This window comes from Electrona antarctica (genome assembly GCF_951216825.1).
Source record: "Electrona antarctica genome assembly, chromosome: 12".
NCBI classification, from domain to species: domain Eukaryota; kingdom Metazoa; phylum Chordata; class Actinopteri; order Myctophiformes; family Myctophidae; genus Electrona; species Electrona antarctica.
The window spans coordinates 35984935-36212346 of NC_136793.1; the positions used below are offsets into that span (position 1 = coordinate 35984935).

Below are 227412 nucleotides of genomic sequence, written 5' to 3' on the forward strand. Positions count from 1 at the left end.
GCCACTGACAGGGGCTGTACATTGGCCTGATTGTCTTCTAGACTAGACTTTCTCTGTGCTTTGGGCTGTAGTCCAAGCATGCACTCAGTGGGTGAGTGAGGTAGGGAGGGGAGGATGAGAGAGTGAGCAAGCATCAAAACTGCTGAGGATGAGGCCGAGTTCTTTTCTATTTGACATGGATCGGGAATTGTCAGAGCCCGTTCTAAATCTGTGCGACAATAGTGTGACCAGTGACTGAAGTGGTGTGAAACTCCTGAGTAAAGAAACCGTGAGTCAAACTGCTGACTCATGGGTTTATTGCATAGCGGACAGGAAGAAGGAGAAGAAGGAGAAGTCAATCCAAGACATTTCTTTTGAGTGACAAGGTAGGAACAGATTACTTGATATCTTTAGCTGTAAAAATCCATAACTTTCTGTTGCTTGCACTTTCTGTCCTCTTGCTACTCAAATTACACAATGTTTTAAACGGCTGTCTAAAAGTGCATTTTCTACAGTATAGCCACTGCCAAAGCTCTGGGCGGAAGCAAAATAAATAGCTGAATTAGCCTGTATCGGATAAACTGACATTTTCACACCTACAAATGTTATTTACAACAGCCCCACAGCCCGAGTTCAACTTAACTGCTTTCTGCAAATAGTGGGCGTGCTGCAGCCTGTCATGTGAAGTTGTATGCATACTCTTTGTCATTGAGGAAGTTGACTGTGACAGGCTGAGGACGGCCAGCAAAGGTGTGGCCTTGCCCGGACGAAACTACAGGTAGAGAGCCATACAGCCAAGGCTCAGACACTCTCTTACAGTCACTGTCTGCACTCTGACAATGACACGTACGCTCCTATTGTGGATCCCAATGCTAGTAACCTTACTCAAGCCTTCAGGTAAGTCACTGGATACTCTTTGGCTACACTCAACACAATGACTAATTCATAACTAAACAGTTTAAAGGTAGCCATGTTCTCTGCGGTTTCTTTAGTGCAACCATGTTCACATGCGTTTTTTTTTTTTAATATGGATTGGCTGGAAAGAGACATTGGGAGAAAAGGACCATGTTAAGCTATTATTATTATTATTATTATTAATATGTTATTATTTTTTTCTTAATTTAATCCAACCAATTACAACAATGACAACACAAACATATAACACGCGCAGCATGACATGACTATGCAAACTACCTGACATATACAGTACATACATATTCCCATTATGGAGTATACCTCTAATATAAATTATACTGTGCTGGTGGTGATGATGATGATGATGATGATGATGATGGTGATGATTATTATTATTTCCTGTCTGTGTAAAATATGACAAGAGGAGGAAATCAGTTAATGTGACTCAAGGGACTATTTACACTGCTAAAAACCAAAACATGTGAAATTCTGTTGCAATGTGCCTGACATGTTGACAAATGACAAGGTGAGAGAAGGCAGATCATGTGCATGTTGAACATGGCATGTTCAACATGCACATGATCTGCCTTCTCTCACCTTGTCATTTGTCCTTATAGTCTATAGCTGGTTGTCCCAATTAAGGAATCATAGAAATATTGTCAGTACACTGATTATTCCTTCCGTAATTGTGGTAACCCATGGAATTAAGATTGTTTCTTCATTGTAAGTCATTCTTGGCAGGAAAGTCTCAGATATATATGCTTTGTTATGAGAGGGGTTCATGGGTAACATAGCTCTTCCCTCTTAATTGCCCCTGTGGTTTGGGGGTTTCTTTTACACTTTAGATATTTAGTTAATGGTCTTATTCAGTCCAGTCCAAATATGCACTAATATGCAGTGAAACTACCGTAAGTGTGAGCAGTAACAGTAACAGCTCAGGACTCACAGACACTTTAACAGGACACATGACCGAACGAGGGATATTTCCACCATTCCTATTGGGCTGTAATAAAAAAATAAACTTTGCTGCATTCCAAAGCACGCATGCATCTACTCTTTTAACTGAACTTTGAAACATAACAAAGCCACACCTCCTCCTACTTGCAGTATAGTACAGTAGTAGGTTCCACCATGTACCAGGCAGAAAGGTGAGCTATCAAAACATCCAGTACATTGCCACGGCAGGTAAAGATGAGTCATTAATGTACACAGAGATGATTTTGCAAACGTTTAGGTTTCATAACATGTGTTGTAAACATCATGTGAAGATGTCACAATTTCGAACCGATCCTAATATGGTTTCTGAAGACATCCAAGCACACAGATTACCACCCACGGTTACAGAATGTAGAGGAATTCTAGCCCAGGTGCTCTGTCTGGTTAAGATAAGATAAACCTCCCCTGGAGGGAAAATCAGGCATAATAGCAGCAAATGCAGAGTGAAACACATCGGAGGTACAGGAAGGTATGAGTAAAGCAGAACCAATCATTATGGTGCTCTTAATTGCATTATAATCCTGAATTCAATGTGACAAAAAAAGTGTGCAGGACAATTTGCAACAAGCAAGTCATCTCATGTACTACCTCCCCTCTAAATGTTTAAGATGCAAATGTCCCTGTGACACAACAAGGCATCCAACTGTGTTCCAAAAAGACAAAGAGCAGTTTGACTACATCAGCAGCGTGCAGTAACACTGAAGAATTATTTCAAAGGTTATTTCCTGTCACGCCAAAAAGAACTGTAGGCAGACTTGGCACAGAAATGGATCTTGCATTACTTGTTAGTCTAGATATAATTATTCACTGATATGAATCCTGCTCATATTCAGAGACAAGAACATGGAAATTTGCTACTTCCGTTTGTAGGGCAACATTTTCAGAGGCATATCTTATAGCCTATAACTGCTTATCTTGAAGCTGATAAAAAGCAGTCACAATGCAACACAAATCCCTGTGTTCGTTAAACTGTAGATAGATTTATTTCTAATAAAACATCAAATAAAAACTGTCCATAACTAAGCTTCATTCACATGTGTTGTTGGTGTACACACAGTGCACTGCAATGTGTTATGGATTGCTGGGCATGGACAATGGAAAACGATGTAATTATAGGCTTGGTTGCCTCAGGGTTTGTGGGGCACCCCAGAGGTACATAGTTTAGCAGGAATTGTCTAGTATTAGTCACTTTGCCTAAAGAAAGTCAGGTTAGGTAGAGTATATATAAAAACTATTGCCGTTTCACCAATCAGGTGTTAACATTATGGGAAAGGCTGTAGGTAAAATGTACATGAAGAGGAGATTTACAAAAGAACATATCCATGAATGATTCCCACATTCATTAGCCTGTTAGAAATCTATTGGGATACTGTCTATTAAAATGTCTGTTCCAAACATGGAATTCTAAGGACTCCTGTAACATTGTCTAATTGCCTTGTCTTGTCTTTATATGTGTTAAAGGCAGTGCAAAAAATAAAGTAATGCATAACAGTGTTCAATCTTGAATTGTGGATATTAATCTTAAAATGTGGATATGACATCTTGTCTGTAGCCTAAACCTTATAATAACCTAATAATAATAATAATAATAATAATAATAATAATATTATAATAATATAATAAGACCATTATGGTCATGATGACTTTGTGGCTTCAGGTTCAGGTGATAGCATTCTTTCTTAATTAATTCCTCTCTTCTCTCCATATGTGTCTTCCTTCTCTCCCTACAGTTAGTATTGTTCCTGAGCTTGAGGGGGTTACAAACTACGAGTTGGTTCGTCCAATCAGACTGCACACAGTGCAAAGGAGAGATGCAGAGGTAAAATAAAAGATGTCACACAGTAAAGCAGTCATGCTTTGCCTCAATAATACCACTGTCCGCCTGTCTGGTTGAGGTTGGTTGCCTGGATTTCTGTCTAGCTTTCTAGACTAAACTTCCTGACCAATGTCTTTTAATGCTGAATCAGCATTGCTGATCTTGTAATAGTTACTTATATAGTTATGTTTCCCCCTCAGTCCTCCAGGCCAGAAAATATGAAATATGCCATGAACGTGGACGGCAAAGACATTGAGATGCATCTGGAGAAAAATAGGTAAATCACAACACTGTTGTATCCTTTCTACTGTGCATGTCTGTCTGTCTGTCTGTCTGTCTAGTATTGACCAACCTGTCTGTCTTGTCTGTCTGTCTGTCTGTCTGTCTGTCTAGTATTGACCAACCTGCCTGTCAGGCTACATTAATAAATACACTAGAATGGATCAAATGATTTGCACATCACAAAAACCCACATCCTACGCATTATGTCAGGCTAGTTCCTCTCACACATAACTGTTTCAAAGGAAAGGCGTCACACCCACTGCTCATAGCCACAATGCAATAAATATAGGTCTTCTTCAGTGTATGATTCTCACACATAGACACAAATGTCAACTTCTTAAGAATAGATTACAGACTGGCATGACGTGACCATTCTGTCCATTTCTGCTTTTCTAATTCTCAGACAATTACTTGGTGAAGACTACAGTGAAACCTATTACCAGGAAGACAACACACCAGTCACCACAACTCCTACTAACATTGTAAGTGGCCTGGTACTTCCAAGGAACATTAAAAAGCCACTATAGTCTTGCCATACAGAATGTCCATGATGGTACAAGTATGGATTGTTCCAAGTGAGAGACCTGTCCAATCAAATGAATCCATAAAAGGATATCATTCACTAATCATGTTCTCTTTTAGGATCACTGCTACTATCATGGCAAGATTGTGAACGATAGTGAATCAACAGTCAGCATCAGCACCTGTGATGGACTCAGGTGGGTCCCCACACATACAGCATATTTCTCTGACAACGTACACCTTATTTTAAATAATAGATAATACAATGCAGTTCAATTCATTATTGCTATATATGGGACATTTACTTTCCAGTTAAGCTGTACAATAAAAAAGGCACAAGCACTACAACTTCACTTGTTAAGGACCCCGTGAACCTCCATCTGAAAATATGTTGTGTCAGGGACCCCCATACAAGATTTGTGTAGTTAAAATGCTTAAAAAACATATATATTTTTTAAAGATGTTTAGATAGACCTACAAGCTCACAGCGTGTCATGATGGGACACGTTGTAAGCTAGATGGTTACTAGGGTTAAATTGGTTAAAGTGATGTGGATAGCATATAATTTGTTGCTGAGGAACCCCTGGAATCCCCTCAAGTACCCTGGAGGTTGCTCGGCCCCACTTTCAGAACCACTGCTATACAATATCTTATATTTCAGGGGCTACTTCAAAACAGCAGCACAACGCTACCTGATTGAGCCGTTGTCTGGCGAGGACACGGGAGACCATGCAGTAATGAAATATGATGACCAAAGCTCCAAGCCCATGGTGTGTGGTGTCACCAACACCAGCTGGAGCGACGAGTTTGAGCCCCCGACAGGCCGCAGCCGCTCACGATTCGGGGTAAAAACTTCAGCGCTACTTCTACTTCCTTATTTAAATGTATTTGTGTATTTATTGAATTGACTTTTATTTAATTAATGTATCTGTTACTTGTTTATTTATCTTTTTAACTAATTAGTGTATTTACTTACAGTGCTATACAATATAGTCTAACTTTAGGTATTGTTTTAATTCTTTACTTTGAATTGAATTGAATGAATCTCAAAATTGTATTATATTATTACTATAATTACTACTAGTACTAAAGTACTACCATTAATGCCTGATATCACAGGACTATTAAAACATGACTTTGTTGTATTTGTTTTTCTGCTAGGGTCCCTCTATGATCCAGAAGCAGAAATACATTGAGCTCTACCTGGTTGCCGATAACCGTGAGGTAAGATAACAAGCTTCATGTTACCAACCCAAGCTATCAGACATGGGCCAGGCTGTATGGCATCATTGTTATCAGTCCTGAGTCAGACATGAGATGCAAATTATTATTTTTTATCCTGTTTGCCGCACCAGTTGGATGGGGTTTAGCAACTCACTGTTTCATGTGCCAGTAAAACAGAAACAGAAAACCACACCTCAGCAGACTAAAACAATGAAGCTTTTAGCATCTTCAACCTCCTAGCCTTAATAAGTAGACCAGCTATCAGGTAAATCTAAAGAATCAAACAGTTGGCCGGTGACGGCGGTGAGTAAGACATATGAAACAGGACATGAGGTTTAGCAACTCACTGTTTCATGTGCCAGTAAAACAGAAACAGAAAACTGACTCTGATTGCATAATCTTGTAGAAACTCATTGCGCATCCTGTGGCAAACCACACAGCCATGATCTGGCACCTCAGCAGACTAAAACAATGAAGCTTTTAGCATCTTCAACCTCCTAGCCTTAATGGGCCTCATGCGCCAACCGTTCTTAAGAAGTTCTTAGACCCACTTAGGATGTTTTTAAGAAGGTTTTGGGATCCCTCAATCTTTTCTTAGCTGTGATTTGTTCGTAGGTAAGAACAGAATCTACGCACACTGTAGAGCACTCTTAGGGTGCCTTTTTCGTTCTTAAGTGCAATCTGAAAACATAAAGGAAAAACAGCGCCATCTGCATGATGCTCAAAGTTTGGTCTGAGGACCTCAAGGGGTCCTTGAGGAAGTTCCAGGCAGTCCACAGCAAAATATGGAACATTTTACCACTTTAATCCCATTTTATACTTGAAAATACTGAAAATAGTCAATCTACAAGCTCACAAACGCGTCCCATTACTGCCCATTTTGAGCTTGTAGATCGGCTATTTTCGAAACATTTTGATAAATCTTCAAAACATTTCCCTAGCAGAAAATATTTTCATATGGGGGTCTGCAGAATGCATGTCAATTTGGGGGTCCTTGACATGAAAATGTTTGAGAACCACTGGTTTAGAGTTTACAACCCAACCCAAACAAATGCACCATACCCATACCCACCACTATGATAATTTGAATGAACTGGCACTGCACCCCTTCAAGTTACGAGGATTTGGATTCATCATCATAAGAACATGCTTACGAACAATTCTGCCTACTTAAGAACGTTTCATGAATCTGACTGGACTTCTCTTAGGAATTCACTTAGGAAGATATGTAAGAGGAAAAGTTAGGAACTTATTGGCGCATGAGGCCCAATAAGTAGACCAGCTATCAGGTAAATCTAAAGAATCAAACATTTGGCCGGTGACGGCGGTGAGTAAGACATATGAAACAGGACATGAGCTCACTCTAACATATTGACTTTATGTTGCAGTACAATAAGCTACAGCGAGATGAAGCAGAACTCCGAAAGAGGATATTTGAAATAGTCAACTTTGTCAATATGGTGAGTTGTCATAAATAAAAAATCACACCCGTGTGAACTGAGTGGTGCAACTCCCCCCCTTACACCCCCCCTCCCCCCCTCTCTCTCGCTCTCATTAGCAGGCAACAGTACAGCACTATTTCTCTCTCTCTGTTTCTGGCACGACAGCGCCCCTACTGGTACTCATGAGTCACACACAAACATAGGTTAACACGAGTCACATAGGTGTCACACGGACACGGACATTGCTGTTCCTTGGAGTGGTTGCACCACTCAAAAAACCACTGGGAAGTTTTTCACAGAGCACAATCATACATGTTACATCATGTAACCCGCAAACTAATGTACGTCAGAATGCCTTTGAGGAACCAGCTTTTTAGATTCGATTTGATATGAATGTGACTACACATTTCCAACAAACCTTGTAGTGTTTTTCGCATTTAGTTTGATGTTGTAGTCAGTAAAAAGTCAATGATAATTTGAGTAATAATGAGTATTTTTGTGTTGCATCCATTTCATAGCCATAGTTCTACCAAAGGTTGTACTAATCTAGGCCTGAGAACTCACTGTAGGGTTTGCAAAGTTTGTGAGAGCACAGGTGGGGCAAAAGTAGTAAGGGTGCAGAATGTGTATTATGCCGGGTGTGGGGGGGGAGTATTATTTACTGTAACTTTCACCAACAAAATGAGCATGACATCAGCTCTGATCTACCATATACAGTAGATGCATGTTTTTCTACTATGGAACATGGAAATAGAAATAACATAATTTGATCATTAACTAGTATAGGTCCTGAAATGCATGGTCAAAGTAAACATTGGGTCCTAGACAGTGTGAAATTACAGTAGACAAAATGCATTAATGTTATCTTATGTACAGAAATGATTTACATTTTTTTTTAATTTTAATTATCAAATTATGTTATTTCTATTTCCATGTTCCATAGTAGAAAAACATGCATCTACTGTATATGTATATATATATATATATATATATATATATATATATATATATATATATAATTTGATCTATCTCTCTCTGATGAACTCTGACTGGGTGATGGCCAGCAGTGGTGGTACTTCTACCCCACTACATCTCAGAGGCAAATATTGTACCTTTTACTCCTCTACAATTATTTGACAACTTTAATTACTAGTTACTTTAGGTTTAGATTATTATCACAAAACATGCATTAACCAATTCAGCCCTATATATTTCGGCCATTTTCAAAAGATTTTTTTAATACATTTTGAACTCGTGAAATGAGACATTCTGCACAATGAGTGCATTAGCTTTATTACATTACATTTTGAATGCCAGACTTAGACAGTATGATTAACTGCATTGCCGTATTGATACCTTTACTGAAGTACTTTGTTCTCCCACCACTGGTGAACGCTGCAGGTGTACAAACCTCTGAACACGTTCATCGCCCTGGTGGGCCTGGAGGTGTGGTCTAGCAGGGACCAGATCAACGTTGTCCCCCCTTCTGGAGCCACGCTGGATGCTTTCAACAACTGGAGGAACAGCGATCTGGTGAAGAGGAAGAAGCATGACAACGCACATCTCATCAGGTCGGCCTAGTTTGAATATGACATTTCTCATGGATCCCATACATTTTTTTGGATGTAGACGACTCTCAACCTGTGGGCCGGGGCCCACTGGTGGCCACCAGAAATTCCTCTGGCCATCAAATTATTGGCTTTGTAAATGCGACAAAAACAGAAACATCTCCGTGAATTCAAGGATTCATGTTGTGTATAATTGATAGAAACAATTTAAACAAGTCATTTTTAGGATTAAATACTCCTTAAAGTGTTAGTTCCATTGATCCAAGCCCAGACACAATCGATTGATTGATCATTAAAATAAACTTGCTCTGAATGCAGTTCAGTTGAAGGATAATTCAATTGCATTACAATACATGGGAGGCGGTGGGCATACAGACATTCGCAGGAGGTTGAACCTGTGAGCTTTCAGCTTCAGAGCAGTCTTTGCAGCTGATTGATTGATATCTTTATTGATCATGTAACCTACATCTGACCCACCATAGTCAAAAGGACAATGCGAAAAAGCTTACAGCTTGTTTCCATTGCAATCCTTATTGTGTTGCAGTGCAAAGTCTCAGTGCAACACAAGCAGGACAAGAACAATCAGGACATAAAAGGACATATTATGGGTATATATAACACTTTTGTTACATGGTAAAATGTACATGAAAAGGTATATTAATATTTCATCAACCAATAGAGGGTATGCGCATGCATAAAGTGAATGGCAGATCGAGTGGCAAAGTGAGTGACAAAGTTAATTTAACGTTGTTTAAAGTCATTGAATTCAATCAAATAGGACTTTTCTGTTTGGATGTATGGGCTGTCAAGGCCAGAAAGTGTTTTTTGTCACTCAGTAGGCATTCCCGCATAACTTCCGGGTATGATGATGATGTCACGCGCATACCCTCTATATGAAATCTGTGTTGGATATTTTATTTATTATATTATTATGCAAATTACTCCCTTATAGCGTACAGACCCTTGAGGCATTGAGGTATTTAGTACTTTCTACCAACAGTGGATAATGTGTTTTCCATGTTCTTCCAGTGGTATTGACTTTGATGGAGCAACAGTTGGACTTGCTTTTATTGGAACGCTCTGCTCAGGTCACTCATCTGGGATAATACAGGTACGTAAGAAACTCTAGGAAAACAGCAACAATTGTTACCGATATTTAAGTGATTTGTTAGATATTGTGATATATTGTTTATTGATTTCATTGTGATTATAGTAGCTGTTCAGAAACAAATTAGATTACTTACATAAACTGTATGCTCTTTCTATAAACATCTTGACCATATTTAACCACAGTGGCATTGTAAATTAAAATAAATTATACCTTTGAAACCACTACTACATGATAGATTGTGCAGCCCTAGAGTGAGTGTTTGTGTCTAAGTTGAGTGTGTGCAATTCTTCTCGCTCCAATAGCAATTCACTTCCCCATTTTCAACCTTGCTGTAAATGAAATGTGTTAACTTCTTGGTAAACCTAAAATTAGTGTTAAAAAGAAAATCTAATAATGATCACAGTCTAAAGAGTTTGTATGGTCCAGTGTACAAAGTAGATAATTTATGTTGATAGACTGGAGTTTGTACAATGTCTTCAGTTGCAACATTTGAAGTTTTAGAAATATTGTATGGTTAATTTTAAGTCAGCATGCATCCTCAATGTGTTGTAATAAGAAGAGGAAGTATAGTGAGCGAGTATGGTGACAGAAATGCAAGTCTACAGAAGTTCTACAGATCACAGGACATATAGAGCGTCGCAGTCCTGCCCCCTACCAGGGACCAGGAAATGATTCCCCGTTCATTTTCCTCATAGACATTTCAAAAAGTATTTATTTAAAGACCTTTTAAGCCTCGTACAAAGCCAACTCGAGTTGTGACATAATCATGACAACAAACACAATTTTTCGGACCGAACAAATAATTAGAAAGAAGAAGAAAACGGCAGGTTACAACACTTTTTTTGTTGTTTTTCTTCTTTGTAATTATTTGTTCGGCCTTGAAAAAGAAAGTCATGAAAGGGGGCGAGAGAGCTGCCATGGGCCATGTCCACGGTCCACCCAAGCCTCCACCTGGTTCAATGCTCAATGTATCATTGGTGCTGCTGGTTCTATTTTCAGTCTGAACCCACAGGGGGACATATCACACAGCCCTAGTTTATGAAAAATAACATACCAAAACATTAATATATTGTCTTTTATAAACTGCCAATGTATGTTAACTGTGACATGAGTGATTCTAACTAAAAAGTAATTATCACCTTCTGTGTCAACAACAATACCATTTTGTGGGCATACAAGATGAATTACAGTTTGTTTCGAATAACAGTTAGTTAAACTAGTTTTTGGCATGTAAGTCATTGACTAATGCTTGGTTACTTTTTTCAGGACCACAACTCCAGGGCCATCGCCATAGGGGCGACGCTGGCCCATGAGATGGGCCATAACTTGGGTATGAACCATGATGACTCCAGTGGCTGTGCTTGTTCCGGAGACACTTGCATTATGGCGGCAGCACTCAGGTACTGTAGTAGGGGGAAACAAGACAAACGGCCCCATTTACATTATCTATGGCGAAAGGAGGAGCAAGGACTTCATCTCAAATGTTGCTAGTTAAATGGCATGGCAGATAGTAGTTATTTTCTTTTTTAGCAAGCACCTGGACCTACGTTTTTGCATAAGTAGATAACACTGGCTCTTCCATGGTGCAGGGAATCAGATGCACCAAAGATCAGATTTTCTAAGCATTTACGAGACATTATAAACAAGTAATGACAACTGACAACTTTGACAAAATAACAAGAGCAGGGTTTTATCTTTTTCTTAGCTATGACATTCCTAGGTCCTTCAGTAGTTGTAGCAGTGCCAACTATGAGAAGTTTCTGAATTCACGGACCCCTGAGTGTGTTCTGGACAAGCCGGACTACAAAGAAGTTGTGGCTCCTCCGCGATGTGGGAATGGATTTCTGGAGACGGGAGAGGAGTGTGACTGTGGCACTCTGGAGGTAAACAGCTAATCTGAGCATTTAGGCATTCATTACTGTATGTTTTAATCTTTCAGCTCCCATGATGTTGCTCTTATCAGAGAAAAATACGAACGAGAGAGAGAGACACAGAGAGAGAGAGTAGAGAGAGAGAGAGAGAGAGAGAGAGAGAGAGAGAGGAGTGCAATGGTAGAGTGAGCTTTAAGGTTGCTTACAATTCTGCGTACCAGTTCAGAGACGCACTGCCCTGAAGTATACTGTGGTCCGTCCATAGCGCATATGACTCATGAGACTCAGAGAATTCCCTGTCTTTGACCATAGAATGGCTATATTAGAGGTGCTACTAATAGTACATTAAGAAACATTGTATGATTAACAACATTTTACTATGTCATTAATATACCTTAGAGCTGTTGTGTGGAAATAATAATTAAAAAAAAAAGTTCCCCCATTTTGTGTTTCCCCATTCTGGAGGTCTGAAACAAATCATTAACATGGTGAATCACATCTTGATGATGTCATCAAGTTGTGATTCACCATGTTAATGATTTTTTTCAGACCTCCAGTTCTAGGAAACACAGAATGGGGGGACTTTTTATTATTTTCACACAACAGCTCTAAGGTAGCCTATATTAATGACATAGTAAAATGCCCCTTTAAGATGTCTGTCTGCTCAGTCTTGTCCATTTCTCGTGCCCAGAGGCCTCCTGGAAACGGCTACAAAGAATTCCTGACATGCACAAACACATCTCCACTATAACAAGCCTCCATAACTACTCTACAACATCACACACTGCAACTCAAACCTCCTGGTGTGACGTTTGCGGGGTTAAATCACAATTATTAATTTGAAAAGAAAGAAATGTAATTGAATTATTGATGCTGAATAAGAGGGAACAGTAAGAAGGCAAGGGCCCTCAGCTGGGGCTATACCCAAATGTAATCAAATGTGATCAGATGCATGCATTCTCGCTGCAGCTGTTCAGACCTGTTACAGGAGTGTGATGACATTCCATTACAGTACCACAAGGACTTGGAACATACAATATAGTATTTCCCTACTTAGAATTTGGAATATAAAACTGCAGCATCAATTTGGAAAGTGCAGTAGTTTTCTCCTAAATCTAAACAGTATCAAGAAATATTACTGGAATTGTTCAAGTAATTGACTTCAAATTTAAATTATGGTTTACTTACAGAGGAGCATATTAGACAAAAGGGCATTAATAACTTGGGGACATGGTTTGTTATAGGAGATAACAGACTTGGTTATGTGCCACATTGTAGCATTATGAAAATAGCAAACTAATTATTGTTTTGGTTGTTCGTTCACTCAGGAGTGCAGTGACCCATGCTGCAATGCCACCAGCTGCACACTGACTGCAGGTTCACAGTGCGCTGTGGGAGAGTGCTGTGAAGACTGCAAGGTGAGAAATGCATAATATCTCTCCACTGGCCATATTAACACGGTGGCTAATTGTCTCCACCAGGCCGAAGGCTGGGGAGAGAGTATGTTTTGCACTCCGTCCGTGTGTGTGTGTGTGTGTCCGTCCGTCCTTCCTTCCGTCCGTCCGTTACCAGCTAATCTCTGCCACCGTTGGCCCGATCCATGCCAAACTTTGCACACACACTCCCTGGATGCCAACGACGAACCTCTGCCCCAAATATTCTTCAACGGCCTGTTATAGCGCCACCATGAGGCCGATTTAGGCAAAACACATTTCTGTAGATTACTCGTACACATTTTATCCATACATCACACAATTCGGTATACACTATCTCCATAGTCATGTGATCAACACGGATCTGCCCCATTTCCCATCTTCCATCCTGATTGGCTAAGATTGGCTTCCAAAGCTCACATGATTGGTCCGTTTCGAACAAAATGCCACAAATCACAAACACAGTGAGCAATTTCCGTGAAATTATACACGCACATTTTCACTAAGCCGAGGACGACATGCCACTAATTTTTTTCCAAATCAGCCTCATGGTGGCGCTATAATAGGCCAATTCCTGTTTTTAGCTATAACTGCATCGATCTGTATACAACTTATGTATGCGCACTCCCTAGAGGCCATGGAAAAACATTGTCCCTGCATCCCTCCACATCTGCCGGTTATAGCGCCACCATGAGGCCGATTTCTGCAAAACACATTGCTTATGTTAGTCGCACAGATTTCATCCAAATCTCACACAAATCGGTACACATGATCTCTGTAGTCATGTGATCAAGACGAGTCTGTTGGATTTCTGAGATTCTACACTGATTGGCTAACATTGCCTTCCAAAGTTCCAAAGAGTGGCCTGTTTCGTTCAAAATGCTGCACATGTCCTGCTCATCCAGAATTCTATCCTCAGAGATGCTATGAGTGATCTGGCTCTGCATTTCCTCAACAAAATGAAGAAAATTGTTGCAAAAAACAAACAAACAAAAACATGTTTATATTACTCCTAAACATTTTGCCAACATCACACACACACTCCTATCCTCCTGGTGGAGACCTGTGCCCAGAAGGGCACTTTTTCTAGTTTGCTTCTGCGTTAGGGTGGGCATTAACACCCTCAAGCATCATGGCATAAGATGGTCCTTGTCCACCATGCCCTTTTAAACCCTTTTTTAACACTGCTTTGACAACACTGTCCTCTAGTGGCGCTATTGTGTATTACATACTCAGTGTTTAGAGTGAAGTTCATTGAACAAAACGCTGAAAGCTCTTAATGGTATGTATTTTTTTAATGACCAGAGTAGGCCTACTTTGAGTCAAATTCATCACGAGGTTTAGTGTGATTTCTTTGGGGCATCATTTATGTAAAGAAGAGTAAATACTTATCCCCGGCGTGGCTCCCAAACTTTCCTCAGATCCTAACCACGAGCAGCGAGTGTCGTAAGAAGCAGGATGACTGTGACCTGGCGGAGTACTGTAATGGAAGAGATGCTGACTGCCCTGAGGATGTCTTCGCTGTGAACGGCCTACCATGCGACGGCGGAATAGGCTACTGCCACAATGGCCAATGTCCACAGAGAGCTGACCAGTGTACCAGGATGTATGGGCCAGGTACGAAGAGCACCGAAGTCCTGACGTCACTGTCAGTAGAGGGCGTCAGTCCACAGGTTCATGTACTTTTTATTTGCATTGTAATCTCCATAGGGGGATTTTAGATCGCCTCATATAAGAACTGTGTTTGAAAAATAAACCGATCACCCCGGCCTTTTCACTCATATGGATATGATCATATGAAGCATCGACTGGTGGAAATGTACAAATATACCCAAAGAGTAACAAAATAAGCGTTAGAAACGAGTCAAACAACCAAGAGACTACATTTCCGGGTAGGCGGGTGGCTGCATCTGCCCGTCGCACAACAGAAACTGAATGTCAATTACGTTTATTTTAATTTTATTGATATTTAATGTTTCGTGGTTAGTACGAGTCGAGTCACCGCCAGCTGAGCTTACGTCAACGAGGAATCTCAGGAACGCAATGTGTTGACAGCTGGGCGTGACGTATATTAGCAGCGACATTGCCTTCATATGTAGTTTCAAGGCTTTTGCGGCCACATTAATTCCATTTTCTCCAGAAACTGGCTGTATCAAATATGAATGGACATCATTAACGACGCACAGCCACTCCCCTGACAGAAAGGCCGGGGTGGTCGGTTTATTTACTTTACTTATATAACACAGTTCTTATATGAAGCGACCTAAAATCGCCCTATGGAGATTTCAATGCAAATAAAAAAATACATGAACCTGTGTGTTGGTGGCTGCCCTCTACTGAAAGTGACGTCAGACTTCGGTGCTCGAGCTGGATACCTGCACATGATGAGCTCCTCGAATGTCTTCAAAGATTGTATTTTTTAGTACTTTCTGTTTACGTTTGGTTCAAATGCATAGGCTAACCTATGGCCATGACACGTTGTAATAAATCAGTTATTTTCTACAAGTGACATACACAAATTAGGCCAAATACAGCTGAGACACTGCAGACTAGAGCACTGCGTTTCCCAAACTCACGAGTAGGCTATATATGCCTTTATGTTTTGGTTTTTAATAAATAAATACAAAATAAGTACATTCCGTAAATTAGAAAACTAATGTTTCAGAAGAATTAAAATAGGCAATCTACAACCTCACAACGCTGTGTGAAGCAACGTGTTGTGAGCTTGTAGATCTGCTATCTTCAATAGTTTGGGTCCCGTCCGACTCCCGGGCAAATGTCTAATTTCTCTTTTGGGTCTCGAGCTTAGGAACCACTTGAAAGACATCTGCTGTGGTTGTTTAGGATGGCATTGCCCTCTACTTCTTGTCTTGGCACAGCACAGCACTAAAGTAATGTTCTTCTCCTTGTTCTTCCTGACCACAGCTGCTATAGAGGGCAGTCTTGAGACGTGCTACAACGCCAACACCAGAGGTACCTACTATGCCTACTGCAGACGGACCGCCACAGACACATATATCCCCTGTCAGCCACAGTGAGTACCACCAACATGGCATGCTGTTAGAAAAGGGTATATTGGCAGTGGACCGTGGTTCTCAAACTTTTCAGGCCTTGTGAGGCGTTGGGAAATTGTAGATTGTCTTTTGTTATATTTGACAATTTGTTATTGGTATAATTTATTGATTTGACACAGTAATGGTCTATTATTATTTTTTATATTAGAGGTATTAAAAATGTCCTAAAATTGTCACTTCAGACATTGTGCAGATGTGCTGTATACTGTACACTTATGTTTATACTGTTTACCGTTGAGTGAGAAAGCAATATTGCACATTAAGCAAATCGGTCCTGAGTTGACCCACAGTTTGAGAACCACTGATTCAGAGAACCTTCAGTAGCTCCTCAAAATCATCAAGACCAGTAACTGTGATTGATAATTATGATTACAGTACATATAAATAATTTTCTTCATACATGGAGTAGAGTAGACCTCAAACCTTTTCTGGAGGGCCCACTTGAAAATCTCAAAAGCGTTTGTGGTCCACCCATCTGACCACTTGCTGTGTTAAAGGGATAGCTATGTGACATACTAATGCCATTAATATAGTGGTTGCAACTGTATTAATTGATTGCCCGAGTCCCGTGGTGGGAGTTCTGCTCTGATTTTGGTCAATATTAAGTAGTTCCGGTCATTTTGTGGGGGGCACTGGGGCCACGCAGTAAAAGTAAATTAATTAATAATTAACGTAATTTGTATTGTTGACCTATTTCTAAAATATTAGCACAACGTGTGTGTGGGTGTGCGTGCGTGCGTGTGTGCGTGCATACGTGCGTGTTTTATATTATCATTAACATATGAGTGCTTTGCCAATTATTTGGGGGTCCACTTGCAATATCGTCGCCCCGGCCCACTTCGTCACCCACAGGTTGAGAACATAGACTGTAAAGGTTGATAACCTTTGGTGTAGACCTAGCTCAGTGTAGCCTCGGTCCCAGCCTTACTCATCTGTGAAGAGAAAAGCTCAGTGTGAATGCACTGACAAACCTCCTCCCCTTTTTCTTTGTAGAGATGTGATGTGCGGGAAGCTCTTCTGCTCCAAGGGCAATGATAATCCAAACTACGGCCGCATGGTTCGATTTGGTGAATGCAAGGCAGCTTTCTTCAATGAATACTCCAGCACTGATATTGGACAAGTGGACACTGGGAGCAAATGTGGAGATGGAAAGGTAACAGGATCACTTGTTTTCTTTGAGAAAAAAACATCCTGGACTGAGATCACAGGATTACACTTTCCGTTTGTGTCCGGCTGTTTGTGTCGATGAAATTGTCAGTGGAAAATGTTAACCTTTTTCCCCTTCACCAATCACATCACATCGCATTGGACATGTTGGAATTTCTTTAACCGATCACACTGCATTGGGCAGGTCAGGTGAAATGAAATGAAATGAAATGATTACTATATTTATCCAGGGTATCTGGGCTAAGCTCAAGAACTTGTTTCCAGCCAGGCCCTGCTCATAGAACATTTCATCTTAGTGGTTCAATGCCTTGTTCAAGGGCACTTCAGCGGTGGTAATTTTAACGTGTCGGACCGCTGATTCGAACTGGCGACCTTCCGGTATCAAGACTGCTCCGCAATCCATTCGGCCACCGCTGCCACAAATAAACGAGTCCAATCAACAATCACACCACAACTAAAGAATGGGATCATTTATAAACTTGGAGGTTTGGCAATCAATTGGCATTTGGCCCCTTCCTGCCTTAAAGCCCCCTCCAACCCCACCCACACCACCATACACACCCTATCTTCCTTACCAAGCAATTCATACCTGAAAGCTCTTTATAATGTGCATTACATTCACCCATTCATGTGCACATTCACACACCGACAGGAGAGGAAACCATGCTGCAAGTAACTAATCTGCTCATCGGAAGCTGTTAGGGGTTCAGTGTCTTGCTCAAGGACACTTCGACAGAGCCAGGGATCGAACCGAGAACCTTCCGTTTCCCAAGCAGCACTTTTGTCTACTGAGTCACTCACTGCTGCCGCAAATGCTGAAAATGTAACTGGCTTGCAGCAAAATACAAACACATACATAACTAACCAGTCCAATATGTCATTTTTTCATCACTTCAAGGTATGCAGCAGTAATGAGTGTGTGGACCTTCAGACAGCATACAGAGCTATCAATTGCTCCGCCAAATGCCCAGGCCATGCTGTAAGTACACCTACAGTCTGACGACAATAACATTCTCACTTTAAAGTACTAAAATTACACAGGAATTTGATGTCACCGATGAGACATACACTGAGCACTATATAACGATAACTATAGCTATATCATCCACCGTTGTATTTATTGTAGTTGTTAGATGGGTTATTTTTAAGTGGTTTAACTACATTACCATGTACCCATCCTTGCTGATAGTGGATGTTTTACTTTGCTCTCACACACTTATAATACACTACACTTTTTGTTTCTCAGGTGTGTAATCACAAGAACCAGTGTCAGTGTGAGGCTGGCTGGATGTCTCCTAACTGTGATGCAAAGGATGGAAGCTCTGTGATCAGAAGTAAGACCTACTTTCTTCACTCAAAAAGAATAGATGCTTATCTAGTTCAACAACTACTCTCGAATATATCCCTGCTATCTCTTTGGGCACCAAGCCCTCAATTTGTTCAAGGAAAGCTGCATAGTGGCAATTAGTTGAAAACGGTTAAATACTCAGTACTGTATTGTAGCAGCCTCCAGGTGGTTAAGTATGAAAACATAAATTAACTAGAAAAAGTGCCCTTCTGGGCACAGGTCTCCCACCAGGAGGATAGGACTGTGTGAGATGTTTGGCAAAATGTTTAGGAGTAATATAAACATGTTTGCCTTGGCAATTGGATGATTTGAGGTATTTTGTTCCAAAAATGTGTTTTGCAAAAATCAACCTGTTGGTGGCGCTATAACAGGCCAATGTGAAAAGGGTGGGATATATTCCTCAGCCTAGTAGGAAAATGTGTGAAAGATTTCACGTAATTTGCATGCTGCGTTCATGATTTGAGGCTTGTGTTCAAAACGGGGCAATCTTGCAAACTGTGAAAGCCAATTATAGCCAATTAGGATGGAATATGAAATATCGGACAGATCCGACTTGAGCACATGACTATAGAGATACTGTGTAACGATTTGTGAGATTTTTGGACAGAATCTGGAGGAGTAATATAAAAAAATGTGTTTTACAAAAGTCGGCCTCCTGGTGGCGCTATAAAAGGCAGATGCAGATAATTCAGGTCAAAGGTTTGTCCTTGGCCTCTAGGGAGTGTGCATGCAACGTTTCACGCAGATCGGTGCAGTTTTAGGTAAAAAATGTGAAAAGCTGCCTCATGGTGGCGCTATAACAGGCCGTTCTGGAAAATGCGGGGCAGAGGTTCATCGTTGGCATCCAGGGAGTGTGTGTGCAAAGTTTGGCATCGACCGGGTTAACGGTGCCGGAGATTAGCTGGTAACAGACTGACGGAAGGACGGACGGACGGACACACACACGCACACACACACACGGACGGAGTGCAAAACATACTCTCTCCCCATGCCTTCGGCCTGGTGGAGACAATAATTGTATGTACTGTACCTGACTGTAATGCATGGTCCTTGTTTGTGCAGACAGCATCATCGGCGGTGTTGTTGCACTGTTGCTTCTGGGTGCCATTGGCACAGTTGCAGGGATCCTATTGAAACGAAGACAATGTCCAGTGTTACCAACGTAAGTGAAAGTATCAGCCAGTAGGCTCACTCACTCACTACTACTGTCTGCAAGATACTGTGTTAGGCTAACTGAGTTGACTAGTGGCACCATACCAAATTGTCCCAAAGCACTTTAGCAAATAACTAAACTAACATATTGAAAGCTATTCTGTTACATCAAACTATACATTTTAAGATTTAGCTAGGCTGGCATACCCCTTTATCATTGGTGCCATAACTGCCATTCCGACCTCCCAATATTCTGACCTCCCATAATTCAGAAAAATGCAAATAATGAAGAACTCACATAGGTCCAACATCCCGTTTTCTCGACCATATTAAACCATAATCCCGAAATGCCATTGTTCCAGCCCTGTCCATATTAAACCCATAATAATAATAATAATTCCAACCGTGCCCAACTTTGAGCCTCGCGCACGAGGCCACCGTGGGCAAACGCTCACGCACAGACCGCAGACGAATGCCGTTTGGATAAGTGTTTGATTTTATTCTGCTGCTGTTTTAACATTTATGTCCAATACATAAATGCTATTCCTAGACTAAGTGTTTGACTTTATTATGCTGCATGTTTTTACATTTCTGTCCAGCAATAAATATCATGCGTTGGTGCCATAGACTGAGAGCGATGAGACGCACAGGGGCTGCTGCAGAGCAGAAATGCGCACGGAGCGCACCGATTGCTATCCCTTTTAGACTAAATGTTTCACTGTATTCTATGCTGTTTTTACATTTCTGCAATAAATAAACTATTTATTCGTGCGTTGGTGCACGATCGCACGCCACCGAGGCACTTTCTTTTTCAATATGGGTTATAGCTTAAACATCATAACCTGTAGCCTATTAATTTAAACAGGAACAGGTCGCTGTCGTGTCGACAGCAAATAGACTGCTACGATACTAGCCTACTAATTATGCTATCCTCGCATGGAGGGCACCATTCATGCTATCCCTTTTAGATTAAATGTTTCACTGCAGTGAGCATTTCTATTTTAACCAAACGTTGTTTTGTTAAAATAAAGAGAAGACGGGGTCATGACTCATGGGGAGCAAACATATCGTGCGCGGACATTACCTTTTTTTCTTCATTTGATAATTTTTGGGTCCAGCACCATTCTTTGGTTTTAAATCCTCTAAGCAGACGAACACGTAGGCCTATACTTTTCTCGGCAAAATGTCAATAAAGTATTCAATCAATCAATCAATCAATCAATCCATCAATCAATCAATCATCAATCAATATAGGCCAATTATAGGCCTGTCAACTTTGTTGAAACAAATAGCCTAGCAGATACGCCATTTATTTATTTTTTTACTGTTTATTGTTATTATTGTTAGCTTAAATTAGCATTATTGTTTATATTGTTATTATTATTATTATTATTAGTAGTAGTAGTTGCTAACGCAGTGACTGCGAACGCACTGAGCACTTTGAGACCTAGCAGAACATGTCTGTGTGTCTGTCTGTCTGTCTGTGTGTCACGCTGTAACACCACGCGCCCGCCACCAGAGGGCGCAGCTGTATCACACACAAAAAACAAACGCACGCACACACACACACACAACAACTTAACTTAAAAAAAAACTTAAAGGAAAAACTTAAAAAGGAAAAACTTTAAAAAAAACGTAACTTAAAAAAAAACTTAAAAAGAAAAAACTTTTAAAAAAACACGCACGCACGCGCACACACATACACACACTAAAAAAAGAACTTAAAAAAAACACTTAACTTAAAAAAAAACTTAACTTAACTAAAAAGAATCTTAAAAAACACAAAAAAAGGAGAACTTTAAAAAAAAGTACGTAATTCATTCTAATTGTTATTGCAATTTACGAGCTGCGTTCGCTTCCCGCGTTCGCGCGTCTTACTATATTAGTATATTAGCGCAAACCAATGCAATTAGAAAATAAGTAGCAATCATCATTTGCAAAATAATATCTCACATTTGTGAGATATACTGTATGTGTTTACATACAGTATACAACAGAAACACAGGTATGGCCTATACCTCAGGCCAGAACAGTATAGGCCCGGTTTGCGTGTCATTAAAATTAACGTTGACATTGAGATGGCACACTGCCCAGCTAGAAAATAAAAACATGGCACTTTGTTTCAAAAAGGTTGCAGACCCCTGGTATGTTGCACAGGTCTATACAAAAATATCTCAACTGCCCTACAAATGTCTCACACAAACTCGTGCACACAATGCCTTATCGCATCCCAATAATCGGGCACTTCGAAGTCCCCGCGATGGTAGTCCCTCTTCAAACGGGAGATTCTTCTTTCAAGGCGTCTCCATTTCTTCTTTTGTCGAGGGCGAGGCTCTCCCCATTCTGCTGCACCTGCTCTGACCTCCACCAGCCGCTGCTCGTCTTTAAGGCGCCGCAGAAAGATCCAGTGATGGATGGCGCCTGTCCAGAGCTCTGTTCCATCTTCCGTGGAATCCTGAAACAATTCAGTTTGTAAATACATCAAAGATGTGAATATAACCCATTTCTAATGGATGCCTTGGCCTGGAAGAGAGGTCATCAGGTGGTCTCCAACCTTCGTAGAGTGTTTCAACCCTCAACCACACTCTTCAGTTGGCGGGTCAGCAGTGATTGACAAGTCACTGCCCCTCTCCTCCAGGCTTGTTCTTGGCTTGTTCTTGGGGGATAGCAGGCACTGAGAGGTCTCTAGGACTATGGTTTGCCTCCTGCCTAGTGTCCTCCTACGTCTCATCAGACTGTTCATCTGTGCGGTGTGCATGTGTCCGTCCTTGTCCACACTTGGCCTTACTCTGGTGTATTTGAGTCAAGGGAGCCTTCTCTGCGTCTGTGTCACTGTCATAGTTGTTGTCGTTGAATCTGTCCTATCGAGTCTCTCTTCCTCCCCTTCTCTCGGGAGACTCTGGGGTATTGCTCATTTGTACAGTCTGTAGCTTGCATGGTGCCCTCTTGCGAGTGCTGCAACAGAGGTTGCTAACCCCTGTTGCCCTGCCAGACTTTCCTGGAGGTCAGCTGTCTCTCCAGCGTCACCGACCTTCCTCGGTTGCCATCCAGACTTTCCTGGAGGTCACTTTGTAAGTTCAGTTTGTAAATACATCAAAGATGCGAATATAATCCATTTCTAATGGATGCCTTGGCCTGGAAGAGAGGTCATCAGGTGGTCTCCAACCTTCTTAGAGTGTTTCAACCCTCAACCACTGCACTCTCCAGTTGGCGGGTCAGCAGTGATTGGCCAAGTCACTGCCCCTCTCCTCCAGGCTTCCAGCTATAGACAAGTCCACGGAGGGGCTCCCCGCGCGCAGCCCTCACCGAGGCGCAACCAGCACCGGGAGGGAAGGCCACACCCGGCCAACAGGCTGTGGTTCGAAAGCTGCCGGCCAGGTGCAGGAAACCAGCGCTGGCCACACCCCAGCGACCGCCGCGCCCAGGGCACCCCCCCGTGGACCCGCCCACTGTCCTTTCTCTCCTGCCAGAACTAACAGGAAGCTCTCTCTGCCTTGTGTGTTCTTGGGGGATAGCAGGCACTGATAGGTCTCTAGGACTATGGTTTGCCTCCTGCCTATAATAATACAAAAATAATAATCCACCTCTTTGTTAAATAAAAACACACACACACACACACACACACACACACACACACACACACACACACCCAACCATGCACCAGACACGCGTTGGGTCAACGTCAATGGATTGTGCGATTTTCTGGACAGAAATGTAAAAACATGCAGCAAAATAAAATCAAACACTTATCCAAACGGCATTCGTCTGCGGTCCGTGCGTGAGCGTTTGCCCACGGTGGCCTCGTGCACGAGGCTCATAGTTGGGCAAAGGTCGGAACCATAGACATATATACATAGACGCCCCTTCCGGCTCTGAGGCGTGTGTCAAAATTGAAGGCACTATTTTCCCGACATTCCTTGCGAAGAATAGCGGAAGCAAAGCGGAAGCTTGTCAAGCTTCCGCGTGCGTAACATAAGTCCCGGAAAAGACGCGCTGTGATTGGCCAGTAGTCACTTGAGTGACAGCGAGAGACATGGAGGATTCACATGAGTGACGTCACTCGGGCAGCGACGCAGTCGCCTTCAGCAAATGCCTTCAGCACTTCTAAATAAGAAAGCTGCGGAGAACTGTTGCTTTGTGTTCACTCTTTTAATGTTTTCTGTTAGTAATCTAATCCCCCCTGGCTCTGATGTTGTATTGTTAATAACTTTGTTGTTTGTGTTTGTTTGTCTTGTTTTGTAATGTATATTGTCATGACTGTTATAAAGATTTGTTAAAAAAAGAAGAAGCCTTCAGCACTGCACTTCCGCCTTCATTGGGATACACGTCGCTCCAATGAACTGCAGCGGCAAATGAGGCGTCTATGTATATATGTCTATGGTCGGAACAATGGGATTTTGGGATTATGAGTTTAATATGGACAGGGCTGGAACAATGGCATTTCGGGATTAAGGGTTTAATATGGTCGAGAAAACGGGATATCGGACCTATGGGAGTTCTTAATTATTTGCATTGTTCGGAATTACGTGAGGTCGGAATATTGGGAGGTCGGAATAATGGTTGGACACCTTATCGTTAATGATAAATCCGTCTCTCACATCCAACAGTGTACACACAAAGCAACATGCGGTGGATAACCCAGGCTTTTACCAAAACCAGAGGCCAGTCATCAGCCACAGCACTGCAGCAGCACAGGTAACGTGACTTTCATAATCACACATCCTACTATAAATGCACCACGTCTCTGTGTGTCTGCGTGCGTGTGTGTGTACGGTTGTAATGCACGTAACTCGAGAACCGTTTGCCCCACCGACTTCACAATCGACACACGCGTTCCACACCCCCACAGGGAGGGTGGAACGCATGTGTTGATTCCAGAACCACCACAAAAGGCTCTGCTCAGGCTCTGCCAGTGGGCCTAATCACCTGTGCAATTCCCAGCATTTGCCTCAGCCAATTGATTGCCATGGAAACCCCACACCTGCAAATTGATTACTTAACCAGTAAACCTTTCAGTCAGTTTGCACCCTTCAGGCACAGGCACACAGACAGATACAGATATCTCCATATACAGCATGGGCACAAAAGGGACACAGACAGATATAGTTAAAACGGGTACTATGCCAAGTTGACGGGTATTATTAGGTTCCCAAGTTGCATCGTTCTCAAGTAGGCCGGTGGCCGACGGGCACGTACAGGTCTATAGTCACAGTCTAAGGCTGAGCTCACACCTTTAATGCACTGCATTGCTGTTGTTGTGTAGTGTCATGGCCGCCCCAATGCATTTCCAATGGAGGTCACATGGTTTGACACATTTGTGTTGTGTGAGGGGGAGGGGCGCAGTCGAAACACAGCTGAAAGCCCTACAACAGACCATGTGACCTCCATTGGAAATGCATTGGGGGCGGCCATGACACTCACAACAGCAATGCAGTGCATTAAAGGTGTGAGCTCAGCCTAAGGCCTCACTCAGACCTTTACAACAGATTACTGTATGCTTGCTGTATACAAAGGGTGTGACACAGCTTGCCCCAATGCATTTCCAATGGGAGTCACATGGTCTGACACAACACTTGTGTTGTTTGAGGGGGAGGGGCACAGTCGAAACACAGCCGAAAGCCATACAACAGCTTGTAGTCCAAAATGTAGCCCTCAAACCATGTGACTTCCATTGGAAATACATTGGGGCGGCCATGACACTCACAGCATTCATACAACAAGCATGCAGCAATGCTGCAAAGGTCTGAGTGAGGCCTAATGTGAACTCAAGTCAAATGTGTTCTCTTTACATTTACTGTGGTTCGTTTTAGCTCAAAACCCAAAAGAGACATTTTAGCCAAACTAGTGAAAATAACCGATCGATGTGTAGTGAAAATAGTCAATCTACAACAGCTTGTAGATTGGCTATTTTCACTACTTCTTGAGTTTTCCTATTTAATTTATGGACTTTATTAGATTTATTTCGTTTTTAAATGTACCGTACCAAATTCTTGTAAAAATGTCCCCTTCTTTTTAAATAATAAAGAACATTTGAAAACTAAATACGGATATTTAGTTATTTACACAAAAAAAATGTTTTGGTGACCCTACTTCCTATACAGCATTCCAAGTGCATATGCATTCAGTGATGATATGTGGTATACAGCATCCTCAGTGCATGTGCATTTAGTGATGACATGGCCTGTTATGACATTTCAGAGCAATCTACATAAACCTAAAGGGGCCCCGCCCCCACCCCCTCCAGCAGGGAATAGGCCCAAGCCTCCTGCCCAGAACTACATGGCTGCACGTCAGGTAAAGAGTGACACTGATTTATCAGTGGTGGACAAAGTTCTCAACTCCAGTACTTGAGTCAAAGTATACGTAGATACTCCTGGTCAAATAATACTCGGCTACAAGTGAAAGTTTCTCAGACAAATGTATACTTGTGTTAAAGTACTGGAGTTTATGCTTTTAAAACCAAATACTTTTTTATTTATTTTTTGTATCAATGCATTGCTGTTTTGAAATGTAGACATTTTCCCCCAAATTGCCTTAGATCGGCTATTTTCTCTTTGAAATACTAGAAATGTAGTGGAGTCAAAAGTAGTATTCAAACATGCAGTACTCAAGTAAATGTGCCTCGTTACTGTCCACTACTGAGTAACAGATTTTAGACTGACATACAGTACCTTCATAGAATTTGGCCGATGCTCTTATCCATGGCAACAGCGACAGTAGAAGGGGCTTCTGCTCGTAGTTCAACATCACAAGCAATCAGCAGTAGGGAGCACAAGGATTGGCGCCATGATGCCAATAAGCAAACTGTGATCTTTGGATGGAGTGCCATCAGAATAAATGAGACAAGAGCTAGTGAGAAGTGCAGAGATTTAGGTTTAGATAAATTAAGAGTACTTAATCACTGTATTACACATTTTACACTCAGTATAACCTGAGTTACTACACATACTGTACATATTACGTATGCACAGTATATTTCCCCAGCAGTGTCAGAGTGTAGGGCAAAATTTAGTCATTCTCCTGTTGAAGGTAGGGGAAAAGATAATGAGTTATCTCACTCCATTGTCAGAAAGGTTTCGTTTTATTTTGTTTGACACAATCCATTCTAATTTAAGATGGAAGCTTCAATCAACGATCCGGTTGTCAGACAGTTTAAACTTTTTCTTTTCTCTATAGGCTCTGAGACCGGTACCTCCACCAAAAGTATGATATCCAGTGGGAAACGAAGGGTAAATAAAGCTCTCAGCCTTACCCAACACAAGCCTGCAGGCCAGCCAGAGAATGAAAAAGTTGAAACTTTTAATCACAATCAAGATTCCTGGGACATTTTCTCTTCATTCATGTCTAAAGCCTAATTTATGCTACGAAGTATGAATTGGGCGTGAAGTTCTGAGGAGTGCTTGTTTGTACCAATGATATGCAGACTGCAGGATGGGCAAACTAGAAAGGCTGGGCTTTACATTGTTACATGTGAGCCATGCACAGAGTTCTGCTTATTATGGGGCATCAAAAATGCTCTTTTTGGTACTGTAAGGTCATGAGTTTTGCTGGAAAAACTCTAGTCCTGAATATGAGCCATATTTTTTTGTATACTTTTGTATGTATTTATATTGCCATGCGACAGAATATTGCACTTGCAAACATACCTGGACGAAATTGCATTTGCAAATGATACTTCGTCACAAAAAAACAAATAACATTTCAATACTTTCCTATGATAAGCGCCTAATCCTACAGACTCCTGCAATGCAAGCAGCATCTATCTCACACTGCAAGGAATAAATGCTCCAAAGTCTTTGCAAACGTCTCTCGGTTGGAAACCTCCCATGACAAAAAATTTTACTTTTCAGGATTCAAATAAAGAAAATAGCAAAGTAGCAGATCTACCAGCTCAAAACGAGTCACTTCTCGCTGCGTTTCGAGCCTGCAAATAATTATATATATATATATATATATATATATGAATGAAAGAAGAAGCAAGGTATATGGGGATAAGAGGTTTTTATATATAATATATATATATATATATATATATGAATGAAAGAAGAAGCAAGGTATATGGGGATAAGAGGTTTCTATATATAATATATATATATATATATATATATATGAATGAAAGAAGAAGCAAGGTATATGGGGATAAGAGGTTTCTTCCCGGCAGCAATGAAATAGAACCAGATCTGTAGAACAAAAGCTACAGCTGCAGTCAGTGAGTGGGTTGGTTGCTTTATTCAGTTTCTACAGGAGCTGCTTTTCAGCTTTGTTACTAATGACCATGTAAATAAGCTCCGATTATATTGCTTATCCTTGCTGAGTATTGTATGATTCAGATGAAGACACTGAACAAAATGAAAAGGGACTGTATAGTTCAAAATATCATTTCACATCAAATATAGAGAACTGAAAGTAACATACTGCTGCTTTGTACATACTGTACAAAGCAGCAATATAGGTTTCACATCACAAGATTTCTGTAAAAACTTCTGTTGAAATGATGCCGTCTTTCAAGCATTTTCACAAGTAATAAAACATTTCTATTTTATTTTTTATATTGTTGACATTTGCTTGAATTGTGTAAAGAATGGCCATACGTTTTGTAAATTATTGCAATCCAATTCAAGTGATATTTGTGTTTAGTTATTGTATATTTAGTTGCATTATGGTTAAAACATTGAGAGCTTCTGCTCTGCTACAGTATGTGCACTGCAGACAGTGCCTGTGCTGTGTTGTGGTAGCTGTGGAAAGCCTTATCCAGTCTAAAGCCCACCATGCAGAGCGACTAGTCTGTCTGACTCTTTTGGGGGGCTGGGTACCTCAAAATTAAACCAAAATACCCTGATTAGCAACCTATATAAAAAGGCAAAAAATTCAAAATGTCATTATGCTTTAAGTAGCATGTGATGTGTCAAACTAGGGGGTTTTCATGATTCTGAACCCATTCCAAGCATTCGTTTTGCACAAAAAAAAACTTGTTGGGCTAAAAACGGCCATAGCCGTCATCACAAATGTGATCACACATTTGGGCAAGTGGCTATGCCCTGGGCTAGCTGCGCGCGCCTCGGGCATATGCATATGCAATAGGGGCGGGTTTAGTGTGGCTGCGCCAGGCTAGCCCTGGGCTACTTCTGTGCAAACTTTGGCGCTTTTTGACGAATTAGCGCTTATCCTTCCCTATGCTCCTCCACAATAATTTATGCTCCATTGTATGATGGCGTTGTGCGTCTAAAACAGAAGTTCTACAAGCTCACAGATCACATCCACAACTCATCGCACACTGAAGTATATAAATTGGGCACAACTCTCTCAACAAGTTTAACTGAGGACCCCTTAAACCAGGCAATTCATCCCCAACTACTCTAGTGGTCCTGGCCATTGCCTAAGTAGATGATTAGCAGTTATGAATTCATGAAATAAGGCAGGTTGCAAAACACACAGAACACTGAATCAAATGCCTCCCCAACAGCACAAATTAATCAAAAATCATACGAATTTGTGTTAAAGCAATAAAAGAAAGTTTGATGCTTTACTAAATTTGCTCAAAAATATCCTTCAAACTTGAGCGACAAGTGAAACCCCAAAATAGAGGGAAAAACAACATTTCATTTCATTTTATTTTATTATTTTCAAGTGATACATCTACGAAGAGAAAGTTTTCATGGCCTTGCATGAGAAGTACGGTACTTGATGAAAGGGTTTCTTGTCCCTTTTTACAGCTATTCAGAAGATTTAGTAAATGAAAGATGTTCTTTACATTCTGCAAGATATGTATAGAACCTGACAAGAAATCATCAGTGTTTGCTCACCCAATCAAGCCTTAGTTTTTGACTCACTTTGAACATAATTTCTATTAAATGTAAACCCCAAAACTAAGAAAATGTCCCATGTTACCGTCAATAGTCAGTGAGCTTGGAAATGGTATAGCATAAGGATACAAAACATATTTTACCGTCATCCAAATCTCTCCATGTGCTTGAATGAGACGTTGGACTTGGCTTCATGTCATACTGCACACACACACACACACACACACACACACACACACACGCACGCGCACACACACAAGCACACACACGTCTTGACAGGTGTGGCCAAGGTGACATGGCACATGAGCTCAAATGCCTTTATAAAAAAGGGTAAATTCACAAGTGAATAGCAAATCTTAAAGCTTTTTTTGTGTTTGTTTTCCTTTCTCAAAAGACAGAAGCAGACTTACAGACAGGTGTATCAAAGCACCAATTAAAAGTTGGTTGTATTTCCAAGTGAAAAATAACAATCATGTCTTAAAGGGTGTGGGAGTGTGGTCATTCAGAGTGGATGTTGTTCAGAACAGAACAGAATACTTCAACACAAAAAGAAAAGAAAGACAAAAATACCAGTAATGTATGAGCAGTGATTGCTTAATGTCTCCAGTCTCGGTTTGATCACCCGTGTTACTAAATGAGTCAGCTGTGCCGAAGATGATTACAGTACAGTTTGGGGTTTTAATAGACAGCTGCTTGTGAGGCGGCCGTGTACCGTTTCATAACACCATAACTCCTCCATGGTGAATGACTCAGTCCATCCATGTCTGGGAAATACTAATCAGGGTTATCACATTGGTATTGCTGCTTGACAGCACCCATTTTGCTGAAATTCTAATACATTTAGAAGCAATCGCCCATATTTTCACGTATGTGCAGTCATCAGAATCAAGAAAATAAAAACCCACAGCGCAATAGATGGTGACACTGCTGTAACGAAAAAAGGAAGCAACCCCGAAGCACATCCCTTGTTTAGTGTTTGACAATCAACTTCAAATCTTTGCTTGGAAACCTTGCTTGGAAACCTTGTACTATGTCCAATTTGCCATTTTGGGTACATTTTAAATGTTTTTCAAAAATAGCAGATCAGCCAATTTTTGCTACAGTTGAGACACTGCCATACTCTGAAGTATAAAATAGGGCAATAATCTAAAACAGACAGAATAAGACGAAATATGGAGAAACAAGGTTTCTGCCCAACAGCAACGATATCAAACCAAGTGCCAAAACTTTGTTAAATACAATGAAATTACAAATTATACCATAGTAATAATGCAAATAAATTTCAGTCCAATAGCAGCAGTAGTTAATCTGCATTAAGGGGGGAAATGAAATGTTTTGTCCAAGAGGACTGTTGGTTGGTATGTTAGGCCATAATGTCCATGTGCAGTACTCAACCCCAAGATCAAGCTGTTTTTGATTCAAAAATCACAACCAAGTGATTTTTGACCAGAGTTGATATGTTCTTGGAATAGGACATAATGTATATCTGGCTGCTGTGCCATCAAATTACCACAGATACTGTATTAACTAGGGCTGCACAATACATTTGTCTCTAAGCCATTTAAGCCCATCTATCTATACACCATATCTCTGTACGTGTGTACGTCTGTAATCCATGTAACTCGAGAACCGTTCGCCCCACAGACTACAAATTCGACACACGCGTTCCACACCCACAGGGAGTGCAGTGTCCGGTGTCGAGTCGGTCGGACCCATGGTTGTCCAGAATCGCCACAAAAGGCCTCTTCCCGGGCTCTGGACAGGGCCCCTGCCCAGGGTCCATATATGGAGCTGGCCTGTTCTGACATCACAACAATCCATATTTGGGCATGCCCGACACAGAACTCCATATATAGTAATAAAGGGACACAGATCCAGAAATATCCATATATGGGCATAAAAGGGACAGACATAGCCGGGTGGGGCATGGATCTCCAACTTCAATCGTTACCGACTCTGTGCTCTACAGCCGGGTACAGGTCTAGTAATTCATAATTACAGTACTGGATAATCAGCAAGACTGCAAAAAAAATACAAATGTATTTATATATATATATATATATATATATATACACACACACATACTATTTTATATATATATATATATATATGTGAAAGAAAGAAACGCTATAGACTATAGAGGAAAGATCTCCGTCAAGTCTAATCCAACGCTTCACCGCCGATGAAGGAGATCTCAGTCATGTGGTCTTTTCAGTGGTTTATAACAAACTGTAAGATGCAAATGTGCAATAACCCACCATCACCCTCAGACGGACACATACGTTTTCCATTCTAAACAATAAATGTGCAGCCCTAGTATTAACAGCACACTACAGCTACTAAATAGCAAGTACCAATGATGTTATGTCCCATCATTTGAACATTCAACAGCAGTTCAAAAGTTGTCAAAGAAATGACAATGGGTGCAAATGTAAATGGACATTTTGCTTACAATGTTCTATGGCAGAGGTTCCCAAACCTTTCATGTCAAGGACTCCCAAAATGACACTAATTAGCCTGCGGACCCCCATTTGAAAGGATATGCCAGGGACCCCCATAAGAGAAGATTTTTACGACTCTAAGAGATTATCAACCAGTTTCATTTGAAGGACGCCTAGTTTGACATGCATTAGTCTACGGACCCCCATTTAATGACATTACTATCTCTGGGACCCCCAATTTCGGACTCATAAGGGTCCATTTGGTTCCAAACTATTATTTAGCTGGGGACCCCCTGGAACTCCCTGGGGGTCCCCGGACCCCACTTTGGGAACCACTGTTCTATGGGAATGAGGGGCGGGGGCACTGATCATTGTTCTATGGGAATGAGGGGCGGGGCACTGATCACTGTTCTATGGGAATGTGGGGCGGGGCACTGATCAAAAACAGCACTCAGTGATTCTGGGACTCTATTTCTTTCCCCGGACGAGTTATAAATAAAACGATGACATAAAGTCTTTGTGAAACTTTCTTGGGAGGTATAAAATAATCATTTCCAATACTTTTCTGAAATAATCTACTTCCCTTATATATTGTTCCCCATTCAAAACATATACATACTGTATATCTTTCAAATCACACACACACACACACACGCACACGCACACGCACACACACACACACAATAACCTTCCAAAAATCATCAGATCTCCTGACAAAAAGCATGCGAGATCTGAATGCCCCTTGAGGCAATGTTATTTGTACTTTCTATATACTTAGTTGACCAGAGTCCCACAGGGGTCCAAGGCCCTGTTTATTTCCCTCTACACCACATCTTAAGACAAAAATAGCCGATACACAAGCTTACAACATGTCACATAGCAATATGTTGCAAGCTTGTATATCTGCTATTTTCCCAGAATGTTCAACCCAGAATAGAGACACTAGGATCCATGTGGTTCATATTTGGTCCCTTACCAAGCACATAGAAGACAATAGAAATCCTAAAGCGTGATTTATACTTTAACTTTATACGATGGCGTTGCGTGCCAAAGATAGCAGATCTACAAGGTCACGATGCTTCACATTGTGAGATTATGGGCCTGTTATTTTTGCCATGCAACATCATAAGTCGGAGTATAAATTGCTTAATAAAGGGTATGTCTACAGCACTGTATGATTAAATCAACTAAAGTTAACAAAATATTCTTCCTTCGTCTCAATCCTTGACATTTATCTATAATTTATAGCTTCAGTGTACATAATACATTTGAATGATTGTGAAATGTATTCATTCAATACTTTGTAGCTATTACATACAATATATCTAATATAATCCATTTAATAAATAAAACGTTTTTGTTTTGTTTTTCTCGGTTTTTTTCTCCCTGCTCTCCTGTAACACCTTTGTCATTTTCCAGCAGGAAACAGTTTCCTTGTTTTGTGCTGCATTTTCTTTTTGTGGGGTCCAGTTTCTTTGCCTTTCCGAATGTAGGCGAACAGAAGACAGACAAAGAGATAGAAGGATTGATGAGTGAAAAGATATTTAGAGCCTGGGTAGGATGGGGGTTGAGTAAAAGTGGGGTGTGTGCATGTGCGTGCGTACATGCTACTGTACGTGTGTTCAGCACGCTTATCCATTGGTGCCATTCTTGTTGGGAGTGTTGGCGTTGATTGTGTTGCCGTCAGGCTGCTTTCCGTCCTTGCGGGGAGGCATTCTCTCATTTATCCTATCCAGGCCGCGTGCCTCCTCAAAGTTACGGATCTTCCTTGTGGGAGAGAATCCTTGGATGGCTGCAAGGCAGAAGAAATGTGGTGATGAAATGAGGAGCAACTGACAACAGTGTTGCTTCGTCAACATGGCTATTCCTTTTCATTATTAATGCACTGGCAACAAACATAAGTTTACAACGTTATATTCTCAGTGCTAATTTAACACAGGGAGTGTAAAGAGTTAACTGAACACTGAGCATTGTATAATCTACTAACACATTTCTTTAGGTTTAGCTTTTGCTTTATACATCACAACCTAAACATTTCCCTGGAGAAAGTCAAGATCCAATGATCCATGTTACAGCTGCACCTAAAACACACAAGACAGTGTCTGCATAGTGCAGAGAAGACCAGTGAACACAACACATGCACACTAGTGACACCTAGTGTCCAGACTTCAGTGGGGCAAGCTACATCACAACACAACACCTCACACCAAAGAGCACTTACGGTAAGGTTCCCACAGCCAGGAAAACATGTGCAAATAAGAAATAGACTGTAAGTGACCGTTCAACACAATATGCGTTAAAGAAAAGTCATCAACAGTAACACAAGATAAAATGGAATAACTAGGGTGAAGGTTTTAGATGGTAGATTTACAGCTAACACCAACAAGGAATGATAGTCAAAGGGTACTCTTGCACTACCAGGTATATGTGACAAATACACACTAGTGTGCATTCTCAAATGCATTCTGTTTTGACCAGATGAACTTTAGCGTCCCTAGGGCATGTTATAATGGCGAAAATAGCAGATTAGCCATTTTTGGCAAAGAGAGAAAATGAGGGGACCAAGTACAGATCCTTGGGGGACCCTGGTCAATAACGTATGTACGGTTGAAGTGGTTAACTGGCAATCTGGCTCTGTAGGTTACTACTATTAAGGTATTCATATCAAAGTGAACACGCTGTGCAGTGTCTGAAAAACAGTTGTGTTGAAAAGCACTAGGTGTAACATTTCAACATAGGAGGGCTGGGCGGAGACGAGAGAAGAGAAGACAGTGTAGCAACAGCCAAGCAGCATAACAGGATTACCCTCTGAAAATATCCTTGAGCGGGGAGGTCCCCAGCCTTATCTGAGCCAGGTCTTAGAAGGCTTTTCTGTGGTACACTTGGCTACACATCTCGAGCCCATGTGACCTCTGCCTACTGCTGCTTGTAAATAAGTGACTGTCACTGGCCTAATTCCCATTATATTAGGGACTGTTCGGACTGTTCGATATTCATAGGAAGGGGTCACAGGAGGTGGGAGGGTCTTCAAAAAGGCGGGGGGGGGGGGGGGGGGGGGGGGGGGGGTCATATAAATTTGAATCGACCAAATGGAAAATATGAAAACCATGGATGTGATACAGAGATGGGACATTTACTGTAAATGGTTAACCGTGTACAGTACATGCATGCACTGGTAAACGCTTGTTCTGTTGTTCAAGTGACCGGCAGCAACGGCTTCACTCTGGGACATAAGGCATCTCCAGACATTGCAATAAAACTGTGTAGTGCCAGGGTTCCATATGCACCACAGACATTAACTTTCTCCTGTAGGATGTATCCAATGTGTATCAAAGATCTAACGTTTCTGGCTGGCACAAAATGTACAATATTAAAATAATTTTAATAAACACATTTGGTAGAGCCCCTGCCCAACTGATATTTCGGTCTGGCAGATATATCAGCATAACTTGACGATTATGACAAACAGGCATGTCATAATAGGCGAAAAAACTAACAAATTAAACTTCAGAAATAGCAGTCACTTCACTGCAATGTGATGCGTTGTGAGCTTCTAAATCAGCTATATTTAAAAAAAAGTTTAATTTAGGTGTATTTTATATTTACTTTTTATTTATATTTACTTAATTGTATAATTAAAGTTAAATGTTCTTTTCATATATTGAGGGTTAATATATAAATACTTAATTTAAATAAATGACAAATGCTTTAATCAAAGTTTTTCAAATTGATTAGAAGACATTGGTAGGTCGGGCTTTAATATGATCTGTTTGGCGAGAGTATTAAAAAAGTTGTCATGTTTTCTAATCCCTTGCATGTCTGTATACAGTGTATGTAGTCATACATTTATTATAAAATAAATGTATGCCAAGAGTCACTGATGATGCAAGAGCAGCCAATGGTTTTGCAGCACACCAATCTGTGACATAATTGAACACACACAAAAGGGTGACACAAATCAAAGTAATGCAACAGTACATGGATACGTTAAGTAGGGTTGTCTTTTTAAAGGTTGCACATCACACACACAAGGGTTGACCCACAGAGAGCCATGCGTACCTTTTCCCTCAGGCGCCTCAATGATGGCTATAGTATAGTACGAGTAGATGTGAGAGGAGGGGGGAAAGAAGTCGTCAAACGAAACCAGATAACAAATCAAACATGTCACATTAAACCAGTGGTTCTCAAACATTTTCATGTCAAGGACCCCCAAATTGAAATGCATTTGGCCGCGGACCCCCATAAGGCCATATGAAGACACTTTGACAGAGAAGATCTGTCAACATTTGTCAAAACCTCTCAAAAATAGTAGTTCTACAAGCTCACAATATGTTGTGATGTGACGTGTTGTGAGTTTGTAGATTTTTTTTTTAAATAGCTAGAAAAGTTAATAGGGCTTTAGAGTTCTGTTGCTCCATTTGCAGGAGACCCCTTGGAACTCCTTCAAGGACCCCTGGGAGTCCCTGGACCAGAGCATTAACACATACAGCTGACAGTATTATCACTATCAGGGAAAACATAAAAGGTCAACACCCATAGCAGCACTGTAATAATGGTTGCAAAATTACCAGCCACAAGTCAAACTGTAGTATCGTTTGGCAAAGATTAATTTTGTTCTCTATGTATACATAATTCCACAAATCAACTATGTACATGCATATAACATGTCTTTTATTTACTTAAGTCAGAGTAGAATAAATGTTTTAATCAGTGGAAGAACAGCATACCTGATAATCTCAAAAGGAATTATTATGATTGAATTATATAAATAATATTCTTCAACATTAAATCATATGATGGAGAAGTCATTATACCGAGTTCCAACATTAAACAAAGCTAGGAGTCACTGAGTATGTGAGTGAACAGGCTGGTGGGTGGGAGGGAGACAAAAGATAGAAACCCCTGTTGAAATAAGATGGCGTTGGTTTTAAAGTGCCAGGAGAGATGAGAGGGGATGTGGTAGAAGCACTGTGAAAGACAGTAATAAACCGCTGTCATGGCCACTAACAAATGCACATTTGGACACCCACGCGCAGTCATACAGTACAGTGGCAATGACTCATAATTAACACACAGGCATGATCACACAAACACACCAAGAGGCCTGATCTAAAATAAGAAACCCACCATTTGACCACCACCTATTCTGGCAGAATAATCAACACCACAAGCTGAGAGAATAAAATAATAATAAGTGAGAGTGTGTGTGTCATCTCATTTGTCAGAAAAATGTGTATACAGGTATGTGATAAATTAGTCTCTGTTCTGATAACAGCCTGCAGGGCAGGAAGTGTAGCAGCAGCCATCTTTCTACCTCAGCAGCAATTAAGTACTCCTTTTTCGTGACACTTGGAAAAACAAACTGGAATGGGGCAACTAATCTTCCCTGCATTTAGAAACAAGGTTTTGCATTTTTGATAGATTGCTATGCATGCACCGAGATGGCGCGCACACGCACACACACACACACACACACACACACACACACACACACACACACACACACACACACACACACACACACACACACACACACACACACACACACACACACACACACACACACACACACACACACACACCATGAAGCGGCTGATTTATTCCCACCCATATGATTTTCAACTTGAACTTGATTTTCAACTCATTTCTCTAAGAAGGGAGTATGAGAGCTATGGAATGGACACAGATGGCCTTTCTATCAAAAGGTCACCACATCACTCTCTCTCATGCCTCACCACAGAAAATCTACACCCCCAGCATGGTGTGCTGACAGGGTCCTTCGGTGGGTCGAGGCCGCAATCTGACCTTTAGATCAGGGAGTAAAAGGCCCACTTCAAGTGAGAGGCACACGTCCCCAGGCCAGCCCACCTACAGCTTAGCCCAAAGGCTTTGTGGTGCTGTGGAGGAAGGTGGTAGGGAGGGTGGGCGGTGCTGTGGAGGAAGGTGGTAGGGAGGGTGGGCGGGGCCGTGTTGATCCAAAAGCAGGCAAATTCTCCTGCTGTGAGCGTGAGACCATTAATATAGCACCCTTCAAAAGGAGACTGACTGGTTCATCGCTGAGCAAAAGTGGAGCCGATATATGCATAAGGCTAGTCTACCACCACCGATTAATGGCATTTATCAACATCAAGTAAATGGAATTTACTCGTTAATATTATTTAGGCTAACCAATTATTACAGCCCACTTTTAATTTGTCTGGGCGAGACCTGGTCGGGTTTTGTTAGTGAGGGCAGACAAAATCGAGGCTTGAAGAAAATACAAAACGTAGAGGAATGAAATGTCAACTTACCACTCTCTATGGTCTGTTTGCCCCCTGACAACACTCCCAAAGGCAGGGTACCGGTGGGAGTCAATCCTTTGAGTGTTAACACACTCTCACTCTCTTCCCTGGAATAGGCATGCACACACATAATAGTACACACTTCAGGCCTGTCGTTTTAACAGGACAGCAGCAGAGTAGCTTAGCAGTTTAGATATCATCTTATCCCCAACCTGCTCTGGATAAGAATGTGAACTAGACAAATTGCTACCACATGACCGTGTCCCCTTTACCAATTCCATTTCATTTGAGGCTATTTAATGCCCATTAACTATTTACAAAGTACAAGCATTTTGACCATTTAGACAAACTCTCCCAAGACAGTTGACACTCTCCCTAACCTATTGTATAAAATAATTATGACATTTCAGTAATTGTTCTAAATGTATATTCCTGCTGTTTTACATGCAGACAACCATAGTAGAAATTAGAAAAGTAAAAATTGGTGTGCAAGATTGGCCATGGACACACAGTGAGACACAGAAAGTCTTTTGGCAGCTCAATCCCTAGGAACCACGCCATGAACATAAAACAAAACTGACCGCTCTCTCAAAATCCAGCCCACTTTCGTACAGTCTGACAGACTAGCGACAGCAGCATTTATCTGGAATAACGACTAATGGCATTATGCTTCCGGGCGTGCATCGTGACTCATGAGCTGCCAGCTCATAATCCTTTCATGGAGGCGCCATGTTTTCAAACACAACTTCATTGTTCAGAATGTGCACTCAAACTGACTCCTTTCAATTTAATTAACACTCTCCCTTAGCATCTTCTTCAGCCCCACACACCGTGTGGGTGTGTGCGTGTGTTCCATTTGGCTATTCAGACTTTCCTTTTCCTTTCCTTTCATTTTTTCCCGCAGTAGCATGCCTTCATGTTATACAGCTTGGTGTTAGGGCTGGGTGATATTATTGACTAAATAAAATATCGCAATATTCTAGGAATGGACCCAAATCTCAGAGAGTTCGGATACTCACTTATATAGTATTTGATTTTGAACAGCCCCCCCGCCACCTCCCCCTCCCCCCTTCACAGCCACATTAAGTCCGCACACAGTTAATGAGGATAGCACACTTTCAAATTTCCAATCCATTTCCATGTTAACCTGCTGCCTGCTAGTGTGGGGATGTGTCCATAAATTAAACTTCTTCAGAACAATGATTACTTAAGTTCCTTAGGTTTTTACACTATGCCAAACCATAACGTCACCAAAACTATGCCTAAACACAGCCATAACCTCACAAAAACTATGGCTAGACTGATATTTTAGGGATTACTATTGGTACTTTAAGAACATATTTTACACAAATGCACATTTTGAGAAAAATGATGATTAGTAATCATGACCAGATAGAAAGGTTCATTGTTCATATGATCATATCATTATAATTGCAGACTTACAGTTGAAGTAATGCTTTCAGAATGATGGGAGAGTGATAATAAGGAGTAGTCTTTTCAAAATGATGGGGGAGTGATAAGGAGTGATTAAGCACTAAAATGTGGTCGAGTGGAGTCCCTCAGCACTCTATGCTAGTTTGGGGCCCGATTGATTTGATCTGCTATGTTCAGCAAAAGCTTAGGAGTTATTAGGAGTATTGAGGCGATTCCAGACCTGAGGACGGAGAAGACTCGGGCCATCTTTCCGACGGCGCGGATCTTGTTCCGGATGACCTCCTTGCGCATAGCCGAGGTGCCTCCTGTAACCATGTAGTAAACAGCATTAACACCAAGACACGGTACACAGTCATATTCACCTCTGCTCTCAACAGTGACATTAATGCCATTATTTGGCCTTTTGATTATGTATTACCTTTGCATTTTCTGTAAAGCATTTATGTCAGTCAATAATCCCTAGTGCAAGGGAGAAGAGGGGCACCACTGCAATAAACTCCCATCTAGTTACAGTAGACAGCTATAAATGCTCCTGTTTGAAGCCTTTGGCTGTGATGCAGACAGTAGCATGTCTGCTTAGTGTGGTCAAAGGATGAACTTTGAGCTGCAGGGTTCTCTCTGTTGTGTCCTCAGCCTCACCTTCACAAAGGTCATCTCCCTCCGACATGAGCTCATCATCAGAGCAGATGTTCAACACGTTCACTAGCATCTCCGTCACTGTGGGTGCAGAGGGAGGACACTCTATTATGAAGCCAACATTACATTAAAACATACAACTCCACCTTAGCCGTGTCAAATAAAATCCATTGCACATTTGAGAAAGGATCGAACAATATATTTCGTAGAAAAAGGCTGAATAACACACAACCTGATGAAGATTTTATTTATTACAATTCTTGTTTTTGTTAACAAGTACTCCCCAGATTCCCAGACATTCCCTGTCTTGATAATGCAGAAATTCTATCATGGGAACTAGGAACCCCTGGTCCATCACATTGTCCACTGTATGGGGAGAGAACAACAATAGGAGTACATCTAGTGCAGAGAGAATGAAACAAACCTTTTTCCCCAACAAAAGGCAGAGACCACGTAAAGACATCCATGAAGTTGGGAAGCCAGTAAGGATGGGGAGAGCAGTTGAACTGTCGGATGTTCATCACGTTGTTCTCATATTTTAATACAGCAGCTAATGAGAGAGAGAGAAAGTTTTTCCCAAGCTAACTTTTCCTATGTGGATGTATAACTTTTTATGACAGCAAATGCACAATTTGGATGGTTTTGTAAAGATATTTCTTTTGTAAGTTGCAATGAAACACAGCTCTGTTTACACTTTTCTCTATTCCCATTTCATTGCACGTATGCTTTGGTATGTTTTCTCTAGCTCAAACCTTTGTTGTTGTAGACGTCTAAGTAATTTGGAGCAGAAAAGATTGTGATTAGTGAAGGGAAGCCTGTAGTCTGGCTCTTTCTGTACATCCGATACCTGTGCCACAAAGAAAACAATGACAATTAATTCATTAGACAACACTTGAAGATAAACTACTGTGATACACAGAGGTGCGTCATTACTTGTTAAATCCCTGCTGACCTACCCGGCATCCTGCGCTTCATGGGCCCTTATTACCGACAGCAGGTTATTATTTACCAAAAAGTCGCACACCGCTGAGTAACTGTGACAGAGATGGACAGAGAAGTACAAAGAGAGAGAGAGACATCAGAATACATTATTAGTAGACACATGTTAATGTCTATGCCAATGCCTTGTTTGATACACCACAGTGGTTTGGCAGCAAAGGTTTCCTGACAGGCAGAGAGAATTTCCAGATGCTGCAAAAACACAAGTTTCCCCTGAGTCAGCTGGCCATCAGACATGCAGAACCTCACATACTAATAAACAGCCTCAGAATAGCATTGCTTTACAATAGCAATAGTGATTATGACCTGTTCCACAGAAGATGGGAAAAAAGCAAACTGTGAGGTAACTGTATCAGTGTGTATCCACTATCCAGACCTAATATCAGACCGCTCGACGATCAGCATCAAACTATGTATGCATGCTGTCAGTAGGCGACAGAAATACCTCCACAAATGTATTTATTTTTATATCAAAATATTTAACTTTAATTTTATAAATTATAATTGGAAATCAACTCTGATTGGCTTAAACCATGACCAAATATGATGTCATACTATAATAGGCGTAATAAATTACTGACAGGCTGGCCACTTGGTGCCATGTGCCACACGGTGCCATGTGGATACCGAGATCCATATGATTTGATTGTGTCTTAATGACCAGTACATCTTTAACTACTAACTTAATTGTAATAGCATGCCACAAACTGAGAGACAGAGAAAGACTTCTTTGGTATATACATTATATATAAATGTGTTTGTGTGGCCTGTGTGACTAGAGCCAAGCCAGAGCCCAGAAGTCTGTTGTTTACTGCCGTTTACATATAGGTTTGACTGATTGAACAGCGTGACAATATATTAGGACAATATTGGTCTCAATGCTCCCCCACATGATGGCGGAAAAGAGAACAATGACATGCCCATCCCCAACCCACACTTGGGATGTCCCTTACTATCTTGGTCACGTTAGATTGTCCACACCTGTGTCAGTGGGTTGTATAAAGATGTGTTTCTCTGTTTTCACATTTAGTCTGAGGAACTGCCTTGTGCTCGAAACGTCACAGTCACTTATGGTACAATAAAAGCATCTGTCGCATTGGAGCCCTCAGTGCACGAGCATTTTCTCAATTTTATTCCCCACATGATAGCCCAACACGGCTATTTCCACAATGTTTATCTGTGGAACAGAGTCAAACTAAATTGAATGTCTCAACTCCTACATTCCAAGTGCTTGTCAGGGAGAGGGGGTCCACAGTTCAAATATGATTATTTTAAACAAATGTTTACATTGCCAAAGCAAGCATCTCTGATTTGCCTACCGAACTCCCTTCTTTGACGCATGCAGAAGCTTGCCTCCCCTGTAATGGCGTCCGAGACAGCGAGATAGCGCCAAGAGAGCGCATAGAACAGCCGTCTCTTCCCGGTTTCAGACGCTAGTGCACGGCTTCAACTTGTAGCATTGAAGTTGAAGCCGCGCACAAGCATCATTTCAATCCACCAGCTGTTTAAAAACCCGTAAGAGACACCTGATCCAGGCGTTATTTGACGCGACAAGTGTGCCTGCACCCCTACAGAGGCTGCAGAGCCGGAGGAGGCGTCTACAGAGACTGAGGGGGTACAGCCAAACAGACAGACTGAGGGGGTACAGCCAACCAGACAGACTGAGGGGGTACAGCCAACCAGACAGACTGAGGGGGTACAGCCAAACAGACAGACTGAGGGGGTACAGCCAACCAGACAGAGACTGTGGCGGTACAGCCAAACAGACAGACTGAGGGGGTACAGCCAACCAGACAGACTGTGTGGGTACAGCCAACCAGACAAGAGACTGTGGCGGTACAGCCAAACAGACAGACTGAGGGGGTACAGCCAACCAGACAGACTGTGTGGGTACAGCCAACCAGACAGAGACTGAGTGGGTACAGCCAACCAGACAGAGACTGTGTGGGTACAGCCAACCAGACAGAGACTGAGGGGGTACAGCCAACCAGACAAGAGACTGAGTGGGTACAGCCAACCAGACAGAGACTGTGAGGGGGTACAGCCAACCAGACAGACTGAGGGGGTACAGCCAACCAGACAGAGACTGAGTGGGTACAGCCAACCAGAAGGGGACTGTGTGGGTACAGCCAACCAGACAGAGACTGAGGGGGTACAGCCAACCAGACAGACTGTGAGGGGGTACAGCCAACCAGACAGACTGTGAGGGGGTACAGCCAACCAGACAGAGACTGAGTGGGTACAGCAAACCAGACAGAGACTGAGTGGGTACAGCAAACCAGAAGGGGACTGTGTGGGTACAGCCAACCAGACAGAGACTGAGGGGGTACAGCCAACCAGACAGACTGTGAGGGGGTACAGCCAACCAGACAGAGACTGAGAGGGTACAGCCAACCAGACAGAGACTGAGGGGGTACAGCCAACCAGACAAAAAATGTGAGGGGGGTACAGCCAACCAGACAGAGACTGTGAGGGGGTACAGCCAACCAGACAGAGACTGAGGGGGTACAGCCAACCAGACAGAGACTGAGGGGGTACAGCCAACCAGACAGAGACTGTGAGGGGGTACATGTTGTAGTCAATGATTTGTGGTCATCTGGCAGGAAACCACAAGGCGGAATCAGTACTATGAATGGGTACTTCTTATTCCGTATTGTGGTTTCCTGCCTGATGACTACAAAATAGTGACGTAAATTACCATCCGCTCCAGACCGGTTCACACAGCGATTTTGGAACACAGATCGAGGTTAGTCTGACTAAAAGAGCTCAGAGAGAGGTCGGCTGAGCTTGACGAGGCAATGGCTAGGCTTTTAACAGCCTATTCCTTCTGGCCCAGCCACGCCTCCTCAACCAGCCCACTGCTGATAGACTGTTCAGGAAATTAGCTAGCCACCTGCAACTGATTAGATCAACAGTAGTCTGAGATGGAACAGTTTCCTGACAATTAGCACATCAATGCATTGCACTGGAGATGACTCGGTATAAGTCTGGCTCAATGAGTGCTGATTTTATTTATTAGTTTCATTAATTTACCTTTCTAATGTGCAAAGAATTATGGTTGTACCATGGCGAGAAAACAAATCCTAACTGTGATTTTCTTGTAGAATTTTACATTAATTATGTAATTTCATTTCAGTTTAATTTTGTTGACACTCTTATTCAGAACACCAGAAAACTACTTTATATATACACACACAACAGGGTTTCTCACCAAAAACAATAGATTTTGAATCACAGAATTAGCAGCAGTATTGCAAAGAGGCTCACAACCTCAGCCTGATGGCCTCAAAAGTCTAATATCTCCCCTGAGCCATAGGCAATTGCCTTTTGCCAATTGCTTAGTGGTCAAGACGTTGGATTTCCTCGCGGGAGACACAGGCTTGATTCCCAGGTGTTACATTTTTGCAACATCATTTGTGTGACAACCTGTCACCACTGTCTCTTCATTGAAAGATTACAGCTTTGTGATGCCTACATATTGAATTAGCTCTTTTGTTTTCCTTCTTTTTTTGACTAGCCTTTCTTGGTAGAATAAAAGCTCTGATACCTGAAAAAGTACGAGCAGCCTCTGACAGAGTTGTGGTTAAAGTGTTCGGATGTCTTTTCACTGCCGTAGTCCTCACCGGGGTCAGCCCAGATGAGATCACACATGGGCCCAAAGGCTGGAGGCTCTTTAAACCTGTCTAACTACAGGGAACAAAACACACAACACACAAACTTAATATGGACGTGCCATAGACCAGTAGTTCTCAAACATTTTAATGTGAAGGTCGCAGTTAACTATGGAATCGCGCATTTCCCGTCAGTTTGTGTGTTGGTCGGGCACGTGACATCATCAGGGATGGAGTACATGACATCACGTGACATCATCAGGGATGGAGCACATGACATCACGTGACATCATCAGGGATGGAGATCCCTGATGTCATCAATATTAAGCCCATATATGGAGATCACTGATCATCAATATTCAATATTGGCCAGCAACTCGACATCTGAACTCAAACCTCAAATCCTTAGATCTCCATATATGGAGCTACCTGATCTGACATTCCATATGTTGATCCTTCCCCATCTATCCTTCCTCTTCGATGTCTCCCTTTTGACTGACACCTGTCCATTCAAACTCTAGACGGGCCTGCCCCAAAGTTATTAGTGCTGCCGTGCCCGGTAGCCGGCGAAAACTAGAGTTCTCAACAGGCCTGAAAATTAAGATTTTACCCCCCATGCCAAAGCACCAGCGCTCGCCCAGCAGTCTGCTGTCACTCAGGCGGATGCGTGCATCGGCCCTTTAGGGCGAGGGCGATTCTCGCCCTCAGTCTTACTGGTTAAATTATTCAAACTTTTTTATAATTCAAGATTTTTCTGATACAATCGGCCAAAATGAGTTTTCTCAGACGGGTGGCTGGCATCTCCCTTAGAGATAGGGTGAGAGGTTCAGTCACGTGGGAGCTGCTTCTTAGCTTGGAAAGGAGCCAGCATAGGTGGTTTTGTCATCTGGTTAGGATGCCTCTCGGGCGTCTCCCCAGGGAGGTCCTCGATGAGTTGGAGGGTTTATATCTCCAATTGATTCATATTTAATTTGATCACAGTTAAACAGGGGAAATGTTATCCCCTAGTTCAGAGGTTCCCAACCACCGGTATGCGGACCGGGACATATACCACCGGTACGTGAGGCAGCCAGGAATTCAGTTTCTCGTCCTTGCTACTTCCGTGTTGCATAAGCATAACAGTGACATCACTGTTGAATCCTTGGCATCTTAAATCGTAGCCTTAGTTTCACATGCGTTCATGGTGCTTCACAACAAGCTGTCCTATTTTGTCACATTAGCGACTTTGCGCTAATGAAATGCTGATGTGTACCTGATGTGTAGAAAAAATGTTATTCGATTATACTCATGAGTAAAAAGCTACAAATCAATTACCTGCATTAATTCAGACATTCAAAATATTTTTCCATAGCATATTGACTCTCTATACTCATATTGATATCTAAATATAAAATAAATATTGTGCAATGGTTTAAAATAAATATTGCAATATTGAAAAATAAAAATGTTTTCTAGATTCATATGGTTGTATCAGAGTGGTTGTATCACATACTTTCCTAATGTCGTCAAGGCAGTTGATTTCTGGTGAAAGTCCGCCATGTACACACAGGAACTGTTGGTTGAGGAGGGCAGCGAGGGGCAAGCAATCGAAGGCCTCCATGCAGGCATCATACACCCGCTCTGAGTATTTGATTTTACCTGACATTAAAACAAACAGACATGTGGTAAACTTTTCTACTGGAAAAAGAGTGAGAGGACAAGGGCTCCCTCGTAATTGTGATGCTGTATCTCAAATGGGACTAAAGTGTACTATAAATAAAGGTCAAATGCAAAATATTGTTGTTCTATGTTCCATCAAAGCATCCTTCAGTAAGGCTCTAAAGCCTAAACCTTGATCTACTAACTCACCTTTGGAAATATACCAATAGCCAAAAAATTTAAACGGACAGTTTTATCTGCTCTCTCGGGTGTTGTCTTACTGGATGTTTTGCAGGCAGTGATCAGCAAAGCTCTTTTGTTTGGGGCACGGCTTGCGATACTTTCATGAGCTGCAGTGTGACTTGCACAACGCTACAGGTGAGATTAAGGAAGGCAGGAAGTAATTTTCTTTTAAGGAGAAGCAAATCTATTGGCTCAGTAACTGTATGCAGTGTTTCCTGCAGGAAAAAGCTTTGGCACTGGGCAGACACTGGGCAGACACTGGGGAGGAACTGGGGGGACACTGGGGAGACACTGGGGAGACACTGGGCAGACACTGGGGAGGAACTGGGGGGACACTGGGGAGACTGTATGCAGTGTTTCCTGCAGGAAAAAGCTTTGGCACTGGGCAGACACTGGGGAGGCACTGGGCAGACACTGGGGGGACACTGGGCAGACACTGGGGGGACACTGGGGGGACACTGGGGGGACACTGGGGGGACACTGGGGGGACACTGGGGGGGACACTGGGGAGGCACTGGGCAGACACTGGGGGGACACTGGTGAGACTGTATGCAGTGTTTCCTGCAGGAAAAAGCTTTGGCATGGTGCTGGGCATGGGGGGAACCTTCCGACATTTTTGATTAATTAATTAATGAAATCAATTAATTAATTAGATTAATTAATTAAGATTAATTTGTATTATTGCTCTTGTATTGCTTAGGGAGACACTGGGGAGGCACTGGGGGGACACTGGGGAGGCACTGGGCAGACACTGGGGAGGCACTAGGGAGTCACTGGGGAGGCACTGGGGAGGCACTGGGGAGGCACTGGGGAGACACTGGGGAGGCACTGGGCAGACACTGGGCAGACACTGGCCTAGCTTTTTTCACAATTTTTATTTAATTAGGTTACATTGCAAAAGTAGCATTATATTATATATATTATATATATTATATTACTTTTCATGTAAAATGACCTAATTTCTGTGCAACAACTATAAACATGCTTTCTTGTTTAGTTAACAAATTAATGTAAAAACAAAAAGCTTTCTTTGATGGCATCTTAGGATAGATGTAGTCCTATTTGACAGTGCAGAAACATAATTGCCTTCCTTGATGTATTAATGAGCATCAACGACCATCACCTGGGCACAGACACATACAGTTCCCCTCTGCAGGCCTCTACTACTGAAAGTGACTGCATGGAGACCATCTCATTTCTCTCCAAAAGCACTTGAATATGATGGAATTCAGCTAAGCATGGTGCGATTTGGCATGGCGATAATAACATTGTGCAGGAAACCCTGGTATGATGTGGTTCGATCGAGACCAGACAATACAGGCCTCTGGTGTTAAGGCAATTATCTTGACCACTGAAAGGGATCATATGCCCCTAAATGTTCAAGATACCTGCAATGTTATTATTAATATTATTAGAATAAATTCAGAATGCTGATGTGATATATCACTTAGCAGGGCCGGTTCTAGGGGGGGGGCAGGGGTGGGCATAGCCCACCCAAACGTGCATCCTGCCCACCCAATGTGGATTTGACACCTCACCCGCGCCGGCGGAGTCACCCCCCTTACAATTCTGTCTGCCCACCTGAGTGGGGCTGGCTAAATCCGGCCCTGTCACTTAGAGCTAGCAAGAGATTCTGAAATATAAACTAAGCGATCTGCTTAATGCAAACCATCTTTTATTTACCCAATTAGTTTAAGCACATGCTAATGAGTACTCTTATTATAAAGTAATTATGTTTAAGTATCTCTGTCATGCAGTGTCCTCCGCCTCCACCCTGAAAGGGAGGAGACATTTAGGACTGAAAGCTATTTGCAACTGACAAATTATATTCTGCGGTCTGCCAAAGTGTTTTGGTTTCTAGTATTTGCATACTAATAATGGTACCACACCTGTGTAGCTGATTATCATGGCTCTGATCAAAGCCTAATTTATGCCTGGGTGAAAAGAGAGAGATTCACATTAACACATTTCTTCCAGTTGAAAATATGCATTTTTTTAAATTGAGCAAAATTTTTTCACCCAAGCATAAATTAAGCTTCACACTGATTTCTTGTTCTCCCTCTCAAACAAAAGCTCACACCAGCACACCACTTAGTTGAGGTGTGCTGGGTTAGAAAAGATCATGAAGAAAAAGAATAAAACCCGCAAATGTTTCGAGCCAATCGTGTCAAACTCACTCGAGATGTGTGGACCCCAGTCACCCCACCCACAGGTCATGTTAATGGGTGGAACAACACAATAGGATAATGAGGTAAATATAATACAGTGTTCAATATTTATATCCATAACACAGCATGATTATTAATTTAAAATCTAGAGAGATTTAAATAATCAGGAAAATTAATATAGAGTCTAAAATATAACAAAGAGTTAAAAATGCAAAACAAAACAAGACTAAGAGAGTTAAAAATGGTTATAGTTATAGAAAATGGATGTTTGGAAACTCCTCGTTTATTCCTTTGAGAGACAGGGTGTAAATCCAAAAGGATTCACACTGTAGCAGCAATCTCCTCCTTGAGCATTTAACATGTTCAATCCCCTGATATCTAGAGAGGCCACATTCTGTTTAGTGGACATGAAGTACATTTAACATGTTCAATCCCCTGATATCTAGAGAGGCCACATTCTGTTTAGTGGACATTTAACATGTTCAATCCCCTGATATCTAGAGAGGCCACATTCTGTTTAGTGGACATTTAACATGTTCAATCCCCTGATATCTAGAGGCCACATTCTGTTTAGTGGACATGAAGTACATTTAACATGTTCAATCCCCTGATATCTAGAGAGGCCACATTCTGTTTAGTGGACATGAAGTACATTTAACATGTTCAATCCCCTGATATTTAGAGAGGCCACATTCTGTTTAGTGGACATGAAGTACATTTAACATGTTCAATCCCCTGATATCTAGAGAGGCCACATTCTGTTTAGTGGACATGAAGTACATTTAACATGTTCAATCCCCTGATATCTAGAGAGGCCACATTCTGTTTAGTGGACATGAAGTACATTGCACTACAGTGCATTTTGGATCTTGCGAATGCTGCATCTGTGTTCAGAAATGCACATCTTCAGCACTCGGTTGGTTTTACCAACATTGCCTAAGCCAGCAGCTAGATCATATTTGTGGTTGTACGAATGCCCTTCATTTTGAAATATTTCCCTGTGAGTGTATGTGGAAAAGTGTGGCTTTTGGGATGAAATTGCACTGTGCGCTGTAATTTTCATCAGAGATTCAAGTCAGAAATGAAGATTCTGGCGTTTTAGAGAGGGTATGCCTCCCTTTCTGTGCCTTAATACCTCAATGAATTTATTATTATTCTCTGTGTCATCTACTTCTGACTGATACAATAAATAAATAAATAAATACTTCTAACAATTCAAATACCAGTTCCATTTTTTTAACTAATGCTAATGCTTTACCCAAGGTATTGTTTTTGGCTAATCCAACACATCAGAGCCAAACGAGTAATTATTCCTTCGAAAGGGCCCAGTTTTCCCAAAACTGAAGGAACCCTGACTTTAGCCAAGAGCAGTAGTTCTCAACTCAAGGGTCAACAAGACCAACAATGCTTTTTCAATGCCATGCAAATGCTCTTCGCATGCATTTTGTGGTTGTGTCCAGACAAACAAGGTTATAAAAGCCACACTTCACTTACATTCCTGTTTGAACGTGAAGTACTCGGTTAGGTGCCGGCACTCATGGTTCCCTCGCAGGAGAAACAGTGTAGTGGGGTGGTTGATCTTAAGCGACCAGAGGTAGAGCACACACTAAGAGAGGGAGGGGTGGTGGGGGATATAGGCAGAGAGAAGGACAACATTATAGAATTATACAGAAACTGCATAAATAACCTGTGTTCCCATTATAAATCTACATAAATATTCCTATGTGCACATTAGAGGCTCAAACATCGAGGGGGCAGGAAGAAAACAGTAGATTCTATCATAAATGATGCATCCCTGGGGAAGCTTTGAAGCCAGACCTAAATGTAATCTGGAGCCGTATTTAATGTGTGACGACAAGAACAGTATAAAAAAGCAGAGGAGGCATTTACAATCCAAATGAGCCCTGCTTCCTCTTCAGTCCCCGACGACAAGGCACTGCTCATTAGTCGCCACTTGCCGCCCTCGGCCCACTCTTTTACATTAACATGCACAAACCACACAGCCCAACACTAAGCCTGGAGAGCAGGATGCCCAAGTAACCGAAGCCAGAAGGTGTGCATTCACATAAAAAAAATATATGTTATATTGTGTTCTGACCTTTATTATGTATATACTGTATATTTGCTCTGGAAATAATTAAGAAACTCTCTGGTTACCATTTCTAGGATACCGTAGGCTATGTGTTTGAGAAAAAGAAAAAAGAGAAAGATTGAAGAAAATCTTCACCGTTGCAATGGCCCAATCTCGGTTTGGGCATAAATACAATAGATTTGTTGTATAATTGGTGAGGAATGGCTGAATATCCATGTTCCATCATGATAATTCACCATGGGTTATTTAAGGGAAGTGTGCAGGGTTTTTGGGGGAACAAGGAAGAGGTGTGTGTGTGTGTGTGTGTGTGTGTGTGAGAGAGAAATGTGTTGTCAGAGTGAATGTATACACTATACAGTGTGCAAAAAAAAATTGACACATAGTTCTGCGTGCCCAACATGAAGTTGAAATACTCATTCTTGCAATTTGTACAACCACCCAAAAATGACAAAATAGCTCTATTAGTATATTGCTTTAGTATATTTGTTAAAGGATGACTTCACCCATTTTCAACCAATCGTCATATACAGTAACTGGTCCTCTCTGGTGGTCATTGTCTCCACCAGGCCGAAGGCATGGGGAGAGAGTATGTTTTGCACTCCGTCCGTGTGTGTGTGCGTGTGTCCTTCCTTCCGTCCGTCCGTCCGTCCTTCCGTCCGTCCGTTATCAGCTAATCTCCGGTACCGTTGGCCCGATCCATGCCAAACTGTGCACACACACTCCATGGATGCCAACGATGAACCTCTGCCCCAAATATTCCTCAACGGCCTGTTATAGCGCCACCATGAGGCCGATTTAGGCAAAACACATTTCTGTAGATTACCCGTACACATTTTATCCATACATCACACAATTCGGTATACACTATCTACATAGTCATGTGATCAACACGGATTTGCACCATTTCCCATCTTCCATCCTGATTGGCCAATATTGGCTTCCAAAGCTCACATGAATGGTCCGTTTCGAACAAAATGCCACAAATCACAAAAACAGTGTGCAATTTCCGTGAAATTATACACGCACATTTCCACTAGGCCGAGGACGACATGCCACTCATTATTTTCCAAATCAGCCTCATGGTGGCGCTATAACAGGCCAATTCCTGTTTTTAGCTATAACTGCATCAATCTGTATAATCAATCTGCGCACTCCCTAGAGGCCATGGAAAAACATTTTCCCTGCATCCCTCCACATCTGCCGGTTATAGCGCCACCATGAGGCCGATTTCTGCTAAACACATTGCTTATGTTAGTCGCACAGATTTCATCCAAATCTCACGCAAATCGGTACACACGATCTCTGTAGTCATGTGATCAAGACGAGTCTGTTGGATTTCTCAGATTCTACACTGATTGGCTAACATTGCCTTCCAAAGTTTTCAGGAGTGGCCTGTTTCGTTCAAAATGCTGCACATGTCCTGCTCATCCAGAATTCTATCCTCAGAGATGCTATGAGTGATCTGGCTCTGCATTTCCTCAACAAAATGAAGAAAATTGTTGCAAAAAACAAACAAACAAAAAAACATGTTTATATTACTCCTAAACATTTTGCCAAAAATCACACAGTCCTATCCTCCTGGTGGAGACCTGTGCCCAGAAGGGCACTTTTTCTAGTTATAAAATCCGTCTGTCTCACAGGAGGGCTGTGGACACTTCAGAAACCACTCCAGCCTACCAGTGACAATCACTGTTAGGCAGTTTATTTATTTTTTTCCAAACAAAATATACATTTTATTTTATTAATGCACGAACAATGGCTTCCATTATAGCATGCCAACTTTCCAGGAATAGTTGCAGTTTCTATTAGCTTGGGTTCCTCATCGATGATGTCACTGGTAGGTGGGTTTCAGAACAGTCCACAGTAGACAAAAATGGTACCATATTATAATGAGCCTTAGTCCTTAAATATTAGTCGTCCTTAAATATTACTGTATAATACTCTCAAATTCTATTTTAAATAATTATCATAAACATAACACCTAATTTGACTGGACTGAAATCCTACCTGGAAACTCATGAGGGGTGATAAGGATGACATGTTTCTAAATTTGGTACTACTTGTAAAACTGTGATGCGACAATAAAGATGATTCTGAACCAAACTCCCGTTGGGAGGTCTGGGACATGGACTGTTAATCCACCGAGGTTGAAATTTTGTTCCCTGCACGTCTTACTGCTCTCTGTACTTTGTGGAATTGTTTGAGCTGTGAAGTGCAGTTGAATCTGTAGAGGGGCTGTCGGCATGAATGGATCTCTTATGTGCGTAGGTGGTGAAGGGAACAGGAGTGCAAAGTGCCTGAGAGATATGACATGGATTTTAATGAGAGAGCTCTCTTCTATCAAGTAGGCAGTCTGCACAAAGCCTGGAACGGGGGAGGCAGACAATGGTGCTGGCTCACTTCACTCCACCTCACGAAGCACGAATACACACAGATGGAGACAGATAGACACACAGACACCCACCCACTCACACTCTGCAAAGCATGTGGTTAGAGAGGGGTTGGAGCCAGGATAGGGGGTCAGTTCAGAGGAATACTCTCTTGGATCGCAAGGGGTAAAGTAGGCAGTGACGGCCAGCAGAATGAAATGGATTGCTACATGAACTCAATTTAGATTCTGAAAAATTGCTGGCCTGAAAAAAGGTAATATGCTGCTTTCAGAGGCTAAAGTCGATCTTCATGTTGCCTTGGTAACCACATCCTGAGATCCATCTTCCTATACCCATGCTTTTGCGCTATTCAAGCGACCACTATGGCCTTCACACGACACAAGAGGGTTTCCATGGCTTCATTTATTTTCAAACTCCACTCGAGGAAAAGTGAAGCTTGTATGGATGGTAAAAGATTCTGCTCACTGGGGCTGGGCATCCTAATGGCCTGGAGGGCTGGGTTGTGTGCATGTGACGTTATGAGTTTATGTTCTATGCTCTTTAGAATCCCCTGTCATTGCCATCTAGCAATTCCCCAGCTACATTATATTACACTAAATTATACAATCACCCGAATAGGCATGACTTATTTTTTTAAGAATAACTTTATCATTAGAATAATTATTTTTTTATTTTACATAAAAGTGCTTTGATCATTTAATTCCTAGAATAAATCACTAAGAAACTAATCTGCAGCTCTATCCACTTTAGAGGATATGTAGAGGCAGAAAGCCTAAATCAACAAAATCAACAATAAAACAGCCAATTTGTTATTTCTGTGAATTTACTAGATCAGTAAACACTGAATAAAACAGATCACCATTTGAACAGAATAAACAGGATTCTAATTACATACAAAAGGATTCATGACCAACTCACATCACATTACAAATCAGAACACACACAGTAAAACTGTCTCTGCAAGTCACAGGTCCAACTCTGTATCTAAAATCCCAATCAAATGCAACGCTTTCCATACACTGCCATAATTCCTCCAACACTTTAGAACACCCCCACCCCTCCTACTCCTACCATGCCCTAATAATAATCTCGCTACAACAAGAGAAACCCCACTCCATGGACGGAGCCACAGCTTTGGGACCACTTCTCTCAGCCCACGCACGTTCAAATGCCTCCCCATTTTCCACAACTACAGCTTCGTGCTCGGACAAGGTTCTAAGCTTCTCATCCTGCCCACAACATCTTCACCTTCTGCACAGTAAGCATACATTGCCTTATTGCACAATCCAAGGATAGTCTAAGAAGGATGAGACGCGAAGACCGTACGGGCGACGCCATGTTGCTTATGGTGCTCCATGGAAGGAAAGAAACATGCGCAGTTGAGACCAAGGAAGCTGAACGCGGAAGTGTTGGCTGCATATAGCCCATTGCGCATGTTTCTTTCCTTCCAAAGCAACATGGCGTCGCCCGTACGGTCTTCGCGTCTCATCCTTCTTAGACTATCCTTGGCACAATCCAGGAAGTGGCCTACTTCCTGAAGTGGTGACCGTCATAATAATCACCACTTTAGCCCCCTCCCCCTTTTTCTCTCCAACACAGATTGGACTGATTCATGGTACATTACAGTATGGTACATTACAGTACTTTCTTACACTTTGCTACAAACACTGTCATACATTACAACATGACAATACACAACAAATGCTATCTTATTTCCATCTACTTCCCGTCTGCATTTACACCCTATTCTCCATGTGCATCAATCACACTCATTATTCACACCAACACCTTACATGCTCACTACAATTAGCAGTGCAACATTGCAATGGTGACAACGTCTCATGGGAGCTAACGACGCGTGGAACTACAATCGAGACCGGCCAAAGGCCGGTCGAGTTTCTAGTAATAATACTAATAATTAATTAACACATAATACTTTTAAATTAACCCTAATTAGGGACAAGCCCACATCGCGTTACAGCAGTTGGTTGCCTATCAAATTCAGTTACCTCCCGTCGCCTCCATCACGCATGTCACAGAATCGCACGACTTCACCCAGACTAAATGAGAGAAGTAGTGGGGCTTTTTTTTCTCCAAAGTGACTGTTGGCAGTTGTCAGACTGGATGTAACTGTAATTAGTTCTATTAGTATGAGGCTTCTTCTACCACATCAAGAATGCGCAATGCGGGATGCTGATGTGTGCCACTAGTAGTGTAGGTGGAAGCCCCCTACACGACCAAGAGTATTTATTGCACAGAAACTGTAGCTGATAAAAGGGGCAACTAGGAAATCACAAAGCAGATAGTAGGCATGTAACGATTCACTCAACTCACGATACGATTCGTATCACGATATGAGGTTCACGATACGATTTTTTTTTTAAATTTTATATAATTTATCTTCCCCCCCGAGCTTTTTCACATTTTTTATTTAACTACATTGCAAAAGAAGTAGCATTACTTCTGACAGTGCAGAAACATAATTGCCTTCCTTGATGTATTAATGAGCATCAACGACCATCATCACCTGGGCACAGTCACACACAGCTCCCCTATACAGTGCTCTACTGAAAGTGACTCAGTCTCATTTCTCTCCAAAAGCACTTGAATATGATGGAAAGCTCACATTTCACATCACACACACACACACACACCATAATTCACTAGCCCCCCTAAAAAAATTAATCGATTTAATATATATATATATATATATATATATATATATATATATATATATATATATATATATATATATATATATATATATAAAAATATATATTAAATCGATTCATATCGTCGGGATATATATCTATATAAGATATATCGTTACATGCCTACAAAGCAGTGGAAAGCATTTCCAGAAAGACAGATGACTGACGCTGTTCGCCCCTGTAGGCTCTGTTAATATTGCACTGTTGCTGTGACCAAGGCTTGTGATATGCCACTGCATGTTAATTTCTATAAACATGACTTTACATTGCGGTTACATGCAGATAGATGAAAACACAAGTGTGTACACAGTACACTACACACAAAAACAAGGTGTTCCCGTCCTAAATGGGTTAAACACACCTGTTGTATTAGTACTTTACTTATGTAACATTTATATTGCATTATGATGTGTTGATGAATAGCTGATTTGAAGGACCTGTGTCTCGGTCTGGTAAACGTCTACAAAAAAACAAACGCACACTATTATGTTCCTTTACGCTTACAAGGCTTATCTGCATAAATTCCAATTACCCCAAATTTCCGTGACCCCAAAACAATATTGTATTGCCATATTGACCTATAAAATATCTGAGCATTCTCACAACCTACACAGGATAGCATACCCATTAACATAGTATACACAAATTAAATTATGAGCATGTGTACATTGTGTAGAGTGATTGACAAAAAAGGGTTTCTGAACTGTCCACAGCCCTCCCATGAGACACAGACCAAGTAGAAAGAAATTGTGGCATTTTATCATGAACATTAGTGAGGACCAATATGAAGGTAGGTTGAAAAGTGGTCCTTTAACTCTTTTTTTTGCGAAGTACGTATATATTCGTACCCCCCAGCTATGGGACGCTATCTGCTAGGTACGTATATATTCATGCGTATATCTAGTGTGCGTCTGAGCATAGACATGGTAACGCCCCGCCTGCCTCCGATTGGCCTACCAACACTGTCCAACACTGACGTGAGGTTACTCCGTGGTGGGAAAATAATACAAGAGAATGACAGCTTGGCACACAAGACAGAATGCATCCTTGTAACTACTGTAACTTGTAAGTTTTATTTTTGTAAAAGAGCCAAACTAATATTGTTTATGCCGTTTGCTTTGATTGAATATTTGATTGAACACATACGTTGTACTATGATTTGATTTGGGTGTGAACTTCTAAACAAAGTGTTAGTGTTGATAATGGATGCCGTTGGCATGCCGTTTGCTCTCCCATTGGCCAGAGGAGGCAGCCAATCAGGCTAGGCCATCAGTATGACTAGGTCGTCAATAGGTCGTCTACATTTCATGAGCTTTCATTAGTCAGGTTTCATCTGACAAAAAGTGACTGTTGGAATTCTCCTGCAAGGAACCTTATTAGTACAGATCTGGGCACACTGGGCACACTGAATGGAACTTAGTGAAGAGAACAGTCATTCTCACCTCGATACTGAAGTAGCCTCGATCTACATAGTCACCGAGGAAGAGATACCGTGTGTTACTGGGCGACCCACCAACTTCAAAGAGCTTCATAAGGTCAAAGAACTGTCCATGGACATCACCACAAACTGTGGAAAGAGAAATAGTAGGTTTTACAGTCAAATAACAACAATGATACTAGCTATGGGGCCATAAATCATGCAATACATTGGTAAAAAAACAACCAACTGCCAAATACTGCATGAGTATCATCCAACTTAGGTCATGAAATTGAAAGTGCACACTGCAGTGATACTGTGTCTTTTCATGTATTGATTTGGCTATGTGTAGTTTTGCTGATAGAGCATGGATAACTGCATGGACTGCATTGAATGACATTCAAAGCAGGGGAACTGAAGAATGCTAGTGAAGAAATGTGATTGCCATCACCTGAATTCTGGATTTAGATATGAATTGCAGTAGTACTCAGTCTCTGCTCTGATCCTGGGGACCCAGACGACTGCTGGCTTTCATTTTAAGCTTTTAATAAAGGGATTAATATAGCAGTTAACTGCATGGTAGAATAAGACAACATGCAGTCATCTGGGTCCCCAGGACCTCAGCTGTCAGACATTTAGGGGAACTGACATTTTCTCTTTTCATAGGCTCTTCAGCATTCAGCGGTGGGACTTTGATTGTTCTGTTTAATTAAAAAGCCTTAATATCTCTACAGACCACAGCAGATGTGCAGTGAATGTTCCATTAAAACAGCACCCATTCATGTAATAGAAACCAAGCAGACAAGTGCGAAGATGCCACTGCACTTCGACAAGTACCTGGATGCATTCCTCGCTTTCATTGAGCTAAGGGACTTAAGCCCTTACCACACCAAAGGGTCACCATGCAACTCCTTGGGTGTAAACGGTTGCAAGGAGTTAACACTAAAACCGTCTCGACCCTTTGGTGTGGTTTGGGCCATTGAATTCCATGCGTTGAATCACTAGGGTCAACGTGCAACAAGACATATCACACCGCAGGGACAACGCTAAAACCGGCTTGACCCTTTGGCTTTGGGCTTACGGAAGCATAAAATGTATAGTCTAGAAGCATATGCCACAAGTTTATCCTGTCTGTTACTGTATTTTGTATTGTCTAACTAAAGCATATGTGTTCAACAGGGGGTTCGGGACCCCCTAGGGGGCCCTCAGAGTTACTACATGGGTGCCAGTACATTACATTAACCACTTGAATGCTAGCATCCCTATTCTGGGGTAACATTCGCCAAAAACAGCAGATCTACAAGATCCAAGCGTATTGCACTGCAATGTGTTGGGCCATGGAATGAGCTTTTAGATCTGCTATTTTCAGCAAAGAGATTTGTTGTGGAAAAAAGCAGATTGACGGTTTAAGTGGTTAAACATCTGAAAATACACATTAATGAATCCAACATATTAATAGAGATATATGATTGGAAACAAAAAACTTGAATTTACACAACCCCCTGATGATGGTGCTAAGTCTATGAAGCTACGGTATTTATGACCCCAGGCCCAGCCGGGTCATACCAAAGACTCTAAAAAAAAAAAAATGGGACCCAGTGCCTCACTGCTTGGCACTCAGCATCAAGGGTTGGATTGGGGGTAAGTCCCTGCGACATACTAGCGTCATGTCCAGGGGGTGTACTTGTACATCAAGCTGCCTCACGCTACAGAAACAGGACATAGGCTCGGCAAGGCTTACTTACTTAATCTGCAACAACATTTTATACAACACATGTATAGGGGTCTCTGCCTGCTTCATCTCTCTCTCTCAGCTAAGGGGTCCGTGGCCTGAAAAATATTGAAGACCCCTGGTCTAGAGAATATAGTATATTGTTGTCAGGAGGAAACCACTTAACTCCATTTGAGGTTTTTGCATAAATCAGTGCTATTGAACGCGTGAATCTCGTTTGCGTCCGAGCATAGGCATGGTAACACCCCGCCTGCCTGTTATTGGCCTACCGACACTGTCCGTCTTGACTGTCCTCCGAGGTGGATATAGCTATGCTGGATAGTCTGATGCGAGGTTACTCCGTGGTGGGAAATAATACGTACTACTACTTACTACATAAGTAGTACGGTATGATACAAGATAACTATAACTTGTACGTTTTATTTTTGTAGAAGAGGCAAACTAATATTTGGGTGTGTTGTAAAATAAAGTGTTTGTGTTGATTATTGTGTAATTTGTTTGTATGTAAACTTGAAACATTATTGTACTATAAAAAAGGTCTATTTTCCCTTCATCTTTATGCTTTTTAGTGTAATAGTATTAGTTTACTATAATTACGATAACACTAACACTTTATTTAGAACACACCCAAATCAAATCATAGTACAATGTACAATCAAAGCAAACGGCATAAACAATATTAGTTTGCCTCTTCTACAAAAATAAAACTTACAAGTTAGTTACAAGGCTGCATTCTGTCGCGCGTGCCAAGCTGTCATTCTCTTGTATTATATATTTCTCAATCTCACCGCGGAGTAACAGTCTCGGAGGACAGTCAAGACGGGCAGTGCCGATAGGCCAATCACAGTCGGGGGCGTTACCATGCCTAATTATGCTTGGACGCAAACGAGATTCACGCCTATTGAACACCCTTTACGTCTGTTGATTGATTTGATTGATGTATTTATTAATTATTTTATTGCCGGCTAGCAGTTAGCATTTACGAAGTTCCCAGTGCCACCATACGCGTTCACTTTAAGAGTCTGAGTTTGCCCGCCCCCCACACACACACTTTAGTATCATTGGCACAAGCACATACCGTTTACCTCTCGTCAGAAGCGTTTACATGGCGGGAGCGACGCAGTACAAATTCACAAATTAGATCCGAATTTTGGATGGCTGAGTGAAGATCCACCAAGGACAGCTCTCCTGGATTCCGACTTATGGAGGTTTGAAAATCCTCCTTTCAACTGCTTTAAACGGTGATCAGATTGTGTTAACTCCATTGGACCCTCAAACTGTCTGCTAAAGCAACTAACTCCACCACCTCTCCCCCTCTCATGCAAGTAATTGACAATATATATAGTCACAACACCAACTGTGATGAGGTAGTATTGCTTTGTTTTCAAAATATAAATTCTTAATTTCCTGAAAGTTTTACATTTTGGAGTTAGGTGGTTTCTTCCCAACAGCAAAGAGAAATGTACTGTATTTGAAATCCTGTCTGTAAAAAGAAGGCAGGCACTCTGGAGGGCCAGGTGCATGGGGTGATGTTTGCAGGCGCAGCTGGTGTGTCTTATGTGGTGTGCGCTCCACTTAAGAGTACTTTTGAGCCGAGGGTAAAAACTCTGTGGTGGTTGGAGATGACCCAGTCCATTCTGCCACTCAAGTGGTTATACACCAAATGACCAGCTGTCAGAAGATGCAAACAGTGGTGCCATGGAAAAGTGCCCAGTGTTGGCACAGGGTTTACTCTCTACACTCTGTCTTGTCAGGCTTGTCCTTTTAACCATGTCCTCTGAGAGAGAAGAACCATTACAGATGACATACTTATGAGACATATGTAAATAAATCGCAAAAGGAACGCTCTAGCTTTCAAAATCAAAGACCTTGATTTCATTATTACAGCAAAATAGATTTCAGTGGACAATCAAATGCATGCCATAGTGCCACTTATCTGTCACTCACTCATACTGGTTGAAGCAGCAGAATGTTGTGTGGCATGCAGACTGTGCTAACACTTACAATACGTAGATAAAACTAAGAATAAGAATTAGAACAAGAGAGCACTCTACCAAACAAATCTGAATATGTACAGTAATGGTATGCATGTGCATTTTAACTTAATATCTGCCCAGTCTTTCTGTACCATTAACACATTTTCATGCCCTGGAAATGAACCTTCCGCAAAACCCAAATATGTTCTATATTCAGCACAGCCCAATTGGAACCACCTCAAACTCACATGCTATTCTCTAGGCACGTTCTTTCAATTCGACACATGTAGGGACAAATCTCAAATCTCTCTGCCAAATCTCTATCTCGATACAATATTACGTGTAGTGTATACGTGTAGCAACAATGAGAACTAAGAATTCGTTAAAAAAAAGTCAGTTTTCTTATTTTGAATTTCTGACGGGAAGAAAGTAAAATGCTTACTTAAAACGAATGTCAAAACGACGAATGGACAAAATCAGTCAAGCTTTTCATACGGAAGGCTTTAGGCAGCTTGCTACATTAAGGACATTTTAGTCAGACAACACCCAATAATACATTTTCCATGAAAGGCGAGTGCAGGACTAGCTCTATGACAAGACATACATGTATGCTCATGGGTCATGGCGCACACACACACACACACACACACACACACACACACACACACCTGTCCAGTGCCATAATTGAACTGGCTTTCAACAAGTTGACAACGCAACGTGCAGAGAAATGTAGGGGTGATTTATTTTCCTAGGCACTGGCTAAAACAAAGGTACAGTATGTTCCTGGCTTTAGCAGTGGGCGAGCAGGGGGAATTTATATCAGCCATAATGTTGCCTTTTGCGATATTGATAGAGACATGTTCATATCGAGACAAGCAACTATACAATTACGATATATGGTTCAGTCCTAGCCCTTTGCCAAGCTATCCCCAAGCTACTAAACCCTACCTGTGATGGGAGCATCCACCTCCAGCATGCACTTTTCCTGGCGGAGGATGTTGGCCCCATCGTTGATTATCTTGAGGGCCACGTCTTCCTCTAGCCTGCCCTCCTTGACCAGGTGGTTACGGAGCACCTCTGGATTGGGCTTGCCATCCTCAAACAGCTCCTTTAAGGTAAGTTTTTGCTGGGGAGGGTATGGCACAGCTATGGGAAAAGAGGACATACACACAAACAGCTCACATTATTACGGATAACAACTCAATCATAATTCTCTCATTTCAACCATTCCTTTTCCTCCATTATAATTGAATTGGCGTGTGGGTGGTTATGGGGTTTTTATACTGTTTATGCATGCTTATTTAAGTGACAGTGGACATTACAATATATACATCCATGTACAGCATGTTGGGGGGGGGGGTCTGTACAGAGAAGAAACTGATCAAAGTGGAGCAAGTGGGTTTTCAAAAAGGTGGTCGTGCCACTCCTACGATAAGCATGCCTGGTCTCATAGTAAGACACGATGCATCATGTCCCGAACTCCTGAGTCTAAGATAAGATCCCACACTTAATTCTGAACGCATAGCTGTCATTCAAATGTATCTGTAATCCGCAAAGTCTGGTTGTTAGTTCCTATTTCAGTTGTGTTTACATCACTATTCACAAGTCAATCAAGGGGTACAATTTGATCTCATGGTCAAATCAAGGTGAGTGATGGAGCGGTTGCGAGTGGAGAAGCAGGGAATCTCTTTGAGTGGAACAGCATCGTGAGGAACAGCCTCGTGAGGAACAGCCTCCTGAGTGCGGACTGCAGGGCAGCATTCCTCCTGCTCACAAGCTCTGCTCTGCACAGAGAGTGACACCAACATTAAGTCGACGGGAGAGATGGAAGTAAATGGTGCTATAATGATGCCATGAGAGATCTTGACAAAAAAAAAGTGTTCTCAGTGCTCACCTCAATTGAAAACCCCCTACCATTAATGTTCTTCCATGGTACCCGTACCTCAAGAATCCTTTTAGAGACACAAGCTACAAGAGGCTGCCATCTTAAAAACAATGAAGGAGTGTGATCAAGACACATGGTGACAGAATTAAACCATGAAGTGCTTTTATTCACAAGTTATACCACAAGACGAAGAGGTGAAAATTATATATGATAGGGCTTCTCTTTCCATCTCGTTTGGATCCGACAGCCATCAGATACCAGAGTGATGACTAGTGCACTGCAGAGTGGATGGGATTATGGAGTGGATGGGGCGGGTTGGGTGGATGGGGCGGGTCTAAGCATACATTAATTGCGTTAACATTTTTCATCAAATTAATTTCACAAATTAACTCAGTTAACTCAGTTACTTTGACAGCCCTAATTTTCTGTCTGAACTAGTTCATTCATGAACTTGATAAATAATGTTTTTTCACTATGCCATCTGTTGCACACAGTGAAGTAGAAAAATAAAGGGAGGTCTTTTTTTACCCATTGTGACCACAGCAGCTGTACAGTAAGCCAATAATGATCCTAAAGCGGCACTATGTATCTTTTGTGTAATGAATAAAAATGTAACTTACACAATTGTGGTGGTTGTATTTTGTCTCCCTGCTCTTCTCTTGTACATTTAGATCAAGTCAAACCTCAACACAGGATCCGACACAAATTTGGTCAAAAGATGATCACGATACAATTTATCCCCTGAGCAAGCAGGCAGGGCTCTATTAGCTCAATGGTAAAAATGTCCACACTTGCGCAGGAAACGAGATTTAAATTCAGGGTAGAAGGGGAAAGTTACAGCTTTAGAACTACAGAAAACCCTTCATAACCGGGGAGGAAGTGTCAGTGAATCCACGATAGTCTGGCCAAGCCAGGCTACTCAGATGCCAATGTGCTGGCAAGGTGGGTGGGGTTGCACTGTAGGCTGTAGCCTCATAGCAAGAGGGAAGTTTGGGCCTTTCTGGTGGAGACCATACTTCATGCGAGTTTCGTCCCACACCAAACAACATGCATGTTAGAGATATACAGTACCATGCCAGTGACTGGCCTTAGGGCCAGGGCCATCCACACCAATAATAATAATAACTATAAAATGTATTCTTTTAAATACATTTTACTGTTGCATTCTACTGGCTCACCTGCCAGTGAGGAACCCCCACCAAGAGGAAGTAGCGCCTCCGTCTACTCCTCATGTTAAATATTCCCCGCTGACAGGTGCTTCCACAGCAGTGACAAGGATCACCGTCCACACCCTGATTCACTCACAATAGATGCTTGGCAAGCTTGCTGCAATTGGATTTCAAAATTCTTCTAACTAAAGTGGATAGCGGAGTCCACTCTAGTCTACATCACAAGATAACAAAAATAAGATAACAGCAGTAGCGAACAATAACACAATATTGTTGGGAATTGGAATTATTTTCACCCTAACTCTTTTGTGCAACAATGCTTTCAGTGCAACAGGAGATCAATGTTAGCATACTTATAAGTCAGTTTCACTAGCTTACTGCTCCTTCATTTTGTAGGGCAGCACAGATTGAGGCCTGGCTTGCAATGGGAACCCAAAGCAACAGTTCCAACTTCCTCTGTGATCAGGACAAGCTGTCATGCACCGACTGCTTGTGGTATAAATAAAACAGTAAGGCGCTCCTGGGGCCTACGAGGCGAGGCTAGAGAGAAGTAGTGCAGTAAGCTGAGGTACGAGCCTTAAGAACAGATTAGGCAAAGCCTCTATTAGCAGTGGCTTCCAGGTTCAGGGGCCATTTACTTAAAAGCCTTGACACACTGGAAGGCAAGCACCAGCGCAGTATATAAAATAGGCATACCTTCTTCCAAAAAGACAGATGAAACGGAGAGAGAGAAAACATTAGGACAGCACATGGGTCAGAATGGAAGGAAACTCACCTTGAACCACAATGCACAGTGTAATCATGGTTAGAGAATCATTTTCTCAGAAACAGAAACTATAGTTGGCATTTGTGAACCTGTGTGTGTTTGGTATATAACTGACCAACTACCCCAGCCAGAGACAACTGACCAGAGATTTGTCAGGTTAAGTAAGTTTAAGTGGAGGGTCACAACGTAAGACTGTCACAATTATTACATAATAATCAGTAATCACCTGATCAATTATTTGAGCTCAGCTAATATTTAAATTATTTTGCATTTTGCACATTTTCGCTTTTCCATTTTCTCCGGTTAAGGGGTCTGGCCAGAGCAGTTTCGAGTCGGCTTTCGCTTGCATGAGCAAAGGGCCAAGGCAGCAGATGTCTGGTCAAGCACAACATACAAAAACTGTTGCCACAAGCCTTGCTCAATTTAAGTAAATTGCACCTTGAATTAATTAATGAATTTAGTGTTAAAAGGAAAAGAGCACATCAGCAATTCCATGACACAACACACAATATAACAGAGGATAAAAACATGTGATCCTGTAGACAGACCAACATACAAAAAGCAATCCAAAGTAATCAAATGAAAGAGTAAAATTGGCCACAGCGACCCTAAAGCTTGGTCCACCGTGTCTAATAAGCATTAATGTTTGATGGCTGCTCCTTAATGACAGACAAGCATCAGGGGCCAAAGCTGTGTGGCTGCACTGACACACACGTTGCCTGCCTGGCATGACAACAAACACCCACAGAAACAAAGACAGTATTATCCATCAGGCTCCACGTTCACAGTAGTGCTCTGGATCATGATATGAGCCGTTGTCTAGGATGTGTTCTCTTTTGCATCAAAGTCGACACAATGGGATAAGATTGAATTACAAAGATACAGATGGTGGTGGTGGTGGTGGTGGTGGGGGGGGGGGGGGTCGCTAGATGAATCATGATGAATTCCAATTGAGATTGCTCTAATTATCTTTGAATGCAGCCAATCACTCACCAGAAATGAACATCCAGGACCAGGCCCCAGGCTCACTTGTCTCATCTCTGTCAGTCAATCATATGTTTTGTGTGGCAGCACCACACCACACATTTACCTTCTTGGGTCCCGCCCTTTTTCTTTTTTGTTGTTGTTGCTGTTTCTTTTAGACACATCAGGAACGGAATGGATAACCTGACAGCCGCCAGGTTCAATTAAAATCAAAAGCCATCGTCCGACCAGATCCAAGTCATTGTGAAATGATGTATGGCCAATGAGAACCCCATATTCATTGGCCATACATCATTTCACAATAGTGTGGCCAGGCCTTGACTTTCAGTTTTACAGAGCTGGGACTTCAGCTCAGACCTTACAACTTACATGTATCTTAGCCCATCAAGACCGATTCTCCAAATGCCTTCTAAAATCAGTAGTTCTCACACTTCCAAGATTACAAAATTATTAAAAGAAATAGCAGATGTACAAGCTCGCAGCGCTGCAAACTGTGGGCTTATATCTGCTATTTTTGAATAGCCAAAACGAAAATCTAAAAAGACACGGATGGATGCTTTCCCAGTTTTAATGGGTTAAACTTGGCTAGATGGCCAGCTAGGTGGTGTTGGATGGGATAAAACACTTTTTTCAGATTGTCAACACTCCTGTTTTTCTATGGCCCTTCTCTCTCTCATTGCCAAAGCAATAATCTGTCTCTCTCTGCTGGGCCTTGGGCACATCGCTTGGGAGATTCTTTCCACAATTAACTCACCCACTCCCTACTGGCTCACAGTTAAGCATTCCAATCCCGTTCCAGGGCACATCTCTCACTTGTTTAGTCCTTGCTCGATGCTACTGGCCTTCTACAGGGGAGGAAGATGATACTGTGTTGGCAACGGCATGGACAGTGAGGGTCTTCCCTAGGGAGCCGGGTCAACCTTGGCATTCCTTGGCGTGGCTGGACTGCCCCATCTTATCCTGGACAGTGGACACACTCACAGGAGATCCCCGTCTGTCTGTGAGTGCCTGTCTTGACTTGAGAGTAACAATAGTGGTAACAATAACGACAACACTGTGGAGAATCACAGCAAGCAGCAGCGAGCCAGTTATCGCTCGGTACAAGATGCCGACCCAACACAATGTTAAAAATCTGAGTAGATGATAGGAATTCCAGTCAGTTTTAAGGAATACAGGTACTGTCCTACAGGTCCACAGAAGTGCAGATGGTGGGTCAAAACAGAACAATAATTTACTTTGGTCTGGATTATATTGACACATTGCTCCAATATCATCCACTGTGTGAGAGTTGACAATATTACACTTTTTGATTTCCCCCAGATTCATTCACCTTTGTTCTCAAACACGCAGCATTTTCTCCTAATGACAGCAGTTTTGTCATCACATAAGCATCCCTTAACAGGCTTGACTGAAAGACAAACCATTAGGGGAAGCCCCGAGGGTTTATCTCTGTTGGAGTAATAACAGCTCAACCGCAGATTTAATGGCTCACTCTTCATAAATGACCAACTGCCACATTTCCGTAAAACGAATAGAATAAGCCTATTAAATCCAACTACTTAACTGCTTATTTTTTCCAAATAAACAAGTTTAGTTCATGTTATCTCAAAAGCCACAGGTAGTTTTCAATTAATATGCAAATCTAGCTAGTGGGCATGCAGTGTCAAGTCAAACTGGATGCTAGTGTGCACAAAATGTTCATTACTCACCTTTTATCAACCGATCTGTAGTCGACTGTTTTTCTTGTTTGTCTTTGTCTTTCCCTGACATGTTGGCTTCGTCGGAAGACTAGATTTATATCAGAATATTGTTCAATGAGCTTGCTCGCTGGCTAGTGGCTAGCACATCAATTTGGCCGTCTATCCCTTCGCTGTCACTTGTCTTTTGAAATAACCAACAGTAAGGTTGGCCAACCAACGAGCAGCCTGCCGTTGGCTGGATCAACTATCAGGTTATCAACCTTGTTGCAACATTTACGTCGGTAACAATTAAGAACAAGGGGCCTCAAATCAATGAGGTCAGGTGAAATTAAAAAGACGTACAAAAGAAGTGAAAAGGAGAAAAAATAAAAACATTACATAAATAAGATCCACCAATTTGCAGTGAGGTGGTTGCCAGGTGCATCAACCTGGATATTGACGGTGAGCAGCTAACGGTATAGCAGCTAATCCGATTTCTTACTCTTTCTCAGCTAGTTAGCCAGCTAGCGAAGAGGCTAGCAGGCTAACATTAGCAGTCAAATTGGGAGACAACCGCAACCGAATTCTGGCGTCTCATTTTCTATCTGCTGCTCAGTTACATGAAAAAATAAGAAACGCATCCAATTCCCCGATACCACTTGGTTTGCATGAATCGACACCTACTCCTCCACTGTTAACAGACAGAGCGTCTTGACCGTATCCCCTCGGATTAAACTCTAATCTGACAGGAGGGGGAGCGCAGAGGCGGATTTCCTACAACATGGTGGAGCCGATGTGACGTAGCTATGGAAACGTAACACGTGTAGATGATTTGGGGTGCATTCAACATAACACTCGTTTGTATGGACTATGGTATGTACTCGCGTTGCTTGCAATGCAAAGCCACCTTCTCATCAGATGTGATAGCAACTTGATGCAAGTGCCTGCTTCTCCGCAAATGTCTGCACATGAAGGAAATAAATCCACTTGTTGCTTTTTGTGGGGTAGGTTTTAGTTTACAACATAACAAGCAATACTTAAATCACTGTACATAACACCCCACGACCACTAGGTGCCTCTCTTGTTTCACTTTAAAAGGATCCCTGGCTATAAAAGACAAATATGCCTTAAAACATTATACTTGCCCTCTACAACTAAAATAAAATAAAAAAAACACCTTAAATATTTGTACTTATTTCATAAATAGAGAATCTTTCACTCAATATAGGAACTGCTCCTGTCGCAAGTTGATGTCATATGTCCATGTGTGGTCTAGCCCTATGGAATATATGGAATGCACGTGCTAATAAAAAACGTAATACCTACTAAGGTTAATATGAGCATCAAAGCAATATTTTAAATACTTTTTATTAGCACGTGCATTCCATATATTCCATAGGGTAGACCACACATGGACATATGACATCAACTTGCGACAGGAGCAGCTCCTATTGAGTGAAAGATTCTCCATTTATGAAAGAAATAAAATATTTAAGGTGTTTATTATTTTAGTCATAGAGTGCAAGTATAATGTTTTAAGGCATATTTGTCTTATTAGCCAGGGATCCTTTTTTAAGAAAGCTTGTCGCCATAGATGTAAACAGTCATACATCAGCCATCTGAAGGTGCCCTCAATAAAAGGAGGAAAAGAGAAAATAAAACTACGTACAAAAACTTAGGTTTTATTTATTGAATTTTGAAAATAGCCTCAACTCCACTTAAACATTCATTATACGTAAATTCCTACATTACACTGAAAATGTCACCAACCACATATAAAACCAGGAATACAGAGGTTCGACCTAGGTTCAGCTCAAAACCTAAACAAGTGTTGAAGGGGTATCTCCAAATTTAACATTGAGAGCAAAGGCCATGCACACAATAAGTGTTAGTTGTTAGAAATGCTGGTTTATTGACATGGATAATTTTAACTTATGCAGGCTTGTGTGTGTGTGTGTGTGTGTATATGTATGTATATATATATATATATATATATATATATATATATATATATATATATATATATATATATATATATACACACATACATATACATATACATATACATATACATATACATATACATATACATATACATACACACACACACACACACACTGACACCACGGCGCGTAAACAGCGCCTCAAACTGTGACTCCGCCCACAAACGGGGGAAGTTGTGATTTGCGCTCGTTCACTGCAATGCAATTTGCGGCATTTTCAAAACAATATTGAACAGAGTAGCGATTATCAAACGTATTTGCAATGCCATACGTTGAAAGATCTGTTGCCCGTGGACAAGGCACGCTACCTCCGCAAGTTAGATAGCATCAGCATAGATGTTTGTCCGTATGTGATTAAGGATTGGACCAAGTTGCATTGGCAGCCATAGAAAATTCTTACCCCAGGCTAAAACCGGATGTGACGTTTTTGGGCGTTCCTGTCTAGCGTGGTGTCAGTGTATGTATATATATATATATTGTTTTTAAATTATTTGTATTTATTTATTTTTACTTGCCAACAAAGCAGTCTTTGCTCAGTCTGTGGTTCTCTTACGACAGCCATTTTGCCAGTACTGACAAGAATGGAAGAAAACCACAAGCACCAGTAGACATACATCCTGAGGGCCCGTCTCTCTGACTGGCACATGTTCTACAGCAGCACTCAACTCTGGCTTCCAGCCAAATGCAAATCCAGGCTTTCAGGACTTTCAAACTTCAAAAGCTTTTTATAACTTCTGGCATCTTGTCAAATCAACTGCAGTGGGAAGGGAAAAGACCTAATGTTGAGTTACTGCCAGGAGGGAATGGGGGTGTATGAGGGATTGGAGTGTCAATGTCCCCTCCCCTCAATCTGGGTGGTGTGGAGGGAAGGGCATTAGTTTGCGGGAGCTGGGGGGGGTGGTCTCCAGAGCCATCAGATCAAGTCAGCGTGCTGTATACACATGAACAGAGAGACCTGGATTATAGTCAGGATTCCTGTCCTCGACAGTGTGATCAACTTCAGTTTCAAGTGTAGGCACTCATGGCTCTTCAACAGTGCAGAGACAGTAGTCACAGAATAGTGATCTTTTCCCCCATATCGCACCAGTCAAATTTAAACTAGAACCACCCAAGCTAAGAGACTATTTACTATTTTTGTGAGATTTGACTGGCATCATGTATAGTTTACAAACTTGAAACGCTATTGAATAGGAATACCAGCCTGTTCCACTTTTATGGTGGCTTAACATGAAGATTATTAGCTCCACATTACTAATGTGGGGCCCATCAATATGTTACAAACAATATCTACTTCACAAGCAGATATGATGGGAAAATAAAGTCTAATCAAATGTCACACTTGTATTTTATAAAAAGGATTATGGCAGAAAATAAGTGACATTTGAAAGTCTTTGGTGCAGAGCCATTATGATAGGAAAGGTAAGAGCTCGGTCAAAGATTTGTTGGCATAAATACCGGTATATCCCAGTTCGACGTTCAAGACAATGGACATCATAAAAGGAGTGTTTGCATTACAACAGAAACCTGTGACAAAACAACGCAGAATACATGTACTAGAGTATATGGCTATACATCAAAGATCCTTCATTTTTAGGCAAAGCTCTGACGGATGGTATATACTTAGTTGTTATGCGCTAGTATCAAGCACCGAAAATAGAAGATCTACTATATCACACATCACACTATGACGCATTGTGGCCTTGTAGATCTGGTATTTTCTGTGAGCGACATGGTGCGCAAGCAAGTATAACTCAACCTTAAGGCCTGTTCTTCTGTTGCGTATTTATTGGAGTGCTTCTACACCACCCCCCCCCCCCCTCCTTCAACACCCAAGCTGTGCTTTCTTCTTCCATATCTGCCTTGAGATAAGAACCAGGAGCAATGTTTGGTCCTCTTGAATGAGGCAAAACTGCACACTCTTTAACTCGTCCAATAGAGGAGATGCTCTTCCAAAAGCCTTCGTGTACACAGAACAATGTTAATCAGTCTATCCTGGAAAAGCATTAATATAACCCCATTAGTACACTATTGTAATTGAATTTTAAATATTTCTATGTACCTTTTGGACGCCCCCGTCACTCCCTCCAAAACAAAACAAAGAAAAAACACCACAGATGCAGTTTTGCCACAACATAATCTGGGAGATGATATTTGTTTTATCAAAACTGCACAGTAATTTAGGTCTCTTTGTTTGCATATATTTTACCAGTCAGTTACTAACCTCCAACTGGAAAAATAAAATTCAACTCTTTTGAAGGACTGAAGTCTTCCTTTGACAGCATAGTCACAGGAGCATGTATTGTCCTGGTGAAAAGAGGGAGATGATAGACTGATATTGAGGGGCATGCACAGCCAAGGGCGCTGCCCAATGACAAAAGAAAGTGCTAAGAAATTAATCTAGTGTGAGATGCCAAGTCCCAGGCCAGTGTTCCATTGACGGACACCTGGTTCACTACAGCCTATTGTTAGCCCCTTCCACCAAAGGGATTCAGGCCAGCAGAGTAAGACTGGGACGAAGTCAGGTCCTTATGTTAGAAGATGGAGTATTTTGTGGCAAGAAATAAGGAACAAGAATCCAGAGAGATGATCTGTTTCACTGAACATGACCAGACCAGCCGGTGTTAAATGTCGGGCTCTCTTGTGTATTGCGTGACGTGCCATATTCCTTTGAAAAGCTGACACGTGGATGATAGTATCCAGGAGTTCCAGAGGTGTTCCGGTGGGTATCAAGAGTCCACGATACACGCTGCCTCCTCTGAACAGCCACTTGTTTCTTTTTACTGCATGATAAAGCCAGGCTGTGGAGCTATGCGTGGCGGGGGCCTTTGTGGCAGAGCAGGGGGGTACTGAGACAGGAATGGATTGGGATAGCCAGAACTGACGTTGGAGAACTGCTGTCCTGCTCTGGGAGGGATTGGTGGGTAAGGAGTAGCCGCGTAAAAGAGTGGAGGCTGGGGCTCCGACGCTGAAGTTGTAGTAAATGGAGGTGGGCTTGGGACAGGCTGCGATGGAGGAAGCGGGGGTTTCCTCCGGGGATGAGGGATGGGAGAATTGCCACCACCGGATTCCTCCGGGAGGAGGGGTAAAGGCCGGGAGATTGCGTCCTGCGGGCGGGCACTGCTAGAGGGAGGGGCCTGGGGGAGCCGCTGGCCTTTTAGCACCATCTCCTGCAGCTTTTCAATCTTCACCCGCCGCAAGTGGGCCAGATTCCTATTGCTCTGGTAGGCATCAATGAACGTGTCCATGGTCACATCACCATCAAGGAAGGAGTCTGCCATGTTCTGTGGACAGAGATAGGGTGGAAAAGGATTTAGAAACAAATAAGGAGGCAATTGTTTAAATACATTTACAGAAGTAAAAAACTAGAAGTACCACTTGGCAGTTGTATGCTTCTGCCAAAGAGTTGATGTTTACATTGTTGTCTGTCCAGAATCATAATTTGTATATACATTGTGTACATAATGTCAAATGTGACCTTGCCCTTTGACCACCTACTTGTAATCAGTTAAGATCTCTGAGTCCAAGTGGACGTTTGATATCACGTTAACAAGGTTAGGACGGACAGACAGACTTTAGAAGCGAATCTTAGATTCTTAGCCAGTCGGAATGGAATATGAAAAATATGAACAATACATGTTCATCAGATGACTCCGATACGTTTACTCAAAGTCAACATGGAAGGAACAACAAGGAAGCGTGAATAATGCAGGCCTCTGTAATACATAAACCACATTTCAGTCAGGTATACGGGGCTTACGGATGCCACATGTGACGTGCAGTGGAAAATGGCAGAACAGTTCTTACCTCTGTCTCTTCCTCTATTTTGGCTCCCTCTGCCTGCAGTAGAGCCAGCAGAATATCCAGGGAAGTGTTTCCTGACTTGTGGTCTGTGAAGGGACAAGACAGAAAATGTATTCATTTTATAACGGCCTAAATTACGAAGTATCTAATCCTACTTTCAGGACCACAATGGAAACAAGCCCCTAGGTCTATTTGGTTTTTTTTTGTCGTAAAGGTGTGTTTACCGTGTGCTTGTGAGGCCCCATTGAGTCAACTAGACCTGTACGTGCCCGTCGGCCACCGGCCTACTTGAGAACGATGCAACTTGGGAACCTAATAATACCCGTTGTCAACTCGATTTGTCTGTGTCCCTTTTGTACCGATACTGTATATGGAGATCTCTGTATCTGTTTGTCTGCATGTGCCCGAAGAGTGCAAACTGACTGTGAAAAGTGTAGTGGTTAAGTAATCAATTTGCAGGTGTGGGAATTGCACAGGTGAGGGACCTTAGGCTGATTAGGCCCACTGGCAGAGCCTGAGCAGAGCCTTTTGTGGCTCGATACCGACTCGATACCGGGCACTGCACTCCCTGTGGGGGTGTGGAACGCGTGCGTCTGCATTTGGTTTTGTATTCCTAAGCAGCAATGGGCACACACGCAAAAAAGAGAGAGATGGGGGATGGGAGAGGCAGAGGGAGAGGACAGAGTTGAGAAGTGAGAACATCTTGGTAGGGAACGTGACTGATGTTGATTGGACCAAGGCCCGATTTAGACTGCAGTCATATCAAGTCAAATCTGATTAAAATCTGTTTTTTTTTCTCAAATCCAATTTTTTGGCCCGACCATTCACACTACCGTTTGCAAGTGACCAGATCCGATCTGTGCGTTCAAACGGAATTTAACAACTCAACCCAAAGCCGCCCTGCGACGTGTTGGAGATAGCTCTTGATAACAAAACATATGAGGGGCTTTCGGTTCTGTGAGGGGAGACATTGTTACAGTATAATGGACAGACAGTGTATTCGTAATCATTTTGGTAAAAGGTTAAACATGGATAAATCAATATCCTAACATATTCATAATGCATAGTAAAATTGTATTAGTCACATTATGCCATAACTAATTGGCTTTTATTTAAGATTAATGATTCAGACAATAATATGATTAACTGGGTATAATAATTGGATCTCTTAACCAACAAACCATCAGTCGACATCTGCTTTGGTTACCGTGGTAACCAACAACAATCTGACATTGCAGATAGGACCGTGTGTGTAGCCATTCTCTACCATTCCGAAATGTCCTCATAAACAGCCTTGTTTCTGTACATTGAGAAGTTTAGTTTGTACAGAGGCATCCCGCAAAGTGACAGGAGAGCCAAAGTCTGACGTAATTTCACATCCTACCCGGTTTGCATTTAAACCCTCCCCCCTTCTGAGTTCCAATAACTTTTTCATATCGCGTCGAATAAGAACCGTGTTCCAAAAATAAACAAATGACCCCGGTGGTTTGACTCATATGGATATAAAGAATCAACTGACGGCGAGATGCTCTCGTTCGTTTTCTCCCTCTCTTGTTTACTTAAATGAAAATACTAGCGCTGTGTCAGTAGTGCTCGGGTCGCGCTGCAAGTGACGTTTTGGATAGTTGCATATGTGACTTGGGTCACTTCATCTGGTCGTTGCATTCAGACAGAGATCTCCTCAGATCGGATTTAAATCAGATGATTTGAAACCACCTCTGAATGTGACTCAAGTCACATTTGAAAAAGAATCGGATGACCTGTCATTTAGCAAATCGGATTTCTATCTTGAAGTGACACAGATCTGATTCAGGCTAGCTTTGGCTGCCAGTGTAAATCAGGCCCAAGAGTTATAAGCCAAAAGGCAAAAACCCTGATTCCTAGGCCTACTGGGAGTGTGCATGCAAAGTTTGAGGCCAATTAGCCGTTCGCTAAGTCCCACCCAAGCCCGTTCTTGGCCAATACCATGTTAGCGACGGTTACTACAGTAGGTAAGGATCCTGGTCACGCTTTCAATGCTGGTCAAAATGGTTAAGCAGTCTCAATAAATATATTTGCTGTAGCATGTGTGGACCTCAGAAAGAGTTTGTTTTCTTACCTTGTTATGAGCAAACTAGTCCATTCCATGAATTCTTCGCTCCGTTGTGCAGTTTAATAGTAAATATTAGAAATAAAAATAGGCTCTCATTGACTTCCATTGTAACGGGGAAACAGCTCTCAAAATCAGTCTTTAGCACATAAGCACAACAAAAGATGATTGACAGTTTTATGACATCAGGAAAACTCGCCGTTTTAACTATTTTGGTTGGAGATATACAGTGAAGCGCTTCTGCGGTGTTCCCAACTCTCGTTTGTAAACAAGTCGCCACGCTGTTTGAGATGCACCCAGCTGCAGCCTCGCAGACGAGACATTTCTCATAAAGTGTCTCCCTCAAACAAGTGTCTCCCTCAAACATTGTGTATGGTTTTTAGCGACAAGCGGACGAGATCAAATAAGTTTGTTTACATCCAACGGCATTCCAATAATACACTTCAGGAGTGGGTGTACAGATTTGGACCAATCAGATCGTTTTGTAGGCATACCTATCGGATCTTCTTTCCACACAAACTAGTCAAAACAAGACAACGTTGACATTTTTTATTAAAAATAAAACCACATGAGTTTTCCTGATGTCATAAACGGTCAGAATCAGATTTTGTTGTGTTCGCTTATGTGCTAAAAGAGTGACTTTGAGAGCTGTTTCCCCGTTACAATGGAAGTCAATGAGAGCCTATTTTTATTTCTAATATTTACTATTAAACTGCACAACGGAGCGAAATAATTCATGGAATGGACTAGTTTGCTCATAACAAGGTAAGAAAACAAACCCTCTTTCTGAGGTACACACATGCTACAGCAAATATATTTATTGACACTGCTTAACCATTTTGACCAGCATTGAAAGCGTGACCAGGATCCTTACCTAGTAACCGTCGCTAATGTAGTATTGGCCAAGAACGGGCTTGGGTGGGACTTAGCGAACGGCTAATTGGTCCAGTGTACTAGTGATGGCAACTATCATTAATTTCTTTCCTGTGCACTAAAATGAGAAGTTCCAAAGAATCTGTTCACAGTTCAGTGCTTCAAGTTCCACCATCATGTAGTTCAGTCCAATGACGAACGTCTCTCTTCAGCCCGTCAAAATGTAGCATTTTGCAACTGACTGAACCTTGCGTCACCAGTCTTTCCACACCGAGGAAAATGAACTATGTGAAGAATGATAACTTTTGAGGAGGGACTGAGTTCGTTCCTGCTCACCAAAAAAATCGAATCACTTCAAACTAATTACTTGCAAATGACCCAACATGACTAGTCCAGCGGTGTGACAAGATTAGCTGTCCACATAAGACACGTTGGCCTGGCGAAGACATCTATTGTACATAGGCTGTGGGCTCTGCCTGGCGAAGACATCTATTGTACATAGGCTGTGGGCTCTGCCTGGCGAAGACATCTATTGTACATAGGCTGTGGGCTCTGCCTGGCGAAGTCATCTATTGTACATAGGCTGTGGGCTCTTGGCAGATTACCAGCCACTACTGGAGCCTTGTTGTATATTCAAATCAATCATCAGGAGGACATTAACCAGAGGTCTCAGTGCTGGACTTTCATAGTGCCAAACATTACTGATTGTAAATTGAATGGACCTACAAATGGCCCGAGACTCTACTTTTGGCATAATGCCTCTTTCCAGTGTAAATTTCTCTGCAAGTCCATATTGTATATGTCTCTCTCACACACTCTCTTCCATAAGGCTGTAACAAATAACAAGACAAGCCTCTACAAGCAAATCAGCAGCAGCCCTTCTTCACACAGAGCAGTGATTCTGTGGCTCAAAGCAACGAGAATACAGTCCCAGCCCATCATGAGATGGCCATTTAGTAAATGAATCTACGTCATGCTCCACTGAGGAGCAGAGAGGGGAGATTTGGCCTCCATAACGGCATTTCTCTCCAGCAATCTCCCCAATGTTCTGTCTCCGACTGCCTTTCACTCTTTGTCTGTGTGATGTCTTATTGCTCTCTCCATCTGTGTTGGATTGCCTTTGCCTTGTTTTCTCAATTCTTTTCTCTCCCTCTTCTCTAGGCCAGTCACCCCCCTCTCCCTCCCACCGGCCACTGTTGTTTCGCCCTCGCCTGCCCTGGTAGTACAATGACCCAGTGTGGGTACAGTCTTTGGGGGCAGGATGGTTGAGGGTTATGGTGGGGGGTGGGGCACTGTCTGCCCTGCTACCCCCAGCCTCCACAACTTCAGACTGTGAGAGAAGTTACTATGATGCATGGACCGGGGACTGGCATTCATTGCCGGGGACTGGCATACTGTACTGTATGAGAGTCTTTCAAAGAGCCTTTATTGGCTCAGAACCAGCTTTCAGTACAGGATGTCTTTACAACTTGGCTATGCACATGAATGTAATATGAACACATTATAACAGCCCACAAAACTGAATAGGCATCTACTGTGTTGTACTCCAAAAGAATAATGAATAATATTAATAACATATGAATGTGAAGGAATCTAAAAACTGCATGGAGTTCAGTGGCCCAGGCTTTTCATACTGGCTTCAAATGGTTGAGATGAAGTGAACAGTTCTGTCTGTCATCTGCCAGCTACACTCTGCTCACAGCAAATTCACAACTAGGACAGTGGGCAGGGTGTGTGTGTGTGTGTGTGTGTGTGTGTGTGTGTGTGTGTGTGTGTGTGTGTGTGTCAAACTGGGTAACCTATATTTGACAAAAGCCATCAACAACTTCATAAGTCCGGTTGCTGGAGCCATGACAAACAATGGCAGATTGTTTGAATGCTATTTTGAATTGGCTGCTTGGCAACCACTGCGTCAACCAAACTCATAAGTGTCACCGGTGCTTCATCTTACTCACGCATGCTAGGGAATGCTGTAGATGGAACACTACAGAGCTTGTAGTTGAAGGGACACCGATATTGTCCCTTATCATTTGACCCATTTAGGCCTGACCTCAAAATTTTAAAAAATCCTTCTAAATCCTCCAGTTTTCTGAAATAAATATTTTCACGTTTTTTCAAAAATAGCAGACCTACAAGCTCGTAGCGCGCTATGAGCTTGTAGATCTGCTATTTTTCAATAGCTAAATTATAACATAATGTTTAAAACACCAAAAGGGGTTCCCGCCCAAAATGGGTTAACTGTCCTTTTGCGCAGATCACGCAAACCTCAGCAAAAAGAAAAGGACAATATTGATGGCCTCCAACTGTAAGTAAATGGTAAAACAACAGCCTCTCTGGCCCTGCTTTTCTGTGGTCCAAGCTGAATAAATCACTACAACATGAGCATCCTCCCTATATGAAGAATAGAGTATGGACAGTACTAGGGTTGGGTGACGATACGAATCTATCGTCAATCGCGAATGTACGAGTCCAATCGCCGAATATTTTTATTAGGCGATTTTTCGGGACGATTTTTTTCTTTTGGGCCGGGTGGAAAACCCCTCCTCCGTTATAATGGTATGCTCCCAGTCCCCGCACCGCAGCATCGGGGAACACTCTGGCAGCCAGAGTAAAGGCTGGGAGGGACCGAGCCGAGGGAGGCTACTGTACTGTAGCCTACATGTTGTTTATGCTCCGGAGTCCAGACCCATGCAGTTTAATAATATACAGTCACAACAGAATGCACACTGCTGTCTCGTGTCTCATCACAATCCCAATGCGCCACCCGTGAAGTCGGGGGGGAAATAAAAAACAGGCTGCTAGTGTTAGTGTAGGGTCGGGGATCGTTAGCTTAGCGTTTAGCTTAGCGTGTAGCTACTGATTCAACCCACTGATTGAACTTCATCTCCGCCTGTAATCTAGGTTATTTTTTTATTGACAACGTGAACGAACCCCGACACCAGCGCTGCAAAAATAGACAGATCTACAAGCTCTCAACGCGTAGCGAACGGCGCTGCAAAAACAGGCAGGACGCGATGCCTTGAGAGCTTGTGGATCAGCCTCCCCGACGGTGCGGGGAGGCAAGAGTTCTCCGGGGAGGAGGAGAAGTTACCAGGGCAGGCTACATGTTGCTGCGGCTAACAACACTGTCACCAGCCAGTGGTTGTGATGTTAGCTTGGCTTGCAGCTGCTTGTCCGTTCCAACTTCATTTCATCTCCACCTGTAACTTATTTTTTATTTTGTTACCCTGGCTGCGCTGCAAAAATAGACGGATCTACAAGCTCTCAACGCGTAGCGAACGGCGCTGCAAAAACAGGCAGGACGCGGCGCCTTGAGAGCTTGTAGATCTGGCTTTTTTGCGACCTGTAGTGAGCTATTCTCACTTTACTTTTATGACACGAATATATCGTCCATCGGCGATTTTTGGACAGACGATGGGTGATTGAAAACAATTGGCATATCGCCCAACCTTAGACAGTACCCTGCCCTTTCTACTTGTTTTGTTGCTCTGCCAGGCATTTCCCAAAAAAATAGGGGTTAAAGTGGGGTGTCTTAACTGCTACATTGTCTCTGAGGACATTCGTATTTCTTATTTCACTGTAACCTAGACCTCTCCGTTTTTTTATGAGCAGTACTGTACTTCAGAGGAAATCTAATTCTGGAACCTGTTTAACACAGACTATCAGAGATCAGTTCTAGGGACTGTCTTCCTGCAGAAACACGACCCAGCGCCTCCATCACTATGACTACAGCTTATAACGGGAAACCAGGGAACTGGAGAAACAGGTTGGATACGTGTGTCACGCAGTGGAGGAGAAAACAAACGACAGAGGGAAATGATTGCATAACAGCAGTATCCCATGACAGAATGAAACATTTCAAAAGCACAAACACAGTGTAACTGTTGGCCTTTTGATGTCTGGTGAACTACTGACAGATAATCCGAGTTGTATTCCACCAAATGGAAGAGGAATTTGCCTTGTAATAATATCGTCATATTAGGTGACTTAGAGTGCAGCGTTATGTGAACAGCTGTGGCTCTTTGAGATGAAAACAAGAGACACGACAAACTAAGTAAACTGTTCCAAGCACAACATACAACATAAAGAAGATAATAATAGTGATAATACTGGATGTAATAAAAAAAATACAAATAAAGTTGGCAATAGCTACAAACACTTGTGTTTGTCCAATTATGTGTGTGTTTACATTCTGGTTTGTCCTTTTGACATTTTCAAAATATTGTTTTGTAAGGCATTTTCTATGGAGACACTGGCAATTAGTCTGATTGAAATGTATACAACATTACAATTGCATCTAGAATTCAATGGAAGCGCACCAAGCCACTCAGACAACCTATTCATTCAATTATTATCCACTCACTCCTGAATGTTTTTCCTGCATAATACTTGAAATGTTCATTGGGTACATACCTAGGGTGGACTTGCGGAGCTGGTACTCCTCAAATCTCTCTTGCAGACAGCCGTAGCACTTGGTGAGTTGGTCCTTCTTATGTTCGAGTCTGGGCTGCAGGGCCAGGTTCTCTTCAGCCAGGTTCCGGTTGCTAGCCAGAGTCATTTCCTTGGTCTGCTGGACCTCTTCCATCTAAAAACACAGAGTATAGAGGCTTGGTGTGATTGACTCTTGAGACGTGTGAATAGAAGATGTATCCCAACTATTGTGTTGTCACAGCCCTTGACCAAGTTGCTGTAGAACCGCTTACAGTTTTGCCATTTTGATTGTCTCGTGACAATAAAACAGGGTTTTGATACTCCATACCATTCGCTGGTAATAAAAAACAGCATATCATCATGAACGCAAAATCCTTATCATACCCATATTGGAACCGCATATTCATTATGGGGCCTCTATACTATAGAGGCCCCATAAAGAATATGCGGTTCCAATATGGGTTTTTTCACTAGTTGGGTTTTGAACTGAAACCACTGCTATAGAGTCTATAGCAGTGGTTTCAGTTCAAAACCCAAACTAGTGAAAATAGCAGATCTGAAAGCATTGTGAGCTCGAAGGTCGCAGTTAACTATGGAATCGTGCATTTCCTGGTGCCCGGGTCGCGTGACATCAGGGATGGAGAAGTGGAGACCCTGATGTCATAGTAAATTATTGGCCAACAGCAACAACTCTACATCTGACCTCAAACCCTTAGATCTCCATATATGGATATATGTCAGAACCTGACCCTTCTCCATCCATCCTTCCTCTTCGATGTCTCCCTTTTGACTTAGTCCATCCTAATTTCAAACTCTAGACGGGCCTGCCCCAAAGTTATTAGTGCAGCTGCGCCCGGCAGCCAGCGAAAAGTTCTCAACAGGCCCACCTGTCCAAAGTGTCCATTCAAACTTTAGACGGGCCTGCCCCAAAGATATTAGTGCCCAGCAGCCGGCGAAAACTAGAGTTCTTAACAGCCCCGAAAATGAAGGCCCGGCCCCACCTGGGCCCTCATCAAACCCTGTACACTCAAGAGAATGTCCCCACTACCACTCTTACCACCCTCCATATACTGTATGGAGATGACCTGTTCTGACATTCCAAATGTTGATCTGACCTCATCAAACCCAGTACACTCAAGAAAGACATGCTCCTTATGTGGCCAGTACAGAATTCATTCCATGTTGATCTGACCCCCCCATGCCAAAACACCAGCGTTCGCCCAGCAGTCTGCCGTCAACGAGGCAGATGCGTGGGGCGAGGTCGCGTGCTTCTCGCCCTCAGGCGTCTTACTGGTTTATGGAAGTCATTTTATTTCATTATTTATGAAATACCTTTGAAAAATGTTAGATTTGTTTTAATTGATAATTTTTTTATATATTGAAATAATATTTTTGAGGGATATTTACTCGCGACCCATAGAAATCGATCTGTGACCCAAACATGGGTCCCGACCCACTGTTTGGGAAAGTCTTTGGGAAGCGGTTTTCACTTCGGCCCATATGGGCTGTTACAAATATGAAAAGTTGCACCTCCGGGGCGGCCGCACACACCCTTTCCCCCGGGGCTTCCTCGTGTCAGCTGCAACCCACTAGCCTCGGAAACCCAGACGTTTTTATTTCCAGGGAGAAAAAAAAAGTCTGGGTCCGAGTCCACTTCAATTTTGCATAGAGTAGCGCAAACGTCGATCACTCTCTGCTGATTTCTGATCGTCTGCACCCTTGTTAAATTGACGCACACACGCACACCCGTATACACACACACTCCTCTCTCTCTCTGTCACTCTAATTAATTAGTCTCATGTCCAGCAGCTGCGCACAGTTTCTCCCGCCTATGCCATAGAAAGCATAGGTGAGTTCCAGGCTAGCAACCCACTACCGACAGTTCTGGGTAGGCAACCCAGCTTGACGGCGGCGATCTGTGCTCTGAGCTATAGTTATAAATAATAATAGATTATAATAAAAGAAATAGGCCAATATGTGTTTTAGGCCTCCGATATGGAGGAGGCCTGAAACACATTACAGAACCAGACAAAAGGAATACAATCATAGACTCTACTATAATCACATCACAGCAGCATCCATTTGGAGTGGCTCTAAAGTTTTATTCCCCATTACTGCTGCCATTCTTCAAATCCCACCTTCAGCAGCATCTGAGTGTAACTGGCCTTTCTTTGCGAATTATGCAAAAAAGGGTTATGCAACAGACTCAGAAATTCATGGAAGAAGTTTGTGGTAACTCACTGCAACCCTAAACTGCCCGAGCCAGAGTGATGTATTCAACATTGTGGCTCAGAGGAAGCTGTACCTCGCCAGGATGTTTCCTCATCTAAAAGTATATTAATTAACAATACTGGCCAACCCAATGACAGCTGCCTGTGAGAGTATAGAAAGCTGGGGCCCTTTATCTGAGATATGATCCTTGTTTAAGTGGCTAAAGTTATAGAAGGAAAAAAGCATAGTGCTTTGAATCATGTTAAGATTCTCCTTTAAAATGTGTTTGTGCTCCATCTGTTATATTGTTGCCGTTCAGTGGAAACATTGTATGTTCAATCAAAACCGTTACTTTTCAGGATATGGAAAAAATAACCTCCATGACAATTCAGTTATTATTTAGCAACAAGCTTTGTTAAACTTTTAATTCGTAAATATTTGTAAAACCCACATAGAGACTCAAAATAACACAAGCTAGTAAATCTGCTATTTTCACCACTTTTGTGCAACATGACGAAGTAGGCTATTAATTTACAAGAACAAAAACTGTTGAAAAATGGAGATAGAAGGGTTCTGCCCGACGGCAATAATATAATATGAATGGAATATGATTCCCTGATGTTTCCCCAGACCTCCCTAGTTAATGTAGGTTTTTTTCATGCATGTAGCACTAAGCAGCCAATGTGTGCATCAACATTCATAAGCCTTTTAACAAGACAACGAATGCCCTAACTGTTGACATTGTGCAAATTAATTAATACAAATTAACACAATATACCTAATCTAATGTAGGCATACTGTATTGTACTGGGAAGATGAGGTGAGTCACTGGTAAAAAATTACAGCGATCTATTCTAAAGGCACTGAAAAAAGAATATAAACAAATCTGCTGTGACTTCATTTATACGTCAAATTGAATGTTCTGAATGGAATGAGCGGGAATAGGTGGAAAAGGTCTAAAAATACCACTGTGTGGTGTGGGTCTCTGTGATGATAGAATAGTCTAAAATAGAATAAAGAGGCCCTTGTGGGTTGGATTAAGTGGCCGTTGTTTGTGGGTTGGATTAAAAACAAGAAAACAACATTTGTGCAAGAGAGGCAGCTAAGTAAGTCTATTATCACTGTGTATAGCATCATCATATCCTGAAGTGTCCAGCTGTTGTACAACAAAAGCGGTTCATAATTACCCATCTTTACTGACTCCAGTACACCGTTTGCATCCCCTGCCATAATGGAACTTAAACATGATGTTCCTTATCTGCTGGGGGCCCCGCTGTGAAGTGTTGCAACTGTAGGGCCAAAGTGTTGCGTATGTTTACTCAAAGTGTCTTGTCTCACTTTGTTAACTTTGTCTAGCATATATGTACAGTTTAGCTTTATTTTTGTTTTGTGTGTGTAATATGTTATTTTTTATATTTTAGTCATGACACAATGACAAAACCTGTCATGAAAATGTGGTCTCACCGACTTCCTGGACTACAAGTCACACCTCCACGCAGCCTCCCCCTCTCCACAAGGAGGGGAAGTGCACTAAAGCATTATGGGCATTGTAGGAATTCAGCAATCTAGTCAAACCCTATTCAAACACACAGACTTCATATTTTTTCTGGCCATAGAGTGCAAATTACAAATACTATTAACATTGAGTGACTGCAGTTTCTTCTAGGGGTGAAATGTCCCTTTAAGGAGGTAGGACGATGCAGGTCAGTAGCAGTGTAGCCTCGGAAATCTCAGCACAGTACTGTGTGACACAGATAACAGTAAAATACTTTGTCTCAGTTTCTTTATAGTTCAGTAACCTAGGGTAAACTGGGAATTGGGAAGGTATCAGTGGCAACAGCAATTGAACAGTGAACACTGGCGTGGAATATGTTTTCACTATCTGAACATCATAGAATCAAGGTGCTGTGGCGCGGGCCTGCCTGGTATTATAATTGTTTGGGTCCAGCTTGGCCCAAGCAAGTTCCTCTCTTATCTTATAGCTATTTTCCCTGCTTTCCAGAGGCAACTAATTCACCTCCTGAATGTTACTGTACTTCTACCATGAGCTCATGTATATTAAATCTTATAATGCCAAGTGTCTAACTCTGTTTGCCTCAACATTGATACAGAATGGATGGTGAGATGAGCTAATGTTATACACAGTGTTCTATTAACTGTGTAATGGTGAGTAGAATCAGGAGATGAGGGCAAAATTCTACAGCTTATAAGATATTTTAATTAATTGTATACACATAACATAATTTAATTAACATAAATTCCTTCGATTTACAAAAACTAACTTATGATTAACTGTTCAATGTAAAATGGAGATGGCCAGAACTATAATGCAGTGGCATTCAAAAACGAGGTCACCTTTGCATCATTACTTACTGTACTTTCTGCTCAATGGAAACTCTCTTGTCACATAGCTGGGTGTGTATTACTGTAGGTAGGAGATAATGGCATACCACCACAGAATCGTTGTGTTCAAACTAAGACCTGTTTAGCCACCCACACTTGCCTCATGAACACAGTACACACAGACAACAAGCCACAACATCAACAACCTAAAATTATACAATAGTGTCAACAGTGACTGTACAGCACTATGTTATGACATCCATTTGAATGAAAACACTGGTGTTGTTCAGATTCATCACCCACACTATGGCTATGACGTCTGGTCTTAAACAAAACTACTAGTTTAATGAGTGTTACTGTATTGTATGGGCCTTCCTGGGGTCTACGAGTCCCACGTAACAGTTTCAGCTGAGTATACCACAGGGAGCATCCTCCTGTTCCTGCTGTACAGTTAAGACGGCAGGTGCTTGAGTAGAGCAAAAAGGATTGCAAAATACAGCACAGGCAGTGGCACCACCCAATAAACGTACGGTTTCACTTTGTGACGATGCAGTCTGGAAAGTCCTGGTTTCCTGGGTGCATGTAAACGTACTGCCTGCTGTATGTGCATGTGGTCAGAGTCCAATCAGTTATGAAACAACTTAAGACCTTGGGACAGCAGGTGATACAGAAGCAGAACTTCCTGATAAAATAGAAAATGACCAGTAGTCTTAGTTCCCAGTGCTGGAGCTGAAAATAAATTGGCAACAGAAAATGCTGGTGGCCAAAGACAAATGGCACGTGTGCACGTTTTAACCCATTAGAACCAGGAAAGAATCTGGTAGATTTTAGCGTTGGCTATTCAAAAATAGCATATTTACAAGCTCATCTGCTATTTTTCCAACATTTCAAAAAAATCTTGAATGTGTTTGGGGAGCCCTTGGCACAAAAATGTTTGAGAACTAATGATTTTGAAGGCATTTATTTTGTAGAACTAGTCTCAGGTCTTAATGGGTTAATACACATGCATTCTCTCATGTCACTTGCTGTGAGTTACAACACCAACTACCTTTGTTCCTGTGCAGTACTTTATGATAAAGCTTTCCCAGCTCCACCTCAAATTGAGGCGTTGCTTGGTCAATCTTCAACAGTGTGTCTTTGCTATAAACTTATGACTAACTTAAGTCAACAAGTACAGAGATTCAGCAATCAGGCCTGCAGTCCTTTGCACAAGGAAAATAAAACCGTGAACTTCGTGAAGAGACACCAACAGGGACATGGACAAAAAACAAAGCTGATGATTGACTGATGGAACCAGCGGATTCATGCAAATCATTACCACCACATGTCTGTCGTACTTCTATTGATGTTTAAGTGTGTACCTGCCGCATTCCCTTGGGCTCATCCTTAGGATCTCATCTTGTCAGGTACAGAACAAGGTGAGGTGACTGAGGTCCCATATATATGTTTCCGATGCTCTCATAATGAATGAGTCACTGTAGATTGATTTAAACTGTAACAACTTAAGTAAATGTCTCTAGACCACCAGCACTACAACAGGACAGGTAATGAAGAAAGCTAAGGTAAAACAGCAATCCCAAACAAAACATACATGGTGATGAATATTGTCCTGTTCCTTAAGGCCAGACTGCACCAATGCAACTAGTTGCAACTAAACCATTGCAGTTGCAAGGAGTTGTATTGGTGTAGACTGTCCTTAAAAAAGCAGAAGTGATAGGTTAAAATAAATAGAAGCTCATGACAACATATGACGTGAACATGGTCAGGTGCAGTGAAACAGGAAGTTAAGGGACAAGGATATCTGAATGAATGAATTAATGCAATAATGTTATTTGCTACTTTGAGATCTGGATTTCCAGTTAATATTGATGGCAGAAACTAAAGGGAATGACGTTGCTTTCCTGGCAGAGTAGTACAGTCACTCCACCACTTGAGATCAGAAGGGCTGATAAGTGACAATTCAAGCAACATTCATTATTTTTAACTGAAGGGATGGATAAGCTGGTGCATCTCAGGGAACAAACAGAAGAACAAATTCACCATGAAAGCTTTTTGGATATGCGAGTATATACTCTTAACATGCCAAATATAAGACACAGCAAAGGCATTCTAATGACCTTAGGTAGTAATCTCCTCATGTGTGTGAATAACTGGCGCTTATCAGGTGCAATAGTCTGTCGTCTGATAGTAGGCTAATGTGCAAAAAAAAATAACCACCTGCAGTTCAGCGTTTTGAAGGTTTACAAAGTTCCAGACCTACCGCACAGAGCAGGACCTGTACCACTGAGAACCTTTGCTAGAGTTTAAATAGTTTAAACAAAAAGCTGCAGACCAACAGTATGCAACACACTTCAGTCGAACTTCTATTTTATTAAGGATCTGTTCTGTACTCGCCTGTGAACTTGGGACACAACAATGTCGCAGCCGTACTGTCTGAATCTGTTATAACTTAAAAACAACGTTGCTGTGCGCTCCTTTCCACTTAAGGATAGTTTACAATTTCGCCGTTTTAGCTTCCCCGCATTTTCTTTTAATTATTGTTAACACTTGTACTTGGGTGGCGGATGACACTATTTCCTGGGAGCATGTTAGCAAAGCAAAGCATAACAAAGGGTTAGGGAGGGGAGAGAAAGAAAAAACAGTGACCGAGAAGTCAGAGCTAGCCCACCAAAGCATCGTCCTAGCTTACCTCTTCCATTTCCTGGACGATTTTGTTGAGTTTGTCGTCGTCCTCTAACAATTCGTTGAGCTGCGTCATCGTGTACGCGCTAAACTTGTCCGAAAAATTAGACATTTTTTTAGCGATGTATGCTGTGTTTCTGTTTCGCCTCGACCCTGCTCCTCTTCTCACGCCTTCTTCCGTCTGACAGCTGACTTAGCTTCCTCTAACGGCCGGAAGCTGATTACAGGTCTACATTGGAGGAGGAGGGGACTCGTTTCAGGTCCGTGAACGTTTCGCGTCACCAGCAGCTTTCTGCTGCAGCACCTGTGGAAAGCCTGGTCTTGGAACACACACACACACGCACGCACACGCACGCACACACACACACACACACGCACACACACACACACACACACACACACACACACACACACACACACACAGTAGCAGAGTGGCTCATACTCACAGCCTCAGCCTGATGGCCTCAAAAGTCCCATTTTAAGTTTTCAGATGTATTAAAAATATTTTGAAAATAGCTGAAAAGTCCAATTTCAAGTTTTCAGATGTATACAAATCTTTTGAAAATAGACGATCTGCATCTCACAATGCGTCACATCATTGTGAGCTTGTAGATCTTCTATTTTCAAATGGCCAAAATGTATAGGGCTGAAGTTGTAATACCAGTAAGATGCGGAACGCCCTGAGGGTGAGAAACGTCCTCGCCCGGTCGCGTGCACGCATCCGCCTGGGTGACGACAGACTGCTGGGCTGACACTTTGGCATGGGGGGGGTCAGATCAACATATGGAATGAATTCTGTACTGGCCATATTTGGAGCATCTCTTGAGTGTACAGGGTTTGATGAGGTCAGATCAACATGGAATGTCAGAACAGGTCAGCTCAATATATGGAGATCTAAGGGTGGCAGCAGGGGCAGTGTCTTGAGTCGGGCCTTAATTTCCGGGCCTGTTGAATGGACAGGTATCCGTCAAAAGGGAGACATCGAAGAGGAAGGACAGGTGGGGGTGGATCAACATATGGAATGTCAGGCCTGGGCCATGGCTCAGTGGTCCAGGCACCTTGGCTGGTAATCCAGTCTGGCAGTGTGCCGCGGGTTCGACTCCCGATCCCGACGGTCTTTACTGCATGTCTTCCTGCATGTCTCTCCCCATTTCCTGTCAGCCTACTGTCTGTCCCTCCATAAAATATATAAAATAAAGGCAAAAAACATTTTACATATGGAATGTCAGAACAGGTCAGCTCCATACTGTATATGGAGATCTAAAGGCTTGAGGTTTGAGGTCAGATGTAGAGTTGCTGGCCGGCTCCATATATGCAGATCTAGGTGATGATCCAGTCTTCTCGATGTATGGCAATCCAAGGTTTGATGAGGTCAGTGCCGTGATCTTATATGGAGACGGCCATATACTGTATATGGAGCGAGACATGTCACGAGGCATAACCAAGGGGCCAGTGAGGCTATTCAACGTTGAAGCTCTGGGCCCTAGTGGTAGGAGGAGGGACTACAGGCGGACCCGTGGATTCATGACCGGGAAACCCCGTGCAGCTGGGCTTTAACATTGAGCGCTCGGTTGCACTTCCGCATTTGACCACCAAAATTTGGTGGTCAAATGCGGAAGTAGATGTTCTGAGATGGTACTTCCGGCAGTCTTCCGGGTGCTTCAAAACGCCACTGAGCAACTTCCACTGACATGAATAGCTGGGGGGGCGGAGCTTCGCGCCAGTTCAGTCTCTATCCTTTTATATACTCTATGGGCATAACGGGCTGATGGCCATATATGGTGGCCGTGACCTGACGGATGGACAGACGGACAGGTTTTCATAGTAATCTGATAGTAAAGTTTTCAAATAAATGTAGTGGAGTAAAAGAACAATAATTGCCTCTGAGATGTAGTGAAGTAGAAGTAAAAGTATTGGAAATACTCCAGTAAAGTACAAATAGGCCTACCTTAGGCCTAAAATTATATACACTTATTATATAAAATACACTTTATATACACTTATTATATACACATAATATATACACTTATTAAATGATATACACTAAGTACATACAATAGGTAAATGTACTTTTACTTTCCACCACTGACCAATGGATCAGCAACAATAGTAATCACAAAAAGTAATCCAACTCTTTTATTCTTCAATATGTGTATGCCAGCACTCAGCAGCAACCACCCCCCCATTTATGAATTACATACAGACACATAGGCTATACAACTTTGCAAACCACAACCAAACAAAAGTCCTCCTTGACTAAGTCAAGATACCACAACCATGCTTAGTATACCAGAAAAGGCACAATTCCAGTTCTTACATGGCAAGAAATTATATATTTCAGGAACCTTAACTATTAAAAGTGCATTTCTGTAAATCAGGTTTGACTTTGGTTTGAGCATCATCATTACTACTGTAAAATTAAAGTGTATTGTACAACAATGGCAACACCCAGTAGGCTGTACTGTCTGTCTCACAACACCATATAGCATTTTCTACCATTGAAAACAATGCTGAGGAACACCTTATGTTGAAACGCGTCCGTTGCTCTGTCTGGAGAGATAAATAAAACTACATGTGAAAAGGACTTTTATTGTGTGCTGGCTGTTTTCTTAGTTTCATGATATTGTTGAGCCGTTCACATTGAGACGTTTGTTTAATCTGGAGTGTTGCAGGCATTCTGCTTTGCAGTGGTTTTCTACCATTGAAAATGCCACATACGTTTAGATTTTCTACATTGCACAGAAGCCCATAACTAAAGGCCAGACCGCACTAAATAATTAGTAGTAGTCGCAACTCCTTGCAACAAAACAGTTTTAAGGCCATTGGGGATAATGGTTGCAAGTAGTTGTATGTTGCAAGGAGTTGCAGGGAGTTGGTGCATTCATGCATTGGTGTGGACTGGCCGCAACAGTCAAGGCAATAATACAAGATTCCCTCAAGATTCTCTAAATGCAAAGAATAACAAATAACAGCGCATATTGGTAATATTTTCTACAGTGCTACGGTTTGTTCTGTTCCCATTGTTTGCCAAGCAGAGCACGTACTGCATTAACTTCATCTTCTCAAGCATACAACAAGAGAAAGACAGGATAGGCCTGGACTACTATTCATCAAGTACTGCAGTTCATCAATGCATCATGATTTTCATTCAGGGTCAGCAACCACAGGATATCTAACAGTGGTTCATTTGTTTTTTCCTCAATAGCAAGCATTGCAATCAGACTCGCTGGCACTACTGCTGCTTTGTCTGCACCGCTGCCTTCTATCCTCAAACATCTTAGGAGGGGGCTTTTCAACAGGATTGAGGACCTCAGCACCCGTCTCGATGCCCAGGACCTGCCTCTGCACCAGCTTGGAGTAAAGGCCTCCACTGGCCATGAGGTGACTGTGTGTCCCTTGCTCCACTATGTGTCCTCGGTCAATCACAATAATGTTGTCAGCCTTCTCCACGGTGCTCAATCGATGGGCAATTACTAGCACTGTATGTTTTCCAATTATGCTATTAAGAGCCTGTTGAACCTGGGAGTGGAAATGGGAGAGAAAAAAAACATGTTGCAATTCAAATGTATGCAAAAACAAAAGCTAGTTTGTTTATTGGGAAACAACATTTCTGAACTTAGACCTTCATCAGGTTATCATGTAAAACAAGAGAGTGAGACCAAGGCTGTCCAGTGTCCAACCTATGGTGGACCAATCAGAGGCAAACATACAGATTCAGATACAAACATCCTGAGAGTAATTGTAAAGAGATTGTACTTAATTTCCATCCTTTAAGTTCAATAAAAAAGTTTACTTGACAACCAAACCTGTGACCATGTATAGTCTAGTAGTCTAGTCTAGTGCACCTTGACAGTGTATCCTGTATTACTTGAAAGCAATACTGCACTAAATGCACAAGTTACTTTAGTTACAATTGCCCTATAAACCGCTGCTAAGATTCTATAGATGCACTTTATACCTTTGTACCTTGTTTTTGTATGTTTTATGCTTTGTTTCCTAGTGTAATGTGCTTCACTATCTGCCTGTTTTGTTTTTATGATTTATGTGGGGACTGTGGATGTAAACTAGCATCTTTGCTAAATATGGTGTATTTACGTTGCATTCATATAAATGTCCATTAATATGCAATGTCCCGTTTAAATAAACAAATGAAGAAATACATAATAGGCGTAATAATCAGGGCAAAATGCCATACACAAATACAACAATTCAACATTGTCTGGTAGGGGCTTCACACAAATCTGTCCCTGAGGGAGGAGAAAAAAGGACAGGATCAAAATAAAGAAACACTATGTATAATCAATGAAAGCACAGTATTCAAAGAAAAAAAGGTTGGGAATCCAAATGCTGTTTTGTTTCTAGCCAAATACAGCTACATGGCAGAGCTAATATTATCCACAGAACTGTTGATGGGAACAAAATGAAAACATTTGATGATGATGATGATTGTGAACCATTTCTAAAAGGTAAGACTTTTCATGGAAATGAATCCCATTTTCTTCCTATGAGATCTGTGTATTATTACATTATACAATGAAGCAAAAAAGTTATACAATTTACAAGTTTTGTCCAGGACTGTTTACCCAAGGGGCCAGTGAGGCGCTCCAACGTTGAAGCTCTGGGCCCTAGTGGTAAGAGGAAGGATTGCAGGCGGACCAGTGCACGGACACGTAGGACCATCACTCCCTACGTCACCCATACGTCACCCCGGACCTCAAATTTGAGGTCCGGAGGAGGTACACCCGGCAGTCTTCCGGGTGCTTCAAAATGCCACTGAGCAACTTCATCGAAATGAATAGCTTGGGGGCGGGGCTAGTTCTCCAGTTCGGTCTCTATCCTTTATATACTCTATGTGTTTACCTAATGGGCTAACCAGGGCTTGAATTACCAGGCCCAAAGCGATAATAACAGAAAAAGGGAACTTGCGATGGACAGAAAATTCTCATTGGTCGGTGTGTGCCTGCAAGCCAGATAAACAGCTTAGGCTGTTATAATAATATTATCGGGATGAATTACTGTCAGGTTGGTACCAGTTTTCTGAGTATGTCATTATCTTTTCTACTTAATTTATCCAACCAGATGTCTATCTATATCGAAACAGAAAAACATATATTCCAGGCAATAGCAGGCACTCAAAAACAGCATTCAGGAAGATCAGGAATAGATATAGATATATATATATTTTTAAGCCTTTATTGTCTCTGCCTAAATCTATAAGAATAATTAAAAAATAATCTTGTGTATGTAGTAAAAGGGAAAGTTTTATTATCTTCCACCTTCCATACCTTTATTTCATCATCTGACAGGCAGCATTCTCAGTCTACTTCTGAACCTAATTCCACTCTACTATTGCACCTACTGTATTATATATCCATTACTTATAGTATATACAGTAATATAAATATAGATTATTTGTGGCTAAAAGTTATGTCAGGAAGTATTACTTCCATCTTGTGGACAAACAGCGCAACTGTAGTGACCATAGTCATAGCTAAGCTATAGTATAATGCAAACTAACTTAAATAACTTTAAGTTGTTAAAAGGTTCCAGCTCTACATTGCGATAGTAACCATTGCGATACAGTATAGAGTGTTTGTTCAGTAACGGATCAAAATAATCATTTTGTTTTGCACAACAACAGAACAAGAGTTTTTGTTCAGCATAGAACCAGAAAGGAATACTGTAGTGTATACTATGCATTATGTCTAATGATTTATATGATATGAATCATTATTCAGTATCCTAAGGGAAAGTACAGTACAATAAAATACATACAATACAATATGCAGCTAATGTGTTGTATGTTTTCCTCAGTTACTGATGTAGTTCACTTACAATGTGTTCACTTTCTGCATCCAGGGCACTGGTGGCTTCATCCAGAATGAGAACACGTGGATTACGGATGAGCGCACGTGCAATGGCTACCCTTTGCCTTTGGCCCCCTGAGAGCTGAGTTCCCTTCTCTCCCACACCTGACAGAAAGGTATACAGGAATAATGTGTTAATAATAATAAAAATCACACCCGTGTGAACTGAGTGGTGTAAGGTCTTATATAGCCTGATCAGCTGTGGTCTGACGTAATGTCTGACGTAATGAAATCACACCCGGGTGAACTGGGTGACCGTAGCAACCATGCTCATTTTTTCTGCACAGACAGACAGACAGACAGACAGACAGACAGACTAACAAAGCCAGTTGTAGGAGTGGTTTACACCACTCAATAACAATAATTATGTTGATGAGGAAATAAATAAAATAATACCTGTGTGAACTGTGAAGTGAGGGGCGCTAATATATTGAAGTCTAATTCATGTTGATTAGGTGATGTAATGGTTATGTAAAACAAACGGTGCCAACACAAACATTACATTTAATGTTTGTGTTAGGGACAAGATGACGTAAATTTTACCTTCATTGTCAATGAAGGGAAAAGATATATAAATAAATATATATAAATTTGGTCTACTGCACAGCAAAACATAGTCTCCATGGCAACACCTAACTCACTTCCAGTCACTTCACTTTGACATGTTTTAAGAGAGGTGAATTCCTGTGAAATAATAGACAGAAAATAATGAAAAGAAGCGGCTTGGACTCCTCATGCATAGAAGTAAGTATGCGGTCAGTCCGTTGCTCTCACCAGGTTGGCAGAGGGAGTGTAACGCCCAGGATTACGTTATATAAATGACACTGGGTGAAAATATGCGTTGCAAAATCGTGGGATAAAAAAAGAAATAATAATAATAATAATAATAATAATAATAATAATAATAATAATAATAATAATAATAATAATAATAATAATAATAATAATAATAATAATGGACAGGAGGAAATAACCAGCCTTGATGCATTATATCCATAGCTGACTCTCATTGGCAGGTTTCTACTCCACAGTCCATCTGTGTTTTCGTTTTAACAGTACATGTTACCTTTGATATTTACAATAAAAAATCCGGGAGACCCAGTGTCCCATGTCTGTGAACCCCCTTACAATACAGAATGATTTGGGCCTCAAAATCAGGAAGGCCCCGCGATTGTCGGGAAAGGTGAATCAAACCCAGAATTTGATCAATTATCATCTATTGTGGGCCCAGCTTAAATATAAATTTTCCATATTTTGTATAGAGACCCAATAAAAAAGAATAAAGTTTTAAATTACCTGTCTCGTAACCTTTAGTGAGGTTTGTGATGAAGTCATGAGCATTTGCCATTGTAGCAGCCTGTACCACAGTGTCCAAGGCAATGTTAGTCAGGCCATACCTGATGTTCTGTTCAACTGTCCGTGCAAACAATACAGGCTCCTGACCCACCAAAGACACCTGCAACAACAGACACAGGGAATGATGGCTGGTGGCAGTATAAACAAGGAAAGTAGTGCAAGTTAACTTCCAAAGGGATCACAGTGATGCAAATAGCCTGACTACACCAAAGGGTTGAGACGGTTTTAGCGTTGTCCCAGCGGTGTGATATGTCCTGTTGCACGTTGACGCACGTCGTCCCAAGTTGTCTCAAGTGATTCAACGCATGGAATTCAATGGCCCAAACCACACCAAAGGGTCACCATGCAACTCCTTGCAACCGTTTGGACCCAAGGAGTTGCGTGGTGACCCTTTGGTGTGGTTAGGGCTTTAGATTCACTAAATTGAGAAAGGACGCAATCATCTCACCCTCCGGGGGTCCTAGGATGCAATACTGTACTCAGTACTGTACTCTAACGTTTTTGAGGTAGGACTCATAAAATGTCCCTGGGACCCATCTAAAAGACCACCCCTGGGTCCCAGGACCTAGCCTGGTAAAACCACTCCCCCTGCTGGACAACATTTGCATTCTGCCATTAGGCAGAGACGACTCCGGACCAAATCAGACCGGAGCGATATGCAGCTGTATGTGGCCGCTAGAGGCGGGATCAACGCGAGACTGATGACATATTGAAGCTGTGCCACAGCACAAATGTAAACAACTCGAAATGATTATGGAAATATCAGATTGTTGTCCGGTTCATCGTTTCTGCTTGAGAGATCCCAGATGCAGGCAGGAGGAGGGAACTTGTACCTGACTCTGCAATCTGGCAGAGTCAGGTTACCCAGGACCCATTACATTGAAAACCTATTTTCATCACTGGGATCACACCCATTATGTATTCTCTGAAATAAAGTGAGGACTACCCTGCATGCTGTGGTCTTCATGGACTTTAAAGTATGAAATAGCAGAACTCAACATTGTTAAGTCTGCACACGATGCTCAGTGTTTGTGACCGTATCCATCATCCAAGTACCCTGATAACTGCCCTAACAAGTAACCTACAGGTACTACCCTACAGGTAAACTTGCCACAAGTTTTAAATAATTGGGTACTTTTTACGATAGCATTTGTACTAACCATGGAGTGGAGGTAATCATGCTGGTATATTTGTACAGGCCTTCCATCCAGTAGCACCTGCCCTTGCTGGGGGGGGTAGAAGTTCTCAAGGAGGGCCACACATGAGCTCTTTCCACTGCCTGAGGGCCCGACCAGGGCAGTCACCTCCCCAGGACGCAATGTGAATGATACACCCTGCATCACATCATAAGTTAGTTAAAAATCACACCCGTGTGAAATGAGTGGCGCTTTTATATAAATCATCATCAATTTATGTTAGCAGACATTTGACATTGCTACATAAGGTGGTTTATATATGACGTAGGTTTTCCCTTCAATGTCAATGGCGTTTAATGTTTTGATGTTTAATTTATGTCATATTTAGCGGAATTCGGACGTCATTTCTCCGTTCATTGTCAATGGCAAATCTTGAGACGTGTGGGGACAAGAGTTAACGGACATTTGACCTGAATTCCACTTTCATTGTCAATGGCAAATCTTGAGACGAGTGGGGACAAAAGCTGTTTATAGAAGGGGCTCGCCCCTTAAAAATAAAAAATCACACCTGTGTGAAGTGAGGGGTGCTCTTATCATCAGATTCATACATACATCATCTCATTCCGGCCAATGAGAATTTGTGTCCTCATCTTCAATGTTTGTGTTTACGCAATGTTTGTGTTTACACAAACACTCAAAACTTTCCATTCATTGTCAATGGCATTTAATGTTTGTGTTAGAACAAAGTTTGTGTTTACACACACAGTAAAAGCTGGACATAGGAGGGGATAGCGCCACTCAAAAAATAATTGTTTGTTCATGGTTAAAAGTCAATGTTAGGGTAATTCACCTTTTAAATCCACAATTGAATTAGTTCAAAATGTTTAGTGAGACTAAAGACTATAATTAGGTATACATACAGTAGGTTTAAGGTTACGCAGTTAGGTACTTTATTACAGGCATAATATTGCATTGTTACAGTACCCAGAAAGTATACCAAATGAAAACTTTAGGAAATTACAATATAAATTTCAATTTAGATTTTAGCATCCTTGCTTCCTTCAGATTACTAACAAAGACTTACATTTATAGGGTTTAAATGGCTTTACCTGTGTGGAAACACTGTAATTAACCATGGGCTAATTCCAACTATATATGGTTGGAATATATACTAGCTCAGTGGCCTTGAGGTTAGGGTGTTCCTGTGTTCCATCCCCCAGCCAGGTCATACCAAAGACTATAAAAATGGGACCCAGCGCCTCCCTAATTGACACACATTATCAAGGGTTGAATTGGGGTTAAGTCCCTGTGACATACTAGTGTCATGTCCAGGGGGTGTACTTGTAGATCACAGCTGGAGGATGTACACAATTCAACAAGGCTAATTAATTCCAACTCAACAATTGAACTCTAAAAAAGACTACCTCTCCAGCAACAAACCTTCAATATTTCAGTCTCAGGGCGTGTCGGATAGGCAAATGTCACGTCCTTGAACTCCACCAGGCCTTTACACGTGTCCGGAGCCTCTTGACCATCAAGTGGGTGTTTGGGATTTCTATCCAAATATTCAAAAACCTTCTCGGCTGCACCCACTCCCTGCATGAGGCCCGTGTAGACAGATGATATGCTCTGGAAGATATGTCAAGCAACATAGGGGACAAGAGGATCAGTTTAATTCATACAACTATTATTCATAAGTAAGTAAGTAAGTCAGAGAGGCTTAACTGCTCATCGTAAAGACCCGAAAGAAAGAAAGAAAGAAAGAAAGAAAGAAAGAAAGAAAGAAAGAAAGAAAGAAAGAAAGAAATTAAAAGGGACATGGACCTATAGCAAAAGGAATACCTCTAGACATTCTCCCATCTCCAGCTCATAGATGACAAAGGCTATCAAGGTCCCACCGGTCATCTGACCAGTCACCACTAGATGGCCACCATAATAGAGTATGGCAATTTGAAGAGCAAGTTCTGAGATCTGTTAAACACAGGCAAATATTATGAATATTCAAAATGTTACCTAAATCACATATAAATCAAATAACCAAATATTATTATAACTCTGCATGTTTAAAAAATAATAAGAATAAGAAAACTGATTTTGCCATTAGAGAAACTCTACCATGGGGCCATTTTCCAGGCCCTAATATACTCCTAAAAATAGGAGTTCCGGGCACAGAGCCATAGTTGCATGCAATGTTGGTAATCTAGGATTCAAAGCTATTCTACTGTTACAATGACTGCAAGCCACTCTGTAAAAGTATTACCTAAGTGACAATGTAAAATGTACCTACACAACTAGACCACACATAGCAGGCATAGGCCAGGGCTTGCTTCTTGTTTAGCTGGAACATAACCATGAGCCTGTCATAGTAGGAATCTGCCTCCTCCTTTTCACTGGCAAAACTCCGTACTGTTCTCATGCCTGAGATAGTCTCCTCAGCCACCTTGTTGGCCTCAGCCAGGGCTGTCTGCACTTCTTTAGTGAGCCTCTGGAAGAAAACATTTTTTGTTTAATGTAGGATCAGTAAATGAGAGAAACTTACACTGACTTGGAGATTTGGAGGTTTTGGAAAGCAAAGATAATCCAACCCATTTAAAAACAAGCTATCTCCAAAAACACACAATTTCCACTAGTTGTGTTGCTTCTTTCTTATTTGCTAAATTTTCATGACACTTTTTAACTCTGATCAGAAATGTTGTAACCTTCATTGTCTTTCATTATCTTTTGACCCTGTGCCGTGTGTGTCATATGTCATAAGTTCCCTGCAAAGTCCTAAGTGGTTCTGTTTCAGACACCTACCTTGTAGTATTCCCCATAGACCTTGGAGACAATGGCAATGAAAGGGAAGCCCATTACGGTGACCAGCGTGAGCCTCCAGGACAAGCCAAACATAAAAATAAAGAAGCCAACTCCCTTCACGATGCTTCTTAGGAAGATGTTGACGTTCTGGGAGATGAGGTCACTCACCTGGGTGGTGTCAGCAGTTAGACGAGATGTGATGTCACCTGTGGGAGATAGGAGGAGAAATAAAAGGCACAGGATGAGGCTTCTTATAGTATCAAGTTGTCTATCAGTAAAGAGGACAGAAATCAGGGAGATACAGTGATGAGAGGTGTATTATAGTTTATTGAACCACTTAATGGCTGGATGGTCACACAAACATATAGAAGGATGGATAAATGAATGTACATATGAACAGAAGACAAATGGGTGGAAAGATTAAATCAATTGATTTGTGAATAAGTGAATAAAATGAGGGACAGACAGATAGTGATTAATGCCTACCATCACCTCATTACCTGTATGGTTAGCATCAAAGAACCCAATCTCCTGCTTCATCAGACATCTGAATAAATCGTTCCGGAGTTTCAGATTTAGTCTGGCAAACATCAAAGAGAAGACTCCTCCACGCACCCCCATTGCAAGAGAACTAATAAGAGGCAAAATTTTGTTATAAAACATTCATACACAGTCAAAGCTGAAATATTAATTTAACTCTAAAAGTGTAAAAATTGACCTGGATTAGGACTGTTGCCAAATCAGATACGGATGACATTTATGAAAGAAAATCCCCATATACTTACCTAGATAAGGCTAGTATTGACAGTGTCACTAAGGGCTTGATGAAGTACTCCATTTTCTGGTGAACCACTATGCCATCTATGGCCTTGCCTGTGTAATAAGGTATGAAGGCCTCACCTATGATGTGATGAGAGAGACCATAATATTATAGCAAGATCATACAAATATTTTGGAAAAACTAACCATGAGTATAACGCTATAGACTAAACACATTTGTGTTCATTTAGCTTTTAAGTGTAAAAAAATCACACCTGTGTGAAGTGAGGGGCACTCTTCATTATACATCATCATACATCATCTCATGAACAACTGAATTGGTGATTGGTAGCTCCGATTTGCTCGTCTACATATGACGTATATTTTCCCTTCATTGTCAATGGCATTTAATGTTTGTGTTGCCACAAATTTCATATTTGAGGGACATATGACCTAATTTCTCCTTTCATTGTCAATGGCAAATATGAGACATGTGAGGACAAAATCTGTAAAAATACATCCAAATGTACCCTTTTATGCTTTGAGGGTGCAATTAACACATAGTGTGGTTAAAATAAACACATTGATTAAGAAATCTTAAATTTAATTGCTTTTCTAATTGAGATACAATTATGTTTGATCTGAGGCATTGCAACCACATGTGCAATAGGCCTACTACAGTAATGACTGTATGACTCATTAGTAATGAGTCTTATACACACAGGTTAGTTAAAATAGGCAATAGGTCACTGGTGACCTATTGCATATGTCTCATTCAATCCAGTGTTGTAAAGCTGTCTAATGAATTACTATTGGCCCATTCAGTGGTCACACACATGCATGAATGATACTCACAAACAGCAGAGATCAGGAGGAAGAGGAAGGCCACAAACAGGAGGCCTTTATCATGGCTGCAATATTTCAGCAAGCGACCCAATGTGGCTCCTGAGTTAGTCTGCTCCTGTTTCCTTATCCTTCCTGACTTCCTCCTCCTCCCCCCACCACCCCCTTGTGTTTCTACCTCCACCTCTTCTTCAGTATCCTCGTGCTTGGTGGTCTCCACCAGACTCTCTGTGTCACTGCAGCACCCCCTTCCTTCCCCACTACTGTCAATGCCAGAGCTATCCTCCTTCCCCAAGAGCCACCAGGGCAACATCGTGCCCAGGGAGGACCCACAGGTCCAGAAGAACAGGCAGAGAAACCAGGGCTGTTGGACCAAATCCTCCTGCTCAGTCAGCATCAGCAGCTTGACCATAGCGTAGGTGATGATGACCAGACAGATGAGGAGAATGACAGTAGATAGGTTGGACACCCTCCGTGGACCATCCTCCGTGTTCCACCCGACCCCAATGACAGCACCCAGGAGCAGGGAGGCTCGAACCAACACAGTCCCCCATATGTCCAACAACGATTTGAGAATGTTAAAGTTCTGGACATCCTCGGTGAATATGGTGACATTTGATACACGTGTATACAGGATTGTGGTAACAATAACATCCATGAGGATATACAGTAACGCGCAGCTTAAACCTAACTTGATACCCATTTTAAATAGTATATTTGTGAGGTAGCTGTTGTGGCTTTAATAACTTAAATAGGCTATAGCTTTAAACGAAGTAACCTAAATGTACAAGGTCTCGTTGTTGCACTCCTACCGTAGACATGTAGGCTACTTGTCACTTGAAGTTGTCTCTCAGTCTCAGATCTCAAGAGTATCCAGAGATGGTCAAGTGACGTCGGGGCCGAGCGCATGAATGCCCTCTAAAAATAAACTTGATTCTAGTCGAGTGGATGTCATCCTTTATCCAGTTTAGTTCAGCAGTTCAGGTGCTGTATTTACAGTAGAGGTAGACGGAAGCGGCACAGTCGTCAGTGGCTCCTCCCACACTCAAAGCATGCATTGGGGGTGTGTTCAAAAGATACAGTGTTACCTAACAGTAACAACAGTCCTCCTCTACTGTGCGCGCGGTCAGTGCTATTCATTAAATACAAGATGTCACAAAAAGTAAAGTTAAGATAAAAAAAAGGCTACAATTAAAATAGCCTACTGCTCACTGAAGTTGTCATCTTACATGGTGAAAAGATGAGGGTTTTTTAAACATTGTGTCATGGTTAAAAGATAATAACATAAGTTGATCTGCTAACACAGTTTTTTGATTGATTGATATGTTTATTGACAATGTGTACATACAGAAAAATGCACATAGTTATACATCACTATCAAAAGGATAAATGCAAGAAAGCCAACGGCTAATTTCCATTGGAGTCCCTTAGTTGAAAATGAAACACAACAATGAATGAGTATGAGTGCACTGTAACACGCTCACATGTATGAGTGAGCGTTTTGATTGATTGATTGATTGAAGAATTTATTAACAGTTTGCAGAATTACAGTACATTTCAAGCACAAACTCAATACAAAGGCTGTTAACTGTGAGTGGACGACCCAATTAAGCATTACACTTGTTTCCAATAGGGTCCACCATGTTCAAATCATCAAAACATTTAGAGACGTACAAATAGACACTTCTATAGACAGAACAGGAATTCATCATCATGTCCATGTGAGTGTTTTAGGAATGTGTTATAATAATTATGTTATAATTATTATGATGATTATTTATTATTATTATTATGTTATTATTATAATTATATGATTGCTATCAGAATATAGCTATTTACACTTACAGTATTTATAAAAACTGTGTAGGCCAATCAAATTATTCCTCACTGGTCTCAACAAACCATTCTGTATGGAGGAGCCTGGGGTGTTTGGCATTCTGAAACATAAATGGCCCACTGCAAACTGTTGCCACAAAATTGGATGCACAGAATAGCATTAAGATTCAATGGAAGAGCACCAATTAGAAAACCTATTAACTGGAATGAGTTAATGAAATTTCCATTTAGATTCCTGGTAATATAGTAATTATTTTATAGTAACTTATTTAAGTATTACTTTTATACTGTATGACTAGATTCTGAATTGTTGCAATTATAACTACACATATCTCATATATGATTATGTCTGGAGTATCCTAGCAGGGAATGTAAACAAGGACGATAAGGAGCCATCTGCATGAGTGTTTACTGGGAAAGGAGAACTGCTTAGCCAAAATACTGCATATGGGTCATCTGATTATATTTGAATCCTTGGGGTAAACCTTTCATCCTCCTGGAACTCTGTATGTAGGTTTTACAAACACTGAGTTCCGTGTCAGACTTCCATTACCTTCCAAGGCAACCGGACGCTGTCCATTTTCTTTCACTTTGGCTATTTTTCATTTTAATCGATTACTCTCTATAATTTTCATACATTATTGTGATCTGCTGTATCAAATAAAGTTAGTTATTGTCCACTGACTTTTGCTCGTGTGTCTCTAAATACTAAATAGACAACCCTGTGAATGCTATTCAATGCCTATCATAAAAGGTTTTAAATGTTACACAAGAACAGTCATAAGTTAACTTTATAAACTGTGATAGAATAACAACATTCAAACATTAGTAAGTGATACAATGAATGCAACCTCTTTATTCAAAAGTATATACACCAGATGGAGGAAAATGCAGCAATTTTGCACTCCATATCAAACTTGTTGAACAATAAAATAAAATAAAAGGTCTCCCCCAAGAGGTCATGCATTTGCCCGGCTCTCTTCCTCACATACTACTAGGCTGATCCTTGTCATATTCCTTGTGCATGTTGACAGACCAGCTCAGTGGCTGTGTGGTTAACTAGCGTCCACCCTGGATGCCAGGTTTCAATCCCAAATTGATTCATACCAGACTATAAAAATGGTACCCAACACTACCCAGGTAAACCATCCCGGCAGGTCGCTTGAATTCACATTATCATGCGTCTTCTACAGACCGGTCTGGCCCTAAGCGCTGGGCCAAAATGTGGCTGTTGAATACATACAGTAGGACTACAATAGAAACAGACCATTCCCCAGGACTTTCTTGTCATCCTTTTTGCCCTAAATGTCTGACTGTACCTTGTGCCATTTACATTTCCGACTAATAAAGTATTCAAATCAATCAATATCAATCACAGTGGCATGAGCGCAGACGCCGATTGGCTCTTCCACTTATTGGTTCCTACAAAACGCCCATCCAGTCTGCAGAAGACACATGATAATGTGAATCACGTGACCGGGATGGTTTACCAGGCTAACCCAACGCCAGTTGGCACACAGCATCAAGGGTTGGATTCAGGGTAAGTCCCTGCAGCATACTAGCATCATGTCCAAGGGCTGAACAACTTGTACATCAAGCTGCCTCACGTTACGGAAACAAGAGACAGGCTCCTGACCTATGGGCCACACAGCTCAGTTGGTTCCCAAGGTTACTTACTTAATGCTGACACTGACAAAATTCTCAATATTTGTTAATTGTTGTGAATTAGTAATTGCAGAGCACACGTCTCTCGAGGCTATGGCACACATGTCCCACAAGGCTATAAACCGGAAGCAGCCAATTCAAATTGCCTGTCCAGCGGTTGATTGGATCTATACTATATAGCGCCAATTACAACTCCCCTGTCACTTCGGTTTAAAAAATGTACCAGTACTGGCCAATCGCAGAAATGCAAATACGCTGGCACAAGCCGAATATTAATACCACCATTCAGATATAGCTGTGTACATCCCATCAACCTACATGCCATTAAGTTTCATGTAAAATGTTTAACTTGTAAATGTCATGTCAATGACATTAAAGAGCTTACTTTCTCTTGTTAAGTACTCACAAAACGAATGTGGGGCAGCGACAATCCGACATGATATACAAACATAATTTTCAGATTATGTGGATTACAGAGAAGTATGAATGACATAAATCAGAGAAAATTGAAGGTAGGTAGGTAGACAATGTGTGACAGGGAGGTAGACACTGGGTTCCCCAATAGGCGGCCCGCGGGCCATTTGCGGCCCGCGGAGCGCCCCCTTTTGGGGGGGGGGGGGGTCCCAGATATAAATGGCATTAAATGGGGGTCAGTAGCCTGTGCATGTCAAACTGGGCATCCTTTTCAAATGGGGTCCTGCCCTGGGGCAAGACCTCGACCTCACGTGTGTGGACTCGGCCCCCAGCCTGGTACCCTAGTAAAAATATGGCCCTCGAGGAAAATTAATTGGGGAACCCTGCCTGTATGTCTGGTAATAAGATCCTGTGCTAGTATGTAGAGATTTCACTGCAAGCATACATTCCTGTTACTATACTGCCTCCTGGCTGTGGGAGGGGGGGGGGACTAGTAAAAATATTCCCTTTGCAAGGAAAACAAACAAAAACTGTTAATGTTCAACAACTCCAGTCACAAAGCCAGCCTCTATTATAAACCATCTACTCGGACCATTCCCCCAACAATTGCTATATTTTGATATACAGTATGTTAAATGTGAATGACTGTTCAGTTAAATAACATCAGTTAAATGTTTTCCTTTGTTTGAATACAAATTTGCAGGTTTTCAGAAACCTAGGTTACCGTAGGTTTTAGCCGGCCTAAGGTCTAAATGGGTTAGCTAAATTAGAGTTCCAAAAGCAGCACTTTTTTACTAGGAGTATAACAATTAGATTAGCATGGTCCTCTAAAAGAAGAAATGCCAACATGACCAGGTTCCTGCATATTGATAAGAAGATTGTAATAATCAAGCTCTTCCAGTATTAGGATGTCCATCATTCCACCTGGATTTCAGGCAGCTCATGAAGACATGTAGTGAGTAGTCATGTTCCATCAATGTAATTATAAATTGCTTTCCAACTCCCCGATTATTGATAGAATCAACCATCAATGGACATCAGACACTGGGAGAGGATATTCTAAGTCAGTATTTTTGTCATCTGAGCTCCTTGCCTTTGTAGCCAACACTGTCTCCACAGGAAAAGACAAGTAAAGACTATCCTTCAATTTTTTGGGGGAGGGCGACTCCCCAGATCCGAACATTGGATCTGCAATCTTAAAGGTCATGGAAGGCATGTTCCGTAACCTGCGCTTTGCATTTTTCTTCTCTTGCTTGTAGGCTGTGTTCATGTTGGCTAACACCTGTCAGTATGATACAAAATGGATACAAATTCAGTCTTACCATGTCACACACAAACCAACAGGGAAATACATTATGTAACACTGTAGAAAATATGATTTACCAGCTGCTTGACTGAGTTCTGTTGCTCCTGCATGACAGTCATATAAGGAGCAGCCTCTTCCTTTTCAGAGTATACACGTGTATCCTGCTCCTGGTCATCATAATTAAGGAGGCTAAGTTTTGGCTGTATTACAGGGGGGGAGAGAGAGCCTTGAAAAGTAATGTCACCATCAAACAAAATGATAAAACTGCAATTACCACTTTTCAAGAGCAAAGACAGCCAACCCTATTTGCATGCTTTAAAGAAAGGAACTATATAAATGCAACATGTATCACTTGTTGTTACAGCAGATATCAAAGATGCATCATTAACATTGTGCTGTTATGCATCGATTTTAAGTGGCAATCCCTAGTCCCTACTATTGTCATAATTGTCATATTATGAATTATTTTAAACTATATATTGTGTCTGAAACACATATAAACACTAAATATAAAGTTTGTATTGTTGTTATTATAAGAAGTGGTAGTATATGTAGCAGGAGTAGTGGCATTACCTCATCATGGAGTAAATTAGCCTGTCTGTTGAACATCAGGGAATAAGGGGTGAACTTGGTGGTGGGGTTGGTGGACGTTCTGAACAGAAACAACAAGGGTTCCAGGAAATCATCCCACTCTGCCTGTTTTTCTGTCACCATCTGGACTATGGCCTCCTTCAGTAGTACACTGGTACAGTCGTGGAGTGGGTTGAGCTGTGGCTGCTCCAAAGGAGACACTCTCTGCACCAGGCTCCACCTTTCACACAGCAGCTTTGTCACCTGGAACGCACCCACAAGTCACAATACAAATTGTTGTAAATTATCAGTAGAATTGAAAACCAACAGTAGTGCGAGTTCCCAGGACTGTAGCTGAGAAGCACTGTACTAGACTATAAAATTGGAAGGATCAGACCCTTCATTCTTTAGCCAGGCTTCAGTCAACTCAAAGCTTGACCACTGTAACTTCCACCTTATTGGCCTCCTGTCCTGTCATGATCACTTAAGCCCCTCCAAATGATGCAGAATGCCACAGCACTCCTGGTCTTCAACCAATCAAAATGTTCACATCTCCCCCTTTCCTGCTCCTCTTCAGACTCCTCTTCTTGATGCTAGTTTACAAGCTTTCTATGGAGATATATCTTGGATTATTTGATTTTTATTCTCATGTTTTTGGAAATGCTACAAAATCTCACCTCATCACAGAAATCAATATTCTGTGTGCAAACTAGGGTTTTTGGTGCTCCGAACCTGGTTAAAGAGAAGAAAAAGCATTCCATTCAGCATAGGGGTCAAAATATCTGTCGGTTTTGTACATCTGTTTAAGTTCTTGCATGGTATTTAATACCTGAATATGGACTTAGAAATGCATCTAGCAACAGAGAGAGCATCTGTCTTTCGAATAGGGAAGGCCTCCAGCCATTTACTAAAATAATCGATGATGATTACCACACTGGTGTTTTGTTGTTCGGTCTCCAGGAAGGGTCCTGGTGAAGACGAGACATAAAAGGGAAAAATGAAAACCAACAACAACAAACAATTGCATCATCAAAAATAAGTTTTAATTCATTGTCAGCATTACAAGCAAGTATCATCAAAGTCATAGTTCATGAACAATACTCCCGTATGTGATGCTGAACGTATTAGGTCAAAAATAAGTGCCAAAATGTGTGAAACTAGGAACTAATTAGAGAGGGCCTTAATCAAGGGAAGAAATTACAGGGTAGTCATCTATTGTAAACTCTTGAGGCACACACCTATTATGTCAACCCCAACAATATCCCAGGGTGCATTCACTTTAATAGGCACACACCTATTATGTCAACCCCAACAATATCCCAGGGTGCATTCACTTTAATAACACACCTATTATGTCAACCCCAACAATATCCCAGGGTGCATTCACTTTAATAGGCCGAACAGTCCTTGCCAAGTTTTTGGTCCGCTCTGCGTGTTGACAGGTCTCGCACACTTTAATCTGAAACAAGAATACGGTTCACATTATTGTTCACAATGGTTTCAACCTGCCAATCTACCCCCCACCCCCCCGCCCGCCTGCATGGGAAGCCTCACAAACCCAGTCTACCACATCCTTGACGATGCCCAGCCAGTAGAACTGGCTCTGGATCCTGTGAACAGTCTTCTTCTGGCCTAGGTGATGGCCAATGTCATTGAAGTGGCTGTCAAGGAATATCTGCCTCTTCCTCTCAGACTCAATCACGACCTCTCGCTTCTCTTCTTTCTTCGGCCCCACATAGTACAACCTACCATCTTGGGTGAAAATGTATCATTAAGAATTGTATTGGCATAATAGTGTACACCGACTGTTTAAAATTGTTTCATAAAAATCCACCGTAGACATGTTATGAGTCATGACTATGCGCTAATTTCTGCTAAGAAATGCAGTTTATGAAAAACACTTAGATAGAAAGAGGATCATTCAAGCTTTCCTTACAGCTGCAATGTTGGTGAGTTTAAGGTCGTTTAATACAAGCATATCGGACTTTTCTGTCTGGATGAATGGAAGTATTGTCAATGGCTGGTATCGCAACTCTAGATCATTCAACCCATTATAAAAAACTAGTGCTGCAAATTAGGGATAGAATTTACCCTGGGTGATAATTAGCTCTGGTCCATAGCTCTCATGTCACATTTAGATGCAAGGGCAGCAAGAGCAGTATGGCTATATTGGCTATGGACCAAAGCTAGGTGATAATAATGAGTTTGATTTAATTTACTCTTATCAGGAATGGCGTGAGGACGTATACTAACACACTACTTGCCACTTCATACGCACCATCAATGACAAATTTCTGAGCATATCTTTTGAGGTTCTTCTTTCTTATAGGATTCATTGTCTGGGGATAGCATCCTTCTGCCACAAACGTGTAGATATCGCCCAGTCTATTTGAGCTGGACTCCACCACCTCCTCCTCTGCCACTTGCAACGATTCCGCACTCAACATCTCCGCTCTGAAAACGTGAATCCGATCTGCACAACTAAGCAATCTTATCAACTGCGATTAAAACACAACATTACTAAACTCGAAGTCGTTTGAATGCAACGCAAGTTACGCAAGACTAATAATACCGCTACTCTACAGCGAATTTGAGCGACAGTACGTCGTCTTCTAAATGCTGAACCCGAAAACACTCCACGCATCTTATAGTTCCGCCATTACTTATTCTACTATCATAAATAATACCAATACATACATTGGAAAACATGTATTACTTACCTGGAAATTCAGATGATGGATATATATCTAATATGTCTACAAAGGGGGGGGGGGGGGGGGGGGGGGCAGAAGAAGAAAGAAAACATGATGGGGTTCCCATCGGACACAAAACATTGTTGGATCATAATAAACCACTTGATTTCCGGTGTTCCGAGCTGACTAGTTTTCCTGTAGTTATGGAAGACGAGGAGGATAAACCTAGATTTTACACTTGTAGTTGTTTTACTACCGAAAATATTTTTCTCGAGGACTACAAGCTCCATGTTCGATTTGTATCTGAGCAACAGTTCAGGTTGGATTATGAAGGAGTGGGTAAACTATTTAACTTAACTGATTAAATGAATGCATAATGATTTATTGTGTATTTGTATATACATCATAATACATCACATCACGTCATCACATCACGCATTTATATTCTGCACAACTGAGTGATATATAGGCTATATCTGTTATGTTTAATATCACCTTCTCATTGCAGGTACTTAGAAATCTTGGCTGTTCAATGGATGCACAATTTGATGATGTCCTTAAAAAGGCAAGTTTCTTTTATACGTATCAACAAATCTATTAACCATGTATTTGTTATTTTGTACTTCGTAGTGCAAAAATAACCAATCTACAAGCTCACAACGCGTCAGTCTATTTTTACTATTTTAGAATTTTGGGGGATTTTTTTTGAAACTTTTTGCCAATTATTATTACAAAAGCCCAAAATAGGGATTATTAATTTATTAGATAATTTATAATGGATATTTATTTATAATCGACTAAATCGATTTGATTTAATGTTGCACCCCTACTACTTAGATTTCACAAGAAGTGGACAGGCGGAGGTTCCTTGGTGTGAAGTCTGCTGAGAGAGCTGCAGCTATAAGGAACATTTACCAGCCCCTCCATCCTCACATCTACCAGTTACAGGTAGATTTCAGACATTGTTAATGCTACTTAAAATAATGCCCAACGCTGTTGGGCAGAAACGTTGTATCTCCAAGGTGGACCCTCTTGTAAACAAGTGCAATGCTTAATTGGGTCGTCCACTCACAGTTAACAGTCTTTTTTGAAATGTACTGTAATTCTGCAAACTGTTAATAAATATTTCAATCAATCAATCAAAACTCCATTTGTTTTGATGTTTTTTCTTTTTTCATAAATGAAATGAATGAATGCACTTCATCATGTGACAGTGTCACAAAAAAGTAGTACAAATAATAAAGGTTTAAAATCTCACAAAGCGTCCGGAATATTGTGTTAACAAAAGTATGTGACCAAATAACAACTACATTCAATCCATTGGAACACTGGTAAATGTGCCTGTTTCCTGCTAAGTACGTTTTGGATACAAGACAAGGTTTCTGTCCAAAAGCAACCATATCCATTGCTAGCAAGAAAAAACATCTAAATAACACCTGTTTCCAGGAATCCTATCTCTCCCCGGAATTCAAACAGATTGTTGACTATTGTAGGAGAAATGAAGCCAGCAGAGATGGACTTCTTAGTCTGTTACAAGTAGAGAAAGGTGAGTTGAGAATGAGAAGTAGAAAAAAAGTTTTTTTCTTAATTGAAAAATATTGTTATTAATCATTTCAATCACATAAAAAAATGCTTTAAGTAAATGTATTTTACCTATCTCTTTAAAGCTCCAAGGGTGTATCGCTTCACTGTTTTCAAGAAAAGCTTCTGTGATGCACTGATAGAGGAGCTGGATCACTTTGAGCATTCTTCAGCCCCTAAAGGAAGACCCAACACCATGAACAACTATGGGGTACGAACGGGGTAGTATTGTCTTAACACTGTTCTGAACAGTATAAGAAATTAAGGCACCACAGAACATTTTGTCTTAACCACTTAAACCTTATATATTTTTGTGAAATGTTCTGTTATGACTTGCCCAGAATAGGGATGCTAGGGTTCATGTGGTTAATAGAGTGCCGTTGTAATCTGTTGTAGAAATGTTTTTCTCTTCCTATATCTAGATCCTTCTCAATGAACTTGGGTTTGACCATGGCTTCATCAGCCCTCTCCGTGTGCATTATCTCCGTCCGATTACGTCCTTGCTCTTCCCAGACTGTGGAGGGGGTTTTCTGGACAGCCACAAGGCCTTTGTGGTGAAGTATGATATGCATGAAGACCTGGACCTTAGCTACCATTATGACAATGCAGAGGTCACACTCAACGCGTCTCTGGGGAAGGACTTCAGTGATGGCAACCTTTACTTTGGTGATATGAGAGAGGTGATCATTTCAATCCATTTTTGTTTTGTAATAAATGTGCAGTGTTTCATTAACCTACACCTGGTCCTGCACAATTAAACCTTTCTTTTTATTATTTTTTATTGATATGGTTATTTAACAGGGACAATACATGTACAATACATGATACATGTAAACCCATGTATCAAGTTATAAAAACATTGTACCAGCAAGTTATAAAAAGCATTGTATATGGCGGGTTTATAGCCGAGGATAATTTGCAACCCCAGTCCCTGGTGGTTAGGCCTTATATCTATCTACCTATACTAAAAACAATCGTTTACAAAAAATACATGCAGGTAACTCTAATCTAAAGTACTAAAGTACATAACATTCCTCAATTACACTACCTACGGTCCTGTAATATCGCTGTAATACATCAGATGTTTGCTATTGCCTCCTGTAGGTGCCTCTGAGTGAGACTGAGTGCTCAGAGGTTGAACACAGGGTGACAGAGGGGCTCCTCCACAGGGGCCAGCACATGCATGGGGCCCTGCCAATCTCTTCTGGCCAGCGCTGGAACCTCATCATCTGGATGAGAGCCTCGCAGGAACGCAACAAACTCTGCCCAATGTGTAACAAACAGCCCATTCTGTTGGAAGGAGAGGGCTTTGCAGACGGTTTTACTAATGACTCAGGGACACCATCATGTGTCTTAACATGATGGTGTCACAGGTGTTTATGAGAGGCACCAACAATGAATGGATATTTGTACTTGTGTTCTAAAAACAAGTCAAAGATGTCTCATAAAGGCAATGTGTATATCTATTGTTGATTGCCTTAATTGACAGTAGCTACTTTATTGAAGAGCTTTATTAGTTTTGTTCATGGATTAAGCAGCACCAGTTGCTTTTGTTAAAGTAATGTCACCCCAATGTGCTTATCATGTATTTGCACCAGTGCTGTACTGGTAAATGTACAGTATAATGTCAAAAGTTAATTTGATTTTCTTTTGTAAAATGCTTTATATATTTATATATATAATTATATATTATTACAACCATACAGTCTGTTATGGTGAAATCAGGACATAACACAATTAATACAATACTCTCAGTAATGGTAGAATGAATATTCTTTTAAGGATGAACAATCATGAAGACAAAATCATGTACACAACCTTTATATTATTCATAATTACACAATGAACATGGCGATACAAGAATGTCCTATAAGAATGTGCTTTTACGTGTGAAATTGTTAATTTAAATGTATTTGTAACACTCAGTTAAATAAACACTGAGGATAGTACAGTGTGTAGTATTCTGTAATAATGAGGGCTGTTTTGTGTATCATTTTTCAAATGTATTCTTGAGTTCAACTTTTATAAGCATCACAAAATCTTTGGTTTTTCTTTTTTCCCCAGCTGACTTGTTGACAGTTGGCCTGTCACAATTATTACATTATCGCCTAATCGCAATTCTTTTTGAGATAATCACAATAAATTAATTTTTCCATGTTTAAAATGTTTCATATATAAAAATAAATAAATTGTGGAAATTGCAGCTCTACAAGCTCACAACAGATAATTACACTTTCTGTTGAAAGTATTAAGTTATTATATATGTATTTGTTTTTTACAATTTTCTTTTACACTAATGATTAACACTTCTGAAATCTGAATCTCATCTCAAATGATTCTGTACCCCCAACAATTCTATGGCCCTGAATCAGAACTGGAGGTTAGACGACATACTCTCATTTAGTTTGATTTGGGAATTGCGTTCTGACTTCTGAGGTCAGCTGACACCGATTTCAAGTTTGATTCAGATTCAGAACTATTGCATTTCTGCAACATGATTAAATATGTAGTTACAATGTATACTGTATATATTATTAAATATATATGAATATATTACTCATATTCTTCCCCATACCTCATATCCTAGCCATTTCTGCTAAATCATACAAGTTAGTGTGTTACTTTTGTACAAGATTAATAGCAAGATAATGCTGATTTAATTTCAAGTAGGCCTACGTGTAATTCCCAGCTCAATGAGGTGTCAGTACACTTACTGCTGTCAGTCCAAACAGTGACCTACTGTTTTTCTTTGTGCCATGCACAGTGATTGATTGCAGTCCCAGACAGTATAGTATATACACTATGTACTTGTGCGTGAGATCCAGCACCCGTCATACAGTACTTCCTTTACAGTGTCGTCTCGCTGCCATGACGTCGGCGATCGTCATGGTGATCGGTGTCCGAGTATGAATCCGAATCCATCTCAATCTTGACCTGGGGCACGGGGCAGGCCATCCCTGGGCCCATGGGCACTGCTGCAGTCGGGCAGGAGGAGATCTTCAGGTGCAGAGTGATGCTGAGGAACGGGCAAGTCCAGTTATCATACTACCTACATACGTACAGACCCACAGCCAAAATACACAGTCCACATCAACCACTTAAACCTTGGACTTGGTTGACCGTTGAGTCCCTCAGGGCTCTATACCAGTCACTCATTAAATATCTTCGCTGAAAATACCAATCTACAAATTGCGATGTATCGGCTATTTCCTGCGAATGTTTTCCCCACAATACGGATTCTGTGTATCTGTTAGTTCCAAACCATGCCTCTTTCAAAGCAATGCAGACATGATGGGCAGGTTTGAAGTCAATATGATTATTCACGTTGATGTGCTAAAAGCTGGTCTTGGTGATGTCCATTATTCAACTGGAAAAATACAATAGAGCACGGACATCCACTAACAGTGGCGTGCACAGACATTTAGAGGGACAGGTGCTCAAGTGGAAAAAAGGGCACTTTGTGCAGCGCGTTGCACAAAGTGTGGGGCCTAAATAATATATCGTGGGGCCTAAATAATATATTAGAAGCTTTTTATCAAGAATTGATCAATGTTACCATGGTCCACATACTGTACAGTGTAACTGTACAAAATAAGAAAAAAAAGGAAAAAGTGTTTTTTTTTTTTTTTTGAAAGGGCACATTGCCAAAAGGGCAGGGGGTGCTCTAGAACCCCCTAGTGTCTATCTGTGCACGCCACTGTCCACTAACTAAATGCAAGATGCCGGGCCGAGGTTAATAATAGAAAAAAGATAGGGTCCGCACACTGAAATAAGCTTCAAAGCTTAAAATATTTATTAAGGTTCCTTACAGCATAGTGGACCATTATTCAACTGACCATTGTTAAAATCATGGACTGAATGCTAAGCAGATATATTTACCTTATTCACATAATTTTGTGTCAAGTATCTTATGTCATACTTAGGCAGACATAAAGTGAATTTGCTGTGTGAATAAATGACACACAGAGAAAAGAAACAACCAAACCACTTCAGGACTTATACAGACTAAAACAATATAGTACTAATAATATTGAACAAACAAAACAAAAATTCTGACCAAATATATACTAAATACAAAATAGACTTGACTAGATCAATGCAGACAACACGTTTTATTAATCTATTTGAATTCCAGACATTTCTTCTAAACAAAGAGCCCCCACCATTGGTCTTGAAACAATAAAATAGGAAAATATACATCAAATTAATTTGAAATCACCACAGTTTATAACCTTTTTCAAGCAGTCACTGCCTATCTTAATATTAAAACACATCATTAAATAATTGTATTGTAACTATGGTGACTTGATAACTCACAGATGACAGTAAAATTAGAAGCAAGGATAGTGAATTTACAGCACATTAGGTCACATACATCTGCATTGCCTTAAAGTGCATGGAGAGGAGGGTAGAATATTATGGGATACCACCTCAGCCCTAACATTAAATCAGAGACATCGGAGACATAATTGCCGTATGAGGTGTGTGTGTGTGTGTGTGTGTGTGTGTGTGTGTGTGTGTGTGTGTGCGTGCGTGCGCACGTGCGTGCGTGTGTGCGTGCGTGCGTGCGTGTGGTTTGACTGTGATCAATTAATTAATTCACTAAAAATTAACTAAAAGAACCAACAAGCAAACGAATGGGAACAGTCCAATTAAATAACACACAAATAAATTAACAAATTACAAATCACTGGACTTCAATAGCTACAAAATCAAGAACATGAATTAATGATACGTAGCTTGCGGAGAGATATACTCGAGGGGCTCATTCAGTGTTATGCAAGACCCACATGTCATTCGCTGACGTGGCAATCAGCTGACTAATTGGGCGGGGTATTTAAGATCACCTAATACTGGATTCTTCCTGCGTTCCTTCCTCTGCATATGCGTTCCTGGTGGTGTTACGCACTGTTTGCCATGGGGGGGTTGTTATTGTATATCTATCTCCCTGCTCTTAATGGTTAATGATGGTTGTAGAATTGTGCCGAGCAGGGAGCAAAATGTAGCAGAGCCGAACGCCAAGATAAAATATTATATGCACACTTGTATTCTCATTCTATAATAAATATGTGTTCAATCTATTCATGAGTTATCTGACTGAACTGTGCGTATTTTAACTGCTTGCTAGCATCTAATGAGTCTGATCTCAAGGACAGTAGATCTAGCCAGCTTCCATTGCAATGCATATTGCCCCAGGCAGATTAAGTCTGGCCCCTCTCAATTGTGGGGGGACTTCACATGGTGACGGCCAACCAGATTCGTCTGGAACGAGGACCCAGTATTCAAATATGGGGCGGGACATTGCGAAATAAATTCGAACACTGAGAGGGACAAGACTAATATCCACGTAGTGAGTGATATTAGTACCTATCACTACGTGAGGCCACAGTAGATCAGCCAGAGATGTAACTGTGGCAGGTGTCAATCAGACAGCTTTACCAATGTAAATACTGTTTGTATTAATTGTAAAAAATAATACATTATTCAAAATGGAGCCAAACAGAGTAGGCCTATATCAAGCAATGTTCAAGTGGGTAGACCTGTGAGTGGCTGAGTGGTTTATATTGTTGCTGTCGGGCAGAAACCTCATATATCAATATTTAAATTTTCTCGTTGTACAACTGCAAAGTAATACCTGAAGAAGGTCAGTAGACCAAAAGCTTGCTAAATAAATACATTGATTGTGCGCAGATCTGAGTGTGCGGAGCTTCCCTTTATTTTTCTCATGTTCCCTTTGTGGCTCCAGCACCTCACTTAAGTTTTTTCAGCGGATGAGCGGTGGTTCTTTTTGAGTGGTGTAAACCACTCCTACAACTGGCTTTGTTAGTCTGTGCAGAAAAAATGAGCATGGTTGCTACGGTCACCCAGTTCACCCGGGTGTGATTTCATTACGTCAGAGCTGATTTCATTACGTCAGAGCTGATCAGGCTATATAATACCTTACACCACTCAGTTCACAGTCACGGGTGTGATTTTTACATTTACAACTGCAAAGTAAAAAATAAAAAAGTAGTGAAAATACTACAAACTCCCAAGCTTGTGGCCCTTGTAGATCGGCTATTTTCACTATTTATGTTATTTTTTAAATAGTAATAACATTTTAACGGTTTAGGACATACTGACTCAATGGTTAACATGAAGGTGGAATGTATCTGAATCTGATGCATTCCTACGGTTTATATTCAATAATTGATGAATCGAATACATAGGACCACAATGGAAACAAGCCCTTTTGTGTTACCCTTTTAGCATCATTGAATAATGATCGTACCGCTGTACTATTTTCAAACTGTTAATAAAGTATTCAAGAATCAATCAATCAATGAGACTACTACTACTTAGTGATGTACTGTATCGAGTGATGTTTGAGTGCAAGTGGCATTGTGTATAATTGAGTGCTTTAGTATACTGTATATCAAGGTGCATGTCTCAGCCCAGGCCGGCATTGAGCGGCCCATTCCGACTGGGCTGCATCGGGTTGGACCAGGTCTTTGTAGGGGATGTGTAGTTTGAGGACACAGTACCTGCGATCCGCTTCTGACTCTGAGGTGGGAGGACAGTTGGAGTAGGGATCATGACACTTGTCCTACACACACCCACACACACCCACACACACACACACACACACACACACACACACACACACACACACACACACACACACACACACACACACACACACACACACACACACACACACACACACACACACACACACACACACACACACACACACACACACACACACACACACACACACGCGCAAAAGACCAGATGTTATAAACATGTCATGATCCTTTACCACCAGCAGGAGGCAGCAGAAGCCTGCATTGTATTTCCTCACCTCATCATCGCTGTCATCCTGCTTAGATTTCTTCTTGTCTTTCCCCTTCTTGTCATCAACTTTCTTCTTATCCTTGTCTGGTAGGATGTCATCCAGCCAAGCCAAGTCATGCTGGGAGAAGATCATGTCGAGTGCCAAACGCACGCCCATCAGGCCCAGGATCTAAACACAACAAACAGCAGTTTCAGTGGCGGCTCTACAGGGGGGCATTGACCCCCCCCCCCCCACCCCCCCGATTGGACTTTGTGCCCCTACGGTCCAGATTGGTCAGTAGTACCCTACCCTATACCAATATTTTACTATGTTTTACAAATGTTAAATAAGTTCTTCATGATTATTATAAATATATATACATTTCAAATGAATTGAATAGTTAATATAAATAAAAGGTAATATGAAGAAGAAATTATAATGGTGAACATAATTGTATTTGTTTGTTTGTTTGTTGTTGGTGCTGCTGCTGCCTAATTGTATAGCCTATACCCTTTGTAATGCATCACTGTTAATAGGCGAGTATTTGTTATACATAGAGGGGTTTGAAAAAAAGTATGCCCCCCTGCTGATTTGTGCCTGGCGCCGGCACTGAACAGCTTGTTCTGATTCAATTATGTGTGTGTGTGTGTGTGTGTGTGTGTGTGTGTGTGTGTGTGTGTGTGTGTGTGTGTGTGTGTGTGTGTGTGTGTGTGTGTGTGTGTGTGTGTTATGCATGGCTCACTGCGCTTTGGGGCATCAATAAAAGGTATACACATAGACCTCAGAGAAATCGACCAAAGCATTACCAATTACCAATGTCTGGAAAGTACGATTGTTTATTTTGTATTTTTGTACATTAGATGTAGATGGTGTACATTGCATACAGTATTACTGTACATACAACATGTTGTACAACATTCAGTACATACAGTATACTGTATATTTTATGTATATATACACCATGTAAAACATCCAACTGTCTGCACTGTCATGCAACGGTGTCACTCGACAAAAATGACAGTTTTTCAAGCTTAACAACGCATTGCGTACCATGACAGGGAAGAGGATGGCCAGAACTGTGGACTTGAGGATCCAGAGTACTGCCAGGCAGATGATCTGGACCAGGGTGAAGAGATGCACCTTCCTAAGGGGGACGTGACGCAGGTAGGAGAAGTCTGGCTGGTGTTTGGATGGCATCCAGAACAACTTCAGCCTGTCCCAGAACTTTGGGATCGGAAAGGGACCAGGCAACCATTGGTGTTGGGAGAGAATACATCAGAATAAGTTAGACTAAGTTAGAGCTGAATTGAATACAGACCGGTTACCTACTTCAGCTACTTGATAATATGTAAAGAGTAAATCTTCTTAAATGTAAATGCTACATGTCAAAATGTAAAACATGTGACTGGTGAAATGCAGAATGGCGCTAAACTCCTGTTTCATCTTCCTCAAAGGCCTCTCTGCACCAGCCGGTTTGACAAAGCGAGAAAGAGACTTGCTCATCCTGACGGAACTGTCCCTATCACCTCACATCTATCCTTGCATTTAAAAAAAACACTGAACTACACCAATGACGTTAATTGTGCCTCCACAGCAGCTGTGTCTCTGAGAAAAGCTTTTCAAGCAAAACAGCCAATGTACTACTTTGCTGATGATGAAGCATACCATACCTGGATGCCACTGAGTGAAGCCACACCCATATAGAGAAAGACACCATACAGCACTGGCATTGGGATGTACTACAACACAACAAAGGAATGGAAATCAAATCAAATGATTTTACTGTTTGGATTCAGCATAAGTTTTGCATTTAGCAATAGAATCATATTTTATCTGAATTAGTTTTGTACAGTCGCATAGTACTATGGGCTCATGTAGGGGTTCACATTTTCACATATACATGGATTACATGGATTTATGAAAAAACTGTGGTAGCCTACTCTATGCAGGATAATTACAGCAGTATTTACAGCTGACTCAGTAAGGGACAGTGTCCTTTGGCTGATGAAGTGATATACCTTAACTTCTTATACCACAATTGTAATATAAGGACAAGTAACTTGGTATCTTGACAAAATATAACTGTCTGCTATTAGACTGGGTCCGCCCAGACATGTCAAAGTGTCCCTGATCAAGACACTTAATTGCTCCCTGGGTGTGAGGGGCTGTATTAAAGTGTCCCCTGCTGATAGTTAGGATGGGTAAATAAATGTAGAGAAAATATCTCATATGTGCTATTGTACAGTGATGAAAATACCACAAATGAGTGGGGACTAAATAATAATAAGTATTATTAGAGATAGTGAAGGCGGTATGTGATTTGCTATGTGTCCCTACCTGGAGTATGGGTGCCATGAAGATGGAGACTCCAGTCAGAACAAAAACCAAAATGCCTGTCATCCTCTGCTCTCTATGTATTGAAGAGAGAAAGAGAGTGTGTGTGTGTGTGTGTGTGTGTGTGTGTGCGTGCGTGCGTGTGTGTGTGTGCGTGCGTGCGTGCGTGCATGCGTGCGTGTGTGAGAGAGAGAGAGAGAGAGGGAGAAACTCAGCATATAGACAGAGAAGGAGCATGAATTAAAACATAATTCAATTTAGAAAAGCTATCATTTAAAAAAAATTCAAGTGCATCAAATATCGAGTTTAATTGTTGTCACATGAAAATGTCTACTTCTTGTTGTGTTCTGTTGACCGACCTGACCCCCAGGAACTGGGGCGCCTCTCCAGGGGCGCTGGACTCGCTCTCCATCTTCAGAGAGTCAATGTGAGCGATGGAGATAACGGTGGCTGCTACGTACCAGGGCAAACCCATGAAGGAACAGACTGCCATCAGAACCCCCACCCAGAGCAGATCCAAGTGGTAACCACAGCCTTTCTGCTCAGGGAAAGATCGATATCAAACAGTTTGATTGGTAATTTTCAACATCACTAGTTTGCATTAAACAATGCACCATTTTAAAGAAAACACCTACATCTTATGAGCTTCATGCAGTACTACTTGTCAACGAATAGGCGTCCACGTCCTACTTCACACCAGGGTCCACATTTCTCAATGGAAGGGTAAGGAGACCAGGGGAGGCAGTGGCTCAGGGGTAGAGTGACTAGTTGGACCGTGAGGTTCCCAGTTCGATACTGGGCTCCCCCAGAGTTAGTGTCAAAGTGTCCTCGAGCAAGACTCTGAAGTCTGAACCCCTAATTGCTCACAATGTGCAGGTTGGTGCCTTGCATGGTTTCCTCTGCCATCGGTGTATGAATGTGTGTGTGAATGGAATGGGTGAATCTATGAAAAGCTTTGGATGAAAGCGCTATATAAATGCACCATTTACCATTTCCAACCACTGCAAATGCGATAATTATATTGTATTAATATACTCTACCATGCAGATTGGTTAAAACAACATGCAATTAATTAAAACAAGTTCCAGATTGCAGCTTTAACATTTATTAGCAGTGGAAGCCCAGAAACCGAGGACCACTTTCATCACTGGCATCATTTCACATGAGTAGTCACTGCCTGTCACTTGAGGGTGATGATCTCCTCTCTGCTATTATTACCCCATTATTACAAAGAATTATCCAGCAGCTATCTATTCTTATAGCTTGTTAGTGCTTCTTGGCATCCGGTGCTGTGTTGTGCATAATTGCAGTCTTTGCGAAGGTTATGTATAAGTTCATGCACCAGTAGCATGATGTTGAAACAATACTAACAATGTGCCACAGTTACATAAACTCTCCATTGGGGATTGGCTGAACACAGAAGTTAACTCCAAATGGTAATTTCTGGTGTTTTGTTTATCCTTTTGGCCAGTTTGAATAGGGGTGATTGTCATAAAGACTTAAATGCTGTTTGTGGGCAAAGATGTACACACCAGCTCATATAAAACGTTAATCTTAGGTCACCTTGGGACACAAGTTGTCCATAGGCAAATGGCTTAATCGTTATGTCATCAACACATGTAGTACTACAGCCTTACCTTGAGTTTGTTCTCTTTTCGGTTGACAATGACAGCACTGATCTGCTGGTCCATGAAGATGAGGATGGTGACTAGGAGAGCAGGAACAAAACTAGCCACATATACCCACCATGGGTTCTTACCAAACGGCATCACCAGCCAGCCACGGCCCGGGCGAGTCGGCTAGAGGGCATACAATAATAATGTTTATTTTGGGTTAGTCAAATCACTCATCTGACTCTCATGTAATAACCATACCATGGCTATAAAGTCTCAATATTGATTAATTTCACATTTACAATGGCAATCTTAACATTTTGAGCTTTCATGCATTTACAGGGGGTAGCAACTGAATTGTTTGATAGCCGTGGACTATTTTCTTTTGAAATGTATTTTTGTATAGAAATTGTTTCTGTATTAATTGGAATAATTTCTTTGATTTAAATTGTCGTTTGTTAAGTGTTTTATAAAATCAATATAACTCTTGAGATTATTCGATATCGTCATTAACGGTCAAGGCATGCACAGCTGTGCTGTGTCTTATTGCTTAGATAAACCTTTATAGATGACCTTTAACTTCAAACTAAAAACAAGACATGATGGAAATATAGAAGTAAAACAGTAAATATATAAAGCAAAGTAAAAGCCACAAATCTTACACTCACAAACATTGAACAAATACAAAAATAAAAGTGTACCCTTAATTCTGTGGGAACGATTAGTTTGGGAGTTTTTAGACCAACCAACATATCAAGTCCCACAAACGTCATGATGGACATGAAGATAGAGAAGTCACTTATGAGTTTCCTGATCTGATGATAGCACAGAGAGAGAGAGAGAGAGAGAGAGAGAGAGAGAGGGGAGGGGGGGCGATTAAAATGACAACCACCAAATCTCATTACATTTCCTCCTCAGAATCAAAAGTGGGACCATGCCGAGTGTGTCAAATATCCTTGGTGTGGAGTGATAGAGGGCTTATTTTCTCCCTGTCAGATCATGTGACGAGGCAGGATTGTTATGTGAGCAGCATGTCAGATATTTGAGGAGACTGTGACGGCCCCCTGGGCCTTTAAGGGGCCATCCAGATGAGGACGATTTCGGTGTTTCTCGGGCAAGTAATTAGCCGATCTGCCCTTTTTGTCACACGGAGACGGCGTTTTGGGGGACTTAAACGGCTAATTTTGAAACTACTTTCCAGAGTGGGAAAGTTTGGAGACGCGACTTTCTCGTCTCCGTGTGTATAGCAAATGCCGCCTAATTTGCTGAAACGGTGATGTCATAGTCCCCTCGCCCCCTCCAAACTAACCAGTGTTAATGGTTTATTTCACCATAACCACTTACATATAAATCACAGCTATTTTATATTTGCACATAATGTCTATAAATCTCTTCTCCAAAAATAGCCGATCTGCAGCCCGCACGCACGCAAACAGTTGCTGAGATTGAGCAGGCATGCACGAGAGAGGAGTTATGTGTGTGAGGAGCTGATCACAGATAGAGGTAAAGTGTTATATTTGGCCTATTATTTATGCTATATATTATTGACCGCATCTGTGTCAGTCTCACAGTCACAGAGAGAGAGAGAGAGAGAGAGAGAGAGAGAGAGATGCTGCGTGTTAAAAAATAGGCTACTCATCTTTGTGTTCTAGTTTCACCTTATTGCTGAGTGGATTGCAGGTAGGATAAACACATTGTTTACTGTCCATATTCCTCTATAAACGGCCTGTTTTCACTGTTTCCAATTGCTCTTTTTTTTATACTTTTGTATAGCATATGTGCAATGATTAGCGCTGGAATCAATCTAAACGAGCAATTATCTGACATTCAGAGGTGTTGCGCACCAGCGAATATATATATTTCAATCTCCAAAGTCAAACTCATAAATTCACAATGTAGGCCTACCATGCCGCTCCTCGTTGTGAGCTGTGTATGATGATCTGATGCGAGAGAAGGGGTGCGCACGCGCTCTCTCTCTCTCTCTCTCTCTCTCTCTCTCTCTCTCCCTCTCTCTCTCTCACACACTCTCTCTCTCTCTGTCTCTCACACTTACTTTGTGCTTGCTGCTGTTAATCCAAGGTTTGTCATATATTATGGTTTAGTAGGCATACACTTTAGCTGGTCAGTCAGTGTGTGCAGACTCAGAGAGAGAAGCAGCACTGCTCTGCTCATTTAATTGATATGACCTAGATATGTCATATGCGCATCTGACTGGCAAGACAATTAGTTATTTGGCAACACCTGTGTGAAATACCAACGCTTTCATATAGCCTACTTTTAGAATAAGCTTTTTCTTTTTTTTGGTGGCCATCTACAGGCCGGCCATGTGTAGTTTGTGTACTGCATCTTTATCTTGAAAACGGAGCAGTTTACCTCTCGTGTGTAACATAATTAACATAACCGCAATGTAGACGCAGTAACGTTTTATATCGTTCACAAACTTAGGCGGGGAACAGCCCGCGACGTCCCCGTGTAGCAAGGGCATAAGTCTACTATGGGGCTAAACAGTTATTACTGAAGATCTGAGGAGGAACACTGTTCTGGACACTCCACTGTTAAAAGGATCTGGATGTGGCTACAGAGGTGTTAACAACATCACCACACATTTTATTACTTTATTTATGGCAATATTTACGCAACATTATTCATAACAAATTTGCAAAGTGCTGTATATTGAAAAGATCAGTCGTATTAGAAATTATTCAAAAGCCATATTGGACCGAATTTGATTGCTCACCTTGGTGGGGAAGTAAGGGCTGAATTTAAACTTCTTGAGGGAAACAGTCATGGAGTAGGTGCCAAAGAACAGGATGAAGGACATGAGAGCCAAGTCAGGGACATATTTGCAGGTCTTTCCCACCAGGGAGCCTCCATACTTCAAACACTCCTTCTTACTGAGTTGGCTCCAGTCCAGTGCTGTAAAATCCAACTGGCAAGAGAGAGAACGAGGAGATAGTACATAGAAGGGGAGGAGAGAGAGGTACAAATAAAGGAGGTTTATATTCAAGTAGAAGACTTATAAGAAAGTGAAATAACGAGAAATACATAAAAGTGAACAAAGAAGAGCAAGTTAGCCTTCTTTTTCACATACTGTAATGTATCTCCACTGGCTATCTATAAACAGTCTGCAGCGTCAGTGACATATGTTTAGTCGTGAACTAAAAGCCAGCTAAATGTATTGTACACATTAAAAATAAAATATTAATCTTTCATGACAACCTCTTTGAAGCATAATGGTAGCTTACGGCAAAGAATAAAAACAAGCACTTACCCCAAAGAGACTAGAGCTGTTATCTGGAACTGGAACTAAACCATTGAAGATCATTGAAGCCACTGTTTATAAATTGGGAGGTTGAAGGCAGAGACAGGAATGAAACAGAAAATGATGGGATAGAAATGGGTAGTGAAAAAACAGGAGAAAAGAGAAATGGAAACATGAATTACATAATGAGAATTAAACAGCTGGACTCTGACACTGGAAAGAGCACACTGAATCCCATGCATACAAACAGAGTAAGATATACTCACTCGAAAAAATAAAACAGCAGCAGCCAGTGGTTGTTGTGGAAGCAAAAACAGAAGACAAATCAGTTACAGAACTCAATGTCATCATTTTTATTCTGTTGAAATCAAAACATGAAATTTGAATAAACAGCACCTACAATTGACCTACAGTCTATCTAACTACTGTAACTATCTGTCTGCCTGTCTCTCTAGCTAGCCCCCACCCATCCACCCGTCCATCCATCCACCAATCCATCCGTCAGACAAGGGTTGAACTCACGTGGGTTTGGGGCCAGGCATTCACACTTGTAGGCCGTGACATAGTCAGGCTTAAAGTCAGTGTTGATGGGGTAATACTTGAAGGAGCCCACCATCTTTTTGATGGCGTCGGAGATGAAGATGAAGGAGATGAGGCTGGAGAAACCCTCCTCTGTGAATCGCGTCATGTACTTGATGACATAGCTGGCATCGCATGCCACCAAAATAAAGCACTGCAGGCAGGAGTGCATGCCGATCCACAATCGCAGTTCCATGTAGTCGATGCCATTGTTCCTGAGTTAGAGGTCAGAAAGAGACTCAAGATATGATAAGATATAAGACATCACACACATCGGAGGAACATTGATTAGTGCGATGACCACATAATTCCAACATCCCCTGGTTCAGTCAGGACAACTCAAGAATGGATGGAATATATATTTATTGAATATAAGATGAGCAATATATTTATTATGGTTTGGCGATGTATTGGATCTGCTTTTTAGGTACTCAGATCAGGCGCATCAGTCCCGACCATAGGGACTCTGAATCCCCCATACCTAAACAGTAGATCCAAAACGACAGGTGGTAGCTGGGGTGGAGGTGGGTGAGCAGCAGCGTGCTGATACAGCAGCAGCAAGCAAGCAAGCAAGAGGAGGAATGCAAACCTCCGGTTAAAGTAGCCGGTATGAAGATGGAGTTAGTGTGTGATTGGTTGAGTGAATCATGTGAATGAGAGCGTGATGCTGAGGCGGCCCAATTAACGGCCGGCAGCAACTGCACTGAGGTTCCCTGACTGAACTTGTCTACGACAGGCACAAATGCTCATTTAATTCTGGTTGGAGATCTGTGTTTCAGTTTAATCTCTCACTAAACGATTCTATCTAATTAAAAAAGCAAAATATATATAATTGTCTCCACCAGGCCGAAGGCATGGGGAGAGAGTATGTTTTGCACTCCGTCCGTGTGTGTGTCCGTCCTTCCTTCCGTCCTTCCGTCCTTCCGTCCGTCTGTGAACAGCTAATCTCCGGCACCGTTAACCCGGTCGATGCCAAACTTTGCACACACACTCCCTGGATGCCAACGATGAACCTCTGCCCCACATTTTCCAGAACGGCCTGTTATAGCGCCACCATGAGGCAGCTTTTCACATTTTTACCTAAAACTGCACCGATCTGCGTGAAATGTTGCATGCACACTCCCCAGAGGCCGAGGACAAACCTTTGACCTGCATTTTCCGCATCTGCCTTTTATAGCGCCACCAGGAGGCCGACTTTTGTAAAACACATTTTTTGATATTACTCCTCCAGATTCTGTTCAAAAATCTCACAAATCGTTACACAGTATCTCTATGGTCATGTGCTCAAGTTGGATCTGTCCCATATTTCATATTCCATCCTAATTGGTTATAATTGGCTTTCACAGTTTGCAAGATTGCCCCGTTTTGAACAAAAGCCTCAAATCATGAACGCAGCATGCAATTTACGTGAAATCTTTCACACATTTTCTTACTAGGCTGAGGAATATATCCCACCCTTTTCACATTGGCCTGTTATAGCGCCACCAACAGGTTGATTTTTGCAAAACACATTTTTGGAACAAAATGCCTCAAATCATCCAATTGCCATCAAAGGCGTATGAAGAAATGGCAAACGGTACACATGATCTCTGTAGTCATGTGATCAAGACGAGTCTGTTGGATTTCTCAGATTGTACACTGATTGGCTAAGATTGCCTTCCAAAGTTTTCAGGAGTGGCCCGTTTTGTACAAAATGCTGCACATGTCCTGCTCATCCAGAATTCTATCCTTAGAGATGCTATGAGTGATCTGGCTCTGCATTTCCTCAACAAAATGAAGAAAATTGTTGCAAAAACAAATAAAAAAAAACATCCTCCTAAACATTTTGCCAAACATCACACACACTCCTATCCTCCTGGTGGAGACCTGTGCCCGGAAGGGCACTTTTTCTAGTTTTCAAATGTAATGATTACATCAAATGTATCGGGTTAGGGTGCCATAAATGTCCTCAGCAGTACAGTAACTGATTGACTGTCCTCTCCATGGCTTCACTACATGGTAATTTTCTAGACTTATTCATGTATAAATTATAATAACATATTCAGTGTGTTCATAATACAATTTTAATGAGACCATTTAATATGTTCTAAAAATACACATACATTCTGGATGGCAAACTCTATTAGTGGATTAAATTAATGGCCCAAAACCGGCATGTTTCTGGATCTAAGGCTCATTCATCAGAGTATAAACTATACTGAGGCAAGAGTCTTGCCGCAAGACAGACATAAACAAGTGTAAATGTTATATGTTCTGTTTAGTTTGTCAGTTGTTACTTTTCATTGTGCTTCATGTCATGGTAGCAGACCAGACTTCACAACTTGAACTTTACCACATTATCCCTGATGTCCCTATTTTTGGCATGTCATTATAGGCATAACACTTTCAAAAGATAGTTGTGAAAAAATGAAATCAAATATAGCCCACGCCGCACCTACAAGCTCACAAAATGTCACAGGTTAAAGCGGATGTGTGTCATCTTTAGGTGTGTATGTGCGTGCGTTCTTGGGTGTGCGCTTGCGTACGTGCGTGCATGCGCGTGTGGTAGGTGGAACATGAATCGCTATATCCTCAGCTTTACCCGAGACTGTAAAATGAAATCATGGCCAGCAGGCCAACTATATTGTGTAGTAAGTAAGGTCATATAGGCTTTCAGCAGACCACTCTAATAATGTCTGTGAAATAAAGCCCTGGGCAGACAAACACGGATTGCCCAGGTCAGACTGTGGCTGAAATATAAGCCAATCTCTCCAGGTCACAGGTTGAGGCAGCCAGGTTGGATCCATAGATTGTGGACCATTGTTTTGTGCTCAGCTTGTCACTTCATTCCCAGGGGTCATTAATGACATTTCTACTTATTCCTGTTTTGTTTTGTATTTAGTTGTTTTGTTTGTGTTATATTTGACTTTATGTACTCATTCTGTCTACATATGATTTTTGTTTCATGTTTGTTGTTTCAGGACGTTGGGATGGGAGGGGGAGGGGAATTAAAAAATGTAACTGTTTTGATGGAACTGCTTGTCTGTTTATACTGCAAAATTGAATAAAAACAAATAAAACATAATCAATATTTGTTCAATCTATTTGTGAGTTATCTGACTGAAATTATGTAGTGTAACACAGAAGTAGCAAAAATATTTATTGTTTAGTGAAAATACAGATTTTATAAATATACATACAAACTACATTGGATCTATTTGAACAAAGGTCCTTTTTTCATAGGTTTTGAACATACATTATGAGGTGGTTTCCGCCCCGCAGCAATGACTATGTTCTGTGTTTTAGACTATGTTGTATGTATGATGTGAGCACATCGTTTCAGCACAACGCTTCATTTGAAAAACAGTTTCACAATAGTGTCATAGAAACAGTATTGATCTTGTTTTTGGAGGGACATGCTCTGTTTGGTAGGACTGGGAGGTATGGTAAGAGAGAGAGTGGTTACAGTAGCTAACATTAAAGAGAATGTTTTTTAGACAAATTGAAATTCAAGTTCAAGTGTCAACTCTGATAATGACTTTATCGGTGCAATACCAACCACCTGGTGCACAAAGTATATTAAAACTTTGCAAATGATTTCCAAGCCTGCGTGACACAGGTGTGATGTGTGCACAAATGTATGCAGATACTGTAATTCATAATGCATACATAGCAATATTAAATATGCTGGCAGCGTGCATTCTAAGAATATCTGATCAGCACAACCATTCCAAAAAGGGCAGGTTTTTTGCCATTATTAATCAAATAGTTTGACTGGACTCTCATATTTATAACATCATTTGTATTTTGTTTATTTACCCCCAATTAAATATTTAGCAATTTTACTGGTGCCTGATAGCTCAGTCAGTTAGTGACCATCTTATTATTACACCATATGAGTCATAAGGACCCAAGTAAAAAAATCTGACACATGTAATGTCTTACGTGTCTTAGATGTATCCCCTATAGGTTTCCCCTGTCTCTCTACACTCTCTACAATCTAAATAAAGCATACAAAATGTCTCCAAAAAACATTGCAGCATTGCAGCATTTTTAAACAATGACTTCCCTACAACAACAGTTATTCGTTTCCGCCACATTGAAGGAAATGGATATCAACATCAGCAAATGCAGCTCCCAATACTTCATTGACTAGCAACATTCAACCCGACAGCATGTTCCTCAGCCAAGATGCCTCTTGGGTTGAAATGTTGCTATATAATTAAAGTATTGACAGCTGCATGTGGATATCTGTTTAATCTATAATCTGTCATATCTATTCCCACAGGACACCATTCCTCTTGTTCACAACAAACAGCATCCACCGGCTGTTATCTGCCATTCCATCTGTGGGTTATTGTGTCTCAGGGGCTCATGAGGCTCACTTGCTGAATTCGTAGAGGAGCTTTTCAAAGATGAGGATGGGTCCTGTAGAGCTGAGGATGATGAGGGGCTGACCGCCGAACACGCAGAACACTGTCCCTGCCAGAGCAGTACCCAGGAAACTCTCCATCACACCCTGAGGGGGGAAGGGGGGAGGCATGAAGAAACATACTGTACATGAACTGTTATGGAAAAGGATTCAGTTGAATGGACAGGCAGACAGACAGACGAACAGACAGACAGATGATGATAGAATGTGAATGCATTAACGGAAGTGCAGTATTGAAGTTGACGATGTGATCAATCACATACCTCACCAGTGTCACCACTTATCTTAAGTGATTCCCGTCTATGTTTGTCTGTGTGTGTGTGTGTGTGTCTATGTGCGTGCGTGCGTGCGTGCATGCGTGCGTGCGTGCGTGCGTGCGTGCGTGCGTGCGTGCGTGCGTGCGTGCGTGCGTGCGTGCGTGCGTGCGTGCGTGCGTGCGTGCGTGCGTGCGTGAGCGAGCGAGTGATGGCTGCCTGATCTTCAAAATGGACCTAACATACAGTAACTGAGTAACATGAACCAAAGTGCAGTGTGCAGGTTCAGGAAGCCAGTTGCAGTTGAAAATTTGCTCCTTGTCTTTTCACCTGATAGTTGTCAGTAGCGTCTCCCAGCAGGCCTCCAAAGGTGATGGCATTGGTGATGCAGCCCAGGTAGATGAATAGAACAGCAGAGATGGACTGGATGTGAAAACCTTCATAGATATCACTGGGAAACCATGGCAGCTTCCTCTTAATGTCCAGCCACAGACCACCACAGAACCTGTTTCTCACGCACGCACGCACGCACGCACACACACACACACACAGACACAGACACAGACACAGACACACACACACACACACACACACACACACACACACACACACACACACACACACACACACACACACACACACACACACAGACAGACAGACAGACAGACAGACAGACAGACAGACAGACAGACAATCTTTCAATCAAAAAGTCACGTTGTTTAACAATGTATGCAGAATCAAAAAATAAACTCCAGCCAACTACGAACTCAAACCAAGGTGAAATAAATGAGCATTGCGCCTGTCACAGACATGCACAGAGCAAGTTCAGCCAGGAAACTCAGTGCAGTTGCTGCCGGCCCTTTAATTAGGCCGCCTCAGCATCATGTTCACATGATTCACTTCATCCAATCACACACTCATCCCATTTTCATACCGGCTATTTAAAGTGGAAGTTTGCACTGCTCAATCTGCTTGCTTACTTGCTGCTGCACACTGATACTGCTGCTCACCCGCCTCCATCCCAGCTACCACCTGTCGTTTTGGATCTGCTGTTAGGTATGGGGGATTCGGAGTCCCTATGGTTGGAACTTACTTGGAACTGATGCGCTTGATCTCAGTACCTAAAAGCAGATCCAATTCATCGCCAAACCATAATAAATATATATTGCTCATTCTTGAGTTGTCCTGACTGAACATTTGAAATGCTCCTTTAATATATTTCCGTTGAGTCTCCCTGCACGGCCAGATAAAGAGAGACAACACATTTGGTGGTGTTCCATTGATTGCACCGTGCCAAAGCAATTAATCAAACACAAATGAAACGGCTTCATACGATTGGCAATTACATTTAAAAAGACTTTCACAGCAAAGATTTACAGGAATCTGCTGGGTGAGTTTAGGAGTTTGGCCAAATGCAGGTTAGGTCAGACCCAAATCTCACCGTTTGGTAAACAAAAATCAAAGTACATTTCCTATTTTGCAAGCTTAACCCATTACAACCAAGAAAGCATCTGCCATTTTAGATTTTAGTGTTGGCCATTCACAAATAAAGCTCACAGCGCTTGTACATCTGCTATTTTTTTATATTTTTGAAATATGTTGAAAGAAAAATGTTGAAAATGTTTGAATCATGAAAAGGTTTGAGAACTACTGATTTGTTGAATCAGCCTCAGGTCCTCTCCACTGCCAAGTACAGATGGCTTCAGAGCTTAAATGTGTTTTTGAGCGTCTACCGTCCAGTGAATGCCAGCTCCTCTCCCAGTTCATGAGGATGAGGCGTCTCATCCTCTCCTTCTCCAGCTCCTCCAGCAGCACCGTTCAGCAGGCCCTGCTCATTTACAGAGAACACAGACTTCCTGTGGAGAGAAATACAGTGTTATACAGTATGAAGAATGCAGTTTAGTCAGAGTTATGACTAAATTAAATATGTAATTTCCCTTTACCAGTAGTACTAGACAGCACAAATATAAACCAAAATTATGAAGTAATTAACACGCTACATATTATGCAGGAGAAAAAGAAGGCTTTCTACCAATGGGTTTGGGGTGAATTACTATATCAGCTGAAGATTTTTCAAACCTTTTGTCAGCCGAGGTGACCTTCTTTGGAGGCTCAATGCGGATTTTGGGATCCCATTCTCCTGGTGGAAGCACGATCACCTCATCCAAAAACTCATCAATTCCTGCGATCAGATCCTCACGATCTCTGGCCTTATATGCTACATCGCTGAAGAGCTGGAGATTGATAGATGTGTGTGTATGCGAGAAAGGGAGAGCAGCCGAGAGAGAATAATTATTGGAGGGTGATGTGTGAGGGGTGTAAGAGAATGTTTGTGTTTGTAAGAGAGCATGCAGCAATAGATGAAATAAATGCATCTCCCTACCTGCACTGTATTGAAACTATATCCGTTACTTGTTCTATGACAGTCGATGGGTTATGTATACTACGTAATACCAGATATGTGTCTACTGTGTACAGTGACTGGGAGTTATGAAAGTTATGGAAGATCTTAAACATACAACATGTAGTAGAATATTATTTGTACGCTGCGGTTCATCCCTCTATGCAACGGTTGTGTGGCAACATTGAGATGTGACCGTTCCCGTTGTGGTTATTACATGCTATATTAAATGTAAAACAATTTATTTTCATTCACAGATACAATTTACAATGCGTAAGCTAAAAACGTAACCGTGGAATATCTATATAATGAAACTATACATACTGTATAAACTATACATACTATACTATATACATATATACTATAAAGTGCTATGACTACATAAAATGCAATTCTAGTGCTGTCTACGTAACATGCTATACGTCTGTATAAAATGCTATCTAAGTCTACATAAAGTGCTTATCTAAGGGGCTAGGGCAAGTTTAAACGCATATAAGAGAGATACCAAATGCCTGCCAGGTGCTCTCAAAGACCTCATGAGTGTTTTCTTTGTGTGATAAATATTGAAGTCTTGACATCGAGGCAGATTCTAAGTGGCTCCTCTGCCAGAGATAAGCAGCAGCAATTGTGACTGTGACAGGAACAAGATGCAGCGAAACAAGATGCAGATGTCATGAATCAGGAACTAGATAATCTGCCAGTTTTGCGGTGATATGTGTCTAGAAGCCCCGTAGGGCTTATTATCTCACTTTCACACAAGAGGAGCTGTGTGGAATTCTCTCCCCTATGACAAGATCTTACCCCGGGCGGATCCCTAATATTCTTCCATCTTAAACTTTGTTGTATAGCCTACGTCAAATCACCTACCTAAAAATCAGAGCGTTCATCGATATTATGACATGCACAGAATAGGGTCATACGGCTAAGCCCTGAGCCCTATGTGGCATGATGGCCGATTGATTGATTGATTGATTGATTGATTGATTGATTGATTGATCTTTTTTTTTAAAGATGAAAGAAGAAGAAAAGAAGAATAAGAAAAAGAAGATATAAGGATGGGCACTTACATCATCAACCATCAGGGTTGCGATGGCTCGTCCAATCTCATTATAGGACTTAGCTTTTCCCTGGGGGCCCAGTAGGACAAACAGGAACCTGACACATTAGAGAAGAAAACAAAGGTCAAGTACGTGTGTCTGTGAAAATGACCTGATTAGACAGATAATAGTCAGGGCAGTACTAGGCCATACCTTGTGGGCACAGCGACCTCAGTCAGGCCTCCTAGCGTAGTGGCTTGAGCGAGGCGCACAAATGCTACAAAGGGCTTGTCCAGGAAGTCCACTTCGCCCACCATCACATTTGAGGCCTCGGCATCTCTGGGTATCTTTTTCATGAACTTGTTCTTAAGCTGCAACGAGAGAGCGTAAGGACACAATGTGATGTCATTGTGTCATGTTCAAATGCATCTCACCTTTCTCCCAGACTTAAGTAAATGATCATGGCAATTGGTGAGTTAGCTAAAATATGATTGAACAATGTCTACGGCTGTCCTGGCTTATGGTCTGTGAGAACTGAGAATCCAAATAAAAAAATCCTCAGTTTCTTGGTGCTGAGCCAAACTGCCAAAACAGAATCATGAAAAATAAGTTGGGGGCTCGCAACTCACATTGCTCCAATTTTATTCACAGCTGTGACGGCCCCCTGGGCCTTTAAATCATGGGCTCTGTTCATTCTGCTGTGTAGAGGTGCTGCCACACTTAATAAAGAGCTGCGGACGTTCTCGGCTGTCCGCAGCTTCTTTTCCGGGTTTTTAGACAGCTGGTAACCGTAATTCTCAAGCCTTGAAAACCATCTGGTCTGTGTGAATAGCATTACATTCTCCATCACCAACATATATGGGCAAGTTCTGCTGTATAGTAAGCCAGCATATAGTTCCCAGACCATCAAAATGTAAACAGTCAAAGCAAGGTGTAAAGGTGTAACTAAACAGCCCATGCTAAGCCCATGTTTATAGAACACAAGCAAAAAATGCGGCAGCTTTGTGAAGTATGTCATGAAGCAACGCATTGATCACCGTGTTCAGGTTTCAATACCCAGCATTAACCTGGTTATTGCATGGGTGAAATAGTCTCTCTCCCCCTTCCTCTCCATTCCCCTATCCCTCTCTCCCTCTCTTGATGATCAAGCTCTCCCCCTCCCTCCCCTTCTCACTACCGCCCCTCTCCCCCCAACTATCCTGACCTGTGTGTGACACAAGGATGTGCTGTAAATTGGACAGCGGTACAATATCGCTCAATATCAATGAACGTTCAGTGTCGATATCCACAGCCTGTGGACTTCCATTCATATTGATCCAGACAAAGTGTCATGTACAGGAAGTGGAACCCCACAAAGATTAACACAAAATCCTTAACCCATCCCTGAGAGTGTGCAAATGTGAAAACTAAATGGATTAACGAACACTGAGGATTTTACTTTTCAAAGCAGACAGGTAACACAGAAAGACACAACAAATAGTCAAGACATCCTGTGCAATCACACACATCATGCATGCAGCCACGCAGGCACGAACACATGAATGTATGCGTGCACACACACACACACACATGCATGTGAAGACAAATGCAAAACAAACTAATCCACATGGTTCCACTTTATAAAATTGCACATTCATAAACACAAACAAATGGCACACAAAGAAAAGCAAACACATTTTAAAGCCATGTGCAGGCCAGAAGCGAACAACAGTGAAAGAATAGAGTCTGCACATTGGAATATGCAAAAGATAATGCCTTATTATGCCACAACAGTGATAATAAATCATTTTGAGCATATTCCAGTGTGCAGACTCTATTCTTTTACACACAGAAAGGCACACGTACAGCATAAAGTATACACATGCACATACATACACAGACAAAATGAATCATACACACACACACACTTCAAAATAATTACCTGCCAATAAGTGACCTTGAGAAGGCATGTAAACTACATCCTTACAATCCCCAGCCTCTGAACCAATCACAGGTATTTTCTAGGGATGCTTGTTCTGGCAGACAATACCTTTCACTTAATTGAACCATTTACACAGCGTCCTCCAAATCAAATCCCCATTCACGGTAAACCAGTTTATTTTTGCACGCTGCCACTCACAATTATTCTGGCAATAAAGTTAAGATTGACATGTTCAACACAAACCCGATCTGTTTCCATCACTGTCTGTAACCTTTTCTACAATGAGATATTGATGAGTGCTGGGGGAAAAAAAGATAGCTTCTCGCTGCTTCATTAGCAAATACAATACAGCACAGTCCCTTAGTGAGAGGTTATCTTGCCAATAACACAAGGCGACAAATGGAAAACAAGGGCAAGGGCTTTAACCTCCCGGGAGACATGAATATGAATACAGATAGCCTAAAGACAAAGAAAGTTTGTTCCATAGAATTGTTGCAAATACTGGGGACAATTTAATCAAACTAAACAAAACGTAATCAAATCCACATTAGATAATGGTTATCTCTTTCTATAAATGCATGATTTTCTAATGTTTTTAGAAAAGGTGGCACAAATTTTGGTTAATCCTTGATTGAGCTTGTCCAATATGTGAGGCCACTGGGTTGGGTTGGCCAATCAGCAAAGCCCGGGACAGACATACAAGTAAGGTGGTCGTGTATGCTTTTTTATGCGTATGCGTGGTTATAATTGGCTGTTTCAATGTTGGGTGGGTAAAAGGTAATGTATGTATGTATACTGTACAGTATGTCGGTAAGAATGGTGGTCCCTTATTGGCTGTTGACGGTGACGTATCTAAGGTACGCTTCAAGGTGGGTATATATATTTTATAGAGGGGCTGATCATAAGTTCGTAGAGGTCAGCAGTACTTGCGTACTTTCTAGATTTTTCTACTTTCTAGTTTGATGTTGCACTGCTTGGTATCTCAGCTCAGGTCCTGCGGGGAAGACCTGGTTGGGGAGGAGACTTTCCATCAAGCATCAACGAATCCTGGAAGAAGTCCTCCCACTACTTAAGAGCTGTCAGCAGCTGTGTTCTTTGGCAGTGTGAAAAGAAAGTGACCCAGATGCACTCCATAACAAGGCACTCACACACAGCGAAACCCTAGAGAGATGCCCCCTCAGCCAGCTGGCCCTGGAACTCTGGGCACAAACACAAACAGAGCCACGAGATAGAAAACCCATTGGACTAAACCAAATTATAAAACAGCAAAAGGAAAACTATCTGACACATTAGAAAGAAGCAACACAAAAGCAGAGTAAACTAGAATGCTATCTGGCCCTAAACAGAGAATACACCGTGGCAGAATACCTGAGCACCGTGACCGACCCAAATATCCCATATCTGCTGGGCGAAGTACGACAATGTGCAAACACAGCAGCAAGATTTGTGAGTTGCTGTGATAGGAGAAGGATATCAAATGGAACACAACCACCCTAATATAAAGACTAATAATTGTGTATATTCCTGCACTATACCTGCATCGAGTGATCTTGGTACATAGAAATTGATCTATTGAAGATTCTGACTTTCAAATGTACATCATTCTTGTTTTGATTGTATTGTTGTATCGTGCTTTCTACTTTGGCAATGTAAACATATGTTTTCTCATGCCAATAAAGCCCTTTGAATTGAATTGAATTGAATTGTGTAATTGTTACATGCTGTCCATGAGTTGTAGCCTACATTGGGTGCTAAATGTTTAGTCACCCCTCTGTTTTGATACCCCGCTAAACAATGATATTGACTGTGTAAATCTTGAGTCTTAGAGCAGGCTTGGGCTTCTGTTTATTTGATTCATCTTGACTGATTCCAGCCACCAGCGCCAGCTTTGTGTAAGCGAAACCTTTTTGATATTAATTCGATCAGAGTAGTTAGATTAGGTTCGATTTCTGTACGTTTGATTTGATGTAGGTTAGGATACCGTATAGTTAGTTAGATTGTTTTGTTTATTTATTGCTTTGCGCCTGGGGTTCTGTTTGTAAAAAATCAATTCCATTTCAAGTAAATCTGTATTGAAAGCCTTTTGTAAAACTACTTTCCAAACTAAAATAAAGCAGAAAAAAGGTCAATAATAACATTGCACTTGCCAACTATACAGTATGTTTCAATTCTTTCCTTCCCCTGGGCGTTGATTTAAAGCATGCTATTCTGAACAGACAGGCCATAACTTCTTGCACTTACCAAGTAATGGACCAAACATCCCATTTATGTTATGGTCCTGTCTAGGGGATTCAGGGGAATGAAAGAATCGTGATAGCTCTTAAGTAGTGGGAGGCCTTCTTCCAGGATTTGTTGATGCTTAAAGGTAGGGTAAGTGATATATTTTGGTTAAAACAAAAAGTTTTTAGTTAAAAGGTTAAATCACTATATTTTGATAGTAATCATTGCTATAGAGTTCAATAACAGGGGTGTTCCTGTCTCTCCAGCTCTTTAATAAACAGAAAATACATTTTCAGGTAGGTGATAAAAGTTCAGCTATTCAGGAGAGAGTATAGCCATTTATTAGCTTAATTCTTATACTGTTCCAGTTCCAATTTTGACTGCTCAAAATTGGAACTGGCATTTATTTATGTCATCACTTCAATTCCATGTGTCTAATCTGTATCCTGACTGCGTTCTCTATCCTGATTGGAGAGACATGGAGACTCCTGTTACTGAACAAACACTCTACACAGCAATGTGTAGCCCAGTATCACAATATTGAGCTTTTTAACACTTATTTTAAGAAAAACACTTACCCTACCTTTAATGGAAAGTCTCCTCCCATGCAGGGCTATATACCAAGCAATGCAACATTAAATAATAAAATAAATAGAACCCTTTTCATTAACACATATGTAACAGTTATTATTATTAATATTAGTATTAATAATAATAATGATAATATGAATGTGTGTGGAGAAGTATGGTTGTTATAGAAGCAAGTATAGATACTGAAGGAATAGTGTACTACATGCACTACACTATTTAATGATGTCAGTCACCTGGTCAGGGCCGGGAGTATCAGCAATGTCATTCATACTTCTACTATTGCCATGACCTGGAACGAAATAGAACACAGAAATACTTGAATTTGCATCGCATTTACATAATCACAGCTTCAAAATGATATAACTGCTGTTCCATATCCACAAAAGGGGGACGGTCAGACAAACTGACAGACACTCACGCAGGCGACCGTAGCTAGCAGACTGCTGCTGTTTCATGCGGAGGTCTTCAGTGGAGCGGTTGAAGTTGGCCCCTGCTCCACCTCGGGACGGTGCAGGACTTCGTGCTGATGGGGGCAGAGAAACGCAGTGTTGAGCTGCATTCATGTCACATGGGAATTGCAGCATATATGACATTACTCAGAGCGACAGGGCAGAGATGGAGTTTTTGCTTTACTTTTTCTTCTGAGATCAGAAATCAGAAATCCACCGCATTATGCAAGTAGTTTTAACAACCTGAAGTTTGGCATCAATGGTATTTAACTGACAACAGAGAGCTTCAATGGCCATCTGTGCGGTCAAATCACACCTGTGTGAAGTGAGGGGCACTCTTATCATGGTACATCATCCATTCATTGTCAATGGGAATTTAATCTTTGTGTAGGACAAGAATAGCTGATTTGCTCGTCTACATAATTATGACATAAATTCTCCATTATTGTCAATGGGAATTGAGTCTTTGTGTAGGACAAAAATATCCGATTTGCTCAGACACATATGACGTAAATTCTTCATTCATTGTCAATGGCATTTAATGTTTGTGTTTTGACAAAGATCCACACTATAGCTGAATATACAGTAGGAAGGGCTAGCACTCTCAAAAAAAAGAAGCCTAAAGTATTGTTTTGGGGTTTCAAGCCACATGGATTAGCGATGTAGTGACTAATTTCACTGCCATGGGACTACACGGCTAGTCTTGAATTAAGGAAACACGGAAAACAGCCATATTTGATCTATAAGGCCGAACAACGTTGGACATTGTCACGATATGAAATGTTGAAGTTATGTGACCAGAACTGAATGTGGCACATGGCCTGTTATTTCCGGCCATAAAAGCATTAAAAGAACAATTGTTGAAATGGATTGATTGATTGATTGATTGATTGCTTGATTGATTGAAATGTAAACAACATGAGGTACAGTCAGACATTTAGGCTAAAAGGATAACTATGTTTCTATTGGGGTCCTAGTCCGATAATTCTGTCCCCAGAACCAAAAGATAAATCTTATGTGTCCCCGGGACTCAAGCGTACAAATATATATATGAATCAACCTTTTTGGAGATCCATGCCCCACCCGGCTATATGCAATAGCCGTTGTACCCATGTCAGAGTACCTGTTCCATCCATCTGTCTGTGTCCCTTTTATGCCCATATATGGAGATTTCTGTATCTGTCTCTCTGTGTCCCTTTATTCCTATGGAGGTCTGTGTCAGGCATGTCCAAATATGAAGTGTTGTGATGTCAGAACAGGCCAGCTCCATATATGGAGATATAGGGGTGATCAGGTCCAGAACCCGAGCAGAGGCTTTTGTGCTGGTTCTGGACAACCGGCTCTCCGACGGACTCGACACCGGGCACTGCACTCTGTGGTGGTGTGGAACGCGCGTGTCAAATTTGAAGTCGGTCTGGTGAACGGTTCTTGAGTTACGTGGATTACAGATTACAGACATAGAGAGTCGTGGCGCATTTATAGATACTAAAGAGGTGCCCGTTGGGCACTGGCCTACTTGGAACGATGCAAGTTGGAAATGCATACCCCACCCAGTTATTATGTATGTGTCCCTTTTATTCCAATATATGGAGTTCTTTGTCTCGACACCTTTGTCTTTGCACTCCCTGTGTTGGTGTGGAACGTGTGTGTTGAATTTGAAGTCTGTGGGGCGAGTTTCAGAGCGAGTCAGTCTGGATCCCATGCAGGCTAATAGTGTCCAACTATTGTGGGAGTCCAAAGTCTTAATTCATACCAAACATGGGGGTTCTTGAAATTACCGGTAACATTTTTGAGTATCACTGAACTAAAACACAAACATTTTAAAAACATGTTACATAGTCAAAGTTTATTGTTCAAGTTTGAAACTCACTGGGGGTGGATTTCCCACCCTTGTTGCTTGATTTCCCAGACTTCTTGGTCTGGTGTCTGTGTTTCCGTAGCAGCACAAAGCTGATCTGCTCTCTCAGGTCTGGAGATATCAAGCCCTCCCCAATCTGCCGCTCGATGATCTCATCTGGAAAATACAAAATTGTATTGATTGTTCTGTGATTGACTGTCAAAAGGACAAACAAAAAAAAGCGTGGGAGCTTATTACCATTGTAGTGTAGAGTGTTTTTTCTTACAGTACAATAGCAACGAATAACAAGCCTAACCTCCTGTAATTAGATTTTGTTTGATTTTGTTGTCACAAAGGCTTTGTGTTTTGAAATCATTGGATTATCATTGCTCCCTGAAGTCTGAATCTGGTGATGCAAATTAACCCAGACACTGTCAAAGAGCAACTTGAAACCAACTTCCATCTAAATACCCTTTCTTAAAACATTGGAAAGGTAGTGGTTCATGAATCTTCAAACTGTAGCTCTACAAATCAAGAAAACGCAATGACGTCCATGAGTTGCATTGCCTGCAGTGACTCTATAGAGCAGCCATACAATTGAGTTTGTATCACAAAAGTCAAACTTTACTTTACAGAGACCATGTAATAAAAGACGTGACCAACCAAGAAAGTTTGCTGAGTGAGCCATCTCATCTGGGATGTCCTGGTGGCCTATAGCCACATACCATGATGTACCATATGCCCATTACAGGATGTCCTGGTGGCCTATAGCCACATACCATGATGTACCATATGCCCATTACAGGATGTCCTGGTGGCCTATAGCCACATACCATGATGTACCATATGCCCATTACAGGATGTCCTGGTGGCCTATAGCCACATACCATGATGTACCATATGCCCATTACAGGCAGTCACAGGCCTAGTTCATAGTATATTCTATATATTGAATCTTACTCCCTAGTTTTACATGTACAGAAAGACTCTCAGGAAAGGACCATCAGCTATCTGAATTTAATTTATATGTATGTCATGGCTTGGAACCAGGTTAATGACATGTCATTCGCTCTTTCCTATAATATCCTAAGCACTGCTCGAATTCAATGAAAATGTCTTCAAATGGCCTTATAAATAAAGCCATAAAGACAGTAGTATGAGCATATATTACTTCTTCAATAAGATCACATTAAACTGAATGGTGGCTCACCAACGATCTGAGGTAGTGAGTATCCGTCCAGGTCCAGCAGCACTGTGCCTGTCTGGAGACATGTCCTGAGTTCGAACAGACTGTGCAGGGATAGAGTGGACACGTGGGGCTTGCTCCATCTTTCTCCCCCAGTCTCTACCTTCTCCTCAAACTTCACCCACCTGAAGCAAAGAATTCGTCATGACGTCAGTTCCAGAGCAATTTGTGATGTCTAACCTAGCAGGCTTTTCTGGAAAAAAATTCAAAGGTGCATGGTGTTTGTGCGTGCGTGGGTGTGTGCGTGCGTGCGCCACACACTGTATGATAACAGAGACAAAGGACCTTGTGCACCATTAGACCATGGTGGTCAATGAAGCTCTAAATGGCAGAATAATTACCCTTGATGAAAACACATTGAAGAACAACGCAACACACACACACCACACACACACACACACACACACACACACACACACACACACACACACACACACACACACACACACACACACACACACACACTAGTGAGGGCCATATGTAGCCACAAGTATAGTAGAATTGTCACCTGGCCGACTCCTTCCACTCCAGCTCATCTCCTTCGCGCTGCAGAGTGTCCATCTCTGTGAAGAGTGTTGGGTTGGGCAGGTCATCATCCTCGCCCAGGATGTAACGAAGCCGCTCCGCAGCTGGAGAGACTACAACACAAATGTGTAACATTATTTGCAACTTTGATATGTCTTCAGCCAAGCCACCAGGGAAAGCATTGTATATAGAAAGTGTACTGTGTATGTGATGATGTTCTGGAAGTTCAAACTTAACTAATTAATCTGGAACACACACGTGCATGTGAGCAAGATCAGCTTTTTTCATTATTTTCTTTCTTTCTTTTTTCTTCACGGAAATAAAAAGTAATAGTTTTTGACATACAGTACAAGGTTTCCACAGACAGCGACAAAATAACAGTAGATTGCTTTTTTTGTGTGTCCAAGTAAGGTCATTACACCTTAATACCAGAAAATTGCCTTAACCTAAATCCAAATTTAATTATACTTTAATTATAACTATACTGTATACTGATGTCTTCTGTGTATGATAGTTCTCTACAAAATGTTGAAATAATGACGTCATGACGTACTGTACATTCCATACGCTCAAAATCGCTCAAAAGGTATAAAAGTTTCCCTTTAATACCTTAAGTACCTGCAGTGGACTAGCAATCTTTATCTTAATGACTAACATTGTAAATGCTTTCACGCATCCTCATGGCAACCAGTGCCAACTCAAATGTGCCACTTTAACGAGGATATAATCTCTCAAGAACAGATTCTGAGCTGCGCTATTGAATCTGTCGGCAGGGGCATTCAGAACGTGTAGCGTTAGTGGACTGAAAACATAAGCGCTCCATGAGTAGAGGAGGGCTGAGGGTGGACCAAACGGGCCAACATCCTTTATGTTGTTTATCTCTAAGCCAAAGTGAAAGCGATCAGTGGATGAACATCACTCTCTCCAAATTAAACAATGACAAAAGTGAGATAACTTTCAACAAATGTGATATTTTGTTGTTGTATATGGTATAGGGTTGAACACTGTCAGGAATCTTTCCTAGCTAGTCTAATATGGTAACACTTTATATTAAGGTCGCCTTTATAATGCTTTATTAGCATTATAATGTGCTTATAAGGCATTATAACACTCGTTATAAATGTTTGTAATCATGTATAACAACTTATAACCACGTTTATAACAGACCTTAATATAAAGTGTTACCGATATGATGGCCATTTCTATTCTACAACTAGTAAATTGGGCGATTAGCCGATTACCATGCTCCCTTTATTTGCCAAAAAGTAAATTAGTGATATATAATGATTCAGAATGGTAGAGATAAACCTTTCCCAAAGATAATAAAGGTAGAGCACAATTGATTTCAACATCCTCTTATACATTAAAGTTTTGAATGGTCTAGAAGTTGCATCCAGCATTGGATCATTCCTGTTATGATTGGTTCATAAAGATCTTACAGTATAGACCAAAATGTTCTGATTTCCGATTAAAACTTTTTAACTGCAATTGAAGACAGGATTTCTTTCCCAGTGTCTAACTGTGTATAATGTATGATTTCCCTGAATATTTAAGAGTGCTGCCTTTACATACCCTACGGTACAGTGTTATGAAAAAGTCTATATCTAACTAAAAACTTCAACTTAACCTTTGGTTATCAGAACTTAAATAATTCCTCTACTTTCTATTTACTTAATTGACCTCTTCTTCTTCTTTTCCTTTCGGCTTTTCCCTTCAGGGGTCGCCACAGCGAATCATCTGCCTCCTCTTCTCTCACACCAACTAACTAATAAGCCAACTAAGTGGAAAAAGCGGCATTCCAAAATAAAAGATGCAAGACTGGCTCAGATGCAATTCCTCATGTTTATTTGAGAACGCTGACGCGTTTCGGCAGTAGCCTTCTTCAGAGCATTGATAGAGCATGTATCAATACATTTCCATCTCTATCTCTATATTTACTTAATTGACCATTTACCCTCATTTGTTGACTAGGGTTCATGCCATTTAAATAAATCTTGGACTTTGTAAGTCACTATGTCTGTCTGCTATAATATTGCTATATAAAAGTGCAGTGATAAATAAAAACATTGAACATAGAAGGGCGATTGTTCTAGAGCCGAAGGACCCCGACAGTAAACACAACCTTTGTTACCTTGTCACCTTTTGTCTGCAGACTCAGGAAATAAATCAATAATCAATGAAACGTCTAAATTGAAAATTGGATTCAACTCTACAATACTGTATGAACATGAAGCTGTAGGAAACAGCTTTCCTATACAATATTTTGTCCACTGATTTATAGGAACATTCTTAGCCCTGGGGCTATGCTGAGAGGTCTGTGGTCACTGACACATGGAATAATTCTGCCTGTCACAAAGTAATTTGTGACAAAGCTACATAAGTGAGGTTATAACCTACTGTATTTCTGGACCAGTCAATAAATAGAATCACACAATGCAATTACTAACATCGGATGGCAGTGTGGCTTAGTGGTTTGAGGAACATTGTTAATATGATTTGGATGGTGAAACACTAATTCAGTAAATATGAGGTACAGCTGAGAGCTGTAAGCAGTACAGTGGTGTCTAATCACAGAAATGTCCTCAAGGATATTATTTATTCATTAGGATGTATTTCCTGATGTATTTCCTGAACTGATCATGTTGTTACTGCCAGGGTCCGTGGGCTCTGGAACAGCCTCATGGCTTCATAACATTTTACATAATTTAAATTTCATGATTAATGTTTTTATTTCACACTGCACTGTTTTATGTAAATGCTTTAACTCTTGTTTTCAGAAGTGCTTTGTGAATATTATTATTATTGCATAACATACAATACCAATGCATGACAGTATGCCGGTATTCCAAAAGACTGGTATATACTGCAAAAGTGCTTCATTAGTATAGGCATAGACATCAATAAAACACAGTTACCCATCCCATACTGTAGATTATAGAAAGAATTGGCATGATCGGAACGTGTCTTTGATCGATCAGAATGCCTGACTGAAACCGCTCACTGCATAATATAGAAATGATTGATCTATTTCTGCTGCTCTATAATCAGTACTGCCACAAAGGAACCTGCAGGTTGTATTATATAGAAATTTCACGAAATACCTTTCGTTTATGGGTAGGTTTCCTTCAAAACCTAGCTGCAGAACATTATTTTATGTACTCCCAGGACAGAAAATTCTAGAATTTTCGCTGTCCTGGGCTCTAAGGGTGACGTAGGAAGCCACGCCTATCCCGTATAGATACCTGCGTGGCTACGTCAGCCCTCATTCAACTTTTCTTCTGCTAAGCTGCGAGAACGAACTTTAACATTCCAGTGTGTGCAGGGTAATATATCTCGCAAACTCGGCCGAGAGATTAATTCTTTAGGACCGTGAGATCTCTGGCACACTCTCGAAGCAAACAGAAGGATACTTCTCGAGAAAAAAAGCCGAACTTCGACACAAGTGAGTTCTAGGCAACTTGTTGCTACGCTAGCTTGTCGAAAAAAACAGCTCGCGCCTCTTTTTCTCTCTCGCTAAAGCTAGCGTTTGTTAGCTTAAAGCTATCGATAGTTAGCTTAGCGCTACTAGGCAGATACGCCTGTGGTCTACTATTACACGCCACGAGGAAGATAAACCTGTGGCTGTTAAGCACTCGGACTCCTCTCTCTACAAGCAACCATGTCGCTGACGAGGGAGACCCAGCCCGGGGAAAGACGCCATCGAGGACAGCCGGTGCCCGCCGACTGTCAAGAAGGCCCCAAACAAAAGACGTGCTCCACCTGGGGATGCGGGAACACGATGTCGGGCAAAGACGGGCATGACGAGTGCATGTATTGTCTCGGCCTCACCCACACCCGTGAGTCCATGGAGGAAATCGGTCCCGTTTGCCTCCATTGTGAGAAAATGGACGACGACGTCCTAAACAACAGGCTCGGACGTGTCCAAAGGTATTATGACAACTTTGCCGCCCACGGACTCCGAGAGAGGAGCCCCACTCCTCCCCCGCGACGAGCTCGCATACAAGTCCCGCCAAAGGGGCTTTGGCCCCGCGTCACCACCGGAGAGGGACAACGAGCTACCCCGAGACAGAGGCTCGACTACTCGGGCAACAGAGCCCCAACCGGAGCCTCTTCTTCAAGAGCAGCACCTGCCGGCGCTAGCCGAGACAGGTACGCTACTTCAGCCTCTGCAACCAGGGCTCACGAGGCCACTGATTACGAGGCTCATGGCGCGAGGCCAAGGGATACCTTCGCACCGCGCCGCTCTTCCCCAGCTCCACGTGCTCGACAACACGTCGTGCAGGCCACCATTGAGTGCCCGCCCAGACATACAGCTAGACGCAGACAGCCTGCCGTTGCACCCAGCTATATGGTGGACCGCCTGGACCTTTCCCCAGACCGCGCAATGTCTCCCGGTGGGGAGCATTGGACTACCAGGGAGGAAGGGGAGCTTCGTGATGACGAGCTCCCTTCCTTCCAGGAGCAACTCCAGGACTACCACGTCCTGGACGAGGCCTACGCGGACGAGCGAGATGGCCATGATGACCTCTCCCCCGGGGACTACGTCAGCACCACTCGTCGCCCCTTCGACGACCTGGATGCCATGGACATACAGGAGCACCAGCAAGCCAGGGCTCCTGTCCCCCCGCCTCCTGTACCCCCCATGGATGACTCCAATATTTACGAGATATACAGGAAGGCTAGTGCACGTTGTAACCACACATGGCCTAAGTCAACTGTCAAGGTACTACCATGGGAAGGCAGGACTGATGAGTCCGCCCCCCCCCTGCACCTAGAAGACAGAAGCTCCCTATGGCACAGGGCTTCGAGGAGGCCATGATGCACGCCTGGGACGAACCCCTCCTGAAGGTGGATTTTCCCAAGGCCAGCGCCAAGGGGCCCAACGACATACCAGATAAACAAACCCTCGCCATAGACTTCATGCCAGCTATGGACAAGGCTATAGCGGCCTACCTGGCCAACCCTGCAGCTCCTAGAGTGGATCACCACGTAAAGGAACCGCAGCTCCTGTCCAGCAGCGTGAGGGAAGCCTCAAAACTGAACAAGTGGCAGTATGCACACATGTCCTTCGTGGCGAAGGCCCTCAATGCAGGAGCACTTCTCCAGGGTTCCATGAAGAGCCTCCTCATTGAGATGGGACAGAAGTCCATTAAAGTCCAGCTAGCGGAACTGCCAGAAGACCTGGCCGAGTTACGCCGCCTGAATCACGAGATGGCCACCCTCCAGAGGGACTCCACTCTCCACAACGCCAAGGCAATGGCATGTTCCATCCTCCAGGAGAGATGGCGTTGGGTCGATCAGACCAGCGCCATCTCCCTGGAGACAAAGAAAGAGTTTGTGGCTGGAAATATCCACCCAGACAGTATGTTTAAGGACGCTCTGGCCAAGATGTCAGAGACCATCCAACAGCTCGAGTCCTCCACCAAGACGATGAAGGCGCTCGAACCGCTGGCCAACCAGGCCGCCCCGGTAGGCCGCCCCAAGGCTAAGAAGGCACCCTGGAAGGCCAAGACTGATGACAAACCCAGGTCCCAGGACCGGAGCGGAGATAGACAGCGACAGCCTGCAGGCCGAGGCAGAGCAGACCGCCGCACCTCTCCGCCGCCCTACAAGGCCAGGAGCGCTCCCAGAGGCCGAGGCCAGGGGAAGCGCAAATGACCTGCCCGGGCCGGGTCATCTTCCCCACCACACTCAGAGTTCAAGGCCAGAGGTGGGGATCACAGATCTCACCTCAGAGCCTGCGCTGAAGCGCTTAAGGGGGCCTGTACACAGTGCTGTGAGCACCGTTGTACAGACCCCGAAAATTGTTATGTGCAATTCACATGTGTATGTTTTTCCACGTTGTTCAATAAAGAAAACAAAAAAACAAAAAACACAAAAAACAATAAAACCAACTCTGAAGGGCATAGGCCCAGTGGGAAAGATAACCCACACTGTGACAGCTTTAGCTGTCACAGGCCAAAAACTCCACGCCAATTTTTTCCAAACTCAATACCGAAAAAATTCACTAGAGGGAGACATTTCACACAAAGTAAGTCTTCCCCTAGGCAGGCCATGCACCACGCTGACAAGCGCAGGGAACCCTTTGTCACGTCATCTGTCACAATGGCGGATATCCGGGGCTTCCCCGTGGATAATCCGTACAATTCAGACAGGATACAGGCTACAGTTCGCCTCGAAACCGCCCACTTCCAGGAAAATTATTTTCTCAGAAGCGAGCGGGCAAAAGGCCGCCATTCTGCAAGAGGAAATCAATTCATTAATGCAGAAAGGCGCCATCACAGAGGTGGCCCTCGACCAATCAATGAACGGTTTTTACTCCCGCTATTTCTTGGTAAAGAAAAAGGGGGGCGGACTCCGTCCCATTCTAGACCTGAGGGCATTGAATCGTCACTTAAAAAAGCTGCGATTCAAAATGCTTACTCCACCAGTCCTCCTACGCCTAATTCGCGAAGGGGACTGGTTTACGTCAATAGACCTGCAAGACGCATATTTCCACATTCCGATTTACCCGCCGCACAGAAAATTTCTGCGCTTCGGGTTCAGAGGAAAAGTGTACGAGTACACAGTCCTTCCCTTCGGAATGTCACTGAGTCCCAGAGTCTTCATAAAGTGCACCGCGGCAGCTATCGCTCCGCTCCGACAGCAAGGGATCCGTCTCGCTACATACGTAGACGACTGGATCCTACTTGCAGACTCTCCACGAGAAGCACTGTCGCACACACATCGTGTGCTCAGCCACCTCGACTCGCTTGGGTTTATAATAAACCACGAGAAGAGCATGCTTATGCCAACACAGTCAATAGACTTTATAGGCATAACACTGAACTCAATCTCTTACACGGCCCGCCTGAGCCAAGAGAGAATAGACGCAACACTGCAGTGCGTGGCGTCATTCAAAAGGGGACGCTCGATTCCTTTTCATGCATGCCTCCGGATGGCGGGGTTAATGGCCTCTGCGGTCTATTTAATCCGCCTAGCAAGGCTACATATGAGACCTTTCCAACGATGGATAGGCTCTCTACATGTACCAATGCACCGTCGGCACCAGAAGGTAACAGTAACATCACAATGCATACTAGCCCTTCAATGGTGGTCAGACAGGAAAACCCTCTCAGAGGGCGTCCCCATGGGAAAGCCTCTGATCAGGAAAGTCATCACTACAGACGCCAGCATGACAGGCTGGGGAGCCACGATGGAAGGACTCACAGCCAGAGGTTTATGGTTGGGGCCACTACGTGCCCTTCACATAAATTACTTAGAGCTCATGGCAGTCTTCCTCGCCCTGAAACACTTCGAGCAGCGCATCCTGGGTTGCCATGTCCTAGTCAGGACAGACAACACCACGGCCATGTGCTACATCAACAGACAAGGTGGACTCAGGTCCCCTCGTCTTCATCAACTGGCTCAGAAACTGATCCTGTGGTGCAACACACGCGTCCTCTCAATAGTAGCGTGTCACGTCCCAGGTCTTCTGAACACAGGGGCAGACCTGCTGTCCAGAGGACCTCTCCGCTACTCAGACTGGTCACTACACCCTCATGCAGTGGCCCAGGTCTGGAGCAGGTTTGGGAAATCCAAGGTGGATCTCTTTGCCACAGAGGAGAACACGAAGTGTCCCCTCTTCTTCGCAATCAGGGGACCATCAACGTTGGGGCTAGACGCTCTGTCACACCAATGGCCCAAAACCCTTCTCTACGCCTTTCCCCCGCTATCCCTCATCAGCCCCACTCTGGACAGAGTGAGGACTCAGGGTCTGAAGGTGCTCCTAATAGCCCCGTCGTGGGGGGTCTGGAGGTCGGAAATAACCCCTCTCCTCTACGACCAGCCGTGGAGAATTCCCCTTCGAGCGGATCTCCTCTCTCAAGCGAGGGGGGAGATCTTCCACCCTCACCCCCAGGACCTAGACCTATGGGTCTGGCCCGTCAAAGGGTGATGTTGACTGCCGTGGGTCTACCTCCGAACGTAATCGAAACGATTCAGAAAGGCAGAGCCCAGTCAACAAGGGACTGTTACGACACAGCCTGGCGCGTCTTCGAGCATTGGTGCTCACGAAGACCAGACCAAACAGTCCCCTACCAGGCCTCAGTGATCGACGTCCTGTCATTCCTGCAGGAGCTCCTAGACAGCGGCCTAGGCCTCTCCTCAGTCAAGGTCCATTTGGCGGCAATCTCTGCCTGCCACCCAGGCTTTGATAACCAGACGGTGTGGAAGCACCCGCTGGTAAAACAATTCATGAAGGGTGTACGCAGGGAACATAGGACATGCAGATCCCTCGTTCCCTCGTGGGATTTGTCCCTGGTTCTAAAGGCTCTGGCTACAGCACCCTTTGAACCACTACAAACCGTGAGCCTCAAGCTCCTAACCCTGAAGGTGGCTCTCCTGATCGCACTCACGACAGCAAAAAGGGTCAGCGACCTACATGCGCTCTCGATCTCTCCAGACTGCATGAGGTTCGATGAGGGGTCGACCAAGGTCACCCTAAAGGCAAACCCCGCCTTCATTCCCAAAAATGCTCTCTCAGTGTGTGTGCCAGTGAACCTACAGGCTTTCCATCCCCCGCCGTTCTCCTCTGACGAAGACAGCAGGCTTAATTGCCTCTGCCCAGTCAGAGCTTTACGCATATACGCGGATAGACTGGCTCCCTTCAGACAAGGAAGCCAACTCTTTGTGTCCTGGGGTGCCAGGACCAAAGGAAAGCCCGTCACGAAGGTCACTATCTCTAACTGGATAGTGGAAGCCATCCGTCTGGCCTACACTAGCCAAGGCGTGGATTCCCCTCAAGCCCTGAGGGCCCACTCCACAAGAGGTGTGGCAGCTTCCTGGGCACTCTACAAGGGTGTCTCCATTCAGGAAGTCTGCACAGCAGCAAGCTGGTCTACACCCTCGACTTTCGCCACATACTATAACCTAGATGTGGCAGCGCCTTCGCTAGCGCACGCGGTCTTGGGGGCCGCTGCTCAGTAAAGCATCAGGGCAGCATAGCGCTGCCTCCTGCTCTCCACAAGGACTAGGTTCTGGACCCAAAAGGGTCCGAGCCCCTCCCAAAAGGTTTACCTGGGACCCACTGGAAGTTCAGGTCACGGGAGTTCATAAAGTCCCATAAACGAAAGGTATTTCGTGAAATTTCTATATAATACAACGTTAAAGGTTACTTTAGTAACCACGGTTGTATATATAAATTGAACGAAATACCTTTCGTGGAACGCCCTTCTGTTCTCTAAAGCAGAAGAAAAGTTCCGAATGAGGGCTGACGTAGCCACGCAGGTATCTATACGGGATAGGCGTGGCTTCCTACGTCACCCTTAGAGCCCAGGACAGCGAAAATTCTAGAATTTTCTGTCCTGGGAGTACATAAAATAATGTTCTGCAGCTAGGTTTTGAAGGAAACCTACCCATAAACGAAAGGTATTTCGTTCAATTTATATATACAACCGTGGTTACTAAAGTAACCTTTAACGTTCCTGATTACTCGCACTACTGTAGAAATAGCCAATTCTTTAGCTTAATTTACCTGCAATTCATCTGAACCTGGTTCTTTTGTATGTAGGTTAACAATGGTTAACCTCCATGCAGTTATTGTGATCGGCCCTGCAGGGTTTGACCCATCGGTTGGTGACAATATTCTAAACCAATAAAGACAGCTATAGGGTGGGTACTGTACAGCATGCTGTTAAAGGCAAACAGGGATCAATGATATTGAACTAGAATTGTACAATTGACTCCGGCAGTGAAGTAACCCTTTTGTTGACTGTTTGCATATTATGCTCAATGTTTGAATGTTTTCAATGTTTGAAAATAAAATGGGAGACATTTCTTCATGAGAAAACAGCATTAGAATAAATGTGGAGTTTTAATTAAAACCTATTTCGCCAGCATTTATTGATAACTTTGATATAATTCACGCAAGCATTTCCCCCCGTTCAACCGGATGTTATGATCTTATGTTAGTGTGTGACGATCCATTATCACTTCCTGTTTACCGTCCGGGCTGCTAAAACATGATGGAGGGGGATCACAGCATCGGCTCTGGGCCACGGAATAAACCTTGTTTTGAGCAGAAATGCCATCTGGGACAAGAAATAGGAGATACAGGCGATTGAAAGAAACAGATAGAATGGTCACGGCCCCTTGGCCTGGCCTGCAGGGCCTATGCTGGTGTACTGCCCTGTGTGTATTTCTCCCACAGATCACGTGGGAGTCGGCCCACTTGAGTCTCCTCTTAGGTGCATTAGGAGCACCTGACCAGTGCTCCTGGAAGCTGGAACCCTACAAAAGAGAGCTTGCCAGCCATTCTCAGTGTCCCTCTCCAGATGACAGTACCCTTCTGTTTGTTTCCCCTTACTGTTTGATTTGCACACTACAACACCCCTTCACCATACTAACCACACATCCACACCACTGATCTTACTGACTTCCACATCTCATACATTCTGTAACCATTATTTAATATTAGTTACCTTTTGTTAATACATTATTGTTATTTTGAACACTGCTACTGTGTCCTCCTCAATTTGTCATGGCCCAACGGGCCAGGTTATGACAATGCACACAGCGATCAAGATGGCACGATCCAGTGTTATTGACAAAATGACAACACCAGCTAGCAACCCAAAGCTAACGTGAGTAGCATTACGACTCGACCAATCAAAAGCACTATAAAAAATCAATTGCAGTACATCTACGGCATTGGTGTTAAGCGTAACATGTATTAATTGACGTAGATCAATGGCGTTTTATGTGTTTGTTAAGGTTCATTAACCCACAATCCATGTGAGATTCTATTTACGGTATGTATGATGATCACTTATTACAATCAACTGAACTGAAACCCTGATGAAGGCCTAGAATCGATATGCATTGGTCATTTGGTCATGATGTTTCATGGTTGTGCAAGGCAGCAGGGGTAAATATACTTGTAACGAAGACTCTGACTAGGACGTTGGGCTATATGATATATGACATGTTTAGTATGACAATCCCTATATTTGGGCCCGAGCCGACCTAGTGCTGATATCGATAGATATGGTAGAACCATATATGGATAGAACCATATATGGATAGATCTAACTGGCTTAGTCATCGTGACAAGCCTGGTCGGAGAATATATAGAGGGTCGGCTTCAGGGAGAAGGCAGAAGTCAGAGCATCCTGGTTTAAGTTCTAACCGGACACCACTGCGGGGGTCCTAAGCTAAGTAATCAGCAATACAGCCTTGAGCTATTTTATATGGTCCTTCTTGAGTACGGATTAGGGCTTACCGCAGTAACGGGATGCTGAAGTCTTCCAGACACATACGAACCAAGGTATCTGGCTTTACAACCCATATACCTTGAGTAGCTTCTATGACTCAGTGGCAAGATTTTAACCAGATGGTAACCCAGTCGCTGCCAGAGTCTGAACACTCTGGCAGTCCTGGCTGCTCCGCAGGTGAGCAGCAGCATCTCGAAGCGGTGAGATGCACTCTGTTGCCACCAGAGCATGAACGCTCTGGCGGTCCTGGCTGCTCCTTAGGTGAGCAGCAGGGTCTCGAAGCTGTGAGACCCACTCTGTTGCCGCCAGAGCATGAACGCTCTGGCGGTCCTGGCTGCTCCGCAGGTGAGCAGCAGCATCTCGAAGCGGTGAGATGCACTCTGTTGCCGCCAGAGCATGAACGCTCTGGCGGTCCTGGCTGCTCCTTAGGTGAGCAGCAGGGTCTCGAAGCTGTGAGACCCACTCTGTTGCCGCCAGAGCATGAACGCTCTGGCGGTCCTGGCTGCTCCGCAGGTGAGCAGCAGCATCTCGAAGCGGTGAGATGCACTCTGTTGCCGCCAGAGCATGAACGCTCTGGCGGTCCTGGCTGCTCCTTAGGTGAGCAGCAGGGTCTCGAAGCTGTGAGACCCACTCTGTTGCCGCCAGAGCATGAACGCTCTGGCGGTCCTGGCTGCTCCGCAGGTGAGCAGCAGCATCTCGAAGCGGTGAGATGCACTCTGTTGCCGCCAGAGCATGAACGCTCTGGCGGTCCTGGCTGCTCCTTAGGTGGGCAGCAGCGTCTCGAAGCTGTGAGACCCACCCTGTTACCAGAATCTGGATGCCAGAATCTCGGAGCCGTGAGACCTCCCCGGCCTTTAGAGTCAGAGCACTGGTGATGTGCAGGAGAGAGAGCACTGGTGATGTGCAGGAGAGAGAGCACTGGTGATGTGCAGAGTACTGGTGATGTGCAGGAGAGAGAGAGCACTGGTGATGTGCAGGAGAGAGAGCACTGGTGATGTGCAGAGCACTGGTGATGTGCAGGGAGAGAGAGAGAGCACTGGATATGATCACCTCCCTGAAAGTAGCCAGGGTTGAAGTGATGGCGTGGTGTTGTAGACACCAGGGTCGAAGTGGTGGCGTGGTGTTGTAGACGCCAGGGTCGAAGTGGTGGCGTGGTCTTGTAGACGCCAGAGTTGAAGTGATGGCGTGGTGTTGTAGACGCCAGGGTCGAAGTGATGGCGTCGTGCTGTAGACGCCAGGGTTGAAGTGATGGCGTGGTGTTGTAGAAGCCTGGGTCCGAAGCTGTGGACCACCTTTGATACGGTCAAGAGGGCGTTACTTCAAACTGGAACTGCATGGATTGGCAGACTCTGACCCATTGACAGGGAACGCCCTTAATGGGTGGCATGTGATTTGATCTTGAGGTTTGTATGACCCACCGTAACATCAAAGGAAGAAAGCGGGACGACTGGACACCATCAATGAGGTGGTCTGAATGGCTGACGCTTGATGTTCAAGCCTCCGTATGCTTGTATTGGGGTGGCCTGAGGGGTCTACTGTTCAAGCCTTCTAGATATGGTACAGATTTCCATGGGAAATCTGGGGGTGGCAGAACGAAGGCTTTCACCTAGAGCTTTATATGTCATTAGGGCCAGAAGGCATGGTGGATATCATGAGAGCATTGTCTGGACAGCATGATGATGCAAGGGCATCGGAGCTATATCAACCCTCCCATAGATGTTGGAGCAGTCGGAGGACGGCAGAGGCTTCGTTCACCGATAGGATATCGAGATGAAAGTGCAAGCCGACAGACCAGAAGTCCAGGTTCATAGGGACCGAAGTAGTCCAGCAAGGAGGCTGGACGGTCACTCTCGCAGAAATGACCATGAGCATAACCGGAGACGAACAGTCATCATGCATGGTACGGTAGTAGCACCCAATTCTGCCGATCATACACCAAGTAACCAGCAAGACGGCAAGAACTGACGGTCAGTACTGTAATAGCGACACACACCATCTTGGGGTATGCGGCAGGTTCAAACGACTGAGTTTAATGGCGAAACGAGATTTGATATGACAGATGAAGCTGTGTTATCAGCAATGGACATCGTCATCAGGCAAGAAACTGTAAACTACAGACTAGGAGTGAACTGTGGTGGAAGGCACCCTCTGGCTTTTCACAGTATTAATAGGAGCCGGACCCGGTTGAACCGGAGAGCAGATGAACATTTGCGGAACCCTAGGACACCTAAGATTGAGACGGGACAGGATTTACAAGAGGAATTACCGCAGCCAGCTTTTACAATCTTGACTATAGCAGGAGAGTCCTTGCATGTGGGCTATCCACCGCCTAAAGGGAGAAATGTCATGTTAAAGGTGTGCAAAGTTCTAATTTGCAATTATGGCAAAGTAATGGAAGTATATGTAGTTCTGGATGATGGTTCGGGGCGAACCATTTTGTTACACACAGTTGCCAAGTCGGATTGAGGGGTCAACCTGAAGAGTTGCGTATCAGAATCATGAGAGATCTTCAAGTTTTGCACGGGGTGGCTGTATCTTCCGAGGTATCTCCTGCCGTACAGCCAAACCAAGTCAATAATATTGAGGGAGCATTGATCGCCAAACAGCTTGGATTGTGAGCATACACAGATCGTCAGCAGACTAATGGAGAGAGATTAACATCTTCGAGAGCTTCCCTTGCTGGATAACTACCAGGCCTGGCCTGTTAGAACCTAGCCGAAAGAAAGGACAATGTCTGAGTCTTCTGGATGCGGTATAGATTTCAACGTGAAATCTGGGGTGGCTGTAACGAAGACTCTGACTAGGACGTTGGGCTATATGATATATGACATGTTTAGTATGACAATCCCTATATTTGGGCCCGAGCCGACCTAGTGCTGATATCGATAGATATGGTAGAACCATATATGGATAGAACCATATATGGATAGATCTAACTGGCTTAGTCATCGTGACAAGCCTGGTCGGAGAATATATAGAGGGTCGGCTTCAGGGAGAAGGCAGAAGTCAAAGCATCCTGGTTTAAGTTCTAACCGGACACCACTGCGGGGGTCCTAAGCTAAGTAATCAGCAATACAGCCTTGAGCTATTTTATAATACTGGTAAGACGAAAGACGGAGAGCAGTGCTGTCTTTGTTAACCACAGATGTGTAACCCTGGTCATTTCACTTTAAAGGGCTGTATCTGTACCATAGAGCTGTTAGCTGTCGAGTCCATATTTCTCCACCAGGCCGAAGGCATGGGGAGAGAGTATGTTTTGCACTCCGTCCGTGTGTGTGTGTGTTTGTGTGTGTGTGTGTGTGAGTCTGTCCTTCTGTTACCAGCTAATCTCCGGCACCGTTAAGCCGGTCGGTGCTACATTTTGCACGCACACTCCCTGGATGCCAACGATGAACCTCTGCCCCACCAGGAGGCCGACTTTTGAAAAACAATTTTTTTTATATTACTCCTCCAGATTCTGTCCAAAAATCCTGCAAATCGTTACACACTATCTCTATAGTCATGTGTTCAAGACGGATCTGTCCGATATTTCATATTCCATCCTAATTGGCTAACATTGGCTTTCAAAGTTTGCAGGATTGGCCTGTTTTGAACAAAAACCTCAAATCATGAATGCAGTGTGCAATTTACGTGAAATCTTTCACAGACTTTCCTACTAGGCTGAGGAATATATCCCACCCTTTTCCCATTGGCCTGTTATAGCGCCACCAACAGGTGGATTTTTAGCAAAACACATTTTTGGAACAAAATGCCTCAAATCATCCATCCAAGGCGTAAGAAGAAATGGCACCCTTTTCACATTGGCCTATTATAGCGCTACCAGGAGGCCACAACCTGACCTGCCCTGGTGGAGACCTGTGCCCCGAGGGGCACTTTATCTACAGTAGTTTGCACTATAATTACTGTTATTGTGTACATTCTACCGACTCAAGTGCTGACATCAAACTGCAGGGCAGAATGTCAGATGTGCTGCTAAGCAACGTTCCCAAAGGAATCATGCTGTCACCCTTCCTGTTCACCATATACAACTCTGACTTCCACTCCAATAGAGCGTCGCAGTCCCGCCTCCTACCCTGGACCAGGAAATGAAACCCAATGCATTATTCTCATAGACATTTCTTAAAGTATTTATTTAAAGACGGTTACGCCGCGGACAAAGCCAACTCGAGTCGTGACAACTCATGACAACACAAACAATATTTTGGACCAAACAAATAATTAGAAAGAAGAACAAAACGGCAGGTTACAACACTTTTTTTGTTGTTTTTCTTCTTTGTAATTATTTGTTTGGTCCAAAATATTGTTTGTGTTGTCATGAGTTGTCACGACTCGAGTTGGCTTTGTCCGCGGCGTAACCGTCTTTAAATAAATACTTTAAGAAATGTCTATGAGAATAATGCATTGGGTTTCATTTCCTGGTCCAGGGTAGGAGGCGGGACTGCGACGCTCTATTTGGGTACATCTACAGAACTTCTCCAACAACACCTCCTTTGTCAGCCTTATCATGGATGACAATGAGGAGGTGTACAGAGCTTGCGTGACAACACTCCATCTCCAACATCGGAAAGGCCAAGGAGCTGGACTACTGGCAGAGCACAAAGAGGACAAGCAGCGTCCATCACATGTGAATATGGTCATTGGAATCCCAGCATCAGACTTACTTGTGCGGTTGATGTCGGGGACATTGTGGTCTTGGGGGTCCATGAGTCCTTCCTCCATGTCCACATCTCTGTAGCGATCATGCTCATGCTCGTGGTGTCTGTGGTGAGCGTAGCGTCTGTCGCTCTCCATGTCTGACGTCTCGCGGCTGGGCCGCCTTCGTCTGCGCTTCCGTCTGTATCCACTCGGCGCCGGGACACCGATGTAGACGGCCTGGTGGTCTGTGGACAGAAGTACAATTAGAACCAGGTCTGTCTGTCTGTCTGTCTGTCTGTCTGTCTGTCTGTCTGTCTGTCTGTCTGTCTCTTAGGTTGAACTTAGGTTGTCTCTTAGGTTGAACCTTGTAAGGTTCAACTTACAAGGAGGTTCATTGGAAACCTTGCATGTGTGCCAGACTTTTTAGCTAACAAGGGAAGGACATTTAAGAAGATTACTTAAATGTCTATATTCCAAAATATATATACACACTCATGTGAAGTGTGAAGTGCAGAGTGAAGTGCCCACTGTGGCTGCTACATGACGTCACAACACGAGTGGGTTCCTGCTTAAAGACAAGAAAGTCCATAGACTTGGCTGCCACATGAATGCCACATTTCCGAAAGCCAGACGTTGTAGGGGCTAAGGAGTCAAAAAGGGGCGGGGGATGCTTAGAGCAAACAATAAAGTTTCCTTCAAGTGCTTTAGTGGTGTTGCTAACAGTCTGACACCATCATCATTCTCATCGTCCTCCACGATACATGAATGCATTTTGTTGTATGAAACGGAATTCGTTACGGCCATAGTGTGCTGCGTGAGTAATTTGTGCTAAAAATAATATTCCTTGCATTTCAATAGGGTTTCGCACCGGTGCAGTGCTTGGGCCCTAATAAAGGAATGCCATTTCTTTCTAACAAAGTGATGGTGAGTTTTGACCTCTGAGATCAACAGTCCATCATTTGAAAACAAAAGTTGAATGGGTATTTGTTGTGTTAGTAATGATTATGATTATGTAATAATGTCGTGCAATTTGTCTTTGAGAATCATGCATGGCCTTTAAATGAATAAACCTAGTCAAGTGGAAGAAAGATTTAACCTTTTCTTCAAGCCGAAATCAAATGATGTGTATGATATTATGTGAAAATAACAAATATTTGAAGGCAATATTTATGAACCATATATGCTTGACTGAAATCCAATAATGAACGCATATTGTCAGTTGATATCTATCATTAATCCCCCATACATAGTCCCATACAACATTCATTTTCATGAATGTTGAATTAATTTAGCACGCTATGAATTAATTATGATTCATTGTTCTCGCCCTGTTTATTAATGACAACAACATTCAGCTGGCACAACATTCATGAAGTGAATGTTGCAAACTCAATTACCGTACATTTGAAATCAATCATTTGTAGTCATGCATACTTAATGTCCTCCCTTTTACTGTATCATAGCTGTCGGGCAGAAACCTCTCATCTCCATATTACAATGTTTAGTGTTTTCCTAAATGAATGCTTACTTCAATTCACAATTACAATTTAGGCATTTAGCAGACACAGAGCGACACCAGGGCGATTTACATTTACAAGTGCCTGTAGGTGATTTGACTAAAATATTTTTGTGGGTTATAGCATTATGTGGTACTTACTTACTTTCACATTTATGTTAATCCATGTCAAACTGTGTTCATTAAAGCCTGTAAGACCCAACGATGCTTCTCGGTAACATTTTTATTTTAATTAATCACTTAATTTTATACTTTATTTTTTTTCCTATTCTTTTTTCACCTAAACATCATCATTGATGTTCATTGTTTAGTCTTGCAATGCCATTGGTCATGATATTTGCATATAAATACCCCCCACAGAGGCACAAATTTACACAACTTCAAAATCTCTGGACTCTGTGCAATTTCTAATCAAAATTGACCTATGACCTTTAGTCTTTAACCCTGATAGAAGTAACTAAAATGCATGTAATACATATATGTGTGTGATCATTAGAATGTCTAGAACATGTATCATGTATTATTGTGAAAGATATCCACCGAATGTAAATTATTAATTTATTATTATTATTTTAATAATTATTATAAATGTGCATAACATTTTCATTAAATGTTTTTTTAACATAAGTCCTAGTAGTACAAAGTAGTAGTAAGGTTGAAATCTTTTTTTTGCAAGTAGAAATGTATCCGGGCCATGGCTGACTTCTGAACAAAATACATGGATACAATGGAAACTATGTGCCTCTGAACATGTCGTCCAGGGGCGAAGCCAGATTTTGGTACCACCTAAGGTGACTGTAAAATGTTTGTATTTTTGTATTCCTAGTTTCCTACATGTCTTTAGTTTATATTTTGGTATGATAAGTCTTCCAATTCAGTAGCTTAATGCCAGTTATCGCCAGTTATATGTGACCATACCATTAACAACTGCAACATTTTCCAAATTTCATTATGCTTTAAGTAGCATGTGACATGTCAAACTAGAGGGTATTCATGATTCTGAATCCATTCCAAGCATTAGTTTTGCATGAAAAACACTCATTGGGCTAAAAACGGCCATAGCTGTCTTACAAATGTGATGAGGTTATTTGGACACATTTGGGCAAGTGGCTATGGCCGAATTTAGGCCAAAAAGTGTTATATAAAATATAAACTAGAGACATGTAGGAATACAAAAATATAAAAAAAAATATGGTCACCTTAGGTGGTACCAATTCATGAAAATATCAATGTTGGCCCCTGCACTAATGATAGATAGATATGGTAATAGTTACCACTTCATACTGTATAACACACACACACACACACACACACACACACACACACACACACACACACACACACACACACACACACACACACAGTGACACACACACACACACACACACACACACACACACACACACACACACACACACACGCACACACACGCACGCGCATGCACACACACACTGACCTTCCTCCTCCTCATAGCGAAGATGAGAGCTGCCATGTCCTCGGTCTCCATGGTCCATCCTGCATTTCAAAGGGAGATGAAGATCAAACAGTGTAATAATAACCCGGGCCAAACCCATATAAGACCTGTGAAGCTGATTCTCAAGTGCCTTCTAAATCAGTAGTTCTCTAATGTTTTTCGTGCCAATATATTTGACCGCGGACCCCCATCTGAAAAAAGTGTTTTGCTTTGGACCCCCAGAAGACAAAATGTGTGTTTTTAAAAAAATCTAAATTATAAATAAAAATCAAGATTTTTCATAAAATGATTTTAATAGCCAACGCTAAAATCTAAAATGACACAGATGCTTTCCCGGTTTTAATGGGTTAAAGAACAATTCTGATTACAAATATACGTTTATGGGCACCTACAAGAGAAACACTTACTTTACGTACTTTACACACTGTAATGTACACAGTAAAACCCCAGGTGAAAATACCTGACCTACTGTACAAGCGCACAACGTGTTGCATCTGCACACGTTGTTCAGCTTGTAGATTGTCATACGACACGTATCGTATATGTCAAAGTATAAATCAGGCTTCAGTCAGTCAGTATCGTTGTTCCATTTTGTGCTTTGAGAGGGCAGTGAGGCCTAGAGCCAGTTCTATCATGGTCACCCCACGGCTCCTGTTCACTGACCTCCTTGTTAGGTTACAGTGTACCACTGGTACCAGATCAATGGGGAAATAATTAAAAGGACGCCCACGTCGATTGAAATGCGCATAATTAAAGCACACGGGCTGGTAACTTACAGGCTAGCACGTGTACCAATTTACCAATGTCCTGTTCCTGTGGTAGCTAACGCCGGGCTATGTGGAGAACAGTGGCGTTACATGTAATCAGATTACAATTACTCAAAGCAATACTGTGTATTTTAAATATATTTCAAGTGTCGGTTGTGTATCGTGTTGAGTTTCCATGTGTATAAAATGGGGCAGTACGAAGCATTCATTACATGACATGGGCTGTCATTGAGAAATGGCATCATTACTTGCTATGGTGGAAAATAAGGCAGTTCTCACATTTGACTTTTGAAATGTGAGAACATGCCCTCGAGGATTTAAAGAAAATGTGTGATGGAAAATTGGACCGTGTGATTGCCAAAAAGTAATTTCAAATGTAAGAAAAAGCAGCAATTTTAAATAGATATTTTGAAATAAATTCGCCATGGCATTTGGAGGAGATTTAATTACAAACTAACTGAGTGCAATCGATTAATCTGTAATGAGATCAAGGAGACCAAAACAGAAGAAAACAAAGGGAAAAAGGTCATCTGCTTACATCAGATGCAAAGTGTCCAATAGCCTGACTAGTCTAGAACAAACATATCCATGCTCAGTAACTTAAGCCTGATTTATCCTTCATCGTCCTTCATCGTGTGTTACAGCATGCACCAAATTGAGAATTAGTGGTTATACTGCAACATCAACAATTTAGAGTACATTGTTATTCTGTATGGCTAGGCCTACTTAGCATTAATGAAGACTATTATATTTCAATCAACTGTGTTTTAGTGCTGCTATAATAGTAGTAGGCATACTTTTTGTTGTTGTTAGTACCATTATTATTTCATTTCCAAAGTTATTTTCCAAACTTTAACTTTTCAGAGCTAAATGTTTAGTGTAAAACAGTATCAGATCTATTCAACGGCTAATAATACCTGGATTTCTTTTGAAATACTGAGACATTTTCTAAGTAGGCTATACTCAATGATGCCTGGATAAAAATGTGAAAAAGGAGAATTTATTTAGGAAAAAAATAAAAAAAATAAAATTGAAATCAAAGTCAACTCAAAAAGGCGATTCTGAACAGGTGGGTTTTTAGGGTGGTTTTGAAGGTAGGATATGTTTGGGGAGTGCATTCCAGAGGGAGGGGGCAGCCACAGAGAAGGCCCTGTCCCCCCAGGTTTGGAGCCTGGTCTTGGGGACCTGCAAGACCAAAAATTTGGTCCAATCCACTTTATTTATAGCACATTTCACAACTCAAGGTTTACAAAGTGCTCTACAGAAAGGTAAAAAGCTAAATACACTGTAAAACCTAAAACATAGAAACAAAACATGACAACACAGTAAAAAGAACACATAACAATAAAGTCAAACAAAAACCATAGAAACTCTCACACAGAATTAAAAGCCATGGTGGGTTTTATGGCAATGGTGGGAGGGGAGCTTGACATGGGAGGGGAGCTCATTCCACAATTTGGGGGCTATGACAGAAAAGGCTCACCTCTCAGGTCACCTCTGGTTTAAACGTGCCTTCTTTGTGACCTCAAGATTCAACTTAGGGAGGCCTTGAGGGAGTATAAACTTATGAGATCAGAGGTGACAGGTGATTGAGTCAGTGAAAGTTTAATCATTTATTGTAATATATTTGAATACACATGCACGCACGCACGCACGCACGCACGCACGCACGCACGCACGCACGCACGCACGCACACACGCACACACACACACACACACACACGACACTTGCTACTTTTAAGAGCACAACCTCAAAAATGACCCAGATTGAATTTCATGCCTCAGGGATCACTCTCACTGGCATGGAAACTATATTTATTTTATTTTTTATTTTTTATTTTTTATTGCTGTCGGGTGGAAACCTTGTATGTCCACAACCGGGTTTTCATATCATTTTAAAAACATTTGAATATAGTGAAAATAGCAGATCTACAAGCTCACAATGCGCCACATCGCTTGCATATCTGCTACTTCTAATCTTCTAAACCACTACTTTTGTGCAACACTCTTGCATGAATGTGATGTAGAGCATTATAATAATAATACATAAAATATGAAATCTGGAGCTACAAGGTTTCTGCCTGATAGCAATGATTTGGTGCATGACGTAGACACATTTTAATTGCGTTAAAAAAGGACAGAGCTTTATGACAGCTGCCAGCATTTGCTTCCTGTCTGTGTCATTTATGCTGTCACATCAGTGCCCTTCACACCCAGTGGGCAGCATGCACGCAGCAGTCTTTCCCCTCGGTCACAGCTCTGATCAATAGGCTTGACACACTTGGCCATACTGACGCATGCATAGCGTCTCTGTCGGGTGGAAAGCTCATATGTCCAAAACGGTTGCTTTTCAGGATTCAAATAAAAAAAATAGCTGTGGTAGGATAATGTGCACCGCAGGCTTATGATAATGTGTGCATGCACTGGCATTAACTGTGTGCCATTAACAGGTGTCTGTGCGAATGCAGGTGTTTTCCTGCATGCATTGAACATGAGTGCGTACATGTGTGTGTGCGTGCGTGTGTGTCCGTGTGTGTGTGTGCATATCGTTGCTGGCGGGCAGAAACCTCATATGTCCAAAACTGTTGCTTTTCAGGATTCAAATTTAAAAAATAGCAAACGTAGCAGATTTACAAACTCGAAACACGGCTGTGAGTCTGCTTCTTTATGCTATGTTGTGCTGACGCTGTAGTATAATAAAGTAGGGCATTAATTTATGAAAAAACACAAAGTTAAAATATGGAGATAAGAGGTTTCTGCCCGCCAGCAACGATATGCGCACACACACACACACGGACACACACGCACGCACACACACACGTACGCGCTCATGTTCAATGCATGCAGGAAAACACCTGCATTCGCACAGACACCTGTTAATGGCACACAGTTAATGCCAGTGCATGCACACATTATCATAAGCCTGCGGTGCACATTCTCTTACCATAATATCATTCATGAATTTACACACACACACACACACACACACACACACACACACACACACACACACACACACACACACACACACACACACACACACACAGTGTGTACACTACAGTTTCATATCTGCACTTATTGTGTCATACATCATGCATTGAGCCCTTCGACATCAGTGGTCCAATCTCACAAAATGACCTGTCACTCTTGTGTGCATGATGGATACACATAGTTTGACACAAAATTAAAGACTTCAACAATAATGTCTCCCTCTTCAGGCAGCTTTCTTGCATTCCGAAACAGCATTTGAACTTTTCCCAAACTAAACGAGGACTCAAACCATTAAGCGGTACTGTGTGTGTGTGTGTGTGTGTGTGTGTGTGTGTGTGTGTGCGTGCGTGCGTGTGTGTGCGTGCGTGTGTGTGCGTGCGTGCGTGCGTGCGTGCGTGCGTGCGTGCGTGCGTGCGTGCGTGCGTGCGTGCGTGCGTGCGTGTGTGTGTGCGCGCTTGAGCATGGTAGTACAGATATTTTGTCTTTCATAATTGACTTTAAATACATTTTAGAATTCACTTTCTCTGAGAAGTGCCACACAATCACTGAAAATGAGTTCATCATGAAGAAAACTTCACGCAACATCTATGTTGAACAAGCGGCATCAGGTCAGATCAGAATTCTAAAGATTTTAAATAATAGTTTTTTTAGGGTTTAGGGTTAGGATTAGTTAATTTCATTCATGCATTTTCATTTTAATAGTTATTAGGATGGAATCCAAATAATTAATCATTTGTGTTTTTTGTGAAATAATTCTGTTCTTACATGACGATTAAATTCCTCATGCCACACAATATATTTAACTATTATTCCTTCCTACCACAGACAAGAAAATATTATATTTTGCTGACAAACAAATTGAAAGAAACTTTCATGCATGCTGAAACACTTTGACTTGGATTAAACCTTTTAAACTGAGGCCCATGAGTTCCATGACACATCTATTTCTAAAGCTAAGAACTAAACCTTTTAAACTGAGGCCCATGAGTTCCATGACACTATCTATTATATCTATTTCTAAAGCTTAAACCATTTAGACCTGAGGACGGGTCTGTGTCTCCTTATAGCGTTTAACCACTTGACCATTATTTTAAACTTTAGCTGTTGAAAAATAGTAAGATCGTGAAACAGTGTGTAGATCTTTGAATATATATTCTTTCACAGCAAATGTTTTTCATTCAAATATTTGTTTCTCGGAGGTCCCTGGCACTAAATATTTTCAGATGGGGGTCCACGGTCCAAATACAGATAATTATGCGGGTCCTTGAGATGAAAAAGTTTGAGCATCACTGATAAGTTTTTCAGAAAACTGTCAGGATTTTGAGGACATTCTGTAGAATCTGGGCTCAGGTCTCAATGGGGTTAAATTACTTTACCTGAGACCACCATGACAAATTTTAGAAGCATGAGATCCCAACAAGCACAGCAAAGCAAAACAGTAGAAACAAAGAATGGAACGATGTGCAAGCAAACGGCATCATTGAAAACAAAATGTACAGCAAGAGGAACGTACCTGAATGAGTTTTCTGTTGAAATAAGTCAAAGGAGAAAGGCCCTGCATGTGCTACTCGGTGGGCAGCATCAATGAAAACATGCCAGTGTAGTTCTAATGAACTATCGACTGAACCCACTTCAGCATATAGTAATCTCTCTCTCTCTCTCTCTCTCTCTCTCTCTCTCTCTCTCTCACCCTACTGTCTCTGTGTGTCTCTCTCTCTCTGTAACTGGTTCAATAATGGGCGAACTAGGACTCACCAGTGAGCTCCGGGCAGGAAGTGGTTTGAGAATAGGTTGAGTACAGCCAATAGAGAAGCTCTCAATATGTCCACAGGTCGATAGAGTTATGGAAAAAGTAATAAAGCATAGGAAGTGTAAACATACAGTAGCCTATGCCATGGGACGATTGCCCTAGAATGTGGACGAAAAATAGATTTTTAAGTGAAACGATGAAGGGTTATGGATTTATTTTCCCCAGATCTCTGAAATAAACTTTAGCCATAAATGCTATTTATATTGTTTATATTAAATAACATGTCATACAACACCAGGGTATCTATCTGAATGTGATAGGATAATTACTTTCTGTTGGATATGGTCCTGTAATCGACAAAAACCTAATGGAAAATATTATGAATATAGAGCCATTTTGTTGTGAACTTACCCATTCATGCATGATGTGGAACTTATAAGGGGAATTACTCACAAGCTTTGAAATTGGTGCCAAGGTGTTGTGTTGTCTATTCCTCCTTTCAAAGGGCCTGTCTTAAAGGGAAAACAAAAAAATTACTCTCGGCCACAATTATGCTTAGTTGCATATAATAGTAGATATAGGTGATTCATTCCTTGGTTGAAAAAGGAAAAATGTTAAACACAAACTGGATAACAGACTTGGAAGAACGGAATAACATATTTCAGCCAAAGAAAAAAATCACACCTGTGTGAAGTGAGTGGTGCAACTCCGTGTGTGGGTCCCCAGGGGGTCCCCGGAACGTCCAGATCCACATGAACGAGCCCAGGGCGTCGGCCTGGTTCCGGCGAGCCGCCCGCGTCCGAAACAGTTGAGAAACAGAGTTACCGTGTGGGGGTCCCCAGGGGTTCCCTGTACTGTACTGTACTGTACTGTACTGTACTGTACTGTAATGTACTGTACTGTACTGTACTGTACTGTACTGTACTGTACTGTACTGTACCACCCGAAATCATCATATATACAGTAAATGTGTGTGTGTGTGTGTGGTGAAAACCAATCAAGCTAGTTTCGTGCTCAGACAGACCGACTGACCGACCGACCGACCGACCGACCACAGTGTTTCAGTAATAAAGAAATAAAAGTACATCAAATGTTAGGAGAGGCTGACAAGGCCTTTCAAGATGCCATGGTTCATGGATTTCACTGTTTAAGGAGTGCCCATTGTATTTTGCTACAGGGCCATGATTAAAGCCATATCCACTTTTACCATAATTAAAAGTGACCAAATGCTTTGGCACGCATATGATGTAATCTGTCCAGTCTCTTATCGTGCCTCTCGGATATTAAAGACTGGATGTCAAATAACTTTATACAACTGAACGAAGCCAAATCAAAAATCATACTCTTTGGTCAGGCTCCCCAGTATGTCTCTGACATGCTGGCTCCTTATAAACCTACACGTACACTCAGGTCCTCAGACAAATAAGCCCTCCTTGAGACCCCCACAGCCCAGCTCATTACAAATGATGGGCACCGCCGTAGAGGCCCCACGGACACTGTGGGGCCTCCACATGGTGTCCATGGTGTCACTCCTCACCCCTCCACATGGTGTCCTTAATGGCCACTCAATGACCACTGTCATCCACTCCCATCATTCGCTGTGTATAATGCATTTCATTAGAGAAGTCAGAACACAGGCACAGGCTGCAATAGACATGTAGGGAAATAATGACGACTTATAGCTTATAATAGGACAGATAGTGCATGTGGTTCTCAAAGTTTTCTGGAAGAGGGCCCACTTGAAAACCTTGAAAGAGTTATCAGCCCACTCGTCCCATAGTCCCATACTATAGCATGGCAGCCGGATGGCTGTCATGTCTGGTCAGACTCACATGAGTGGGCCACATGGATTTTCAGAGCAAATGTTTCTTTTATTATATTGATCAATCAATTGTGTTCTGGCTTGGATCAATGGAATTAAAGTAGTATACTTTAAGTCCTACCGCAATTATATATTAACCAAAAATATTAATTGTTGCATATTTTCGTTTGAATTTATAGTTCTCCTTTCCTTTTCTTCTGGCCTCCATCCACTCTAACTCTCATGCACCTTTTGCATCTGTCTCTTTTGTTGTTGCTCTGCTTTTTCATCCCTCATTATTCCTACCCGTGATCTTTTTTCAGACAAGCATTCCACTGCAGGTTATTAATCGCTGGAGTATTGCTGCTATTGCAAGCACGTTGCCTTGATATTTGAGAGTGAGTCCCCTCATATTTTATTCTTACTAGTCTTATTACGTTTGAAATATTTGTATTGCTATGTCCTGTATGTCAGTCCTGTTTGTATTGTTTGATGTTTGATGTCTGGGGACTGCAGACAGAAATTAGCATGTTTTGCTAAATCTGGTATATTTACACTGCATTTTTAATTTAATGTTCATCAATATACACGACTAAATAAACAAATAAAGTAAAGTAAAGGATTTTTTCTCTCTCGTGCATGATGATGAGGAGCCTCTAAGCCAAAGGGAGATAAAACCCATAGTCTGAATGCTGCAACGTGAAGCCACGTATCTAAGGCAAGCCAATGGGAGATAAAACCCATGCATAGTCTGAACGCATTTTTAAGCTATGCCTAATATTTAAATAATCAGCTTTGGCTAACGTAAAGCTCAACACTTTAGCAATCAACCACAGACTACCAAAGGAGTCACACAAAACGTTAAGTACATATAGTAACCACTAACCACACAACTCCAAGCTGCTGGTGGAGCACTGATGACACTGTGTGATGGACCTCCCTGTCCCCTCCTGTACCTGGTCTCATCGGTCACCGGTGAGGAGACCAACCATGTGTCATTTGCGAACTTCAGGAGTTTGACTGATTGGTCTGCGGAGTTGCAGTCATTCCATGCGCGGCCAAAAGCCGCTCGTGGCCGGCGTCTCTTCCGGGTTTTTTGACAGCTGGCGGATGGAAATGAGGCTCCACCCACGCGGCGCCAAATTCCCGGAAAAGCTTGGAAGAGACCTCCACACTCTCTCGGCGGACACTGCCGACGAGCAGCGCCGCCGTCTGGCCAGGGAATGCCAGCAGCACCACCGCCAGTCTCACTGAGGATGCCGTGAGACTCTCATCACCTGGATCTCCATATATGAAGATCACGACACTGACCTCATCAAACCCTGGATAGCCATACATGGAGAAGACTGGATCATCAACTACATCTGCATATATAGAGCCGGCCAGCAAATCTGACATTCACTGACACCAGATTAATATAGTTTAACTCGTGCTTCTCAACTGTGCCGTATTAAGAAGCTCTGTTGTTTCAGGCCTGAAAACGGGCATTCCCAGACGATGCCCTAATAGAGGGCATGTGCATGCATAAAGTGAATGGCAGATCGAGTGGCAAATTGAGTGGCAAAGTGAGTGACAAAGTGAATTTAATGTTGTTTAAAGTCATTTAATGCAATCAAATAGGACTTTTCTGTTTGGATGTATGGGCTGTCAAGGCCAGAAAGTAGTTTTTGCCACTCAGTAGGCATTCCCGCATAACTTCCGGGTATGATGATGATGTCACACCCTCTATACAATCCCTGTTATGCATCAACGTCAATAATTAGCCCATATATGGGAATGTCAATATGGCCATATTGTGACAGTCTCATGATAAACCACGCGAATCACACTTGCAAAAGAACCAAGTTGGGTCTCCATATATGTGAACCATCATCACCTCCATATGCGTCTCCATATGGTTTGACATACTATATCTGCATATATGGAGCCGGCCAGCAACTCTACATCTGACCTCACTGACACCAGATTAATCATAGAGTATATAAAAGGATAGAGACTGAACTGGCGCGAAGCTCCGCCCCCCCAGCTATTCATGTCAGTGGAAGTTGCTCAGTGGCGTTTTGAAGCACCCGGAAGACTGCCGGAAGTACCTCCTCCGGACCTCAAATTTGAGGTCCGGGGTGACGTAGGGAGTGATGGTCCTACATGTTAAAGCCCAGCTGCACGGGGTTTCCCGGTCATGAATACACGGGTCCGCCTGTAGTCCCTCCTCCTACCACTAGGGCCCAGAGCTTCAACGTTGAATAGCCTCACTGGCCCCTTGAGATTAATAGTTTAACTCCTGCATCTCAACTGTGACGGCACAGTTGAGCACAATTAAGAAGCTCTGTTGTTTTACCTTGCCCAAGGTCACGCTGATTTTAAGTATATATAAGTAAATATAATTAGAAGAATATAGCTGCAAGCAGCGATAAGGCGGGACGCCAAGAAAGAAGACAATACGCAATAAGAACAATATGCACAAATACGACTGACGAGCTGAGTTGACAGTACCCGGATTTGAACACACAACCTTGTGGTCCGAAGGCAAGAGCTCTACTGACTGAGCTACACAGAGACATTTCATGCAATTTGCAGGTATAAGCGTTTTATAACTGCTCATATAAGCATATAACTGCTCAAAGTGGCAGAAGATCTGAGGGCGGAGCTTACTGATCAAAGTGACACATATGTTCCCCATGAGTCAAGGAACAAGTGGAAACAAGTGCCATGACTTTTGGACAAACGGCAGGCATGAGTTACTGGTCCACTGTGTCAAGAAACCTACACAAGACCAAAAGTATCTGTCAATACTTTGTTGTCTGAGATGGTTCATCAGTTCAGGAGCAACAAGTTGAAAGAAGAAGAAATTATTGGGGATGAAGAAGAATATGAAGCAAAGACAGAGGATGAAGTCCAGAAGATGATCCAGGAGAGACAAGAGAAGATTCAGGAGGTCAAACGCTCAGTAGAGCTCAGCAGGAAAGATGCAGATACAGTCATAGCCGTCAGTGTGCAGGTCTTCACTGCTCTGATCAGCTGTATTCAGAGAAGCCTGGCTGAGCTCATTGTTGTGGTTGAAGAGAAGCAGAAAACAACAGAGAAACAGGCTGAAGGCTTCATCGAAGATTTGCAACAGGAAGTCACTCAGTTAGAGAAGAGAAGCTCTGAGCTGAAACAGCTCTCACACTCTGAAGACCACCTCCGTCTCCTCCAGAACTTCCCATCCATCAACACAGGGTGGAGACCCACCAAGGACTGGACAAAGGTCAATGTCAATCAGGGGGGTATGTGGGGACATTGAGAACAGCTGTGTCTCAGCTGGAGAAGACACTCAGTCAAGAGATGAAGAAGCAGCTGTGTGATGCTGAGCTGAGGAGGATCCAGCAATATGAGGTGGATGTAACTCTGGACCCTGATACAGCACATCCTGTACTCATCCTGTCTGAGGATGGAAAACAAGTGAGTGATGGAAACGTAGTGAAGAATCTCCCAGACAACACAGAGAGATTCTCTAGATATCTTGTTGTCTTTGGAAAACAAAGCTTCTCACCAGGAAGGTTTTACTATGAGGTTCAGGTTGGAGGGAAGACAGCATGGGCTTTAGGAGTGGCCAGAGAGTCCATCAACAGGAAGAGACCAATCTCACTGAGTCCCAACTATGGTTGCTGGACTATAGTGTTGATGAATGATAAGTACTGGGCTGCTGCTAGCCCTGCTGTCCTCCTCCCTGTAAGAGAGGAGCTCCAGAAATTGGGAGTGTTTGTGGATTATGAGGAGGCTCTGGTCTCCTTTTATGATGTGGAGACCAGAATCCACCTCTACTCTTTCACTGGCTGCTGCTTCACTGAGAAACTCTTTCCATACTTCAGTCCATGTCTTAATGATGGTGGTAGAAACTCTGCTCCTCTGATCATCTCTCCTGTCTCCAATGTTGGATTTCCACGGCGTAATCCCCGCCTAGTGCAATAAAGCGGCCCTGCCTAGTGGAACAAAATGTCTTTATACAAAAACAATAATAAAACCTTACCGTATAAAATAATGAATAAACTTAATATATTTAAAAAAAAAAAGAAAACCAAAATAAATCGTTCAAACTTCAGATATCAGGTGTAGCAACCCACAGTATATGGACATATTGCAAGAAATAAGCATCTAGAAGGCAAGTGACTGAATTTTGTATTTTTAAAATTTGAGATATAGTTGAGACTTTCGGCCATGGCAAGTATTGAAAAGTAATCTCAAATTGAAGCTTATTATGAACTTTGGAAGTGATCACAAATAAGTGAAATAATGATGGATCACACCTGAAAATATGAATTTCACCCATTTCTATACACCTGCAAACCTGATGTGATGTGACAATAAAGCTGATTCTGATAAATTTGAACATTGTCTGTTGGAGGATGTTGTGCATGACATTTCCCACTTGGTATCAGGATGTTCCATGACAGATTTCAAACCTAGTTGTCATATGTCAATGTGAGCCCAAATGAACTCACAGGAAATAATAATGGAAAAAAAGGTTGCGAAAGACATCCGGCTGGACCTGGCTCCCGGACTACATGACTCGCTTCTGTTTGATAATTGTACCTGGACCCAAAAGTGTAATTTTGAAATGCATCCTGCTGCTGAGGTTTAGGGGGTTTCTCCTGTCTGTCTCCAGACAGAAAGTTATATGATATTAGGCAGAGATAATGGCTGGGGATTGTGAAATATATAGCAAGCATCAGTAGTAATCTAATGTAACTGTATGACCATTTCTTCAAATTGCTTACAATACAAAGAAAATGTATTTATGTCCGTTTACAGCGTAATATATTGCTTACAATTCTCAAACTAAGTTGTGTAAATTATGTTGCACTGGATCGCATGGTCCCTTCTCACCCTCAGGGCGTCTTACTGGTATTATAAAACTGAAATCTTAAATAATGCAACTACATCTCAAAGAAAACAACTTTATTGTCTAAGGACAATATATTGATTGCACATTCATAACTGAAATGAGTGGGGGGAAAAAAGAAAAATCTCCCTTTCAACTCAGTTTTTTTATTTGAATTGCTCAGGTTCATTTAATGAACCTGAGCAATTCAAATAAAAAAACATTCTTCCAGTGGTGAATCATTTCACAAGCTAATGGTCTAAACTAAAGTGATGGAAGACTTGCACACCACACGGATGACTCCTTAGACAGAAAAATAATAGTTTTTCTTTATATTTGACATGATCAACCACGTGCTAAAGTGCACTGATAGGAGGGAAAACGTTTCGATTAGACATCAGAGACGTATCATATAGACACTGTAATACTCTTATTCTCCATGGAGAATGTAGTAGCATTTATATCCATTTTTTAAACTGGGACAAACTGTCAGTACTTTCGATATGAGAGACAACTGTCAGTAGACTTCGATATGAGAGACAACTGTCAGTAGACTTTCGATATACTCTTATAGCTGTGTGAAATGTAATCAACAGAAGAAAGTGATGTGCAAAATCCTCCTTGGGGTAGCACATATATACTCAAAAACAGCCAGCCTAAAAGTACTCGGTATACTCTACAGCCATCCTAGAAATTTACTCGAGTAAAAGTAAAATAATTTGCCTTGGAAATGTACTCAAGTAAGAATAATAAGTATAAAAAAGAAATTGAAAAAGTAAAGTACAAATCCTCAGTATTACTCAGTTACTGTCCACCTCTGGGTAAACCACACAGGCTTCCTCATATTGCCCCAATTAAATGTACATCTCACTGTCCAACCTCAATCTATGCACTCCAGCATCGGCTATTGGTTGTGTGCCTCCAAATCCCTGAGCCTATTCATCAAGAGATGAGTGGCTGCCTGGAATACTTGGGAGATGATTTGGTGTAGTGGATGTGCTGGGAGTGGGAGGGGGTACACTGGGCTGCAGAGTGGTAGCTACAGGCTGCTCCTTTGATCATAATCAAACCATTCATGTCATTCATTTTTAATATAATCACACAGCTTGATTGGATGGATCTTACATCATGCACTCAATCCTTTGGGTGTCATATTGGCAGCGGAATTCCATCTACTCAGAATTATTCCACCTGCTGCCTCTTGATTAAGGTCATAACATGGTGAGAGAAACTGATATGAGGTGAGAGTGCTGGTAACAGAGGCATTGTGTGTGAAAGAGTGGAGGAGAGATGTCTAAGACTCAGGGAAATGGAGTGAAGGGAAGAACTTAAGAACAAGCACTTTCATAAAAACACTATCATTTTTAAAACAATATAATTTTTGAACACGGTACCTACTGTATATATAGTCCTTTTACAGTGACTAAGCATGTGCAAATTTGTCCATTGGCTCTACTAAGCCATTTTAAATAATCATCTGTTCTCACACCAAGAAATGTGAATACTTTAAATTAGGGATGTGCCGATGAGACATTTTGGCCGTTATCGATATCCGATATAATTAATTGCTGTTATGGCCGATAACCGATATTACCGATGTCGATATGATCTCATTCTATATTGAAAAATTATAATAATTTTGTCCATTATTCCATTAATTTACACAAATTACTCATTATAGAGGGTACAGTATGCGCGTGACATCATCATCAAACCCGGAAGTTATGCAGGAATGCCTACTGAGTGGCTACTTTCTGCCCTTGACAACCCATGCATCCAAACAGAAAAGTCCTATCTGATTGCATTAAACAACGTTAAACAATGTTAAACTCACTTTGCATGTTGCTTTGTTGCCACTCGATTTGTCACTCGATGTGCTATTCACTTTAAGCATGCGCATACCCTCTATTCAAAAGAAATGTGTAAGGATAGCTACCTCTTCTAACTATCTGGCTCAATCTGCTCCGCTTAATTATAATGCAAAAATCACACCCGTGTGAACTGAGTGGTGTAAGGTTTTATATAGCCTGATCAGCTCTGATCTGACGTAATGAAATCACACCCGGATGTGATTTCACAACTGGCTTTTTTTGTGCAGAGAAAATGAGCATGGTTGCTACGGTCATCCAGTTCACCCGGGTGTGATTTAATTACGTTTTCTGCACACAAAAGCCAGTTGTAGGAGTGGTTTACACCACTCAAAAATGTTCAAGGATAGGGAGGGGCGCTATGAGTTAAGATAGGACATAAACTTAAACAACCCAGTGTCAGCACCACCCGGATGATTATGTGTATTTCTGTCTGTGGGGTGAACATATGGAATGGCTTGACAGAGGATGTCAAACACAGCAGAAATATCTCTCAATTTAAATTACTGCTCAAGCGTATTTTTTTGTCTAAATACAGTATAGGATAATTAGTATGTATTAAAATATGAGAGTAGTACAGTATTGAGAATGATAGCAATGATGGCAGTGATGGTGGTATCAGGGGTAATAGTTGTAGTAATTGTTAATTCAATTTGACCTATGATGATGATTATGGTATTAGATATAGGGGCCTATAACAGTGATGATGATGATAATGATGATGAGTAATAATAATAATGATGACAATGATGATAATTATAATAATGATGGAGAATAAGTTAATAATAAGGAATTATGGCGATGATTATTATTATTATTTCAAACAAACTTATATGGATCCTGGTATATCTATATGGTGACACGGCTGTGGTATTGTTTCTTGTCTATTGATTTGTGTATTTTGACTATGGTAATTATTTGTTTGGATTGTTTATTGCAATTCCTTCTATTTTTGAAACTATTTGAGGAATTTTGCTTTTGTTGTTCGTAGGATAGGCATTTATTGTATAAGCTTTCAGCTTCAGCCTATTCCTTTTGACCACCTCCAACTACAGTATGTTATTGTAACCTTGTGTTGATAAATAATTTGTAGTTACGGTTAAGATGATCAAATTAACTAAACAAAAAAAATACTGTTTCAAAATCTAAATGTATTATCTATCTACAGTATGACATTAACATTAATGCACTTACCTTTCAAAGAATATTTTAAAACCAACTCTCAAGTCCATGACTATAGACAATCCGACCATCTCCATCCTCCCTTTAGCCATACCACTCATAGCCAGTTCTCCATTAAAGACAGAGGTTCTATACTCTGTCTGGAATACACACATACTGTACTTATTGCCAATTCCTCATCTTCACTCAGTAACTTTAAACATACATTGATGAATCAAGCCTCACTTGCATCTACCATATAGTGTAGTCTTACATCTGCATACACATGATATGAATGTGCTGCAGACACACTCACACATCCACAAATTCAACTGCACACATCACTGTTTTTTTCATTGGCACGTTTGACTGTCAAGGTTTTGGCCTCCAGGAAGACACCCTAAATACAAAGCTAATGGAAGACATCATTGCACATGACAACCACACCAAGGGGTCTAATGAAGTAGTCACCTCATAGACTGGAGGGGAAAAAATACAAAAATCACGGCACGTCGGCACTCCATCTTTAAAAATATTTCCTTTTTTTGTACTGTTTTAATAATTGTGCGAATAAAAAAAAAAAGTAGACAAAGTCAGCTTTATTTACGAGGACAGTAGTGTCAATACAAGGCAAAAGGAGCTAGGGGAAAGCTCAAACAGTGCATGAACTCACATACAAAAAAAAGAGAGATCCCATTGTAGCGTTCTGATTCAATTGGTACTGTTGGATTTTTCCCTTTCATTCTTTGAAAGCAGTAAATAATATAAAGTTTCAGGAAAAAAATAAAATAAACGATTCATAGACAACAACCCACTTTCACGAGGGCTTAATTTCTTTTGTCTCCATCATATTAATTAATATATAGTACAAAACATGCATCCCATGTTATTCCAGAAGAGCCAGTCTTACAATGTACACCGATTGTACAAAATCTAACTGCAGATCATAGTTTAAAAGAAAAAAAACATTTTACATACACATCCTTCACAGACGCTGCACGCTAAGACGTATTTGGCTATTCCTATTATCTCAGACATGGAAAAACCTAATTTCAAGCTACAACATGTTTAATACACCAAATATTACCGTCTGATTACAGGGCCATTTTCACAACAGCCTGAGGTAAGCTTTCAGCAATTGAGACATAGCTCAGATTCATATGCTAAAAAATAATAATGATATCTAGAATGTTATGAAATAACAAAAAAATATGAAAATTCCTCTCGATTTAACGGTCAAACGAGAGACACATTACTGTACTTAAAAAATATTGTTTTAAAGCCACTGTTGCTTGTTCTCCACAATTGTGTTGTAAACAAGAGAAAATGACCAATAATGCCTCAATCAAAAGTGCCAGAAAATTACTTGAAATGTTTTTTCAAAGCCACTGTTGCATCATCTTCTTCACAATTGTGTTGTAAACAAGAGAGGATCACCAATAATGCCTCAATCAAAAGTGCCAAATTACTTGTGATCCCTTTAAATTAGAATGAATTTATCTGATCCCATGATTGACAGGCTCAGTCAGTATTAAGTAGTAGTGCAACATGACTCCTTCCACAAATGCAACAATTAACAACAATAAAACCAAACTAAAACCAAGGAAAATGAAAAGAACATTCAATGTTCCCTTTTCTGCTTCCGGCCAATGTCTATCTCGTCAAGGCCTGTGGCTGATCTGGATTCCTGCAGCTCTCGCAGCTGGGCATGTGTTTTTGGCTGCTTCTTTTTCAGTTTCCGCAGGTGGATATCAATTGGATCGAGCTCAGGTTCTGTGGCGGGGACAGGCAGGTAGCCTCCGTCCCGAGGCAGGCATAGGCACCAGCCAGCACCAGCCAGGTCCAACTCGCTGTACTCAAAGCCAGCCCTCTTGAGCACCTTGAAGTCCACCATGTCCTTCGATTGGCTCATGTCAACCAGGAGGTTCCAGAAAACACAGCTCAGAATGATGCCCAGCAGCTGGAGAAGATGAGAGATCTCATTTTAAACTTTGTAAATGTTCTTTTTTGAGTTCCCTAAATGAGGCATAATCATTTCAGCAAATACAACCAAGCCATTCGAGTCTCAAATAAACTACAAAATAATTTCCTTGCTTATGTATATTTTCCTTACTTATGTATTTGTCAGTTTTCAGAACACTGTAGCTCAGCATGAATGTGAGAGGACACCCACAGCAATCTCTTATTAATCTAACTCGGAGCGTGTAAACATAATATAAACACTATACCTTAGTACACATTAATTTCACGCTACCAGGCTTGTGGAACAATCAGCCTACAGATCTATGACTCTCAACAACTTGTCACGACAAAAACTAATTAGCTTTGATACGTCAAATGCACTAGAAATGTGCTGGCAAGGTAGAAACATTTGCTAGGGAACCAAATAAAAACAGAAAAATAAAATGTTAAGCATGTCTAAAATGGGTTTGCATCTAATGTGAGTGGATTCCAGTTCAAATTTGGTGGAAAAGCTGTGAGGTAGGCTCTCTTGTAATATTTTGAACACTTGAACAGACTAAGATGGATGTGACACGAGGAGTGCAGTCAATAACCCATGTAGTTCATTCTAATACTACCAACGTTTTCCCTTCAAAAACAGTAGGTCGAGAAGCGAAAAGACAAAATTCATGATTCTGCGTTCACATTGGCAGCTACAAAGATACAAGCTACCATTATTTTGCAAAGGAAGCCAGCAACATGAGGATACAAAAACAAAACCAACGTTGCTACTACAAAAGTTACAATAGCCCAAAGCTTCAAAAAGGTTGAGACTGTTTCAACTTCGGATACAAAGCTACAAAAATGCTGTGTAGCTTTGAATCTTTTGTATTTTCCAGTGTGAGCAGCATTAAATTCCAGATGCAGAAACTGTTTGCATGGCTTCCCACAACTTAACTAGCATTGGTGGATGAGGACCTTCCCCAGTGGTTTTATTTACCTAATCATCTATGGCTGTACGTGTTGTAGACTGGAGGCAAATCATTAGTCATTTACTGTAGGTGGGGCTTGCTCTGAAGTCTGTCAATACTTCTTCCATTAAACACTGGCAGACTGAGGGGTGCCGATGGCCGAATTATTAAGGTATGTACCGTATACAGGTAAGCTTTCATGCAGCCTAACAGCAAGTCCTGGGACATTTGTTGCATGTCAGTCTCCAACTCATTCCCTATTTCCTGTAAATCTTCTCTGTACTTTGTATCGGAATAAAGCCCCAAAAATATCTTTACTTTTTTTAAAATAAATGCAAGACTGGTGGAGAGAATGAAAAAGCTGATGTTGAAAAAGAAGGCGAGATGCACCTTGGTAATTGGATAGACCTCTTCAAACAAATACAATTATTAAAAACTGGATTCAAAGAAACATGTTTTGGGGAAATTTTGCAAAGATACAACTTAGATTGTATGTCCTTCCTGCTACAATATTAAAAAGAAACTTCCAGTAATGCTGCCAAAACACCCCAGCCCAGGAGATGCCCATACGTACATAAATTAACAAACTGGCAGACATATTGTTGCTGGGAGGCTGTCAAATGGAAATTCACTTTCAGAGAGAACTTTCTAATGTTTAACAAGTTCAATTATCAAGGGTGTTTGATTGGACAGACGGCTTTTGAGAGTGACACACACGCATGTTTTATATTACCTGTGGCAACCCTATTGCACAGCAGAGTGCAACAGTGATTCCAATATTATCACCCATCCAGAGGTTGACAGCATGGATGCAGCCACGCACATGAATTAGTTCGTCTAGGGTCTCTCGCTGATGCTCCTGCAAAGCCACAGCAGAGAAAAGAATGTCTTTAATTTCATACTCGAATTCAACAATGCCCCATCTCCTGAAAATCTAAGTGGTTCAGGTTGAACTCTGAAAAGATCAATATTACTCCAGCACAGCTGGTAGATGATGAATGGAACAGACTCTTTTGAGAGTTTAATAGAGGTTTGAGTACATGAAATGAGACTACCATGACTCATATCGTCATTATTAAGTGTACAAAAATGGAACTCTACAGATATCGAATAAGACAGACAGATATCTAATAAGACAGACATATACAGACATATTTTAAGCTTGTTGAAGTGATGCAGAACTTTGGTAGAACCATGTGTTGTATATTGTAAAGCATTCTGTGATATTCTGTGGCATCATCTAAGATTAAATAAAATCAAACATGACAGTAGCATCACTTAACTACTACTGTACATGTCAATATTGTATCCTTTCAGTGTGAGTATTGTACAGGAAAGCTTCTCATGAAATCAACCTCAACTCTTGTACTACTCCAGGGGTTCTCAACCCGTGGGTCGCGACCCCTCGGGGGGTCGCCAAATTATTTTAGGGGGTCCCCAAATTATTAAAAAAAAAAAAAAAAGATTTTTTTTTTAATTTTATTTTCACGATTTTTCAAAAATTGCAGACCTACAAGCTCATAGCGCGCCACCGAGTGGCGCGCTATGAGCTTGTAGATCTGCTATTTTTCAATAGCTAAATTATAACATAATGCTTAAAACACCAAAAGGGGTTCCCGCCCAAAATGGGTTAAGGTTATTGTAGCAGTCAATTTATATTGGGGGTCGGGAGGGGGCGGGGCGGGGGTCCCGAGACATTGCCAAAGCATTTCCGGGGGTCCCCGGCCAAAAACGTTGAGAACCCCTGTACTACTCTAAACCTGTTTCACCAGGTACAGTAAATGCAATTAACTACCTGATAGAAAATAAAAGAGTTTCGGTGTTATTGTTTCAAATGTATTTCCTGCTGTTCCATAGTACTTACAGCCAAACAGAAGAGTAGAGTAGAAAGAGAACATTACAGATTAACCTTTAATTTTATGAAATATGAGTCCATTGGGGTTTTATGGAAAATTACAGAAGCATGTATACTAACTGCTAGTTTGACCAATTGAAATTCTCTAAACATATTTTTCATTTCATCGTGTCTAAGCAGGTCTCTGCCCTTGGCCTTGAAATAAATTGTCCTGTAATATATTTGCAAAAACAAATTGCCTTCTTAGTTATGAAAAAGTTAATAGAAAAAGAGAAGAAAAAGTTGTCAGTCACCGCTTGGAGATATGCACTTGTAAACTACAGGTAGTTTCACAACAAATACAAACAATAATCGTATATAATTGAGTCTTACTACCGTTTCATCAAGTGTCTTGTGGCCACACAGAGTGTTGATAACTTCTCCCACCTGCACAAAGGTCAGAGAAACAAGATTTTAATTTGCACATTTAAACATACACACATATACAGAGGACCATGAGTAAGACAGTGAGATGTCCTGTGGGATCAGGTGTACCCGTCTACTGCCATCCAGAGCATGACCTTGAACCTGTGAAGCTGACAGGAGAGCTGGCAGCTATGGGCAAAATGATAACCCAGGAAGACCTAGGGGCTCCATTTTTGTCTGATCTTTCTAAATACCCTGTTTTGGGATTTAGCAGTGGGGAAGGGGTGTTCCCCCACTAAAGTTGGTATTTTGGTTACCTGTCTAAATCCCTAAAACACCTCCGTTACCCGTTATATTATGCATAGGTGTGGTTTGGGCGTTACAATAATTAAACCAATCACCAGTCCACGTGCCATTGCCTTTAAGAGATCCCATATCCTTTGTCCGTTATGCCCAGTTCTATATTGCTTCATAGGCTTACGGTCTATAGCTCATGGAAGAGCGATGTGTTGCTGCCTTGAAGTCTTGATGCCGTTAAGGGACAGAGGAAGCTCCTATATTGGTAATTTTCGGGCTGCGGCTGAATTGCGGGCCGCGTCGCGGGTAAAGGCAGCGACGAAATTGGAGCCCCTAGAGTCCTAGACAATGTTCAGTCTCTCTAACTATTCTCATATCTCCAGGGTATGCGTTGAGGTATTACGCGCGCGCACACACATGTGCATGCGTGTCTTCAGCTCTTATTAATTATCTAGCAGAGCTCCAATGCTCTCATTGGATTATCAGTGATTTGTGAAGGGTGGAACAGCAGAGATAAGATAAGATGGGTGTGCTGCTGGCAGCGAGGGACCATACATTTAATTTACCCCTGAGATTTAAGGGGACATGAAGAAATTCTCCAAAGCCCACGCCAATACCTGTGAATCAGGTAGTGGCATGGGCTTGTCTCACATATAAGTAAAGCTGGCTGGAGATCTCCAATACAATCAATTAATTCCCTTTTGGCTGTAGATAATGAAAGGTGCAGACAACACATGTAGTAGATAGCTTCTGTGTTTGGTTTTCAGATAGTAACTTGCAGTCAGTAGTGAGGTCTATTGGAAGTTGGAACAAATCTCAATGAAATACGTAAGCAGAGATATTGGTTGTCTTACTTGAAAAGGACCTTACCACCTTAATCAGAAATAAAAATCTAGATATATTTCCCCCCTCTCTTTAGATTGCTTTTTATCAGGGTTTCCCCACAATTATCTATTATCCCAAGCACTTCATCGAACCAACAGCAGAAACTTTAATAAAATGGCACATTCAGAAATCCTTCTGAAAAGAGGGAAATGTAGGTTGTAGGTAGCTACAGTAAGTAACCTGCAAACACAGTATTTCAGGCCACATCTGCTGTTGCACTTTCTGTTACAAGGCAATATAAGTGATATTTTGTTGGGTAAAACAAAGGATTAAAGCTCTATATTCTGATAGTAATCATTTCTACAGTATTGCTACATGCATAAGTGTTCAATCATGAGTCTCACTGTCTCTCCAGCACTTTCAAAATCAGACGTACAAAATACATGTTCAATCAGGAGTACCCAGCTTTATAATGTTCCAGTTCCGATTGTGTGTGCTCACGTCTTTGAGTCATCACTTCCAAATCCAATCACTAGTTTATCCTGTATTCCTGATTGAATAAAAGTGGTATCCCTATCTGAAGAAACACTATATGTCAATGATTGCCATCAGAATATAGAGCTATTTAACACTTATTTTAATGTCAAAATATTACTTATTACACCTTTAAGTTGGGAAAAAAGTAGTACAAGCTAAGAAACAAAATTGGAACTGTATAATGTCTTCTGTATTCTAGTCTGTGCAGCCCGACTGCCTCTCATCCTGCCTTGGCCCATGTGGTTCCATTGCTGGCTGATTAACGCTTGCTAAATTGGTTACAGTGAAATGTACAGAGCTCAGTCACAGGAGGGGAATCTGGAGACATGCGTACCCAAAGAGAAATGAATCTGGAGACATGCGTACCCAAAGAGAATGAATCTGGAGACATGCGTACCCAAAGAGGTTGAATCTGGAGACATGCGTACCCAAAGAGAAATGAATCTGGAGACATGCGTACCCAAAGAGAAATGAATCTGGAGACATGCGTACCCAAAGAGAAATGAATCTGGAGACATGCGTACCCAAAGGGAAATGAATCTGGAGACATGTGTACCCAAAGAGAAATGAATCTGGAGACATGCGTACCCAAAGAGAATGAATCTGGAGACATGCGTACCCAAAGAGAAATGAATCTGGAGACATGCGTACCCAAAGTGAATGAATCTGGAGACATGCGTACCCAAAGAGAAATGAATCTGGAGACATGCGTACCCAAAGAGAAATGAATCTGGAGACATGCGTACCCAAAGAGAAATGAATCTGGAGACATGCGTACCCAAAGAGAAATGAATCTGGAGACATGCGTACCCAAAGAGAAATGAATCTGGAGACATGCGTACCCAAAGAGAATGAATCTGGAGACATGCGTACCCAAAGAGAAATGAATCTGGAGACATGCGTACCCAAAGAGAAATGAATCTGGAGACATGCGTACCCAAAGAGAAATGAATCTGGAGACATGCATACCCAAAGAGAATGAATCTGGAGACATGCGTACCCAAAGAGAAATGAATCTGGAGACATGCGTACCCAAAGAGAAATGAATCTGGAGACATGCGTAACCAAAGAGAAATGAATCTGGAGACATGCGTACCCAAAGAGAAATGAAGGAAGCAAATTGAATCCATATGCTGACCAAGTTCACCCATCTATTTCTCTCTCCATCCCTTTACTCTTTGTAAACCAGTTTAAACTTGCACCAGGGAGTGTATAGCTGTGTACTCTATGAATCCCGGAATATAGCCTAATTTCTGCTAAATTAAGCTTAATCCCTTGTCTAGTCATGTTAATGATATACATATATCTGTCTAAGTATATGAACCGTATGTACACAGAACAATATTCGTTGTCCTCCTCTAAAAGTGCCCTGAATTTCCGGTGATTCCGGTGGACAATTGAATGGTAGTCTGTCAAGTTGTGTCCTGTGCCCCAGCTTTTCTTGAACCAAACCACAGACCTTCAATATCTGTTATCAGCACCCCATTAAGTGCTGTTTTAAAAAAAAAACAATTAGCACAATATGTACAATGATGATGTTTCGTATTATCATTCTAAACCTACCAACCTATGTTCTTGCATACAGCTGAAGAAAGTTGAAGAAATTGCAGATTGAGGCTTTAACTTTAGCTTTTATGAAATATCCGAAGCAATTAGGGTTTTATGGAAGAGGTTTCTGAACATCAATCTACAATTTAAGGAACAGAACATTCTTTCTATTGCTTTCTATTTTGACCCATTTTAATCTTATACAAATGACTGAAATTAGACATGATACAAGTTCAAATATTGTCTCTCATCTCTTGCTTCTATGATCTGTTTGTTTAGCAATTCCATTTATTGTCTTTACATGGCCAAAACAAGCTAATTCTGTCATTATAAAAAGAAGAAAAACGAATAATTTGATCCCGGGATTAACATTGGAATGTTGTGGCTTCAATGTGGATCTCGGATATCATGTGGCCACCCTGCGACGGCAGTCACAGGGTGGTTAAGGTTCCTGCCCAATCAGAGGCCCATTGACTTGAATTGTAAAATGTATATTAAATATTTAAAACTGTATAAAACACATACATTAAAATTAGCGGAGGTACTTCTGTGACCTACCGATTGGTCCAGAGATGAGCTCAGGACAGACACGCACACAGACTGATCCTCTTATAAGATGGTTAGACGCTCTGCAGGAGGCTAGCTGTCTATAAGGTAGGTCTGTGTGTTGGTATGTATCCTTGTGTGTATGTCTCGCAAACCACTGGACCGATCAGCAAGACATGTGTTGCCAGTATGCCTTTTTTCCCTTAAAGGGATCGTGACATAAAAAAAGGTTTTTGTAATTTGTCTTAGGTTTTCTAAGCTCAATTGCACCCAAAAAAACATTCAGAAGATGTTCTGTGGTCTGGAGTTTTCTGGCTCCCTATCCCCTATTCCTAATGATGCATATTTAAAAAAAATATTGCTGCAAGGTTAATTAATAGGGACAATACAAAGCATCATATTTGAAAACAAAGTTAACTAAGTTGCTTGAAGTGTACTTGAATCTGTAGTGTGCTCTGATTTTCCTGTGGACTGTGATGTAAGAGTCCACAAATGCCATATATGACATAACAATTTGCCCAGGCCCCAGAAGATCCACTGAATGTTCAAAGTTTAGGTTGTGTGGGTGTAATTGAGGTCTGACGACCGAAACGTTGCAATAAAGACCAACCTAAGTGAAGACAGTGTGCGGGATTCTCTTTTTTCTACCTATCAGGTCATAAAACATAAAATATAAATACAAATAAATTAAAATTAATGTCATGAAAGCTTTAAGCTTATTTCATCACCGTCGCTGCTGCTTGTGTTACATAAATATTGGTGACTTCTGTGGCACTGGTGAACCTCCGTCAAGGAAAATTCACTTTCCCCAAACTAAAAACCAGGTTTCAATTTCTATAAATCGATACTTAGCCTTGTTCGTATTTGTTCATGTGCTACAAGGTTCTACTAAATGTAAACATTGCTTGTACAGTTTGTTGTACATGTCATGGGTTTGGTTTAGAACTCACCTTGCGGCGAAGGCAGCAGGTATATGGAACCCCACAGGCCAGAGGCCCGGTACCATTGCAGAAGTGGTACTGGTTTACCCCCCAGTCCTTATACTCATCCCCTCCACAACATGAAAACTGGGGGAGGTAAAATACAAACAAATAGACATTTAATATTTCAAGTGTATGCACCATCACCAAATTTACCTGGCATAAGTTGTGAGGTATCGCTCAAATACCCATTTCAGTCAATAAAACATCTACTGATGCGATGCACAAACTTGGGCACATCATCAGTGTTATTTCCTGGAGTCATTGATTTTTTCGGTTCTTGCAACAGACACCCTCCTCCAGGTGACCAGACCCCGGCCTGTGTCCAAGTGGCATGCTACTGCCCCCACTGTCTCTTAGTTGGGGCTTAAGGTGGCAGGTGAGCTGCTAGCAGAATGGGTGTTGGCGACACCAGGAGGCTCTGGGCACTGTGGTTTGCCTTCGGGCCTGACTCCTGACCTGCGTCTGGCCAGATAAGTGTCTTATGTGCGTTGCGTCGTCGTTGCCGCTTGGCATCAAAACCCTCATTAACTATATCATAATAAGTTTGTGATCATGAAAAGACATAGTTTAAAAACTGAAATAAACTGTGTTAAAGCTTCAGAAAATTACCCAGAACGAAATTTATGCGATGTAATGGTAGAACACATCTGAAGCTTGCTTCAATGGCAGCTAACACCTTGGAGATATAAAGAAGCACTTCACAGCTGGTTATCATATTCAGGCAAGGACATAACAGATCTGCGCCATTTGATGGGTAGAAATCACATCCTATCAACAAAACAAAAACAAAAAACAGTGATATACTCAAGCGCTTTAAAGAAAATCCTTTCAAGTGAGAAAAGTGAGCACTACTGTAGCAGGCACATCTAAGCCTGAGGACACTCCTCCCTGACCCTACTCCCTTATGCCTCTTACACAGATTTAGGCTTGATTTCAGCGAATGGGCGTACCTCTCAATTCTGCCTGAAAATGCGGACTGAGGTTTCGTACTGCTGCTGCTTGGGAAGAGAAGCATTTAGGGCAAAAGGTAAAAGACGTGGGGTCCAGGGAATGAACAGTGGCAACACTCAATTAAACAGCATCTTCTAAAACCCAGGTGCCGAAAATCCAATCAATTGCCTACTTTGACAAACTGACCCCAGAATAATAGACAACTCTATCTCGATCACTACCACTGTGTTGCCCTTTTATTCCTCTTTGTTTTATTGGATTCCTCTTTGTGGAAACCCTAGGCGGCATACCCCTGTGAAGCTGAAAAGACAGAAACATGACTGGTTGCACAAATAAGTATTGGATGATGTGACATGGAGGGAGACAAATAATTATATATTCTTGTTTTGTTTTGTTTTTTGACATATTGAGTTCATTTTAACTTGTGGGGAAATGTATACAAAATAAACTGATTTCAGAGTGTTATATGAACACAACTCTAAACGTTTGTTCAAAGATTAAAAAAACAAGTTCTCCAAAATATGCAATTCAAACTCAAAGGTCTGGTCGTGTCACGAGCATGCTGCTGGAATTGCATAGTGTGAAGTTGTGTGCTGTCAACTTCACATAGGAGTTCGATGTGTGATATTTAGTAGATGAAATATGCAGTGTAAAATGTGTATATCACGTCTACGTCCATCACACACGGTGTGCTTAATCTGTTCTTTTTGGAGAGTGACACAGCTAGGCTTTATGGATTTGGTGATACCTATGACGATGTCAAAGCTTGATGGAAAAAATGCTGACTGTGTAAGCACTGTGCAACACCTTATGGATTTGAACATGATGGCGGTAGTTATTGAAAAAGTTACCAATTTAGGTAGAATACTGCTGACAAGTTATAACAATGTTCTTCAATATGGCGCAGTGCTAGCCTAGCCTCGAATAGCCAGCCTTCACCTGCCTTTGCAATGCATATTGCCCCAGGCAGATTAAGTCTGGCCCCTCTCAATTGTGCAAGGACTTCACAGCCGAAGTGGTGACGAGCCAACCAGATATAAACAACCTGGAACCAGACTATAACCAACCAGGGCCCAGTATGCAAATACGGGGTGGGACATTTGCAGAAAAAAAAATCTAACACTAGGTGCGGTTCCATTAAGCCTTTGCGAAAAAAGGAAGCGTATGTTCATTAAGTCGAAAAAAGAAAAGCGAATTGTCGGTGTTTCCATTAAACTGATAAAATGCGCATATGACATAAGTTCATTAAATATGCAGTAGTTGGCACTGTTTTGCCAGTAAAGTGAGGCTCATGTAAAGTATAGTCCTAATCCATGTTCACACCATTGAACACGTTTAGGTTGCTTATCTTATGCAATGAATATAAATATATAAGAATAGATGAAGCGTAAGCATGGATCGAAATCGAATAGCCTGCAGGGACCCGGCAGCTATATATAAAAGTTTAGTCTACTACGCTACTCGTAGTCCACGTGTGTGTGTGTGTGTGTGTGTGTGTGTCTTGCATCCATACAGTAGCGATCCAGATATCAAAATGATCGGATCGCCCCGATCAACTCGGGAGGATTCAGACTTCATAAGGGATCTTTGAACACACTACACAATTATTAATCGGACGGGTCGGGTAGTAGTAAATTGGGACCTTATCCTCTCCCTCTCTCTATCCACCATCCCATGCACCGTTCACTCCACGGCCTCCCCATCGTTTTTTATTTTATTTTCCAACTGTTCAAAAGCGATATAATGCGAGTTCAATGCTTTCTAATTAAAAACCTTTTCCGCAAGTGTTTCCATACACTATTTGCGCATTTCCCTTTTTTCGAAAAAGCCTAAATCCGCAACCTCCAAGCGAAAAAGTGTGTTTGCGAAAAATGGAGACTTATTCGCATATTGATGTGTTTCCATCCAGGAGATTTTGCGCAAGAGCCTTAATGCGCATAAAAACGGCTTTATGGAAACGCACCTACTGAGAGGGACGAGACTAATATCCACGTAGTGATATTAGTATCGCTATGCGAGGCTAGTGCAGTGCCACAGCTCACTGGCCAGACCTTCTTGCTATTTGATAACAGTCACCTGCTGGTTGCCACCGAGATGTATGCAATTGAATATTATGAATAGGGCATAACAAACCTCATTAGAGCTCAGCAAAAAAGTCATGTGTATTAGAGAGAATAACATCGTACTTTCTGTTGTACGTAATCCAAGATGTTTTTGAAGTCCAGGTCATCGTAGTAGTGCTTGATTCCCTCTCGTATGCTGTTCTGAAACATGGCAGATGTCTACACACAGATAGACACAAAGACAAACCAAGAAGGATATATAAAAGAGATGTAGTGAGTAGTACTAACCATTTATCAGACTAACATACTGTACTGCAGTGAGGATTTTGTCATAAGAGTCTAGTTGGAGACTATGCGCAGTTGGATGGATTACATCGTCTCACTGGCCTTGGAGTAGCTACAGTGCATTGTAAGTGTGTAGGTCTGAAATGTTGCAACTAAATGAATCATTATGCTGCGTTTCTTTCCATCACTGCACGTCTAACACTCATAGCAGCGGCACATCTTTCTAATTTCCTAGTATTAGTGAAGAAAATCCTCAATTGTTGAACGAGTGTTGCTGTCACTTCACTTCAGATCAGATGGATTTTACCTGCAATTAATGTGTGCATGTGCATTGTGAAACTACCTAGGCGCCTAATCCAAACAATGTTCCCCCTAAATAACAAGGTATCACCTGCACCTGCCAGCAATAAGACCAACTTGGAGAAGGTGTTATTATTATGGTCACATAAGTACTAAATCTGTGTGGAAAAAAGCGTTGTGTCATGATCGCACCAGACCACACCTCATTTTAAGACCAATTCACTCCCGTACTGCATCAGGGGGAGGACACGGAATGTGCCCTGCGAACTGCGATAAGCGCCACTGCGCCACACTGCAGATTGCACCAGGCGGAAAATAGGGCCCCATGTGTCATAGATGTATCGGTGTGTTTGAGCATGGGTGTGTGAAAGAAGCTTAAAGTCTGTCAGTGTGGCTGTATTAATAATCAAATTGTCTGTGTTTGCATACACAAGTTAAGAAGATACACTGACCTTCTTCTCAAAGATGAGAGCGATAATCAGGGCCACCGCCTGAAGAAGCAGCAGCACACACAGAACACACAGGAACTGTGGACAGAGATAAACTATAGTCAACACTAATACATGATGACCATATTTAGCAGATTTCACACACACACACACACACACACACACACACACACACACACACACACACACACACACACACACACACACACACACACACACACACACACACACACACACACACACACACACACACACACACACACACACACACACACACACACACACACACACACACACACACACACACACACACCAGATGAATTCCACATCTGGTTTGTAAACAGATTAAGTATAGGCCTACACACACACAATAGTGTGTGTGGGACCGGTTTGCAGCCGAGTGTATGGCGGCTGGGATGAGGATCAGTGTCTCCAAATCTGAGGCCATGGTTCTCAGCAGGAAACTGGTGGATTGTGCAGTTCGGGTAGGGAATGAGGCATTACCCCAGGTGAAGTAGTTCTAGTATCTCGGGGTCTTGTTCACGAGTGAGGGGAGGACAGAGAAGGAGATCAGCCGGAGAATCGGACCGGCAGGGGCGGTATTGCAGTCGCTGTACCACACTGTTGTGACGAAAAGAGAGTTGAGCCAGAAGGCAAAGCTCTCTGTCTACCGAGCAATCTTCGTTCCTACTCTCACCTATGGTCATGAAGTGTGGGTCATGGTTTAGGGCAGGGGTTCTCAACCTTTTTGGCCGGGGACCCCCGGAAATGCTTTGGCAATGTCTCGGGACCCCCGCCCCACCCCCTCCCGACCCCCAATATAAATTGACTGCTACAATAACCTTAATAATAGAGACAATACACCATAAATAAATACTGAAACCATATATAATCATTAGGGAAGGTGTATGCATGTACTATGTGTACTATATGTAAACTCTTCATTTCCACTTTCCAGCCATTCAGTTTTCTTTTTTTTGAAAATAATTTGGGGACCCCCCAAAATAATTTGGCGACCCCCCGAGGGGTCGCGACCCACGGGTTGAAAACCCCTGGGTTAGGGTAAGAATACAAGCGGCCGAAATTAGTTTTCTTCGACGGGTGGCTGGCATCTCCCTTAGAGATAGTGAGAAGTTCAGTCACACGAGACTAACCGCTGCTCCTTCGCCTGGAAAGGAGCCAGCATAGGTGGGGGGAGACCCCGGGGCAGACCAAGGCGCAGTTGGAGGAAACACATCGACTCACTGGCCTTTGAACGTCTCGGAATCCCCCAGGAGGAAGTCACTAATGTTGCTCTGGAGAGGGAAGTCTGGAGCGCTCTGGTGGAGCTGTTGTCCCCGCGACCCGACTGCGGATAAGCGGTTGAAGATGGATGGAAGTGTGGAAACAACTGTTTTGTGGTAACCATGATATGCAACTAGTGATTTGTTATTAGTGTCATTACTTGCGCAAGCAGAGCGTGCAAGTCATGTTTTCAGTCAGGTGCTACGATGCACGTGTTTGGGGCCAGCACATGTTATGACGTCATATGCTGGCCCCAAGCTGACCGTGCAGGTGTGTTTTTGTCATGCTACGAAGCATATGTCCCATGACGTGATGAAGATATGTACCAATGTCCCTTAGAATGCACGTGATATGATGTCATACGGACATACGGAAGCTGACCGTGCAGGTATGTTTTCCGTGAATCGTGATGAAGATTATGTACCAATGCCAGGGTATAATTGGTTGACGATGGTAACGTAATGATGATACGTTTCAGTGTCAAGTACATACGCATCAAACCACCCAGCCGATCACATTATACCACCAACCACTCAGAAAACGACATATACATACATATAGACATGTACACATATATGGACATATGACGTGATGAATATATGTACCAATGCCATGGTATAGTTGACGGTGACGTAACGATGATTTTACCATACTTAAAAATATTACTTTTTTTCCTTCAGAAGCAAGGTACGTAGCAAATAGCTAAATCTAATAATTCAATATGTGAGACTAAGATTTGAAAGTTTATAGCGGTCTACAGCACTTGCACGCTCTGCTTGCGCACTAGTAGGCCATTTATGGCCTACTTGTGTGCAACAAGCAAGTAGGCACTCGACAGAGTGCAGTTCTAGTTTATTCTGCACCTGGCTTTTGTTGTAAACAGCACCTTGTGTAGGTACAGTATGTGCAAAGAAATGTAATAAATGTAGTATAGTAGTTGGCAGCCCCCGTGACCCCCCGTCAGCCCCCGTGACCCTCCTACCCCACCCCACTGAAAATCACTTCAAGCACACCTGCATACAGTCCCTCCACCCTTCCTCCTCGTCCATCTCTCACCATGTGTAGCAGGGTCTTGTTGTCTCTGAGGGAGCCCACCATACCGACGAGCGACACGGTGAACATGACGAGGCCCAACAGGATCAGAACCACAGCTGGTGCCAAGAACACCCCCTCCAGGGTGCGGTTCTTCTGACGCTCCACCTCTGCATACACCCCCACACACAGCACGCACAGCCCCACCAGCTGAGAGAGGGAGAGAGAGAGAAGAGTTCACTTACATTTACAGTATTTTAAAAAGGGGGATTCATCCATCCATCCACCCATCCCGAGTACTGTATGTCAAGATGCCATTTACAGGAAGCACATAACTCATTTAGGATAATAAAACCGATCTGCCTCTGACTATCCACAATGTCTAACATCATTGTGTATATATTGTAAACACTAAACAACATAGAAATATTGTTCCGTGTTTGACAAGCCAAGGCATATTTTAATTTAAGCGGAAGTGAGATACGGGGAAGAGGAGACAAAATAAGTGAGCAGATAGAATTACACTCACACCTTTTCCATTTTTATTTCTTAAAAGAGTGGGGGGACAAATCCCTTCATCTATATTGAAACAGACAGAAGTGTGTGTGTGTGTGTGTGGGGGGGGGGGGGGGGGACACCAAGAGGATAACTGAGAAAGACAAAAGAGAATAGACTCTTGCAGGAACCCTAACCCAATCCCAAGCCAGCATTAGGGTTGCAAAATTGAACCAATCAACATTGACATTGACCTAAGTCTTGCACACGCACGCAATCACGCACGCACGCACGCACGCAGGCAGGCAGGCAGGCAGGCAGGCAGGCACGCACGCACGCACGCACAAGGGCGAGAAGCGTTCTCGTCTGTACTGGCCATATAATAAGGAGCATGTCTCGAGTGTACATGGTTTGATGAGGTGAGATCAAGATATGGAATGTCAGAACAGATCAGCTCCATATATGGAGATCTAAGGGTGGTAGCGTGGAAATTCTCTTGCGTGTACAGGGTTGGATGAGCCGGGCCTTAATTTTCAGGCCTGTTGAGAACTCTTAGTTTTCACCGGCTGCCAGGCGCAGCTGCACTAATAACTTTGGGGAAGGCCCATCTAGAGATTGAATGGACAGGTATCAGTCAAAAGGGAGACATCGAAGAGGAAGGATGGATGAGGAAGGATCAACATATGGAATGTCTGACATATATCCATATATGGAGATCTAAGGGATTGAGGTTTGAGGTCAGATGTGGAGTTGCTGCCCAATATTGACATCAGGGATCTCCATATATGGGCTTAATTGCGACAGCAGATCACATTTACTATGACATCAGATGTCATAGTGATGTCACGAGACCTGGACACCATATATGGGGGCTTTCCCATTTATGGGGATTTTGAGTGATACACTGACAGGAATTACACGGGAATTACACGTTATCATAGTAGATGCGACCTTTGGTCGCAACAAAGGCTTTTGTGGGACTGAAATCACCAACACTGACCAGTACTGTAAAAAGAGCACTCAACCACTCCATGCATCACTATCAAGGACAGGTATTGGAAATGAACTCACATTAGCAGAAAATATTATCACACAAAGCAACAGGGAGTGTTTTAATTTGCACTTGTGTAAAGGCATACATATATTAAGGTAGGCTTTCCCCGTTGACCATCCCTATAAAGCCTAGCAATTTATTCTTATCATAGTTCCTGTTAACCGCGTTAACTAAATTCAACAGCCAACAGTAAAACCTTAATTAAATATACACAGCTGGCTCACAGCCAAATGGACAGAGTTTCTGTCTGTTCATCTTAACAAGGCTATCTTGTAGTAAATCACCACACAATTAGGTATGACGATGGAGTGGATCAGAGACAGAGACAGAGACAGAGACAGAGAGAGAGAGAGAGAGAGAGGCAAGGGGATTGATAATCTTTGGATGTTCTGGAGTCATACTTGATAACTGCTTCAGGCTCAGGGTACTACATCCCTTCCATGCTCTATGGCTTGGAAACAGGTGCCACTGAGAGGAAGCAGAGCAGGAGGAGAATTGAAGATGCTATGATTCTCATTAGGAGGGACAAGATAAAAAATAGTGCCTATGATAGAGCAATGACTACATTAAAGAAAGAGAGGCAAGGTTTAGGACCTGTTTGGCCATGTGCAGAGGAGGGGTAACACTGAAGATGGAGCTGCCAGGCAAGAGAAGAGGGAGGCCAAAGAGGAGGTTTATGGATGCGGTGAGAGAGGATCAAGGAAGATGCATAAAACAGAAACAGTCAGATATTCAGTCTTTCTATGCCAAAGAGTGAGAGGGAAGTAAAATCAACCCTGAAGGGAAACAAGTTCAACCGAAAGAAGAAGAATATTTCTATGGCAAGAGAATGAAAGGTGAAACCTGGTGGCTCATACTGTATACCATTTGGTCCTTGTTGTGAGTGTGAGGACTCATTTTCAAATCGTGCTAAAAATAAATATTTGTGGCATAATATAAGGGGGTCTATTGTGCTATAGGGGAGAACGGGGTAAGATGAGCCAGAGGGTAAGTTGAACCACCCCCTTTATCTAGAAAACTGTTGTCATGTGACCTTAAATCTAGTAAGCATCCATCATTTACACCTGGCTGTGAAGTTGGGAAGCACATGGGGAAAGTAGAAAACATTATTTTACACAAAAAACTGTTTTTTGTAGGTCAAAGTAAGATTTCGACACATCAGATAAAATTACTGTTATAACAAAGCAACATTTACCCAGGTCTAAAATGTAATATGATCCTACATGTTGGTGATTTGCCAATGGATAGAACCATGTGAATAATTTAGCAAAGAAATTGTCTGAAGTGTTATTCTATCGTCATGTTTTTCTAAAATGGTGGCTGTGGGTAAAAAGAAACCAGATGTCCAGGGGTAAATTGAGCCAAGTGCCAATTATCTAATGTAATCCTGGGCGCTACACTTCCTCTGCCAACCTGGGGGGGCAGCGGACTGACCTCATGCCTCCTATGCATGAGGAGTCCAAGCTGCTTCTTTTCACCTGACAGGGGGGGATTTCCCTGGCCGGACGTAGCGTGTGGAAGGAACACGTTATTCCGACCAGTTCCTTTCCCCTCCATCAGGCGCCCCGGCTGGCCAGGGGGAGGTAGTTTTAGAGACCAGGATTACTGCATGTTTTTGTGAGGGTACCAACCCTAGGGGACACAGGGAGAACATGCAAACTCCACACAGAAAGGCCCTTTCGCCAACCCCACCTCGGGTATGGGCACTGATGGAGGAGGGAACATGCCCCCAGCGCCCACAGCGGGAATCGAACCCAGGACCTTCTAGCTGTGAGGCGACAGCACTACCGACTGTGCCACCGTGCCCCTCTGAGCCAATTTTCTTAATATGAATATTGTATTAACAACTGCAAATATTAAAAGGTTCTGAATAACAAACTTTTTTTAAATTGTCTGTATTTAAACAAAAGGGAAGAGTGTTATTAAATTATTTTCATGAAAGTGAATACATTATCTGTTCAAGTTTAAACTTTTATCATTTATATATCATGTGGTTCAATTACCTGGGGCAAATTGAGCCACATGACCACTCTTCTTTTTAATAAGTCATATTGTCATGGCCCTTTGTCATAGATGCTTACTCATCATTTCAAGTATTCCTGAAATAAGGGTAGATATTTAGATTTTACTGCCAACTCATTTTGCCTTGCTTCCAGAACAACTTAGGCAAAAAGTGGCTCATCTCACCCCGTTCTCCCTTACTTTTAGTCTGGGACTCCACAAGAGTAGCTGTGATTAGCTGCGATTATTTAGATAGATAGAGAAAGGGGGGGGGGGGGGGGGGGGGGGGGGGTGAGAGATTCAAAGCCACAGGCCCTAAACGGTTAAAGATTCACCTGTGATGTCATGACATACTTTTTATTTGTGTTTTCTCTATTCACTTGGTCATTAAGGTCCACAGAATGAGAGGTCTGCTCAGTCTACAGTATATGGGATGACTCACTCATCTCCTTGATAGCCAGAACCCTGAACCCAAGCGGAAGAAAAACATTTTCATCCACCTCATAGCGACTCTCTATACTGTACTGGGTACCAAACAGCTGCTTTTATAGGACAGACCATGAATGTTATGTACAGTAGGCCTACCTGCCAAAGAAAATAAAAAATGTGTTCTGAAAAGCAAGGTCTGAAACGTCATCCTCATTGAAAAACGTGATCTCAAAGTGTGTTGCTGGATATTATCTTTTTTCAGAGCCACAGACGACCTCAGCTGACATTGGCTGGCAGATGGTATCAATTTCCCACGCTACCTTAAGTCAACCCATGGGTCAATTATAGCCTTAGATTAGATGATGCCGAGGATAAATCCAACTCTTGAAAACCATCTGCATGCAGATTTGACAAACAATAAAGCCTTAAAATTAGGCCAAGTCAGGTTGTTAGGCCAGTCAGATAGCATCACACCGCTCGCCGCCTTTCCATGTTGACATTATTCAGCAGTATAATTCATCTTGGGGCTGCTGTCAAATAACATTCAATATGAGGCATCATATGTCCTATTGTGCATTTGTGTTCCGTCTCTATATAAGTGAAGACAACACCTCGATTCAACAATCGTCACCAATTTGTACCACACTGGGGTTTTATTCGCGCTATTGTATAAATAATAACATCACGACATGAAATGCTTTGATTTGAATGTCCAACAATGGCAATTTCAGACCTTTTTAGGTCGACAGAAAAACCCTCCCCTGTAATCATCCCTTTTAGATGCAACGCCATAGAGAGCCCTTTGTCAGCATGCCGTTTACCGGCTTAATACACAATGAAATAGATCCATTACTGTCCGATTCATTTGTGTTTCCAAAGAGATCCACCACTGTCCGTTTGTCTAAAATGAGATAATATATTATTTGATAAATAAATAAATAAATGGCAACACTATAGCCGATATTCGCTAGCACGGTCAGGCTACCCCGGGAGGATGCTAATGATACATGCAGTTCATGGATGTTGGAATAATAATACTGTTGAAAGGTAGTACTCGTAACAATAGAGGTTAAACAGACTTACCGAGAACAGCATGGAGTAAATATTTAAAGTGAATTTGATGAAATAATAGAAATGGTTCGTTTTCCTCATGTCTGAATAGGAAGGCATGTCTGCTAAGATTAGCTAGGCTATCTAACTAGCTACCTATTTTGCGTGCTCTACGTAGAAAAACAAATTAGACAAATTAATCCAGCTTTGTAACAGCCAATTGGTTGAATGTAACATATATCTGTCCTTATTCCTCACATTCTATTGGGTTCTTATGTCCATGTTACGAGCCCATACACTTCCGTGCGGCTGGGCTATCCACGCACGCTTTGTTTTGACTACATTCTTAAAGGGACAGTTACCTATGGTGACACTTGACAGGTCCGTTCTACACACGAAGAACCAGAAGCAGAGCGCATATCTCCGCCAGGCTGTGCTACTAGTCAAAGCAAGGCTTTTTCAAACGAGGAGCAACACAATCAGCGGGTCAGTGGGTTTCTCATGTGAACACACAGATGGCAGGCAATCTACACCTGCTTCAGCTGTGTCAAGTCATTGTCCTGATTATCCTGATCAGTGATTACTTTACACTAGCCAATAGCCTTGGAACAGCTGTTGTCAATCCGTTTAGCATACTTTAACTAACTAAAGAAGGTGAATGGGGCCAAGAGAAGTCTACTAGATTCCTGGTCACAACTGTCCGTGTTACAGTGCTTTGAACCAAAACAAAGCGACGCTGAGGTTTTTATTTTTTTAGTTTTCATCATCTGGTCTAAACCACGCCTTGACCGGATCACACAGGCGATTTAGGAACACAGACCAGCCTTTCCTCCTAGGTGGAAAGTCTGGTGACACAAGGTTACTTAGCTCAGTTCATGTGCTTCAGTACCATGGACACTGGACAGCTCACCTGTCCACTGTACCTCTCTGGACAGCTCAAAGTTCATGTGGTCCAGCACCATGGATAGAGCTCACCTGTCCACTATACTATGTGGTCCAGTCCAGCACCATGGACAGAGCTCATCTGTCCACTGTACTATGTGGTCCAGTCCAGCACCATGGACAGAGCTCACCTGCCCACTGTACTATGTGGTCCAGCACCATGGACAGAGCTCACCTGTCCACTGTACTATGTGGTCCAGCACCATGGATAGAGCTCACCTGTCCACTGTACTATGTGGTCCAGCACCATGGATAGAGCTCACCTGTCCACTGTACTATGTGGTCCAGCACCATGGATAGAGCTCACCTGTCCACTGTACTATGTGGTCCAGCGCCATGGATAGAGCTCACCTGTCCACTGTACTATGTGGTCCAGCACCATGGATAGAGCTCACCTGTCCACTGTACTATGTGGTCCAGCACCATGGATAGAGCTCACCTGTCCACTGTACTATGTGGTCCAGCACCATGGACAGAGCTCACCTGTCCACTGTACTATGTGGTCCAGCACCATGGATAGAGCTCACCTGTCCACTGTACTATGTGGTCCAGCGCCATGGATAGAGCTCACCTGTCCACTGTACTATGTGGTCCAGCACCATGGATAGAGCTCACCTGTCCACTGTACTATGTGGTCCAGCACCATGGATAGAGCTCACCTGTCCACTGTACTATGTGGTCCAGCACCATGGATAGAGCTCAACCCATCTCTCTCTCCCTCTTTCCTGTACTATGTGGTCCAGCACCATGGACAGAGCTCACCTGTCCACTGTACTATGTGGTCCAGCACCATGGATAGAGCTCACCTGTCCACTGTACTACTCTGGACAGCTCAAAGTTCCTGTGGTCCAGTGCCATGGACATAGCTCACCTGTCCAGCACTGCTCAGCACCATGGACAGGTCCACTCTGATCCTAGAATTATACAAAAATCACACTTGTGTGAAGTAAGGGGTGCCTCACTCCTTTAAACAAACATTGTGCTCTAAACAAATATTAAAAGTCCATAGACTTGGCTACCAAATGACGTTACATTTAATGCTCTTAAAAAAACATGCTGCCACTCTGTTTGTTTAAAGTGTTTTAAACAAAGTTTATATGAATAAATTAATAAAATCTTACTTTAGTCTGGTTGCCTCTGGAAACCACACTAATGAATATATTTTGAATACATGAACCATCGTGTCTTTGAGGGCACCTGTCAACCCATCCTGTCAACTGCACCCTTCCAAACATTCCACATGTTTATGTAATTTATCTGTACATTTATTTGATCACTGCTGATGGTATTAAACCAGTCAAGCCAATGTAGTGTGACAGTGCAAGTGAAGGAAATCAATTGCAAAAAGGTCGCAGCTGTTAAGGGCTGGCAGGTGGGCCCAAGTGCAGAGCCCCGGGATAAGTCAGGGGGTGTTTAGACAAACAGGCAGACTGACAGAGAGTCTGACAGGCGGGCAGGCACGGGCAGACAAGCAGGTCGATTGGTAGATTGGAGGAGTACAGATGTAGTCAATGTAGTTAGTACTAAGTACTCATTAATGACGAGTTGGCAAACAGATAGATATGTCTCCAACTGATGCCCTATAGGTCTTATTGCGACTATAGGTCTGCAGCTTCCGTCAGTCTGTGCCTCCATATATGGTCATGCCTTAATTGTGACATCACGTCTCCATATATGGTCACACCTCGTGACATCACGTCTCCATATATATATATCACGTGACATTATGAAGACCCTTAGATCTCCATATATGGTGCCTCGTGACATCACGCCATGCACCATATATGGCATCTCCCTATATGAAATCACAACACTGCATCCTCATCTAACCCTGGATAACCATACATGGAGAAGGCTGGATCATCACCTAGATCTACATCTGACCTCAAACCCTTAGATCTCCATATATGGAGCTGACTTGTTCTGACATTCTATAATCTATATGTTGATCCGTCCCCACCCGTCCTTCCTGTTCTGACATTCCATATGTTGATCTGACCTCATGTCTGTAAGGAAGCCAAACAAAAATAAGTTTTACTCTTATGTACCTGTACACAAGATGTAACAATAAAGTCCAACCTTGAACCTTGAAACTTAAATAAAACCATGTACACTCAAGACCCGCTCCATATGCCAGTACAGGATTCAAATATGTTGATCTGACCCCCCATGCCAAAGCGCCAGCGCTCGCTCAGCAGTCTGCCGCCTGCCGTCACCCAGGCAGATGCGACCTCGCCCTTTAGGGCGAGGTCGCTTCTCGCCCTCAGGGCGTCTTACTGGTGTAGCCTGTAGGTTATGTGATCACACGTTCCATTTTTGAGGGGCTAGCCCCTCCTATGTACAGGTTTAATGTTTGTTTTTAGTTCAATGTTTGTTTTAAAAACGCCATTGACAATGAAGGGAAAATTTACGTCATCTTGTCCGTAACACAAACATTAAATACCATTAACAATAAAGAGAATTTAATGTTTGTGTTGGCACCGTTTGTTTTACATCACCATTACATCACCTAATCAACATGAGTTAGACTTTAATATATTAGCGCCCCTCACTTCACACGGGTGTGATTTTTCATTTTAAAGGAAAACAATGTTTTGAAATTGTCTAACTGAATAGATCGAAATAAACCATTGATTATTAGTTCATTCATTCAAAGGAGTGGGGGGCCCAATCCCTTTATCTCTCTATATTGAAACAGACAGAAGTGTGTGTGTGTGTGTGTGTGTGTGTGTGTGTGCGTGCGTGCGTGCGTGCGTGCGTGCGTGCGTGCGTGCGTGCGTGCGTGCGTGCGTGCGTGCGTGCGTGTGTGCGTGCGTGCGTGTGTTGGGGGGGCGTGAGGATTAACTGAGAAAGAGAAAAGAGAATAGACTAAACCAGCATTATAGTTGCAAAATTGAACCAACCAACAATGACATTGACAGGGCGCCCGCTGGCCTAGTGGTCCAGGCGCATGCCACATATAGGCGTGTTCGAGTCCCGTTCATGACGACATTTGCTGCGTGTCTCTCCCCTTCTCTCTCTCCCTCTTTCCTGTCTATCTTCACTTGATACTATCAATAAAGGCAGAACAGCCAAAAACAAATAAAAAAAACAATGACATTGACTAACACACGCACGCACGCACGCACGCACGCACGCACGCACGCACGCACGCACGCACGCACGCAACGCACGCACACACACACACACACACACACACACACACACGCACACACGCACACACACACGCCATCAACCCCTGTCGAGCTTCTCCCCATACTGTCTGGCATCCCACCTCCAGAGCTCTGTCGAAACTTCTTGACCTTGAAACTGGCCTGCAAGAGTGCAGATGAGCCAACAAGCCTGATTCCCCCGCCTTCTGAATATGCCAACCAGAGACTCAAACGCAAACACTTCTCCACCAAGGCTAGGAGACTCCTTACCACGAGCCCTCCACACCCTGGATGGATCCTTGACTGCTGGAACAACCAATGGTCCAAATCCACATCCACGTTGAGGAAGTTCATCAACTCTCCTTCAACCAACCCTCCTGGGTGCGACTTGTCACGGAATGCCTGGGTCAACCTCAACAGACTTACAGAGTAGCTAAGACCGAACTCTACCTGCACATGATTGGAGTGTCTGCCACTGATCTCTGCAAATGCGGAAAACCACAGACTGTTGAACACATCATCGATGAATGCCCAATCTTCAAGTCACCACATGGAGTCAGCGGCCTAATTGAACTGGACGATGATACCACTACTTGGCTGATGTCCAAATTGCCTGTGTAGCCCTACACAAACGAACGAGTTACAACAACACTAGGTTTCTCTCTTAAATTTGATTGTATGGTCTGTCACTCCTTTAAGTATAGGGTGATTGGCAGACTTACCTTGGACATTTGCTCTCATATTTTTGTAGGCTTGTTTTTCTTGACTACAAGGTGAAGATTTTGATAGCAGGTTATAGGTTCATTGTTTACCTGGTATTAGTTTAAATGTATTATTTTGATAGTAATTGGACTGGATATCCTCTTTATCCTTTGTGGCTTATCATTGCTTTCAATGAACCCGAACCTGTATTAGTTATGTATTAACTGTTCCCAATGAGCAGGTTGGTTCCATGGATGTATAGTTGGTTCCTGGTTTGCATGACTCTGTCATTGCTGTGTGAATGTAATCACTGCATGGAGATAAAGGATGTGTAGGCCTACTGTAGTAAAATGCAGACAATTTGCCATTTAAAACTTAAGAAGCCAACAAGACAAATATCAGGACAAATAATCCCAAAATAAAAGCACTAAAGCAATAAAATGGGTTGGCACTAGAAAATGTTGTCTTCTTGTACAGTGTGATCAACCAAACATTGCATACTGTATGTATGTACATCATGTTGAATGTTACCACCATTACTAGTAGTATAAATTCTCTTCTCCATGCCCTTGCTTGTTTGTGACTAACAATTGCCGGATAGAATATTTTTCCAAGCCTATAGAACCCCCTGGGCGTTGAGACAAACATTAACATTGCCGAGGGGCCGCACAGCAAGTAGGCCTACCTAACAGAACAGAATGTGGACAGTCAGTCAGTCACAGATTGTTTTTGCAGATGGTAAGAGCTGATGGTCATTGCCTACCACAAGAGGGGAGTAGCGAGTAAGACTGCGATGTTAATTAGACGCACACCCATCTGACTGACGAACTAATATGTTTGTTACTATATGTGGGGTGAATCTGATTGACATACTGTAAATCAAAATCACAATTTATCCCCAATCTTTCGCCTCGTTAACAAGCATGGGCACAGCAGCACGCACGCCACGCAGCGCCCATTTTCTGCTCAAGAGTTTGTGTTTTGCATATTATACTGTTTAGCCTATAATGTTGTCAATCAGTCAGCCAGTCAGTCAGTCAGTCAGTCAGTCAGTCAAACTGGATATCTGCATCCCACCAAAAAAATAAAAAATAATAATGCATTTGTATTTATAAAGCGCTTTACATTCTTACGAATCTCAAAGTGCTAAAGAGATTAAAAGCATGGCAAAAAATAATGAAATAAAATACAATAAAAGAAACTTAAGCAACATCATTAGCATGAGTAAAACTAAAACGTTTAGGGAAAAGCTTTCTTGTGTCTCTTATCGTTTGATATATAAAGTGAAACACATTTAGGGATAATTAATTTCATTTGGATTAGATATTAAGACACGTTTCTTTGTGCATGACAAACAATTTGGTGGAATAACTTGTCCGTTAAGTCCACTTAATTACCCGGGCTCGTGAAATATCTTATGAAATGAAACCCGTTGCGCGTACGCGCGCTCGCGTCCTGCTATGGCACGCTGCATAAGGTGGTGAAGAGAACAGCTCAGTAGTAGAAGAGAGGAGGGGAGCACAGAGGTATAGTATAGGAGCCGCAGAGGGAGTCGGGACAGACACAAGGTTCGCTCATAGAGATTTGTATGAAAGGCTTTTTGTAGATGGGTACCTTCTGCAACAAGAAAGGGGACTGCGCGCAAAGGACAACCCTAATTTTACGCACAATGGAAAGTTTGATAGACTTTGCAATGACATTTAAATGACAAAGCTGAATTCTTAGATTCACAATTTAAAGGGCGACACCGTCATATCGGATATTCCATGTCAGTGTTGCCATACAATTTCATACAATTTTTTTTTTTTTTTTACATTTTATTTATTTATCGACTAGCCGTGTTCTCACCTTGAACTACAACAACATGGATCCTTTATTCAATTCCACTGATATACCAAGTAACTGGACCAACGGCTCTGTCACCTATAACGAGACTGAACATTGGAACCCGTATGTGCAACCAGCCTGGAAAATTGCACTCTGGGCAATAGCCTACAGTTCTATAGTTCTTGTGTCTGTGGTAGGGAACATTGTGGTGATTTGGATCATTATCGCGCACAAAAGAATGCGAACAGTCACTAACTATTTTCTGTTGAACTTGGCGTTCGCCGAAGCGTCTATGGCTGCTTTCAACGCGGCCATCAACTTTATCTACGCCGTGCACAACGACTGGTACTTTGGACAACTGTATTGTCGCTTTCACAACTTCTTTCCCATCGCTGCTGTCTTTGCCAGTATCTACTCAATGACAGCGATAGCGTTGGACAGGTGCGTACAGCAATATTGTTTTTGCCCACTTATTGACCAGATCATTGTAGGCTGTGTGTGTGTGTGTGTGTGTGTGTGTGTGTGTGTGTGTGTGTGTGTTCTAAGACACACGTGTGTGTGTGTGTGTGTGTGTGTGTGTGTGTGTGTGTGTGTGTATGTGTGTGTGTGTGTGTGTGTGTGTGTGTGCCTGTGTGTGTGTGTGTGTGTGTGTGTGCCTGTGTGTGTGTGTGTGTGTGTGTGTGTGTGTGCCTGTGTGTGTGTGTGTGTGTGTGTGTGTGTGTGTGTGTGTGTGTGTGTGTGTGTGTGTGTGTGTGTGTGTGTGTGTGTGTGTGTGTGTGTGTGTGCGTGCGTGCGTGCGTGCGTGCGTGTTTGTGTGTGACAGTGTATGTGCATGTGAGGTTCAATGCACCTTTTAGTTGTATTCAAATCCTTCAGCACGTTTTAATACTGTATTTAAATGTGATTATATATGATTAAAATGATGATGATTATCTTGTTGATTGTAAAATGGTAGTAAGCTCTGCCTGTGGCTGTGCCTTCGTATTCCATTGCCTGTGTATAGTGTAACTCAATTGGTGTAGGCGGAGCAGCATTAGACCACCACTGGCATTCCCCATGTGCAGGCCAGTAGAGCACAGGATTAAATACAGCAACCTATCCTTTCTCTCTGTACTTCAATGGGTAGAGAATGGCATTGGCATTAAAGGTATAGCTGCATACTGAGAGCTCCCCGAACCGAAAAAAAGGTCTGACAGGCAAATAAAACAGTGAGCTTAGTACAGTCCCATGGTTTGCCCTGAACACACACAGCACCCGTGATATTATTTACCATCCTCAGTGGGGGGGGCGGGCTGGGTGTACCGATTGTGTCATGGATCTATATCAGCATGCATATCACATCTATTGAGCATGCTGAATAATGATGATATAGGGATAGGGAGCTGGCTAGATCTTCCCTGTTCCTCGATTTGAGGAGACGAAAGGTCCCTTTAGCCATGGGAGCCACAGCCCCACTTCCTTGGGTTCAAAAGGAAACCAAGTGGGAAACTGGACGCTCGCTCCCCAGGCTTTGGAGTTTCATCAGATTGGCCGGATTTGAACGACCTCTGCGTCTGCCGGTGTGTCCCTGGAGTGGGCGCGGCCTGACTCTGAGACTGTGGAGGTCTCTGAGGACATAATAACTGACCCTCTCACCTCTGTTAGAGCAACAGCACTGCTGGTCTCGGACAGGAACAAACTGCAGGTTGAAAAGACCCTCAGCTCTGAACTCAGTAGAATCTGCACCTGGCTCGCTGATAACAAACTATCCTTACACCTGGGAAAAACGGAATCCATTCTCTTCGGATCAAATAGTAATCTCAGCAAGGCAGATGGCTTCTTGGTTTAGTTAGAGTGGGTGACAATATTATCACACGAAAAGATGAAATGACCTACTTAGGTTCCATCCTGGAGGCTAATCTTTCCGGTGATAAAATGGCCACCAACGTAATCATAAAGGTCAGTCAAAGAACAAGATTCCTTTACAGGATCTCCTCACTGGTCAACAAAAACACCTTGAAGACCTTAACAGGAGCCCTCGTACAAGGTTTCTTCGACTATGCATGCACCTCTTGGTACCACAGCACCTCAAAGGCCCTAAGGCTCCAGACCTCCCAAAACAAACTGGTCAGGCTCCTACTTGGCCTCACCCCCCGAACCCACCTCACCCCTGCCCACTTTGACAGGCTGGAATGGCTTAGGGTCGACGACAGAGTACAGCATCTTGCAATGGGTCTGGTCCACAAGATTCGATACACCACCAAGATACCCATGTACCTGTCTAAATACTTCCTTAATGTTAACGAAGTCCACACCCACAACACCAGAGGGAGTGCAACAAACCATGTACAACCCAGATTCGGCACAAACAAGGGACTAAATTATTTTCGCTCCTATGCCACCAAAATGTGGGACGCCCTACCAACAGCCATTAAGACATGCGAATCCCTTGACTCCTTCAAAACCGCTCTCAAAGGGCACCTACGGACGGCTGCAATTCGAAACTGGCCCCCGTAAAATCGGAATCCCCCCCACACCCCTTTTCCCCTCACTGTATATGTTTCTTTTCCCTTTTTACCTCCTTTATGATGAATTCCTGTTCTGTTCTTTGGCTATATAGAAGTGTCTATTTGTACGTCTCTAAATGTTAAGATGAATTGAACAAGGTGGACCCTCTTGTAAACAAGTGTAATGCTTTATTGGGTCGTCCACTCACAGTTAACAGTCTTTGTATTGAGTTGTGCTTGAAATGTACTGTAATTCTGCAAACTGTTAATAAATATTTCAATCAATCAATCAATTTCAATCAATCAAACAGTGACCTACAGCGGACACACTCACCTGTTGAGTCTGTTGACACCTAACAGTACGTTTTAACAGCGTCGCTTGAATTTCATTGGCTATCGCCCAATCGCCCACTATCGCCGGGCGACATATCGGCCGACGTTCCTCCGCCCACTTTTCGACCATCGCCTGTTCGCCTGCTATCGTCTCTATCGCCAGTAGTTGCCGGGTCCCATTGACAAATAATGCACTTCCGGAAAATTCGCCTGGCTGTCGCCCGCTGTTAAAACGTACTGTAAGGGTGCCCGACGGACCCTGTTGGATATGTTCCAACATCTGGAATGGACTCAAACTCCAGGGGAAACTGGCTTGCCTTCCACATGCTGACCATTCTGTTTCCCATTCATTTCTTAGGAACACTGCTCTCAATGAGGACATTATCACCTTTACAGTAAAAGCCAGGTTACAGATCCTTCCCACCAAACTCAACCTTTCCCTCTGGTTTCCCTCCACCTCATTGCTTGCATCACACCACAGGGCTTGTTACAGAAACTATGTCACACATTCTGAATGGCTGTTATGCCTAAAGGGCTTTACATAGCACGCCACAAGTTAGTTGATCTCATAACAAAGGACATATCTAAATATTTTGCACCGTCTGTGAGAATGTATACAAACATTCCTGTGTCAAACCTTCCATGTTTCAACTCTGTACTGAAAATCCTGAAATGTTTGCACATCTCTCTACTAACACACCAGATGTTGTTGTGGTCAATGAAGAGAACAGATCAGTTTTAATTCTTGAAGTGGCCTGCACCTTTGATTCTAGCTTAGAGGAAGCCTTTATGACCAAAGTCATTAAATACCAGCTGCTCCTCCATACCATCGTAGAGCTAGGCTATAGGTGCAATCTACTTGTGTTTATCTTCGTCAGCCTAGGACATGTACAGTACACAGTTTGGTTGTAAGAGGCTTCCAAAAACTTGGGATGCCAAAAAACGCAGCTAAACGGCTTGCGAAATTCTGTGCAATCTCTTCCACTATCGGTAGCCGCCAAATATGGCAAGAGTGTGTGTGTGTGTGTGTGTGTGTGTGTGTGTGTGTGTGTGTGTGTAGCCAGCCAAACCAAACAAACCATGGCTGTTCTGCATGGTGTACTGTGGAATAGGGGTCATAGCAGCTCATGAGCGGTGCTTGTCAATTAGGATTAAATCCATTCCATCTGAGATAAACAGTATAGGTGATGTGTCTATACATTTCCATGCTAAAGTCACTGAAGTCTGTCTGTATAGAATAACATTTAAGATTAGTAATGAAATTGCAGTCTCAAGCTTTATGGTGTGTGTCATCTGCATCCCCTTCATTGTGAAAAGTAGTCTGTCAAAGCAGCTGCATTAATCATTCTGATGGCTTCATTTCACCATGCTGCTGAATTGAAAGCAGGTATATAATAAGTACTGCACACGTGTGTGTGTGTGTGTGTGTGTGTGTGTGTGTGTGTGTGTGTGTGTGTGTGTGTGTGTGTGTGTGTGTGTGTGTGTGTGTGTGTGTGCGTGCGCGTGCGTGCGTGCGTGCGTGCGTGTTTTTAGCAGCTGAAACCCTCTGAGTCAAGTGTTAAAAGCCTGTAATTCCTCTGCTCGCCTCTCTTCAATCTAGTGTTTTAATTTCAATTAGGCTACCCATGAGAGTTATAGGGGAAGAGAGAAATCATGAAAGAAAAAGAAACAGGTAAAATGCCTAAGTCGGCTTGTTTCTGAATTCAGATTTAAATGACAAATTGTCAGCGTAATTTATGGTATGGCCATGTACTCCACACAAGCAAGCCTTAAACATCATGTTGGGGGAGGGGGTACATGTCAGAAGCAATGGATCACCCTATAGTCTATAGTGACTGTTCTCTCTGCATTTGGAGAAGATGTCTTGTAACAACACTATGGCTACTAGGCTACTGTACTCATGATCCAGGGCTGACTCAGTTTGTTCGATGTTTGTCATAAGTTTGTTCGACGTCACTCGATCTGGACTCAGTGTGTAGGTTACACGGTATTGTTTGTAGTACAACCATAATATTTGGAAGTCAGTCATACCCAATTGGAATGGAATCTGAAAAATATAACTGATACATCTTGCTCATATGACTCTAGAGATACCGATTTGCGTGAGTTTGGGAATTTGCATGAGTAGGCCTAGTAGCAAAAAGTGGGTTTTGTAGGGTGGCGGTTCTTCCTTAGCCTATCTGGGAGTGTGTACTTTCATGGTGGCATTTTGTGCAAACTTTGAAAGACAATCTTACAGAAACATACAGTATACATCTTGATTACAAGAAATGTGTTTTGAAAAAAATGCTAAATGGGCGGAAATTGTGGATGGAGATTTTTTTTTCTTTTTCAATTTACTTTTTATTGCATTTTAAACAAACATACATGAAAAAGGAAATACTATTACAATACTAAGAAAAAAAACCAATATACAAATGTACACAAGGGGCGATATCTGCCTCTCTACTCCGTGATTGTTCCATTACTTTTATCATTACTTTTTTTGAATTATGTTTTATGTTTATTTTATTTGAATGTAAAATATCCCTTTAATATCTTTTTTAGTAAAGTCATTCCAAAGTAGACCTCCAGTGTTATTAGTGCAACACTCACGGAATGATAAACAAACAAATGGGTGTTGTGCAATTTGCAGCTCCATTCACGAAGATTAATGCATCTTTCCATTTAGTTTGGTGACATTATAGTGAGTATGTGTTAATGTCTTCAGAACAGAAAGGGTGATTAATCGATGGTGATTCTTGCCAGTTCCAGCTAGCCTGGGAAATGTCCACTCGATGTTCTGAGCTGCCGGTGCCACTGACATCAAGCCATGGGGTCCAGCTGTGTGAATCTCACTTTCAGTTATTTTTATTTGGCCTCTTCCCATAGTTTGTGTACTGTTGTAAGTGTACTGTACATGTTGTACATTCAGAACCAGCATAATGCTGTTAACATGAGTTAACTAGAAAGGTCGCAATTTTTCAAAATTGCAAAGTGTGGTTGCCGCAGTCGCTTACATAGGCCCCTCCCACTAATATTGCCAGCCAATTATAATGTCGCGTCACCCCTGTGATCATGTGTAAGTAATTCGGAGGGGATTTATGCCCCCAAAAATCATGTTTTTTGCGACAAACGGTTACATTTATCGCATTTGCGGCTCCCCCTATGGATGAAAATGGAATTGCTTTTGGCTTTTGGTTGACTGAACCACCCGCGACATTTGATTAAAATCTGGAGTTGATTGGACGTTTGGTTCGTGATTTGTGGCGTTTTTTGTAAAATAGGCCCCTCCCACTAACTTCGGAAGCCGATTCCGGCCGAACGATACGCACTATCAAAATTCCGCCTGTGGTGTTTTCATCGGAAAGGTCCAGAGATCATGTGTACCAATTTTTGTGAGATTTGGACAAAATCTGTAGGAGGAGGAGCAAAAAGTGTGTTTTGGAGAAAATTCAAAATGGCGTGGCCTATATGGGGAGATGCGTCATGACCCAAGGAAGCCAGGGAAAACGTTTTGATTTTACGACCTACGGTTCAAGAGTTATAAGCCAAAACGTAAAGTGGGCTGTTATAGCGCCACCATGAGGCCGACCGATATCATTATAAGTTAATTTATTTTAGTAATTATTATGAACCTACTCTCCAAGTTTTGTAACTATAGTCCTTACAGTCTCCGAGGAAAAAATATGTGATTTTTTGCATTTTCCCATTCATGTCAATGGGGAAATTTAATTCACTAATAAATTCATATCAATTAAACTATAGAACATTTCTCTTAACAAAATACAAGCACACCATTCCCGATGAAGCCGGTCAATTTGAGATATGGCTCAAGTGCGTGCTGCCAAAACTGTGGGAGGAGTTGTGCGTCAAAAAAAAGGTTACTCCTATGGAAGTATAAAGTGTTACAAGTACTATAGTACAAGTGTTACAAGTACTATAGTGTGGTTGCCCTTTGGGCAACCACACTAATTACACAACTTATTTTTGTGTCCCTTTTGACTGATACCTGTCCATTCAAACTCTGGATGGGCCCGCCCCAAAGTAATTAGCGCAGCCGCGCCCGGCAGCCGGCAAAAACTAGAGTTCTCAACAGGACCGAAAATTAAGGCCCGGCCCTACCTGGGCCCAAACTGGGCCCTAACTGAGCTGCCCGAGGCCCCACCTGGCCTTACTAATTAGCACAAGTTTTACACCCTACCCGGCCCAAAATGTCAATTAAAAACAAATCCATACATGGGCATTCCCAGACCTGTTGTTTCAGCGCGACCTCCCTCGCTCTTGAGGGCGAGGTCGCTTCTCCCCCTCAGTGCGTCTTACTGCCACTGGTATATAGGGTGTATACATCTGTATACTTTATTAATATTTGTTTGAGAGTGTCTTTATTGTGAAGGTATTCTATTGTACTTCTTTGTCGTATACAATATCTGCAACTTTTACTGCTGTGCTGTCTCTGGCGCCTGAATTTACCCCACGGGATCTATCTATCTAGATTGAGTCTAGATTTTAGACTAATGAAGTGAGCTGGGATTAGGTGAGTCCTGGGGTGCAAGTTGAGTAGCAGTCTCACATTTACTTTGGGAGGTCTGCTTTTTGTGGAACATTTTTGCAGAAGATGCTTGCAAACTAATAATAAAACCATTGAATCAATATTCTTGGTCAAATTGTTGATTTTCGTCATAAGCAGCTGTGAAATAAGTGGCTTACTCTTTACTAACATAGAGTGGTCATGGGTGATCAACACAACTCTAGGCTTAAAATACTAGTGTTTAAAATACTAATGCTTTGAAGTTGCAAAGATTTCTCGACTGACACAATCAAAATTGACACATTTGCAGTATGAGTGACAAATGAGCATTTGCTGGGTTGGGGTTCAGAGAAATGTATCCCCCGCAACAGGCACACAACATGACGTTCATATCCATGACTACGGCTCTCCATCTGGCTCGCTTGTCTCTGCTGCTCTTTGGATCAGTCCAGTGTGACCCACTGTTGGCAGAAAATGTCTCTCTGCAGTGCGGAGCATATTAATGAGAGCTAATGGGAGCTTCCTCCCCAACTCCCTCACCTGCATCACTCACTTTTCACCTCATCTCTGTACAATATCCATTAATTCATGAACCATTAGTTAAGAAGAAGATTATTCATCCCCCTCTCTTTGGTGATGGACAAAGTCCACTCAGAACTCAAAAATAGCTATAAATGGATGGATATGGAGAATTCTATCTTTGATGTGATGGATGAACTGCACTCAAAATTATGCGTGCTATTTTTTCTTTGTGTTGTAATTTATTATTTCTATGGACAATTCTTTTTTGAATATTGTACAGAAGAAGCCATTATTATATTATCAGCTTCTCTTCAAGTTTGAACTGGGTAAAAATAAATTGAGCAAGCAATTAATGAAAAGGGGAACTTTAATTGCATCAGTACACCAGGACTCACAGTTAAAGTATGTGTGCACACCTTTTTCTACACATTTCTTAGCTTGTCTCTGGAATGAATGACAATGATTGAGCAGGTTGGGCTTCAATATCTTTCTCAAGGACAGTTAAACAGACGAGGTGAATGAACCTTTGACCTTCTGTGAGATGGCCACTCTAAACTAGCCTAATTGTGATCATTCAGGGCCGTGGCACATTAATCACAGACACATGCACTCACACACGCATGCACACAAAGCGCACGCGAGAGAGAGAGAACATTAATTAAGGACACCAGGAGAGTACTCCATGCAAATTTCTCATACAGCATCGTCAGTGTTTAAGATGTTTTATTGTGAGAAATTAACACAGTTCTGTAATCACTTCCAGTAAAGTACAGGGATGATACTACTACACAGAAAAACAATGTATTCAGTGGTTATTCAGTGGTTCTTTTGGATGGTTGAGGTGCTACAGAGCACCACTTTCCTACTAAGAACCTGTATGGTTCTTTATTGCGTCTACTGGTTCTTCAACTTAGTTTAGTCACCTCGATTTGTACACTTTCAGAATTATATTAACACTCATGTGCACGTGCAAAGCCCACACACAACCTGTCACATTCCTCTTCTCCACACCATGCCATCCCCTTCCATCTGTTGATGGCCTATGTTATGCATTCGCCTGCAAACACAACAGTTATGGCCCCCATGAGAGACCGGTAAACCAGCGGAAACACACTGGTGATCAAATTACCGAGTCTTTGCTTTCAAACACAATTAACTTCACAGTGAGCCTTGAAGGTTGGCGTTCTCAAATGCAGTGGCACCAAGACCCCAACCCACCGCCTGCCCTCAACCCTAATCACTTATGTGTCTTCGGGGAAAGAAATATAATTAACAACTCCCCCCTGCAGTGCCTGCCTTTTATGCTGTTTATATCGAATTGTTCTTACTTACATTCACGGCACCAGTTACGGTGCTGTTTGTAGGATTATTGGAGCTGTATGTCACTTGTCCAATCATATGTCGTGGCTGCTGCTACAAAAAGAGAAGCTGCCATACTGAGATATTGAGCCACATATAAAACAATTTCTTACACAAAGACCCATTGGGGAGAGGGCGGGAGTGTGTGTGTATGTGTGTGTGTGTGTGTGTGTGTGTGTGTGTGTGTGTGTGTGTATGTGTGCATGCGAGCGTGCGTGCGTGCGTGCGTGCGTGCGTGCGTCGGAACTGTACATGCATGTTAAATAAAACCGAGCACGTTTTGTGCTCTGTGAAGCCTGTGGTAGATCTGCTATTTGCAATGAAGTTATTTAGTGTAGAGCGAAAACAGGAGGGGGCTAGTATAGAGTCCTTGGGAATCTGGTCAAGTATAGGATTTAAGTGGTTAAAAAGATATGAGTGCTACTTGTAGCGCAGATCTCCACCTGGGTTGCACCCAGGGCTGTGTCAGCCGTGGGGTGCAGCCACCAGATCATGAGGAAGCTATAAGGGCAGAACTATAAGGTGCTCTCTAAGGGCAGAACTGAAAGCACTTTTGAACTGAAAGCACTTTTGGTGGTCTCTCTATAGAGGCCCCATGTGATTCCAATGGGATGACTGGATATATGCTTGATAGGCTGATATATGAAATAGGCTGCCACGCCCACCCATTCTGTGAATCTAATATAACAGGCAATTTATGGAAACCCTGTTTAATGGTCATTGTCACATGACGCACGAGAGCATTACATTTTGTGCCTAATTTGGTGAAAACAAAATGACGTCTCTGACTGCAACAGTGCCATTAGTAGTATTCGAAGCATCCCATACAGAGGGTATGCACACGCATAAAGGGAATGGCAAATTGAATGGCAAAGTGAGTTTAACATCGTTTAATGCAATCAGATAGGACGTTTCTGTTTGGATGTACAGTATGGGCTGTCAAGGCCAGAAAGTAGTTTTTGCCACTCAGTAGGTGTTCCCGCATAATTTACGGGTATGATGATGATGTCACGCGCATACCCTATGGGTGGTGCTGCGTTGTTTAGAGGCCCCTCGATGTGTGATCAAAATCTGGGGCAGATCTGATACTGTGTTCAGGATTTGTGGAATATTTTGTTTACATCTAGTGTAACTGTATGCACTTGTATGCGGGTGGAAGTGGTTGCACTTGTGTCAAGCAACCTGTTGAGTGCAGCAGGTGTTTCAACCTGATGAGTGCAGCAGGTGTTTCATTGGTTTGATCTTGCCAGAAAATACAGTGAGTGACTCTGACTGACCTACCTACATCCAGGTACTTCTAGTAAAAGCAACGGGTTGCCAGTGCTTTTCACAAGAGAGGCTCAGCTTTGATGTTTCTCTCTGGCCACAGCTGCGTTTGGCTGAGTGCTCAATTTCAAAGCCTCCCTCCTCTAACCACTCCCACCCCGTATACAGTAATTACCGTAGAGTGAAAGTGTCGAATTAACACATTAATTAAGGTTATTAGAGGGATTAGGTTTTAATTTGAACAGACTTGATGAGGACAGCATTTGTCCAGGGAAATTGCTTGAAACACACAGCTGATGTACTGTCAATACAGTATTTCAGTAATATCTACAAACTGGACAAAATCTTGCACAGCTGTCATCCACATGTTGAGATGCTAAACTTTGAAACTTGAAAAATGTTAAATGATTGAGATGAGAATAACTGCTTTAAAAAACACCTTAAAATACAAAACAAGTAAATAAATAAGATAACCTGCAGATCTACTCTGCCAGTATTTTGCTCACTCAGTGAAATGATGTAACGTAGATGAAAAATATGGTATCACAGGATTGTAATTAAATCCAAAGTACTTGATTAAAGTTTAAGATATGATCAAAGCAAAAATAATTTCCGTACAGATTAGTATTTAGTCAAAACACTGGTGAAATAACTCCCACCTTGATATAGGCCTATATTAGATTTTAACTGATGGCTTATCAAACCTTATGGCAGACATGTTTCACCACATTGTCAGTAGAAAGCCTGCCTTGGTGATGGATGAGGTTTCTTAGCTATATGCAGTGATATTATGCAGCAATGCCATCCTGATTATGTGCATGATTATGACCATATAAATTGATTACTGAAAAACACGGACGGCAACAATCTGACTTGAATGCTGCAGTAGACATTTGCCTCATAACTTGATATTTTATAGCTTATTTCTTCTTTCCTTTTTTATTTTCCTTTATTCTTTACTCCAAGAGCCCACATTTAAAATTCTCCTCGCCCTTAGCTGTTCATGGAAATTAGAGCAATGTTTTGCTCCAGCTGTCGAGGACAGAGTACAGCAACACATTGGGGTGGATCATTTTCCTATGTTATCTTTTGTGTTCACCCCCTCTATGAAGTTATATTGTGTTGTTTATTATTATAGTAATCATGGCTATGGACTGTTTGTCACAGTCTCTCCAGCTCTAAACAGAAAATAAATGTTCTGGCCAAGACACCAATTTTATCCAATCAGGAGAGAGAACTCATACAGGATAAACACGTGGAATTGCAAGTGATGAGATAAAGAAATGAGCAGACAAGATTGGCACAATATAAAATTTATGTTGACAAATGGGTACTCTCTCCTGATTGGATGAAATTGGCAACGCCGTTGAAAACATGTTTTCTGTTTATAAATAGCTGGAGGGATGGAGAGACCCCTATTACTGAACATGAACACTATACAGTAGCAATATACAATCAGAATATATAACTTTTTAACGAAAAAGCTTTTGTCTTACGCTAACCATATCACTTACACTACCAAAGTCAAGTGTAATTACATAGCACATTTCATACAGCAGGTGTAGACTCATATGGGCCTCTTTCACAAAGCTCACCTTAAATTAGTACTACTAGACCTTACCCGTTCTGAATATATAAACACCAAATTATGTACAGTGTGGGTAATGTGATATAATAGATCACATTACTGATTGGGAGGGAATTGGCCTGTCTCGCTATAGCGCACTTAGGCTACGCTATCGCAAACATAGCGGATTTATCCCCCAAAAAGCATGTTTTTGCAATAAACGTTTTAAAATTCTGCATTTGCGGGGCCCCCTATGGATGAAAATGGAATTGCTTTGGGCTCTCCGTTGGTTAAACCACCCTCGACATGTAAATTAAATTTGGGGTGGATTGGACATTCCGTTGGTGATTTGTGTCATTTGTTGTAAAACAGGCCCCTCCCACTAACTTTGGACACCGATTACACCGAACGATACGGACTATGAAAATTCTGCCCGTGGTGTTTTAATTTTAAGTGGATGGGTAATTTGAATGCACTAATAAATTAATTATTAATCAATAATTTGTTAAAGTGAAAAAAGGGCTTCGTTAAGACCTCCGTAATATTATGGTCAATGCCTGTGTGAAAAGTCGGAGCGATTGGTGCAGGCAGTGAGGAGCTACGACAGTGTGTGACAGTGTGCGACAGTGTGCGTGTGTTCGTGCTTGTGTCAGAATCAACTTTAATGTGACGTACATTATTGCAGGTGTAAAATAGTGGGTAAAAATATGTCTTTGTGTAGCCCTCAACGTTGCATGTACAGGGAAGGAACAGTCAAATCAAATACACAAAGTCCAGTATGCAAGTTTCAGGCTAATCCAACAAATATTTACTCGTTTGTCAAACATGTTTTGTAATACGTTTTCACTGTAAGTGTTTATGTAACACAATTCTTCAAACTCTTTCCTAATCCTTTATTATTTCTGACACAAGCTCTCCCTAGACAAAAGCACCAGATATACATGAATAATGCATATAGGCAGAGAAAGAAAATAGAGAAAACTAGAACTTTTGAAGTGCACTGTTGCACTCTGTATTTGTTTTTATTTCTGTAAAGCACTTTGAATTGCCTTGTGTATGAAAGGTGCTATATAAATAAAATTGCCTTGCCTTGCCTTGCCACTCTGTCGAGTACCTACTTGGTGTTGCACACAAGTAGGCCTACTAGTGCACAAGCAGAGCGTGCAAGTACTGTCGACCGCTACGAACTTTCAAATCTCAGCCTCTCTGAAGTAACGGTTTCAATATTGAATTATTAGGTTTAGCTATGTGCTACGTACCTAGTTTTTGGAGGTAAAACAATAGTATTTCAATAGTATCCAGTAGTCCTCCTGGATCTTCCGATCCAGGAGGACCAACTATTTCCTGGGAGCATGACACCAATTTCTCGCCACGAAAGTCTGCTATATTGAGTCTATATTTGAACTCAGGAAATTCTCTTCTACATTTCTCACAGCGGTAATTTCCATTCTTACGGTCAACAATCTTGGGTATAATCTTGGGTATAATTATACCCTGTACCAGGGTATAACTGGTATAACTGGTGACGTAATAAAGATATGTTTCAGTGTCGGTATGTATATGTAATTTGTAAGTTGATTAGCGGTATACTGTGGTTACTTGGGTCATTTGATGCGTATGTCCCGTAGCAGCATATACCGTGATGAAGATATGTGCCAATGCCAGGGTATAACTGGCTCCCAATGGTGACGTAATAAAGATATGTTTCAGTGTTGGTATATATATATGTAATTTGTAAGTTGATTAGCGGTATACTGTGGTTACTTGGGTCGTTTGATGCGTATGTCCCGTAGCAGCATATGACGTGATGAAGATATGACATGATTAAAGGACATGCCTCTATGTATATGTAATTTGTGAGTTGATTAGTGGTATACTGTGGTTACTCGGGTCGTTTGATGCGTATGTTCCGTGGCAGCGTATGACGTAATAATTACTTGTGCTTGATATGGCAGTGGTGTCAGATTACATACATGTATACATAGGGGCATTACCTTTAATCCACCCGACACTGAAACATATCATCATTACGTCACCATCGAAAAACCAATTATACCCTGGCATTGGTACATATCTTCATCACGTCATATGCTGGTATACGGGACATACGCATCATAGCACCTGACGAAAAACTACTTGCACGGTCTGCTTGCGTATGTCCCGTGGCAGCGTATGACGTAATGATTACTTGTGCTTGATATGGCAGTGGTGTCAGATTACATACATGTATACATAGGGGCATTACCTTTAATCCACCCGACACTGAAACATATCATCATTACGTCACCATCGACAACCAATTATACCCTGGCATTGGTACATATCTTCATCACGTCATATGCTGGTACGCGACATGCTGCTACGGGACATATACGCACCTGTAGCACCTGACGAAAAACATTACTGCACGCTCTGCTTGCGCAAGTAATGAATAGTAAATGCTCCATTTATATAGTGCTTTTATCCAAAGCGCTTTACATAGATTGTGCATTACATTCACCCATTCACATTTCACACACACATTCATAGACCGATGGCAGAGGAAATGCAAGGCACCAACCTGCACATCGGGAGCAATTTGGGGTTCAGAGTCTTGCTCAAGGACACTTCAACACTAACTTTGGGGGAGCCCGCAGGATCGAACTGGCATCTACTGGCCACTCTACCCCTGAGCAACTGCTGCCCCAGAGAAGAAAGGAATAACAATAACAACACATATTTGCTTATTTGTAAAACATGTTTTGTCATATTATGTAATGTGATGTATTCACATGTGTTTAGGTAAAAATATTCCTGAAACCTCTTTCCTAATCCTTTATACTTTATCTTCTCCCTGCTCCTTTTCTTTTTCTGGTATGGAATATGTAAAAAAATAAATACAAAGTAAAAATGAATATGATCATGTAAAACCATAACTGAAATGAAATAAATATGAAATGAAATGACAGAAGCACTTGCTGCTTGCTGGACAGAAGCAGCAGCCACATGAATAATGCATAGAACAATCTCCCCTCATGCATGCGTGTGTGTGCCTTGCAGGTACATGGCGATCATCCACCCGCTGCAGCAGCGCATGTCGTCCACAGAGACCAGGGTGGTAGTGGGTGTTATCTGGGTGCTAGCACTGCTCCTGGCTTTCCCTCAGTTCTACTACTCCACCACCGACCTGTTCCCCCCCCGGCAGCTCTGCTACATCGAATGGCCCAACCACCTCTTCCAAAAGATGTGAGTTCCTTTATCTGCCTTGACTCGCTGTCTCTCAGAATTTCTTCTCTGTCGTAGAGAGAGAGGTACTGACTTCCTACACAGTAAAACCCTGGTGTGAATTAATCAGTTTGTGACAAGTGGAGCCAAATGGAGCCTAAATTAGGGCAGTATTATGCGTGTCTTAAGTACCAGGTCTTATTACTTAATTTAAGACCTGGAGGCGTGATCAATGCCATTTGGCCACTCACGCCTCCAGGTCTTAAGTTAAGTCATAAGACCTGGTACTTAAGACACGCATAATACTGTTAATACTGTGCTATATCCAACTGACTCAAGCACTCTCTCCATCCCTCTTCCTCTCTGCCTCTCCCATCTCTCGCTGCCTGTTTCTCTCCATCTTTCTTCCATTAAGATGTGAGAACTATCTCCCTGTGAATGTGTATTTGTGGTTGAAAAATTCAACAGCTATTTAGCCGAATTCTTCAACAAGAGCTGTTAATTACTGCTAAATTGAGAGTACAAATGCTGGTGTGTGGGTGGCACTGGTATTCAATGTAAATGAGAGACACACTGTGAAAAGGAGGGAGGGTGTTTTGCTTTGTTCGTTGAATACATTTAAGTAACATTGTGGTTCTTTTGTTTTACTCTGAAAGACAAAGCCACTGCTTCAGGGATAAGCCCCAGAAAGAGGTTTCATTCACTCCTCTATGTGCTGTGCTGTATACCCACCAATCCCCACTTTCCACCCCTGAATATACTGAACTGTTTTCATTTTATGTTGTTGACCTGATTTGGTAATTATTTTCACAATAGATTCACACACTGATTCACTAATGTATCTGCCATTAAGGGGGTATTAAGGTTTAAGGCTATAGGTTAAGTTTCGTTTTTCAACGGGCAGGAGGATAAGAAGCATTATCTGTTTCATGCACACAGCAAAAATTAATAGCATTTCTGTGAGCACATTTATCAATGTAATGGTAATTAACCGTAGCCCATTAATTACCAGCAAACACTGTGCTTCCTTAATCCTTAATTTAGTGGTACACAAAAGGTCGAAACAGAAAGTCAAATGCATTTCCTTCTCTTTTTTTCTTCTTTTTTTAACTTGTGTACGTGAGTACACAAGTTTCCACTTTCTTAATTACTTCTTCAAATCTGTAAATACAAAAATGTCCCATATAGTCTCGATGGTTGTACTGCACATTCAAGAGACAGTTCTTGCACATCCAGTTTGTATCCGGGTCCGGCTCAAATAGAAGGTCTACTTTCTACCTATAAATGCACATCATCTCTGTGGATCCGTGTGTCCCGCTTATACGTGGAGAATGAATTGTCTGACCCATCAACTTCAAACTTGGGGTGTTTATCATAGATAGAGGACCCGAGGCAGTCATTAGATTCACACTATGGACTCCGGTGGACCACTTGGCAGATGTTGTGGTAGTGTGAATGCTGCGTACCGTTCCCGGGAGCGGGATGACCCAACTGTTCCCGAGACCACATGGAGGTAGTCTCGGGACCGATTGAACTGTATTCTGATACGGATCGATGCAACGTGAAAGCATTGTGTTGAATGAAGTGTACTCGGGTGCGGAAGAATCATGGCCAGCGGGAACCAGGCAATCGTATTTGGGAACAGTTTGAATCAAACGGACCCAGTGTGAACTGATTGAGAAGTCAATCAGATCGGCTGGCTGGCTGGCTGGCTGGCTGGCTGGCTGGCTGGCTGGCTGCCTGTCTGTCTGTCTGTCTGTCTGTCTGTCTGTAAGTCTGTCTGTCTGTCTGTCTGTCTGTCTGTCTGTCTGTCTGTCTGTCTGTCTGTCTGTCTGTCTGTCTGTAAGTAAGTAAAGCCTGGTTTAAATTTGTATTTCAGTTAACTAAAATGTTTTTCCAATTCTAGTTTGAGTTATTTCGGTAGTTTTAGTTAACTAATAACCCTGGTCTGCACACTCTTAATATGGTCCCATTGTTTACTGCAAAGTTTCAATCACGTCTGGATCATCCACTGAATCATCATTCAGAGCCATGATTGAAACATAGGATTTGCAATAAACATTGAGGTCAAATGACTATACTGTGCAGACTTTATTGTTAATGTTCTCTGTACTGCATGTGTACCATTCTCATTACTTGCTTACCTAATGTTATGTTCTGTCTACTGTGCTTATGATTGTATGTATTGCCGGATTTATGTGTGCCTTTCTGTGCTAACCACTTTTCATACTCTGTGTGTGAGTGCATGCGTGCGTGGGTCTGTATGTGCGTGTGTGTAGTATGCATTTATTTCTGAGTAGCTTTGTGTACTCTGAGCCATCTGTGGGTGCATGCACTTGTTTATCTGCCATGCTCGCACTATTACTCAAACAGATAAACAGAAACATTACAGTGTGCCGGGGTGGCCTGCACTCCTGAATACCGTGATGTCTGTCTGTCTGTACGTGGTATGTGACCAGACCCACATTCACACTGCATTTAATGGGTGTTTTTCTGACCCAGAGGCATTACCGCTCCAGAGGCACATCTGGCATGGCATCGAGACCTCAGTGTGTGACTCCAGAGAAGATTACACCAACACTCACTCACAGCATATTTCCCCACTTCTTTTTTGTAAAGGATATTCTTTTGGCTTTTTCTGCCTTTATTGATAGGTTGAAAGAAATCTTTTAAGACACGCGGCAAAGGCCATCGGGAGGCACCATTTTAAATGGTAGTATGATAGTTTGATATGATATTAAAAGTAAGCAGGATTTTATTATGGATTGTGTGCGTTTCTCAACCGTTAACCAGTTTAGTGTTTTAAAGTGCTCAGTCAGAATCCAAATGTGCATGCCGACTAACTTTGAGTTTTTGAGGGGCTAGCGCCCCTCAAAAACAGTATAGGTACAGTATAGTGAAGAGTATAGAAAACGAAGTTCAAAAGAAATATTAAAATTGCCTAGAGTGTGTGTGATGTTGGCCGAGCGGCCAAGGCTCCAAAAAGACAAGGAGAGAGTCCAATAATTCCCTTTTAGGGTTTTTATTCCCCTTTCCAGTCCAGTGAAGATTATAATACAGTGTAGCCTTGGCAAAGACAAAGACAAAAAACAAGACTTTGCCAAAATAACATTTGTACAAACATAAACACACTTGAAGTCGAAGACAACACTAAGGAACAACAGCTAAACCTACAAGAAGCTGTAACAGGCCATACCCTTACTTTCCAAAGGGCCCTCACAGCTCTCACAGGCTGTTACCTGTGTGTCAACCAAGGTCTTACTAACACTCATCACCTGCAGGCTCCCTTTTTTAAGGAGTGAGACATACCAAACCACATCACAGCAATTGGCAATTCAATTAACTCACAATAAGCAAACCAAAGGCCAATGAGTTAACACACCATTACTGAAAGTTTTACCATTAACTTAAACATGAATTTGTTACCAATAGCCTCATCCCTGTACACACAAACTCGCACGCACGCACGCACGCACGCACGCACGCACGCACGCACGCACGCACGCACGCACGCACACATGCACATGCACATTGCACATGCAGTCATATTTTGGAAAATCACAGTCAGGGTAGACAAGTGAGCACACCCTGTCCCTTGTGATGATCCTTGTACTCTAAATTGGGCTCTATGTGCGCAGTCAGTGCCAGTAACACAGTGTGTGGCAGGGTGTCATGTTACCTCCTACTACTGCGGTGCTGACTGATCAGCTGCAAAGGGGAATAAAACAAAACAGGTCCAACTTACAAACAGATATCTACATGTACTGTACATGAATCTACACTGACATAGACCATTATTGAACAATATGGAATACACAGAATCAGCTTTAATGTCACATCACTTGTTTACAGGTGGACATGGGTGACTTAATTTATTCTTGTGTGCACGCCATCAATTTCATGAGAAGAGAGAGGATATATATGCAGGTGTGACATGTTATTTTACACATAATCACAGCATACATACATATGGAAACAAGAATTAGAATCAATAGTTTCAATACTGTTTTATTTGTCATTCACTCGGGTAACAAGCTGCAAAATATTGGTGCAGCAAACAAAACTCACAATAAAATATTCTGTAAAAGTAGCTTTAAGCAGAAATATCCCTTAGCAGCAGTGGGGGATGTGCAATGGGAATGTTTATAATTACGGGTTGATAACATTATGGTCAATTAAACGTAAACAGTCATTATCAAGGAACAAAAACACCACATGGAGCTTTTGTCTTTACACCTGTAATGGACTGGCCAGTGGGTGGCACGTGGCAGCCTTTTAGCTGAGCTAATGAGCCTGAACTAAACTATATGACTCTAAGGGTATTCTAAATCAGAGCATACAATAAATAGTGCATGCAATAAATACATAAACAAACATATACCTAAATACTTAAACCAACATCAACAAAACTAACAATACCAACTGCACTATATATTGAAGCTTCAGTGATGTATCCTGGGGTCTTCGGATGTTTTCGGTCTTTCAACATCAGACACCCTCGTCCAGCCCCAGGCGACCCAGCCAGGACTGATCAGGTCCTGGCTTGTGTCTAAGTAGCTTTTGTGGTCCATGGATCTCCCCGCTTGATCCACAGCTATCTCGACGCGTCTGTGATGTTTTTAATGGCTCTTCTGCTGTGCAGTCGTTTCACTCCCAATATGCTGTGCAAATAATCAATATTTCAATCAGGTTACAATGTGCAAAAAATGGATAACAGAGGACTTCTTTGTTACAGTCACACATTCACAGAAACTATGACAGAGTGAGTAAGGTGAAGAGACATGCCCAAAACAGGGACGTCGGGTTGAATACATTTGAATACATTTGTATCCATTTTGAACTTTTCTCTCCTTTAAATTGACCCCCTTCTGTACTGTATGTATTTTATTTCTTTCTATTTTTAAGAAGCTCCCCTAACCAGGGCCAGGGGACCATCTCCATCATCTCCATCATCTCCATCAGGTCAGGCCCTGCTAGTGACCCTGGGGATGCCTGGAGAGCAGTGGTTTATTGTTTATTGTTTATATGGATCCCCATTAGTCACCACCACAGTGAAAACTATTCTTCCCGCAGGGTCTTCACAAAAGAAGACATTAAAACAAAGGAAAAATAAAGAATAAAGATTAAATCAAATGGAAATATAGCCACGATAGCCACATAACGGGGGCCATGCAATATGCGCTATAAGGAACAGAAACATAAAAGACAGAATTTGAGTAAGTAAGGCCATGCAATTAAAACATGAGCATTGGAAGCAGCTGAGCAAAGTGCTGAGGGATTGTGGATATTGTAGTCTATCTCTTTAACTTTTTCTCTGCTATCTACGATTATAATCGTAGCCCTAGGCTAAGGTACTAAAGGTGCTAACTACGTACATGTTCGTAGACAACTTCCATATATGAAAGCGGCGACCGTCAATTTACCTTTTAGCATTGCTCCGGTTGCTATGGAGAGCCTCCGTCTTCACCAGCTATGGGATTTTTAAATCCAGCTCCATTGAGCCTCCATTATAACAGGATTTTCAAAGCCTTGTATATCTAAAGCTTCGAGCGCTGTCCATGGTGAGCTGTCGCGCATCCCGACGATCGTAAACTGAATAACCCGGAAATGAAACAAGGATCGTGATAGCGGACGGGTGGCACAGGTTAGGTGTCCTTATGCTACCACCTAGTGGGCAATAATGGAGTTCATGTTGCCAATGTTGCCAGTTTTCTAGACCACTGTTTCGCAAATACTGGGTCGGGACCCATTTGTGGATCACGGATCAGTTTTTATGGGTCATGACCCTAAAAATCCCATTTTATTTTTCTACAAATATTTAAAATGTTTTTCTATAATAAAAAATACATACAATAAATTCAAACAAACCTAAGATATTCCATAAATAAAAAAATATTAAAAAGTAGTTAAAATAGCGGATATACAAGCTCGCAACGTGTCATGAAGTGTTGCATTGTGCGCTTGTAGATCTGCTATTTTCTCTAGTTTTTGGTCCCGGGCAAACCTCTAATCTCGCTTTTGGGTCTCAACCTGAAAAGTTTAGGAACAACTGGTCTAACAACATACATAGTATTCTAATTAGGCTCATGCATTTTATCACTTAGCGATAGAATGTGGTCAGTACGACTTCATTTTCCGAGTGGATGTGAGAGACAATTGCACACAATTGCGCAATCACGTTCGCACGTTCGCAAGCATCTATAGTATAGCATGTGCATACACGCACACACACACACACACACACACACACACACACACACACACACACACACACACACACACACACACACACACACACACACACACACACACACACACACACACACACACACACACACACACAGACAGGGGGGGGGCGAAAACATAGACTTTGCCTCCGGCCTGGTGAAAACAAGGAAATATATGGATATACAAGCTTTCTGCATGTTTCCAATCAAACACTGGCACACTTCACACTCTGGAAGCTGTGCCAGTTAATGAAATGACTTGGTAGATTGCAACCATTTCATATGGTTGGACACAGCTGTTTGGGAGGAAATGGAATCTGTTGCAGTCTTTGAATCAAGTGGTAAACTAAGGTTTCGTATACATGTTGCGCAAAATATGCAGACTATCTTTCTCTTCTCTACTCTCTGTTATCCCGAGTCCCTTGGTCTTGATTGGACCAATAATGTGTTGACTAAATGTCTGAGCCTGAAAAGAACTTCATTAGACAAAGATATGTTTATGGATGTGCAGTTTTACTGTCATCTGTTCATTTAAAATTCCCCAAGGACAGTGAGTTTGCATAAGTGTGTTCATCTATTTGTCTGTGTGTGGTGGGGTTAACAGAACCAGGGACATTCATTTTCTATTCTGGGGGACTGAGTGCTTTCAACCGAGTAGTGATTTCAGCAAATTGAAATGCTTTTTCCAAGCCAGAATGTAATATAAAATCTAGCCACAGAACCCTCACCAGATTGTGTGTGTATTGTCTTCTGTGCATGCGTAGTGTGCATGCATGTGCTTTCTATAGTATAGCATGTGCATTCTCTCACAACTCGCACGCACGCACGCACGCACGCACGCACGCACGCACGCACGCACACACGCGCGCGCGCATGCACGCACGCACAAAATATCTCTGGCAGTTCACATCACAGACAATGCTGTCTCGCTCTGTCTGGACCCTGACAAAAATGTTACCAATAGCCTCATCCCTGTACACACAAACCCCGTTTTGCTTATGACAGGGGCTTTAGAAAAGATGTCTGGAAAATATCACAGATGTTTTAAGCTCAGAAAGGAGTCGCAGAGAACTTGGAATGGAAAGAGTGACCTATTTTTCATGTGGCCCTCTTGTTTGGAGAGCTGTTGCATTTGTTTCATCTCGAGAAAGGTATCAGAGGTTGAACAAACCAAGCCAGGCAACCCATTTTGTTCCACATCTCATATGCTTCAACACAGGTTATTTTTTGT

General features: G+C 42.0%; 9 protein-coding genes across 19 annotated transcripts in view; 3 read left to right on the forward strand and 6 right to left on the reverse strand.

Annotated features, from left to right (window-relative positions):
* The first annotated feature begins 291 nt into the window (after nucleotides 1–291).
* adam28 (ADAM metallopeptidase domain 28) lies at nucleotides 292–27817 on the forward strand. 4 transcript variants are annotated; one of them, XM_079515206.1, is made up of 23 exons: nucleotides 292–365; nucleotides 693–876; nucleotides 3621–3709; nucleotides 3907–3983; nucleotides 4392–4470; nucleotides 4631–4707; nucleotides 5172–5355; nucleotides 5672–5734; nucleotides 7123–7194; nucleotides 8578–8747; nucleotides 9774–9855; nucleotides 11122–11255; nucleotides 11561–11738; nucleotides 13055–13144; nucleotides 14581–14776; nucleotides 16085–16193; nucleotides 17227–17386; nucleotides 18299–18379; nucleotides 18647–18734; nucleotides 19811–19910; nucleotides 24508–24595; nucleotides 26099–26194; nucleotides 27077–27817. In XM_079515206.1, the coding sequence occupies exons 2-23, from the start codon at nucleotides 819–821 to the stop codon at nucleotides 27107–27109; spliced, it is 2304 nt and encodes a 767-aa protein (XP_079371332.1). In that variant the 5' UTR covers nucleotides 292–365; nucleotides 693–818; the 3' UTR covers nucleotides 27110–27817. The 4 variants fall into 4 exon arrangements, with proteins under 4 accessions (XP_079371332.1, XP_079371334.1, XP_079371335.1 ...); XM_079515207.1 differs by having other exon boundaries at nucleotides 333–365; nucleotides 697–876; XM_079515208.1 differs by lacking the exon at nucleotides 26099–26194.
* A 2307-nt stretch (nucleotides 27818–30124) lies between these two features.
* On the reverse strand, nucleotides 30125–68748 carry ppp3cca (protein phosphatase 3, catalytic subunit, gamma isozyme, a). 6 transcript variants are annotated; one of them, XR_013791195.1, is made up of 15 exons: nucleotides 67986–68744; nucleotides 62421–62618; nucleotides 57790–57914; nucleotides 50649–50760; nucleotides 46598–46743; nucleotides 45042–45181; nucleotides 41452–41529; nucleotides 41248–41342; nucleotides 40920–41045; nucleotides 40499–40576; nucleotides 40080–40164; nucleotides 38435–38532; nucleotides 36204–36230; nucleotides 32591–33936; nucleotides 30125–32555 (listed from the first exon to the last, which is right to left on the reverse strand). XR_013791195.1 is itself a non-coding variant. In XM_079515211.1 (15 exons), exons 1-13 carry the CDS (start codon nucleotides 68044–68046, stop codon nucleotides 37952–37954), a joined length of 1533 nt encoding a protein of 510 aa, XP_079371337.1. In that variant the 5' UTR covers nucleotides 68047–68748; the 3' UTR covers nucleotides 33839–33936; nucleotides 36204–36230; nucleotides 37950–37951. The 6 variants fall into 6 exon arrangements, 4 of the variants coding, with proteins under 4 accessions (XP_079371338.1, XP_079371339.1, XP_079371337.1 ...); XR_013791196.1 differs by having other exon boundaries at nucleotides 30125–32508; nucleotides 32580–33936; XM_079515211.1 differs by lacking the exon at nucleotides 30125–32555 and adding an exon at nucleotides 37950–38142 and having other exon boundaries at nucleotides 33839–33936; nucleotides 67986–68748.
* Nucleotides 68749–69625: 877 nt separating this feature from the next.
* vps37ba (VPS37B subunit of ESCRT-I a) lies at nucleotides 69626–88660 on the reverse strand. The gene is made up of 4 exons (XM_079517337.1): nucleotides 88396–88660; nucleotides 81135–81306; nucleotides 73763–73845; nucleotides 69626–73239 (listed from the first exon to the last, which is right to left on the reverse strand). Exons 1-4 carry the CDS (start codon nucleotides 88498–88500, stop codon nucleotides 72736–72738), a joined length of 864 nt encoding a protein of 287 aa, XP_079373463.1. The 5' UTR covers nucleotides 88501–88660; the 3' UTR covers nucleotides 69626–72735.
* A 1865-nt stretch (nucleotides 88661–90525) lies between these two features.
* Nucleotides 90526–102105, reverse strand: abcb9 (ATP-binding cassette, sub-family B (MDR/TAP), member 9). Its single transcript, XM_079515695.1, has 11 exons — nucleotides 101158–102105; nucleotides 100329–100443; nucleotides 100044–100174; nucleotides 99544–99749; nucleotides 99035–99232; nucleotides 98590–98718; nucleotides 98188–98376; nucleotides 96772–96945; nucleotides 95552–95711; nucleotides 94224–94360; nucleotides 90526–91907 (listed from the first exon to the last, which is right to left on the reverse strand). Exons 1-11 carry the CDS (start codon nucleotides 101846–101848, stop codon nucleotides 91587–91589), a joined length of 2451 nt encoding a protein of 816 aa, XP_079371821.1. The 5' UTR covers nucleotides 101849–102105; the 3' UTR covers nucleotides 90526–91586.
* Nucleotides 102106–103817: 1712 nt separating this feature from the next.
* Nucleotides 103818–109537, reverse strand: LOC306934169 (gypsy retrotransposon integrase-like protein 1). Its single transcript, XM_079516691.1, has 8 exons — nucleotides 109215–109537; nucleotides 108495–108688; nucleotides 108284–108395; nucleotides 107766–107904; nucleotides 107614–107668; nucleotides 106940–107200; nucleotides 106444–106566; nucleotides 103818–106342 (listed from the first exon to the last, which is right to left on the reverse strand). The coding sequence occupies exons 1-8, from the start codon at nucleotides 109381–109383 to the stop codon at nucleotides 106088–106090; spliced, it is 1308 nt and encodes a 435-aa protein (XP_079372817.1). The 5' UTR covers nucleotides 109384–109537; the 3' UTR covers nucleotides 103818–106087.
* A 935-nt stretch (nucleotides 109538–110472) lies between these two features.
* ogfod2 (2-oxoglutarate and iron-dependent oxygenase domain containing 2) lies at nucleotides 110473–113133 on the forward strand (the record flags this gene model as incomplete). The annotated part of the gene is made up of 5 exons (XM_079516967.1): nucleotides 110473–110577; nucleotides 111076–111175; nucleotides 111297–111421; nucleotides 111633–111890; nucleotides 112315–113133. Coding segments are annotated over 5 exons (846 nt in total), but the record flags the coding sequence as incomplete, so codon positions are not given.
* Nucleotides 113134–113689: 556 nt separating this feature from the next.
* Nucleotides 113690–142758, reverse strand: slc4a5a (solute carrier family 4 member 5a). The gene is made up of 23 exons (XM_079516461.1): nucleotides 142691–142758; nucleotides 142147–142307; nucleotides 140970–141113; nucleotides 139069–139173; nucleotides 138884–138939; nucleotides 134132–134289; nucleotides 133949–134036; nucleotides 132560–132714; nucleotides 132214–132336; nucleotides 130811–130985; nucleotides 130180–130313; nucleotides 125759–126030; nucleotides 125246–125280; nucleotides 124712–124903; nucleotides 122676–122789; nucleotides 121999–122160; nucleotides 120721–120899; nucleotides 120365–120437; nucleotides 119698–119766; nucleotides 119078–119251; nucleotides 118055–118216; nucleotides 117735–117796; nucleotides 113690–114226 (listed from the first exon to the last, which is right to left on the reverse strand). Exons 1-23 carry the CDS (start codon nucleotides 142741–142743, stop codon nucleotides 114058–114060), a joined length of 3015 nt encoding a protein of 1004 aa, XP_079372587.1. The 5' UTR covers nucleotides 142744–142758; the 3' UTR covers nucleotides 113690–114057.
* A 34601-nt stretch (nucleotides 142759–177359) lies between these two features.
* LOC306933469 (tetraspanin-15) lies at nucleotides 177360–198581 on the reverse strand. 3 transcript variants are annotated; one of them, XM_079515708.1, is made up of 8 exons: nucleotides 198447–198581; nucleotides 193080–193265; nucleotides 190743–190817; nucleotides 189829–189924; nucleotides 186659–186775; nucleotides 181926–181976; nucleotides 180429–180554; nucleotides 177360–178743 (listed from the first exon to the last, which is right to left on the reverse strand). In XM_079515708.1, exons 2-8 carry the CDS (start codon nucleotides 193143–193145, stop codon nucleotides 178405–178407), a joined length of 870 nt encoding a protein of 289 aa, XP_079371834.1. In that variant the 5' UTR covers nucleotides 193146–193265; nucleotides 198447–198581; the 3' UTR covers nucleotides 177360–178404. The 3 variants fall into 3 exon arrangements, with proteins under 3 accessions (XP_079371834.1, XP_079371835.1, XP_079371833.1); XM_079515709.1 differs by lacking the exon at nucleotides 198447–198581 and adding an exon at nucleotides 198343–198419; XM_079515707.1 differs by lacking the exon at nucleotides 198447–198581 and adding an exon at nucleotides 198118–198412.
* Nucleotides 198582–204444: 5863 nt separating this feature from the next.
* Nucleotides 204445–227412, forward strand: part of tacr1a (tachykinin receptor 1a) — a 32399-nt gene continuing 9431 nt past the window's right edge. Inside the window, exons 1-2 of the mRNA XM_079515373.1 lie at nucleotides 204445–205148; nucleotides 219790–219975. Of these exons, the coding sequence (XP_079371499.1) occupies nucleotides 204745–205148; nucleotides 219790–219975 (590 nt within the window). The 5' untranslated portion in view covers nucleotides 204445–204744. The remainder of the gene's footprint in view (nucleotides 205149–219789; nucleotides 219976–227412) is intronic.

What these genes read in the sequence shown, in the direction of transcription:
- adam28 (XM_079515206.1), top strand. Translation starts at nt 819, where the DNA reads ATGACACGTACGCTCCTATTGTGGATCCCAATGCTAGTAACCTTACTC. An exon ending in CCACAACTCCTACTAACATT is followed by an intron (nt 4,471 to 4,630) that starts GTAAGTGGCCTG and finishes GTTCTCTTTTAG; the next exon opens with GATCACTGCTACTATCATGG. An exon ending in ACTCATCTGGGATAATACAG is followed by an intron (nt 9,856 to 11,121) that starts GTACGTAAGAAA and finishes TACTTTTTTCAG; the next exon opens with GACCACAACTCCAGGGCCAT.
- ppp3cca (XM_079515211.1), bottom strand. Translation starts at nt 68,046, where the DNA reads ATGTCAGGGAAAGACAAAGACAAACAAGAAAAACAGTCGACTACAGAT. An exon ending in GGTGGATGCTCCCATCACAG is followed by an intron (nt 57,915 to 62,420) that starts GTAGGGTTTAGT and finishes CTCTTTCCACAG; the next exon opens with TTTGTGGTGATGTCCATGGA. An exon ending in GCCTTGACGACATTAGGAAA is followed by an intron (nt 45,182 to 46,597) that starts GTATGTGATACA and finishes TGTTCCCTGTAG; the next exon opens with TTAGACAGGTTTAAAGAGCC.
- vps37ba (XM_079517337.1), bottom strand. Translation starts at nt 88,500, where the DNA reads ATGTCTAATTTTTCGGACAAGTTTAGCGCGTACACGATGACGCAGCTC. An exon ending in TCGTCCAGGAAATGGAAGAG is followed by an intron (nt 81,307 to 88,395) that starts GTAAGCTAGGAC and finishes CTGTGTTTTTAG; the next exon opens with ATGGAAGAGGTCCAGCAGAC. An exon ending in AAATAGAGGAAGAGACAGAG is followed by an intron (nt 73,240 to 73,762) that starts GTAAGAACTGTT and finishes CTCTGTCCACAG; the next exon opens with AACATGGCAGACTCCTTCCT.
- abcb9 (XM_079515695.1), bottom strand. Translation starts at nt 101,848, where the DNA reads ATGGGTATCAAGTTAGGTTTAAGCTGCGCGTTACTGTATATCCTCATG. An exon ending in ATGATTACCTCCACTCCATG is followed by an intron (nt 95,712 to 96,771) that starts GTTAGTACAAAT and finishes CTGTTGTTGCAG; the next exon opens with GTGTCTTTGGTGGGTCAGGA. An exon ending in ATGCAGAAAGTGAACACATT is followed by an intron (nt 91,908 to 94,223) that starts GTAAGTGAACTA and finishes TTCCACTCCCAG; the next exon opens with GTTCAACAGGCTCTTAATAG.
- LOC306934169 (XM_079516691.1), bottom strand. Translation starts at nt 109,383, where the DNA reads ATGTTGAGTGCGGAATCGTTGCAAGTGGCAGAGGAGGAGGTGGTGGAG. An exon ending in TGTTGGGGTTGACATAATAG is followed by an intron (nt 107,905 to 108,283) that starts GTGTGTTATTAA and finishes CGTCTTCACCAG; the next exon opens with GACCCTTCCTGGAGACCGAA. An exon ending in ATTTCTAAGTCCATATTCAG is followed by an intron (nt 107,669 to 107,765) that starts GTATTAAATACC and finishes CTCTTTAACCAG; the next exon opens with GTTCGGAGCACCAAAAACCC.
- slc4a5a (XM_079516461.1), bottom strand. Translation starts at nt 142,743, where the DNA reads ATGGACACTCTGCAGCGCGAAGGAGATGAGCTGGAGTGGAAGGAGTCG. An exon ending in TGCTAGCTACGGTCGCCTGC is followed by an intron (nt 138,940 to 139,068) that starts GTGAGTGTCTGT and finishes ATTTCGTTCCAG; the next exon opens with GTCATGGCAATAGTAGAAGT. An exon ending in ACGCTACTGACAACTATCAG is followed by an intron (nt 130,314 to 130,810) that starts GTGAAAAGACAA and finishes TTCCCCCCTCAG; the next exon opens with GGTGTGATGGAGAGTTTCCT.
- LOC306933469 (XM_079515707.1), bottom strand. Translation starts at nt 198,204, where the DNA reads ATGCCTTCCTATTCAGACATGAGGAAAACGAACCATTTCTATTATTTC. An exon ending in TTTACTCCATGCTGTTCTCG is followed by an intron (nt 193,266 to 198,117) that starts GTAAGTCTGTTT and finishes TCCCTCTCTCAG; the next exon opens with CTGGTGGGGCTGTGCGTGCT. An exon ending in ACAAGACCCTGCTACACATG is followed by an intron (nt 190,818 to 193,079) that starts GTGAGAGATGGA and finishes CTCTGTCCACAG; the next exon opens with TTCCTGTGTGTTCTGTGTGT.